We start from the raw sequence: 288,358 nt of genomic DNA on the forward strand, positions 1-288,358 counted from the left end.
TCTGTTACTCTCTATATCCAGGCTGTGTGTGGTCCTGGGCTCAGCCTTTCTGTTACTCTCTATATCCAGGCTGTGTGTGGTCTGCGGCTCAGCCTTTCTGTTACTCTCTATATTCGGGCTGTGTGTGGTCTGCGGCTCAGCCCGTTCTGTTACTCTCTATATCCAGGCTGTGTGTGGTCCTGGGCTCAGCCCGTTCTGTTACTCTCTATATTCGGGCTGTGTGTGGTCCTGGGCTCAGCCTGTTCTGTTACTCTCTATATCCAGGCTGTGTGTGGTCTGCGGCTCAGCCTGTTCTGTTACTCTCTATATTCGGGCTGTGTGTGGTCCTGGGCTCAGCCTGTTCTGTTACTCTCTATATCCAGGCTGTGTGTGGTCCTGGGCTCAGCCTGTTCTGTTACTCTCTATATTCGGGCTGTGTGTGGTCCTGGGCTCAGCCTGTTCTGTTACTCTCTATATTCGGGCTGTGTGTGGTCTGCGGCTCAGCCCGTTCTGTTACTCTCTATATCCAGGCTGTGTGTGGTCCTGGGCTCAGCCCGTTCTGTTACTCTCTATATTCGGGCTGTGTGTGGTCTGCGGCTCAGCCTGTTCTGTTACTCTCTATATTCGGGCTGTGTGTGGTCCTGGGCTCAGCCCGTTCTGTTACTCTCTATGTCCAGGCTGTGTGTGGTCTGCGGCTCAGCCTTTCTGTTACCCCCCATCTCAATGTTGTGTATGATTCGAGGCTCTGCCGGATCTGTTACCCCCATCTCATGGCTGTGTGTGGTCCGGGGCTCATCCCGTTCTGTTAACCACTGTAAAAGATCTTAGCATGGAATATATATATATATACCCCGGTATGGTCAATGTTAACCCCCATGATAACCCACGAACTTCTCGCTGCCACCTCCAATCATTTTATATAGGCCGATTGGACGCCTGGTTTCTGGTAGTGTACGGCTTTCAGGAGTGTGGTTTACAGAACAAAAAGAAATTTAACCAAGAACTAATTTAAACAATATCTTTATTATAATATTAGGATAAATAAACCAACACAACCCCTTAAAAAACCCTTCTATTGTAGACAGGGTTACCTGGTATGTGTGTACACGGGCAGAGGGGTAGGGTACCTATGTAAGATCTGACACCTATGCGTCCCTATAGTGTCCCCTACCTATTTGCGGAGGTTGGCACCCTCTTGGACGCAATGTGGCGCCCCCGCTCCTCGACGACTGACCCTTAATGCCCTATGGATCCCTGGTACACCGTAATTAGGGACACCTAACGACTGCCCACACTTAGGGCCCACACCTAACAAAACACATACCAAATGAAATTTTCACCCAAATACCACAATGTCAAAAAGATACGCCGTAACAAAAACTTATACGGCACAATAGACAGTCTATTCTAAACCTCCTTCACCGGCTATTATACCCTTGTGCGTCCCTATCCGCACTGCCCTGCCTAACAGCGGAGGTTGGCACCCTCTTGATCGCAAAGTGGCGCCCCCGCTCCTCGGCGGCTGTCCCTTGGATGCCCTTAATAGGTCCCTACAGATAATTGAGTCCCCCTAGGGAAAGGTGCCTATGGGGCTATATTAGTGGGGTATACTCTGAGCACAAGGTCATTGCAGTACCAAAAAGCACAGTGAAGGAGACCTAGTGTCCGCATATACCAGCTATACTAATGATTTATTCACACAAAACAAAAAATATATAACAATATTCTCTACGTACCAAAGATGCATATACACATTAAGTGCACCTACAACCAGGCACAGCATATCACCGATGTGGTAACACACGGTTCTTTTTCCCATGTGCCTCCTGAGGAACCATATCATGGGGGGGAAACGCGTAGAGGCGAGATCCGGGCACAGATAAGTGCACCAGAGTTTTTAATTATTTAATATCTTGATCTTTTCACCATATATTATTTGATATAGCAATGCCATTAATGTGTATATGCATCTTTGGTACGTAGAGAATATTGTTATATATTTTTTGTTTTGTGTGAATAAATCATTAGTATAGCTGGTATATGCGGACACTAGGTCTCCTTCACTGTGCTTTTTGGTACTGCAATGACCTTGTGCTCAGAGTATAGCCCACTAATATAGCCCCATAGGCACCTTTCCCTAGGGGGACTCAATTATCTGTAGGGACCTATTAAGGGCATCCAAGGGACAGCCGCCGAGGAGCGGGGGCGCCACTTTGCGATCAAGAGGGTGCCAACCTCCGCTGTTAGGCAGGGCAGTGCGGATAGGGACGCACAAGGGTATAATAGCCGGTGAAGGAGGTTTAGAATAGACTGTCTATTGTGCCGTATAAGTTTTTGTTACGGCGTATCTTTTTGACATTGTGGTATTTGGGTGAAAATTTCATTTGGTATGTGTTTTGTTAGGTGTGGGCCCTAAGTGTGGGCAGTCGTTAGGTGTCCCTAATTACGGTGTACCAGGGATCCATAGGGCATTAAGGGTCAGTCGTCGAGGAGCGGGGGCGCCACATTGCGTCCAAGAGGGTGCCAACCTCCGCAAATAGGTAGGGGACACTATAGGGACGCATAGGTGTCAGATCTTACATAGGTACCCTACCCCTCTGCCCGTGTACACACATACCAGGTAACCCTGTCTACAATAGAAGGGTTTTTTAAGGGGTTGTGTTGGTTTATTTATCCTAATATTATAATAAAGATATTGTTTAAATTAGTTCTTGGTTAAATTTCTGTTAAATACTAATTTGGGGTTATCACCTTATACATTTCTATTTTACAGAACAAAAAGAACAGAACTATTAAATGTTATATTTAATCCAAAGCGATAGGCAGTGTTTATAAAAATATACAAAAGATTTTACAAAGGGGACAAAACAATGCAGCATATACAGTTACATAAAATAAAATGGATTAACAGAGAATCTTATTACGCTGGCCACAAAGACGACTCAGCTTAGTGAAGCTGAGCAATTCGATCAGAAACATCCAGTGAATCACGCCTACACTGATATGTATGTCTCTACACGAACCCAGATCATAATTTGCCTTGTCCTTGATGACTTATAACAGGGCTGGTCATGGAATGCGGCTTCAGAAAATTATGATCTTCCCAACATTCACATTATCTTCACTCCTGACGATCACAGGCATTAGATGTCGCCTTCATATTTTTTATCGGGATTTTAACTTTTCATAGATAGGAAACATGGCATGGCTGTTGTCAGAGATCTGGCCACTTGTGATTTGGTGCGTAAAGGCAGGTGTCACAGTTATGTACAAATATGCCTATTCTTCCCCTATTATTCCTTAAGCTGAATGTATGTCCCATCAATATCAGATTTATACAAACCCCAATATTCATAACTGCACATTGGAGACACAAAGTCTTGGGGAAGTTCTTTCACTCTAGCCGCTCATCCTGCAGAAGAGCCCACTGAACCTCCCTTAATCAAACAAACCCTAGACATCATGTCCATTCTACTTAATTACCTGTCCACACTAGAGAGCCTGGGCTTCCAAAAGGAGTTTTAATTAGTTTTATCACTTCCCAGCCTTAGCGTACCGTCACACAGTACCATTTTAATCGCTACGACGGCACGATCCGTGACGTCGCAGCGATCGTATGATTATCGCTCCAGCGTCGTAGACTGCGGTCACACGTTGCAATCACGGCGCTGGAGCGATGCCGAAGTCCCCGGGTAACCAGGGTAAACATCAGGTAACTAAGGGCAGGGCCGCGCTTAGTAACCCGATGTTTACCCTGGTTACCAGCGTAAACGTAAAAAAAACAAACAGTACATACTTACATTCCGGTGTCTGTCCCCGGCGTTCTGCTTCTCTCCACTGTGTAAGCGCCATAGCCGGAAAGCAGAGCGGTGACGTCAGATGTCACCGCTGTGCTCGCTTTCCGGCCGGCAGGCGCTCACAGTGGAGAGAAGCTGAGACGCCGGAGGACTGACACCGGAATGTAAGTATGTACTGTTTGTTTTTTTTACGTTTACGCTGGTAACCAGGGTAAACATCGGGTTACTAAGCGCGGCCCTGCGCTTAGTTACCCGATGTTTACCCTGGTTACAAGCGAACACATCGCTGGATCGCTGTCACACACAACGATCCAGCGATGTCAGCGGGAGATCCAGCAACGAAAGAAAGTTACAAACGATCTGCTACGACGTACGATTCTCAGCAGGATCCCTGATCGCTGCTGCGTGTCAGACACTGCGATATCGTAACGATATCGCTAGAACGTCACGAATCGTACCGTCGTAGCGATCAAAATGTCACTGTGTGACGGTACCCTTACGTAATTTCCTCACTTCCCTGTGTTAACATGTGATTCTACTTCAAGGAGGCTCTTAGATTGCAAGCTCTGTCTCTTTGAGAGATTCTGTGTGAGAGAGGAGGGCGGTGAGTGTCCCCTCCCTGGAGATGTGTTCTGGATTGTAATGTTGTCTATGACACCCCCTATCTCAGGGCTGTGTGTGGTCCGGGGCTCTGCCCGTTCTGTTACCCCCTATATCTCAGGGCTGTGTGTGGTCCGGGGCTCTGCCCGTTCTGTTACCCCCTATATCTCAGGGCTGTGTGTGGTCCGGGGCTCGGCCCGTTCTGTTACCCCCTATATCTCAGGGCTGTGTGTGGTCCGGGGCTCGGCCCGTTCTGTTACCCCCTATATCTCAGGGCTGTGTGTGGTCCGGGGCTCGGCCCGTTCTGTTACCCCCTATATCTCAGGGCTGTGTGTGGTCCGGGGCTCGGCCCGTTCTGTTACCCCCTATATCTCAGGGCTGTGTGTGGTCCGGGGCTCGGCCCGTTCTGTTACCCCCTATCTCCAGGGTTGGGTGTGGTCCGGGGCTCGGCCCGTTCTGTTACCCCCTATCTCAGGGCTGTGTGTGGTCCGGGGCTCGGCCCGTTCTGTTACCCCCTATCTCCAGGGTTGGGTGTGGTCCGGGGCTCGGCCCGTTCTGTTACCCCCTATCTCAGGGCTGTGTGTGGTCCGGGGCTCGGCCCGTTCTGTTACCCCCTATCTCCAGGGTTGGGTGTGGTCCGGGGCTCGGCCCGTTCTGTTACCCCCTATCTCCAGGGTTGGGTGTGGTCCGGGGCTCGGCCCGTTCTGTTACCCCCTATCTCAGGGCTGTGTGTGGTCCGGGGCTCGGCCCGTTCTGTTACCCCCTATATCTCAGGGCTGGGTGTGGTCCGGGGCTCGGCCCGTTCTGTTGAGGATCTGTTTATACCAAGGAAGGTGACGGGCACAAGGGGGCATTCTCTGCGTCTGGAGGAAGGTGACGGGCACAAGGGGGCATTCTTTGCGTCTGGAGGAGAGAAGGTTTTTCCACCAACATAGAAGAGGATTCTTTACTGTTAGGGTATGTGCACACGTCAGGATTTCTTCAGGATTTTTGGGGTTTTTTTTTTGCGGATTTCCCCGATAAAAACACTATAATTCTGCACAAAAAACGCATACATTATGCATCCTATCATTTAGAATACATTCCGCATTTTTTGTGCAAATGTTGCGTTTTTTTTCCGCCCAAAAAACGCAATCCGGAAAAAGAAGCAATATGTTCATTATTTTTTCAGATTTTTTGCGGATTTCCCATGAAATTGGAGTGTCTGGAAAAAAACACAAAAAATCCGCACAAAAAAACGCAAAAAAAACGCGCAAAAAAAAACCGCATGCGGATTTCTGGCAGAAATGTCCGTATTTTGTCAGGAAAATTTCTGCAAGAAATCCTGACATGTGCACATACCCTTAGAGCAGTGAGAATCTGGAATTCCTTCCCTGAGGAGGTGGTGATGGCGAACTCAGTCGAGGGGTAAAGAGAGGCCTGGATGTCTTCCTGGAGCAGAACAATGTTGGATCTTACAATTATTGGGATCTTTAGAAGGACGTAGATCTGGGGATTTATTCTGATGGAATATAGGCTGAACTGGATGGACACGTGGTATTTTAGGCCTTACTATGTTACTATGTGTGGTCCGGGGCTCGGCCCATTCTCTTACTCCCTTTATCTGAGTATGGTCCGTTGTTTGGCCTGTGCCATTTATTCGGGCTGTGTTTGGTCCTGGACTCAGCCCGATCTGTTACCCCCCCCCCCATCTCGGGGCCGTGTATGGCCCGGTTATCAGCCTGTTCTGTTACCCCCTATCTCATGGCTGTGTGTGGTCCAAGGTTTGGCCCGTTCTGTTATCCTTCTATCTCAGAACTGTGCATGGTCTGGGGTTCAGCCCGTTCTGTTACCCCCTATCTCAGGACTATGTGTGGTCCAGGGCTTGGACCTTTCTTTATTATTATTTATTGTTATAGCGCCATTTATTCCATGGAGCTTTACATGTGAGGAGGGGTGCACATAATAAAAACAAGTACAATAATCTTATACAATACAAGTCACAACTGGTACAGGAGGAGAGAGGACCCTGCCTGCGAGGGCTCATAATCTACAAGGGATGGGTGAGAATACAGGAGGAGAGAGGACCCTGCCCGCGAGGGCTCACAATCTACAAGGGATGGGTGAGAATACAGGAGGAGAGAGGACCCTGCCCGCGAGGGCTCACAATCTACAAGGGATGGGTGAGAATACAGGAGGAGCGAGGACCCTGCCCGCGAGGGCTCACAATCTACAAGGGATGGGTGAGGATACAGTAGGTGAGGGTAGAGCTGGTCTTGCAGTGGTTTGGTCGATCGGTGGTTACTGCAGGTTGTAGGCTTGTCGGAAGAGGTGGGTCTTCAGGCTCTTTTTGAAGGTTTCGATGGTAGGCGATGGTAGTTCTCAGCCCATTCTGTTACCCCCTATCTCAGGGCTGTTTGGTGCAGTTCTTAGCCCGTTCTGTTACCCCCTATCTCAGGGCTGTTTGGTGCCGTTCTCAGCCTGTTCTGTTACCCCCTATCTCAGGGCTGTTTGGTCCGGGGCTTGGACCTTTCTGTTACCCCCTATCTCAGAACTGTGCATGGTTCGGTGCTCAGCCCGTTCTGTTACCCCCTATCTCAGGGCTGTTTGGTGCCGTTCTCAGCCTGTTCTGTTACCCCCTATCTCAGGTCTGTTCATGGCTTGGGGCTCAGCCCGTTCTGTTACCCCCTATCTCAGGGCTGGGTGTGGTCTGGGGCTCGGCCCGTTCTGTTACCCCCTATATCTTAGGGCTGTGTGTGGTCCAGGGCTCTGCCCGTTCTGTTACCCCCTATCTCAGGGCTGTGTGTGGACCGGGGCTCTGCCCGTTCTGTTACCCCCTATCTCAGGGCTGGGTGTGGTCCGGGGCTCTGCCCGTTCTGTTACCCCCTATCTCAGGGCTGGGTGTGGTCCGGGGCTCGGCCCGTTCTGTTACCCCCTATCTCAGGGCTGGGTGTGGTCCGGGGCTCGGCCCGTTCTGTTACCCCCTATATCTTAGGGCTGTGTGTGGTCCAGGGCTCTGCCCGTTCTGTTACCCCCTATCTCAGGGCTGGGTGTGGTCCGGGGCTCAGCCCGTTCTGTTACCCCCTATCTCAGGGCTGGGTGTGGTCCGGGGCTCGGCCCGTTCTGTTACCCCCTATATCTCAGGGCTGTGTGTGGTCCGGGGCTCTGCCCGTTCTGTTACCCCCTATCTCCAGGGCTGGGTGTGGTCCGGGGCTCGGCCCGTTCTGTTACCCCCTATCTCAGGGCTGGGTGTGGTCCGGGGCTCGGCCCGTTCTGTTACCCCCTATCTCAGGGCTGGGTGTGGTCCGGGGCTCGGCCTGTTCTGTTACCCCCTATCTCCAGGGTTGGGTGTGGTCCGGGGCTCTGCCCGTTCTGTTACCCCCTATCTCAGGGCTGGGTGTGGTCCGGGGCTCGGCCCGTTCTGTTACCCCCTATATCTCAGGGCTGTGTGTGGTCCGGGGCTCGGCCCGTTCTGTGTTGTACTGTTTTGGGCACCGGTGCTCAGGAAGGATATAATGGAACTAGAGCGAGTACAAAGGAGGGCAACAAAGTTAATAAAGGGGGTGGGGGAACTACAATAACCAGAGAGATTAGAAAAATTAGGATTATTTAGTCTAGAAAAAAGACTGAGGGGCGATCTAATAACCATGTATAAGTATATAAGGGTACAATACAAATATCTCGCTGAGGATCTGTTTATACCAAGGAAGGTGACGGGCACAAGGGGGCATTCTCTGCGTCTGGAGGAAGGTGACGGGCACAAGGGGGCATTCTCTGCGTCTGGAGGAAGGTGACGGGCACAAGGGGGCATTCTTTGCGTCTGGAGGAAGGTGACGGGCACAAGAGGCATTCTTTGCGTCTGGAGGAGAGAAGGTTTTTCCACCAACATAGAAGAGGATTCTTTACTGTTAGGGTATGTGCACACGTCAGGATTTCTTCAGGATTTTTGGGGTTTTTTTTTGCGGATTTCCCCGATAAAAACACTATAATTCTGCACAAAAAACGCATACATTATGCATCCTATCATTTAGAATACATTCCGCATTTTTTGTGCAAATGTTGCGTTTTTTTTCCGCCCAAAAAACGCAATCCGGAAAAAGAAGCAATATGTTCATTATTTTTTCAGATTTTTTGCGGATTTCCCATGAAATTGGAGTGTCTGGAAAAAAACGCAAAAAATCCGCACAAAAAAACCGCAAAAAAAACGCGCAAAAAAAAACCGCATGCGGATTTCTGGCAGAAATGTCCGTATTTTGTCAGGAAAATTTCTGCAAGAAATTCTGACATGTGCACATACCCTTAGAGCAGTGAGAATCTGGAATTCCTTCCCTGAGGAGGTGGTGATGGCGAACTCAGTCGAGGGGTAAAGAGAGGCCTGGATGTCTTCCTGGAGCAGAACAATATTGGATCTTACAATTATTGGGATCTTTAGAAGGACGTAGATCTGGGGATTTATTCTGATGGAATATAGGCTGAACTGGATGGACACGTGGTATTTTAGGCCTTACTATGTTACTATGTGTGGTCCGGGGCTCGGCCCATTCTCTTACTCCCTTTATCTGAGTATGGTCCGTTGTTTGGCCTGTGCCATATATTCGGGCTGTGTTTGGTCCTGGACTCAGCCCGATCTGTTACCCCCCCCCCCATCTCGGGGCCGTGTATGGCCCGGTTATCAGCCTGTTCTGTTACCCCCTATCTCATGGCTGTGTGTGGTCCAAGGTTTGGCCCGTTCTGTTATCCTTCTATCTCAGAACTGTGCATGGTCTGGGGTTCAGCCCGTTCTGTTACCCCCTATCTCAGGACTATGTGTGGTCCAGGGCTTGGACCTTTCTTTATTATTATTTATTGTTATAGCGCCATTTATTCCATGGAGCTTTACATGTGAGGAGGGGTGTACATAATAAAAACAAGTACAATAATCTTATACAATACAAGTCACAACTGGTACAGGAGGAGAGAGGACCCTGCCCGCGAGGGCTCATAATCTACAAGGGATGGGTGAGAATACAGGAGGAGAGAGGACCCTGCCCGCGAGGGCTCATAATCTACAAGGGATGGGTGAGAATACAGGAGGAGAGAGGACCCTGCCCGCGAGGGCTCACAATCTACAAGGGATGGGTGAGAATACAGGAGGAGAGAGGACCCTGCCCGCGAGGGCTCACAATCTACAAGGGATGGGTGAGAATACAGTAGGTGAGGATAGAGCTGGTCATGCAGCGGTTTGGTCGATCGGTGGTTACTGCAGGTTGTAGGCTTGTCGGAAGAGGTGGGTCTTCAGGCTCTTTTTGAAGGTTTCGATGGTAGGCGATGGTAGTTCTCAGCCCATTCTGTTACCCCCTATCTCAGGGCTGTTTGGTGCAGTTCTTAGCCCGTTCTGTTACCCCCTATCTCAGGGCTGTTTGGTGCCGTTCTCAGCCTGTTCTGTTACCCCCTATCTCAGGGCTGTTTGGCCCGGGGCTTGGACCTTTCTGTTACCCCCTATCTCAGAACTGTGCATGGTTCGGTGCTCAGCCCGTTCTGTTACCCCCTATCTCAGGGCTGTTTGGTGCCGTTCTCAGCCTGTTCTGTTACCCCCTATCTCAGGTCTGTTCATGGCTTGGGGCTCAGCCCGTTCTGTTACCCCCTATCTCAGGGCTGGGTGTGGTCTGGGGCTCGGCCCGTTCTGTTACCCCCTATATCTTAGGGCTGTGTGTGGTCCAGGGCTCTGCCCGTTCTGTTACCCCCTATCTCAGGGCTGTGTGTGGACCGGGGCTCTGCCCGTTCTGTTACCCCCTATCTCAGGGCTGGGTGTGGTCCGGGGCTCTGCCCGTTCTGTTACCCCCTATCTCAGGGCTGGGTGTGGTCCGGGGCTCGGCCCGTTCTGTTACCCCCTATCTCAGGGCTGGGTGTGGTCCGGGGCTCGGCCCGTTCTGTTACCCCCTATATCTTAGGGCTGTGTGTGGTCCAGGGCTCTGCCCGTTCTGTTACCCCCTATCTCAGGGCTGGGTGTGGTCCGGGGCTCAGCCCGTTCTGTTACCCCCTATCTCAGGGCTGGGTGTGGTCCGGGGCTCGGCCCGTTCTGTTACCCCCTATCTCAGGGCTGGGTGTGGTCCGGGGCTCTGCCCGTTCTGTTACCCCCTATCTCAGGGCTGTGTGTGGTCCGGGGCTCGGCCCGTTCTGTTACCCCCTATCTCAGGGCTGTGTGTGGTCCAGGGCTCTGCCCGTTCTGTTACCCCCTATCTCAGGGCTGTGTGTGGTCCGGGGCTCTGCCCGTTCTGTTACCCCCTATCTTAGGGCTGGGTGTGGTCCGGGGCTCGGCCCGTTCTGTTACCCCCTATCTCAGGGGTGTGTGTGGTCCGGGGCTCGGCCCGTTCTGTTACCCCCTATATCTCAGGGCTGTGTGTGGTCCGGGGCTCTGCCCGTTCTGTTACCCCCTATCTCAGGGCTGTGTGTGGTCCGGGGCTCGGCCCGTTCTGTTACCCCCTATCTCAGAGCTGGGTGTGGTCTGGGGCTCGGCCCGTTCTGTTACCCCCTATATCTTAGGGCTGTGTGTGGTCCAGGGCTCGGCCCGTTCTGTTGCCCCCTATATCTCAGGGGTGTGTGTGGTCCAGGGCTCGGCCCGTTCTGTTACCCCCTATATCTCAGGGCTGTGTGTGGTCCAGGGCTCGGCCCGTTCTGTTACCCCCTATCTCAGGGCTGTGTGTGGTCCGGGGCTCGGCCCGTTCTGTTACCCCCTATATCTTAGGGCTGTGTGTGGTCCAGGGCTCGGCCCGTTCTGTTACCCCCTATATCTCAGGGGTGTGTGTGGTCCAGGGCTCTGCCCGTTCTGTTACCCCCTATCTCAGAGCTGGGTGTGGTCCGGTGCTCGGCCCGTTCTGTTACCCCCTATATCTTAGGGCTGTGTGTGGTCCAGGGCTCGGCCCGTTCTGTTACCCCCTATATCTCAGGGCTGGGTGTGGTCCGGGGCTCTGCCTGTTCTGTTACCCCCTATCTCCAGGGGTGTGTGTGGTCCGGGGCTCTGCCCGTTCTGTTACCCCCTATCTCAGGGATGTGTGTGGTCCGGGGCTCTGCCCGTTCTGTTACCCCCTATATCTCAGGGCTGGGTGTGGTCCGGGGCTCGGCCCGTTCTGTTACCCCCTATATCTTAGGGCTGTGTGTGGTCCAGGGCTCTGCCCGTTCTGTTACCCCCTATCTCAGGGCTGGGTGTGGTCCGGGGCTCAGCCCGTTCTGTTACCCCCTATCTCAGGGCTGTGTGTGGTCCGGGGCTCTGCCCGTTCTGTTACCCCCTATCTCAGGGCTGGGTGTGGTCCGGGGCTCGGCCCGTTCTGTTACCCCCTATCTCAGAGCTGGGTGTGGTCCGGGGCTCGGCCCGTTCTGTTACCCCCTATATCTTAGGGCTGTGTGTGGTCCAGGGCTCGGCCCGTTCTGTTGCCCCCTATATCTCAGGGGTGTGTGTGGTCCAGGGCTCGGCCCGTTCTGTTACCCCCTATCTCAGGGCTGTGTGTGGTCCGGGGCTCTGCCCGTTTTGTTACCCCCTATCTCAGGGCTGGGTGTGGTCCGGGGCTCGGCCCGTTCTGTTACCCCCTATCTCAGGGGTGTGTGTGGTCCGGGGCTCGGCCCGTTCTGTTACCCCCTATCTCAGAGCTGGGTGTGGTCCGGGGCTCGGCCCGTTCTGTTACCCCCTATCTCAGGGGTGTGTGTGGTCCGGGGCTCGGCCCGTTCTGTTACCCCCTATCTCAGAGCTGGGTGTGGTCCGGGGCTCGGCCCGTTCTGTTACCCCCTATCTCAGAGCTGGGTGTGGTCCGGGGCTCGGCCCGTTCTGTTACCCCCTATATCTTAGGGCTGTGTGTGGTCCAGGGCTCGGCCCGTTCTGTTACCCCCTATATCTCAGGGGTGTGTGTGGTCCAGGGCTCTGCCCGTTCTGTTACCCCCTATCTCAGGGGTGTGTGTGGTCCAGGGCTCTGCCCGTTCTGTTACCCCCTATCTCAGAGCTGGGTGTGGTCCGGTGCTCGGCCCGTTCTGTTACCCCCTATCTCAGAGCTGGGTGTGGTCCGGTGCTCGGCCCGTTCTGTTACCCCCTATATCTTAGGGCTGTGTGTGGTCCAGGGCTCGGCCCGTTCTGTTACCCCCTATATCTCAGGGCTGGGTGTGGTCCGGGGCTCGGCCTGTTCTGTTACCCCCTATATCTCAGGGCTGTGTGTGGTCCGGGGCTCTGCCCGTTCTGTTACCCCCTATCTCCAGGGCTGGGTGTGGTCCGGGGCTCGGCCCGTTCTGTTACCCCCTATCTCAGGGCTGGGTGTGGTCCGGGGCTCGGCCTGTTCTGTTACCCCCTATCTCCAGGGTTGGGTGTGGTCCGGGGCTCTGCCCGTTCTGTTACCCCCTATCTCAGGGCTGGGTGTGGTCCGGGGCTCGGCCCGTTCTGTTACCCCCTATATCTCAGGGCTGTGTGTGGTCCGGGGCTCTGCCCGTTCTGTTACCCCCTATATCTCAGGGCTGTGTGTGGTCCGGGGCTCTGCCCGTTCTGTTACCCCCTATCTCCAGGGCTGGGTGTGGTCCGGGGCTCGGCCCGTTCTGTTACCCCCTATCTCAGGGCTGGGTGTGGTCCGGGGCTCGGCCTGTTCTGTTACCCCCTATCTCCAGGGTTGGGTGTGGTCCGGGGCTCTGCCCGTTCTGTTACCCCCTATATCTCAGGGCTGTGTGTGGTCCGGGGCTCGGCCCGTTCTGTTACCCCCTATATCTCAGGGCTGTGTGTGGTCCGGGGCTCGGCCCGTTCTGTGTTGTACTGTTTTGGGCACCGGTGCTCAGGAAGGATATAATGGAACTAGAGCGAGTACAAAGGAGGGCAACAAAGTTAATAAAGGGGGTGGGGGAACTACAATACCCAGAGAGATTAGAAAAATTAGGATTATTTAGTCTAGAAAAAAGACTGAGGGGCGATCTAATAACCATGTATAAGTATATAAGGGGACAATACAAATATCTCGCTGAGGATCTGTTTATACCAAGGAAGGTGACGGGCACAAGGGGGCATTCTCTGCGTCTGGAGGAAGGTGACGGGCACAAGGGGGCATTCTCTGCGTCTGGAGGAAGGTGACGGGCACAAGGGGGCATTCTCTGCGTCTGGAGGAAGGTGACGGGCACAAGAGGCATTCTTTGCGTCTGGAGGAGAGAAGGTTTTTCCACCAACATAGAAGAGGATTCTTTACTGTTAGGGTATGTGCACACGTCAGGATTTCTTCAGGATTTTTGGGGTTTTTTTTTTGCGGATTTCCCCGATAAAAACACTATAATTCTGCACAAAAAACGCATACATTATGCATCCTATCATTTAGAATACATTCCGCATTTTTTGTGCAAATGTTGCGTTTTTTTTCCGCCCAAAAAACGCAATCCGGAAAAAGAAGCAATATGTTCATTATTTTTTCAGATTTTTTGCGGATTTCCCATGAAATTGGAGTGTCTGGAAAAAAACGCAAAAAATCCGCACAAAAAAAACGCAAAAAAACCGCGCAAAAAAAAACCGCATGCGGATTTCTGGCAGAAATGTCCGTATTTTGTCAGGAAAATTTCTGCAAGAAATCCTGACATGTGCACATACCCTTAGAGCAGTGAGAATCTGGAATTCCTTCCCTGAGGAGGTGGTGATGGCGAACTCAGTCGAGGGGTAAAGAGAGGCCTGGATGTCTTCCTGGAGCAGAACAATGTTGGATCTTACAATTATTGGGATCTTTAGAAGGATGTAGATCTGGGGATTTATTCTGATGGAATATAGGCTGAACTGGATGGACACGTGGTATTTTAGGCCTTACTATGTTACTATGTGTGGTCCGGGGCTCGGCCCATTCTCTTACTCCCTTTATCTGAGTATCAGGGCCGGACTGGGACTAAAATTCAGCCCTGGCATTTGAAGTTACACAGGCCCACTTGTCACATGGTGACTGTATAATATCTTTGTACACTTGTAGGCAGGGCCGGTTTTAGGCAAAGTGGGGCCCTAGGCAAAGTTTAAAATGGGTCCCCAAATGCTAACATATTGCACATCACACAGAAGCCTTTCTGTTGTATTTACGTGCGCTGAGTTCAGGCCGCTAAACGAGTTTGATCGACAATACTGAAGTTGTTCAACGCTTGTTTCCCGGCCTTTTTCCACCAGCTGAGGAATAATGATGAGACAGAACGATCACTAATAGATCACCATACAGTATCATGTTTTCAGCAGCACATCTACAGTTTACACTGGCAATGTGCTGCTGACAACAAGGCTTTTTGTTCCAGCAAAAACAATCCGAATATGCAGCATTTTACTTGTTTAGTAAAATACACCCCATAGTCCTCCATATATTATAATGTGCTCCATAGTCCTCCATATAGTATAATACACTCCCTATAGTCCTCCATATATTAAAATACACTGCTCAGTCCTCCACATAGTATAATACACTCCTCATAGTCCTCCATATAGCATAATACAATCCTCATAGTCCTCCATATAGCATAATACAATCCTCATAGTGCTCCATATAGTATAATGCACCGCCACAGTCATCCATGTAGTACAATTCACTTCCCATAGTATAATGCACCCCATAGTTCTTCATATAGTATAACGTATTCCCCATAGTCCTCGATACAGTATAATGCAGCCCACATATAGTATAATGCAGCCACCCCAGAGTATAATGCAGCCACCCCAGAGTATAATGCAGCCACCCCAGAGTATAATGCAGCCACCCCAGAGTATAATGCAGCCACCCCACAGAGTATAATGCAGCCACCCCAGAGTATGTAACCCCCATAGAATATAATACAGCCCACCTCCCCATAATATATAATGTAGCCCCCAATAGAATATAATGCAGCCCCCCATAGTATATAACGCAGCCTCCCCCATAGAATATAATATACCCCCACAATAGTATATAACACAGCCACATAGTACATAACATGGCCTCCCCCATAGAATATAATATACTCCCCATAGTATATAGCAAAGCCCGCATATTATATAGCACAAACCGCATAGTATACAGCACAGCCTGCATACTATAGCACAGCTCGCGTAGTAGATAACACAGCCCACACAGCAGTATTCAGCACAGACCACACAGTAGTATACAGCACAGACCACACAGTAGTATACAGCACAGCCCACGTAGAAGTATACAGCACAGTCCACACAGTAGTATACAGCACAGCCCACAGAGTAATATATACAGCACAGCCCACAAAGTAATATATACAGCACAGCCCACAAAGTAATATATACAGCACAGCCCACAGAGAACTATATACAGCACAGCCCACAGAGAACTATATACAGCACAGCCCACAGAGAACTATATAAAGCACAGCCCAGAGTACTATATACAGCACAGCCCAGAGTACTATATAAAGCACAGCCCAGAGAGTACTATATACAGCACAGCCCATAGAGTACTATATACAGCACAGCCCAGAGAGTACTATATACAGCACAGCCCACAGAGTACTATACACAGCACAGCCCACAGAGTACTATATACAGCACAGCCCACAGAGTACTATATACAGCACAGCCCACAGAGTACTATATACAGCACAGAGCACAGCCCACAGAGAACTATATACAGCCCACAGTAGCATACAGCACAGAGCACAGCCCACAGAGAACTATATACAGCCCACAGTAGTATACAGCACAGAGCACAGCCCACAGAGAACTATATACAGCACAGAGCACAGCCCACAGAGAACTATATACAGCCCACAGTAGCATACAGCACAGAGCACAGCCCACAGATAACTATATACAGCCCACAGTAGTATACAGCACAGAGCACAGCCCACAGAGAGCTATATACAGCCCACAGTAGTATACAGCACAGAGCACAGCCCACAGAGAACTATATACAGCCCACAGCAGTATACAGCACAGCGCACAGCCCACAGAGAACTATATATAGCACAGAGCACACAGTAGTATACAGCACAGAGCACAGCCCACAGAGAGCTATATACAGCCCACAGCAGTATACAGCACAGAGCACAGCCCACAGAGAACTATATACAGCACAGAACACAGCCCACAGAGAACTATATACAGCCCACAGTAGCATACAGCACAGAGCACAGCCCACAGATAACTATATACAGCCCACAGTAGTATACAGCACAGAGCACAGCCCACAGAGAGCTATATACAGCCCACAGTAGTATACAGCACAGAGCACAGCCCACAGAGAACTATATACAGCCCACAGCAGTATACAGCACAGCGCACAGCCCACAGAGAACTATATATAGCACAGAGCACACAGTAGTATACAGCACAGAGCACAGCCCACAGAGAGCTATATACAGCCCACAGCAGTATACAGCACAGAGCACAGCCCACAGAGAACTATATACAGCCCACAGCAGTATACAGCACAGAGCACAGCCCACAGAGAACTATATACAGCCCACAGTAGTATACAGCACAGAGCACAGCCCACAGAGAACTATATACAGCCCACAGCAGTATACAGCACAGAGCACAGCCCACAGAGAACTATATATAGCCCACAGCAGTATACAGCACAGAGCACAGCCCACAGAGAACTATATACAGCCCACAGCAGTATACAGCACAGAGCACAGCCCACAGAGAACTATATACAGCCCACAGTAGTATACAGCACAGAGCACAGCCCACAGAGAACTATATACAGCCCACAGTAGTATACAGCACAGAGCACAGCCCACAGAGAACTATATACAGCCCACAGCAGTATACAGCACAGAGCACAGCCCACAGAGAACTATATACAGCCCACAGTAGTATACAGCACAGAGCACAGCCCACAGAGAACTATATACAGCCCACAGTAGTATACAGCACAGAGCACAGCCCACAGAGAACTATATACAGCCCACAGTAGTATACAGCACAGAGCACAGCCCACAGAGAACTATATACAGCCCACAGCAGTATACAGCACAGAGCACAGCCCACAGAGAGCTATATACAGCCCACAGTAGTATACAGCACAGAGCACAGCCCACAGAGAACTATATACAGCCCACAGTAGTATACAGCACAGAGCACAGCCCACAGAGAGCTATATACAGCCCACAGTAGTATACAGCACAGAGCACAGCCCACAGAGAACTATATACAGCCCACAGCAGTATACAGCACAGAGCACAGCCCACAGAGAGCTATATACAGCCCACAGTAGTATACAGCACAGAGCACAGCCCACAGAGAACTATATACAGCCCACAGTAGTATACAGCACAGAGCACAGCCCACAGAGAGCTATATACAGCCCACAGTAGTATACAGCACAGAGCACAGCCCACAGAGAACTATATACAGCCCACAGTAGTATACAGCACAGAGCACAGCCCACAGAGAACTATATACAGCCCACAGCAGTATACAGCACAGAGCACAGCCCACAGAGAACTATATACAGCCCACAGCAGTATACAGCACAGAGCACAGCCCACAGAGAACTATATACAGCCCACAGCAGTATACAGCACAGAGCACAGCCCACAGAGAGCTATATACAGCCCACAGTAGTATACAGCACAGAGCACAGCCCACAGAGAACTATATACAGCCCACAGTAGTATACAGCACAGAGCACAGCCCACAGAGAACTATATACAGCCCACAGCAGTATACAGCACAGAGCACAGCCCACAGAGAACTATATACAGCCCACAGCAGTATACAGCACAGAGCACAGCCCACAGAGAACTATATACAGCCCACAGTAGTATACAGCACAGAGCACAGCCCACAGAGAGCTATATACAGCCCACAGTAGTATACAGCACAGAGCACAGCCCACAGAGAACTATATACAGCCCACAGCAGTATACAGCACAGAGCACAGCCCACAGAGAGCTATATACAGCCCACAGTAGTATACAGCACAGAGCACAGCCCACAGAGAACTATATACAGCCCACAGTAGTATACAGCACAGAGCACAGCCCACAGAGAGCTATATACAGCCCACAGTAGTATACAGCACAGAGCACAGCCCACAGAGAACTATATACAGCCCACAGTAGTATACAGCACAGAGCACAGCCCACAGAGAACTATATACAGCCCACAGCAGTATACAGCACAGAGCACAGCCCACAGAGAACTATATACAGCCCACAGCAGTATACAGCACAGAGCACAGCCCACAGAGAACTATATACAGCCCACAGCAGTATACAGCACAGAGCACAGCCCACAGAGAGCTATATACAGCCCACAGTAGTATACAGCACAGAGCACAGCCCACAGAGAACTATATACAGCCCACAGTAGTATACAGCACAGAGCACAGCCCACAGAGAACTATATACAGCCCACAGCAGTATACAGCACAGAGCACAGCCCACAGAGAACTATATACAGCCCACAGCAGTATACAGCACAGAGCACAGCCCACAGAGAACTATATACAGCCCACAGTAGTATACAGCACAGAGCACAGCCCACAGAGAGCTATATACAGCCCACAGTAGTATACAGCACAGAGCACAGCCCACAGAGAACTATATACAGCCCACAGCAGTATACAGCACAGAGCACAGCCCACAGAGAACTATATACAGCCCACAGCAGTATACAGCACAGAGCACAGCCCACAGAGAGCTATATACAGCCCACAGCAGTATACAGCACAGAGCACAGCCCACAGAGAACTATATACAGCCCACAGCAGTATACAGCACAGAGCACAGCCCACAGAGAGCTATATACAGCACACAGTAGTATACAGTACAGAGCACAGCCCACAGAGTACTATATACAGCCCACAGCAGTATACAGCACAGAGCACAGCCCACAGAGAACTATATACAGCCCACAGCAGTATACAGCACAGAGCACAGCCCACAGAGAACTATATACAGCCCACAGCAGTATACAGCACAGAGCACAGCCCACAGAGAGCTATATACAGCCCACAGTAGTATACAGCACAGAGCACAGCCCACAGAGAACTATATACAGCCCACAGTAGTATACAGCACAGAGCACAGCCCACAGAGAGCTATATACAGCCCACAGTAGTATACAGCACAGAGCACAGCCCACAGAGAGCTATATATAGCACAGAGCACAGCCCACAGAGAACTATATGCAGCCCACAGCAGTATACAGCACAGAGCACAGCCCACAGAGAACTATATACAGCCCACAGCAGTATACAGCACAGAGCACAGCCCACAGAGAACTATATACAGCCCACAGCAGTATACAGCACAGAGCACAGCCCACAGAGAACTATATACAGCCCACAGCAGTATACAGCACAGAGCACAGCCCACAGAGAACTATATACAGCCCACATCTCTTCTCTTCCTCCCCTCACCTCCTCCGAGAATGGCCCCACAGTCCAGAAAAAAAACAAACTCTCCTCACCTCTCCTCGTGCCCAGCGTTGCTTCCTGGTTCCTGCTCCTGTCTCAGCAGCTGCAGTCTGCCCGGGACACAGCAGGTGCGCGATGATATGACATCATCGCGCACCCGCAGTGTCAGAGGCAGAGCGGGGAATGATGGGAGAGGAGCGTCTGTAGACGCTCTCTCCTCCATCAGTGCATTCAACTGTACCGGCGTCTATACGCCGGTATAGTTGAATGCGACGGCGGGGGCGGCGGATTGAGCGGCCCACCACTGGCACCGGCCCTTCTGGCATTTGCCAGAAGTGCCCGATGGCCAGTCCGGCCCTGCTGAGTATGGTCCGTTGTTTGGCCTGTGCCATATATTCGGGCTGTGTTTGGTCCTGGACTCAGCCCGATCTGTTACCCCCCCCCCCATCTCGGGGCCGTGTATGGCCCGGTTATCAGCCTGTTCTGTTACCCCCTATCTCATGGCTGTGTGTGGTCCAAGGTTTGGCCCGTTCTGTTATCCTTCTATCTCAGAACTGTGCATGGTCTGGGGTTCAGCCCGTTCTGTTACCCCCTATCTCAGGACTATGTGTGGTCCAGGGCTTGGACCTTTCTTTATTATTATTTATTATTATAGCGCCATTTATTCCATGGCGCTTTACATGTGAGGAGGGGTGTACATAATAAAAACAAGTACAATAATCTTATACAATACAAGTCATAACTGGTACAGGAGGAGGAGGACCCTGCCCGCGAGGGCTCACAATCTACAAGGGATGGGTGAGAATACAGGAGGAGAGCGGACCCTGCCCGCGAGGGCTCACAATCTACAAGGGATGGGTGAGGGTACAGGAGGAGAGAGGACCCTGCCCGCGAGGGCTCACAATCTACAAGGGATGGGTGAGAATACAGGAGGAGAGAGGACCCTGCCCGCGAGGGCTCACAATCTACAAGGGATGGGTGAGGATACAGTAGGTGAGGATAGAGCTGGTCTTGCAGTGGTTTGGTCGATCGGTGGTTACTGCAGGTTGTAGGCTTGTCGGAAGAGGTGGGTCTTCAGGCTCTTTTTGAAGGTTTCGATGGTAGGCGATGGTAGTTCTCAGCCCATTCTGTTACCCCCTATCTCAGGGCTGTTTGGTGCAGTTCTCAGCCCGTTCTGTTACCCCCTATCTCAGGGCTGTTTGGTGCCGTTCTCAGCCTGTTTTGTTACCCCCTATCTCAGGGCTGTTTGGTCCGGGGCTTGGACCTTTCTGTTACCCCCTATCTCAGAACTGTGCATGGTTCGGTGCTCAGCCCGTTCTGTTACCCCCATCTCAGGGCTGTTTGGTGCCGTTCTCAGCCTGTTCTGTTACCCCCTATCTCAGGGCTGTTTGGTCCGGGGCTTGGACCTTTCTGTTACCCCCTATCTCAGAACTGTGCATGGTTCGGTGCTCAGCCCGTTCTGTTACCCCCATCTCAGGGCTGTTTGGTGCAGTTCTCAGCCCGTTATGTTACCCCCTATCTCAGGGCTGTTTGGTGCCGTTCTCAGCCTGTTCTGTTACCCCCTATCTCAGGTCTGTTCATGGCTTGGGGCTCAGCCCGTTCTGTTACCCCCTATCTCAGGGCTATTTGTGGTCTGGGTCTTGGACCTTTCTGTTACCCCCTTTCTCAGGGCTGTTTGGTGCAGTTCTTAGCCCATTCCGCTACTTCCTATCTCAGGGCTGTTTGGTCCGGGTCTTGGACCTTTCTGTTACCCCCTTTCTCAGAACTGTGCATGGTCCAGGGCTCAGCCCATTACACTGACTGATGGTGGCCGTCTGTGACATTTGACAGGAAGCAGTTGTCCCTGTGTGTCTATAATAAGATCAGGCTGTCAGGCTTCTTAAATATCCGTGCCAGGTCCGGCGTCACAGACGGCAGAGGGTCTATAGGCTCCGACAGCAGGTAAACATATGTGTCTGACGAGAGTGGTCATTTTGGGGGGACAGGCGGGCAGCACCCGCAGCCGGATGGTCACTTATTAGAATCCTTACACTTTGCAAAACCAAGTGCAGGTGGTTCGGGTAAACCTTACATATCGTGGCTATAGACGACTCGTATCTGTGTCTGCCATGGGCATGGGACATGGGCTGCTGTGCACATCATTGGCCACCCAGTAGCATGGTGCCCACCATCATGTTTCCTCAGTGATAGATTCTGCACTGCGGGTTATATCCCTGTGCACATTGTTCTGACATCCACCTTCTGCTAAAAGTACTCATATGATGATCAATCAGAATTCGGCCAATCAATAGCTGTAGTTTTATCAACAATCTTATCTAGGAATGATGCCACCAGAAATGTGCAAGGAAAGTGACACTTGTAGGTTCTGAAGCATGGATGAGTGATATTTGTAGGTCCTGAAGATACATGAGTGACACTTGTAGGTTCGGAGGATGGAAGAGTAACACTTGTTCTCAGAATGGATGAGTGATACATGTAGGTTCTAGATGTTGGATGTGTGACACTTGTAGGTTCTGAGGATGGATGGGTGACATTTGTAGGTTCTGAAGCATGGATGAGTGATATTTGTAGGTCCTGAAGATACATGAGTGACACTTGTAGGTTCGGAGGATGGAAGAGTAACACTTGTTCTCAGAAGGGATGAGTGATACATGTAGGTTCTAGATGTTGGATGTGTGACACTTGTAGGTTCTGAGGATGGATGGGTGACATTTGTAAGTTCTGAAGCATGGATGAGTGACATGTGGGTTCTGGAGGTTGGATGTGTGACACTTGTAGGTTCTGAGGATGGATGGGTAGCATTTGTAGGTTCTGAAGCATGGATGAGTAACATGTGGGTTCTGAGGGTTGGATGAGTGACACTTGTAGGTTCTGGAAGATGGATGAGTGAGATTTGTAGGCTCTGAGGATGAATGAGTGACAATTGTAGGTCCTGAAGATACATGAGTGACACTTGTAGGTTCGGAGGATGGAAGAGTAAGGTCTCCTTTTCACTTGCGAGACATATGGCCGAGTCTCGCAGGTTAAAACCCTCCTCTGGTCCGGCACTTGGGAGCGGAGCGTGCAGCTCCATATGTTGCTATGCAGCCGCACGCTCCGCTCTGGATTGCCGGCGCCAGAGGAGGGTTTTAACCTGCGAGACACGGCCGTATGTCTCGCAAGTGAAAAGGAGCCCTAACACTTGTTCTCAGGATGGATGAGTGATACATGTAGGTTCTAGAGGTTGGATGCATGACACTTGTAAGTTTTGAAGAGGAATGAGTGATATGTGTAGGTTCCTGATGATGGATGAGTGATATTTGTTGATTCTGGAGGATGGATGAGTGACACTTATTGGTTCTGAGAATGGATGAATGACACTTGTAGGTTCTGGATGATGGTTGAGGGACACTTGTAGGTTCGGGAGGATGAATGAGCTATACTTGTAGGCTCTGTATAATGGATACATGACTCCTGTGGGTTCAGAGCACAGATGAGTGATAAAAGTAGGTTCTGAAGGATGGATGAGTGATACTTGCTGGTTCTGGAGGATGGATGAGTGACACTTGTAGGTTCTGGAGGTTGAATGAGTGACACTTGTAGGTTCTGGAGGATGAATGAGTGACACTTGTAGGTTCTGACGATGGATGAGTGACACTTGTAGATTCTGAGGATGGATGAATGATACTTGTATGTTCTGCAGATGGATGAGTAACTTATGTTGGTATCAAGGCTGGATGATTAACCCTTGTTGGTTCTGATGCTGTATGAGTAACCCTTGTTGGTTCTGATGCTGGATGATTAACTTTTGTTGGTTCTGATGCTGGATGAGTAACCCTTGTTGGTTCTGATGCTGGATGAGTGATACTTGTAGGTTTTGGAGGATGGATGAGTGATACCTGTAGGTTTTTGATGACTGATGGGTGACAATGTCATTTAGGTGAAAAGGTTTACATAGTGCATGTAGTCAGGGGGATATTGCAGCCTTTGGGGGCCACAAATCCAATATTTTCTCCAGTGATTTAAAATCTACTAGTCAAGTTAGGATGATGATGGAGCTGCCCCCAAACGCAGGGCAGTGGGGTACTCGGTACCGGGTCCCTTCTGTCTCATTTCTGGGGATGTCACGGTGGCCTGACCCGGTCCATGGCCCTGCTAAGGGGCGCCCAATTAAAGGTGTAGATGAGAGTTTGTCAAGTGTTCGTGACGCCACCTGTGGTGTTCGGTCAGGGCGACTGACGCTGCTAGGGGTCCGCTGGGGTGATGGAATGGCAGCCAGATGGTGTAACTTCCCACAGGTGAAGTATGTCCCCAGGGCTTCCCTTGATGAGTAGATGGTGTAGGTGGCAGTAAATAACGAGGACACAAGGTTGCAGTCTCTTTACCTCTTTACTGAAGGCTTCGGCATCCGCAGTCCAGAGCACTGCTAACAGGGCTGTCTGAGACCGGCCGGTCCGAAGGCACATCCAGAGTTCCCTTTACACGTGGAAATCAGTGGCCTACCTACTAGCGCCTGGGTGTTGTAGTACTTCCCTGCTGAGCACCACGGGATAGTCCTCACAACTGTCGTGTATGTTTCTGTTCTTTCTCTCTCCGTCCCCCAGATGATATGGATAGGATGCACCCGTATGACGGGGTAGGCCTGGAGTTATTTTATAGGGACCCTAGAGACGCCCCTCTCCCACAATTGCCTCCGTTGTCTTCATTAGGTGTAAAAGGTGAGACAACCAACCTAGAGTTAACTGTCCTGCCGTAGTTCAAAGTAATGTGTAGAGTCTATTACTTCCTCGGCGTTCCGGCCACCGGCTACGCGCCTCAGTAGGATGTTGCCGATCTCGGGGCACGACTCCTCCTGGTGTTATCTCTTTTGTGCTGTGATCTCGTTTCTCACTTCTCCACAAAATACTTTGCTTCGTGTCCTTTCTTAGGATGCTGCCGCAATGAGGTGCAGGCACGGCTCCGTAACGATCTGTCCTTTTCGCTAGGCCTCTGCCAGGATCCCACCCCTGACAGGGACCCCCCTGAATCTTCCCAAGCAACGCTCTTTTCTCACCAGATGTTACCTGGGCAAAACCCAGTCAGCTTCTCTCTAACTTCCTATCCGACTCCCAGTTTTTCCAGAGTGTGAGGAGCGGCCTAATACATAGAACCTTTTGCTCCCCCTGGTGGCTGGAGTGTGAAGTGTAGGGTTGAGCGACTTTTATTTTTATAGGATCGGGTCGGGTTTCACGAAACCCGACTTTCTCAAAAGTCGGGTCGAGTGAAATCGGCCGATCCTATAAAAAAGTCGGGGTCGGACGAAACACGAAACCCAATGCAGTGCAATGGGATACTATGGTTCCCAGGGTCTGAAGGAGAGGAAACTCTCCTTCAGGCCCTGGGATCCATATTTAAGTGTAAAATAAAGAATCAAAATAAAAAATATTGATATACTCACCCTCGGACGCGCCCTGGTACTAACTGGCAGCCTTCCTTCCTAAGAATGAGCGCGTGAATGACCTGCGGTGACGTCACGGCTTGTGATTGGTCGCGTGAGCGGTCACATGGGCGGCCGTGACCAATCACAAGCCGTGACGTCATCTAAGGCCCGTCACGCGCTCATTCTTAGGAAGGAAGGCTGCCGGAAAGAAGCCGAGGGTGAGTATTTTCCTATTAGGTTTATACTCACCCTTGGACGCGCCCTGCTTCTTTCCGGCAGCCTTCCTTCTTAAGAATGAGCGCGTGAAGGGCCTTAGATGACGTCACGGCTTGTGATTGGTCGCGTGAGCGGTCACATGGGCGGCCGCGACGTCACCGCAGGTCATTCACGCGCTCATTCTTAGGAAGGAAGGCTGCCAGTTAGTACCAGGGCGCGTCCGAGGGTGAGTATATCAATATTCTTTATTTTGATTCTATATTTTACACTTAAATATGGATTCCGATACCGATTTCCGATATCGCAAACATATCGGAACTCGGTATCGGAATTCCGATACCAGATTCAGAAGATCGCCGACCTCATGGCCGACCCCACATAGGGGTCGGGTCGGGTTTCATGAAACCCGACTTTACCAAAAGTCGGCGACTTCTGAAAATGGCCGACCCGTTTCGCTCAACCCTAGTGAAGTGTAATGTGTGACTGTGATACCTGGTCAGGTGAACTCCTTTAGTGCCATCAGACGTACCATCACTCCCCCTTGTGGAAGAGCGACATTACTGCAACGACCAGGACTCTGGGGCGCTGCACTGACATCTCAATGTTGGGCTACCAGGCTGCCCTTTTGCTTGCACAGACACAGATAGGCACTCTGCTTCATTGTAGCTAGGTCCACGTCCCCAAGCCTATTAATCAGTCACCATACCTGCCATGTGGTACATTCTGTCTATGTTTTATTTATTTTGGCACCATTATAAAATATTCACACCTCTGCTGTTCTGGACATTTTCCCATCTGTATAAGGCCATGGTCACACTTACCGTATGGAAAATCGGTCCGAGTCTCCCTGCCGAGAGTCACACGAGTGTGTAATCCGTTTGCAATGCGCTGTTTTGACTTCCTCGCATCTATGTATACTGCACATATGACATCTGTATGCAGTGTGATTGCTATTTGATTTTAACACATCGTTTTCAAAGGAAATATTAATAAAAACACACACATACAGTATATATATATATATATATATATATATATATATATATGTACAGTATATATATATATATATATATATATATACACTGCTCAAAAGAATAGGGAACACTCAAATAACACATCCTAGATCTGAATGAATGAAATATTCTCATTGAATACTTTGTTCTGTACAAAGTTGAATGTGTTGACAGCATAATCACACAAAAATCATCAATGGAAATCAAATTTATTAACCAATGAAGGCCTGGATTTGGAACGATACTCAAATTCAAAGTAGAAAATAAAATTATAGGCTGATCCAGCTTCAGTGGAAATGCCTCAAGACAAGGAAGTGATGCTCAGTAGTGTGTGTGGCCTCCATGTGCCTGTATGATCTTCCTACAATGCCTGGGCATGCTCCTGATGAGGCGGCGGATGGTCTCCTGAGGGATCTCCTCCCAGACCTGGACTAAAGCATCCGCCAACTCCTGGACAGTCTGTGGTGCATCGTGACGTTGGTGGATGGTGCGAGACATGATGTCCCAGATGTGCTCAATCGGATTCAGGTCTGGGGAACGGGCGGGCCAGTCCATAGCTTCAATGCCTTCATCTTGCAGAAACTGCTGACACACTCCAGCCACATGAGGTCTGGCATTGTCCTGCATTAGGAGGAACCCAGGGCCAACCGCACCAGCATATGGTCTCACAAGGGGTCTGAGGATCTCATCTCGGTACCTAATGGCATTCAGGCTACCTCTGGCGAGCACATGGAGGGCTGTGCGGCCCTCCAAAGAAATGCCACCCCACACCATTACTGACCCACTGCCAAAACCAGTCATGCTGAAGGATGTTGCAGGCAGCAGATCGCTCTCCACGGCGTCTCCAGACTCGGTCACGTCTGCCACATGTGCTCAGTGTGAACCTGCTTTCATCTGTGAAGAGCACAGGGCGCCAGTGGTGAATTGGCCAATCCTGGTGATCTGTGGCAAATGCCAAGCGTCCTGCACAGTGTTGGGTTGTGAGCACATCCCCCATCTGTGGACGTCGGGCACTCAGACCATCCTCATGGAGTCGGTTTCTAACCGTTTGTGCAGACACATGCACATTTGTGGCCTGCTGGAGGTCATTTTGCAGGGTGCTGGCAGTGCTCCTCCTGTTCCTCCTTGCACAGAGGCTGAGGTAGCGGTCCTGCTGCTGGGTTGTTGTCCTCCTACAGCCCCCTCCACGTCTCCTGGTGTACTGGCCTGTCTCCTGGTAGCGCCTCCAGCCTCTGGACACTACGCTGACAGACACAGCAAACCTTCTTGCCACAGCTCACATTGATGTGCCATCCTGGATGAGCTGCACTACCTGAGCCACTTTTGTGGGTTGTAGAGTCCGTCTCATGCTACCACGAGTGTGAAAGCACAACCAACATTCAAAAGGGACCAAAACATCAGCCAGAAAGCATTGGTACTGAGATGTGGTCTGTGGTCCCCACCTGCAGAACCACTCCTTTATTGAGGGGGTCTTGATAATTGCCAATAATTTCCATCTGTCTATTCCATTTGCCCAACATCATGTGAAATTGATTGTCAATCAGTGCTGCTTCCTAAGTGGACAGTTTGATTTCACAGAAGTTTGATTTACTTGGAGTTATATTCTGTTGTTTAAGTGTTCCCTTTATTTTTTTGAGCAGTGTATATATATACGTATAGAAAGATAGATAGAAGAAAAGCCCATTGGGGGACCGCAGGGGTCGGTGTTGAGACCTTTTCTTTTCAACATATTCATTAATGATCTGGTAGAAGGTTTACACAGTAAAATATCGATATTTGCAGATGATACAAAACTATGTAAAGCAGTCAATACAAGAGAAGATAGTATTCTACTACAGATGGATCTGGATAAGTTGGAAACTTGGGCCGAGAGGTGGCAGATGCGGTTTATCAATGATAAATGTAAGGTTATACACATGGGAAGAAGAAATCAATATCACCATTACACACTGAACGGGAAACCACTGGGTAAATCTGACATGGAGAAGGACTTGGGGATCCTAGTTAATGATGAACTTACCTGGAGCAGCCAGTGCCGACAAGGCAAACAGGATCATGGGGTGCATTAAAAGAAGTCTGGATACACATGATGAGAGCATTATACTGCCTCTGTACAAATCCCTGGTTAGACCGCACATGGAGTACTGTGTACAGTTTTGAGCCCCGGTGCTTAGAAAGGATATAATGGACTAGATCGAGTACAAAGGAGGGCAAAAAGGGGATGGGGAACTACAATACCCAGAGAGATTAGCAAAATTAGGATTATTTACTCTAGAAAAAATACAACTGAGGGGCGATCTAATAACCATTATATAAGGGGACAATACAAATATCTCTCCGAGGATCTGTTTATACCAAGGAGGGTGACGGTCACAAGGGGGCATTCTCTGCGTCTGGAGAAGAGAAGGTTTTTCCACCAACATAGAAGAGGATTCTTTTCTGTTAGGGCAGTGAGAATCTGGAATTCCTTCCCTGAGGAGGTGGTGATGGCGAACTCAGTCGAGGGGTAAAGAGAGGCCTGGATGTCTTCCTGGAGCGTAACAATATCTTTCAATTATTAGGATCTTTAGAAGATCTTTGTCATGTCGGACGCTGTTCAGACCAGGTCATCCGACAGACAGCGGTAGTTCCGCTTTTGACCACTATTTGCTCATTGGCGTCGGCTAGATTTTGTCTAGCTGTTCCGGGGTTAATTTACCTGATCCACGGATTGGAGGCTGGGCCATGCCCATTGCATTTAAATAGTTCTCCTGATCATTGGGTGTCGCCGATTATAGCTTCTGTCTTGCGCATTTGTTATCTCGGTCTGGAGTGGAGAGCTGGTCGTTGGAGTATCGTTGCTGGTGGTGTATTTTCCCTTGTCTTATTTACTCCTTCCTATATTTGTATTTATTTTGCCCTGCGCATTTATAGTGTATTCCTGAGTGACTGCAGCGTGATGTATATTTTCCTTTATCCTTGTCTGTGCTAACTGTGGGTACTGGTGTATTGCATTCACTGGGTGGAGGGCGGAGGTTTCCATCTCAGGGTTGTATCAGGAGGCAGGATGAGGTTCGAGGCCTGAACATGCACACCATCAGTGTAAACTTCAGGTAGAGGGCCAGTCAGTATTTCCCTAGTCTTAGGGAAATTGCAGGGGCACGGGTTATAAGCTCTCGCTCACCTAGTCTCTCCGTGACATTATAATCGGCCAACATTATTTCCATGGATCCCATGATTTCCATAAACCGCCAGTTGAGGGCGCTGTTCCTACAGGTCACTGAGTTGAGGGGGGCAGTGCAGCAACAGGGAGTAGCAGTATCTAATGTGCAAGCCGTTGTTACAGATAAAGTCGCAGAACCTAAGTATCCGTTGCCTGAAAAATTTGCTGGGGAACGCAGTAAATTTGTTACTTTTCGTGAGGCTTGCAAACTATATTTTCGGATGCGTCCGACTTCCTCTGCTAATGAGGCTCAGCGTGTGGGCCTGGTGTTGTCATTATTAAGCGGGGATCCCCAAGCATGGGTGTTTTCTTTGCCATCTGATTCTGCTGCCTTTGACTCTGTGGAGAGTTTTTTTTCTGCACTTGGAAACATCTACGACGAGCCTGACAGAATGGCTCTTGCAGAATCTAAGATACGCACTATTTGCCAGGGGGAGCGAGTAACAGAGGATTACTGTTCTGAATTCCGCCGCTGGGCGGTCGACACTCAGTGGAATGATTCCCCGCTGCGGAGTCATTTTATTCATGGAGTTTCTGACAGGGTTAAAAAAGCCCTCCTGATGTACGAGACTCCTACTTCACTAGATTCCGCTATGAGTCTGGTTGTCCGTATTGATCGCCGTTTGCGTCTGGGAGAGCATGTGACGTCATCTGTGGGAGGAGGTTTGGGTTTACGTGAGGTTGCTGCAGGTGAGCCCACGGAACCTATGCAAATCGCAGGGGTATCACATGTTAAGCATCAGGCTCCTTTACTTGGGAAGCAGGGAGCCTGTTTTTTCTGCGGTAAAACTGGTCATTTTATTAATATCTGTCCTCTACTGTCAAAGAAAAATGCAACGGCGGAAAGACTTCTAAACTCAGAGGGTGTGGAGGAGTCCAATCTGTGCTTGTGTATGTCCTCCATGATGGTATCTCAGTGCATGCTCCCTGCCAAAGTTGTTATCGCAGGCAGAGAGCTGCCAATCACTGTTTTTGTGGATAGTGGTTCTGCCACAAATCTCATTGATGAGGAGTTTGCGCGCACTGCTGGTTTTAGGATCGAAAAACTGCCTCATCCTATCTGCGTGGTCGCTATCAATTCTGCTCCTCTCCCACAGGGGGAGATTACTGAGTTTGTGTCTGAGATTAAACTCCACATTGGAGTTCTTCATTCTGAGCAGGTTACATGTAAGGTGCTCAAGAGTCTTCCGGCACCATTGGTTCTGGGTTTTCCATGGTTGTCTACACACAACCCGGTGATAGACTGGAAAACTCAGGACATAATTCAGTGGAGCGAGTGCTGCCAGGAGAATTGCCTGGCCACATGTGTGGCTGCGGTGACTTCAAGCGTTCCGGAGTCACTTCTGGATTTTGTGGATGTGTTCTCTGAGAAGGGTTGTTCAGAGTTGCCACCACATCGTCCCTATGACTGTACTATCAGGTTTAAACCAGGGGCTAAATTGCCCAAAGCAAGAATGTTTAACATCTCCGGTCCGGAGAGACAAGCGCTAAAGGATTACATTGCTGAAAGTTTGAGCAAAGGGCACATCAGGCCGTCATCCTCGCCGGTGGCAGCAGAGTTCTTCTTCGTGAAGAAGAAAGATGACGGATTACGCCCGTGTCTGGATTTCCGGGAGTTAAACCAGATTTCGGTTCGTGATCCATACCCTATGTCATTGATACCGGATTTGTTCAACCAGGTGGCAGGTGCTAAGTGGTTTACCAAGCTTGACCTCAGGGGGGCGTACAACCTCATAAGAGTCCGTCAAGGTGATGAGTGGAAGACGGCTTTTAATAGCCCTGAGGGTCATTTTGAAAATTTGGTGATGCCATTTGGGTTGACAAACGCACCTGCAGTGTTCCAACATTTCATAAATGATGTGTCCTCGCATGTTTTGGGGAAATTCGTTATCGTGTACCTAGATGACATTCTCATATATTCTTGCGACCGTGATGCTCATTTAGATCGTCAGGCAGGTGTTACAGCTTCTCAGAGAGAATAAGCTCTATGCTAAACTTGAGAAATGTGTATTTTCGGTACAGGAGTTGCCTTTCTTGGGCTATATCGTGTCTGCTTCTGGTTTTAAAATGGACGTCGCTAAGGTGCAAGCGGTGTTGCATTGGGAACGTCCTGATAACCTGAAAGCACTTCAGCGGTTCCTTGGGTTTTCTAACTAATATAGGAAATTTATCAAGGATTTTTCCACCATTGCTAAACCGCTAACTGACATGACTAAAAAGGGTACCAATTTCTCCGTTTGGCCTGAGGCTGCTGTGTGCGCATTCGAATCTCTTAAAAACAGGTTTGTTTCCGCCCCCATTCTGGTGCAGCCAGATGTATCGAAACCTTTTGTGGTGGAAGTCGATGCATCTGAGGTTGGTGTGGGGGCGGTGCTGTCACAAGGCTCATCGTTGAGCGGTTTGCGTCCGTGCGCCTATTTTTCCAAAAAATTGTCGCCCGCCGAACGTAACTACGATATCGGCAACAGAGAGTTGTTGGCAATCAAATTGGCCTTTGAGGAATGGCGACACTTCTTGGAGGGGTCGATTCATCAGGTCACTGTTGTTACCGACCATAAGAATTTGCTTTATTTGGAGTCTGCCAAGCGTCTGTCTCCCAGGCAGTCTTGCTGGGCATTGTTTTTCTCGCGGTTCAATTTTGTTGTCACCTACAGACCGGGGTCTAAAAACACTAAGGCAGATGCTCTGTCCAGGTGTTTTCTGGGGGGAGAACCTCGGGAGGATCCAGTACCCATCCTCCAAAAGGGTGTTGTGGTTTCGGCTCTCACTACCGAGGTTGAGGCTGAGATTGCCGAGGCTCAGGAGGAGGTACCATCTGAGCTTCCTATCAACAAATCTTTTGTACTGCTTCATCTACGCTTAAAGGTTTTGGCGGAGCATCATGATGCTGTCCTGGCTGGCCACCCAGGGGTTAGAGGTACCTTGGAGTTGGTGTCACGTCGGTTTTGGTGTCCCAAGATCCGACAGGACGTGGTCTCATACGTGTCAGCTTGTACCACGTGCGCTAGGGCTAAGACGCCTCACTCCCGTCCTGTTGGCACACTACTTCCTCTTGAGGTACCTAGTAAGCCATGGACAGAAATCTCCATGGATTTCATCACTGATTTGCCCTCATCAGCTGGGAACACGGTCATCTTGGTGATTGTTGATCGGTTCTCAAAAATGTCGCACTTTGTGTCTTTGCCTTCGTTGCCTAACGCTAAGACTCTGGCGCAGGTATTTGTGCAGGAGGTGGTCAGACTTCATTGACATCGTGTCTGATAGGGGGTCTCAGTTTGTGGCAAAATTTTGGAAAGCATTTTGCTCACGGCTGGGGATCAAGTTGTCTCATTCATCGGCATTTCATCCTCAGTCAAATGGTCAGACTGAGCGTATGAACCAAAATTTGGAACAGTACTTACGCTGCTTTGTCTCTGATAATCAGGAGGAGTGGTCTACCTTTCTTCCTTTGGCTGAGTTTGCCATCAATAATCATCGCCAGGAGTCATCTGGGGAGTCTCCGTTTTTTTGTGTTTACGGGCTACATCCTCAATTTTGTACTTTGAGTCAAAGGGGTTCTTCTGGCGTTCCGGAGGAGGACCGCTTAGGAGCACAATTGTCGTCAGTCTGGAGGAGCGTTAAACAGCGCCTGTTGAGTGTGGGTGCTAGGTACAAACGTGCGGCTGACAGTAGGCGTGTGCCAGGTCCGGACCTGAGTGTGGATGACTGGGTGTGGTTATCCACAAAAAACATAAGACTCAAAATTCCGTCCCTTAAATTGAGTCCACGGTTTATTGGTCCATTTAGGGTCACTGCCATCATTAACCCAGTAGCGTACCGATTGGAGCTCCCTATGGTGTATAAGATACACAACGTGTTCCACAGGTCTCTTCTTAAGAAGGTGGTGGGTTCTGTGGACGCAGCGCCTATGCCATCTCCAGTCTTGGTGGATGGTAACCTGGAATTTGAAGTCTCCAAGGTGGTTGACTCTCGTGTAGTTCGCCGCACTTTACAGTACTTGGTACACTGGCATGGTTATGGGCCTGAGGAGAGGTCCTGGGTACCAGCCTCAGACATTCATGCGGATCGGCTGATCAGTTTTTTCATCGTCGTCATCCGGACAAGCCGGGTCCTATAAGCCGTGAGGGCCCTGGGGTCCCTCGTAGAAGGCGGGGTACTGTCATGTCGGACGCTGTTCAGACCAGGTCATCCGACAGACAGCGGTAGTTCCGCTTTTGACCACTATTTGCTCATTGGCGTCGGCTAGATTTTGTCTAGCTGTTCCGGGGTTAATTTACCTGATCCTCGGATTGGAGGCTGGGCCATGCCCATGGCCTTTAAATAGTTCTCCTGTTCATTGGGCGTCGCCGATTATAGCTTCTGTCTTGTGCGTTGTTATCTCGGTCTGGAGTGGAGAGCTGGTCGTTGGAGTATCGTTGCTGGTGGTGTATTTTCCCTTGTCTTATTTACTCCTTCCTATATTTGTGTTTATTTTGCCCTGCACATTTATAGTGTATTCCTGAGTGACTGCAGCGTGATGTATATTTTCCTTTATCCTTGTCTGTGCTAACTGTGGGTACTGGTGTATTGCATTCACTGGGTGGAGGGCGGAGGTTTCCAGCTCAGGGTTGTATCAGGAGGCAGGGTGAGGGTGGAGGCCTGGACATGCACACCATCAGTGTAAACTTCAGGTAGAGGGCCAGACAGTATTTCCCTAGTCTTAGGGAAATTGCAGGGGCCCGGGTTATAAGCTCTCGCTCACCTAGTCTCTCCGTGACAATCTTTGGATTTATTCTGATGGAATATAGGCTGAACAGGATGGTCACATGGCTTTTTTCGGCCTTGCTAACTACAGTATGTTACTGTGTTACTATGATTAGGTGATCACCTGAACTAAATCTTATTTAATGAAAGAAAGTCTAAAAAACTGCTGTGGTGTTCACAATCCTCCTGCAATAGGACAAGCTGGGTGGCCAAACAAGTGCTAGTAATATCCCAAAAGTAATAGGAATGAAAAAATAACTTTTAACCATCCAAAGGAGTAAGGGTAAGTTCACACAGGGCATTTTTGCTGCGTTTTTTTCCTGCAGCAAAACCTGATCATCTTGGCAGGAAAGAAGCTGCACCAAAAACACAGGTTTAGGTGCGTTTTTGGTGCGTTTTTTGCAGCGTTTTTGGTGCTTTTTTTTTCCTCTTTTTGCATGCCAATAAAGTTGAGTGCACACAGAGAAAAAAAACAACTTCCTGTAGATAGATTGATAGAATAGATAGAATATAGATAGATAGAATGAATACATTTTCCCGCGGTGCAGAGGTTACCTCCAGTCAGGCAGTGAGGGAGCGCAGGCTCGGTGATGTCATCGCTGGTTACTGAGCCTGCGCCCGCTCCGTCTCCTTCTTTCCCCAGTCACTTGTGGTCGCATTAGCAGCGCTCCTGGTTGTAAGCTTTATCTCCCCCAGATACTGCGTGGGACACTCGTTATATTGGACTACGACTGATCAGGGAGTATACTTTTGCCTTATTTTATTTTTATTACAGAAGATCGATGGCTTCATTTTAGAATGGCAGAACAATAAAAAGATGGTCAAAACCGTGTGTTGTTTTATTTCATTAAGACTTTTTTCTGCATGTGTGTGTGTTTATTTATCCCTTTAGCTGCTCTAGGATTAGTAATGGATAGGTGTCTTATTGACAGGCTTAATGTCACCTTACAATAGGAAGGAGACATTAACCCCTCATTACCCCGCTTGCCACCGGTACAGGGCAAGTGGGAAGAGCTGGGCAAAGCGCCAGAATTGGGGTATCTAAAAGATGTGCCTTTTCTGGGCAGCGGCGGGCTGCTATTTTTAGGCTGAGTGGCTATGTCAATGGCCCCTTACCACCCTGAGAATACCAGCCCCCAGCTGTCTGCTTTAGCAAGGCTGGTTGTCAAAAATGGGGGGGACCCCACTCCGTTTTTTTAAATTATTTAAATATTTTTTTTTAAAAAGCATGAGGACTCCTCTATTCTTAACCCCTTCCCGACCTGTGACGCCATGTAGGCGTCATGAAAGTCGGTGCCAATCCGACCTGTGACGCCTATGTGGCGTCATGGAGGGATCGCGTCCCTGCAGATCGAGTGAAAGGGTTAACTCCAATTTCACCCGATCTGCAGGGACAGGGGGAGTGGTACTTTAGCCCAGGGGGGTGGCTTTGCCCCCACGTGGCTTCGATCGCTCTGATTGGCTGTTGAAAGTGAAACAGCCAATCAGAGCGATTTGTAATATTTCACCTATGAAAATGGTGAAATATTACAATCCAGCCATGGCCGATGCTGCAATATCATCGGCCATGGCTGGAAAACCTAATCTGCCCCCCCCCCACTGCCACCGATCGCCTCCCCTGTCCTCGTTTCTGCCCCGTACTGTGGTCCGCTCCCCTCCGTCCTCCTGTCCGCTCCCCCGTCCTGTCCGCTCCCCCCGTGCTTTGATCCACCCCCCCATGCTCTGATCCCCCCGTGCGCCGATCTCTCCCCCTCATACTTACTGAGCCTCGTGGTGTCCGTCCGTCTTCTTCATGGGCGCCACCATCTTCCAAAATGGCGGGCGTATGCGCAGTGCCAGGTACATTTTGATCACTGTGATAAAACCTATCACAGTGATCAAAATAAAAAAAATAGTAAATGAACCCCCCCTTTATCATCCCCATAGGTAGGGACAATAATAAAAATAAAGAAAATATATATTTTTTTCTTCCCTCACTAGGGTTAGGGTTGGGGCTAGGGTTAGGGTTGGGGCTAGGGTTAGGGTTAGGGCTAGGGTTAGGGTTAGGGTTAGAATTAGGGTTAGAACTAGAGTTAGGGTTAGATTAGGCTATGTGCACACATGGTGCGGTTTTGGCTGCGGATCCGCAGCGGATTGGCCACTGCGGATTTGTAGCAGTTTTCCATCAGGTTTACAGTACCATGTAAACCTATTGAAAACCAAATCCGCTGTGCCCATGGTGCGGAAAATACCGCGCGGAAACGCTATGTTGTATTTTCCGCAGCATGTCAATTCTTTGTGCGGATTCCGTTTTACACCTGCTCCTCAATAGGAATCCGCAGGTGAAATCCGCACAAAAAACACTGGAAATCCGCGGTAAATGCGCAGGTAAAATGCCGTGCCTTTTACCTGCGGATTTTTCAAAAATGGTGCAGAAAAATCTCACACGAATCCGCAATGTGGGCACATAGCCTTAGGGTTAGGGTTGGAATTAGAGTTAGGGTTGGAATTAGGGCTAGGGTTGGAAATAGGGTTAAGATTAGGCTTGTGGTTAGGGTTAGGGGTGTGTTGTGGTTAGGGTTGGGATTAGGGTTAGGGTTGGGATTAGGATTAGGGGTATGTTGGGTTAGGGTTGTGGTTAGGGGTGTGTTGAGGTTAGGGATATATCTAGAGTTGGGATTAGGGTTTGGGGTGTGTTGGGGTTAGTGTTGGAGTTAGAATTGAGGGGTTTCCACTGTTTAGGCACATCAGGGGTCTCCAAACGCAACATGGCGCCACCATTGATTCCAGCGAATCTTGCGTTCAAAAAGTCAAATGGTGCTCCCTCCCTTCCGAGCCCCGACGTGCGCCCAAACAGTGTTTTACCCCCACATATGGGGTACCAGCATACTCAGGACAAACTGGGCAACAATTATTGGGGTCCAATTTCTCCTGTTACCCTTGCAAAAATAAAAAATTGCTTACTAAAACATAATTTCAGAGGAATGAAAAATTATTTTTTATTTTCATGGCTCTGCATTGTAAACTTTTATGAAGCACTTGGGGGTTCTAAGTGCTCACTACACATCTAGATAAGTTCCTTTGGGGTCTAGTTTCCAAAATGGGTCACTTGTGGGGGGTTTCTACTGTTTAAGCACATCAGGGGCTCTGCAAATGGAATGTGACGCCCGCAGACCACTCCATCAAAGTCTGCATTTCAAAATGTCACTACTTCCCTTCCGAGCCCCGACTTGTGCCCAAACAGTGGTTTACCCCCACATATGGGGTATCAGTGTACTCAGGACAAACTGGGCAACAACTTTTGGGGTCCAATTTCTCCTGTTACCCTTGTGAAAATAAAAAATTGCTTGCTAAAACATCATTTCTGAGGAAAGAAAAATGATTTTTTATTTTCACGGCTCTGCATTGTAAACTTCTGTGAAGCACTTGGGGGTTCAAAGTGCTCACCACACATCTAGATAAGTTCCCTTGGGGGTCTAGTTTCCAAAATGGGGTCACTTGTGGGGAGTTTCTACTGTTTAGGCACATCAAGGGCTCTGCAAACGCAACGTAACGCCCGCAGACCATTCCATCAAAGTCTGCATTTCAAAACGTCACTACTTCCCTTCCGAACCCCGACGTGTGCCCAAACAGTGGTTTACCCCCACATATGGGGTATCAGCGTACTCAGGAGAAACTGGACAACAGCTTTTGGGGTCCAATTTCTCCTGTTACCCTTGGGAAAATAAAAAATTGTGGGCTAAAATATCATTTTTGAGAAAAGAAAAATTATTTTTTATTTTCATGGCTCTGCGTTATAAACTTCTGTGAAGCACTTGGGGGTTCAAAGTGCTCACCACACATCTAGATTAGTTCCTTGGGAGGTCTAGTTTCCAAAATGGGGTCACTTGTGGGGGGCTCCAATTTTTAGGCACACAGGGGCTCTCCAAACGCGACATGGTGTCCGCTAATGATTGGAGCTAATTTTCCATTCAAAAAGCCAAATGGCGTGCCTTCCCTTCCGAGCCCTGACGTGCGCCCAAACAGTGGTTTACCCCCACATATGGGGTATCATCGTACTCAGGACAAACTGGACAACAACATTTGGGGTCCAATTTCTCCTGCTACCCTTGGGAAAATAAAAAATTCCAGGCTAAAAATCATTTTTGAGGAAAGAAAAATTATTTTTTATTTTCACGGCTCTGCGTTATAAACTTCTGTGAAGCACCTGGGGGTTTAAAGTGCTCACTATGCATCTAGATAAGTTCCTTGGGGGGTCTAGTTTCCAAAATGGGGTCACATGTGGAGGAGCTCCAATGTTTAGGCACACAGGGGCTCTCCAAACGCGACATGGTGTCCACTAACGATTGGAGCTAATTTTCCATTCAAAAAGTCAAATGGCGCGCCTTCCCTTCCGAGTCTTGCTGTGCACCCAAACAGTGGTTTACCCCCACATATGAGGTATCGACATACTCAGGAGAAATTGCCCAATAAATTTTAGGATCCATTTTATCCTGTTGCCCATGTGAAAATGAAAAATTTGAGGCTAAAAGAAATTTTGTGTGAAAAAAAAGTACTTTTTCATTTTTACGGATCAATTTGTGAAGCACCTGAGGGTTTAAAGTGCTCACTATGCTTCTACATAAGTTCCTTGGGGGGTCTAGTTTCCAAAATGGGGTCACTTGTGGGGGAGCTCCAATGTTTAGGCACACAGGGGCTTTCCAAACGCGACATGGTGTCCGCTAACGATGGAGATAATTTTTCATTCAAAAAGTCAAATGGCGCTCCTTCCCTTCCGAGCCTTACCATGTGCCCAAACAGTGGTTTACCCCCACATATGAGGTATCGGTGTACTCAGGAGAAATTGCCCAACAAATTTTAGGATCCATTTTATCCTGTTGCCCATGTGAAAATGAAAAAATTGAGGCTAAAAGAATTTTTTTGTGAAAAAAACTACTTTTTCATTTTTACGGATCAATTTGTGAAGCACCTGGGGGTTTAAAGTGCTCACTATGCTTCTAGATAAGTTCCTTGGGAGGTCTAGTTTCCAAAATGGGGTCACTTGTGGGGGAGCTCAAATGTTTAGGCACACGGGGGCTCTCCAAACACGACATGGTGTCCGCTAAAGATTGGAGCCAATTTTTCATTCAAAAAGTCAAATGGCGCTCCTTCCCTTCCGAGCCCTGCCGTGCGCCCAAACAGTGGTTTACCCCCACATATGAGGTATCAGCGTACTTAGGACAAATTGGACAACAACGTTCGTGCCCTCAAACTGACTTCAAATGTGAGGTGGTCCCTAAAAAAAATGGTTTTGTAAATTTTGTTGTAAAAATGAGAAATCAGTGGTCAAATTTTAACCCTTATAACTTCCTAGCAAAAAAAATGTTGTTTCCAAAATTGTGCTGCTGTAAAGTAGACATGTGGGAAATGTTATTTATTAACTATTTTGTGTCACATAACTCTCCGGTTTAACAGAATAAAAATTCGAAATGTGAAAATTGCGAAATTTTCAAATTTTTGCCAAATTTCCGTTTTTTTTGACAAATAAACTCAGAAATTATCGACCTAAATTTACCACTAACATGATGCCCAATATGTCACGAAAAAACAATCTCAGAATCGCTAGGATCCGTTGAAGCATTCCTGAGTTATTACCTCATAAAGGGACACTGGTCAGAATTGCAAAAAACGGCAAGGTCATGAAGGGGTTAATAACTAGCCTTGCTGACAGTTGATTGTTGCAGCCCCCAGCGGTGAGTTTTGTCTGGCTGGTTATCAAAATTAGGGGGGAACCTACGCCGTTTTTTTTAATGCTTATAGCGCAGTAGCGGCAGATGAAAACTCCCATCCGCAGCTCCTGCTGTCACTGTAATTAGCGGCTATAGGTGTCAGATGATGGGAGCAGTTGTCCCATCAGCTGACACCAGTGATCAGAGGTGAAGTTTATACCTGTGATTACAGCTGAGCGCTCCTGTTGTCTTCTGGTGTTTCCCGCGCTGTCATGCATATGACAGCGTGTCAAAAACTAATGTCGGACCCCCCATTCAAGGGATGGATGACAGGCTGCATGGACGCATCATGCAGCCTGCCATCTAGATGTAGCAGAGCCAAGTGTGACGTCACATCCGGCTGTATACGCTGCAAGAAAAGTCAACCTAGCATATTTGCAGCGTTTTTTCACCACCCATTCAAGTCAATGGGTGAAAACGCTGAAAAAACGCTGAAAGAAGTGACATGCACCATGTCAAAAAAAACGCTGCAAAGCACACAATACTGACCACACAAAAACCAATGTGTGTGCATGAGATTTCTGAAATGTTATAGGCTTTGCTGGTACTGTAAAAAGCAGCTGAAAATTAGCATAAAAAAACGCAGCAAAAACGCCCTGTGTGAACTTAACCTTTTAAAAGAAAAGTCTTGAGTGTGGAAAAGAAGGGCTCAATTCTGGCTTTACTAGCAGAGGGACACAGTGAGCGTCATGTTGCCTCCATCCTTAAAATTTCTAAGACGGCAGTCCATTACAACAAGGTCAAGCAGCAGACATTGGGGACAACAAAGCTACAGACTGGCAGAGGGCGAAAATGACTCTCCACTGACTGGGATGACCATCATCTTATTCGAATGTCACTCAGCAACCTCAGGATGACATCAAGTGACCTACAAAAGGACTGGCAAATGGCAGCTGGGGTGAAGTGCACAGCAAGAACAGTTTGTATCAGGCTCCTAGAGGAAGGACTCAAGTCATATAAAGGTAGGAAAAGCCTTTTATCAATGAGAAGCAAAGGAGAGCCATGCTGAGGTTTGCCAAAGACCATAAGGATTGGACCATAGAGGACTGGAGTAAGGTAATCTTCTCTGATGAGTGTAATTTTCAGCTTTGCCCAACACCTGGTCGTCTAATGGTTAGACGGAGACATGGAGAGGCAAACAAGCCACAGTGTCTTGCTCCGACTGTGAAATTTACTGGAGGATCGGTGATGATCTGGAATTGGAATTGGGCAGGTTGTTCTTTGTGAAGGACGTATGAATCCAGCCTATGTGGTGCAGTGAAAGTTGTAGTGCTGGATGGAAGATATATTTCTCCCAGCAGCATAAGATTTGGCCTGGGTTTTCCCTAAGGTTGAGGACCTGCAGTGATGTTACGATCACGTGATCAGCCCATGTGATAGGTACCTCACCTGTGCATGTGGTTATGCTCTATGCAAGGTACAAGGTGTGAGGAGCTAGGCTGGAGTTAGCCTGAATTTGTTTTGTCAGATTACACATGCTGCAAAGGTTTGCGACAAGACTCATAGCAACCCTGGGAATGGCACCTGGCGGACGCCACTGACCAGGAAGCCGCTTAGTTAAGCCTGTCCTGTTATGACCCCAATGGCGAGGGTCTCAGAGGAACGTGGAAGTCTGCAGAATACAAAAATCCAGCTCATAGGGCAGTGGTAACTGGTTTGACCATATATCTACTCCTAACGCCAACACTAGAAGTAGCCGGGGATCATTCCTACGTTGATTCTAGATGACACGCGCCAGCCGGAGAATCTAGCTACCCCTAGTAGAGGAAAACAAAGACCTTTCTTGCCTCCAGAGAAGGGGACCCCAAAGCTGGATAGAAGCCCCCCACAAATAATGACGGTGAGGTAAGAGGAAATGACAAACACAGAAATGAACCAGGTTTAGCACAGAGAGGCCCGCTTACTGATAGCAGAATAAAGAAAGGTAACTTATATGGTCAACAAAAACCCTATCAAAATCCACACTGGAAATTCAAGAACCCCCGAACCGTCTAACGGTCCGGGGGGAGAACACCAGCTCCCTAGAGCTTCCAGCAAAGGTCAGGATATAGATTTGGAACAAGCTGGACAAAAATACAAAACCAAAACAAATAGCAAAAAGCAAAAGGCAGACTTAGCTGATATAACTGGAACCAGGATCAGTAGACAAGAGCACAGCAGACTAGCTCTGATAACTACGTTGCCAGGCATTGAACTGAAGGTCCAGGGAGCTTATATAGCAACACCCCTAACTAACGACCCAGGTGCGGATAAAAGGAATGACAGAAAAACCAGAGTCAAAAAACTAGTAACCACTAGAGGGAGCAAAAAGCAAATTCACAACACTGTCCCATGCAAGGGTGAGTCTCAGACCAGTGGTTCTCCAAGCTGGAGTATGTTTGTGTTTTTTTCTCTTACTTTCTGCCACCGACTGTTTGAAGTGTTAATAAACCACTGAAGTTTGGACTCTAACAGTACCCCCCCCTTAGTGAGGGGTCACCGAACCCTCACCACGACCACCAGGGCGATCAGGATGAGCGGCATGAAAGGCACGAACCAAATCGGCCGCATGAACATCAGAGGCGACCACCCAGGAATTATCCTCCTGACCATAGCCCTTCCACTTGACCAGGTACTGAAGCCTCCGCCTGGAGAGGCGAGAATCCAAGATCTTCTCCACCACGTACTCCAACTCGCCCTCCACCAACACCGGAGCAGGAGGCTCAGCAGAAGGAACTACAGGCACAATGTACCGCCGCAACAAGGACCTATGAAATACATTGTGAATAGCAAACGACACAGGAAGATCCAGACGAAAAGATACAGGATTAAGGATTTCCAATATCTTGTAAGGCCCAATAAAACGAGGTTTAAATTTGGGAGAGGAGACCTTCATAGGAACAAAGCGGGAAGAAAGCCACACCAAATCCCCAACGCGTAGTCGGGGACCCACACCGCGGCGGCGGTTGGCAAAGCGCTGAGCCTTCTCCTGTGACAACTTCAAGTTGTCCACCACATGATTCCAGATCTGCTGCAACCTATCCACCACAGAATCCACCCCAGGACAGTCAGAAGGCTCCACATGACCCGAAGAAAAGCGAGGATGGAAACCAGAGTTGCAGAAAAAAGGCGAAACCAAGGTGGCGGAACTAGCCCGATTATTAAGGGCAAACTCAGCCAACGGCAAGAATGTCACCCAATCGTCCTGATCAGCAGAGACAAAACACCTCAAATAAGCCTCCAAAGTCTGATTGGTTCGCTCCGTCTGTCCATTAGTCTGAGGATGGAAAGCAGACGAAAACGACAAATCAATGCCCATCCTACTACAAAAGGATCGCCAGAACCTGGAAACGAACTGGGATCCTCTGTCTGACACAATATTCTCAGGGATGCCGTGCAAACGAACCACGTTCTGGAAAAACACAGGAACCAGATCGGAAGATGAAGGCAGCTTAGGCAAAGGAACCAAATGGACCATCTTGGAGAAACGATCACATATCACCCAGATAACGGACATGCCCTGAGATAGCGGAAGATCAGAAATGAAATCCATGGAGATATGCGTCCAAGGTCTCTTCGGGACAGGCAAAGGCAAGAGCAAACCGCTGGCACGAGAACAGCAAGGCTTAGCTCGAGCACAAGTCCCACAGGACTGCACAAATGACCGCACATCCCTTGACAAGGAAGGCCACCAAAAGGACCTGGCCACCAGATCTCTGGTGCCAAAAATTCCCGGGTGACCTGCCAACACCGAGGAATGAACCTCGGAAATGACTCTGCTGGTCCACTTATCCGGGACAAACAGTCTGTCAGGTGGACAAGACTCAGGCCTATCAGCCTGAAATCTCTGCAACACACGTCGCAGATCCGGAGAAATAGCTGACAAGATAACTCCATCTTTAAGAATACCAACAGGATCAGCGACTCCAGGAGCATCAGGCACAAAGCTCCTAGAAAGAGCATCGGCCTTCACATTCTTTGAACCTGGTAAATACGAGACAACAAAATCAAAGCGGGAGAAAAACAATGACCAGCGGGCCTGTCTCGGATTAAGGCGTTTAGCAGACTCGAGATACATCAGATTTTTGTGATCAGTCAAGACCACCACACGATGCTTAGCACCCTCGAGCCAATGACGCCACTCCTCAAATGCCCATTTCATGGCCAACAACTCCCGATTGCCCACATCATAATTTCGCTCGGCAGGCGAAAACTTCCTAGAGAAAAAGGCACAAGGTTTCATAACAGAGCAACCAGGGCCTCTCTGCGACAAAACGGCCCCTGCCCCAATCTCCGAAGCATCCACCTCAACCTGAAAGGGAAGTGAGACGTCAGGTTGGCACAAAACAGGCGCCGAAGTAAACCGGCGTTTCAACTCCTGGAAAGCCTCCACGGCAGCAGGAGCCCAGTTAGCTACATCGGAGCCCTTCTTGGTCATATCCGTCAAAGGTTTCACAATGCTAGAAAAATTAGCGATAAAACGACGGTAGAAGTTAGCGAAGCCCAAGAACTTCTGAAGACTCTTAACTGACGAGGGCTGAGTCCAATCAAGAATAGCTCGGACCTTGACTGGGTCCATCTCCACAGCAGAAGGAGAAAAAATGAACCCCAAAAAGGGAACCTTCTGTACACCAAAGAGACACTTTGAGCCCTTGACAAACAAAGAATTTTCACGCAAAATTTTAAAGACCAACCTGACCTGCTCCACATGCGAATCCCAATTATCAGAAAAAACCAAAATATCATCCAGATAAACAATCAAAAATTTATCCAGATACTTCCGGAAAATGTCATGCATAAAGGACTGAAAAACTGAAGGCGCATTGGAGAGCCCAAAAGGCATCACCAAGTACTCAAAATGACCTTCGGGCGTATTGAATGCGGTTTTCCATTCATCACCTTGCTTAATGCGCACAAGGTTGTACGCACCACGAAGGTCTATCTTGGTGAACCACTTGGCACCCTTAATCCGGGCAAACAAGTCAGACAACAGCGGTAAAGGATACTGAAATTTGACAGTGATCTTATTTAAAAGCCGATAATCAATACAAGGTCTCAAAGATCCGTCCTTTTTTGCCACAAAAAAGAATCCCGCACCAAGAGGGGAAGAAGACGGACGAATATGTCCTTTCTCCAGAGATTCCTTGATATATGAACGCATAGCGGTATGTTCAGGTACCGACAGATTAAACAGTCTTCCCTTAGGAAATTTACTGCCTGGGATCAAATCTATAGCACAGTCACAGTCCCTATGAGGAGGCAGTGCACTGGACTCAGACTCACTGAAGACATCCTGATAATCAGACAAATACTCCGGAACTTCCGAAGGCGTAGAAGAAGCAATAGACACAGGCAGGGAATCCCCATGAATACCACGACAGCCCCAACTTGAGACTGACATAGCCTTCCAGTCCAGGACTGGATTATGGGTCTGTAACCATGGCAGCCCTAAAACAACCAAATCATGCATTTTATGTAAAACCAGGAAACGTATCACCTCGCGGTGTTCAGGAATCATGCACATGGTAACCTGTGTCCAATACTGCGGTTTATTTGCTGCCAATGGTGTAGCATCAATACCCCTAAGAGGAATAGGATTTTCTAATGGTTCAAGAGTAAAACCGCAGCGCTTAGCAAATGAGAGATCCATGAGACTCAGGGCAGCACCTGAATCTACAAACGCCATGACAGGATAAGATGACAGTGAGCAAATCAAAGTTACAGACAGAATAAATTTAGGTTGCAAATTACCAACGGTGACAGGACTAACAACCTTAGCTATACGTTTAGAGCATGCTGAGATAACATGTGTAGAATCACCACAGTAGTAGCACAAGCCATTCCGGCGTCTATGAATTTTCCGCTCATTTCTAGTCAGGATTCTATCACATTGCATTAAATCAGGTGTCTGTTCAGACAACACCATGAGGGAATTTGCGGTTTTGCGCTCCCGCAACCGCCGGTCAATTTGAATAGCCAGTGCCATAGTATCATTCAGACCTATGGGAATGGGAAAACCCACCATAACATTCTTAAAGGGAACCTGTCACCACGTTTTTGGAAGATGGGATAAAAATAGCGTTAAATAGTGGCAGAGGTGGGCGTTACATTAGTGTGTGTGTTATGCGTTTATTACCCACCTAAGTTGCCGAAATAACTTTGCAAAGTCTCCGTTTTCGCCTGTCAATCAGGCTGGTCAGGTCGCATGGGCGTTGTCTTCCCCCAGATTTTGCGTAGTTTTCCGTTGGTGGCGTAGTGGTGTGCGCATGCCCAAAGTCCGGAATCCTCTTCCAGGGGATTTAAAATAGCGCGGTGTTCGTTATTGCATTGGTGATCGGTGGGCGCGGCCATCTTCCTTTGGCCGCGCGTGCGCAGAAGCGGCGCTCTGCTGGCCGCGGCTTCAGGAAAATGGCCGCCGCGATATCCATCTGCGCACGCGCGGCATCCCGCGGCCATTTTCCTGAAGCCGCGGCCAGCAGAGCGCCGCTTCTGCGCACGCGCGGCCAAAGGAAGATGGCCGCGCCCACCGATCACCAATGCAATAACGAACACCGCGCTATTTTAAATCCCCTGGAAGAGGATTCCGGACTTTGGGCATGCGCACACCACTACGCCACCAACGGAAAACTACGCCAAATCTGGGTGAAGACACCACGCCCATGTGACCTGACCAGCCTGATTGACAGGCGAAAACGGAGACTTTGCAAAGTTATTTCGGCAACTTAGGTGGGTAATAAACGCATAACACACACACTAATGTAACGCCCACCTCTGCCCCTATTTAACGCTATTTTTATCCCATCTTCCAAAAACGTGGTGACAGGTTCCCTTTAATGGCTTCAGAAAGGCCATTTCTAAAATTAGCGGCCAGTGCACACTCGTTCCAATGTGTCAGCACGGACCATTTCCGAAATTTTTGGCAATACACTTCAGCCTCGTCCTGCCCCTGAGACATAGCCAGCAAGGCCTTTTCTGCCTGAATCTCAAGATTGGGTTCCTCATAAAGTAAACCGAGCGCCAGAAAAAACGCATCAAGATCAGCCAATGCCGGATCTCCTGGCGCCAGCGAAAAAGCCCAATCCTGAGGGTCGCCCCGTAAGAACGAAATAACAATTTTTACTTGCTGAGCAGAATCTCCAGATGAACAGGGTCTCAGGGACAAAAACAATTTACAATTATTCACGAAATTCCTAAACTTAAACCTGTCTCCGGAAAACAGTTCAGGAATCGGTATTTTAGGTTCTGACCTAGGATTTCTGATAACATAGTCTTGTATGCCCTGCACACGAGTAGCCAGCTGGTCCACACTTGTAATCAAGGTCTGGACATTCATGTCTGCAGCAAGCATAGCCACTCTGAGGTAAAGGGGAAGAAGAAAAAAAAAACAACTCAGAATCTTCTTTCTTATAATCCCTCTTCTGTAATGCATTAAACATTTAATACTGTCCTGGCAAACTGTTATGACCCCAATGGCGAGGGTCTCAGAGGAACGTGGAAGTCTGCAGAATACAAAAATCCAGCTCATAGGGCAGTGGTAACTGGTTTGACCATATATCTACTCCTAACGCCAACACTAGAAGTAGCCGGGGATCATTCCTACGTTGATTCTAGATGACACGCGCCAGCCGGAGAATCTAGCTACCCCTAGTAGAGGAAAACAAAGACCTTTCTTGCCTCCAGAGAAGGGGACCCCAAAGCTGGATAGAAGCCCCCCACAAATAATGACGGTGAGGTAAGAGGAAATGACAAACACAGAAATGAACCAGGTTTAGCACAGAGAGGCCCGCTTACTGATAGCAGAATAAAGAAAGGTAACTTATATGGTCAACAAAAACCCTATCAAAATCCACACTGGAAATTCAAGAACCCCCGAACCGTCTAACGGTCCGGGGGGAGAACACCAGCTCCCTAGAGCTTCCAGCAAAGGTCAGGATATAGATTTGGAACAAGCTGGACAAAAATACAAAACCAAAACAAATAGCAAAAAGCAAAAGGCAGACTTAGCTGATATAACTGGAACCAGGATCAGTAGACAAGAGCACAGCAGACTAGCTCTGATAACTACGTTGCCAGGCATTGAACTGAAGGTCCAGGGAGCTTATATAGCAACACCCCTAACTAACGACCCAGGTGCGGATAAAAGGAATGACAGAAAAACCAGAGTCAAAAAACTAGTAACCACTAGAGGGAGCAAAAAGCAAATTCACAACACTGTCCCATGCAAGGGTGAGTCTCAGACCAGTGGTTCTCCAAGCTGGAGTATGTTTGTGTTTTTTTCTCTTACTTTCTGCCACCGACTGTTTGAAGTGTTAATAAACCACTGAAGTTTGGACTCTAAGCCTGTGTGTTGCCTCATCACTGTGGCCCTGCCACTGCCTACCAGAGCAAATCCCTACACCACATACAATATCCTGGAAAAACAGTGGATTCCTTCTGTTCAGGCGATGTTCCCCAACTCTGAGGACTGGTATTTCCAGCAAGACAATGCGCCATGCCACACAGCTACGTCAATCAAGGTGTGGATGAAGGACCACCACATCACATCCCTGTCATGGCTGCCCAATCTCCAGACCTGAACCCCACTGAAAACCTCTGGAATGTAGTCAAGAGGAAGATGGATAGTCACAAGCCATCAAACACAGAAGAACGGCTGACATTATTGTACCAGGAGTGGCATAAGGTCACCCAGGAGCAGTGTGAGAGACTGGAGGAAAGCTGCCAAGAGGCATGAAAGCTGGGATTAACAGTCATGGTTATTCCACACAATATTGATGTCTGAACTCTTCCTGAGGTAAAACATTAGTATTGTTGTTTCTAAATGATTATGAACTTGTTTTTTTGCATTATTTGAGGTCTGCAAGCAATGCATTTTTTGGTTATTTTGACCATTTCTCATTTTCAGAAAATAAATACAAAATGTATTGCTTGGAACTTCGGAGACATGTTCTCAGTAGTTAATAGAATAAAAGAACAATTTACAGTTTACTCAAAAATATACCTATAAAGAGAAAAATCAGACAAACTGATAATTTTTCAGTGGTCTCTTAATTTTTGCCAGAGCTGTAGATGTCAGTGACAAATACAATTAGTACAGTGTGTGTGCAGTTTACTGTACATGTATTTAATTAATAAAATATTAATTTTCAGAAAAAAATGGCATGGGCTCCTGTGCAATTTTCGTAACCAGCAGAGGGAAAGCCGATGACTGCGGGCAGATGTTTATAGCCTGGGAAGGGGGTAATACCCATGGAGCTTCCCAGGATATTAATATCAGCTCACAGCTGTATACTTAGCCTTTACTATCTATTAAAATGGGGGACCCCCAAAAAAATGACTTGGGGTCCCCTTATAATAACCAGCAAAGGCTATGCAGACAGCTACGGGCTGATATTAGTAGCCTAGGAAGGGGCCATGGATACTGTCCCCCCAACTAACAACATCAGCTCTCAGCCGCCCCAGAAAAAGCGCATCTGTAAGATGTGCTAATTCTGACACTTAGCCTTGCTCTTCCCACTTGCCCTGTAGCGGCGGCAAGTGGGATAATAGTTGGGGAGTTGATATCACCATCAGGTGACATCAAGCCCTGAGGTCAGTAATGGAAAGGCATCAATAAGACACCCCGATTACTAACCCCATAGTCACATTGTAAGAAAACACAGACACCCAGAAAAAAGTCTTTTAATTGAAAGACACAGACTCCTTTAATATTCTTAATTAAACCATACTTATGACAGCTCCTAATTCCACCGATGTCCTCGATCTCCTGTAATAAAAGTAAAATAAAAAAGCAACAATATACCATACCTGTCGGTCGATGTGTCGCACGCTGTAATCCATGTCTGGGGGAGAATTAGTTTTCAACCTTGATGGTGCCAAGATGCGACCGAGCCAGCTGAAAACCACTGGTGAATGAGCTGCTGGGAGCGCAGCTTCAGTGACTAGCTGTGATGTCATCAAGGCTGGGCTGAACTGCGGTGACCTCAGGACTGTGGGAAAATGCCCGTGATGAGGTCACCGCAGTTCAAGTTCAGTATCTTCACAGCAGATCACCATGACAAAGTTGTTTTTTTTGTTCCTTTCCGTTCCAGAGATATGCTCAGCTCTGAATTGTACATACATCTAGTCTTGTTAGCCAAAGAGGTGTGGTCCTCAAGAAGATACCCACAGAGAAGGGTTCAGGACCACGCCCACTTGGTACTAAGACTAGGTTTCTATACAGGGAAGAGGAGACCATATCTCAAGAACGGTGAGAAGCAGGAACAAAGGAAATACAGCGCTGAATTCAGGAGAATGGCGACATTTACACCAGGGAACAAATACATATTTCTGACGAGTGACCGATCCGCTTTAAAGTGCAGCATATTTAATTTTACTCCTTTAACTAGTTACAATGATAGAATAAATAACTATTCATCCCTCCGAGCCAGACATCCACATTTTGGTGACAGGTCTCTTGGGAACTGCAGCAGGTTTTCATCTAGAATCTTCAGTAATGTTTACAAAGAGATTTTTTGAGCTGATCTGCTCCAAAATCCTCCTCAAAACACAATTCAGATTTCTTGTAAAGCTCGATTTGTTAATTTTTATGGAAAATCCACTTTCCTTTTCATATAGGCTGTGTTCACTTTTTTTTTTACAAAGAGTTTGAAGCAAATCTGCACCAAAACCCACATCAAAGAGTTTTTAATCCAGTTTGATGTGGATTTTGAAACGGATCAGCTTCAAAATCTTTGTAAAAAAAATTCAGTGTGAACATACTCCTACAGAGTTCTTTAAGAATCTTTTTTTTCCTGCAACGGTTTGGAAAAAGACTGGTTTAAAAATAGTGCGTATCACATCAAGGATCAGAGCCTGATGGAAGCAGATCCTGATGGAAATAGATCTTGATGGAAGCAGATCCTGATGGAAGCAGATCCTGATGGAAGCAGATCCTGATGGAAACAGATCTTGATGGAAGCAGATCCTGATGGAAGCAGATCCTGATGGAAATAGATCTTGATGGAAACAGATCCTGATGAAAGCAGATCCTGATGGAAATAGATCTTGTTGGAAACAGATCTTGATGGAAACAGATCCTGATGGAAGCAGATTCTGATGGAAATAGATCTTGATGGAAACAGATCCTGATGAAAGCAGATCCTGATGGAAATAGATCTTGATGGAAACAGATCCTGATGGAAGCAGATCCTAATGGAAACAGATCCTGATAGAAGCAGATCCTGATGGAAGCAGATCCTGATGGAAATAGATCTTGATGGAAACAGATCCTGATGGAAGCAGATCCTGATGGAAGCAGATCCTGATGGAAGCAGATCTTGATGGAAACAGATCTTGATGGAAGCAGATCCTGATGGAAGCAGATCCTGATGGAAATAGATCCTGATGGAAACAGATCCTGATGGAAGCAGATCCTGATGGATACAGATCCTGATGAAAGCAGATCCTGATGGAAATAGATCTTGATGGAAACAGATCCTGATGGAAGCAGATTCTGATGGAAATAGATCTTGATGGAAACAGATCCTGATGGAAGCAGATCCTGATGGAAACAGATCCTGATGAAAGCAGATCCTGATGGAAATAGATCTTGATGGAAACAGATCTTGATGGAAGCAGATCCTGATGGAAGCATATCCTGATGGAAATAGATCTTGATGGAAACAGATCTTGATGGAAGCAGATCCTGATGGAAGCAGATCCTGATGGAAATAGATCTTGATGGAAGCAGATCCTGATGGAAGCAGATCCTGATGGAAATAGATCTTGATAATAGCAGATCCTGATGGAAATAGATACTGATGGAAATAGATCTTGATGGAAACAAATCTTGATGGAAGCAGATCCTGATGGAAATAGATCTTGATGGAAGCAGATCCTGATGGAAATCGATCTTGATGGAAACAGATCTTGATGGAAGCAGATCCTGATGGAAGCAGATCCTGATGGAAATAGATCCTGATGGAAGCAGATCCTGATGGAAATAGATCTTGATGGAAGTGGAGCGCCCCCATGGGGCCGTGGGGTACTCGGTATCGGGTCCTGCGGTTCACAGGGGGATGTCACAGTGGCTGACCCGGTCCGTGGCCCTGGGACGTCCGTGTAAAAGGAAAAGATCTTTAAAGGGATAAAGTTTGTGTTCGTGACTCCACCTGTGGTATTCGGTCAGGGTGACCGACGCTGCTTTAAGGGGTCCGCTGGGGTGATGTTATGGCAGCTAGATGGTATACCTTTCCACAGGTGAAGTATATCCCCAGGGCTTCCCGGTGTGTAGATGGTGGATGGTGCAGTGAAGAACGAGGACACAAGGTTGCAGTCTCTTTACCTTTACTGAAGACTTCAGCATCCACAGTCCAGGGCACCAGACCACAGGGCAGGCAGAGTCCGGCCGGTTTGGAGGCAAGTCCAGAGTCCCCTTGTCCAGGTGGAAATCAGTAGCCTTCCCTTGCGCTGCAGTGTTGTAGTTCCTTACTGCTAAGCTTCTCATAAGGTCCTCACAACTGTTGTAGATGTTATGTCTCTCTCTGTCCCCCGGATAGGACAAATCCGTATGACTGGTGGTTTGAGGCGGTTTATAGGGACTCTATCATGCCACAGCCTCTTAGGGGTGCCACCATGCATCCTGGGTGTAGGGCGGACAGGTAACGTGAAATTAGCTGTCCTGCCGGTCTCTGGAGCAAGGCATAAAGGTCGTTACTCCCTCGGTGTTCCGGCTACCGGGCATCTGCGCCTCAGAAGGAGGCAGCCTGTGTAGGGCTGGTCCCCTCCTGGTATCCACTCCTTTGCTACGACTTCCATGCACGCTCGCTGCAATACAGTTCTGCCTTCGATGTCTCTTTCTAGGAGCTGCAGCTCTGAGGGCATGCACAGCTGTGTCCTTCTCCTTTGCTCTCTGACAGGATCCCACCCCTGCCAGGGACAGGGCCGTATTTGCCACTAGGCACGTGAGGGCACGTGCCTAGGGCGGGGACAATGCAGGGGGTGGCACCTGAGCAAGGTTCGGTTGTTTTTTGTTTTTTTTCTAAAGCTGGGTCACCTCCCGACCGACCCCGCCCCAACGCCACATGAGTATGAACCATGCATACAGGGGGGGGGGAATATGAGAAATGCATACAGGGGGGGGGAATATGAGCCATGCATACAGGGGGGAATATGAGCCATGCATACAGGGGGGAATATGAGCCATGCATACAGGAGGGGGGTCATTATACAGTATGGAGAACTGTGTGTGGCCATTATACAGTATTGAGCATCATGTGTAGCCGTTATACAGTATGGAGCATCATGTGTGGCCAATGGCCATTATACAGTATGGAGCATCATGTGGGGCAATTATACAGTATGGAGCATCATGTGTGGCCATTATACAGTATGGAGCATCATGTGTGGTCATTATACAGTATGGAGCATCATGTGTGGTCATTATACAGTATGGAGCATCATGTGTGGCCGTTATACAGTATGGAACATCATGTGTGGCCGTTATCCAGTATGGAGCATCATGTGTGGTCATTATACAGTATGGAGCATCATGTGGGATCATACAGTATGGAGCATCATGTGTGGCCGTTATACAGTATGGAGCATCATGTATGGTCATTATACAGTATGGAGCATCATGTGTGGCCGTTATACAGTATGGAGCATCATGTGTGGCCGTTATCCAGTATGGAGCATCATGTGTGGTCATTATACAGTATGGAGCATCATGTGGGATCATACAGTATGGAGCATCATGTGTGGCCGTTATACAGTATGGAGCATCATGTGTGGTCATTATACAGTATGGAGCATCATGTGTGGCCGTTATACAGTATGGAGCATCATGTGGGGCCATTATACAGTATGGAGCATCATGTGTGGCCATTATACAGTATGGAGCATCATGTGTGGTCATTATACAGTATGGAGCATCATGTGTGGCCGTTATACAGTATGGAGCATCATGTGCGGCCATTATACAGTATAGAGCATCATGTGTGGCCATTATACAGTATGGAGCATCATGTGTGGTCATTATACAGTATGGAGCATCATGTGTGGTCATTATACAGTATGGAGCATCATGTGGGGCCATTATACAGTATGGAGCATCATGTGTGGCCATTATACAGTATGGAGCATCATGTGTGGTCATTATACAGTATGGAGCATCATGTGTGGTCATTATACAGTATGGAGCATCATGTGGGGCCATTATACAGTATGGAGCATCATGTGTGGCCATTATACAGTATGGAGCATCATGTGTGGTCATTATACAGTGTTGAGCATCATGTGTGGCCATTATACAGTATGGAGCATCATGTGTGGCCATATTTTTTGTTTACAATTATTGTATATGAAACAGTGTGATCAGCAGTGCTAAATGGCTGTGGTTGGGACGTGGATATGGGTGTGACTAGTTGTGAAATGGGTGTGGTCAGAGGCGTGGCCTAAAATTTGCCACGGCGTGCTACGCGCGCCGCACACTTTCTACCTCCTTCCCTTCTTCAAAAGTTGGGAGGTATGGTACCATATTTGCCAGATCATGGCAAGTGCCGCAAATCCCATAGGGAATGAATGAGGCCGAACGCAGTGTTGCTGTAAGTGATCCGTTACGCGGCAGATGCAGAAAAACTGCCGGATCTGCTGCAAAAGGCGACTTTCACATCAGCGATTCTTGCCAAAGTCACTGCCGATAGTGTCATACTCACCAAAGGGGGAGGCAGCACTAAAAGTGCCTAGGGCAGCAGAAACTCTAAATACGGCCCTGGCCAGGGACCAACTAACTGACCTGAGCTCAGCCAGCAACTGACTAACGTTCCCTACAGGCGACCAGTTTTACCAATGTGGGGAGTGACTGAATAAATAGGAGCAGGAGCTCCCCCTGGCGGCCTGAAGTGTGAAATGTGTTGCATGTTTGTGATATCTGGATACAGTTATCCTTCTTCTTTGCCTCCAAACGTAGCATCACTCTCCCCGAGAAGAAAGCAATACCACTGCGATGACCAAGACCCTGGGGGGCCGCAGAAGCAGATCCTGATGGAAATAGATCCTGATGGAATCCTCTCCAAACCTGGCACTGTGGAAAAAAAATGCTACAGTAAAAAAAACTCTTCCAAAATTACTTCAAGAAAAGAAACTGTTCCAAAATTCCTCCGAAAAAGATTTATTGAAAAAGTTTACACTTAAAAAACTTGTGGTTTTTAACTGCTTCAAAAACCTCTGTGTCAGTATGGCCTGACTGTGTTTCGGTCACATTTTTCCCCCTTAACAATCCTTCTGGGGGCATCGGCATCCATTATCTTGACACAATTCCCACCAATTGGTTCAGAAAAGATGCTGATTTCTGGTGACCCTGATTTCGTCTCATGCACGGCATTGATGAGCTGAGATTTATTGTTGACTTTTCCTGGTTTCCATAAATCCTCACACCCAACATTTCAATCCAGGTTTAGGGGATAATTATAATCATATAACCAGATAATGTTATACCGCCAGATTCTCCTGCGGAATGTGACGTCTCCACTACTTGTCTGTGTTATTACAGGTTCAGAAAAATGGAGGCGACATCTACAGAACATGATCACACTGCAACAACTGTCCTCATAACCGGAATAATACTGAGCACAATCATACAAGTAAGAAAACCGCACAAAGGGGCAGTATTATAGTAGTTATATTCTTGTACATAGGGGCAGTATTATAGTAGTTATATTCTTGTACATAGGGGCAGTATTATAGTAGTTATATTCTTGTATATAGGGGCAGTATTATAGTAGTTATATTCTTGTACATAGGAGCAGTATTATAGTAGTTATATTCTTGTACATAGGGGCAGTATTATAGTAGTTATATTCTTGTATATAGGGGCAGTATTATAGTAGTTATATTCTTGTACATAGGAGCAGTATTATATTAGTTATATTCTGTACATAGGGGCAGTATTATAGTAGTTATATTCTTGTACATAGGAGCAGTATTATAGTAGTTATATTCTGTATATAGGAGCAGTATTATAGTAGTTATATTCTTGTACATAGGAGCAGTATTATATTAGTTATATTCTGTACATAGGGGCAGTATTATAGTAGTTATATTCTTGTACATAGGAGCAGTATTATAGTAGTTATATTCTTGTACATAGGGGCAGTATTATAGTAGTTATATTCTTGTACATAGGAGCAGTATTATAGCAGTTATATTCTTGTACATAGGGGGCAGTGTTATAGTAGTTATATTCTTGTACATAGGAGCAGTATTATAGTAGTTATATTCTTGTACATAGGAGCAGTATTATAGTAGTTATATTCTTGTACATTGGGGCAGTATTATAGTAGTTATATTCTTGTACATAGGGACAGTATTATAGTAGTTATATTCTTGTACATAGGAGCAGTATTATAGTAGTTATATTCTTGTACATAGGGGCAGTATTATAGTAGTTATATTCTTATACATAGGGGGCAGTATTATAGTAGTTATATTCTTGTACATAGGGGCAGTATTATAGTAGTTATATTCTTGTACATAGGGGCAGTATTATAGTAGTTATATTCTTGTACATAGGGGCAGTATTATAGTAGTTATATTCTTGTACATAGGAGCAGTATTATAGTAGTTATATTCTTGTACATAGGAGCAGTATTATAGTAGTTATATTCTTGTACATAGGGGCAGTATTATAGTAGTTATATTCTTATACATAGGGGGCAGTATTATAGTAGTTATATTCTTGTACATAGGAGCAGTATTATAGTAGTTATATTCTTGTACATAGGGGACAGTATTATAGTAGTTATATTCTTGTACATAGGAGCAGTATTATAGTAGTTATATTCTTGTACATAGGGGACAGTATTATAGTAGTTATATTCTTGTACATAGGGGCAGTATTATAGTAGTTATATTCTTATACATAGGGGGCAGTATTATAGTAGTTATATTCTTGTACATAGGGGCAGTATTATAGTAGTTATATTCTTGTACATAGGGGCAGTATTATAGTAGTTATATTCTTGTACATAGGGGCAGTATTATAGTAGTTATATTCTTGTACATAGGAGCAGTATTATAGTAGTTATATTCTTGTACATAGGAGCAGTATTATAGTAGTTATATTCTTGTACATAGGGGCAGTATTATAGTAGTTATATTCTTATACATAGGGGGCAGTATTATAGTAGTAATATTCTTGTACATAGGAGCAGTATTATAGTAGTTATATTCTTGTACATAGGGGACAGTATTATAGTAGTTATATTCTTGTACATAGGAGCAGTATTATAGTAGTTATATTTTTGTACATAGGGGACAGTATTATAGTAGTTATATTCATGTACATAGGGGCAGTATTATAATAGTTGTATTCTTGTACATAGGAGCAGTATTATAGTAGTTATATTCTTGTACATAGGGGCAGTATTATAGTAGTTATATTTTTGTGCATAGGAGCAGTATTATAGTAGTTATATTCTTGTACATAGGGGCAGTATTATAGTAGTTATATTTTTGTGCATAGGAGCAGTATTATAGTAGTTATATTCTTGTACATAAGGGTAGTATTATAGTAGTTATATTCTTGTACATAGGAGCAGTATTATAGTAGTTATATTCTTGTACATAGGAGCAGTATTATAGTAGTTATATTCTTGTACATAGGAGCAGTATTATAGTAGTTATATTCTGTACATAGGAGCAGTATTATAGCAGTTATATTCTTGTATATAGGAGCAGTATTATAGTAGTTATATTCTTGTACATAGGAGCAGTATTATAGTAGTTATATTCTTGTACATAGGAGCAGTATTATAGTAGTTATATTCTTGTATATAGGAGCAGTATTATAGTAGTTATACTTTTGTACATAGGGGCAGTATTATAGTAGTTATGTTCTTGTACATAGGGGCAGTATTATAGTAGTTATACTTTTGTACATAGAGGCAGTATTATAGTAGTTTTATTCTTGTACATAGCAGCAGTATTATAGTAGTTATATTCTTGTACATAGGGGCAGTATTATAGTAGTTATATTCTTGTACATAGGGGGCAGTATTATAGTAGTTATACTTTTGTACATAGGGGCAGTATTATAGCGGTTATATTATTGTACATAGGGGTAGTGTTATGGATGTTATATTCTTCTATATATGGGGCTGTATCATAGTAGTTTTGTTTTGAAGCTAGGAGGCAGTCATTGTGCAGCATTATGAGTAGTTATTAGTGATGAGCGAGTGTGCTCGTTACTCGAGATTTCCCACGATGCTCGGGTGTTCTCTGAGTATCTTGGGCGTGCTTATAGATTATGTTTTTGTCCCTGCAGTTGCATGATTTGCGGCTGCTAGACAGCCTGAATACATGTGGGGATTTACTAACAGGCAATCCCTGCATGTGTTCAGGTTGTCTAACAGCCACAAATCATGCAGCTGCGGCGACAAGCATAATCTACGAGCACGCCCAAAATACTCAGAGAACACCTGAGCATGCACACTCGCTCATCACTAGTAGTTATTTTCTGAGTATATAATACCTATACGATTACTCTTGGCGGTATCTTTACACCTCAGGTTGACAGTCACCGGGTGTCCAGTAGAAGCGCTTTTTCTACTAAGGAATCTGTTCTTGATATGGCTCCCATGTCATTTGATGACCAGTATAGAGGATGTAGTGACGCAATGGAGGAGGAGATCCCTCAACTATTCCAAGCAGAGTACTCTTCTAATAAGGAGTTTGCAGATGCTTGGGACACCGCCACTTTTAAGTGGCAGCAGGAGAAGAAGGAGAAGCGATACTCAAGTTTGCCGAAGGGCTTTAAGGATGAGTACGCCATTGCCCTGTTCGCTTACACCATAAATGGTCCTCTGCACAAGGTCTTCAATGAGGCCGTGCGAGAGGCCGGACAGTCCAAGCAGTATTACCTGAGTAACTTCAAGTTTAAGGTTCTCCACTATTATCTGACTAAAGCGCTGCAGGTCTTGGATGGCGTCGAGACCCCGGCTTGTCACAAAGTCTTTAGAGGGATAAGAGGGATCAAGTTCATGTCCGAGTATCGGAAACCAATCCGGTTTGGACAATTCACATCTTCATCTAAAAATGACCAGAATGCTTTGCAGTTTGGAGAAGACACTTTCTTCACCATCCAGACCTGCTATGGTGTCAACATCAAGAACTTCTCCTTCTTCCCAGGGGAGGATGAAGTCCTTATTCCTCCTTTCGAAAAGTTCAAGGTGACTAATTTTACTCGGGAAAGAGAGAGGAATGTGATAAGTCTGCAGTCCTTGGAGAAGTCCAGTGTTTACAACTGCGAACTGGTAAAAAGTGAGTGGCGGTCCTATGATTCCTGAGATAATGACTTATGACAGATAACACTGGCCACTGTGTATCTAATATGTCATCCATATTAATGATATTCTTTTTGTTCACAGACAGAAGATGTAAATCTGCCTGGTGTCCTTTTAATGCAGGTAATTACCAAGAATCCTCATGCCCCCGATGAACTGATGTTGTGGCTTCTTTTTATAACGATAGACTCAGCATGCAGACAGATTCTTTGTAAAAAGGAGGAAGGCTTCAAAGCAGCAATTGGAGAAAAAGAGAAGGAAGACCCAGTGTGGTGGAGAGAGGGAGAGAGGAGAATGAATAGGAAAAGACACAAGAGCAGTAGTAGAAGGAGGAGGAAGAAGAGCAGGAAGGCCCAGAGCAGTGCTGGAGAGAGGAGAAGGAAAAGACTCAAGAGCAGTAGCAGAGGGAGGAGGAAGAAGAGCAGGAAGGCCCAGAGCAGTGGGGGAGAGAGAAGGAAAATACACAAACGCAGTGGTATAGGGAGGAGGAAGAAGAGCAGGAAGGCACAGAGCAGTGGTGGAGAGAGGAGAATGAAAAGGAAAATACACAAGAGCTGTAGTAGAGGGAGGAGGATGAAGAGCAGGAAGGCCCAGAGCAGTGGTGGAGAGAGGAGAAGGAAAATGAAAAGACACAAGAGCAGTAGTAGAGGGAGGAGGAAGAACAGTAGGAAGTCCCAGAGCAGTGGTGGAGAGAGGAGAAGGAAAAGACACAAGAGCAGTAGTAGAGGGAGGAGGAAGAAGAGCAGGAAGGCCCAGAGCAGTGGTGGAGAGAGGAGAAGGAAAACGAAAAGACACAAGAGCAGTAGTAGAGGGTGGAGGAAGAACAGTAGGAAGGCCCAGAGCAGTGGTGGAGAGAGAAGGAAAATACACAAACGCAGTGGTATAGGGAGGAGGAAGAAGAGCAGGAAGGCACAGAGCAGTGGTGGAGAGAGGAGAATGAAAAGGAAAAGACACAAGGGCAGTAGTAGAGGGTGGAGGAAGAACAGTAGGAAGGCCCAGAGCAGTGGTGGAGAGAGAAGGAAAATACACAAACGCAGTGGTATAGGGAGGAGGAAGAAGAGCAGGAAGTCCCAGAGCAGTGGTGGAGAGAGAAGGAAAATACACAAATGCAGTGGTATAGGGAGGAGGAAGAAGAGCAGGAAGGCACAGAGCAGTGGTGGAGAGAGGAGAATGAAAAGGAAAATACACAAGAGCTGTAGTAGAGGGAGGAGGAAGAACAGTAGGAAGGCCCAGAGCAGTGGTGGAGAGAGGAGAAGGAAAAGACACAAGAGCAGTAGTAGAGGGAGGAGGAAGAAGAGCAGGAAGGCCCAGAGCAGTGGTGGAGAGAGGACAATGAAAAGGAAAAGACACAAGAGCAGTAGTAGAGGGAGGAGGAAGAACAGTAGGAAGGCCCAGAGCAGTGGTGGAGAGAGGAGAAGGAAAATGAAAAGACACAAGAGCAGTAGTAGAAGGAGGAGGAAGAAGAGCAGGAAGGCCCAGAGCAGTGGTGGAGAGAGGAGAAGGAAAAGACACAAGGGCAGTAGTAGAGGGAGGAGGAAGAAGAGCAGGAAGACCCAGAGCAGTGGTGGAGAGAAGACAATGAAAAGGAAAAGACACAAGAGCAGTAGTAGAGGGAGGAGGAAGAAGAGCAGGAAGGCCCAGAGCAGTGGTGGGGAGAGGAAAATGGAAAGCAAAAGACACAAAAGCAGTAGTAGAGGGAGGAGGAAGAAGAGCAGGAAGGTCCAGAGCAGTGGTGGAGAGAGGAGAAGGAAAAGACACGAGCTGTAGTATAGGGAGGAGGAAGAAGAGCAGGAAGGCCCAGAGCAGTGGTGGAGAGAGGAGAAGGAAAAGACACGAGCTGTAGTAGAGGGAGGAGGAAGAAGAGCAGGAAGGCCCAGAGCAGTGGTGGAGAGAGGAGAAGGAAAAGACACAAGGGCAGTAGTAGAGGGAGGAGGAAGAAGAGCAGGAAGTCCCAGAGCTGTGGTGGACAGAGGAGAAGGAAAAGACACAAGAGCAGTAGTAGAGGGAGGAGGAAGAAGAGCAGGAAGGCCCAGAGCAGTGGTGGAGAGAGGAGAAGGAAAACGAAAAGACACAAGAGCAGTAGTAGAGGGAGGAGGAAGAAGAGCAGGAAGTCCCAGAGCTGTGGTGGACAGAGGAGAAGGAAAAGACACAAGAGCAGTGGTAGAGGGAGGAGGAAGAAGAGCAGGAAGGCCCAGAGCAGTGGTGGAGAGAGGAGAAGGAAAACGAAAAGACACAAGAGCAGTAGTAGAGGGAGGAGGAAGAACAGTAGGAAGGCCAAGAGCAGTGGTGGAGAGAGGAGAAGGAAAAGACACGAGCTGTAGTAGAGGGAGGAGGAAGAAGAGCAGGAAGGCCCAGAGCAGTGGTGGAGAGAGGAGAAGGAAAAGACACAAGGGCAGTAGTAGAGGGAGGAGGAAGAAGAGCAGGAAGTCCCAGAGCTGTGGTGGACAGAGGAGAAGGAAAAGACACAAGAGCAGTAGTAGAGGGAGGAGGAAGAAGAGCAGGAAGTCCCAGAGCTGTGGTGGACAGAGGAGAAGGAAAAGACACAAGAGCAGTAGTAGAGGGAGGAGGAAGAAGAGCAGGAAGGCCCAGAGCAGTGGTGGAGAGAGGAGAAGGAAAACGAAAAGACACAAGAGCAGTAGTAGAGGGAGGAGGAAGAAGAGCAGGAAGTCCCAGAGCTGTGGTGGACAGAGGAGAAGGAAAAGACACAAGAGCAGTAGTAGAGGGAGGAGGAAGAAGAGCAGGAAGGCCCAGAGCAGTGGTGGACAGAGGAGAAGGAAAAGACACAAGGGCAGTAGTAGAGGGAGGAGGAAGAAGAGCAGGAAGGCCCAGAGCAGTGGTGGAGAGAGGAAAATGGAAAGGAAAAGACACAAGAACAGAAGTAGAGGGAGGAGGAAGAACAGTAGGAAGGCCCAGAGCAGTGGTGGAGAGAGGAGAAGGAAAACGAAAAGACACAAGAGCAGTAGTAGAGGGAGGAGGAAGAACAGTAGGAAGGCCCAGAGCAGTGGTGGAGAGAGGAGAAGGAAAAGACACAAAAGCAGTAGTAGAGAGAGGAGGAAGAAGAGCAGGAAGGCCCAGAGCAGTGGTGGAGAGAGGAGAGTGAAAAGGAAAAGACACAAGAGCAGTAGTAGAGGGAGGAGGAAGAACAGTAGGAAGGCTCAGAGCAGTGGTGGAGAGAGGAGAAGGAAAAGACAGAGCAGTAGTAGAGGGAGGAGGAAGAAGAGCAGGAAAACCCAGAGCAGTGGTGGAGAGAGAAGAAAGAATAGGAAAAGACACAAGAGCAGTAGTAGAGGGAGGAGGAAGAAGAGCAGGAAGGCCCAGAGCAATAGTGGAGATAGAAGAAGGAAAAGACACAAGAGCAGTAGTAGAGGGAGGAGGAAGAAGAGCAGGAAGGCACAGAGCAGGGGCGGACAGAGAAGAATGAATAGGAAAAGACACAAGAGCAGTAGTAGAGGGAGGAGGAAGAACAGTAGGAAGGCCCAGAGCAGTGGTGGACAGAGAAGAATGAATAGGAAAAGACACAAGAGCAGTAGTAGAGGGAGGTGGAAGAAGAGCAGGAAGAAGAGCAGGAAGGCACAGAGCAGTGGTGGAGAGAGGAGAATGAAAAGGAAAAGATACAAGAGCAGTAGTAGAGGGAGGAGGAAGAAGAGCAGGAAGGCCCAGAGCAGTGGTGGACAGAGAAGAATGAATAGGAAAAGACACAAGAGCAGTAGTAGAGGGAGGTGGAAGAACAGTAGGAAGGCCCAGAGCAGGTGTGGACAGAGAAGAATGAATAGGAAAAGACACAAGAGCAGTAGTAGAGGGAGGAGGATGAAGAGCAGGAAGGCCCAGAGCAGTGGTGGATAGAGGAGAATGAATAGGAAAAGACACAAGAGCAGTAGTAGAGGGAGGAGGAAGACGAGAAGGCACAGAGAAGGAAGAGGAGAAGAAGAAAGAAATACCTTTTTGATTCTAGAGATAGGAGGAAGAACAGAATGTCCCAGGCCAGAAAAAATAAGAGGAGGAGATAGAAAAAGAAAGCCATGTGTAGTAGTAGAGAGAAGAGGAAGAAATAATGCCAGGAGGAAGATAAAGGGAGAAAGGTAAAAGTGGGAGGAGGTAGAAGAAGAGGAGGAACAGAAGGAGAATGAAGCCCATAGGGTAGCAGGACAGAGAGGAAGATAAAGAAGCATTAGAGGAGAGAGAAAAAGAGGGAAACACCCCAGAGCAATGCAAAAGTTAAGGGAGAAGAGAAGAAAGAGGAAAAAACCCAGAGCAGATGTTGAGAGAGGAGAAAGAAGAAGGGGAGCCCCAGAGCAGCATTTTACAAAGGAGAAGAATGAGGAGGAGTAAGAGGCCTCTAGGGTAGTAGTAGGGAAATAGAAGGAAAATAAAATGAAGAGTGGATAGCCCCAGGTCAGTGGTAGGAGAAGAAAAAGGAAGGATTCCCGAATAATAGTAAAGTAGGGAGGAAGGTCCCAGGACAGCATACTTGGTAGGAGTAAGAAGCGGAGAAGAAAGCCCAAAGGGCAACAGAAGGTAGAGGAGCATTGAGAGTTAGAGGAAGGGCACAATGCAGTAATAAGGGGAGGAGGAAGGGGAGGAAAAAGGCCCTAAAATAGTAGAAGAGCGAATAGGAATAGGAAACGGACAGAGCAGTAATAGAGGAAGGTGGAAAAAGAGAAGGAAGAACCTTGTACAGAAGAACAAGAGAATTAGGGAGGGCACAGTGCAGACGTAAAGATAACAGGAAGAAGAGGAGGAAAAAAGGGAGAAGGAGGAATGCCTGAGGGCAGTAGTCGAGGCAGGATTGTAAGGAATATCCCTAGAACAGAAGTAAAGGGAGTAGAGGTAAAAATAAGAGGAGGAAATGGCTCCACAGCAGTAGTCGGGACAGAAAGATGAATAAAAAGAGTTAAAGGAAGAGGCCCTAAGCAGTATTAGAGGGAAGAGAAGGAAAAGAAAAAGGAGAAGGAAGCCCCTAGAGCAGTAGAAGATGCATTTAAATGTGGTGCCAATATTCAAAAAGGGGACAAAAACTGAACTCGGTAATTATAGGCCAGTAAGCTTCACCTCTACTGTGGGTAAAATCCTGGAGGGCATTCTAAGGGATGCTATGCTGGAGTATCTGAAGAGGAATAACCTCATGACCCAGTATCAGCACGGGTTTACTAGGGACCGTTCATGTCAGACTAATCTGATCAGCTTCTATGAAGAGGTAAGTTCAGGACTGGACCAAGGGAACCCAGTGGATGTAGTGTATATGGACTTTTCAAAAGCTTTTGATACGGTGCCACACAAAAGGTTGATACATAAAATTAGAATAATGGGGATAGGGGAAAATATGTGCAAGTGGGTTGAGAGCTGGCTCAGGGATAGGAAACAAAGGGTGGTTATTAATGGAGCACACTCGGACTGGGTCGCGGTTAGCAGTGGGGTACCACAGGGGTCAGTATTGGGCCCTCTTCTTTTTAACATATTTATTAATGACCTTGTAGGGGGCATTCAGAGCAGAATTTCAATATTTGCAGATGACACTAAACTCTGCAGGGTAATCAATACAGAGGAGGACAATTTTATATTACAGGATGATTTATGTAAACTAAAAGCTTGGGCTGATAAATGGCAAATGAGCTTTAATGGGGATAAATGTAAGGTCATGCACTTGGGTAGAAGTAATAAGATGTATAACTATGTGCTTAATTCTAAAACTCTGGGCAAAACCGTCAATGAAAAAGACCTGGGTGTATGGGTGGATGACAAACTCATATTCAGTGGCCAGTGTCAGGCAGCTGCTACAAAGGCAAATAAAATAATGGGATGCACTAAAAGAGGCATAGATGCTCATGAGGAGAACATAACTTTACCTCTATACAAGTCACTAGTTCGACCACACTTAGAATACTGTGCACAGTTCTGGTCTCCGGTGTATAAGACATAGCTGAACTGGAGCGGGTGCAGAGAAGAGCGACCAAGGTTATTAGAGGACTGGGGGGTCTGCAATACCAAGATAGGTTATTACACTTGGGGCTATTTAGTTTGGAAAAACGAAGACTAAGGGGTGATCTTATGTTAATGTATAAATATATGAGGGGACAGTACAAAGACCTTTCTGATTATCTTTTTAATCATAGACCTGAGACAGGGACAAGGGGGCATCCTCTACGTCTGGAGGAAAGAAGGTTTAAGCATAATAACAGACGCGGATTCTTTACTGTAAGAGCAGTGAGACTATGGAACTCTCTGCCGTATGATGTTGTAATGAGTGACTCATTACTTACATTTAAGAGGGGACTGGATACGTTTCTGGAAAAGTATAATGTTACAGGGTATATATATTAGAGTCCTTGATAGGGCGTTGATCCAGGGAACTAGTCTGATTGCCGTATGTGGGGTCGGGAAGGAATTTTTTTCCCCAATGTGGAGCTTACTCTTTGCCACATGGTTTTTTTTTGCCTTCCTCTGGATCAACATGTTAGGGCATGTTAGGTTAGGCTATGGGGTGAACTAGATGGACTTAAAGTCTTCCTTCAACCTTAATAACTATGTAAAGAAATATCAACTATGATGAAAGAAGAATAGGGGGAAGGCAACTGAGCTGTAATGATGGAAGAGAAGGAAGCACCTAGGTCACTAGTGTGGGGAGGATCAAGAAGAGTAGGATGAAGTTTCCAATGCTGTGGAAGGTGAAGGACGAAGAAGAGTAGAAGGAGAAAGGCGGCAGAGCAGTAGTCGAGGAAAAAAGAGGAGGAAATGGAAGACTCCAGATCAGTACTAGAGAGGAGGTGGAGGGCCAAAGAGCAATATGAGAGGAGGAAGGCCCCAGAACAGTGATAAGAGGAGGAGGATGAAGGCCCCAGAGCTGTGGTAAGAGGAGGAGGAAGGCCCCAGAGCAGTAGTAAGAGGAGGAGGAAGGCCCCAGAGCTGTGGTAAGAGGAGGATGAAGGCCCCAGAGCTGTGGTAAGAGGAGGAGGAAGGCCCCAGAGCAGTAGTAAGAGGAGGAGGAAGGCCCCAGAGCAGTGGTAAGAGGAGGAGGAAGGCCCCAGAGCCATGGTAAGAGGAGGAGTAAGGCCCCAGAGCAGTGGTAAGAGGAGGAGGAAGGCCCCAGAGCTGTGGTAAGAGGAGGAGGAAGGCCCCAGAGCAGTGGTAAGAGGAGGAGGAAGGCCCCAGAGCCATGGTAAGAGGAGGAGGAAGGCCCCAGAGCAGTGGTAAGAGGAGGAGGAAGGCCCCAGAGCCATGGTAAGAGGAGGAAGGCCCCAGAGCAGTAGTAAGAGGAGGAAGGCCCCAGAGCAGTGGTAAGAGGAGGAGGAAGGCCCCAGAGCAGTGGTAAGAGGAGAAAGGCCCCAGAGCAGTAGTAAGAGGAGGAGGAAGGCCCCAGAGCTGTGGTAAGAGGAGGAGGAAGGCCCCAGAGCAGTAGTAAGAGGAGAAAGGCCCCAGAGCAGTGATAAGAGGAGGAGAAAATATCAATAAAAAATGCAGGGGCCAAAGGCCCAGTCAGCTCACCAACAGACCACAGGAGCACGTGAACCCGTCCTGACCCAGACGTAGCAACAGCTGAAGACATAAGAAATGTGAAGATTGTTCCAGCTCCTTTCCGATTAAAAATCCTTTATTGATCCATATCCTTAAAAATCATCCCTGCACAAAAGGGAATGTGAACAGCGACAAAAACCTGCTAATATAGAGAATAGTAAGAGGAGGAGGAAGGCCCCAGAAAAGTAGTAAGAGGAAGAAGGCCCCAGAGCAGTGGTAAGAGGAGGAGGAAGGCCCCAGAGCAGTGGTAAGAGGAGGAAGGCCCCAGAGCAGTGGTAAGAGGAGGATGAAGGCCCCAGAGCAGTAGTAAGAGGGGAAGGAAGGCCCCATAGCAGTGGTAAGAGGAGGAGGAAGGCCCCAGAGCAGTAGTAAGAGAAGAAAGGCCCCAGAGCTGTGGTAAGAGGAGGAAGGCCCCAGAGAAGTAGTAAGAGAAGGAGGAAGGCCCCAGAGAAGTAGTAAGAGGAGAAGGAAGGCCCCAGAGCAGTGGTAAGAGGAGGAGGAAGGCCCCAGAGCAGTAGTAAGAGAAGAAAGGCCCCAGAGCTGTGGTAAGAGGAGGAGGAAGGCCCCTGAGCAGTAGAAAGAGGAGGAGGAAGGCCCCAGAGCAGTGGTAAGAGGAGAAAGGCCACAGAGCAGTGGTAAGAGGAGGAAGAAGACCCAAAGCAGTGGTAAGAGGAGGAAGGCCCCAGAGCAGTGGTAAGAGGAGGAGGAAGGCCCCAGAGTAGTGGTAAGAGGAGGAAGGCCCCAGAGCAGTGGTAGGAGGAGGAAGGCCCCAGAGCAGTAGTAAGAGAAGAAAGGCCCCAGAGCTGTGGTAAGAGGAGGAGGAAGGCCCCAGAGCAGTAGTAAGAGGAAGAGGAAGGCCCCAGAGCAGTGGTAGGAGGAGGAGGAAGGCCCCAGAGCAGTAGTAAGAGAAGAAAGCCCCAGAGCTGTGGTAAGAGGAGGAGGAAGGCCCCAGAGAAGTAGTAAGAGGAGGAGGAAGGTCCCAGAGCAGTGGTAAGAGGAGGTGGAAGGCCCCAGAGCAGTGGTAAGAGGAGGAAGGCCCCAGAGCAGTAGCAAGAGGAGAAGAAAGGCCCCAGAGCTGTGGTAAGAGGAGGAGGAAGGCCCCAGAGCAGTGATAAGAGGAGGAGGAAGGCCCCAGAGAAGTGGTAAGAGGAGGAGGAAGGCCCCAGAGAAGTAGTAAGAGGAGGAGGAAGGCCCCAGAGCAGTGGTAGGGGGAGCGATATAAGTCAGCAGTTGAACAGTGTTTTGTCTGATAGCTGTAATCCTCATAATAGCTGACACCACGTGTATCTAGGGTAGATGTCATAATTTTATTGTATCCCTACAGCCTCCAGCTTTGGACCCAGTCTCCCGTCCTGGGCAGTAATTCTGATCAGTCAGATGCCTCTTCTAACACAAATACTGAGACAAGTCTTCTACCCGTGAACGAAGACCCCGATACTCCATCCAATAATAGGATGCAATATGGCTTCTTCTCAATAACTCTGGGGGCAAATCTTCTGTGATACCGGACATGCATTTATTCATGACAGGCAGCTTACATCGAGGGATATGCTAATCAGTCACTGTAATATGCAGATTGTTGTGGGGTTTTGTGTGAACCAAAGAGAAAAAAATGCGGCAGCACTCACCACTGCGGTGAAAAGACGATCCTTTATTCAGCAGTCAAGACTTGAAGACAACATCTTCACGGCAACGGGGGTGTGTACATGAAGGAAGAGGTGAGCAGGGAACGACGACGGTAACCGTTTCGCGCTGAGCGCAGCGCTTCTACGGGTCTGATGAGCTGGGAAGTGACGCCAGTAGAAATAGGTTGGTCAGATTGAACCATCCCACTCCCACTACACGCCCACTCCCCACGCTCCTCAAATGGAACATAAACAACACATTAAAAACACAACAATGTGAATATTAAAATCAAGAACAAGTACAAAAAAGCTCTGGAAAAGCTGATAAAGTGCATAGCAAATAACTATAAGTAGAAAATACCTTTATCATATTACAATCTCATAGTCACATGACATATAGAAAAAAGAGCGACACTATGAATATTTTCTAATGAAACAAGGGGCCAGCTGAGCGATCATCCCTCCGAGACTAAAAATATAAATAGTATACAAAAACGCTAGAAGAAGGCTACAAAACCATTATAAGAAAACGGACATATCAATCTTATCATTGAAGCCAGACGGTCCTGCGGCTTTAGTCCGCATGATCCACCGTGCTTCTTGTCTGAGTAGGAACCTGTGTAAATCACCTCCTCGTGCGGATGGTGTTACCTTTTCAATCCCCGCGAACGTGAGGACCTCTGGTTTACCATCATGCGTTTCTCGTACATGTTTGATCAATCTCGGTACCCCTTTACCAGTATGGATGGATCTGAGGTGCCGTTCATGTCAGACTAATCTGATCAGCTTCTATGAAGAGGTAAGTTCCGGACTGGACCAAGGGAACCCAGTAGATGTAGTGTATATGGACTTTTCAAAAGCTTTTGATACGGTGCCACACAAAAGGGTGATACATAAAATGAGAATAATGGGGAATGGGGAAAATATGTGTAAGTGGATAGAGAGCTGGCTCAGGGATAGGAAACAAAGGGTGGTTATTAATGGAGCACACTCGGACTGGGTCACGGTTAGTAGTGGGGTACCACAGGGGTCAGTATTGGGCCCTCTTCTGTTTAACATATTTATTAATGACCTTGTAGGGGGCATTCAGAGTAGAATTTCAATATTTGCAGATGGCACTAAACTCTGCAGGGTAATCAATACAGAGGAGGACAATTTTATATTACAGGATGATTTATGTAAACTAGAAGCTTGGGCTGATAAATGGCAAATGAGCTTTAATGGGGATAAATGTAAGGTCATGCACTTGGGTAGAAGTAATAAGATGTATAACTATGTGCTTAATTCTAAAACTCTGGGCAAAACCGTCAATGAAAAAGACCTGGGTGTATGGGTGGATGACAAACTCATATTCAGTGGCCAGTGTCAGGCAGCTGCTACAAAGGCAAATAAAATAATGGGATGCACTAAAAGAGGCATAGATGCTCATGAGGAGAACATAACTTTACCTCTATACAAGTCACTAGTTCGACCACACTTAGAATACTGTGCACAGTTCTGGTCTCCGGTGTATAAGAAAGACATAGCTGAACTAGAGCGGGTGCAGAGAAGAGCGACCAAGGTTATTAGAGGACTGGGGCTAGGACTAGAGCAAGCAGCTCTTGTGAGCTTTGCAACATAATACGTTCCCATTCTGCCTTAAATGCGGCATCATGATTGAAATGGGAAATGTCCTTCCAAACTCGGAGCCCTCTAGGGACCCGTCCGTTGTCAATATAAGATTGTAAGGAGTTATTCGTCCAAAAAAGACGTATTACACGTTCAGATAAATTCATTAATTTATATTCCAGACAATTTGACAGCTTCCGAAAAGGCAGCGTTAAAAGAGATGGCAGGATGGTCTGATGTGGTTATACGCCCAGCCGACAAGGGGGGCAGAACTGTATTGTTATCTAGGGAAGCATATATGCTTGAAGCAGAACGTCAACTTTCAGATTCTAGCGTGTACTTTAAGTTGTCTGGGGACCCTACATACAAATTCAAGGGAGAATTGCAGTCTTTCTTGAGGGTAGCCGTTGAGCAACAGATTATCACTCAGAAAAAAGCTGAGAAGCTTTTTCCACAATCCCCTACCAAACCATACTGGTACTACCTCCCGAAGGTACACAAGTCAATCACCCAACCCCCCCGGGAGACCTATTGTGTTGGGGATAGGGTCTTTGACTGAACCCCTGTCCCAATATTTGGAATGGCTACTACGTCCACTCCTCCATGCTGTTCCGTCCTACACCAAGGACACCAGTTCTTTCCTGAAAAATTTACAGGGGTTCCATTGGCGGCCGGGGTTCTCCCTGGCATCCATTGACGTGGTCAATCTTTATACCAGCATCCCACAGCGTATGGGGGTCGACACCATCAGGCGTGTGTTACACACAACTGACAGGAGTCAGGCCTTCAACGACTTTGTGTGTGGTGGATTGAGTTTTATACTCACCCACAACGCTTTTACTTTCGCGGGTAGTTGGTATCTCCAGACCACGGGGACTGCCATGGGGACCCCGGTCGCATGCACTTTTGCAAACTTGTATCTAGCAGTGTTTGAGGAAGATTTTGTGTACTCTGAACGGAACCCCTTCCTCAAATACATAAGATCATATCTCAGATATGTGGATGATGTCTTTCTGGTGTGAGATGGAACAGCGGAGGATTTTGAGCTATTTGTCGAGTATTTAAATTGACGAACAACATGGGTATGCGTTTTACCTCCGTTTTCGGACAAGACAGATTGGAATTTCTAGACGTCTTGGTTACCATACAAGAGGGTGAGATTCATCCATCGATTTTTCGTAAACCAACGGCCACTAATGCAGTGCTACACCATGATAGTTTTCACCCGGCACACACAAAACGCGCACTACCCTATAGTCAACTGTTGCGCACACGGAGAATTAACAATATTCAAAAAGGGTTTGAGCAGCAGTCAGGGGAGTTGTGTCAGAGGCTAAGAGAAAGAGGTTACCCCGAGACACTTTTGAAATCCGCATTGAATCGTGTAAACAATGACCCCAAGGGACATAGTACAGTCAGTAATGTCTTAAAAGAACCTTGTTTTAATTTCTGCTTCCGTTTTGGTCCCCTAGATCAGGCGATAAGAGCGTCCATTAGGAGACACTGGCACGTTCTAGAACAAGATAGGGATCTATCAACTAGATCTTCTAGTGGTCCATTAATTTCTAACAAACGAAGTACTCGCATCAGGGACATATTGGTCCATAATCAGACACTAGGCCCACAGAGAAATTGGCTAGAACGGTCATCTTTAAAAGGAAATTTTCGTTGTGGTCACTGCAATTTTGGCAGCGGTCACATCATAGGTCAGACCCTGAATATTGGTCCTATTAGTCATACGGTCCAACAATTTATCTCTTGCAGGATGGACTATGTCGTTTACGTCATGTTCTGTCCTTGCAAGAGGTTTTATATAGGCAAAACGAAACGCCAGTTATTCATACGTTTTAGAGAGCACCTCAGATCCATCCATACTGGTAAAGGGGTACCGAGATTCATCAAACATGTACGAGAAACGCATGAGGGTAAACCAGAGGTCCTCACGTTCGCGGGGATTGAAAAGGTAACACCATCCGCACGAGGAGGTGATTTACACAGGTTCCTACTCAGACAAGAAGCACAGTGGATCATGCGGACTAAAGCCGCAGGACCGTCTGGCTTCAATGATAAGATTGATATGTCCGTTTTCTTATAATGGTTTTGTAGCCTTCTTCTAGCGTTTTTGTATACTATTTATATTTTTAGTCTCGGAGGGATGATCGCTCAGCTGGCCCCTTGTTTCATTAGAAAATATTCATAGTGTCGCTCTTTTTTCTATATGTCATGTGACTATGAGATTGTAATATGACAAAGGTATTTTCTACTTATAGTTATTTGCTATGCACTTTATCAGCTTTTCCAGAGCTTTTTTGTACTTGTTCTTGATTTTAATATTCACATTGTTGTGTTTTTAATGTGTTGTTTATGTTCCATTTGAGGAGCGTGGGGAGTGGGCGTGTAGTGGGAGTGGGATGGTTCAATCTGACCAACCTATTTCTACTGGCGTCACTTCCCAGCTCATCAGACCCGTAGAAGCGCTGCGCTCAGCGCGAAACGGTTACCGTCGTCGTTCCCTGCTCACCTCTTCCTTCATGTACACACCCCCGTTGCCGTGAAGATGTTGTCTTCAAGTCTTGACTGCTGAATAAAGGATCGTCTTTTCACCGCAGTGGTGAGTGCTGCCGCATTTTTTTCTCTTTGGTTCACACATTTGTACAGACTTTGTTTCTTGCGAGCACCGCCAACATTTCTGAGGAGTACTCACTTATTCATTCACACCGCCAGTGAACGAAACGTCCCTCGCTCATACAACAGTGGCTGTGCGGCTTTATTTATTATTTTTTCTTTTTTGTGATGTTGTGGGGTTTTGTTTTCGGTTTTCTTCTTTTTGTCCTGTGGTAGTCGTTGACATTTTTGTGTGCCAAATTCTTTAAAAAGGAGCACGTGGTTCATGAATTTTATGCAAAATCAAAAATACTGTTTTGGCTTTAACCTTTTTGCGTGCTTTTTACAAAACGTCGCACATTCTGTTAAAATGGTAACTAATTATTTTTACAGCTGCAAATTACGAAAACATCTGGAAACCCAAAATTATGAAAATAAAAAAGCGAACACATAAAATAGACTTCAAAAATGGCACAAATTTAAAAAAGGTGAAAAACACCAAAAACTAGAAAAAAAGGGATACCGTAAGTGCAATAATGAATCGGACTATACGTGTAATAATTATGAGGAATGGTTTAATATGAAGGTCACATATGTGATGGGCAGAGGATACGGTGTGATGCACAGACTGCTGCCTACTCCGGAGTTAGATGTGTTTCTGGATAATTCCCCCTGGTGCACGGATCTGGTGGAGAGACATAATGCCGACGTGAAGTCCACACCCCATCAGTGACCCACAAATCTCTCAGTTTTATTGTAATCTATTAGCATATGGCAGCTAAAGAAAAAGTGCACAGAGGCTGACAGTAGGAGCTATTACACTTTTTATATGTGGCTGTCCATTACCTATGGACATATGGCATATATGCCCCAGGAGGGGGTGCACCCGGTGACGTCCTGCTTCCTCATATCCAATATTCAGTACACATAATACAATAAATATTTAGCCATCACATCTGGAACATTAGATCCCATCATCTGTAAAAGCCAAGGCCCAGTGGACATCGGTGCTAGCACATCAAACAGTCCTAAAGTTACATGACTCTAGATGCTGAGGTGCTTGTGAAGGTTAAACTCATCACCCGGGCAGCTGGAGGTTCACATGAAGGTTTGGGCTTCTCACATGGACAGCCAGCTGAGGTTCTCAATATAATTGGGGAGCCTCATTAAAACCAAGAGGTTCTTGTGAAGATCAATACTTCTCATGGATATGTGGAAGTTCTCATGAAGATTGGGGCTCTTCTTGGACTGCTGGAAGGTCTTTTAAAGGTTGGGGATACTCATGGTTAGTTGGAGGTTCTCGTGCAGTTAGGACTCCTTATGAAAAGTTGGAGGTTCTCAGGAGGGTTGGGGCTCCTCTTGCACACCTAGCAATCTTTGTAAAGGACAGGACACCTTACATGGATCGATGGAGATTCTAGTGAAAGTCGGGGAACTTTATTGACAGATAGAGGTTCTAATGTACTGTAAGTTGAGACTTTTCATAGAGAGTTAGAAGTTCTTGGGAAAGTGAGGGCTCCTTATGGACAGCTGGAGGATCTCACAAAGGACAGGGATCCTCACATGGACTGAAGAGTTTTGGGAAGGTCAGGGCTCTTCATGTACAGCTGGAAGTTCTCATGAAGATCAGGGCTCCTCATATGGACATCTGGGGGTTCTCTTGAAGGTTGGAGTTTTTCATTGACAGCTAGAAGTTCTTGTTAACATCAGGGCTCCTCATGAGTTCTTTCGAATGTTGGGGCTCCTCACACAGACAGCTGGAGGTTTTGAGCCACATTCCGTATTCTTCCAAAAATGGTCAATAAACTTAGAGCAGTGACAATTGCAATGGCAGCTGCACTGGAGCACTGCAACACAACCAGCGGAGAATGGGTGAATGTAGTGAGGTTAGTTTTATGAGGCTGTTAGGAGGGAGAACAGGGTGGCATAGTCAGGGTGTTGTGACCATCATAGTGGGAGTTTTAGGAGAGAATCAGACAGCCGTATAACTCGGATTAGGATCGTAATGCATTGCTGGGTCTTGCCGTCAGCTCTCCTCTCCTGATCCAAACATGACAGCTGCGTAGAAATACATACTGTCACGCTCGGGTCGGGACAGCTGATGGCCAGTGTGAGCATCGCGTTGCAATCCTGGTCCGAGTCGTATTGCCGTCTGACTCTTCCCTTTATAGGGGATTAATTCACACACATAGGGTGGTTGGGAAAACATTTGTCCTCTCTCCACCTTCCGTCATGTAGACAGTCATGTCTGATAGCAATTTCCCAAAGAATCAGGCACCATGAAGTCCAACATTTCCAATCCTCATTTCCCCAAGATTTACCATTAAGTGACCCTCTGGAGACCTAAGACCCAAGATTGTAAGAGGATCCAACGGAAATCAGCAGAATCCATAATAATGATAAATGTTGAAAAGTTCTAGAATATATCTAAATTGACCCCCATCACCAGGCACCATAACCTAAACCACTGGCAAAAAGGATCACACTCCATCTCCTTGATACTGGAGATTATAACCTCTCCACCCCATTGGATACCACAGACTGTAATCTCTTGTGTCTAGTGTGTCCATAGATCTTCTATCCACCCACTGGATACGAGGGATAATACAATTCACTACTTTCCATTCATTGGCTGCAGGAAATGGCAACCTATCCATGACTTTCCACCTCATGGACACTGGAGATTATAACAATATGCTCACTCACTGGACACCTAAGAACATAACCAAGAAGCCATCATTCTTCACACACTGAACCGTAGAAAATATAAACAACAAAACAACCACTCTGCCCACCGGAGGAAAGTAGTCTTATAGTCACTCGTTGGTACCAGTGAACTTAACCGAGAAGCCACCACTGCACCCTAGATATTATAACCTCTATCCAATCACTAAACCCCAGAGATTAGAACTTCCATCCACTATTGAATATTTAAGATTAAAACCTTTTGTTCACCAAGTGGACACGAGAGACCATAACCATGAAGCCACCTACCTCCACCCACTGGAAACATGAAGATATAAATAATCCAGCACCTCTCCCCATCCAGAGACCTTAAAAAAGAAGCTACATTTCACCACCCACTGAACACCAATGCCATAACCAAGAAGCCACCTCTCCCCACCCACTGGACACCAGAGGCCACAGCCAAGAATCCACCTGTCCCCACCCAATGGACACATGGATATCTAACCAAGAAGCCACCTCTCCCCACCCACTGGACACAAGAGGCCACAACCAAGAGCCTATCTGTCGCCACACAATGGACACATGAATATCTAACCAAGAAGCCACCTCTCCCCACCCACTGGACACCAGAGACCATAATGAAGAACCCACCTGTGCCCACCCAATGGAGACATAAATATCTGACCAAGAAGCCACCTCTCCCCACCCACTGGACACCAGAGACCATAACCAAGAACCCACCTGTCCCCACCCATTGGACACATGAATATCTAACCAAGAAGCCACCTCTCCCCACCCACTGGACACCAGAGACCATAACCAAGAACCCACCTGTCCCCACCAAATGGACACATGAATATCTAACCAAGAAGCCACCTCTCCCCACCCACGGGACACCAGAGACCATCACCAAGAACCCACCTGTCGCCACCCAATGGATACATGAATATCTAACCAAGAAGCCACCTCTCCCCACCCACTGGACACCAGAAGCCACAACCAAGAGCCTATCTGTCACCACCCAATGGACACATGAATATCTAACCAAGAAGCCACCTCTTCCCACCCACTGGACACCAGAGACCATAATGAAGAACCCACCTCTCCTCACCTGCTGGACACCAGAAACCATAACCAAGAAACTATCTATCCCCATACACTAGACATATGAAGATGTAACCAAAAAGCCACTACTTCCCACCCACTGGACACCAGATGTTACAAGTCTCCATCCATCTTCTTCATCTTGCCCTTGTTTGACAGGAGGATGCTAAGTACCTTCAGAACAGAGCCGTGGAAGGTCCATATGTACTGGAGATGGGTGTTGAGGAGCGCCAGACTGCAGGGAATGTAGGAATCCTCCCGCTCATGATCTCGACATCTACACAAGAAATGTCCAGAGCAATTAATGATAGAAAGTATCTGCTCCATAATGGGAGACACATAATGCAGAGCTCCGCAGGGGGACCAGTCATCTCTACTGAGGTACCTGAAAAAGGGTCAACAGGACTAACCTACAGTGAGCTCCTCCACTCATATAAGCCCCTCCCTCGTATTATAGCCCCGCCCTTCAGTCTACTTACAGCAGGTGCCTGATAATCTTCTCCTCTCCATGCACTGACTGCTGAGCTTCTGCTTGTGCACAGGAGCCAATACACTCCCTGACAGAAGTCATGTCGCTTATCCATGTTATGTAAATAAAAGCTTATAACCTGACGTTAAATTCATCCATTGGTTGTATACATTATTCTTTTGAAAGCTGAAACCCTCCGAAATGTGGTTTAGGTTAAGAAAATAAATTGGCATCAATGCAGAAATATTGATTAGTTAATGGACACAGAATGGTCAGATTTTGGCAAGACAAAAGTTTTGTCGCCCACAGAAAGTAATGTGATATTCAAACAAATAATTAACTTAAAATACAAATAAATGTTGCAGAACATTGATGAATGAAGTTGTGGTGCTATTAGAGTCATATTTAATGTTTTGTGTGACTTCCATGAGCTCGAAGGACTGCATCCATGCGGATCAACAATGATTCATACAATTTATTAATGAAGTCATCAGGAATAGCACAGAATGCGGTGTTACATGCCTCCCAGAGTTCATCTAGATTCTTTGGTTTTGTCTTCCAAGCTTCCTCTTTCATCCTACCCCAACATGCTCAATGATGTTCATGTCTGGTGACTGGGCTTGCCAGTCCTTGAGCACCTTGGTCTTTATTGCCTGGAGGAACTTTGTTGTAGAGATGGATGTATGAGATGGAGCACCATCCTGCTGCAGAATGTGACCCCTTTTATGAGTTGGAATATAAGAGGTAGCTAATACTGCTTGATATTTTAGGCTATTGATATTGCCTTTCACCTTGCAAATGTTTTGCACCCCCCATACTGAATGTAACCCCAGACCATGATCTTTCCACCACCAAATGTAACTGTTTTCTGGGTGTATTTTGGATCCATAAGGGCTCCAGTAGGTCTCCTGCAGTATTTGCCGTGGCTGTGGTGTAATTCTACTGAAGATTCATCAGAGAAATCCACCTTCTGCCACTGTTCCAGCGTCCATCTATTTAGCAGGCTGTGGGACTTTGCAAATGCCACACGGTTTTTTATTTGCCTTTTGTTTAGTGCTGGCTTCTAGGCACTGATTCGACTATGGAGGCCATTTCGAGACAGAATCCTACAAACTGTTCTAGTTGACACAGGGACTTGAGGCGACCAGGCCTGTTGGAGCTCTGCTGCGGTGGAAGAGGGGCTTGCTTTGGATTTTCTAACCAACAAACGTTCCTCCTGAGCAGTTGTCTTGCGGGATCTGCCGGACCTGGGCTTGTCAAACACATCTCCAGTCTCTTCAAATCTTTTTTTAATTCTTTGTACTTGACACTGAGACACATTAAAGGTGCCAGCCACCTCTGCAGTGGATCTGGTCTTCAGCCTCTTGATAATCCAGGCTTTGGTCGCAGAGTGGATTTTTGTCATGTTGTCAGAGCTCAAGTTGCAGTCCAAGTGAAGGTCTGGGGAGCGGGGTTTCTTTTTATACACACACAAATTAACCGATCATTTACTGAGCACAGGTGAGGATGTAAACTAGGATTGGGTGCATTATATGACCAGGTGACAAAACTTTTGTCTTGCCAAAATCTGACCATTCTGTGTCCATTAACTGATCAATATTTCTGCATTGATGCCAATTAATTTTCTTAACCTGAACCACATTTCGGAGGGTTTCAGCTTTCAAAAGAATAATTTATACAACCAATGGATGAATTTAACGTCAGGTTATAAGCTTTTATTTACATAACATGGATAAGCGACATAACTTCAGTCAGGGAGTGTATAGGCAAGCAGCTTTGCAGGGTAAAGCATGGGGGAGAGACAGGGTAACAGTCTGAGCCATGAACAAAGCAAGGCAGAAAGGACAACTACACTGGAGTTACTGATCATAGATGTCTCCTAATAAAGCAAAGCTGCAGTGTAAAGTATGAGGAAATAATTAGATTCATGACTCATCTGGTCATCGCCGAGTCCTAATGTAGTGAAGAAAGGAAGAAGCCGATAATGGAGAAAATGACAAAATGTGACAAACAGAAAATATGTGACCCCCTGCTGTAACAGGAGAGAATCTTCACACTTATGCTCCTCCCACATGTACAATTTTCTCACCTCCTGTAAAGCTCCATAACCACGGAGTAATTACTGCGAGACACAGAGCTGTTCAATCCCAGCTGACGAAGGGTTAAACTGGGAAGCGAGACGCCTTCTTCTACCAAGACCCCCAAATTATAGAGACCCTGAAACCACCAAATATGTCAGTATCAGACACGGACCCCAAATTACATTACCTCTACTGTCACTATGTGTTATCTGTGGGGTTACATAGGACTGCAGGTGACATCTACTATAGTACCTGTGCTCAGAGAGTTATCACTGTGTTACCTGTGGTGTTACATAGGACTGCAGGTGACATCTACTACAGTACCTGCACTCAGAGAGTTATCACTGTGTTATCTGTGGGGTTACATAGGACTGCAGGTGACATCTACTACATTACCTGCACTCAGAGAGTTATCACTGTGTTACCTGTGGTGTTACATAGGACTGCAGGTGACATCTACTACATTACCTGTACTCAGAGAGTTATCACTGTGTTACCTGTGGTGTTACATAGGACTGCAGGTGACATCTACTACATTATCTGTACTCAGAGAGGTATCACTGTGTTATCTGTGGTGTTACATAGGACTGCAGGTGACATCTACTACATTATCTGTACTCAGAGAGTTATCACTGTGTTATCTGTGGTGTTACATGGGACTGCAGGTAACATCTACTACATTATCTGTACTCAGAGTTATCACTGTTATCTGTGGTGTTACATGGGACTGCAGGTGACATCTACTACATTATCTGTACTCAGAGATATCACTGTGTTATCTGTGGTGTTACATAGGACTGCAGGTGACATCTACTACATTATCTGTAGTCAGAGTTATCACTGCTATTTGTGGTGTTACTTAGGACTGCAGGTGATTGAACACTAGAGGGTGCACAGGGCGCAGCTCGTACCTGCGGGTCTTTCTGCAGCGCTGCGGCTGTGTACATCTCCACTGCTGCCGCCACGTTCCTCTTTCTTCTGATATGCGATGCATAGAACAGATCCCCCATCTTTATCTGAGCTGCAGGAGGAGAACAGCGATGAGTGCACGGCGGGATATGCTCACCGGACGCCGGGGAATGTACTCACCGTACGCTGGGGAATGTACTCACCGTACGCCGGGGAATGTACTCACCGTACGCTGGGGAATGTACTCACCGTACGCTGGGGAATGTACTCACCGTACGCTGGGGAATGTACTCACCGTACGCCGGGGAATGTACTCACCGTACGCCGGGGAATGTACTCACCGTACGCCGGGGAATGTACTCACCGTACGCTGGGGAATGTACTCACCGTACGCTGGGGCAATGTACTCACCGTACACCGGGGAATGTACTCACCGTACGCTGGGGAATGTACTCACCGTACGCTGGGGAATGTACTCACCGTACGCCGGAGAATGTACTCACCGTACGCCGGGGGAATGTACTCACCGTACGCCGGGTACTCACCGTACGCCGGGGATTGTACTCACCGTACGCCAGGGGGAATGTACTCACCGTACGCCGGGGGAATGTACTCACGTACGCCGGGGAATGTACTCACCGTACGCCAGGGAATGTACTCACTGTACACAGGGGGTTATACTCACCGTACGCCGGGGAAGGTACTCACCGTACACCGGGGGAATGTACTCACCATACGGCGGGGAATGTACTCACCGTACACCGGGGAATGTACTCACCGTACGCCGGGGAATGTACTCACCGTACGCCGGGGAATGTACTCACCGTACGCTGGGGAATGTACTCACCGTACGCTGGGGAATGTACTCACCGTACGCTGGGGAATGTACTCACCGTACGCTGGGGAATGTACTCACCGTACACCGGGGGAATGTACTCACCGTACGCCGGGGGAATGTACTCACCGTACACCGGGGGAATGTACTCACCGTACACCGGGGGAATGTACTCACCGTACGCTGGGGAATGTACTCACCGTATGCCGGGGAATGTACTCACCGTACGCCGGGGAATGTACTCACACACGCTGGGGAATGTACTCACCGTACGCCGGGGAATGTACTCACCGTACGCCGGGGGAATGTACTCACCGTACGCCGGGGGAATGTACTCACCGTACGCCGAGGGTTATACTCACCGTACGCCGGGGAATGTACTCACCGTACGCCGAGGGTTATACTCACCGTACGCCGGGGAATGTACTCACCGTACGCCGGGGGAATGTACTCACCGTATGCCGGGGGAATGTACTCACCGTACACCGGGGAATGTACTCACCGTACGCCGGGGAATGTACTCACCGTACGCCGAGGGTTATACTCACCGTACGCCGGGGAATATACTCACCGTACGCCGGGGGAATGTACTCACCGTACGCCGGGGGAATGTACTCACCGTACGCCGAGGGTTATACTCACCGTACGCCGGGGAATGTACTCACCGTACGCCGAGGGTTATACTCACCGTACGCCGGGGAATGTACTCACCGTACGCCGAGGGTTATACTCACCGTACGCCGGGGAATGTACTCACCGTACGCCGGGGGAATGTACTCACTGTATGCCGTTGAATGTACTCACCGTACACCGGGGAATGTACTCACCGTACGCCGGGGAATGTACTCACCGTACGCCGGGGAATGTACTCACCGTACGCCAGGGAATGTACTCACACACGCTGGGGAATGTACTCACCGTACGCCGGGGAATGTACTCACCGTATGCCGGGGAATGTACTCACCGTACGCCGGGGGAATGTACTCACTGTACGCCGGGGAATGTACTCACTGTACGCCAGGGATTATACTCACCGTACGAAGGGGGTTGGTCGCTCTGCGTCGATAGGTTGTAATATTTCCACACACAGTCAATCTGCACGAAGTGGCTGACCAATCCATCCTACAGCGCAGTGTGTGAATATAGGCATTAGTGCAGGACATGCAGTCCTATGTAAGGAGATTTTCTACATCCTCTCCCTACATAGCACCTCTGCTTGCTACTAGTGAATGGAAACCTTTATACAGGGGCAGAGCTGCAGGGGGCGCTGTGTCCTGACACTGGATGAAAGCCTCAGTATTATAGGTGGCAGCTGCGGGGCCGGGTACAGAATTGGCATTGGGCCCCGGAGCCCCTGGTTACATCTCTAGTGAATCCTGACCTAGTCCTGCACACAGCTCATGGCCTCGTTACAATGTATCAGTATAGATCAGGATGGGCTTTGCTCCCATAGGTTTGTCTAGACTGATACATTGAGGGCCCCCATAGCGGGATCACAGCCGGCCCCTGTACATAGGAGGGGGCTCGATGTAAGGTGGCTACCAGGGGAGTATCATGTACTCACAGGGTCGTCCTCGCAGATGAAGGCTGCATTGAACTGAGCGATCTCAAATCCAGCCTCTGCGGCCTCGATGTAATGGAGGAGGGCCCCGGGCCTAGAAGACAATGGGGTATCAGGAGACCCGTCAGGATGATGAGAGTTATAACCCTCCAATGCTCCTACGAGAAGGAGACGCTGGAAGGCACGAGGACCCTCACCAGGAGTTTTGGAGGTAACTGTCCAGGGCTTTCCGCACTGTGGCCCCCAGGTACCCGTTCTGCTCTCCGGCCCATTTAGTCCACCTGATGGAATAAGAAGAAATATGTGTTGTTGCTTCTGACTTTTTTTAAACACTGGTTCCCCCTTAGACATTGGACTGTGGAAGTGGTGATAACTGGGGGTCACTCATTCTGCTTCAAGGCCTATAAAACGTCATGAGAATGACCTGGTGTGACCCGTGCACCCTCATATAGACAGCCAATCACAGCATGGGAATCTAAGTAATAGTGCTCATCTCACCCAATCAGAGAAGAAGGAGGGCAGATCCTTGTGAGTGAGCGGAGGAGACTAATCAGGGTCATTCTCACTCAGTCGTCTGCACACGTGAGGTAGGAAACAATGAGGGAATATGGATCCCCATGACATAGGGATCACCATGATTTCTGCTTATTTATGCCTCCTTAGATATTGTACTATGATGGGGTAATATCTGGGGGTCATTCTCATTATTGCTCTTCATGAGAATTACCTGGTGTGACCCTCACATAGTCAGCCAGCCAATCACAGCATGGGAATCTAGGCGCTGGCACTCATGTCATCCAATCAGAGAAGAGGGAGGGGTCAGATCCGTTCTGTGATTGAGTTGATGAGAACATCCAGGATCATTCTCACTCTGTCATCTCCCCAAGTGAAGAAGAAAACAATGAGGGGATAGGGATCACCGTGATTTGGGCTTATTTAGGCCCCCTTAGATATTGTGCTGTGATAGGGGTAACATATTGTTCTTCTTCGGAGCGCTAAAAACTTTGAGAATGACCTGGTGTGACCTGTGAACCCTCGAATACACACATGGTCAAAGTCCCCCTCGTTTAATGACAGAAAAACCCACAATGGTCACAGAAATAACTTGAATCTGATGACAAAAGTAATAATAAATAAAAGATCTATGAAAATGAGCAAATGAAAGTCAGACATTGCTTTTCCACCATGCTTCCACAGAATTTTAAAAAAATAAACCTCATGAAATCGGCCTGGACAGAAATGATGGGACCCTTAACTTAATATTTTGCTGCACAGCTGTCACGATCCAGGTTTGGATCTGTGGCAGATCTGGTTTCCCTCTGATTAAAACCTTTTTTCCTTTCTGGTCATTTTGGGTTAATTCAGTTTTCCTCCCCCGGTGGCCACTGGTGTCATTGCATTGCTGCTGGGTCAGCTGATGTTGGTCACCACTCCCACCATCCTTCATAAGGTCACCTGGTGCATCAGCTGACTGGTGCCTTACTCTGCTGTTCGGTGCACTGCCGCAGAGAAAGCGAAGTGTGGTGCTATTGTTTCTTTGTCCCTTTGTTGTGTAACTTCCCCTGTGTTTATTAGTGCAGCGGTGGGACCAGAGCTCTCACCTGCCAATTCCCTACCCAGGGATAGGTGCAGGGCAAGTGAGGGCTTAGGTATCCAGCTCGGCGACAGGTTGAAAGAACCTGTACAGGGACGTCAGGAAGATTAGGGCACATCCTTAGGAAAGTGCAGGAGGTGTCCATTTCCCTATCGCAGGGCCCACCGTTGTTAAAGTGTCCCCGGTGTACCCTTGTGTGTGTTTAGCCATTTTGTGACCAGCCACTTGTCGGGTCGTGTCACGCTAGGACAGTCACTTTGTGACAACAACCTTTTGAGGCAATCGCTGCAATCAGATGATTCCTGTAACTGTCAATGAGACTTCTGCTCCTCTCTACAGGTATTTTGGCCCACTCCTCAAGAGCAAACTGCTCCAGTTGTCTCGTGTCTGAAGGTTGCCTCTTCCAGACGACATGTTTCAGCTCTTTCCATAGATGCTCAATACGATTTAGGTCAGGGATCATAGAAGGCCACTTCAGAATAGTCCAATGTTTTCCTCTTAACCATTCTTGGGTGTTTTTAGCTGTGTGTTTTGGGTCATTATCCTGTTGCAAGATCCATGACCTGCATCTGAGACCAAGCTTTCTGACACTGGGCAGCACATTTCTCTCTAGAATCTCTTGTTAGTCTTGAGATTTCATTGTACCCTGCACAGATTCTAGACACCTGTGCCAGATACAGCAAAGCAGCCCCAGAACATAACAGAGCCTCCTCCATGTTTCACAGTAGGGACAGTGTTCTTTTCTTATATGAGATGATCTTATAACTTTTACCTTTAACATGTTTGTCTATAATTTTCTCTCTAATCTCCTGAGACAACTCTTTTCTTCGCTTCCTCTGGTCCATGTTGAGTGCGATACACACTATGTCACCACACAGCACAGTGAGGATCTGTAGCCCTATATACCGGCCACTCACTGACTCCAGGATTGTAGACCCCTGTGATGATGAGTTAGTGGACACACCGCGATCTAACATGTCCCTTTTGTCTCATTATTCACAGGGGTGCCATAATTTCTGTCCAGGTTGATTTCATGAGTTTTTTTTTTTTCAATTCTGTGGAAGCGTGGCTGAAGAGCAATGTCTGACTTCCATTTGTTCATTTTCATAGATCTTTTATTTATTATTACTTTTGTCAGATTCAAGTTATTTCTGTGACCATTGTGGGTCTTTCTGTCATTAAACGAGGGGCACCAACAATTTTGACCACGTGTGTAGACAGCCAGCCAATCACAGCCTGGGAATCTAAGTAATAGTGTTCATGTCACCCAATCAGAGAAGAAGGAGGGACCAGATCCTTGCGAGTGAGTGGAGGAGACTAATCAGGGTCATTCTCGCTCTGGTGATTTAGGGCACAATGAGAATGTCGGGATCATCATGACATGAAGGCCTAAAGCTGAAGATCCTGAAGAAGCCCCTGTATGATATCGTACTTACATCACAGCGTCATACGGCAGGCGATCCACGACCTCCGGAAGTCCCTCCATCCAGAAGGTGGAGAGGTGCACAGCTGCATCTATGTGGCCTCGGAGAGCTGAGCGCAGGTAGTAAAAGTACGCTGCAGACTGAGCAGAGTGTGACCATCAGTAACCGCGAGAGGAGACCCAGACACAACCATGCAAACACGAGTCTACAGGAGGCCGATGAACCCACGTACCACCCGGGGTCACAAACATAAAATGCCAGATTATGTCTAGTGGGACCCCCGACTTATCAGTCTAATGTCACATGTCGAGTTTAGGAATTCTGCAAAGTCTTTTCTTCCCTTTTCGTGTACCTATTTTAAGGTAATTAACTCTTGATGTACATATCCATCATGGAGCATGTGGGGGCGTATGGGTGGTCCCCGGAGCTGTGATCAAAGCCTCATATACACCACAAAACTGTATTAATAAAAATTCAACGCTCCATCTTCAGGCTGTGATTACAAATTAATGAAAAACTTATAACTACTGGAAAAAGCAAGAAAAAAAAAAATAAAAAATCGATCTGCCACGAAGGGGTTACATTTATTTCATCTTTTCACATCCAGAGCTGTATTCAAAATTCTGCTTGCTGCTTTAGGACTGAGCAGAGGTTTGGCTCCACCCCCATGTCAGTCATGTGACCCGTCATGTATAACCATCATGTCAGCTCCCACGTAGCAACAGGAAATCACGATTTTGCACTGAACCGTAGACTTGGAGAAGAGACTACAATGTATCCGAAAATCAAAGAAAACCGGGAAACTTATCGAAAGTGGAGATTCAGCCTTAAGAAATATGGGGCATTAGGTTCTCACCCTGGGATGCCTGCAGCCCAGGGGTTAATGCCATGTCTCATGGTGGCACTCACCCTGTCCTTATGCTCTGCAAGACTACAAGATTTAGGACCATTGAGTACTACCATAAATATCTAGTGGAATGGTCTTTGACAAAACAAAAAAAGAGGGACGGCACTACCTTCCACTTGGAGACCTTCAGCCTCTGTGCACATCAAGTGCTTTCATACAGAAAAGCAGTCCAAATTCCACCATAAGCTACCGGGTGCTCCTCCAGAAATCACATGAAAATCAGTGCATTGCATAAGAAAGGAAGGAGGGCACTCACCGATCTGAAGCTTGACTTTACTTTATTAAATGTTCATTAAAACATCATGGCCGGGAGAGTAAACAAGGAGCTCATGTGAGCAGTGTGAAGACGACGGCCGTTTCGCGCTCTCACTGCGCTTCCACGGGTCTGTATGTGGAAGGATGCCGGGAAGGAAGATCATATGCTCCGGCCACGGCATACTCCTCCCATTCCCGGTTCCTCCCACCTGGCCATGAGATACAAATCATAGATCTTATACTTTAAATATTTGTGCTGGTTATATTATTTGAAATATAAGATCTATGGGTGCTTTACACAGTTTTAATCATGTTTTAATGTTTTGTTGTGATTTGTATCTCATGGCCAGGTGGGAGGAACCGGGAATGGGAGGAGTATGCCGTGGCCGGAGCATATGATCTTCCCTCCCAGCGTCCTTCCACATACAGACCCGTGGAAGCGCAGTGAGAGCGCAAAACGGCCATCGTCTTCACACTGCTCACAGGAGCTCCTTGTTTACTCTCCTGGCCATGATGTTTTAATGAACATTTAATAAAGTAAAGTCAAGCTTCAGATCTGTGAGTGCCCTCCTTCCTTTCTTATGCAATGCACTAATCTAGTGGAATGGTGCTCAGTGCCAGGCGGCTACTGCACAAGCTGATACAATATTATCATGCTATAAAGGAGTGCAAATCTAATTCTGCCGTTATGTGCCTCAGCCCTCTGGAGAGATGATGGACGTGTTATAGACATCTGGGTCTAATAGGAGGGAAATCATAACTCACGTGGTTCTGAGGTTTCCCAGGAATCAGGCCATAATAGTTCAAAATTCCCAGGTTGAATGGAGCCTCGGGATTTCCAAGTTTATCGGCTCGCTGCCAGAACTCCACGGCTTTTTCGTAATCCTTCTCAAACTGTTCGTAATACCAGCCGAGACTGTTTAGCGCAGGAACAAAGTCCTGCCAAGAAGAGAAGTCATGGAAATGTCCACCTGAACTTTCACACAAATATCAGACCAAGATTTACTAACTGAAACGATGCTTTATGCTCATCACAAAATCTGCCACAAAGTGAAACGACAGTGTGGAAGGATCGTCCGCAGCGGTAAAAGGCCACATATACAGTGGGTCAACTGGATTAATAAATCCTAGCCATATTGAGAGTTAGAAATAACAGGAGACTGACTGGCACATCCAAGCTAGTGTGAATAGGTGCATACCAGGAGCAGCTACCCCCATATAAAATATCCAAAAACCTTGACGTTGGTTGCTGGGCAGGCATGAATTGGCCAAATCATGTGCAATGCGTCTCATTTCTTCCTAGTATTCAGAAGCAGTATTCCTATTCATATTTCATATATTTCCCATTGACATGCTTTAGTACGACAGAGTGCCACTTTTTTTTATATATTGAGAGTTAGGGCCAAGGGTTGATAAAGTAAATGACCAGATGCAGAAAAAGAGCAGCTCACCATCTAGCAGTGTGCACATAGTGAGACATACGACAAGACTAAACTACGTTTTGCTGAAAGCTTCTTCACTGGCTCTAATACAAATGTATCACTGAAGTTGTGATGATAATGCCAAAAATGCCATATTATATTGTGAGTTTAGAAGAACATGGCTTTCTACACACACACAATGCAGATGCGACCCTCCTTCCCTCCCCTGCATTCCTCCACCCAAAGGCAAAGCCTAGAGCAGCAACACTGGGTAACTTGAAACTAGCGTGTGAGCAGGGTGTGGCTTTAGTGCATATCATTATCCAGCCCTTTAGTGATGTCACAAGCTCAGAAGTATAAGTTAGTATTGCAGCGCCCCAGGGTCCTGGTCGTTGCAGTAATATCATTTTCCTCTAGGGGGGAGTGATGTTATGTTTGGAGGCAAAGAAGGACAGCTGAATCCAGGTTTCACAAACATGCAACATATTTCATACTCCAGTCCACCAGGGGGAGCTATGCTCCTATTTATTAGGGCACTCTTCACACTTAGGTAAAACTGGTGGCCTGGGGAAGAAGTTAGGCAGTTGCTGGCTGAGCTTTGCTCAGGTAGTTGGTCCCTGTCGGGTGGGAGCCTGTGAGAGGCCTAGACAGAAGGACACGGAGCTGTGCCTGCTGTTGTGAACTCCGTTCTCGAACTCCCTCCGGTGGTCAGGAATGGTACTTCTGTGAGTTCTGTCCGTGGACTCCCTCTGGTGGCTGAAAGTGGAGCTGCTGGTCTGGAAGTGGCTTCCTCAGCTGCATCGTTTAGGACTGGGCTGGTTCCTCTATTTAACTCCGCTCAGATCATTACTTGATGCCGGCTGTCAATGTATCAGTACTGGTTCAGATCTCTCTTGGATCCTTCTGATGTCCTGTTTACTTCAACAGAAGCTAAGTCCCTGTTAAGCTCATTTGTTGTTCATTTGTGTACTGAATATATTCCTTAGTACCTGTTTATTTTCTGTCCAGCGGGTAATCATGATTTTGTTTTGCTAGCTGGAAGCTATGGGTGGCAGAGGGGCGCCACCGCACCGTGAGTCGGTGCGGGGGTCTTTTTGCACTCTCTGTGTGGCTTTTGTAGATTTTTGTGATGACCGCAAAGATCCCTTTATCTATACTCTGTCTATTTAGTAAGACTGGCCTCCTTTGCTAAAAAACCTGTTTTCATCTCTGTGTTTGTACCTTCCTCTTAACTCACAGTTAATATATGTGGGGGCTGCCTTTTCCTTTGGGAAATTTCTCTGAGGCAAGTGAGGCTTTGTTTCTCTTTAGGGGTAGTTACCTCTCAGGCTGTGAAGAGTCGTCTAGGCAGAGTCAGGCACGATCCACGGCTAATTCTAGTGTGTGTGATAATAGGATTAGGGTTGCGGTCAGCAGAGCTCCCACTTCCCAGAGCTCGTCCTATTTTGCAGTTTGACTATCAGGTCAGTCCAGGTTCTCCTAACCACCAGGTCCATAACAGTACAGCCGGCCAAAAGTGTTAGAACTTCTCTTATCCCTCTATTGAGATGCATTGAGACCATTTTTTTTCTCTGTAGTGTGCTCTGCCTTTCTTTTCCCCTTAACCCTTGGGTGGTTCAGGAATCAGGTGTAGATATGGACATTCAAGGTCTGTCCTCTTGTGTGGATCATCTCACTGCACGGGTACAAAGCATTCAGGATTATGTAGTTCAGAATCCTATGTTAGAGCCTAGAATACCAATTCCTGATTTGTTTTCTGGGGATAGATCTAAGTTTCTGAATTTCAAGAATAATTGTAAACTGTTTCTTGCTCTGAAACCTCGCTCCTCTGGTGACCCTAGTCAGCAAGTAAAGATTATTATTTCTTTGTTGCGTGGCGACCCTCAAGACTGGGCATTCTCCCTTGCGCCAGGAGATCCTGCATTGCTTAATGTAGATGCGTTTTTTCTGGCGCTTGGATTGCTCTATGACGAACCAAATTCTGTGGATCAGGCAGAGAAAATCTTGCTGGCTCTATGTCAGGGTCAGGATGATGCTGAAATGTATTGTCAGAAGTTTAGAAAGTGGTCTGTGCTTACTCAGTGGAATGAGTGTGCCCTGGCAGCGATTTTCAGAAAGGGTCTTTCTGAAGCCCTTAAGGATGTTATGGTGGGGTTCCCCACGCCTGCTGGTCTGAATGAATCAATGTCCTTGGCCATACAGATCGATCGGCGCTTACGTGAGCGCAAAACTGTGCACCATTTGGCGGTATCCTCTGAGCAGAGGCCTGAGCCTATGCAATGTGATAGGACTTTGACCAGAGCTGAACGGCAGGAACATAGACGTCAGAATGGGCTGTGTTTTTACTGTGGTGACTCTACTCATACTATCTCAGATTGTCCTAACTAAGCGCACTAAGCGGTCCGCTAAGTCTGTCACCATTGGTACTATACAGCCTAAATTTCTCTTATCCGTTACTCTGATTTGCTCTTTGTCATCCTATTCTGTTATGGCGTTTGTGGATTCAGGCGCAGCCCTGAATTTGATGGACTTGGAGTATGCCAGGCGCTGTGGTTTTTTCTTGGAGCCCTTGCAGCATCCTATTCCATTAAGGGGAATCGATGCCACGCCTTTGGCCAAGAATAAGCCTCAGTATTGGACCCAGTTGACCATGTGCATGGCTCCTGCACATCGGGAAGATATTCGCTTTTTGGTGTTGCATAATTTGCATGATGTGGTTGTGTTGGGTTTGCCATGGCTACAGGTCCATAATCCAGTATTGGACTGGAAATCAATGTCTGTGTCCAGTTGGGGTTGTCAAGGGGTCCATGGTGATGTTCCAGTGTTATCTATTTCTTCTTCCACTCCTTCTGAAGTACCTGAGTTTTTGTCGGATTACCAGGATGTATTTGATGAGTCCAAGTCCAGTGCCCTGCCTCCTCATAGGGATTGTGATCGTGCTATTAATTTGATTCCTGGTAGTAAGTTTCCTAAGGGCCGACTTTTCAATTTATCTGTGCCAGAACACGCCGCTATGCGTAGTTATATAAAGGAGTCCTTGGAGAAAGGGCATATACGCCCGTCGTCATCACCGTTAGGAGCAGGGTTCTTTTTTGTGGCCAAGAAGGATGGTCCTCTGAGACCTTGTATAGATTACCGCCTTCTTAATAAAATCACGGTCAAATTTCAGTACCCTTTGCCTCTATTGTCTGATTTGTTTGCTCAGATTAAGGGGGCTAGTTGGTTTACCAAGATAGATCTTCGAGGGGCGTATAATCTTGTGCGTATTAAGCGGGGCGATGAATGGAAAACCGCGTTTAATACGCCCGAGGGCCATTTTGAGTATCTGGTGATGCCATTCGGGCTTTCTAATGCGCCATCTGTGTTCCAGTCCTTTATGCATGACATCTTCCGAAAGTATCTGGATAGATTCATGATAGTATATTTGGATGATATTTTGGTCTTTTCGGATGATTGGGAGTCTCATGTGAGGCAGGTCAGAATGGTGTTTCAAGTCCTTCATGCTAATTCCTTGTTTGTAAAGGGGTCTAAATGTCTCTTCGGAGTTCAGAAGGTTTCCTTTTTGGGCTTCATTTTTTCCCCTTCTACTATCGAGATGGATCCAGTTAAAGTCCAAGCTATTTATGATTGGACTCGGCCTACATCTGTGAAGAGCCTTCAGAAATTCCTGGGCTTTGCGAATTTCTACCGTCGCTTTATCGCTAATTTTTCTAGTGTTGTTAAACCACTAACTGATTTGACCAAGAAAGGAGCGGATGTGGTGAACTGGTCCTCTGCGGCCGTTGAGGCGTTTCAGGAACTGAAACGTCGTTTTTCTTCGGCCCCTGTGTTGTGTCAGCTAGATGTTTCGCTCCCTTTTCAGGTTGAGGTTGATGCTTCTGAGATTGGAGCAGGGGCTGTTTTGTCTCAGAGAAGTTCGGATGGCTCTGTGATGAAGCCATGTGCTTTCTTTTCTAGAAAGTTTTCGCCTGCTGAGCGTAATTATGATGTTGGCAATCGGGAGTTGTTGGCTATGAAGTGGGCATTCGAGGAGTGGCGACATTGGCTGGAAGGAGCCAAGCATCGCGTGGTGGTCTTGACGGATCACAAGAATCTGACTTATCTCGAGTCTGCCAAGCGGTTGAATCCTAGACAGGCTCGATGGTCACTGTTTTTCTCCCGTTTCGATTTCGTGGTTTCATACCTTCCGGGTTCTAAGAATGTGAAGGCTGATGCCCTTTCAAGGAGTTTTGTGCCTTATTCTCCGGGAGTTTCTGAGCCGGCTGGTATTCTCAAAGAGGGGGTGATTTTGTCTGCTATCTCCCCTGATTTGCGGCGGGTTCTACAGGAATTTCAGGCGGATAGACCTGACCGCTGTCCAGCAGAGAGACTGTTTGTCCCAGATAGATGGACTAGTAGGGTTATCTCGGAGGTTCATTGTTCGGTGTTGGCTGGTCATCCTGGAATTTTTGGTACCAGAGATTTGGTGGCTAGGTCCTTTTGGTGGCCTTCCTTGTCGCGGGATGTGCGTTCTTTTGTGCAGTCCTGTGGGACTTGTGCTCGGGCGAAGCCCTGCTGTTCTCGTGCCAGTGGGTTACTTTTGCCCTTGCCGGTCCCGAAGAGGCCCTGGACGCATGTTTCCATGGATTTTATTTCACATCTCCCTGTCTCTCAAAGGATGTCGGTCATCTGGGTGGTTTGTGATCGCTTCTCTAAAATGGTCCATTTGGTGCCCTTGCCTAAATTGACTTCATCCTCTGATTTGGTTCCGTTGTTTTTCCAGCATGTGGTTCGTTTGCATGGCATTCCGGAGAACATTGTGTCGGACAGAGGTTCCCAGTTTGTTTCGAGGTTTTGGCGGTCCTTTTGTGCTAAGATGGGCATTGATTTGTCTTTTTCTTCGGCTTTCCATCCTCAGACAAATGGGCAAACTGAACGAACCAATCAGACTTTGGAGACCTATCTGAGATGCTTTGTTTCTGCTGATCAGGATGATTGGGTGGTATTCTTGCCATTGGCTGAGTTCGCCCTTAATAATCGGGCCAGTTTGGCTACTTTGGTTTCGCCTTTTTATTGTAATTCCGGTTTCCATCCTCATTTTTCTTCAGGGCAGGTTGAGCCTTCGGACTGTCCTGGTGTGGATTCTGTGGTGGACAGGTTGCAGCAAATTTGGACTCATGTAGTGGACAATTTGACATTATCACAGGAGAAGGCTCAACGTTTCGCTAACCGCCGTCGCCATGTTGGTCCCCGACTTCGTGTTGGGGATCTGGTTTGGTTGTCATCTCGTTATGTTCCTATGAAGGTTTCTACCCCTAAGTTTAAGCCTCGTTTTATTGGGCCTTATAAGATTTCTGAAATCCTCAATCCTGTGTCATTTCGTTTGGACCTTCCAGCTTCTTTTGCCATCCATAATGTGTTCCATAGGTCGTTGTTGCGGAGATATGTGGCGCCTATGGTTCCTTCCGTTGACCCTCCTGCTCCGATGTTGGTCGAAGGAGAATTGGAGTATGTGGTGGAGAAGATTTTAGATTCTCGTATCTCGAGAGGCAAACTTCAGTATCTGGTCAAGAGGAAGGGCTATGGCCAGGAGGATAATTCCTGGGTTCTTGCCTCCGATGTCCATGCTGCCGATTTAGTTCGTGCCTTTCGTTTGGCTCATCCTGATCGGCCTGGGGGTTCTGGTGAGGGTTCGGTGACCCCTCCTCAAGGGGGAGGTACTGTTGTGAACTCCGTTCTCGAACTCCCTCCGGTGGTCAGGAATGGTACTTCTGTGAGTTCTGTCCGTGGACTCCCTCTGGTGGCTGAAAGTGGAGCTGCTGGTCTGGAAGTGGCTTCCTCAGCTGCATCGTTTAGGACTGGGCTGGTTCCTCTATTTAACTCCGCTCAGATCATTACTTGATGCCGGCTGTCAATGTATCAGTACTGGTTCAGATCTCTCTTGGATCCTTCTGATGTCCTGTTTACTTCAACAGAAGCTAAGTCCCTGTTAAGCTCATTTGTTGTTCATTTGTGTACTGAATATATTCCTTAGTACCTGTTTATTTTCTGTCCAGCGGGTAATTATGATTTTGTTTTGCTAGCTGGAAGCTCTGGGTGGCAGAGGGGCGCCACCGCACCGTGAGTCAGTGCGGGGGTCTTTTTGCTCTCTCTGTGTGGCTTTTGTAGATTTTTGTGCTGACCGCAAAGATCCCTTTATCTATACTCTGTCTATTTAGTAAGACTGGCCTCCTTTGCTAAAAAACCTGTTTTCATCTCTGTGTTTGTACCTTCCTCTTAACTCACAGTTAATATATGTGGGGGCTGCCTTTTCCTTTGGGAAATTTTCTCTGAGGCAAGTGAGGCTTTGTTTCTCTTTAGGGGTAGTTACCTCTCAGGCTGTGAAGAGTCGTCTAGGCAGAGTCAGGCACGATCCACGGCTAATTCTAGTGTGTGTGATAATAGGATTAGGGTTGCGGTCAGCAGAGCTCCCACTTCCCAGAGCTCGTCCTATTTTGCAGTTTGACTATCAGGTCAGTCCAGGTTCTCCTAACCACCAGGTCCATAACAGCCTGCCCTAAGTGCGGCAGTTCCTAAGAACGGACACTAAAGCAAACTGTATTGTAGAGAGGGTGAAGAAGTCATAGCAAAGGAGTGGATACCAGAAAGAGTTCTGCCCTGTAAAGGCTGCCTCCTTCTGAGGCGCAGGATCCCGGTAGCCGGAACACCGAGGGAGCAACAGTCCTTTATGCCTTGCTCCAGAGACCGGCAGGACAGCTAATTTCACGTTACCTGCCCGCCCCATACCCAGGAGGCAAGGTGGCACCCACTAGAGGCTGGGGCATGATATAGTCCCTGTAAAACGCTTCAAGCCACCGGTCATACGGGTTTGTCCTATCCACCTGGGGGACAGAGAGAGACATAACATCTACAACATCTGTGAGGACCTTATAAGATGCTTAGCAGTAAGGTACTACAACACCACGGCGCTAGAGGAAGGCTACTGATTTCCACCTGGATAAGGGGACTCTGGACTTGCCTCCAAACCGGCCGGACTCTGCCTACCCTGTGGTCTGTACCCTGGACTGTGGATGCTGAAGTCTTCAGTAAAAGGTAAAGAGACTGCAACCTTGTGTCCTCGGTCTTCACTGCGCCTCTCACCATCACTTAGAATACTGTGTACAGTTTTGGTCTCCGGTGTATAAGAAAGACATAGCTGAACTAGAGCGAGTGCAGAGAAGAGCGACCAAGGTTATTAGAGGACTGGGGGGTCTGCAATATCAAGACGGGTTATTACACTTGGGGCTATTTAGTTTGGAAAAACGAAGGCTAAGGGGTGATCATATGTTAATGTATAAATATATGAGGGGACAGTACAAAGACCTTTCTGATGATCTTTTTAATCATAGACCTGAGACAGGGACAAGGGGGCATCCTCTACGTCTGGAGGAAAGAAGGTTTAAGCATAATAACAGACGCAGATTCTTTACTGTAAGAGCAGTGAGACTATGGAACTCTCTGCCGTATGATGTTGTAATGAGGGATTCATTACTTAAATTTAAGAGGGGACTGGATACCTTTCTGGAAAAGTATAATGTTACAGGGTATATACACTAGATTCCTTGATAGGGCGTTGATCCAGGGAACTAGTCTGATTGCCGTATGTGAAGTCGGGAAGGAATTTTTTTCCCCAATGCGGAGCTTACTCTTTGCCACATGGCTTTTTTTTGCCTTCCTCTGGATCAACATGTTAGGGCATGTTAGGTTAGGCTATGGGTTGAACTAGATGGACAAAGTCTTCCTTCAACCTTAATAACTATGTTACTATCCACCATCTGCACACTGGGAGGCCCTGGGGATACACTTCACCTGTGGGAAGGTATACCATCTAACTGCAATAGCATCACCCCAGCGGACCCCTTAAAGCAGCATCTGTCACCCTGACCGAATACCACAGGTGGCGTCAAGAACACTTCCCCTTTAAAGACCTTTCCCTTTTACACGGACGTCCCTAGGGCCACGGACCGGGTCAGCCACCGAGACATCCCCCTGAGAACCGAAGGACCCGGTACCGGGTAACCCCTTGCCCTGGGGGGCGCTCCACTATACTCTTAGCCCAGCCTTCAATCTTGGCCCGGGAAGCGATCTAACACCAGCTTGGCAAAGCTGTTCAATGCATCTGGATGTATTTATCCTCGTAAGCCACAGGCCAGCCAAGATGATACCATGACATAACCTGTAAGTTCTCTTTTCAACGTTAATCCTATTTTATTTTGTAATCTGTAATGTATATACGAATCGTCTCCTTTCTAATATCTTTTTATACTTTGTAAACACTGCCTAATTTTTGATGTAGTCAAAAATTTAATTGCTAGCTTGTCTCTTCTGCTCTATACGACTGTGCGTCCTCTGAAGTGAATTGCGCTACTGATTTGGGTTGGCTCTGTACCCGTTAATCGGAGCTGGTGGTAGCATACTTTGTCTGTGCGATTGGGAATCTTTGCAGCGACGGCAGCGTTGATAAATATTGTTCCCGCCTGTGTGGAGTAGTTATATTGCCCTTGCTGCAGTGAGCTCAATAGCAGTACACAGCAGGCAGCCTTTCTGGTGACTAATTACCCTAAGTGCAGTACCTAGTCTGACCTGAGGGTAAGGGGGGCGCCAGAGAGCTGCAAGTTCCAAACCGGAACTGGGAAGAGGGATATAGATAAATTCCCTTCAGAAGGAACCAGGGGCAGCCAAACAACCCCAGTTCCTGAAAAATTGGTGTGAGTAGTGGGGACGAAAAAGATATCCTCCCCGGGATCCCTGACATTCTGCTGGGATCCGTGACATAGTGTGGGCAGCACGGTGTGAACCATGACATATTGGTGGCAGCGGTGGGATAATAGAGCATTAGTGATCTGATTTGAGCAATCATTCCTCTCACTAAAAACTTGCACAGTACTTGTGAGGACTCTGCGCAAAAAAGTTTGGAGAACGAACTCAGTGTTTATTAGTCCTGAGACAATTGTGTGTACTTGCGATTACCCCCTCCCTTTCTCTTCATTTTTCTATCCTATCTTTTATTTGGCAATGATGGCCGCAAAAGGAAAAGCCTGGCACACCCAGCAGAAGAAGGACACTCTTGTTGTAGTATGCATGTACCATGGCCTGGACTCCCAGGGCAAATCCAAGGCTCAAATGGTCACTGAACTGGTGCAATTTGAAGCAGACCAAGCCTGGCCTCAGAGCCCTGCAGACGCAGAAGCTAGCACCAGCGCAGGTGGTGCTGCCGCAGAGGTTCAACTGCTGAAAGCCGGCCCTATTTGCAACCAGGGGAGCGCGGACCTCCGCCTGCAGCTGGCTCTGCAACAATGCTCCGCAGAAGACACAGAGATGTCTGCAGCTGGTCCTGCAATTTGAAGAGGCCCAGCGGGAGGCGAAGAGAGCAATGCGGGAGGCTGAGAGAGCCGAGCGGCAAGAGGAGAGGGAGTACCAGCTGGAGTTAGCCCGACTCCAAATGCAGGGGTCGTCCCAGTCCAGCCGTGAGCCCAGCGGCGCTCAGATTCCAAAACCCCGGCCAGAGCACTTTCCTGTGATGGAAAAGGACGGGGACTTGGACACTTTTCTGTGGACCTTTGAGAAAGCCTGCAGACAGTACTGGCTGCCTGGGGCCCGATACCTGACCCCAGGGCTAAAAGGCAAAGCTCTGGAGGCGTTTGCTGCTCTCCTTCAAGAGCAAGATGGCGACTATGAGGCCATCAAGCAGGCCCTGATAACCAAGTACCAGCTTACACCTGAGGTTTACCATAGAAAGTTCCGGAACCTCCAACATGGCCCACACGACAGTTACAGCGATATGGCGCATAGACTCGGGACCCACTTTGACCAGTGGGCCCAAGGACTGTCAGTGACCACCTTTGCACAGCTGTGAGACCTGATGATCAAAGACCAGTTCTTACATCTTTGCCCAGCTGAGGTGCGACAGTTCTTAATGGACAGAGGACCCAAAGACATGACGAAAGCAGCGCAGATTGCCGATGCCTATGAGGCCAACTGTAAATCGGAAATGTGGAAGCCAGTCACCCCCAGCTGGAGAGGGAGTAAGCCTGCAATCAATGCCAGTGCCCCAGCCAGCCAACTCACCAAAGGCCCTGTCCTCGCTGCCAACAGCACCAGACCTACCATCGACCTTCGCCATTGTTTTTCCTGCAAATGGACTGATCATATCAGCGCCAACTGTCCGAAGAAGCAGAAGAACCCCCCCAGCCAAGGCCCCAAGGCCTAATGCAGAAGTTATTTTGGTGGGAGGGGCGGTTGGGAGGGTGTGTGACAACGTGCAGTATGACACCGTGGGGGCCATGTCGCTACAGGCCTAAAGGACACCGGGGCTGAACGGACCCTCATCCAACCCAAACTGGTGGCCCCTGAAGAGATCATTCCGGGGAAAACCCTGACTGTGACCGGGATTGGGGGCATCAGCTGTCCCTTGCCAATGGCCTAGGTTTATATAGACTGGGGTGCTGGGAGCGGGGTGAAGGAAGTGGGGCTGTCCGATAACTTGCCCACTGATGTTTTATTGGGGACTGATTTGGGGAGGATGGTTTCATACTATTTCCCTGACTCTCCTCTTCGATCAAATGCTGATGATAGCAATGGGAAAGTAATGATGCATCTGATAACCATTTTTTCCCTAGGAATGATGCTGAAAATGATGTTAATGTGCCAACTGAACCTGATAACCATTTTTTATGCAAAGGTTGATGTGTTCACATGTGCAGGAGTGCTCAGCCACGTCACTCCGTGGGGTGGGATGGCTGAGGAACCCCTAACAGGAGCAAGTGTCGGTGCTCAAGAAAATGGGGAGGTGCATGGCAACCGTGAGGAAGGTGATGCCATGCAATTGACCATTGCCACCAAGGAAGGTAACTGGCCCATAAGTGGCACTGCTCCTGGAATGTTGGGGGTGGATGGGGAGGTAGTACCCATAGCACCGTCGGCTGATGGGTCTGTAGAAATCCCCGGGGAGACAGCCTACGTAGCTGCTGTCACCCGCAGTCAGAGTGCCCAGAACGCAGATAACATTCTGCCTTCTGGACCTTCCTCAGTCATCATTATGACTGAACCAGAGATGGACCCAGAGCAGGTCCCAGAGGGCTCCCGGGGGGAAGGGACCCTGACGTCACTTCTGGCTTCACCTAGCCAGGAGTTCCAGACGGCTCTGCGCTCAGATGCGAGCCTAGAGAATTTGAGACAACTTGCCGAGACGCCCACCTCCGTGACTGATAAGGAGAGGGTGTTCTGGGAACGAGGGAGGTTGTACCAGGAGACAGTACCCGGAAAATCGCAAAAGGAGTGGTTGAGGGAAAGACAGCTGGTCGTACCGCAGCAATTCTGGGGTGAGTTGTTAGGGATTGCCCATGAGAAACCGCTCGCTGGACACTTGGGGATTAGCAAAACTAAGGCCCGGCTGTCTCAACACGTCTATTGGCCCACGATGGGTACAGATGTGTCAAACTACTGCCGCTCCTGTGTCACCTGTCAAAGAGTGGGGAGGGTGGGGCCTGCTCATAAGGCTCCCCTGATCCCTTTGCCAGTGATAGAGGAGCCTTTCCAGAGGATCGCGGTGGACATTGTGGGCCGCTTGCCGTCCACAGCAACTCTGGAAAGCAATACGTCCTTACTGTGGTAGACTACGTTACCCGGTACCCAGAGGCAGTAGCTCTGTCCTCAACTAGGGCAGATAAAGTGGTGGATGCACTGTTGGCTATCTTTTCACGGGTAGGATTTCCCAGGGAGATGCTTACCGATCAAGGGACCCAATTCAATTCATGTCTTGCCTAATGGAGGCTCTCTGTAAGATAATGCAGGTGAAGCACCTGGTATCGAGTGTGTATCACCCACAGACCAATGGCTTTTGTGAGTGCTTCAACAGTACCCTCAAACAGATGCTACGCATGCTGGCTGAGACCCAAGGACACGACTTGGGAGCGGTACCTCCCACACCTACTGTTCGCTTACCTAGAGGTTCCGCATGCCTCAATGGGGTTCTCCCCCTTTGAGCTCCTGTATGGCAGGCGAGTCCGGGAACCTCTTGGGTTGGTAAGGGAATCCTGGGAAGAGGAGCCGAACCCTTCTGAAGTGTCCATAGTGGAGTATGTCATGCGCTTCCGTGACAAGATGCAGACCTTGACACAGTTGGTGCCTGACAACATGAAGCAGGCTCAGGCTGATCAGAAGCACTGGTACGACCAGAACGCCCGGGAGCGAACCTACCACGTGGGTCAAAAGGTGTGGGTGCTGGTCGCCGTACCAAAGAATAAGCTTCAGGCAGCCTGGGAAGGCCCGTACGTCGTCCACCAACAGCTCAACCCTGTCACCTTCGTGGTCACGCTTGACCACACTCGGGGTTGGCGAAAGGCCTTTCATGTCAACATAATGAAGGCTCATCACGAACGTGAACCTTTTGTCCTACCGGTCTGCAGCCTGCCCGAAGACGGGGAGGAAGACCCCCTCCTGGAAATGCTGGCCCAAACAAAGGCCGGTGGGTCCATTAAGGACATGGAGGTAAGCGCCTCGCTATCCGAACACCAGTGGTTGCAGTTGCGGACCAAGCTGGAACCCTTCCGGGCCGTGTTCTCCAACCAACCTGGAAAGACTGAGTTGGCGGTCCACGAGGTGGACACCGGGAATCATGCCCCAGTACGGCGAACACCCTATCGGATCTCCGACGAGGTGCAGCAGGTTATGCGCCAGGAGATCGATGAAATGTTACAGCTGGGGGTCATTCAACGGTCAAAGAGCGCGTGGGCCTCACCTGTAGTTCTCGTGCCCAAGAAGGATCGGACCACCCGGTTCTGCGTGGTGCTCAACGTCATCACAGCCTCTGACGAGCACCCAATGCTGCGCATCCAAGAGCTGCATGAGAAGTTAGCTGGCGCAAAATACCTGACCATAGTGGATCTGAGTCAAGGATACTGGCAGATTCCCCTGAGCCCTGAGGTGCAGGAGAAGTCCGCTTTTATCACACCCTTCAGACTGTACGAGTCCACGGTTATGTCCTTCTGCATGAAGAATGCCCCTGCCACTTTCCAGCGGATGGTCAACCACCTGCTTCAGGGACTGGAGAAGTATGCGGTTGCACACCTGGATGACATTGCCATCTTCAGTCCCTCCTGGGACGAACACCTGCAGCATCTCAAGGAGGTGCTCAGGCGACTACACCGAGTCGGTCTGACCATCAAGCCGGGAAAGTGCCAGATGGGCATAAGAGAGGTCCTGTAATAATTATAGGGGATAACTCAGGAGACTCTTTGCGTGGAACAAGACAACTACAGGACACAGTTTTATAAGTGGTAAAGTCTATCTTATCACACGGTGATTCAAACAGGTGAAAAGAGAAACTCAAGTCCACAACACTTGGTGCATATAATAAATGCAGCTTAGCAGTCTATAGAAAACTTCAGAGGAATCAAGCAGAAAGTCTATGAAGCACAGTAATTCTTGAGGATACTTGACACGAATAAATCCTTGTCTTAGTCCAGACACAGATAGATATGCTTATTAGGCAGTTCAAATCATATCTTAGCTCAACCAGAGAGGCCTGATTAATAGTCTCAGGTTATTGCAAAGCAGCAACAGCTTACATGTCCAGCAAGTGCAGATGGAAGTAAACACGAGCAGCAGATGAAGGAGGATTACTGGAAACTTGTGTATGCAGCAGGAACTCAGAGCAGAGTAGCAGGATCACCACACAGGTAAACTGGAGCAGGTATATAGCCAGGGAGTAATCAGAGGTCAGGAGCTGGATGCAAGGCAGAATACTCTAGCACAGACTGAAGGCTGGGGTGGAGTTTTATAGCAGGAAGACACAGTGCACATGAGACCAAAGACGCCATCTTGTAAAAGGGCAGTAATGCACAAAAGGTAAAAAATGTTCTGACAGGTCCACTACCTGGGGCACCGGGTAGGTGGGAAGACCATAAAGCCAGAGCTGGGGAAATGGGACGCGATCGTGTCCTGGCCAACCCCCAGGAACAAGCAGGTGATGTCCTTTCTGGGCACTGCCGGGTACTATAGGCGCTTCGTACAGAACTATAATAGCCTGGCAAAACCCTTGAATGACCTCACCAGGAAGAAGCTACCCTACATCTTCAACTGGACCGATGGCTGTGAGGGGGCCTTCCAGGCGTTGAAAACAGCACTGTGCAACACCCCTGTGTTGAAAGCAGTAGACAGCAGTCGACCGTTCTTGGTGCAGACCAACGCCAGCGAGTTTGGCCTCGGTGCTGTGCTCAGCCAGGTTGACTCGGAGGACCAAGAGCACCCCGTGTTGTACCTGAGCCAGAAACTTCTGACGAGTGAAGTGGCTTACTCCACTGTCGAGTAGGAGTGCTTGGCCATAGTCTGGGCCCTGCAACGCCTGCAGTCCTACTTGTATGGTCGCACCTTCACTGTGTTGACCAACCACAACCCTCTGCGCTGGCTACACGCCATGTGTGGACAAAACGGAAGGTTGCTAAGCTGGAGCCTTGCCCTCCAGCAGCACGATTTTACCATTGAGCACAAACGGGCAGGGAACATGGCAATGCAGATGGGTTGTCCCACCAGGGTGAAGCTGCTGAGGTGCCCATGGAGGAGTACCGAGAGGTTCTGCCTTCGTATGCAGTCCAAAAGGGGGAGGTGTCACGATAATGCCAAAAATGCCATGTTATATTGCGAGTTTAGTTTCAGAAGGACATGGCTTTCTACACACACACAATGCAGCTGTGACCCTCCTTTCTCCCCCTCTGCATTCCGCCACCCAAAGGCAAAGCCTAGAGCAGCGACACTGGGTAACTTGAAACTAGCGTGTGAGCAGGGTGTACTTCAGTCTTGGCCCGGGAAGCAATCTAACACCAGCTTGGCAAAGCTGTTCAATGCATCTGGATGTATTTATCCTCATAAGCCACAGGCCAGCCAAGATGATACCATGACATAACCTGTAAGTTCTCTTTTCAACGTTAATCCTATTTTATTTTGTAATCTGTAATGTATATACGAATTGTCTCCTTTCTAACATCTTTTTATCTCTTGTAAACACTGCCTAATTTTTCATGGAGTAAAATATTTAATTGTTAGCTTGTCTCTTCTGCTCTATACAACTGTGCATCCTCTGAAGTGAATTGCGCTACTGATTTGGGTTGGCTTCGGACCCATTAATCGGAGCTGGTGGAAGCATACTTTGTCTGTGCGATTGGGAATCTTTGCTGCGATGGCGGCGCTGATAATTATTGTTCCCGCCTGTGTGGAGTAGTTATATTGCCCTCGCTGCAGTGTGCCCAATAGCCAGTACACAGCAGGCAGCCTTTCCGGCGACTAATTATCCTAGGTGCAGTACCCGGTCTGACCTGAGGGTAAGCGGGGCGCCAGAGAGCTGCAAGTTCCAAACCGGAACTGGGAAGTGGGATATAGATAAATCCCCTTCAGAAGGAACCAGGGGCAACCAAACAACCCAGATTCGTGACAAATTGGTGTCGAAAAAGATATCCTCTCCGGGATCCCTGACACAGTGGTGGGATGTGTGACCTATTGTTGGCAGCACGGTGCGAACCGTGACAGAAGTGCAAGGTGGGATCTGAGCTGCTCGTCTAGATACTATATGCTAAACCTTTAACACATGACCATTGATACAAACAATTAGAGATGATGGAATCCTTAATGATTGACTCCATCACACGTTGTACAATGTACCCGGAGGAGTTGTCTCACCATCTCAGCTGCCTTCCTCAGGAAGTCCAGTGCCTTAGAGATGTTCTGCTTCACTCCCTGACCCTGCAAGTAACATCCAAAAGAAATCATCAGAGAAAGAAGAAGAGAAAGATCCGCAACCAGATGGAGACAACGAACAAGGGCCAAGAACAAGAACGTCCTGGACCCGACTGTGGGCTGAGAAAATTCTGCCCCTGATCATACGGACTAGAGCTTCAAACATCCTCTCTGGCCGGTCATAGGGCCAGAACACGGGGAACTACTGCATCAACAGAGCAAGGACGGGTGCTCCACATCTTACCTCCAAAACTAGACCAGAGGAGCAATATATGGCCTCTTATTGATGGCACTGCTGTGTGTCACTAATATATGGCCTCTTATTGATGGCTCTGCTGTGTGTCACTAATATATGGCCTCTTATTGATGGCTCTGCTGTGTGTCACTAATATATGGCCTCTTATTGATGGCTCTGCTGTGTGTCACTAATATATGGCCTCTTATTGATGGCACTGCCGTGTGTCACTAATATACGGCCTCTTATTGATGGCTCTGCTGTGTGTCACTAATATATGGCCTCTTATTCATGGCTCTGCCGTGTGTCACTAATATATGGCCTCTTATTGATGGCTCTGCCGTGTGTCACTAATATATGGCCTCTTATTGATGGCACTGCAGTGTGTCATTAATATATGGCCTCTTATTGATGGCTGTGCTGTGTGTCACTAATATATGGCCTCTTATTGATGTCACTGCAGTGTGTCACTAATATATGGCCTCTTATTGATGGCTCTGCTGTGTGTCACTAATATATGGCCTCTTATTGATGGCTCTGCTGTGTGTCACTAATATATGGCCTCTTATTGATGGCTCTGCAGTGTGTCACTAATATATGGCCTCTTATTGATGGCACTGCTGTGTGTCACTAATATATGGCCTCTTATTGATGGTACTGCAGTGTGTCACTAATATATGGCCTCTTATTGATGGCACTGCAGTGTGTCACTAATATATGGCCTCTTATTGATGGCTCTGCCGTGTGTCACTAATATATGGCCTCTTATTGATGGCACTGCCGTGTGTCACTAATATATGGCCTCTTATTGATGGCACTGCAGTGTGTCACTAATATATGGCCTCTTATTGATGGCTCTGCCGTGTGTCACTAATATATGGCCTCTTATTGATGGCTCTGCTGTGTGTCACTAATATATGGCCTCTTATTGATGGTACTGCAGTGTGTCACTAATATATGGCCTCTTATTGATGGCACTGCAGTGTGTCACTAATATATGGCCTCTTATTGATGGCACTGCCGTGTGTCACTAATATATGGCCTCTTATTGATGGCACTGCAGTGTGTCACTAATATATGGCCTCTTATTGATGGCTCTGCCGTGTGTCACTAATATATGGCCTCTTATTGATGGCACTGCCGTGTGTCACTAATATATGGCCTCTTATTGATGGCACTGCAGTGTGTCACTAATATATGGCCTCTTATTGATGGCTCTGCCGTGTGTCACTAATATATGGCCTCTTATTGATGGCACTGCAGTGTGTCACTAATATACGGCCTCTTATTGATGGCTCTGCAGTGTGTCACTAATATATGGCCTCTTATTGATGGCTCTGCTGTGTGTCACTAATATATGGCCTCTTATTGATGGCACTGCTGTGTGTCACTAATATATGGCCTCTTATTGATGGCACTGCTGTGTGTCACTAATATATGGCCTCTCATTGATGGCACTGCAGTGTGTCACTAATATATGGCCTCTTATTGATGGCTCTGCCGTGTGTCACTAATATATGGCCTCTTATTGATGGCACTGCTGTGTGTCACTAATATATGGCCTCTTATTGATGGCTCTGCTGTGTGTCACTAATATATGGCCTCTTATTTATGGCACTGCCGTGTGTCACTAATATATGGCCTCTTATTGATGGCTCTGCCGTGTGTCACTAATATATGGCCTCTTATTGATGGCACTGCTGTGTGTCACTAATATATGGCCTCTTATTGATGTCACTGCAGTGTGTCACTAATATATGGCCTCTTATTGATGGCTCTGCTGTGTGTCACTAATATATGGCCTCTTATTGATGGCTCTGCAGTGTGTCACTAATATATGGCCTCTTATTGATGGCACTGCTGTGTGTCACTAATATATGGCCTCTTATTGATGGCTCTGCTGTGTGTCACTAATATATGGCCTCTTATTGATGGCACTGCCGTGTGTCACTAATATATGGCCTCTTATTGATGGCACTGCTGTGTGTCACTAATATATGGCCTCTTATTGATGGCACTGCTGTGTGTCACTAATATATGGCCTCTTATTGATGGCTCTGCTGTGTGTCACTAATATATGGCCTCTTATTGATGGCTGTGCTGTGTCACTAATATATGGCCTCTTATTGATGTCACTGCAGTGTGTCACTAATATATGGCCTCTTATTGATGGCACTGCTGTGTGTCACTAATATATGGCCTCTTATTGATGGCTCTGCTGTGTGTCACTAATATATGGCCTCTTATTGATGGCTGTGCTGTGTGTCACTAATATATGGCCTCTTATTGATGGCACTGCTGTGTGTCACTAATATATGGCCTCTTATTGATGGCTCTGCCGTGTGTCACTAATATATGGCCTCTTATTGATGGCTCTGCCGTGTGTCACTAATATATGGCCTCTTATTGATGGCACTGCTGTGTGTCACTAATATATGGCCTCTTATTGATGGCACTGCCGTGTGTCACTAATATATGGCCTCTTATTGATGGCTCTGCCGTGTGTCACTAATATATGGCCTCTTATTGATGGCTCTGCTGTGTGTCACTAATATATGGCCTCTTATTGATGGCTCTGCCGTGTGTCACTAATATATGGCCTCTTATTGATGGCACTGCCGTGTGTCACTAATATATGGCCTCTTATTGATGGCTCTGCCGTGTGTCACTAATATATGGCCTCTTATTGATGGCTCTGCCGTGTGTCACTAATATATGGCCTCTTATTGATGGCACTGCTGTGTGTCACTAATATATGGCCTCTTATTGATGGCACTGCCGTGTGTCACTAATATATGGCCTCTTATTGATGGCTCTGCCGTGTGTCACTAATATATGGCCTCTTATTGATGGCTCTGCCGTGTGTCACTAATATATGGCCTCTTATTGATGGCACTGCCGTGTGTCACTAATATATGGCCTCTTATTGATGGCACTGCCGTGTGTCACTAATATATGGCCTCTTATTGATGGCACTGCTGTGTGTCACTAATATATGGCCTCTTATTGATGTCACTGCTGTGTGTCACTAATATATGGCCTCTTATTGATGGCACTGCTGTGTGTCACTAATATATGGCCTCTTATTGATGGTACTGCTGTGTGTCACTAATATATGACCTCTTATTGATGGCTCTGCCGTGTGTCACTAATATATGACCTCTTATTGATGGCTCTGCCGTGTGTCACTAATATATGGCCTCTTATTGATGGCACTGCTGTGTGTCACTAATATATGGCCTCTTATTGATGGCACTGCAGTGTGTCACTAATATATGGCCTGTTATTGATGGCACTGCTGTGTGTCACTAATATATGGCCTCTTATTGATGGCACTGCCGTGTGTCACTAATATATGGCCTCTTATTGATGGCTCTGCAGTGTGTCACTAATATATGGCCTCTTATTGATGGCACTGCAGTGTGTCACTAATATATGGCCTCTTATTGATGGCTCTGCAGTGTGTCACTAATATATGGCCTCTTATTGATGGCACTGCCGTGTGTCACTAATATATGGCCTCTTATTGATGGCACTGCCGTGTATCACTAATATATGGCCTCTTATTGATGGCTCTGCTGTGTGTCACTAATATATGGCCTCTTATTGATGGCTCTGCTGTGTGTCACTAATATATGGCCTCTTATTGATGGCACTGCTGTGTGTCACTAATATATGGCCTCTTATTGATGGCACTGCAGTGTGTCACTAATATATGGCCTCTTATTGATGGCACTGCTGTGTGTCACTAATATATGGCCTCTTATTGATGTCACTGCTGTGTGTCACTAATATATGGCCTCTTATTGATGGCACTGCTGTGTGTCACTAATATATGGCCTCTTATTGATGGCACTGCTGTGTGTCACTAATATATGGCCTCTTATTGATGGCACTGCCGTGTGTCACTAATATATGGCCTCTTATTGATGGCTCTGCTGTGTGTCACTAATATATGGCCTCTTATTGATGGCTCTGCTGTGTGTCACTAATATATGGCCTCTTATTGATGGCTCTGCTGTGTGTCACTAATATATGGCCTCTTATTGATGGCACTGCAGTGTGTCACTAATATATGGCCTCTTATTGATGGCACTGCAGTGTGTCACTAATATATGGCCTCTTATTGATGGCTCTGCTGTGTGTCACTAATATATGGCCTCTTATTGATGGCACTGCTGTGTGTCACTAATATATGGCCTCTTATTGATGGCACTGCAGTGTGTCACTAATATATGGCCTCTTATTGATGGCACTGCAGTGTGTCACTAATATATGGCCTCTTATTGATGGCACTGCTGTGTGTCACTAATATATGGCCTCTTATTGATGTCACTGCAGTGTGTCACTAATATATGGCCTCTTATTGATGGCTCTGCTGTGTGTCACTAATATATGGCCTCTTATTGATGGCACTGCTGTGTGTCACTAATATATGGCCTCTTATTGATGGCACTGCAGTGTGTCACTAATATATGGCCTCTTATTGATGGCACTGCTGTGTGTCACTAATATATGGCCTCTTATTGATGGCACTGCCGTGTGTCACTAATATATGGCCTCTTATTGATGGCTCTGCTGTGTGTCACTAATATATGGCCTCTTATTGATGGCTCTGCTGTGTGTCACTAATATATGGCCTCTTATTGATGGCACTGCTGTGTGTCACTAATATATGGCCTCTTATTGATGGCACTGCTGTGTGTCACTAATATATGGCCTCTTATTGATGGTACTGCCGTGTGTCACTAATATATGGCCTCTTATTGATGGCTCTGCAGTGTGTCACTAATATATGGCCTCTTATTGATGGCACTGCCGTGTATCACTAATATATGGCCTCTTATTGATGGCTCTGCTGTGTGTCACTAATATATGGCCTCTTATTGATGGCACTGCAGTGTGTCACTAATATATGGCCTCTTATTGATGGCTCTGCAGTGTGTCACTAATATATGGCCTCTTATTGATGGCACTGCCGTGTGTCACTAATATATGGCCTCTTATTGATGGCACTGCAGTGTGTCACTAATATATGGCCTCTTATTGATGGCTCTGCTGTGTGTCACTAATATATGGCCTCTTATTGATGGCACTGCTGTGTGTCACTAATATATGGCCTCTTATTGATGGCACTGCTGTGTGTCACTAATATATGGCCTCTTATTGATGGCACTGCAGTGTGTCACTAATATATGGCCTCTTATTGATGGCACTGCTGTGTGTCACTAATATATGGCCTCTTATTGATGGCACTGCAGTGTGTCACTAATATATGGCCTCTTATTGATGGCACTGCTGTGTGTCACTAATATATGGCCTCTTATTGATGGCTCTGCCGTGTGTCACTAATATATGGCCTCTTATTGATGGCACTGCAGTGTGTCACTAATATATGGCCTCTTATTGATGGCTCTGCTGTGTGTCACTAATATATGGCCTCTTATTGATGGCACTGCCGTGTATCACTAATATATGGCCTCTTATTGATGGCTCTGCTGTGTGTCACTAATATATGGCCTCTTATTGATGGCTCTGCTGTGTGTCACTAATATATGGCCTCTTATTGATGGCTCTGCAGTGTGTCACTAATATATGGCCTCTTATTGATGGCACTGCCGTGTGTCACTAATATATGGCCTCTTATTGATGGCACTGCAGTGTGTCACTAATATATGGCCTCTTATTGATGGCTCTGCTGTGTGTCACTAATATATGGCCTCTTATTGATGGCACTGCTGTGTGTCACTAATATATGGCCTCTTATTGATGGCACTGCTGTGTGTCACTAATATATGGCCTCTTATTGATGGCACTGCAGTGTGTCACTAATATATGGCCTCTTATTGATGGCACTGCTGTGTGTCACTAATATATGGCCTCTTATTGATGGCACTGCAGTGTGTCACTAATATATGGCCTCTTATTGATGGCACTGCTGTGTGTCACTAATATATGGCCTCTTATTGATGGCTCTGCCGTGTGTCACTAATATATGGCCTCTTATTGATGGCACTGCAGTGTGTCACTAATATATGGCCTCTTATTGATGGCTCTGCTGTGTGTCACTAATATATGGCCTCTTATTGATGGCACTGCCGTGTATCACTAATATATGGCCTCTTATTGATGGCTCTGCTGTGTGTCACTAATATATGGCCTCTTATTGATGGCTCTGCTGTGTGTCACTAATATATGGCCTCTTATTGATGGCTCTGCTGTGTGTCACTAATATATGGCCTCTTATTGATGGCACTGCTGTGTGTCACTAATATATGGCCTCTTATTGATGGCTCTGCCGTGTGTCACTAATATATGGCCTCTTATTGATGGCTCTGCCGTGTGTCACTAATATATGGCCTCTTATTGATGGCTCTGCCGTGTGTCACTAATATATGGCCTCTTATTGATGGCACTGCAGTGTGTCACTAATATATGGCCTCTTATTGATGGCACTGCTGTGTGTCACTAATATATGGCCTCTTATTGATGGCACTGCTGTGTGTCACTAATATATGGCCTCTTATTGATGGCTCTGCTGTGTGTCACTAATATATGGCCTCTTATTGATGGCACTGCTGTGTGTCACTAATATATGGCCTCTTATTGATGGCACTGCAGTGTGTCACTAATATATGGCCTCTTATTGATGGCTCTGCTGTGTGTCACTAATATATGGCCTCTTATTGATGGCTCTGCAGTGTGTCACTAATATATGGCCTCTTATTGATGGCACTGCAGTGTGTCACTAATATATGGCCTCTTATTGATGGCACTGCAGTGTGTCACTAATATATGGCCTCTTATTGATGGCTCTGCAGTGTGTCACTAATATATGGCCTCTTATTGATGGCACTGCTGTGTGTCACTAATATATGGCCTCTTATTGATGGCTCTGCAGTGTGTCACTAATATATGGCCTCTTATTGATGGCTCTGCTGTGTGTCACTAATATATGGCCTCTTATTGATGGCACTGCAGTGTGTCACTAATATATGGCCTCTTATTGATGGCACTGCAGTGTGTCACTAATATATGGCCTCTTATTGATGGCACTGCTGTGTGTCACTAATATATGGCCTCTTATTGATGGCTCTGCTGTGTGTCACTAATATATGGCCTCTTATTGATGGCTCTGCCGTGTGTCACTAATATATGGCCTCTTATTGATGGCACTGCTGTGTGTCACTAATATATGGCCTCTTATTGATGGCACTGCCGTGTGTCACTAATATATGGCCTCTTATTGATGGCACTGCTGTGTGTCACTAATATATGGCCTCTTATTGATGGCACTGCTGTGTGTCACTAATATATGGCCTCTTATTGATGGCTCTGCCGTGTGTCACTAATATATGGCCTCTTATTGATGGCACTGCTGTGTGTCACTAATATATGGCCTCTTATTGATGGCACTGCCGTGTGTCACTAATATATGGCCTCTTATTGATGGCTCTGCAGTGTGTCACTAATATATGGCCTCTTATTGATGGCACTGCCGTGTGTCACTAATATATGGCCTCTTATTGATGGCTCTGCCGTGTGTCACTAATATATGGCCTCTTATTGATGGTACTGCAGTGTGTCACTAATATATGGCCTCTTATTGATGGCTCTGCAGTGTGTCACTAATATATGGCCTCTTATTGATGGCACTGCAGTGTGTCACTAATATATGGCCTCTTATTGATGGCACTGCAGTGTGTCACTAATATATGGCCTCTTATTGATGGCTCTGCCGTGTGTCACTAATATATGGCCTCTTATTGATGGTACTGCCGTGTGTCACTAATATATGGCCTCTTATTGATGGCACTGCTGTGTGTCACTAATATATGGCCTCTTATTGATGGCTCTGCTGTGTGTCACTAATATATGGCCTCTTATTGATGGCACTGCAGTGTGTCACTAATATATGGCCTCTTATTGATGGCACTGCAGTGTGTCACTAATATATGGCCTCTTATTGATGGCTCTGCTGTGTGTCACTAATATATGGCCTCTTATTGATGGCACTGCTGTGTGTCACTAATATATGGCCTCTTATTGATGGCACTGCTGTGTGTCACTAATATATGGCCTCTTATTGATGGCACTGCAGTGTGTCACTAATATATGGCCTCTTATTGATGGCTCTGCTGTGTGTCACTAATATATGGCCTCTTATTGATGGCACTGCTGTGTGTCACTAATATATGGCCTCTTATTGATGGCTCTGCCGTGTATCACTAATATATGACCTCTTATTGATGGCACTGCTGTGTGTCACTAATATATGGCCTCTTATTGATGGCACTGCCGTGTGTCACTAATATATGGCCTCTTATTGATGGCACTGCTGTGTGTCACTAATATATGGCCTCTTATTGATGTCACTGCCGTGTGTCACTAATATATGGCCTCTTATTGATGGCACTGCAGTGTGTCACTAATATATGGCCTCTTATTGATGGCACTGCTGTGTGTCACTAATATATGGCCTCTTATTGATGGCTCTGCTGTGTGTCACTAATATATGGCCTCTTATTGATGTCACTGCCGTGTGCCACTAATATATGGCCTCTTATTGATGGCACTGCAGTGTGTCACTAATATATGGCCTCTTATTGATGGCACTGCTGTGTGTCACTAATATATGGCCTCTTATTGATGGCACTGCAGTGTGTCACTAATATATGGCCTCTTATTGATGGCACTGCTGTGTGTCACTAATATATGGCCTCTTATTGATGGCACTGCTGTGTGTCACTAATATATGGCCTCTTATTGATGGCTCTGCTGTGTGTCACTAATATATGGCCTCTTATTGATGGCACTGCTGTGTGTCACTAATATATGGCCTCTTATTGATGGCACTGCAGTGTGTCACTAATATATGGCCTCTTATTGATGGCACTGCAGTGTGTCACTAATATATGGCCTCTTATTGATGGCACTGCAGTGTGTCACTAATATATGGCCTCTTATTGATGGCACTGCTGTGTGTCACTAATATATGGCCTCTTATTGATGGCTCTGCTGTGTGTCACTAATATATGGCCTCTTATTGATGGCACTGCTGTGTGTCACTAATATATGGCCTCTTATTGATGGCACTGCAGTGTGTCACTAATATATGGCCTCTTATTGATGGCACTGCTGTGTGTCACTAATATATGGCCTCTTATTGATGGCACTGCTGTGTGTCACTAATATATGGCCTCTTATTGATGGCTCTGCTGTGTGTCACTAATATATGGCCTCTTATTGATGGCACTGCCGTGTGTCACTAATATATGGCCTCTTATTGATGGCACTGCAGTGTGTCACTAATATATGGCCTCTTATTGATGGCACTGCAGTGTGTCACTAATATATGGCCTCTTATTGATGGCTCTGCCGTGTGTCACTAATATATGGCCTCTTATTGATGGCTCTGCTGTGTGTCACTAATATATGGCCTCTTATTGATGGCACTGCCGTGTGTCACTAATATATGGCCTCTTATTGATGGCACTGCTGTGTGTCACTAATATATGGCCTCTTATTGATGGCACTGCCGTGTGTCACTAATATATGGCCTCTTATTGATGGCACTGCTGTGTGTCACTAATATATGGCCTCTTATTGATGGCTCTGCTGTGTGTCACTAATATATGGCCTCTTATTGATGGCTCTGCTGTGTGTCACTAATATATGGCCTCTTATTGATGGCTCTGCTGTGTGTCACTAATATATGGCCTCTTATTGATGGCTCTGCCGTGTGTCACTAATATATGGCCTCTTATTGATGGCACTGCTGTGTGTCACTAATATATGGCCTCTTATTGATGGCACTGCTGTGTGTCACTAATATATGGCCTCTTATTGATGGCACTGCCGTGTGTCACTAATATATGGCCTCTTATTGATGGCACTGCTGTGTGTCACTAATATATGGCCTCTTATTGATGGCACTGCCGTGTGTCACTAATATATGGCCTCTTATTGATGGCTGTGCCGTGTGTCACTAATATATGGCCTCTTATTGATGGCACTGCAGTGTGTCACTAATATATGGCCTCTTATTGATGGCACTGCTGTGTGTCACTAATATATGGCCTCTTATTGATGGCACTGCCGTGTGTCACTAATATATGGCCTCTTATTGATGTCACTGCCGTGTGTCACTAATATATGGCCTCTTATTGATGGCACTGCAGTGTGTCACTAATATATGGCCTCTTATTGATGGCACTGCTGTGTGTCACTAATATATGGCCTCTTATTGATGGCTCTGCTGTGTGTCACTAATATATGGCCTCTTATTGATGGCTCTGCCGTGTCACTAATATATGGCCTCTTATTGATGGCTCTGCCGTGTGTCACTAATATATGGCCTCTTATTGATGGCTCTGCAGTGTGTCACTAATATATGGCCTCTTATTGATGGCACTGCAGTGTGTCACTAATATATGGCCTCTTATTGATGGCTCTGCCGTGTGTCACTAATATATGGCCTCTTATTGATGGTACTGCAGTGTGTCACTAATATATGGCCTCTTATTTATGGCACTGCCGTGTGTCACTAATATATGGCCTCTTATTGATGGTACTGCAGTGTGTCACTAATATATGGCCTCTTATTGATGGCTCTGCTGTGTGTCACTAATATATGGCCTCTTATTGATGGCACTGCTGTGTGTCACTAATATATGGCCTCTTATTGATGGTACTGCAGTGTGTCACTAATATATGGCCTCTTATTGATGGCTCTGCTGTGTGTCACTAATATATGGCCTCTTATTGATGTCACTGCAGTGTGTCACTAATATATGGCCTCTTATTGATGGCACTGCTGTGTGTCACTAATATATGGCCTCTTATTGATGGCACTGCTGTGTGTCACTAATATATGGCCTCTTATTGATGGCTCTGCTGTGTGTCACTAATATATGGCCTCTTATTGATGGCACTGCTGTGTGTCACTAATATATGGCCTCTTATTGATGGCACTGCAGTGTGTCACTAATATATGGCCTCTTATTGATGGCACTGCAGTGTGTCACTAATATATGGCCTCTTATTGATGGCACTGCTGTGTGTCACTAATATATGGCCTCTTATTGATGGCACTGCTGTGTGTCACTAATATATGGCCTCTTATTGATGGCACTGCAGTGTGTCACTAATATATGGCCTCTTATTGATGGCACTGCCGTGTGTCACTAATATATGACCTCTTATTGATGGCACTGCTGTGTGTCACTAATATATGGCCTCTTATTGATGGCACTGCTGTGTGTCACTAATATATGGCCTCTTATTGATGGCACTGCAGTGTGTCACTAATATATGGCCTCTTATTGATGGCACTGCTGTGTGTCACTAATATATGACCTCTTATTGATGGCACTGCCGTGTGTCACTAATATATGGCCTCTTATTTATGGCACTGCCGTGTGTCACTAATATATGGCCTCTTATTTATGGCACTGCTGTGTGTCACTAATATATGGCCTCTTATTGATGGCACTGCTGTGTGTCACTAATATATGGCCTCTTATTGATGGCACTGCCGTGTGTCACTAATATATGGCCTCTTATTTATGGCACTGCTGTGTGTCACTAATATATGGCCTCTTATTGATGGCACTGCTGTGTGTCACTAATATATGGCCTCTTATTGATGGCTCTGCTGTGTGTCACTAATATATGGCCTCTTATTGATGGCACTGCAGTGTGTCACTAATATATGGCCTCTTATTGATGGCACTGCCGTGTGTCACTAATATATGGCCTCTTATTGATGGCACTGCAGTGTGTCACTAATATATGGCCTCTTATTGATGGCTCTGCAGTGTGTCACTAATATATGGCCTCTTATTGATGGCTCTGCAGTGTGTCACTAATATATGGCCTCTTATTGATGGCACTGCAGTGTGTCACTAATATATGGCCTCTTATTTATGGCACTGCTGTGTGTCACTAATATATGGCCTCTTATTGATGGCACTGCCGTGTGTCACTAATATATGGCCTCTTATTTATGGCACTGCTGTGTGTCACTAATATATGGCCTCTTATTGATGGCACTGCCGTGTGTCACTAATATATGGCCTCTTATTTATGGCTCTGCTGTGTGTCACTAATATATGGCCTCTTATTGATGGCACTGCCGTGTGTCACTAATATATGGCCTCTTATTGATGGCTCTGCTGTGTGTCACTAATATATGGCCTCTTATTGATGGCACTGCTGTGTGTCACTAATATATGGCCTCTTATTGATGGCTCTGCTGTGTGTCACTAATATATGGCCTCTTATTGATGGCACTGCCGTGTGTCACTAATATATGGCCTCTTATTGATGGCTCTGCCGTGTGTCACTAATATATGGCCTCTTATTGATGGCTCTGCTGTGTGTCACTAATATATGGCCTCTTATTGATGGCTCTGCTGTGTGTCACTAATATATGGCCTCTTATTGATGGCACTGCTGTGTGTCACTAATATATGGCCTCTTATTGATGGCACTGCCGTGTGTCACTAATATATGGCCTCTTATTGATGGCACTGCAGTGTGTCACTAATATATGACCTCTTATTGATGGCTCTGCTGTGTGTCACTAATATATGGCCTCTTATTGATGGCTCTGCTGTGTGTCACTAATATATGGCCTCTTATTGATGGCTCTGCTGTGTGTCACTAATATATGGCCTCTTATTGATGGCACTGCAGTGTGTCACTAATATATGGCCTCTTATTGATGGCACTGCTGTGTGTCACTAATATATGGCCTCTTATTGATGGCACTGCCGTGTGTCACTAATATATGGCCTCTTATTGATGGCTCTGCTGTGTGTCACTAATATATGGCCTCTTATTGATGGCACTGCTGTGTGTCACTAATATATGGCCTCTTATTGATGGCTCTGCTGTGTGTCACTAATATATGGCCTCTTATTGATGGCACTGCAGTGTGTCACTAATATATGGCCTCTTATTGATGGCTCTGCCGTGTGTCACTAATATATGGCCTCTTATTGATGGCTCTGCTGTGTGTCACTAATATATGGCCTCTTATTGATGGCACTGCAGTGTGTCACTAATATATGGCCTCTTATTGATGGCACTGCTGTGTGTCACTAATATATGGCCTCTTATTGATGGCTCTGCTGTGTGTCACTAATATATGGCCTCTTATTGATGGCACTGCTGTGTGTCACTAATATATGGCCTCTTATTGATGGCACTGCCGTGTGTCACTAATATATGGCCTCTTATTGATGGCACTGCCGTGTGTCACTAATATATGGCCTCTTATTGATGGCACTGCTGTGTGTCACTAATATATGGCCTCTTATTGATGGCACTGCCGTGTGTCACTAATATATGGCCTCTTATTGATGGCACTGCTGTGTGTCACTAATATATGGCCTCTTATTGATGGCACTGCAGTGTGTCACTAATATATGGCCTCTTATTGATGGCACTGCTGTGTGTCACTAATATATGGCCTCTTATTGATGGCACTGCTGTGTGTCACTAATATATGGCCTCTTATTGATGGCACTGCTGTGTGTCACTAATATATGGCCTCTTATTGATGGCTCTGCCGTGTGTCACTAATATATGGCCTCTTATTGATGGCTCTGCCGTGTGTCACTAATATATGGCCTCTTATTGATGGCTCTGCTGTGTGTCACTAATATATGGCCTCTTATTGATGGCACTGCTGTGTGTCACTAATATATGGCCTCTTATTGATGGCTCTGCTGTGTGTCACTAATATATGGCCTCTTATTGATGGCACTGCTGTGTGTCACTAATATATGGCCTCTTATTGATGGCACTGCTGTGTGTCACTGTATAGTGATACTTTCTAGATGACACTGTGGTGCCATTTGGGCACTGTATGTCAGTATTATGTATGTCAGCATTATGTATGTCAGTATTATGTATGTCAGCATTATGTATGTCAGTATTATGTATGTCAGCATTATGTATGTCAGTATTATGTATGTCAGTATTATGTATGTCAGTATTATGTATGTCAGTATTATGTATGTCAGCATTATGTATGTCAGTATTATGTATGTCAGCATTATGTATGTCAGTATTATGTATGTCAGTATTATGTATGTCAGCATTATGTATGTCAGTATTATGTATGTCAGCATTATGTATGTCAGTATTATGTATGTCAGCATTATGTATGTCAGTATTATGTATGTCAGCATTATGTATGTCAGTATTATGTATGTCAGCATTATGTATGTCAGCATTATGTATGTCAGTATTATGTATGTCAGTATTATGTATGTCAGCATTATGTATGTCAGCATTATGTATGTCAGCATTATGTATGTCAGTATTATGTATGTCAGTATTATGTATGTCAGTATTATGTATGTCAGCATTATGTATGTCAGTATTATGTATGTCAGTATTATGTATGTCAGCATTATGTATGTCAGCATTATGTATGTCAGTATTATGTATGTCAGTATTATGTATGTCAGCATTATGTATGTCAGTATTATGTATGTCAGCATTATGTATGTCAGCATTATGTATGTCAGTATTATGTATGTCAGTATTATGTATGTCAGTATTATGTATGTCAGCATTATGTATGTCAGCATTATGTATGTCAGCATTATGTATGTCAGCATTATGTATGTCAGTATTATGTATGTCAGTATTATGTATGTCAGTATTATGTATGTCAGTATTATGTATGTCAGTATTATGTATGTCAGCATTATGTATGTCAGCATTATGTATGTCAGCATTATGTATGTCAGTATTATGTATGTCAGCATTATGTATGTCAGCATTATGTATGTCAGCATTATGTATGTCAGCATTATGTATGTCAGCATTATGTATGTCAGTATTATGTATGTCAGCATTATGTATGTCAGTATTATGTATGTCAGCATTATGTATGTCAGTATTATGTATGTCAGTATTATGTATGTCAGTATTATGTATGTCAGTATTATGTATGTCAGTATTATGTATGTCAGCATTATGTATGTCAGTATTATGTATGTCAGCATTATGTATGTCAGTATTATGTATGTCAGTATTATGTATGTCAGTATTATGTATGTCAGTATTATGTATGTCAGTATTATGTATGTCAGCATTATGTATGTCAGTATTATGTATGTCAGCATTATGTATGTCAGTATTATGTATGTCAGTATTATGTATGTCAGTATTATGTATGTCAGCATTATGTATGTCAGCATTATGTATGTCAGCATTATGTATGTCAGTATTATGTATGTCAGTATTATGTATGTCAGTATTATGTATGTCAGTATTATGTATGTCAGTATTATGTATGTCAGCATTATGTATGTCAGCATTATGTATGTCAGCATTATGTATGTCAGTATTATGTATGTCAGCATTATGTATGTCAGCATTATGTATGTCAGCATTATGTATGTCAGCATTATGTATGTCAGCATTATGTATGTCAGCATTATGTATGTCAGTATTATGTATGTCAGCATTATGTATGTCAGTATTATGTATGTCAGCATTATGTATGTCAGTATTATGTATGTCAGTATTATGTATGTCAGTATTATGTATGTCAGTATTATGTATGTCAGTATTATGTATGTCAGCATTATGTATGTCAGTATTATGTATGTCAGCATTATGTATGTCAGTATTATGTATGTCAGTATTATGTATGTCAGTATTATGTATGTCAGTATTATGTATGTCAGCATTATGTATGTCAGCATTATGTATGTCAGCATTATGTATGTCAGCATTATGTATGTCAGTATTATGTATGTCAGCATTATGTATGTCAGTATTATGTATGTCAGCATTATGTATGTCAGCATTATGTATGTCAGCATTATGTATGTCAGTATTATGTATGTCAGCATTATGTATGTCAGCATTATGTATGTCAGCATTATGTATGTCAGCATTATGTATGTCAGCATTATGTATGTCAGCATTATGTATGTCAGTATTATGTATGTCAGCATTATGTATGTCAGCATTATGTATGTCAGCATTATGTATGTCAGTATTATGTATGTCAGCATTATGTATGTCAGCATTATGTATGTCAGCATTATGTATGTCAGCATTATGTATGTCAGCATTATGTATGTCAGCATTATGTATGTCAGTATTATGTATGTCAGCATTATGTATGTCAGTATTATGTATGTCAGCATTATGTATGTCAGTATTATGTATGTCAGTATTATGTATGTCAGTATTATGTATGTCAGTATTATGTATGTCAGTATTATGTATGTCAGTATTATGTATGTCAGTATTATGTATGTCAGCATTATGTATGTCAGCATTATGTATGTCAGTATTATGTATGTCAGCATTATGTATGTCAGTATTATGTATGTCAGCATTATGTATGTCAGTATTATGTATGTCAGTATTATGTATGTCAGCATTATGTATGTCAGTATTATGTATGTCAGTATTATGTATGTCAGCATTATGTATGTCAGCATTATGTATGTCAGTATTATGTATGTCAGCATTATGTATGTCAGCATTATGTATGTCAGTATTATGTATGTCAGTATTATGTATGTCAGTATTATGTATGTCAGTATTATGTATGTCAGTATTATGTATGTCAGTATTATGTATGTCAGTATTATGTATGTCAGCATTATGTATGTCAGTATTATGTATGTCAGCATTATGTATGTCAGTATTATGTATGTCAGCATTATGTATGTCAGCATTATGTATGTCAGCATTATGTATGTCAGTATTATGTATGTCAGTATTATGTATGTCAGTATTATGTATGTCAGTATTATGTATGTCAGTATTATGTATGTCAGCATTATGTATGTCAGTATTATGTATGTCAGCATTATGTATGTCAGTATTATGTATGTCAGCATTATGTATGTCAGTATTATGTATGTCAGTATTATGTATGTCAGCATTATGTATGTCAGCATTATGTATGTCAGCATTATGTATGTCAGTATTATGTATGTCAGTATTATGTATGTCAGCATTATGTATGTCAGTATTATGTATGTCAGCATTATGTATGTCAGTATTATGTATGTCAGCATTATGTATGTCAGTATTATGTATGTCAGCATTATGTATGTCAGCATTATGTATGTCAGTATTATGTATGTCAGTATTATGTATGTCAGTATTATGTATGTCAGTATTATGTATGTCAGTATTATGTACGTCAGTATTATGTACGTCAGTATTATGTATGTCAGCATTATGTATGTCAGCATTATGTATGTCAGTATTATGTATGTCAGTATTATGTATGTCAGCATTATGTATGTCAGTATTATGTATGTCAGCATTATGTATGTCAGTATTATGTATGTCAGTATTATGTATGTCAGTATTATGTATGTCAGCATTATGTATGTCAGTATTATGTATGTCAGTATTATGTATGTCAGTATTATGTATGTCAGCATTATGTATGTCAGTATTATGTATGTCAGCATTATGTATGTCAGTATTATGTATGTCAGCATTATGTATGTCAGTATTATGTATGTCAGCATTATGTATGTCAGTATTATGTATGTCAGCATTATGTATGTCAGTATTATGTATGTCAGCATTATGTATGTCAGCATTATGTATGTCAGCATTATGTATGTCAGCATTATGTATGTCAGCATTATGTATGTCAGTATTATGTATGTCAGCATTATGTATGTCATTATTATGTATATCAGCATTATGTAGAACCTACATGGCATTGTTATTTGGCAGTCTATGTTATAGCTGACCCGTTGTCACCAGGTGGCTGTTGTGTTTTTTGCATGAATTTTATTCCCGCTGTTCCCTTGACTATTAAGTTTCTGTCTTTTTTTTTAATCCGCCATACAGTGCCAAAGATATTGGCTGTATATTAAGTGCTAATTTTTGTGGTCTTTTCAAGAGGGTGTGGCTTATAAGGTAATTATACAAAACAGCCTTAAGACCCGCCCCAGAGGATCTTGTGAGCCATGATAAAAAAAAGTATCACTAACGAAAATGGCTCAGATCTCTGGAAGCGCATGGTGGATCTAGAAAAAAAATAACAGAAAACTCAGGGGTACCATCAAAATAAAATTAGGACAAATACTGCCCCCCCTTCTGACAGGTCCCTTTAGTCCGTACACAGAGCAGTGTTATTTCGGCATTATATTGTGTGATGTTGCGGTGCACTGAGCTGAGATGTGGCATTATATGTAGGTGCAATATAATGTAATCCACCGTTTACTGTAGGACGATAGTTGGGACATTGAGAGGAAAGAACCGGACAGAAGAGCTTGCACTCACCCTCAGTAACACCACCCCATAGTCATACATCATCACGGGGTTCTTCATCTCCATGGCCCCCTTCTCATAGAACTTCACTGCCGCCTCAGGATTGGAGGAGATCCCCTGCTGACCCCAGAAGAGCATCCGGCTGACGGCTTGCTGGCGAGATACAAAAGCGAGTGTCAGTGAGCACTGCCATACAAGTGTCACCGGCCGTGTATGTGCTGCCCGACCATAAACATGTCCTCCTCCCATACAAGTGTTACCGGCCGTGTATGTGCTGCCCGACCATAAACATGTCCTCCTCCCATACAAGTGTTACCGGCCGTGTATGTGCTGTCCGACCATAAACATGTCCTCCTCCCATACAAGTGTTACCGGCCGTGTATGTGCTGCCCGACCATAAACATGTCCTCCTCCCATACAAGTGTTACCGGCCGTGTATGTGCTGCCCGACCATAAACATGTCCTCCTCCCATACAAGTGTTACCGGCCGTGTATGTGCTGCCCGACCATAAACATGTCCTCCTCCCATACAAGTGTTACCTGCCGTGTATGTGCTGCCCGACCATAAACATGTCCTCCTCCCATACAAGTGTTACCTGCCGTGTATGTGCTGTCCGACCATAAACATGTCCTCCTCCCATACAAGTATTACCGGCCGTGTATGTGCTGTCCGACCATAAACATGTCCTCCTCCCATACAAGTGTCACCGGCCGTGTATGTGCTGCCCGACCATAAACATGTCCTCCTCCCATACAAGTGTCACCGGCCGTGTATGTGCTGCCCGACCATAAACATGTCCTCCTCCCATACAAGTGTTACCGGCCGTGTATGTGCTGTCCGACCATAAACATGTCCTCCTCCCATACAAGTGTTACCGGCCGTGTATGTGCTGTCCGACCATAAACATGTCCTCCTCCCATACAAGTGTTACCGGCCGTGTATGTGCTGTCCGGCCATAAACATGTCCTCCTCCCATACAAGTGTTACCTGCCGTGTATGTGCTGCCCGACCATAAACATGTCCTCCTCTCATACAAGTGTTACCTGCCGTGTATGTGCTGTCCGACCATAAACATGTCCTCCTCCCATACAAGTGTTACCGGCCGTGTATGTGCTGCCCGACCATAAACATGTCCTCCTCCCATACAAGTGTTACCTGCCGTGTATGTGCTGTCCGACCATAAACATGTCCTCCTCCCATACAAGTGTTACCGGCCGTGTATGTGCTGCCCGACCATAAACATGTCCTCCTCCCATACAAGTGTTACCGGCCGTGTATGTGCTGTCCGTCCATAAACATGTCCTCCTCCCATACAAGTGTTACCGGCTGTGTATGTGCTGTCCGGCCATAAACATGTCCTCCTCCCATACAAGTATTACCGGCCGTGTATGTGCTGTCCGACCATAAACATGTCCTCCTCCCATACAAGTGTTACCGGCCGTGTATGTGCTGCCCGACCATAAACATGTCCTCCTCCCATACAAGTGTTACCTGCCGTGTATGTGCTGTCCGACCATAAACATGTCCTCCTCCCATACAAGTATTACCGGCCGTGTATGTGCTGTCCGACCATAAACATGTCCTCCTCCCATACAAGTGTCACCGGCCGTGTATGTGCTGCCCGACCATAAACATGTCCTCCTCCCATACAAGTGTCACCGGCCGTGTATGTGCTGCCCGACCATAAACATGTCCTCCTCCCATACAAGTGTTACCGGCCGTGTATGTGCTGTCCGACCATAAACATGTCCTCCTCCCATACAAGTGTTACCGGCCGTGTATGTGCTGTCCGACCATAAACATGTCCTCCTCCCATACAAGTGTTACCGGCCGTGTATGTGCTGTCCGGCCATAAACATGTCCTCCTCCCATACAAGTGTTACCTGCCGTGTATGTGCTGCCCGACCATAAACATGTCCTCCTCTCATACAAGTGTTACCTGCCGTGTATGTGCTGTCCGACCATAAACATGTCCTCCTCCCATACAAGTGTTACCGGCCGTGTATGTGCTGCCCGACCATAAACATGTCCTCCTCCCATACAAGTGTTACCGGCCGTGTATGTGCTGTCCGTCCATAAACATGTCCTCCTCCCATACAAGTGTTACCGGCTGTGTATGTGCTGTCCGGCCATAAACATGTCCTCCTCCCATACAAGTGTTACCGGCTGTGTATGTGCTGTCCGGCCATAAACATGTCCTCCTCCCATACAAGTGTTACCGGCCGTGTATGTGCTGCCCGACCATAAACATGTCCTCCTCCCATACAAGTGTTACCGGCCGTGTATGTGCTGCCCGACCATAAACATGTCCTCCTCTCATACAAGTGTTACCGGCCGTGTATGTGCTGCCCGACCATAAACATGTCCTCCTCCCATACAAGTGTTACCGGCCGTGTATGTGCTGTCCGACCATAAACATGTCCTCCTCCCATACAAGTGTCACCAGCCGTGTATGTGCTGCCCGACCATAAACTTGTCCTCCTCCCATACAAGTGTTACCGGCCGTGTATGTGCTGCCCGACCATAAACATGTCCTCCTCCCATACAAGTGTCACCGGCCGTGTATGTGCTGCCCGACCATAAACATGTCCTCCTCCCATACAAGTGTTACCTGCCGTGTATGTGCTGCCCGACCATAAACATGTCCTCCTCCCATACAAGTGTTACCGGCCGTGTATGTGCTGCCCGACCATAAACATGTCCTCCTCCCATACAAGTGTTACCGGCCGTGTATGTGCTGTCCGACCATAAACATGTCCTCCTCCCATACAAGTGTCACCGGCCGTGTATGTGCTGCCCGACCATAAACATGTCCTCCTCCCATACAAGTGTTACCGGCCGTGTATGTGCTGCCCGACCATAAACATGTCCTCCTCCCATACAAGTGTTACCGGCCGTGTATGTGCTGTCCGGCCATAAACATGTCCTCCTCCCATACAAGTGTTACCGGCCGTGTATGTGCTGTCCAGCCATAAACATGTCCTCCTCCCATACAAGTGTTACCGGCCGTGTATGTGCTGCCCGACCATAAACATGTCCTCCTCCCATACAAGTGTTACCGGCAGTGTATGTGCTGCCCGACCATAAACATGTCCTCCTCCCATACAAGTGTTACCGGCAGTGTATGTGCTGCCCGACCATAAACATGTCCTCCTCCCATACAAGTGTTACCGGCCGTGTATGTGCTGTCCGGCCATAAACATGTCCTCCTCCCATACAAGTGTTACCGGCCGTGTATGTGCTGCCCGACCATAATCATGTCCTCCTCCCATACAAGTGTTACCGGCCGTGTATGTGCTGTCCGGCCATAAACATGTCCTCCTCCCATACAAGTGTTACCGGCCGTGTATGTGCTGCCCGACCATAAACATGTCCTCCTCCCATACAAGTGTTACCGGCCGTGTATGTGCTGCCCAACCATAAACATGTCCTCCTCCCATACAAGTGTTACCGGCCGTGTATGTGCTGTCCGGCCATAAACATGTCCTCCTCCCATACAAGTGTTACCGGCCGTGTATGTGCTGTCCGGCCATAAACATGTCCTCCTCCCATACAAGTGTTACCGGCCGTGTATGTGCTGCCCGACCATAAACATGTCCTCCTCCCATACAAGTGTCACCGGCCGTGTATGAGCTGCCCGACCATAAACATGTCCTCCTCCCATACAAGTGTTACCGGCCGTGTATGTGCTGTCCGACCATAAACATGTCCTCCTCCCATACAAGTGTTACCGGCCGTGTATGTGCTGTCCGACCATAAACATGTCCTCCTCCCATACAAGTGTTACCGGCCGTGTATGTGCTGTCCGACCATAAACATGTCCTCCTCCCATACAAGTGTTACCGGCCGTGTATGTGCTGCCCGACCATAAACATGTCCTCCTCCCATACAAGTGTTACCGGCCGTGTATGTGCTGCCCGACCATAAACATGTCCTCCTCCCATACAAGTGTTACCGGCCGTGTATGTGCTGCCCGGCCATAAACATGTCCTCCTCCCATACAAGTGTTACCGGCCGTGTATGTGCTGCCCGGCCATAAACATGTCCTCCTCCCATACAAGTGTTACCGGCCGTGTATGTGCTGTCCGACCATAAACATGTCCTCCTCCCATACAAGTGTTACCGGCCGTGTATGTGCTGTCCGACCATAAACATGTCCTCCTCCCATACAAGTGTTACCGGCCGTGTATGTGCTGTCCGACCATAAACATGTCCTCCTCCCATACAAGTGTTACCGGCCGTGTATGTGCTGCCCGACCATAAACATGTCCTCCTCCCATACAAGTGTCACCGGCCGTGTATGAGCTGTCCGACCATAAACATGTCCTCTGTCATGAATCCCCAATGGCTAGGGATAGCACAGGATAAGCAAAATATAATAAATATCGGACGAGCTCTAGGGTGATGGAACCTGGGCTGACCGCTGCCCTACGCCTGACAAACGCAACTAGAGATAGCCAGGGAGCGTGCCTACGTTGGTTCTAGACGCCACGCACCAGCCTAAGAGCTAACTAGTACTGCAGAGAAAACAAAGACCTCACTTGCCTCCAGAGGAATTAACCCCAAAGGTATAGTTGCCCCCCACATGTATTGACGGGAAATGAGAGGAAGGCACACACATAGAGATGATGTATATAGCTTTAGCAAATAGAGGCCCGCTAAAAACTAGAAAGCAGAATGACACAAAAGGGGACTGAGCGGTCAGCAAAAAACCCTAATCAAAAAAAACCCATCCTGAGATTACAAGAACCCATGTGCCAACTCATGGCACATGGGGAGAACCTCAGTCCACTAGAGCAACCAGCTAACAAAGAGACATTCTAAGCAAGCTGGACAAAAAAACCAAACAACTGAAAATCAGCACTTAGCTTATCCTGAAAGATCTGGGAGCAGGTAGGCAGGAACCAAACAGAGCACATCTGAACACATTGATAGCCGGCAAGGGAAATGACAGAAAGGCCAGGTAAAATAGGAAACACCCAGCCTCTGATGGACAGATGGAAACCAAAGGCCGCAACCCACCAAAGTCACCCAGTACCAGCAGTAACCACCAGAGGGAGCCCGCAAACAGAATCCACAACAGTACCCCCCCCTTGAGGAGGGGTCACCGAACCCTCACGAGAACCCCCAGGGCGATCAGGGTGAGCTCTATGGAAGGCGTGAACCAAATCAGTCGCATGAACATCGGAGGCGACCACCCAGGAATTGTCCTCCTGACCATAACCCTTCCACTTAACCAAATACTGGAGTTTGCGTCTGGAAACACGAGAATCCAAGATCTTTTCAACAACATACTCCAATTCTCCCTCCACCAGCACCGGAGCAGGAGGCTCGACCGAAGGAACAACAGGCACCTCATACCTCCGCAACAACGACCGATGGAACACATTATGAATAGCGAACGATGCTGGGAGATCCAAACGGAAAGATACAGGGTTAAGAATCTCCGAGATCCTATAAGGACCGATGAACCGAGGCTTGAACTTAGGAGAAGAGACCTTCATAGGGACAAAACGAGAAGACAACCACACCAAGTCCCCAACAAGAAGTCGGGGACCCACGCGGCGACGGCGATTAGCAAACTGCTGAGTCTTCTCCTGAGATAACTTCAAATTGTCCACCACCTGATTCCAAATGTGATGTAGCCTGTCCACCACCACGTCCACTCCAGGACAATCCGAAGACTCCACCTGACCAGAGGAAAAACGAGGATGAAACCCCGAATTACAAAAAAAAGGAGAGACCAACGTGGCCGAACTAGCCCGATTATTAAGAGCAAATTCGGCCAGTGGCAAAAAAGCAACCCAGTCATCCTGATCAGCAGAAACAAAACACCTCAAATAAGTTTCCAAGGTCTGATTAGTTCGCTCCGTCTGGCCATTCGTCTGAGGATGGAATGCAGACGAGAAAGACAAATCAATGCCCATCTTGGCACAAAACGTCCGCCAAAATCTAGACACAAACTGGGATCCCCTGTCAGAAACGATATTCTCCGGAATCCCATGCAAACGAACCACGTTCTGAAAAAACAAAGGAACCAACTCAGAGGAGGAGGGCAACTTAGGCAAGGGCACCAAATGAACCATCTTAGAAAAGCGGTCGCACACAACCCAGATAATGGACATTTTCTGTGAAACCGGGAGATCAGAAATAAAATCCATGGAAATGTGCGTCCAAGGCCTCTTCGGGATGGGCAAGGATAACAACAACCCACTAGCCCGTGAACAGCAAGGCTTAGCTCGAGCACACACTTCACAAGACTGCACAAAGGTACGCACATCCCTAGACAAGGAAGGCCACCAAAAAGACCTGGCCACCAAGTCTCTTGTACCAAATATTCCAGGATGACCAGCCAACACAGAAGAATGGACCTCGGAGATGACTCTACTGGTCCAATCATCCGGAACAAACAGTCTTTCTGGTGGACATCGATCCGGTTTATCCACCTGAAACTCCTGCAATGCGCGTCGCAAGTCTGGGGATACGGCGGACAATATTACCCCATCCCTAAGGATACCAGCAGGCCCAGTGTCTCCAGGAGAGTCAGGCACAAAACTCCTGGAAAGAGCATCTGCCTTCACATTCTTTGAACCTGGCAGGTATGAAACCACGAAATTGAAACGAGAAAAAAATAACGACCAACGAGCCTGTCTAGGATTCAAACGCCTGGCAGACTCAAGGTAAATGAGATTCTTGTGATCAGTCAAGACCACCACGCGATGTTTAGCACCCTCAAGCCAATGACGCCACTCCTCAAATGCCCACTTCATGGCCAAAAGCTCCCGATTACCCACATCATAATTGCGCTCGGCGGGCGAGAATTTTCTAGAGAAGAAAGCACATGGCTTCATCACCAAGCCATTAGAACTTCTCTGTGACAAAACCGCCCCCGCTCCAATCTCGGAAGCATCAACCTCCACCTGAAAAGGAAGTGAAACATCTGGTTGACACAACACAGGAGCAGAAGAAAACCGGCGCTTAAGTTCCTGAAAGGCCTCCACGGCCGCAGGAGACCAATCAGCAACATCAGCACCCTTTTTAGTCAAATCAGTCAAAGGTTTAACAATACTGGAAAAATTGGCAATGAACCGACGATAAAAATTAGCAAACCCCAAGAACTTCTGAAGGCTCTTAACAGATGTAGGTTGTGTCCAGTCACAAATAGCCTGAACCTTAACGGGATCCATCTCAATAGTAGAAGGAGAAAAAATGTACCCCAAAAAAGAAATCTTCTGGACTCCGAAGAGACACTTTGAGCCCTTCACAAACAGAGAATTGGCCCGCAGAACCTGAAACACCTTCCTGACCTGTAGAACATGAGACTCCCAGTCATCAGAAAACACCAAAATATCATCCAAATACACAATCATAAACTTATCCAGATATTCACGGAAAATATTGTGCATAAAGGACTGAAAGACTGACGGAGCATTGGAGAGTCCAAAAGGCATTACCAAATACTCAAAATGGCCCTCAGGCGTATTAAATGCGGTTTTCCACTCATCACCCTGTTTTATCCGCACCAGATTATACGCACCACGAAGATCTATTTTAGTGAACCACCTAGCCCCCTTAATGCGAGCAAACAAATCAGTAAATAATGGCAATGGATACTGGTATTTGACTGTAATCTTATTCAGAAGGCGATAATCTATACAAGGCCTCAGGGAACCATCTTTCTTTGCCACGAAAAAAAAACCTGCTCCCAGAGGGGACGAAGATGGACGAATATGTCCCTTTTCCAAGGACTCCTTAATATAATTCCGCATAGCAGTATGCTCTGGCAGTGACAGATTAAATAAACGACCCTTAGGGAACTTACTGCCAGGAATCAATTCTATAGCACAGTCACATTCTCTATGAGGAGGGAGCGAATTGAGCTTAGGCTCCTCAAAAACATCCCTATAGTCAGACAAAAACTCAGGGATCTCAGAAGGAGTAGATGAAGCGATAGAAATCGGAGGTGCATCATTATGAACCCCGTGACATCCCCAGCTTAGCACAGACATTGTTTTCCAGTCCAGGACAGGATTATGAGTTTGTAACCATGGCAGACCAAGCACTAGTACATCATGTAAATTATACAGTACAAGGAAGCGAATCACCTCCTGATGAACGGGAGTCATGCGCATGGTCACTTGTGTCCAATACTGCGGTTTATTCATAGCCAATGGTGTAGAATCAATTCCCTTCAGAGGAATAGGAACTTCCAGAGGCTCTAGACTAAAACCGCAGCGTTTAGCAAATGACCAATCCATAAGACTCAGGGCAGAGCCCGAATCCACATAGGCATCAACAAAAATGGAAGACAGTGAAAAAATCAGAGTCACAGACAAAATGAACTTAGACTGCAGAGTATCAATGGCAAAGGATTTATCAACCCTTTTTGTGCGTTTAGAGCATGCTGATATAACATGAGCTGAATCACCACAATAAAAACACAATCCATTTTTCCGCCTATAATTTTGCCGTTCACTTCTGGACTGAATTCTATCACATTGCATAGTCTCAGGTGCCTGTTCAGAAGACACCGCCAACTGGTGCACGGGTTTGCGCTCCCGTAAACGCCGATCAATCTGAATGGCCATAGCCATAGACTCATTCAGACCTGTAGGCGCAGGGAACCCCACCATAATATCCTTAATGGCCTCAGAAAGACCATTTCTGAAGTTAGCAGCCAGGGCGCACTCATTCCACTGAGTAAGCACCGACCATTTCCGAAATTTCTGACAATATATTTCCGCTTCATCATGCCCCTGAGAGAGGGCTAATAAAGCCTTTTCAGCCTGAATCTCTAGGTTAGGTTCCTCATAGAGCAATCCCAATGCCAGAAAAAACGCATCCACACTGAGCAACGCAGGATCCCCTGGTGCCAATGCAAATGCCCAATTCTGAGGGTCGCCCCGTAGGAATGATATTACAATCTTGACCTGTTGAGCAGGGTCTCCAGAGGAGCGAGATTTCAAAGAGAGAAACAATTTACAATTGTTCCTGAAATTCAGGAAGGTAGATCTATCTCCAGAAAAAAACTCTGGAATAGGAATTCTAGGTTCAGACATGGGAGTGTGAACAACGAAATCCTGTATATTTTGAACCTTTGCCGCGAGATTACTCAGGCTGGAAGCCAAACTCTGGACATCCATGATAAACAGCCAAGATCAGAGCCATTCAAGGGTTAAGAGGAGGTAAGAAGCAGCTAGACAGCAATTAAGGGCTAGGCAGCAAAACTCTGAAGGGAAAAAAAAAATAAAAAATTTCCCTTGACACTTCTTTTCCTCCTGCTTCAGCCCAAACAATTAACACTTTGTGGGCCGGCTATACTGTCATGAATCCCCAATGGCTAGGGATAGCAAGGGACAAGCAAAGTAATACAAAATATCGGACGAGCTCTAGGGTGATGGAACCTGGGCTGACTGCTGCCCTACGCCTGACAAACGCAACTAGAGATAGCCAGGGAGCGTGCCTACGTTGGTTCTAGACGCCACGCACCAGCCTAAGAGCTAACTAGTACTGCAGAGAAAACAAAGACCTCACTTGCCTCCAGAGGAATTAACCCCAAAGGTATAGTTGCCCCCCACATGTATTGACGGGAAATGAGAGGAAGGCACACACATAGAGATGATGTATATAGCTTTAGCAAATAGAGGCCCGCTAAAAACTAGAAAGCAGAATGACACAAAAGGGGACTGAGCGGTCAGCAAAAAACCCTAATCAAAAAAAAACCATCCTGAGATTACAAGAACCCATGTGCCAACTCATGGCACATGGGGAGAACCTCAGTCCACTAGAGCAACCAGCTAACAAAGAGACATTCTAAGCAAGCTGGACAAAAAACCAAACAACTGAAAATCAGCACTTAGCTTATCCTGAAAGATCTGGGAGCAGGTAGGCAGGAACCAAACAGAGCACATCTGAATACATTGATAGCCGGCAAGGGAATGACAGAAAGGCCAGGTAAAATAGGAAACACCCAGCCTCTGATGGACAGGTGGAAACCAAAGGCCGCAACCCACCAAAGTCACCCAGTACCAGCAGTAACCACCAGAGGGAGCCCGCAAACAGAATCCACAACAGTCCTCCTCCCATACAAGTGTTACCGGCCATGTATGTGCTGTCCGGCCATAAACATGTCCTCCTCCCATACAAGTGTTACCGGCCGTGTATGTGCTGTCCGACCATAAACATGTCCTCCTCCCATACAAGTGTTACCGGCCGTGTATGTGCTGCCCGACCATAAACATGTCCTCCTCCCATACAAGTGTCACCGGCCGTGTATGAGCTGTCCGACCATAAACATGTCCTCCTCCCATACAAGTGTTACCGGCCGTGTATGTGCTGTCCGACCATAAACATGTCCTCCTCCCATACAAGTGTTACCGGCCGTGTATGTGCTGTCCGGCCATAAACATGTCCTCCTCCCATACAAGTGTTACCGGCCGTGTATGTGCTGTCCGACCATAAACATGTCCTCCTCCCATACAAGTGTTACCGGCCGTGTATGTGCTGCCCGACCATAAACATGTCCTCCTCCCATACAAGTGTCACCGGCCGTGTATGAGCTGTCCGACCATAAACATGTCCTCCTCCCATACAAGTGTTACCGGCCGTGTATGTGCTGTCCGACCATAAACATGTCCTCCTCCCATACAAGTGTTACCGGCCGTGTATGTGCTGTCCGACCATAAACATGTCCTCCTCCCATACAAGTGTCACCGGCCGTGTATGTGCTGCCCGACCATAAACATGTCCTCCTCCCATACAAGTGTTACCGGCCGTGTATGTGCTGTCCGGCCATAAACATGTTCTCCTCCCATACAAGTGTTACCGGCCGTGTATGTGCTGCCCGACCATAAACATGTCCTCCTCCCATACAAGTGTTACCTGCCGTGTATGTGCTGCCCGACCATAAACATGTCCTCCTCCCATACAAGTGTCACCGGCCGTGTATGAGCTGTCCGACCATAAACATGTCCTCCTCCCATACAAGTGTTACCGGCCGTGTATGTGCTGTCCGGCCATAAACATGTCCTCCTCCCATACAAGTGTTACCGGCCGTGTATGTGCTGCCCGACCATAAACATGTCCTCCTCCCATACAAGTGTTACCGGCAATGTATGTGCTGTCCGGCCATAAACATGTCCTCCTCCCATACAAGTGTTACCGCCCGTGTATGTGCTGCCCGACCATAAACATGTCCTCCTCCCATACAAGTGTTACCGGCCGTGTATGTGCTGCCCGACCATAAACATGTCCTCCTCCCATACAAGTGTTACCGGCCGTGTATGTGCTGCCCGGCCATAAACATGTCCTCCTCCCATACAAGTGTTACCGGCCGTGTATGTGCTGCCCGACCATAAACATGTCCTCCTCCCATACAAGTGTCACCGGCCGTGTATGTGCTGCCCGACCATAAACATGTCCTCCTCCCATACAAGTGTTACCAGCCGTGTATGTGCTGCCCGGCCATAAACATGTCCTCCTCCCATACAAGTGTCACCGGCCGTGTATGTGCTGCCCGACCATAAACATGTCCTCCTCCCATACAAGTGTTACCGGCCGTGTATGTGCTGCCCGACCATAAACATGTCCTCCTCCCATACAAGTGTCACCGGCCGTGTATGTGCTGTCCGGCCATAAACATGTCCTCCTCCCATACAAGTGTTACCGGCCGTGTATGTGCTGCCCGACCATAAACATGTCCTCCTCCCATACAAGTGTTACCAGCCGTGTATGTGCTGCCCGGCCATAAACATGTCCTCCTCCCATACAAGTGTCACCGGCCGTGTATGTGCTGCCCGACCATAAACATGTCCTCCTCCCATACAGGTGTTACCGGCCGTGTATGTGCTGTCCGACCATAAACATGTCCTCCTCCCATACAAGTGTTACCTGACGTGTATGTGCTGCCCGACCATAAACATGTCCTCCTCCCATACAAGTGTTACCTGCCGTGTATGTGCTGCCCGACCATAAACATGTCCTCCTCCCATACAAGTGTTACCGGCCGTGTATGTGCTGCCCGACCATAAACATGTCCTCCTCCCATACAAGTGTCACCGGCCGTGTATGTGCTGCCCGACCATAAACATGTCCTCCTCCCATACAAGTGTTACCGGCCGTGTATGTGCTGCCCGACCATAAACATGTCCTCCTCCCATACAAGTGTCACCGGCCGTGTATGTGCTGCCTGACCATAAACACGTCCTCCTCCCATACAAGTGTTACCGGCCGTGTATGTGCTGCCCGACCATAAACATGTCCTCCTCCCATACAAGTGTTACCGGCCGTGTATGTGCTGCCTGACCATAAACATGTCCTCCTCCCATACAAGTGTTACCTGCCGTGTATGTGCTGCCCGACCATAAACATGTCCTCCTCCCATACAAGTGTCACCGGCCGTGTATGTGCTGCCTGACCATAAACATGTCCTCCTCCCATACAAGTGTTACCGGCCGTGTATGTGCTGCCCGACCATAAACATGTCCTCCTCCCATACAAGTGTTACCGGCCGTGTATGTGCTGTCCGGCCATAAACATGTCCTCCTCCCATACAAGTGTTACCGGCCGTGTATGTGCTGCCCGGCCATAAACATGTCCTCCTCCCATACAAGTGTTACCGGCCATGTATGTGCTGCCCGGCCATAAACATGTCCTCCTCCCATACAAGTGTTACCGGCCGTGTATGTGCTGCCCGACCATAAACATGTCCTCCTCCCATACAAGTGTTACCGGCCGTGTATGTGCTGCCCGACCATAAACATGTCCTCCTCCCATACAAGTGTTACCGGCCGTGTATGTGCTGCCCGACCATAAACATGTCCTCCTCCCATACAAGTGTTACCTGCCGTGTATGTGCTGTCCGACCATAAACATGTCCTCCTCCCATACAAGTGTCACCGGCCGTGTATGTGCTGCCCGACCATAAACATGTCCTCCTCCCATACAAGTGTTACCGGCCGTGTATGTGCTGCCCGACCATAAACATGTCCTCCTCCCATACAAGTGTTACCGGCCGTGTATGTGCTGCCCGACCATAAACATGTCCTCCTCCCATACAAGTGTTACCTGCCGTGTATGTGCTGCCCGACCATAAACATGTCCTCCTCCCATACAAGTGTTACCGGCCGTGTATGTGCTGCCCGACCATAAACATGTCCTCCTCCCATACAAGTGTCACCGGCCGTGTATGTGCTGTCCGGCCATAAACATGTCCTCCTCCCATACAAGTGTTACCGGCCATGTATGTGCTGCCCGACCATAAACATGTCCTCCTCCCATACAAGTGTTACCGGCCGTGTATGTGCTGCCCGACCATAAACATGTCCTCCTCCCATACAAGTGTTACCGGCCGTGTATGTGCTGCCCGACCATAAACATGTCCTCCTCCCATACAAGTGTTACCGGCCGTGTATGTGCTGTCCAGCAATAAACATGTCCTCCTCCCATACAAGTGTTACCGGCCGTGTATGTGCTGTCCGACCATAAACATGTCCTCCTCCCATACAAGTGTTACCGGCCGTGTATGTGCTGCCCGACCATAAACATGTCCTCCTCCCATACAAGTGTTACCGGCCGTGTATGTGCTGCCCGACCATAAACATATCCTCCTCCCATACAAGTGTTACCGGCCGTGTATGTGCTGTCCAGCAATAAACATGTCCTCCTCCCATACAAGTGTTACCGGCCGTGTATGTGCTGTCCGACCATAAATATGTCCTCCTCCCATACAAGTGTCACCGGCCGTGTATGTGCTGTCCAGCAATAAACATGTCCTCCTCCCATACAAGTGTTACCTGCCGTGTATGTGCTGCCCGACCATAAACATGTCCTCCTCCCATACAAGTGTTACCGGCCGTGTATGTGCTGTCCAGCAATAAACATGTCCTCCTCCCATACAAGTGTTACCGGCCGTGTATGTGCTGCCCGACCATAAACATGTCCTCCTCCCATACAAGTGTCACCGGCCGTGTATGTGCTGTCCGGCCATAAACATGTCCTCCTCCCATACAAGTGTTACCTGCCGTGTATGTGCTGCCCGACCATAAACATGTCCTCCTCCCATACAAGTGTTACCGGCCGTGTATGTGCTGTCCAGCAATAAACATGTCCTCCTCCCATACAAGTGTTACCTGCCGTGTATGTGCTGTCCGACCATAAATATGTCCTCCTCCCATACAAGTGTCACCGGCCGTGTATGTGCTGCCCAACCATAAACATGTCCTCCTCCCATACAAATATTACCGGCCGTGTATGTGCTGCCCGACCATAAACATGTCCTCCTCCCATACAAGTGTTACCTGCCGTGTATGTGCTGCCCGACCATAAACATGTCCTCCTCCCATACAAGTGTTACCGGCCGTGTATGTGCTGCCCGACCATAAACATGTCCTCCTCCCATACAAGTGTTACCGGCCGTGTATGTGCTGTCCAGCAATAAACATGTCCTCCTCCCATACAAGTGTTACCTGCCGTGTATGTGCTGTCCGACCATAAATATGTCCTCCTCCCATACAAGTGTCACCGGCCGTGTATGTGCTGCCCAACCATAAACATGTCCTCCTCCCATACAAGTATTACCGGCCGTGTATGTGCTGTCCGACCATAAACATGTCCTCCTCCCATACAAGTGTTACCGGCCGTGTATGTGCTGCCCGACCATAAACATGTCCTCCTCCCATACAAGTGTCACCGGCCGTGTATGTGCTGTCCGACCATAAACATGTCCTCCTCCCATACAAGTGTTACCGGCCGTGTATGTGCTGTCCGGCCATAAACATGTCCTCCTCCCATACAAGTGTCACCGGCCGTGTATGTGCTGTCCAGCCATAAACATGTCCTCCTCCCATACAAGTGTCACCGGCCGTGTATGTGCTGTCCAGCCATAAACATGTCCTCCTCCCATACAAGTGTCACCGGCCGTGTATGTGCTGTCCGACCATAAACATGTCCTCCTCCCATACAAGTGTCACCGGCCGTGTATGTGCTGTCCGACCATAAACATGTCCTCCTCCCATACAAGTGTTACCGGCCGTGTATGTGCTGCCCGGCCATAAACATGTCCTCCTCCCATACAAGTGTTACCGGCCGTGTATGTGCTGCCCGACCATAAACATGTCCTCCTCCCATACAAGTGTTACCGGCCGTGTATGTGCTGTCCAGCAATAAACATGTCCTCCTCCCATACAAGTGTTACCTGCCGTGTATGTGCTGTCTGGCCATAAACATGTCCTCCTCCCATACAAGTGTTACCGGCCGTGTATGTGCTGTCCAGCCATAAACATGTCCTCCTCCCATACAAGTGTTACCGGCCGTGTATGTGCTGTCCGTCCATAAACATGTCCTCCTCCCATACAAGTGTCACCGGCCGTGTATGTGCTGTCCGACCATAAACATGTCCTCCTCCCATACAAGTGTTACCGGCCGTGTATGTGCTGTCCGGCCATAAACATGTCCTCCTCTCATACAAGTGTTACCGGCCGTGTATGTGCTGCCCAACCATAAACATGTCCTCCTCCCATACAAGTATTACCGGCCGTGTATGTGCTGCCCGACCATAAACATGTCCTCCTCCCATACAAGTGTCACCGGCCGTGTATGTGCTGTCCGACCATAAACATGTCCTCCTCCCATACAAGTGTTACCGGCCGTGTATGTGCTGCCCGACCATAAACATGTCCTCCTCCCATACAAGTGTCACCGGCCGTGTATGTGCTGTCCGACCATAAACATGTCCTCCTCCCATACAAGTGTTACCGGCCGTGTATGTGCTGTCCGGCCATAAACATGTCCTCCTCCCATACAAGTGTCACCGGCCGTGTATGTGCTGTCCAGCCATAAACATGTCCTCCTCCCATACAAGTGTCACCGGCCGTGTATGTGCTGTCCAGCCATAAACATGTCCTCCTCCCATACAAGTGTCACCGGCCGTGTATGTGCTGTCCGACCATAAACATGTCCTCCTCCCATACAAGTGTTACCGGCCGTGTATGTGCTGCCCGGCCATAAACATGTCCTCCTCCCATACAAGTGTTACCGGCCGTGTATGTGCTGCCCGACCATAAACATGTCCTCCTCCCATACAAGTGTTACCGGCCGTGTATGTGCTGTCCAGCAATAAACATGTCCTCCTCCCATACAAGTGTTACCTGCCGTGTATGTGCTGTCTGGCCATAAACATGTCCTCCTCCCATACAAGTGTCACCGGCCGTGTATGTGCTGCCCGACCATAAACATGTCCTCCTCCCATACAAGTGTTACCGGCCGTGTATGTGCTGTCCAGCAATAAACATGTCCTCCTCCCATACAAGTGTTACCTGCCGTGTATGTGCTGTCTGGCCATAAACATGTCCTCCTCCCATACAAGTGTCACCGGCCGTGTATGTGCTGTCCGACCATAAACATGTCCTCCTCCCATACAAGTGTTACCGGCCGTGTATGTGCTGTCCGACCATAAACATGTCCTCCTCCCATACAAGTGTTACCGGCCGTGTATGTGCTGCCCGACCATAAACATGTCCTCCTCCCATACAAGTGTCACCGGCCGTGTATGTGCTGTCCGACCATAAACATGTCCTCCTCCCATACAAGTGTTACCGGCCGTGTATGTGCTGTCCGGCCATAAACATGTCCTCCTCCCATACAAGTGTCACCGGCCGTGTATGTGCTGTCCGGCCATAAACATGTCCTCCTCCCATACAAGTGTTACCGGCCGTGTATGTGCTGCCCGACCATAAACATGTCCTCCTCCCATACAAGTGTTACCGGCAATGTATGTGCTGTCCGGCCATAAACATGTCCTCCTCCCATACAAGTGTTACCGGCCGTGTATGTGCTGCCCGACCATAAACATGTCCTCCTCCCATACAAGTGTTACCGGCCGTGCATGTGCTGTCCGACCATAAACATGTCCTCCTCCCATACAAGTGTTACCGGCCGTGTATGTGCTGCCCGACCATAAACATGTCCTCCTCCCATACAAGTGTTACCGGCCGTGTATGTGCTGTCCGGCCATAAACATGTCCTCCTCCCATACAAGTGTTACCGGCCGTGTATGTGCTGTCCGACCATAAACATGTCCTCCTCCCATACAAGTGTTACCGGCCGTGTATGTGCTGCCCGACCATAAACATGTCCTCCTCCCATACAAGTGTTACCGGCCGTGTATGTGCTGTCCGGCCATAAACATGTCCTCCTCCCATACAAGTGTTACCGGCCGTGTATGTGCTGTCCGACCATAAACATGTCCTCCTCCCATACAAGTGTTACCGGCAGTGTATGTGCTGCCCGACCATAAACATGTCCTCCTCCCATACAAGTGTAACCGGCCGTGTATGTGCTGTCCGACCATAAACATGTCCTCCTCCCATACAAGTGTTACCGGCCGTGTATGTGCTGTCCGACCATAAACATGTCCTCCTCCCATACAAGTGTTACCTGCCGTGTATGTGCTGCCCGACCATAAACATGTCCTCCTCCCATACAAGTGTTACCGGCCGTGTATGTGCTGCCCGACCATAAACATGTCCTCCTCCCATACAAGTGTTACCGGCCGTGTATGTGCTGTCCGGCCATAAACATGTCCTCCTCCCATACAAGTGTTACCGGCCGTGTATGTGCTGTCCGACCATAAACATGTCCTCCTCCCATACAAGTGTGTTATGGTTCTCAATGGCAAGAGAACATAGCCCAGCAAACATGAGTACTAGCTCTTGGAAGGATGGAAACTAAACTGACCATGAACTAAACCTGCCGCACAACTAACAGTAGCCGGGTAGCGTTGCCTACGTTTTTTATCCCTAGACGCCCAGCGCCGGCCGGAGGACTAACTAATCCTGGCAGAGGAAAATATAGTCCTGGCTCACCTCTAGAGAAGTTTCCCCGAAAGGCAGACAGAGGCCCCCACATATATTGGCGGTGATTTTAGATGAAATGACAAACGTAGTATGAAAATAGGTTTAGCAAAATTGAGGTCCGCTTACTAGATAGCAGGAAGACAGAAAGGGCACTTTCATGGTCAGCTGAAAACCCTATCAAAATACCATCCTGAAATTACTTTAAGACTCTAGTATTAACTCATAACATCAGAGTGGCAATTTCAGATCACAAGAGCTTTCCAGACACAGAAACGAAACTACAGCTGTGAACTGGAACAAAATGCAAAAACAAACGAGGACTAAAGTCCAACTTAGCTGGGAGTTGTCTAGCAGCAGGAACATGCACAGAAAGGCTTCTGATTACAATGTTGACCGGCATGGAAGTGACAGAGGAGCAAGGTTAAATAGCGACTCCCACATCCTGATGGAAACAGGTGAACAGAGGGGATGATGCACACCAGTTCAATTCCACCAGTGGCCACCAGGGGAGCCCAAAATCCAATTTCACAACAGTACCCCCCCCCTCAAGGAGGGGGCACCGAACCCTCACCAGAACCACCAGGGCGATCAGGATGAGCCCTATGAAAGGCACGGACCAGATCGGGGGCATGAACATCAGAGGCAGTCACCCAAGAATTATCCTCCTGACCGTATCCCTTCCATTTGACCAGATACTGGAGTTTCCGTCTGGAAACACGGGAGTCCAAGATTTTTTCCACAACGTACTCCAACTCGCCCTCAACCAACACCGGAGCAGGAGGCTCAACGGAAGGCACAACCGGTACCTCATACCTGCGCAACAATGACCGATGAAAAACATTATGAATAGAAAAAGATGCAGGGAGGTCCAAACGGAAGGACACAGGGTTAAGAATCTCCAATATCTTGTACGGGCCGATGAACCGAGGCTTAAGCTTAGGAGAAGAAACCCTCATAGGGACAAAACGAGAAGACAACCACACCAAGTCCCCAACACAAAGCCGAGGACCAACCCGACGCCGGCGGTTGGCAAAAAGCTGAGTCTTCTCCTGGGACAACTTCCAATTGTCCACTACCTGCCCCCAAATCTGATGCAACCTCTCCACCACAGCATCCACTCCAGGACAATCCGAAGATTCCACCTGACCAGAAGAAAATCGAGGATGAAACCCCGAATTACAGAAAAAAGGAGACACCAAGGTGGCAGAGCTGGCCCGATTATTGAGGGCAAACTCCGCTAAAGGCAAAAAAGCAACCCAATCATCCTGATCTGCAGACACAAAACACCTCAAATATGTCTCCAAGGTCTGATTCGTCCGCTCGGTCTGGCCATTAGTCTGAGGATGGAAAGCAGACGAGAAAGACAAATCTATGCCCATCCTAGCACAGAATGCTCGCCAAAATCTAGACACGAACTGGGTTCCTCTGTCAGAAACGATATTCTCCGGAATACCATGCAAACGGACCACATTTTGAAAAAACAGAGGAACCAACTCGGAAGAAGAAGGCAACTTAGGCAGGGGAACCAAATGGACCATCTTAGAGAAACGGTCACACACCACCCAGATGACAGACATCTTCTGAGAAACAGGAAGATCCGAAATAAAATCCATCGTGATGTGCGTCCAGGGCCTCTTCGGGATAGGCAAGGGCAACAACAATCCACTAGCCCGAGAACAACAAGGCTTGGCCCGAGCACAAACGTCACAAGACTGCACAAAGCCTCGCACATCTCGAGACAGGGAAGGCCACCAGAAGGACCTTGCCACCAAATCCCTGGTACCAAAGATTCCAGGATGACCTGTCAACGCAGAAGAATGAACCTCAGAAATGACTTTACTGGTCCAATCATCAGGAACAAACAGTCTACCAGGTGGGAAACGATCAGGTCTATCCGCCTGAAACTCCTGCAAGGCCCGCCGCAGGTCTGGAGAAACGGCAGACAATATCACTCCATCCTTAAGGATACCTGTAGGTTCAGAGTTACCAGGGGAGTCAGGCTCAAAACTCCTAGAAAGAGCATCCGCCTTAACATTCTTAGAACCCGGCAGGTAGGACACCACAAAATTAAACCGAGAGAAAAACAACGACCAGCGTGCCTGTCTAGGATTCAGGCGTCTGGCGGACTCAAGATAAATTAGATTTTTGTGGTCAGTCAATACCACCACCTGATGTCTAGCCCCCTCAAGCCAATGACGCCACTCCTCAAAAGCCCACTTCATGGCCAAAAGCTCCCGATTCCCAACATCATAATTCCGCTCGGCGGGCGAAAATTTACGCGAGAAAAAGGCACAAGGTCTCATCACGGAACAATCGGAACTTCTCTGCGACAAAACTGCCCCAGCTCCGATTTCAGAAGCGTCGACCTCAACCTGAAAAGGAAGAGCAACATCAGGCTGACGCAACACAGGGGCGGAAGAAAAGCGGCGCTTAAGCTCCCGAAAGGCCTCCACAGCAGCAGGGGACCAATCAGCAACATCAGCACCCTTCTTAGTCAAATCAGTCAATGGTTTAACAACATCAGAAAAACCAGCAATAAATCGACGATAAAAGTTAGCAAAGCCCAAAAATTTCTGAAGACTCTTAAGAGAAGAGGGTTGCGTCCAATCACAAATAGCCCGAACCTTGACAGGATCCATCTCGATGGAAGAGGGGGAAAAAATATATCCCAAAAAGGAAATCTTTTGAACCCCAAAAACGCACTTAGAACCCTTCACACACAAGGAATTAGACCGCAAAACCTGAAAAACCCTCCTGACCTGCTGGACATGAGAGTCCCAGTCATCCGAAAAAATCAAAATATCATCCAGATACACAATCATAAATTTATCCAAATAATCACGGAAAATGTCATGCATAAAGGACTGAAAGACTGAAGGGGCATTTGAAAGACCAAAAGGCATCACCAAATACTCAAAGTGGCCCTCGGGCGTATTAAATGCGGTCTTCCACTCATCCCCCTGCTTAATTCGCACCAAATTATACGCCCCACGGAGATCAATCTTAGAGAACCACTTGGCCCCCTTTATGCGAGCAAACAAATCAGTCAGCAGTGGCAACGGATATTGATATTTAACCGTGATTTTATTCAAAAGCCGATAATCAATACACGGTCTCAAAGAGCCGTCTTTCTTAGACACAAAGAAAAAACCGGCTCCTAAGGGAGATGACGAAGGACGAATATGTCCCTTTTCCAAGGACTCCTTTATATATTCTCGCATAGCAGCGTGTTCAGGCACAGACATAGCTTTCCAGTCGAGGACTGGGTTATGAGATTGCAGCCATGGCAATCCAAGCACCAACACATCATGTAGGTTATACAGCACAAGAAAGCGAATAATCTCCTGATGATCCGGATTAATCCGCATAGTTACTTGTGTCCAGTATTGTGGTTTATTGCTAGCCAATGGGGTGGAGTCAATCCCCTTCAGGGGTATAGGAGTTTCAAGAGGCTCCAAATCATACCCACAGCGTTTGGCAAAGGACCAATCCATAAGACTCAAAGCGGCGCCAGAGTCGACATAGGCATCCGCGGTAATAGATGATAAAGAACAAATCAGGGTCACAGATAGAATAAACTTAGACTGTAAAGTGCCAATTGAAACAGACTTATCAAGCTTCTTAGTACGCTTAGAGCATGCTGATATAACATGAGTTGAATCACCGCAATAGAAGCACAACCCATTTTTTCATCTTAAATTCTGCCGTTCACTTCTGGACAGAATTCTATCACATTGCATATTCTCTGGCGTCTTCTCAGTAGACACCGCCAAATGGTGCACAGGTTTGCGCTCCCGCAGACGCCTATCGATCTGGATAGCCATTGTCATGGACTCATTCAGACCCGCAGGCACAGGGAACCCCACCATAACATCCTTAATGGCATCAGAGAGACCCTCTCTGAAATTCGCCGCCAGGGTGCACTCATTCCACTGAGTAAGCACAGCCCATTTACGGAATTTCTGGCAGTATATTTCAGCTTCGTCTTGCCCCTGAGATAGGGACATCAAGGCCTTTTCCGCCTGAAGCTCTAACTGAGGTTCCTCATAAAGCAACCCCAAGGCCAGAAAAAACGCATCCACATTGAGCAACGCAGGATCCCCTGGAGCCAATGCAAAAGCCCAATCCTGAGGGTCGCCCCGGAGCAAGGAAATCACAATCCTGACCTGCTGAGCAGGATCTCCAGCAGAGCGAGATTTCAGGGACAAAAACAACTTGCAATTATTTTTAAAATTTTGAAAGCAAGATCTATTCCCCGAGAAAAATTCAGGCAAAGGAATTCTAGGTTCAGATATAGGAACATGAACAACAAAATCTTGTAAATTTTGAACTTTCGTGGTGAGATTATTCAAACCTGCAGCTAAACTCTGAATATCCATTTTAAACAGGTGAACACAGAGCCATTCCAGGATTAGAAGGAGAGAGAGAGAGAGAAAGGCTGCAGTATAGGCAGACTAGCAAGAGATTCAATTACAAGCACACTCAGAACTGAAAAAGAAAAAAAAAAAAAAAAAAAAAAAAATCTTCAGCAGACTTCTCTTTTCTCTCCTTTCTCTGTCAATTAATTTAACCCTTTGTGGCCGGTCAAACTGTTATGGTTCTCAATGGCAAGAGAACATAGCCCAGCAAACATGAGTACTAGCTCTTGGAAGGATGGAAACTAAACTGACCATGAACTAAACCTGCCGCACAACTAACAGTAGCCGGGTAGCGTTGCCTACGTTTTTTATCCCTAGACGCCCAGCGCCGGCCGGAGGGCTAACTAATCCTGGCAGAGGAAAATATAGTCCTGGCTCACCTCTAGAGAAGTTTCCCCGATAGGCAGACAGAGGCCCCCACATAAATTGGCGGTGATTTTAGATGAAATGACAAACGTAGTATGAAAATAGGTTTAGCAAAATTGAGGTCCGCTTACTAGATAGCAGGAAGACAGAAAGGGCACTTTCATGGTCAGCTGAAAACCCTATCAAAATACCATCCTGAAATTGCTTTAAGACTCTAGTATTAACTCATAACATCAGAGTGGCAATTTCAGATCACAAGAGCTTTCCAGACACAGAAACGAAACTACAGCTGTGAACTGGAACAAAATGCAAAAACAAACGAGGACAAAAGTCCAACTTAGCTGGGAGTTGTCTAGCAGCAGGAACATGCACAGAAAGGCTTCTGATTACAATGTTGACCGGCATGGAAGTGACAGAGGAGCAAGGTTAAATAGCGACTCCCACATCCTGATGGAAACAGGTGAACAGAGGGGATGATGCACACCAGTTCAATTCCACCAGTGGCCACCGGGGGAGCCCAAAATCCAATTTCACAACACAAGTGTTACCGGCCGTGTATGTGCTGTCCGGCCATAAACATGTCCTCCTCCCATACAAGTGTTACCGGCCGTGTATGTGCTGTCCGACCATAAACATGTCCTCCTCCCATACAAGTGTTACCGGCCGTGTATGTGCTGCCCGGCCATAAACATGTCCTCCTCCCATACAAGTGTTACCGGCCGTGTATGTGCTGCCCGACCATAAACATGTCCTCCTCTCATACAAGTGTTACCAGCCGTGTATGTGCTGCCCGGCCATAAACATGTCCTCCTCCCATACAAGTGTTACCGGCCATGTATGAGCTGTCCGACCATAAACATGTCCTCCTCCCATACAAGTGTTACCGGCCGTGTATGTGCTGTCCGACCATAAACATGTCCTCCTCCCATACAAGTGTTACCGGCCGTGTATGTGCTGTCCGACCATAAACATGTCCTCCTCCCATACAAGTGTCACCGGCCGTGTATGAGCTGTCCGACCATAAACATGTCCTCCTCCCATACAAGTGTTACCGGCCATGTATGTGCTGTCCGACCATAAACATGTCCTCCTCCCATACAAGTGTTACCGGCCGTGTATGTGCTGTCCGACCATAAACATGTCCTCCTCCCATACAAGTGTCACCGGCCGTGTATGTGCTGCCCGACCGTAAACATGTCCTCCTCCCATACAAGTGTTACCGGCCGTGTATGTGCTGTCCGACCATAAACATGTCCTCCTCCCATACAAGTGTTACCGGCCGTCTATGTGCTGTCCGACCATAAACATGTCCTCCTCCCATACAAGTGTTACCAGCCATGTATGTGCTGCCCGACCATAAACATGTCCTCCTCCCATACAAGTGTTACCTGCCGTGTATGTGCTGCCCGACCATAAACATGTCCTCCTCCCATACAAGTGTTACCGGCCGTGTATGTGCTGCCCGACCATAAACATGTCCTCCTCCCATACAAGTGTTACCGGCCGTGTATGTGATGCCCGACCATAAACATATCCTCCTCCCATACAAGTGTTACCGGCCGTGTATGTGATGCCCGACCATAAACATGTCCTCCTCCCATACAAGTGTTACCGGCCGTGTATGTGCTGCCCGACCATAAACATGTCCTCCTCCCATACAAGTGTTACCGGCCATGTATGTGCTGCCCGGCCATAAACATGTCCTCCTCTCATACAAGTGTTACCGGCCGTGTATGTGATGCCCGACCATAAACATGTCCTCCTCCCATACAAGTGTCACCGGCCGTGTATGAGCTGTCCGACCATAAACATGTCCTCCTCCCATACAAGTGTTACCGGCCGTGTATGTGCTGTCCGACCATAAACATGTCCTCCTCCCATACAAGTGTTACCGGCCGTGTATGTGCTGCCCGACCATAAACATGTCCTCCTCCCATACAAGTGTTACCGGCCGTGTATGTGCTGTCCGACAATAAACATGTCCTCCTCCCATACAAGTGTTACTGGCCGTGTATGTGCTGCCCGACCATAAACATGTCCTCCTCCCATACAAGTGTTACCGGCCGTGTATGTGCTGCCCGACCATAAACATGTCCTCCTCCCATACAAGTGTTACCGGCCGTGTATGTGCTGCCCGACCATAAACATGTCCTCCTCCCATACAAGTGTTACCGGCCGTGTATGTGATGCCCGACCATAAACATATCCTCCTCCCATACAAGTGTTACCGGCCGTGTATGTGCTGTCCAGCCATAAACATGTCCTCCTCCCATACAAGTGTTACCGGCCGTGTATGTGCTGCCCGACCATAAACATGTCCTCCTCCCATACAAGGGTCACCGGCCGTGTATGTGCTGCCCGACCATAAACATGTCCTCCTCCCATACAAGTGTTACCTGCCGTGTATGTGCTGCCCGACCATAAACATGTCCTCCTCCCATACAAGTGTTACCGGCCGTGTATGTGATGCCCGACCATAAACATATCCTCCTCCCATACAAGTGTTACCGGCCGTGTATGTGCTGTCCAGCCATAAACATGTCCTCCTCCCATACAAGTGTTACTGGCCGTGTATGTGCTGCCCGACCATAAACATGTCCTCCTCCCATACAAGTGTTACCGGCCGTGTATGTGCTGCCCGACCATAAACATGTCCTCCTCCCATACAAGTGTTACCGGCCGTGTATGTGCTGCCCGACCATAAACATGTCCTCCTCCCATACAAGTGTTACCGGCCGTGTATGTGATGCCCGACCATAAACATATCCTCCTCCCATACAAGTGTTACCGGCCGTGTATGTGCTGTCCAGCCATAAACATGTCCTCCTCCCATACAAGTGTTACCGGCCGTGTATGTGCTGCCCGACCATAAACATGTCCTCCTCCCATACAAGGGTCACCGGCCGTGTATGTGCTGCCCGACCATAAACATGTCCTCCTCCCATACAAGTGTTACCTGCCGTGTATGTGCTGCCCGACCATAAACATGTCCTCCTCCCATACAAGTGTTACCGGCCGTGTATGTGATGCCCGACCATAAACATATCCTCCTCCCATACAAGTGTTACCGGCCGTGTATGTGCTGTCCAGCCATAAACATGTCCTCCTCCCATACAAGTGTTACCGGCCGTGTATGTGCTGCCCGACCATAAACATGTCCTCCTCCCATACAAGTGTCACCGGCCGTGTATGTGCTGCCCGACCATAAACATGTCCTCCTCCCATACAAGTGTTACCGGCCGTGTATGTGCTGTCCGGCCATAAACATGTCCTCCTCCCATACAAGTGTTACCGGCCGTGTATGTGATGCCCGACCATAAACATGTCCTCCTCCCATACAAGTGTTACCGGCCGTGTATGTGATGCCCGACCATAAACATGTCCTCCTCCCATACAAGTGTTACCGGCCGTGTATGTGCTGCCCGACCATAAACATGTCCTCCTCCCATACAAGTGTTACCGGCCGTGTATGTGCTGTCCGACCATAAACATGTCCTCCTCCCATACAAGTGTCACCGGCCGTGTATGTGCTGCCCGACCATAAACATGTCCTCCTCCCATACAAGTGTTACCGGCCGTGTATGTGCTGTCCGGCCATAAACATGTCCTCCTCCCATACAAGTGTTACCGGCCGTGTATGTGCTGCCCGACCATAAACATGTCCTCCTCCCATACAAGTGTTACCGGCCGTGTATGTGCTGTCCGGCCATAAACATGTCCTCCTCCCATACAAGTGTTACCGGCCGTGTATGTGCTGCCCGACCATAAACATGTCCTCCTCCCATACAAGTGTTACCGGCCGTGTATGTGCTGCCCGACCATAAACATGTCCTCCTCCCATACAAGTGTTACCGGCCGTGTATGTGCTGCCCGACCATAAACATGTCCTCCTCCCATACAAGTGTTACCGGCCGTGTATGTGCTGCCCGACCATAAACATGTCCTCCTCCCATACAAGTGTTACCGGCCGTGTATGTGCTGTCCGACCATAAACATGTCCTCCTCCCATACAAGTGTTACCGGCCGTGTATGTGCTGCCCGACCATAAACATGTCCTCCTCCCATACAAGTGTTACCGGCCGTGTATGTGCTGCCCGACCATAAACATGTCCTCCTCCCATACAAGTGTTACCGGCCGTGTATGTGCTGTCCGACCATAAACATGTCCTCCTCCCATACAAGTGTTACCGGCCGTGTATGTGCTGTCCGACCATAAACATGTCCTCCTCCCATACAAGTGTTACCGGCCGTGTATGTGATGCCCGACCATAAACATGTCCTCCTCCCATACAAGTGTTACCGGCCGTGTATGTGCTGCCTGACCATAAACATGTCCTCCTCCCATACAAGTGTCACCGGCCGTGTATGAGCTGTCCGACCATAAACATGTCTGTTGTGAATTTGGATTCTGGGCTCCCCCGGTGGCCGCTTGTGGAATTGGACTTGTCTTCCTCTTTCCTGTTTCACCTGGTTCCATCAGTAGTGGGTGTCGCTATTTAAGCTCATTTCTCTGGTGGTTTCTTGCCGGTCATCAATGTTATCTGATGCCTCTCAGTGCTTGTTCCTGCTTCTAGACAACTACTAGATAAGTTGGACTTTTGTCCATGTTTTGTTTTGCCTATTTGTTCCAGTTCACAGCTGAAGTTTTGTTACTGTGTCTGGAAAGCTCTCGTTGATCAGGGATTGCTACTCTGGCGTTATGAGTTAATGCCAGAGTTTAAGGTAATCTCTGGATGTTGTTTTGTTAGTGTTTTTCTGCTGACCATGAAAGTATACTATCTGTCTTCTGCTATCTAGTAAGCGGACCTCAAATTTGCTAAGACTATTTTCCTGCTGCGTTTGTAGTTTCATCTGAACTCACCGTCATTATATGTGGGGGGCTACTGTCTTCTTTGGAATATTTCTCTAGAGGTGAGCCAGGTCTTATATTTCCCTCTGCTAGCTATTTAGGTCTTAGGCCAGAGCTGGGCATCTAGCGATAAATAGGAAATGCTACCTGGCTATTTCTAGTTGCGCGGCAGGCTTAGTTCATGGTCAGTATAGTTCCATCTTCCGAGAGCTTGTCCCTCTATAGGCTTGCTATGATCTCTGCCTGCAGAGATCATGACAGTTTGACCGGCCCAATAAAGTGTTAAAGACCCAGGTTGAGAAAGGAGAGTATAAGAAGTCTGCTGGAATTTTTTTTTTTTTTTCCTCCAGTCTGCCTTGCTGCAGTCTTTTTTCTCTCTCTCCTCCTAATCTCTGTATGCTCTGTGTGCACCTGACAATAATGGATCTCCAGAGTGTAACTGCGGGTTTGAATAATCTCATCACGAAAGTACAAAATTTACAAGATTTTGTGGTACATGCTCCGGTATCTGAGCCGAGAATTCCTTTGCCGGAGTTCTTCACAGGGAATAGAGCTAGCTTCCAGAATTTCCGAAATAATTGTAAGCTTTATTTGTCCCTGAAGTCTCGTTCAGCTGGAGACCCTGCTCAGCAGGTTAGGATTGTGATTTCCTTGCTCAGGGGTGACCCTCAAGATTGGGCCTTCTCATTGCCAGCAGGGGATCCTGCGTTACGCGATGTGGATGCGTTTTTTCTGGCCTTGGGCTTGCTTTATGAGGAACCTCATTTGGAACTTCAGGCAGAAAAAACTTTGATGGCACTATCTCAGGGGCAAGACGAAGCTGAAGTTTTCTGCCAAAAATTCCGTAAATGGTCTGTGCTTACTCAGTGGAATGAGTGCGCCTTGGCGGCAACTTTCAGAGAAGGTCTCTCTGATGCCGTTAAGGATGTTATGGTGGGGTTCCCTTTGCCTGCAGGTCTGAATGAGTCCATGACAATGGCTATTCAGATTGATAGGCGTCTGCGGGAGCGCAAACCGGTGCACCATCTGGCGGTGTCTATGGAAAAGACGCCAGAAAGTATGCAGTGTGATAGAATTCTGTCCAGGAGCGAGCGACAGAATTTTAGACGGAAGAATGGATTGTGTTTCTATTGTGGGGATTCTACTCATGTTATATCAGCATGCTCTAGGCGTACAAAGAAGCTTGATAAGTCTGTTTCCATTGGCACCATTCAGTCTAAGTTTATTTTGTCTGTAACCCTGATTTGTTCTTTGTCATCCATTGCCACGGACGCCTATGTTGACTCTGGCGCCGCTCTGAGTCTTATGGATTGGTCCTTTGCCAATCGTTGTGGTTTTGATTTAGAGCCTTTGGAGACTCTTATTCCTCTGAAGGGGATTGACTCCACCCCATTGGCTAATAATAAACCACAATACTGGACACAAGTAACCATGCGTATCGATCCGGATCACCAGGAGATTATTCGTTTCCTGGTGCTGTATAATTTACATGACGATTTGGTACTGGGATTGCCATGGTTGCAGTCTCACAACCCAGTCTTGGACTGGAGAGCAATGTCTGTGTTGAGCTGGGGATGTAAGGGTATTCATGGGGACGTACCTTTGGTTTCTATTTCGTCGTCCATTCCCTCTGAAGTCCCTGAGTTCCTCTCTGATTATCAAGACGTCTTTCACGAACCCAAGCTTGGGTCGTTACCTCCGCACCGTGAGTGCGATTGTGCCATAGATTTGATACCGGGTTGTAAATATCCAAAGGGTCGTTTGTTTAATTTGTCTGTGCCGGAACATGCTGCTATGCGGGAATATATAAAGGAGTCTTTGGAAAAGGGACATATTCGTCCATCTTCTTCTCCCTTGGGAGCTGGGTTTTTCTTTGTCTCAAAAAAAGACGGCTCTTTGAGACCATGTATTGATTATCGGCTTCTGAATAAGATCACTGTTAAGTATCAATACCCATTGCCATTGCTTACTGATTTGTTTGCTCGTATAGAGGGTGCTAAGTGGTTCTCTAAAATTGATCTTCGTGGGGCGTATAATTTGGTGCGGATCAGGCAGGGGGATGAGTGGAAGACCGCATTTAATACGCCCGAGGGCCACTTTGAGTATTTGGTCATGCCTTTTGGTCTTTCTAATGCCCCTTCAGTTTTCCAGTCTTTTATGCATGATATTTTCCGCGATTTTCTGGATAAATTTATGATAATATATCTGGATGATATTCTGATTTTTTCTGATGACTGGGACTCTCATGTCCAGCAGGTCAGGAGAGTTTTTCAGGTTCTGCGGTCTAATTCTTTATGTGTGAAGGGGTCTAAGTGCGTTTTTGGGGTCCAGAAAATTTCCTTTTTGGGGTATATTTTTTCTCCCTCTTCCATTGAGATGGATCCCGTCAAGGTGCAAGCTATTTGTGACTGGACTCAGCCCTCCTCTCTTAAGGGTCTTCAGAGATTTTTGGGCTTTGCCAACTTTTACCGCCGATTTATTGCTGGTTTTTCGGATGTCGTTAAACCACTGACTGATTTGACCAGACAAGGCGCTGATGTTGCTAATTGGTCCCCTCATGCTGTAGAGGCCTTTCAGGAGCTTAAGCGCCGTTTTGCCTCTGCCCCTGTGTTGCGTCAGCCTGATGTGAATCTGCCTTTTCAGGTTGAGGTTGACGCTTCGGAGATCGGAGCTGGGGCAGTGTTGTCGCAGAAAGGTTCCGACTGCTCCGTCATTAGGCCTTGTGCCTTCTTTTCTCGCAAATTTTCGCCCGCAGAGCGGAATTATGATGTTGGGAATCGGGAGCTTTTGGCCATGAAGTGGGCGTTTGAGGAGTGGCGCCATTGGCTCGAGGGGGCTAGGCATCAGGTGGTGGTATTGACTGACCACAAAAATTTGATTTATCTTGAGACTGCCAGACGCCTGAATCCTAGACAGGCGCGCTGGTCTTTATTTTTTTCTCGCTTTAATTTTGTGGTGTCATACCTACCGGGTTCTAAGAATGTTAAGGCAGATGCCCTTTCTAGGAGTTTTGACCCGGACTCTCCTGGTAATTCTGAACCCACAGGTATCCTTAGGGAGGGAGTAATTTTGTCGGCCGTTTCTCCTGATCTGCGGCGGTCCTTGCAAGAGTTTCAGGCGGATAGACCGGATCGTTGTCCGCCTGATAGACTGTTTGTTCCGGATGATTGGACCAGCAGAGTCATCTCTGAGGTACATTCTTCTGCATTGGCAGGTCATCCCGGAATTTTTGGTACCAGGGATTTGGTGGCAAGATCCTTCTGGTGGCCTTCCCTGTCACGAGATGTGCGAGTCTTTGTGCAGTCATGTGACGTTTGTGCTCGGGCCAAGTCTTGTAGTTCTCGGGCTAGCGGACTGCTGTTGCCCTTGCCTATTCCTAAGAGGCCTTGGACACACATCTCGATGGATTTTATTTCAGATCTGCCTGTTTCCCAGAAGATGTCTGTCATCTGGGTGGTCTGTGACCGTTTCTCTAAAATGGTCCATTTGGTTCCTCTGCCCAAGTTGCCTTCTTCTTCTGAGTTGGTTCCTCTGTTTTTTCAGAATGTTGTCCGATTGCACGGTATTCCTGAGAATATTGTTTCTGACAGAGGTACCCAATTTGTGTCTAGATTTTGGCGGGCATTCTGTGCTAGGATGGGCATAGATTTGTCTTTTTCATCTGCTTTTCACCCTCAGACTAATGGCCAGACCGAGCGGACTAATCAGACCCTTGAGACATATCTGAGGTGTTTTGTCTCTGCTGACCAGGATGATTGGGTTGCTTTTTTGCCATTGGCAGAGTTCGCCCTCAATAATCGGGCCAGTTCTTCCACCTTGGTGTCCCCGTTTTTCTGTAATTCGGGGTTTCACCCTCGATTTTCCTCCGGTCAGGTGGAATCCTCGGATTGTCCTGGAGTGGATGCGGTGGTGGAGAGATTGCATCACATCTGGGGGCAGGTTATGGACAATTTGAAGTTGTCCCAGGAGAAGACTCAGCGTTTTGCCAACCGTCATCGTCGTGTTGGTTCTCGGCTTTGTGTTGGAGATTTAGTGTGGTTGTCTTCTCGTTTTGTCCCTATGAGGGTCTCTTCTCCTAAGTTTAAACCTCGGTTCATCGGCCCTTATAGAATATTGGAGATTCTTAATCCTGTTTCTTTCCGTTTGGACCTCCCTGCGTCCTTTTCCATTCATAACGTTTTTCATCGGTCGTTATTGCGCAGGTATGAGGTACCTGTTGTACCTTCAGTTGAGCCTCCTGCTCCGGTGTTGGTTGAGGGTGAGTTGGAGTACGTTGTGGAGAAAATTTTGGACTCTCGTGTTTCCAGACGGAAACTCCAGTATCTGGTCAACTGGAAGGGTTACGGCCAGGAGGATAATTCTTGGGTCAATGCATCTGATGTTCATGCTTCTGATCTTGTTCGTGCCTTCCATAGGGCTCATCCTGGTCGCCCTGGTGGATCTGGTGAGGGTTCGGTGCCCCCTCCTTGAGGGGGGGGTACTGTTGTGAATTTGGATTCTGGGCTCCCCCGGTGGCCGCTTGTGGAATTGGACTTGTCATCCTCTTTCCTGTTTCACCTGGTTCCATCAGTAGTGGGTGTCGCTATTTAAGCTCATTTCTCTGGTGGTTTCTTGCCGGTCAACAATGTTATCTGATGCCTCTCAGTGCTTGTTCCTGCTTCTAGACAACTACTAGATAAGTTGGACTTTTGTCCATGTTTTGTTTTGCCTATTTGTTCCAGTTCACAGCTGAAGTTTTGTTACTGTGTCTGGAAAGCTCTCGTTGATCAGGGATTGCTACTCTGGCGTTATGAGTTAATGCCAGAGTTTAAGGTAATCTCTGGATGTTGTTTTGTTAGTGTTTTTCTGCTGACCATGAAAGTATACTATCTGTCTTCTGCTATCTAGTAAGCGGACCTCAAATTTGCTAAGACTATTTTCCTGCTGCGTTTGTTGTTTCATCTGAACTCACCGTCATTATATGTGGGGGGCTACTGTCTTCTTTGGAATATTTCTCTAGAGGTGAGCCAGGTCTTATATTTCCCTCTGCTAGCTATTTAGGTCTTAGGCCAGAGCTGGGCATCTAGCGATAAATAGGAAATGCTACCTGGCTATTTCTAGTTGCGCGGCAGGCTTAGTTCATGGTCAGTATAGTTCCATCTTCCGAGAGCTTGTCCCTCTATAGGCTTGCTATGATCTCTGCCTGCAGAGATCATGACACATGTCCTCCTCCCATACAAGTGTTACCGGCCATGTATGTGCTGTCCGACCATAAACATGTCCTCCTCCCATACAAGTGTCACCGGCCGTGTATGTGCTGCCCGACCATAAACATGTCCTCCTCCCATACAAGTGTTACCGGCCGTGTATGTGCTGCCCGACCATAAACATGTCCTCCTCCCATACAAGTGTTACCGGCCGTGTATGTGCTGCCCGACCATAAACATGTCCTCCTCCCATACAAGTGTTACCGGCCGTGTATGTGCTGCCCGACCATAAACATGTCCTCCTCTCATACAAGTGTCACCGGCCGTGTATGTGCTGTCCGACCATAAACATGTCCTCCTCCCATACAAGTGTCACCGGCCGTGTATGTGCTGTCCGACCATAAACATGTCCTCCTCCCATACAAGTGTTACCGGCCGTGTATGTGCTGCCCGACCATAAACATGTCCTCCTCCCATACAAGTGTTACCGGCCGTGTATGTGCTGTCCGACCATAAACATGTCCTCCTCCCATACAAGTGTTACCGGCCGTGTATGTGCTGTCCGACCATAAACATGTCCTCCTCCCATACAAGTGTTACCGGCCGTGTATGTGCTGTCCGACCATAAACATGTCCTCCTCCCATACAAGTGTTACCGGCCGTGTATGTGCTGCCCGACCATAAACATGTCCTCCTCCCATACAAGTGTTACCGGCCGTGTATGTGATGCCCGACCATAAACATGTCCTCCTCCCATACAAGTGTTACCGGCCGTGTATGTGCTGCCTGACCATAAACATGTCCTCCTCCCATACAAGTGTCACCGGCCGTGTATGAGCTGTCCGACCATAAACATGTCCTCCTCCCATACAAGTGTTACCGGCCATGTATGTGCTGTCCGACCATAAACATGTCCTCCTCCCATACAAGTGTCACCGGCCGTGTATGTGCTGCCCGACCATAAACATGTCCTCCTCCCATACAAGTGTTACCGGCCGTGTATGTGCTGCCCGACCATAAACATGTCCTCCTCCCATACAAGTGTTACCGGCCGTGTATGTGCTGCCCGACCATAAACATGTCCTCCTCCCATACAAGTGTTACCGGCCGTGTATGTGCTGCCCGACCATAAACATGTCCTCCTCTCATACAAGTGTCACCGGCCGTGTATGTGCTGTCCGACCATAAACATGTCCTCCTCCCATACAAGTGTCACCGGCCGTGTATGTGCTGTCCGACCATAAACATGTCCTCCTCCCATACAAGTGTTACCTGCCGTGTATGTGCTGTCCGACCATAAACATGTCCTCCTCTCATACAAGTGTTACCGGCCGTGTATGTGCTGTCCGGCCATAAACATGTCCTCCTCCCATACAAGTGTTACCGGCCGTGTATGTGCTGCCCGACCATAAACATGTCCTCCTCCCATACAAGTGTTACCGGCCGTGTATGTGCTGCCCGACCATAAACATGTCCTCCTCCCATACAAGTGTTACCGGCCGTGTATGTGCTGCCCGACCATAAACATGTCCTCCTCCCATACAAGTGTTACCGGCCGTGTATGTGCTGCCCGACCATAAACATGTCCTCCTCCCATACAAGTGTTACCGGCCGTGTATGTGCTGCCCGACCATAAACATGTCCTCCTCCCATACAAGTGTTACCGGCCGTGTATGTGCTGCCCGACCATAAACATGTCCTCCTCCCATACTCTTCACCTCCCGTACATGTGTTCCCTGTGGGCGATCTGCCAGTCAGACTCATTCATTATCTTATTAATTAGTCCGGAAGCCATATAAACAGACATCTTGTGCAGTAAACTACACCGCCCTGAGCTGCCAAACCGGCTTGTACCGCCATATAAATCAACCCGGACATTTCCCAGTGACACAGAAAAGCTGCATCCGTCTCCCGGGATAAATGAAATCTGCAATCCCCAGGTGTGACATAGAGCGTAATACAGATGTAGGGGTGCAGCAGTGCGGACAATAACTGGGAATATGGCGGCACCTCTGTGTGCTAATACTGCCACAATACATAGGAGAACATGACATGGCACAGAACCTCAGCTGAGGACACCACCTGTCTCCCCATCCTCTGCCCCCAGTACCTGAGGACACCCCCTGTCTCCCCCATCCTCTGCCCCCAGTACCTGAGCTGAGGACACCCCCTGTCTCCCCCATCCTCTGCCCCCAGTACCTGAGCTGAGGACACCCCCTGTCTCCCCCATCCTCTGCCTCCAGTACCTGAGGACACCCCGTCTCCCCCATCCTCTGCCTCCAGTACCTGAGGACACCCCCTGTCTCCCCCATCCTCTGCCTCCAGTACCTGAGCTGAGGACACCCCCTGTCTCCCCCATCCTCTGCCTCCAGTACCTGAGGACACCCCCTGTCTCCCCCATCCTCTGCCCCAGTACCTGAGCTGAGGACACCCCCTGTCTCCCCCATCCTCTGCCCCCAGTACCTGAGCTGAGGACACCCCCTGTCTCCCCCATCCTCTGCCTCCAGTACCTGAGCTGAGGACACCCCCTGTCTCCCCCATCCTCTGCCTCCAGTACCTGAGGACACCCCCTGTCTCCCCCATCCTCTGCCCCAGTACCTGAGCTGAGAACACCCCCTGTCTCCCCCATCCTCTGCCCCAGTACCTGAGCTGAGGACACCCCCTGTCTCCCCCATCCTCTGCCCCCAGTACCTGAGCTGAGGACACCCCCTGTCTCCCCCATCCTCTGCCCCCAGTACCTGAGCTGAGGACACCCCCTGTCTCCCCCATCCTCTGCCCCAGTACCTGAGCTGAGGACACCCCCTGTCTCCCCCATCCTCTGCCCCCAGTACCTGAGCTGAGGACACCCCCTGTCTCCCCCATCCTCTGCCCCAGTACCTGAGCTGAGAACACCCCCTGTCTCCCCCATCCTCTGCCCCAGTACCTGAGCTGAGGACACCCCCTGTCTCCCCCATCCTCTGCCCCCAGTACCTGAGCTGAGGACACCCCCTGTCTCCCCCATCCTCTGCCCCCAGTACCTGAGCTGAGGACACCCCCTGTCTCCCCCATCCTCTGCCCCAGTACCTGAGCTGAGGACACCCCCTGTCTCCCCCATCCTCTGCCCCCAGTACCTGAGCTGAGGACACCCCCTGTCTCCCCCATCCTCTGCCCCCAGTACCTGAGCTGAGGACACCCCCTGTCTCCCCCATCCTCTGCCTCCAGTACCTGAGCTGAGGACACCCCCTGTCTCCCCCATCCTCTGCCTCCAGTACCTGAGGACACCCCCTGTCTCCCCCATCCTCTGCCCCAGTACCTGAGCTGAGAACACCCCCTGTCTCCCCCATCCTCTGCCCCAGTACCTGAGCTGAGGACACCCCCTGTCTCCCCCATCCTCTGCCCCCAGTACCTGAGCTGAGGACACCCCCTGTCTCCCCCATCCTCTGCCTCCAGTACCTGAGCTGAGGCCACCCCCTGTCTCCCCCATCCTCTGCCTCCAGTACCTGAGGACACCCCCTGTCTCCCCCATCCTCTGCCCCAGTACCTGAGCTGAGAACACCCCCTGTCTACCCCATCCTCTGCCCCAGTACCTGAGCTGAGGACACCCCCTGTCTCCCCCATCCTCTGCCCCCAGTACCTGAAAACACCCCATGTCTCCCCCATCCTCTGCCCCCAGTACCTGAGCTGAGGACACCACCTGACCCCCCATCCTCTGCCTCCAATACCTGAGGACACCCCCTGTCTCCCCATCCTTATGCCTCCAGTACCTGAGCTGAGGACACCCCATGTCTCCCCATCCTCTGCCTACAGTACCTGAGCTGAGGACTCCCCCATGTCTCCCCCATCCTCTGCCTCCAGTACCTGAGCTGAGGACTCCCTCATGTCTCCCCCATCCTCTGCCTCCAGTACCTGAGGACACCCCCTGTCTCCCCATCCTCTGCCTGCAGTACCTGAGCTGAGGACACCCCCTGTCTCCCCCATCCTCTGCCTCCAGTACCTGAGGACACCCCCTGTCTCCCCTGTCCTCTGCCTCCAGTACCTGAGCTGAGGACACCCCCTGTCCCCCCATCCTCTGCCTCCAGTACCTGAGCTGAGGACACCCCCTGTCAACCCTGTCCTCTGCCCCAGTACCTGAGCTGAGGACACCACATGTCTCCCCCGTCCTCTGCCTCCAGTACCTGAGCTGAGGACACTGTTATGATCCGGTGACCTTGGAGCCGCATGAAACTTTCTCTGGAGTGGGTGGAAACTGTACTGACCGCAGATCCTGAACTAACACCGCAACTAGAAGTAGCCGTGGGGTGTGCCTAACAAACCCTAGACACCTCAACACAGCCGGAGGACTAAATACCCCTCTAGATGGAAATAGGGATACTACCTTGCCTCAGAGCAGACCCCCAAAGGATAGCCAGCCCCCCACGAATATTGATTGTGAGTAGGAGAAGAAAAGACATACGCAGGCAGAAAACAAGATTTAGCAAAAGAGGCCACTCTAGCTAAATAGGAAAGGATAGGACAGAATACTAGGCGGTCAGTATTAAAACCCTTCACAAAATATCCACAGCAGATAATACAAAAACTTCCACAATCTAACTAAAGACGTGGAGTGAATATCTGCAACCCCAGAGAATCCAACACAGACTGAGAAAATACTGACACAATCTAAGCTGGACAAGAAAACACAAAAGAATAGCACTGAATTATGAAGCACACAGCATGTGTGCCAAAGAAACAAAACCAGACACTTATCTTTGCTGATTTGGCAGAAAGGCAGGAGGAACCAGGCAGAGGTCCAACACTTCCCAATAACAATTGACAACTGGCAAGGACTAATGAATCCTGCACGCCTAAATACCCCAGTCAGAACTGCAATCAGCAGATACACCTGACCAGGACTGCAACTCAGGGACAACTGCATTACCACCTACAACCACCGGAGGGAGCCCTGTCATGGTTCCCAATGGCAAGGGAACGTAAAAAACACATAAGTAACGAACGAGCTCTCGGGTGATGGAAACTCAAGTTGACCGTGAGCTAAATCTACCACACAACTAACAGTAGCCAGGGAGCATACCTACGGCTTCCTATATGCCACGCGCCAGCCGGAGGACTAACTACGCCTGGTAGAGGAAGAAACAGACCTGGCTTACCTCTAGGGAAATACCCCAAAAGATGATAGCAGCCCCCCACATGTAATAACGGTGAATTAAGAGGAAAAGACATACACAGTATGAAAGTAGATTTAGCAAAGAGAGGTCCACTTACTAGATAGCAGAAGGATACAAAAGAGGACTTCACGGTCAACTGAAAACCCTTTCAAAAACCATCCTGAAATTACTTTAAGACTCCTGTGTCAACTCATGACACAGGAGTGGCAATTTCAGCCCGCAAGAGCTTCCAGCTACAGAGAATTACAAAAACTGCAAACTGGACAAAAGGTACAAAACAAAAGGACAAAGTCCACTTAGCTGATCAGCAGACTAGTAGCAGGAACATGCAACCGAAGGCTCTGGTTACAATGATGACCGGCAAGGAAATGACTGGAGAGCAAGGCTAAATAGGAAACTCCCAAACACTGATGGAAGCAGGTGAACAGAAGAAGCAAAGTGCAAACAAGTCACCAGTACCACCAGCAACCACCAGGGGAGCCCAAAAAGCGGATACACAACAGTACCCTCCCCTTAAGGAGGGGGCACCGAACCCTCACAAGAACCGCCAGGGCGATCTGGATGAGCCCTATGAAAGGCACGAACCAAATCCGAGGCATGAACATCAGAGGCAGTTACCCAAGAATTATCTTCCTGACCATAGCCTTTCCATTTAACCAGATATTGAAGTCTCCGTCTGGAAATACGGGAGTCCAAGATCGTCTCCACGACGTACTCCAATTCACCCTCCACCAGCACAGGAGCAGGAGGTTCAGTAGAAGGAACCACCGGTACCTCATATCTCCGCAACAACGACCGATGGAACACATTATGGATAGCGAAAGATGCCGGGAGGTCCAAACGAAAGGAAACAGGGTTAAGAATCTCCAAAATCCTATAAGGACCGATGAACCGAGGCTTAAATTTGGGAGAAGAAATTCTCATAGGGACAAAACGGGAAGACAACCACACCAAGTCCCCAACGCGAAGGTGGGGACCAACACGACGACGACGGTTAGCAAACTGCTGAGTCCTCTCCTGGGACAATTCCAAATTATCCACCACTTGTCCCCAAATCCGATGCAACCGATCCACCACCGCATCCACTCCAGGACAATCCGAAGATTCAACCTGACCAGATGAAAAACGCGGATGACACCCTGAATTGCAAAAGAAAGGAGAAACCAAAGTGGCAGAACTAGCCCGATTATTAAGAGCAAACTCCGCCAACGGCAGAAAGGCAACCCAATCATCCTGATCCGCAGACACAAAACACCTCAAATAAGTCTCCAAAGTTTGATTAGTTCGCTCCGTCTGGCCATTGGTCTGAGGATGGAATGCAGTCGAAAAGGACAAATCAATGCCCAACCTGGCACAGACTGCCCGCCAAAATCTAGACACGAACTGGGTACCCCTGTCAGAAACGATGTTTTCCGGAATACCATGCAAGCGAACCACATTTTGAAAAAACAGAGGGACCAACTCAGATGAGGAAGGCAACTTAGGCAATGGCACCAAATGAACCATTTTAGAAAAACGGTCACACACCACCCAGATGACAGACATCTTCTGAGAAACAGGGAGATCCGAGATAAGTCCATAGAGATGTGCGTCCAAGGCCTCTTCGGAATAGGCAAGGGCAACAACAACCCACTAGCCCTAGAACAACAAGGCTTGGCCCGAGCACACACATCGCAAGACTGCACAAAAACACGCACATCTCGAGACAGGGAAGGCCACCAGAAGGATCTAGCCACCAAATCTCTGGTGCCAAAAATTCCCGGATGACCTGCCAGAGTAGAAGAATGAACTTCCGAGATGACTCTAGTGGTCCACTCGTCAGGAACAAACAGTCTACCAGACGGACAACGATCAGGTCTATCCGCCTGAAATTCTTGCAAAGCACGTCGCAAATCTGGAGAGACAGCAGACAAAACCACTCCATCCTTAAGGACACCAGCAGGTTCAGAATTCCCAGGAGAGTCAGGCTCAAAACTCCTAGAAAGAGCATCTGCTTTCACATTCCTAGAACCCGGTAAGTACGAGACCACAAAATTAAACCGGGAAAAGAACAACGACCAACGTGCCTGTCTAGGATTCAGGCGCCTGGCAGACTCCAAATAAATTAAATTCTTGTGATCAGTCAAAACTACCACCTGATGTCTGGCACCCTCAAGCCAATGACGCCACTCCTCAAATGCCCACTTCATGGCCAAAAGCTCCCGATTACCAACATCATAGTTTCGCTCGGCGGCCGAAAATTTTCGCGAAAAGAACGCACAAGGTCTCATCACTGAGCAGTCGGAACTTTTCTGCGACAAAACCGCCCCCGCTCCGATCTCGGAAGCATCGACCTCAACCTGAAAGGGAAGAGAAACATCAGGCTGGCGCAACACAGGGGCAGACACAAAGCGGCGCTTAAGCTCCCGAAAGGCCTCCACGGCAGCAGGGGACCAATTGGCAACATCAGCACCCTTTTTAGTCAAATCCGTCAGAGGTTTAGCAACGCCAGAAAAACCAGCTATAAATCGACGATAAAAATTAGCAAAGCCCAAGAATTTCTGGAGACTCTTCAGAGAAGTAGGCTGCGTCCAGTCGTAAATAGCCCGAACCTTGACAGGGTCCATCTCAATAGAAGAAGGGGAAAAAATATACCCCAAAAATGAAATTTTTTGAACCCCAAAAACACACTTTGAACCCTTTACACACAAAGAATTCTCCCGCAAAACCTGAAAAACCCTCCTGACCTGCTGAACATGAGACTCCCAGTCATCAGAAAAAATCAAAATATCATCCAAGTACACAATCATAAATTTATCCAAATATTCCCGGAAAATATCATGCATTAAGGACTGAAAGACAGAAGGTGCATTAGAAAGGCCGAAAGGCATTACCAAATACTCAAAATGGCCCTCAGGCGTATTAAATGCGGTCTTCCACTCATCCCCCTGCTTAATTCGCACCAAATTATACGCCCCACGAAGATCAATCTTAGAGAACCACTTAGCCCCCCTTATGCGAGCGAACAAATCAGTCAGCAAAGGCAACGGATACTGATATTTGACTGTAATTTTATTCAGGAGACGATAATCAATACAAGGCCTCAGAGAGCCATCCTTTTTAGAGACAAAGAAAAAACCGGCTCCTAAAGGTGATGAAGAAGGACGAATATGTCCCTTTTCCAGGGACTCCTTAATATACTCGCGCATAGCAGCATGTTCAGGTACAGATAGGTTAAACAAACGACCCTTTGGAAATTTACTGCCAGGAATCAGATCTATGGCGCAATCACAATCCCTGTGAGGAGGGAGTGAACCAATCTTAGGCTCTTCAAAAATATCACGATAATCAGACAAAAATGCCGGAATCTCAGATGGAATAGATGACGAAATGGACACCATAGGAGTGTCCCCATGAGCCCCCCGACATCCCCAGCTTAACACAGACATAGCCTTCCAGTCAAGGACTGGGTTATGAAACTGTAACCATGGTAATCCAAGCACCAAAACATCATGTAAATTGTACAACACAAGGAAGCGAATCACCTCCTGATGGTCTGGAGTCATACGCATAGTCACTTGCGTCCAGAACCGTGGTTTATTACAAGCCAAAGGTGTAGAATCAATACCCTTCAGAGGTATAGGGACTTCCAGAGGCTCTAAATCAAACCCACAGCGCCTGGCAAAGGACCAGTCCATAAGACTCAGAGCGGCGCCCGAGTCCACATAGGTATCCACGGTAATAACTGATAATGAACAAATCAAGGTTACAGACAAAATAAATTTGGACTGTAAAGTGCCAATTGAAATGGACTTGTCAACCTTCCTAGTACGCTTAGAGCATGCCGATATAACATGAGCAGAATCACCACAATAGAAGCATAACCCATTTTTACGCCTATAATTCTGCCGCTCGCTTCTGGACATAACTCTGTCACATTGCATTTTCTCTGGCGTCTCTTCAGAAGATACCGCCAAATGGTGCACGGGTTTGCGCTCCCGCAAACGCCGATCAATCTGAATTGCCATTGTCATGGACTCATTCAGACCTGTAGGCGCAGGGAACCCGACCATAACATCTTTAACGGCATCAGAAAGGCCCTCTCTGAAATTTGCCGCTAAGGCGCACTCATTCCACTGAGTAAGCACAGACCACCTACGAAATTTTTGGCAGTATATCTCCGCTTCATCTTGCCCTTGAGATAGGGCTATCAAAGCTTTTTCAGCTTGAATCTCCAAATTAGGTTCCTCATAAAGCAACCCTAAAGCCAGGAAAAACGCATCCACATTGAGCAACGCAGGATCCCCTGGTGCCAATGAAAATGCCCAATTTTGAGGGTCACCTCGCAGCAAAGAGATTACAATCTTAACCTGCTGGACAGGATCTCCTGAGGAGTGAGGTCTGAGAGAAAGGAATAATTTACAATTATATTTGAAATTCAAAAACCGAGATCTATCTCCGGAAAACACCTCTGGTGTAGGGATTTTAGGTTCAGAAATAGGAGCATGTATAACAAAATCTTGTAAATTTTGAACCTTCGTAGCAAGATTATTTAAACCTGCAGCCAAACTCTGGACATCCATGTTAAACAGCTAAGGTCAGAGCCATTCAATGGTTAAGAGGAGGTAAGAAGCAGCTAGACAGCAATTAAGGGCTAGGCAGCAAAACTCTGAGGGAAAGAAAAAAAAAAAAAATTCCCTTCAACACTTCTTTTTCTCCTGCTTCAGCCCAAACAATTAACACTTTGTTGGCCGGTCATACTGTCATGGTTCCCAATGGCAAGGGAATGTAAAAAACACATAAGTAACGAACGAGCTCTCGGGTGATGGAAACTCGAGTTGACCGTGAGCTAAATCTACCACACAACTAACAGTAGCCAGGGAGCATACCTACGGCTTCCTATATGCCACGCGCCAGCCGGAGGACTAACTACGCCTGGTAGAGGAAGAAACAGACCTGGCTTACCTCTAGGGAAATACCCCAAAAGATGATAGCAGCCCCCCACATGTAATAACGGTGAATTAAGAGGAAAAGACATACACAGTATGAAAGTAGATTTAGCAAAGAGAGGTCCACTTACTAGATAGCAGAAGGATACAAAAGAGGACTTCACGGTCAACTGAAAACCCTTTCAAAAACCATCCTGAAATTACTTTAAGACTCCTGTGTCAACTCATGACACAGGAGTGGCAATTTCAGCCCGCAAGAGCTTCCAGCTACAGAGAATTACAAAAACTGCAAACTGGACAAAAGGTACAAAACAAAAGGACAAAGTCCACTTAGCTGATCAGCAGACTAGTAGCAGGAACATGCAACCGAAGGCTCTGGTTACAATGATGACCGGCAAGGAAATGACTGGAGAGCAAGGCTAAATAGGAAACTCCCAAACACTGATGGAAGCAGGTGAACAGAAGAAGCAAAGTGCAAACAAGTCACCAGTACCACCAGCAACCACCAGGGGAGCCCAAAAAGCGGCTACACAACAGAGCCCAAAAGCAGAATTCACAACAGTACCCCCCCCTTGAGGAGGGGTCACCGAACCCTCACCAGAGCCCCCAGGCCGATCAGGACGACCCAGATGAAAAGCATGAACCAAATCAGCAGCATGGATATCAGAGGCAAAAACCCAAGAATTATCCTCCTGGCCATAACCCTTCCATTTGACAAGATACTGAAGCCTCCGCCTCGAAAAACGAGAATCCAAAATCTTCTCAACCACATACTCCAACTCCCCATCAACCAACACAGGGGCCGGAGGATCAACAGAGGGAACAACGGGTACCACATATTTCCGCAATAAAGATCTATGGAAGACATTATGGATAGCAAAAGAGGCCGGAAGCGCCAATCGAAAAGACACTGGAGTAATAATCCCAGAAATCCTATAAGGACCAATAAACCGAGGCTTAAACTTAGGAGAAGAAACCTTCATAGGAACATGACGGGAAGACAACCAGACCAGATCCCCAACCTGAAGCCGGGAACCAACACACCGACGACGGTTAGCAAAACGTTGAGCCTCCTCCTGAGACAACACCAAATTGTCCACCACATGAGCCCAAATCTGCTGCAACCTGTCAACCACCGAATCCACACCAGGACAGTCAGAAGGCTCAACCTGCCCAGAAGAAAAACGAGGATGAAAACCAAAATTACAAAAGAAAGGCGAAACCAAAGTAGCTGAACTAGCCCGATTATTAAGGGCAAACTCGGCCAATGGCAAAAAGGCCACCCAATCATCCTGATCAGCAGACACAAAGCATCTCAAATAGGTCTCCAAAGTCTGATTAGTTTGCTCGGTCTGGCCATTTGTCTGAGGATGAAATGCAGAAGAAAAAGACAAATCAATGCCCAGCTTAGCACAAAAGGCCCGCCAAAACCTAGAAACAAACTGGGAACCTCTGTCGGACACAATATCCTCCGGAATACCATGCAAACGAACCACATGCTGATAAAACAACGGAACCAAATCAGAAGGAGAAGGCAATTTAGGCAAAGGCACCAAATGAACCATCTTAGAAAACCGGTCACAAACAACCCAGATAACCGACATCCTCTGGGAAACCGAAGATCAGAAATATAATCCATAGAAATATGCGTCCAGGGCCTCTCAGGGACCGGCAAAGGCAAAAGTAACCCACTAGCACGGGAACAACAAGGCTTGGCCCGCGCACAAGTCCCACAGGACTGCACAAAAGAACGCACATCACGTGACAACGAAGGCCACCAAAAGGACCTACCAACCAATTCTCTGGTACCAAAAATACCAGGATGACCAGCCAACACAGAACAGTAAACCTCAGAAATCACTCTACTAGTCCATCTGTCAGGAACAAACAATTTCCCCACAGGACAGCGGGCAGGTCTGTCAGCCTGAAATTCCTGAAGAACCCGCCGTAAATCAGGGGAAATAGCAGAAAGGACCACCCCTTCTTTCAGAATGCCGACCGGTTCAAGGACCTCAGGAGAATCAGGCAAAAAACTCCTAGAAAGGGCATCAGCCTTAATATTCTTAGAACCCGGAAGATACGAAACCACGAAATCAAAACGGGAAAAAAACAAGGACCATCGAGCCTGTCTAGGACTCAGCCGTTTGGCAGACTCGAGGTAAATCAGATTCTTATGATCGGTCAGGACCACAATACGGTGCTTAGCTCCCTCAAGCCAATGTCGCCACTCCTCAATTGCCCACTTCATAGCCAACAACTCCCGATTGCCGACATCATAATTGCGTTCAGCAGGCGAAAACTTACGGGAAAAGAATGCACACGGTTTCGTCAAGGAACCAACATGATCCCACGGGGACAAAACGGCCCCTGCGCCAATCTCAGAAGCGTCAATCTCAACCTGAAACGGAAGGGAAACATCCGGTTGGCACAACACCGGAGCAGAAGTAAATCGACGTTTAAGCTCCTGAAAGGCAGAAACAGCCGCAGAGGACCAATTCGCCACATCAGCGCCTTTTTCGTCAAATCGGTCAAGGGTTTAACCACGCTGGAAAAGTTAGCAATGAAATGGCAATAAAAATTTGCAAAACCCAAAAATTTCTGAAGGCTCTTTACGGACGTGGGTTTAATCCAATCATGAATGGCCTGAACCTTAACCGGATCCATCTCAATAGATGAAGGAGAAAAAATAAAACCCAAAAAAGAAACCTTCTGCACCCCAAAGAGACACTTAGACCCCTTCACAAACAAAGCATTGTTACGAAGGATCTGAAATACCATCCTGACCTGTTCCACATGAGACTCTGTTATGGTTCTCAATGGCAAGAGAACATAGCCCAGCAAACATACGAACTAGCTCTTGGAAGGATGGAAACTAAACTGACCATGAACTAAACCTGCCGCACAACTAACAGTAGCCGGGTAGCGTAGCCTGCGTTTTATCCCTAGACGCCCAGCGCCGGCCGGAGGACTAACTAATCCTGGCAGAGGAAAATATAGTCCTGGCTCACCTCTAGAGAAATTTCCCCGAAAGGCAGACAGAGGCCCCCACAAATATTGGCGGTGATTTTAGATGAAATGACAAACGTAGTATGAAAATAGGTTTAGCAAAATTGAGGTCCGCTTACTAGATAGCAGGAAGACAGAAAGGGCACTTTCATGGTCAGCTGAAAACCCTATCAAAATACCATCCTGAAATTACTTTAAGACTCTAGTATTAACTCATAACATCAGAGTGGCAATTTCAGATCACAAGAGCTTTCCAGACACAGAAACGAAACTACAGCTGTGAACTGGAACAAAATGCAAAAACAAACAAGGACTAAGTCCAACTTAGCTGGGAGTTGTCTAGCAGCAGGAACATGCACAGAAAGGCTTCTGATTACAATGTTGACCGGCATGGAAGTGACAGAGGAGCAAGGCTAAATAGCGACTCCCACATCCTGATGGAAACAGGTGAACAGAGAGGATGATGCACACCAGTTCAATTCCACCAGTGGCCACCGGGGGAGCCCAAAATCCAATTTCACAACAGTACCCCCCCTCAAGGAGGGGGCACCGAACCCTCACCAGAACCACCAGGGCGATCAGGATGAGCCCTATGAAAGGCACGGACCAAATCGGAGGCATGAACATCAGAGGCAGTCACCCAAGAATTATCCTCCTGACCGTATCCCTTCCATTTGACCAGATACTGGAGTTTCCGTCTGGAAACACGGGAGTCCAAGATTTTTTCCACAACGTACTCCAACTCGCCCTCAACCAACACCGGAGCAGGAGGCTCAACGGAAGGCACAACCGGTACCTCATACCTGCGCAATAATGACCGATGAAAAACATAATGAATAGAAAAAGATGCAGGGAGGTCCAAACGGAAGGACACAGGGTTAAGAATCTCCAATATCTTGTACGGGCCGATGAACCGAGGCTTAAACTTGGGAGAAGAAACCCTCATAGGGACAAAACGAGAAGACAACCACACCAAGTCCCCAACACAAAGCCGAGGACCAACCCGACGCCGGCGGTTGGCAAAAAGCTGAGTCTTCTCCTGGGACAACTTCAAATTGTCCACTACCTGCCCCCAAATCTGATGCAACCTCTCCACCACAGCATCCACTCCAGGACAATCCGAAGATTCCACCTGACCAGAAGAAAATCGAGGATGAAACCCCGAATTACAGAAAAAGGGAGACACCAAGGTGGCAGAACTGGCCCGATTATTGAGGGCAAACTCCGCTAAAGGCAAAAAAACAACCCAATCATCCTGATCTGCAGACACAAAACACCTCAAATATGTCTCCAAGGTCTGATTCGTCCGCTCGGTCTGGCCATTAGTCTGAGGATGGAAAGCAGACGAGAAAGACAAATCTATGCCCATCCTAGCACAGAATGCTCGCCAAAATCTAGACACGAATTGGGTACCTCTGTCAGAAACGATATTCTCCGGAATACCATGCAAACGGACCACATTTTGAAAAAACAGAGGAACCAACTCGGAAGAAGAAGGCAACTTAGGCAGGGGAACCAAATGGACCATCTTAGAGAAACGATCACACACCACCCAGATGACAGACATCTTCTGAGAAACAGGAAGATCCAAAATAAAATCCATCGAGATGTGCGTCCAGGGCCTCTTCGGGATAGGCAAGGGCAACAACAATCCACTAGCCCGAGAACAACAAGGCTTGGCCCGAGCACAAACGTCACAAGACTGCACGAAGCCTCGCACATCTCGAGACAGGGAAGGCCACCAGAAGGACCTTGCCACCAAATCCCTGGTACCAAAGATTCCAGGATGACCTGCCAACGCAGAAGAATGAACCTCAGAAATGACTTTACTGGTCCAATCATCAGGAACAAACAGTCTACCAGGTGGGCAACGATCAGGTCTATCCGCCTGAAACTCCTGCAAGGCCCGCCGCAGGTCTGGAGAAACGGCAGACAATATCACTCCATCCTTAAGGATACCTGTCGGTTCAGAATTACCAGGGGAGTCAGGCTCAAAACTCCTAGAAAGGGCATCCGCCTTAACATTCTTAGAACCCGGCAGGTAGGACACCACAAAATTAAACCGAGAGAAAAACAACGACCAGCGCGCCTGTCTAGGATTCAGGCGTCTGGCGGACTCAAGATAAATTAGATTTTTGTGGTCAGTCAATACCACCACCTGATGTCTAGCCCCCTCAAGCCAATGACGCCACTCCTCAAAAGCCCACTTCATGGCCAAAAGCTCCCGATTCCCAACATCATAATTCCGCTCGGCGGGCGAAAATTTACGCGAGAAAAAAGCACAAGGTCTCATCACGGAGCAATCGGAACTTCTCTGCGACAAAACCGCCCCAGCTCCGATTTCAGAAGCGTCGACCTCAACCTGAAAAGGAAGAGCAACATCAGGCTGACGCAACACAGGGGCGGAAGAAAAGCGGCGCTTAAGCTCCCGAAAGGCCTCCACAGCAGCAGGGGACCAATCAGCAACATCAGCACCCTTCTTAGTCAAATCAGTCAATGGTTTAACAACATCAGAAAAACCAGCAATAAATCGACGATAAAAGTTAGCAAAGCCCAAAAATTTCTGAAGACTCTTAAGAGAAGAGGGTTGCATCCAATCACAAATAGCCTGAACCTTGACAGGATCCATCTCGATGGAAGAGGGGGAAAAAATATATCCCAAAAAGGAAATCTTTTGAACCCCAAAAACGCACTTAGAACCCTTCACACACAAGGAATTAGACCGCAAAACCTGAAAAACCCTCCTGACCTGCTGGACATGAGAGTCCCAGTCATCCGAAAAAATCAAAATATCATCCAGATACACAATCATAAATTTATCCAAATAATCACGGAAAATGTCATGCATAAAGGACTGAAAGACTGAAGGGGCATTTGAAAGACCAAAAGGCATCACCAAATACTCAAAGTGGCCCTCGGGCGTATTAAATGCGGTTTTCCACTCATCCCCCTGCTTAATTCGCACCAAATTATACGCCCCACGAAGATCTATCTTAGAGAACCACTTGGCCCCCTTTATGCGAGCAAACAAATCAGTCAGCAGTGGCAACGGATATTGATATTTAACCGTGATTTTATTCAAAAGCCGATAATCAATGCACGGCCTCAAAGAGCCATCTTTCTTAGCCACAAAGAAAAAACCGGCTCCTAAGGGAGATGACGAAGGACGAATATGTCCCTTTTCCAAGGACTCCTTTATATATTCTCGCATAGCAGCATGTTCAGGCACAGACAGATTAAATAAATGACCCTTAGGGTATTTACTACCCGGAATCAAATCTATGGCACAATCGCACTCCCGGTGCGGAGGTAATGAACCAAGCTTAGGTTCTTCAAAAACGTCACGATATTCAGTCAAGAATTCAGGAATCTCAGAGGGAATAGATGATGAAATGGAAACCACAGGTACGTCCCCATGCGTCCCCTTACATCCCCAGCTTAACACAGACATAGCTTTCCAGTCAAGGACTGGGTTATGAGATTGCAGCCATGGCAATCCAAGCACCAACACATCATGTAGGTTATACAGCACAAGAAAGCGAATAATCTCCTGGTGATCCGGATTAATCCGCATAGTTACTTGTGTCCAGTATTGTGGTTTATTGCTAGCCAATGGGGTGGAGTCAATCCCCTTCAGGGGTATAGGAGTTTCAAGAGGCTCCAAATCATACCCACAGCGTTTGGCAAAGGACCAATCCATAAGACTCAAAGCGGCGCCAGAGTCGACATAGGCATCCGGGGTAATAGATGATAAAGAACAAATCAGGGTCACAGATAGAATAAACTTAGACTGTAAAGTGCCAATTGAAACAGACTTATCAAGCTTCTTAGTACGCTTAGAGCATGCTGATATAACATGAGTTGAATCACCGCAATAGAAGCACAACCCATTTTTTCGTCTAAAATTCTGCCGTTCACTTCTGGACAGAATTCTATCACATTGCATATTCTCTGGCGTCTTCTCAGTAGACACCGCCAAATGGTGCACAGGTTTGCGCTCCCGCAGACGCCTATCGATCTGGATAGCCATTGTCATGGACTCATTCAGACCCGCAGGCACAGGGAACCCCACCATAACATCCTTAATGGCATCAGAGAGACCCTCTCTGAAATTCGCCGCCAGGGCGCACTCATTCCACTGAGTAAGCACAGCCCATTTACGGAATTTCTGGCAGTATATTTCAGCTTCGTCTTGCCCCTGAGATAGGGACATCAAGGCCTTTTCCGCCTGAAGTTCTAACTGAGGTTCCTCATAAAGCAACCCCAAGGCCAGAAAAAACGCATCCACATTGAGCAACGCAGGATCCCCTGGAGCCAATGCAAAAGCCCAATCCTGAGGGTCGCCCCGGAGCAAAGAAATCACAATCCTGACCTGCTGAGCAGGATCTCCAGCAGAGCGAGATTTCAGGGACAAAAACAACTTGCAATTATTTTTGAAATTTTGAAAGCAAGATCTATTCCCCGAGAAAAATTCAGGCAAAGGAATTCTAGGTTCAGATATAGGAACATGAACAACAAAATCTTGTAAGTTTTGAACTTTCGTGGTGAGATTATTCAAACCTGCAGCTAAACTCTGAATATCCATTTTAAACAGGTGAACACAGAGCCATTCCAGGATTAGAAGGAGAGAGAGAGAGAAAGGCTGCAATATAGGCAGACTTGCAAGAGATTCAATTACAAGCACACTCAGAACTGAGAAAAAAAAAAAAAAAAAAATCTTCAGCAGACTTCTCTTTTCTCTCCTTTCTCTGTCAATTAATTTAACCCTTTTTGGCCGGTCAAACTGTTATGGTTCTCAATGGCAAGAGAACATAGCCCAGCAAACATACGAACTAGCTCTTGGAAGGATGGAAACTAAACTGACCATGAACTAAACCTGCCGCACAACTAACAGTAGCCGGGTAGCGTAGCCTGCGTTTTATCCCTAGACGCCCAGCGCCGGCCGGAGGACTAACTAATCCTGGCAGAGGAAAATATAGTCCTGGCTCACCTCTAGAGAAATTTCCCCGAAAGGCAGACAGAGGCCCCCACAAATATTGGCGGTGATTTTAGATGAAATGACAAACGTAGTATGAAAATAGGTTTAGCAAAATTGAGGTCCGCTTACTAGATAGCAGGAAGACAGAAAGGGCACTTTCATGGTCAGCTGAAAACCCTATCAAAATACCATCCTGAAATTACTTTAAGACTCTAGTATTAACTCATAACATCAGAGTGGCAATTTCAGATCACAAGAGCTTTCCAGACACAGAAACGAAACTACAGCTGTGAACTGGAACAAAATGCAAAAACAAACAAGGACTAAGTCCAACTTAGCTGGGAGTTGTCTAGCAGCAGGAACATGCACAGAAAGGCTTCTGATTACAATGTTGACCGGCATGGAAGTGACAGAGGAGCAAGGCTAAATAGCGACTCCCACATCCTGATGGAAACAGGTGAACAGAGAGGATGATGCACACCAGTTCAATTCCACCAGTGGCCACCGGGGGAGCCCAAAATCCAATTTCACAACAAGACTCCCAATCATCAGAAAAAATCAAAATGTCGTCCAAATATACAATCAAGAATTTATCAATGTAAGTCCGGAAGATATCATGCATGAAAGATTGAAAAACAGATGGAGCATTAGTGAGCCCGAACGGCATCACAAGGTATTCAAAATGGCCCTCGGGCGTATTGAACACAGTTTTCCATTCATCACCCTGCTTAATACGAACAAGATTATACGCCCCCCGAAGGTCAATCTTCGTAAACCAACTAGCCCCCTTAATCCTAGCAAACAAATCGGAAAGCAAAGGTAAAGGGTATTGAAACTTGACCGTGATCTTATTCAAGAGGCGATAATCAATACAGGGTCTCAAGGAGCCATCCTTCTTAGCAACAAAAAAAAATCCCGCTCCCATCGGTGAAGAAGATGGCCGAATATGCCCTTTCTCCAAAGACTCCTTAACATAACTCCGCATGGCGGTATGTTCAGGCACAGACAGGTTGAAAAGTCGGCCCTTAGGAAACTTACAGCCTGGAATCAAATCAATAGCACAATCACAGTCCCTGTGCGGTGGAAGAGAACTGGACTTGGGCTCATCGAATACATCCTGAAAATCAGACAAAAACTCTGGAATTTCGGAAGAGGAAGAAGAGGAGATGGACATTAAAGGAACATCATTATGAACCCCCTGACAACCCCAACTAGTCACAGACATAGACTTCCAATCCAACACAGGATTATGTACCTGCAACCACGGAAAACCCAACACGATAGCATCATGTAAATTATGCAATACCAGAAATCGACAATCTTCCTGATGGGCTGGCGCCATGCGCATGGTCACCTGTGTCCACAACTGGGGCTTATTTTTAGCCAAAGGTGTAGCATCAATGCTCCTTAAAGGAATAAGGTTCTGCAAGGGCTGCAAGGGGAAACCACAACGCCTGGCAAACTCAAGGTCCATTATGTTCAAAGCGGCGCCTGAATCCACAAACGCCAAGACAGAAAATGATGACAATGAGCAGATCAAGGACACCGATAACAGAAATTTAGGTTGTACAGTACTGATGGTAAATGAACTAGCGATCCTCTTTGTCCGTTTAGGGCAGACTGAAATGACATGAGAAGCGTCGCCACAATAATAACACAACCTATTCTGACGTCTGAGTCCTTGTCGTTCTGTCCTAGACAGAATCCTATCACACTGCATTGGCTCAGGACTCTGCTCTGAGGACAACGCCACAGCGCGCACAGTTCTGCGCTCCCGCAAGCACCGATCAATCTGAATGGCCAAAGACATAGAATCACTCAGACCAACAGGCGTGGGAAACCCCACCATAACATCTTTAACGGATTCAGAAAGACCCTTTCTGAAAATTGCAGCCAAAGCATCATCATTCCATTTAGTCAACACAGACCATTTTCTGAATTTCTGACAAAACAATTCTGCCACCTCTTGACCCTGAGATAGGGCCAACAAGGTCTTCTCCGCTTGATCCACAGAATTAGGTTCATCCTATAATAGTCCTAAAGCCTGAAAAAAGGAATCTACATTAAGCAAAGCCGGACTCCCAGATTCCAGGGAAAATGCCCAATCCTGTGGATCACCACACAGCAGGGAAGTGACGATTTTAACCTGCTGAATAGAATTCCCAGAGGATCGAGGTCTCAAAGCAAAAAACAGTTTACAGTTGTTTTTAAAACTCAAAAATTTGGACCTGTCACCAAAAAACAAATCAGGAGTAGGAATCTTCGGCTCTAAAACAGGAGTCTGAACAATATAATCAGAAATTCCCTGTACCCTAGCAGCAAGCTGGTCTACACGAGAAGCTAATTCCTGAACATCCATGCTAACACAAGACTCCTTAGCCACCCAGAGAAAAAGAGGGAAGAAAAGGCAAAGCAAACTGCAGAAAAAAAATGACTCAACACCTTTCTTCCCTTATTCTGAGATGCATTTAACTCATAGTGGGCCAGTTGTACTGTTATGATCCGGTGACTTTGGAGCCGCATGAACTTTCTCTGGAGTAGGTGGAAACTGTACTGACCGCAAAACCTGAACTAACACCGCAACTAGAAGTAGCCGTGGGGTGTGCCTAACAAACTGTTATGGACCTGGTGGTTAGGTGCACCAGAAATGACCTGATAGTTAAACACGGAAACGGGACGAGCTCTGGGGAAATGGGAACTCTGCTGACCGCAAACCCTACTCCTATCAACTAAACTAGAAATAGCCGTGGAGCGTGCCTGACTCTGCCTAGACGCCTCTTCACAGCCTAAGAGCTAACTTCCCCTAAAGAAAGGAAACAAAGCCTCACTTGCCTCAGAGAAATTTCCCCAAAGGTAAAAGCAGCCCCCCACAAGTATTGACTGTGAGATAAGAGGAAATCACAAACACAGGATGAAATAGGTTTTAGCAAAGAGAGGCCAGTCTAACTAAACAGATTGAGGATAGAAAAGGGATCTTTGCGGTCAACACAAAAAGCTACAAAAACCACGCAGAGTGTGCAAAAAATACCCCCGCACCGACTCACGATGCGGTGGTGCCACTCTGCACCCCCAGAGCTTCCAGCTAGCCAGATAGTTTCATGATAGCAAGCTGGACTAAAACTTAGCAAGAAAAACCATATGTATCAAATGAACAAGCAGGGACTTAGCTTGTGCTGGAGTAGACGGTCCACAGAAAGATCCAGGAGAGATCTGAACCAGTACTAGAACATTGACAGCTGGCATGGAGTAATGATCTGAGTGGAGTTAAATAGAGAATCCAGCCTAGCCCTAAATGAGGGCAGCTGGAGAAGGAATCTCAGAACCAGCAGCTCCACTCACAGCCACCAGAGGGAGTCCACGGACAGAACTCACAGAAGTACCATTCATGACCACAGGAGGGAGTTCGAGAACGGAATTCACAACAGTACCCCCCCCTTGAGGAGGGGTCACCGAACCCTCACCAGAGCCCCCAGGCCGATCAGGACGAGCCAAATGAAAGGCACGAACTAAATCGGCAGCATGGACATCAGAGGCAACAACCCAGGAATTATCCTCCTGACCATAGCCCTTCCATTTGACCAAGTACTGAAGTTTTCGTCTCGAAATGCGAGAATCCAAAATCTTGTCCACCACATACTCCAACTCCCCCTCGACCAACACCGGAGCAGGAGGATCAACGGAGGGAACCATAGGCGCCACATATCTCTGCAGGAACGACCTATGGAACACATTATGGATGGCAAAAGAAGCAGGAAGGGCCAAACGAAATGATACAGGATTAAGAATTTCAGAAATCTTATAAGGACCAATGAAACGAGGCTTAAACTTAGGAGAAGAAACCTTCATAGGAACATAACGAGATGATAACCAAACCAAATCCCCAACACGAAGTCGGGTACCAACACGGCGACGGCGGTTAGCGAAACGTTGAGCCTTCTCTTGGGACAAGGTCAAATTGTCCACCACATGAGTCCAAATTTGTTGCAACCTGTCCACCACAGAATCCACACCAGGACAGTCCGAAGGCTCAACCTGCCCTGAAGAAAAACGAGGATGAAAACCAGAATTACAAAAAAAAGGCGAAACCAAAGTAGCCGAACTGGCCCGATTATTAAGGGCGAACTCAGCCAATGGCAAGAAGGTCACCCAATCATCCTGATCCGCAGAAACAAAGCATCTCAGATAAGTTTCCAAAGTCTGATTGGTTCGTTCGGTTTGGCCATTTGTCTGAGGATGGAAAGCCGAAGAAAAAGACAAATCAATGCCCATCTTAGCACAAAAGGACCGCCAAAACCTTGAAACAAACTGGGAACCTCTGTCAGACACGATGTTCTCCGGAATGCCATGCAAACGAACCACATGTTGGAAAAATAATGGAACCAAATCAGAGGAAGAAGGCAATTTAGGCAAGGGTACCAAATGGACCATTTTAGAGAAGCGATCGCAAACCACCCAGATGACCGACATCCTTTGAGAAACAGGAAGATCTGAAATAAAATCCATGGAAACATGCGTCCAAGGCCTTTTCGGGACAGGCAAGGGCAAAAGTAACCCACTGGCACGAGAACAGCAGGGCTTAGCCCGAGCACAAGTCCCACAAGACTGCACAAAAGAACGCACATCCCGCGACAAGGAAGGCCACCAAAAGGACCTAGCCACCAAATCTCTGGTACCAAAAATCCCAGGATGACCAGCCAACACCGAACAATGAACCTCAGAGATAACTCTATTAGTCCATCTATCAGGGACAAACAGTTTCTCCGCTGGACAACGGTCAGGTCTATCAGCCTGAAACTCCTGCAGCACTCGCCGCAAATCAGGGGAGATGGCAGACAGAACTACCCCCTCTCTGAGAATACCAGCCGGCTCAGGAACCCCAGGAGAATCAGGCACAAAACTCCTTGAAAGGGCATCAGCCTTCACATTCCTAGAACCCGTAAGGTACGAAACCACAAAATTGAAATGGGAGAAAAACAGCGACCAACGAGCCTGTCTAGGATTCAACCGCTTGGCAGACTGGAGATAAGTCAGATTCTTGTGATCTGTCAAGACCACCACGCGATGCTTGGCTCCTTCAAGCCAATGTCGCCACTCCTCGAATGCCCACTTCATAGCCAACAACTCCCGATTGCCAACATCATAATTACGCTCAGCAGGCGAAAACTTTCTTGAAAAGAAAGCACATGGCTTCATTACAGAGCAATCAGAACTTCTCTGAGACAAAACAGCCCCTGCTCCAATTTCAGAAGCATCAACCTCGACATGAAAAGGGAGCGAAACATCTGGCTGACACAACACAGGAGCCGAAGAGAAACGACGTTTCAACTCCTGAAAAGCCTCAACGGCCGCAGAGGACCAATTCACCACATCAGCACCCTTCTTGGTCAAATCAGTCAACGGTTTAACAACACTAGAAAAATTAGCGATGAAGCGACGGTAAAAATTGGCAAAGCCCAGAAATTTCTGAAGGCTCTTCACAGATGTAGGCCGAGTCCAATCATAAATAGCTTGGACTTTAACAGGATCCATCTCGATAGTAGAAGGGGAAAAAATGAAGCCCAAAAAGGAAACTTTCTGAACTCCAAAGAGGCACTTAGATCCCTTCACAAACAAGGAATTAGCACGAAGGACCTGGAACACCATTCTGACCTGCTTCACATGGGACTCCCAATCATCCGAAAAGACCAAAATATCATCCAAATATACGATCATGAATCTATCCAGATACTTTCGGAAGATGTCATGCATAAAGGACTGAAACACAGAGGGAGCATTAGAAAGGCCGAATGGCATCACCAGGTACTCAAAATGGCCCTCGGGCGTATTAAATGCTGTTTTCCATTCATCGCCCTGTTTAATACGCACGAGATTATACGCCCCTCGAAGGTCTATCTTGGTGAACCAACTAGCCCCCTTAATCTGAGCAAATAAATCAGACAGTAGAGGCAAAGGGTATTGAAATTTGACCGTGATTTTATTAAGAAGGCGGTAATCTATACAAGGTCTCAGAGAACCATCCTTCTTGGCCACAAAAAAGAACCCTGCTCCCAATGGTGACGACGACGGGCGAATATGCCCTTTCTCCAAGGACTCCTTTATATAGCTCCGCATAGCGGCGTGTTCTGGCACAGACAAATTGAAAAGTCGTCCCTTAGGGAACTTGCTACCAGGAATCAAATTAATAGCACAATCACAATCCCTATGAGGAGGTAGGGCACTAGACTTGGGCTCCTCAAATACATCCCGGTAATCTTACAAAAACTCAGGGACTTCAGAAGGAGTGGAGGAAGAAATTGACAATAATGAAACATCCCCATGTACCCCTTGACAACCCCAACTGGACACCGACATTGATTTCCAATCCAATACTGGATTATGGACCTGCAGCCATGGCAAACCCAACACGACCACATCATGCAGATTATGCAACACCAAAAAGCGAATATCCTCCTGATGCGCAGGAGCCATGCACATGGTCAACTGGGTCCAGTACTGAGGCTTATTCTTGGCCAAAGGCGTAGCATCAATTCCCCTCAAAGGAATGGGATGCTGCAAGGTCTCCAAGAAAAAAACCACAGCGCCTGGCAAACTCTAAGTCCATCAAATTCAGGGCAGCGCCCGAATCCACAAATGCCATAACAGAAAAGGATGACAAAGAGCAAATCAGAGTAACGGACAGAAGAAATTTAGGCTGTACAGTACCAATGGTGACGGACCTAGCGAACCGCTTAGTGCGCATAGGACAATCAGAAATAGCATGAGTGGAGTCACCACAGTAAAAACACTGCCCATTCTGACGTCTATGTTCTTGCCGTTCAGCTCTGGTCAAAGTCCTATCACATTGCATAGGCTCAGGCCTCTGCTCAGAGGATACCGCCAAATGGTGCACAGTTTTGCGCTCACGTAAGTGCCGATCGATCTGTATGGCCAAGGACATTGATTCATTCAGACCAGCAGGCGTGGGAAACCCCACCATAACATCCTTAAGGGCTTCAGAAAGACCCTTTCTGAAAATTGCTGCCAGGGCACACTCATTCCACTGAGTAAGCACAGACCACTTTCTGAACTTCTGGCAATATACCTCCGCTTCATCCTGACCCTGACACAAAGCCAGCAAAATTTTCTCTGCCTGAACCACAGAATTCGGTTCATCATAAAGCAAACCCAGCGCCAGAAAAAACGCATCTACATTACGCAATGCAGGATCTCCTGGCGCCAGGGCGAATGCCCAGTCTTGAGGGTCGCCACGCAACAAAGAAATAATGATCCTTACTTGCTGAATAGGGTCACCAGAAGAGCGGGGTTTCAGAGCAAGAAACAGTTTACAATTGTTTTTGAAATTCAGAAATTTATATCTATCCCCAGAAAATAACTCAGGAATTGGAATTCTAGGCTCCAACAGAGGATTCTGAACTACATAATCTTGAATGTTTTGTACCCTTGCAGCGAGTTGATCTACACTAGAGGACAGACTTTGAATGTCCATATCCACACCTAAGTTCTGAACCACCCAGAGTTTAAGGGGAAAAGAAAGGCAAAACACACTGCAGAGAAAAAGAAAAAAAAAATGGTCTCAGAACTTCTCTTTTCCCTCTATTGAGATGCATTAACACTTTGTGGGCCAGCTGTACTGTTATGGACCTGGTGGTTAGGTGCACCAGGAATGACCTGATAGTTAAACACGGAATCAGGACGAGCTCTGGGGAAATGGGAACTCTGCTGACCGCAAACCCTACTCCTATCAACACAACTAGAAATAGCCGTGGAGCGTGCCTGACTCTGCCTAGACACCTCTTCACAGCCTAAGAGCTAACTTCCCCTAAAGAAAGAAAACAAAGCCTCACTTGCCTCAGAGAAATTTCCCCAAAGGTAAAAGCAGCCCCCCACAAGTATTGACTGTGAGATAAGAGGAAATCACAAACACAGGATGAAATAGGTTTTAGCAAAGAGAGGCCAGTCTAACTAAACAGATTGAGGATAGAAAAGGGATCTTTGCGGTCAACACAAAAAGCTACAAAAACCACGCAGAGTGCGCAAAAAATACCCCCGCACCGACTCACGATGCGGTGGTGCCACTCTGCACCCCCAGAGCTTCCAGCTAGCCAGATAGTTTCATGATAGCAAGCTGGACTAAAACTTAGCAAGAAAAACCATATGTATCAAATGAACAAGCAGGGACTTAGCTTGTGCTGGAGTAGACGGTCCACAGAAAGATCCAGGAGAGATCTGAACCAGTACTAGAACATTGACAGCTGGCATGGAGTAATGATCTGAGTGGAGTTAAATAGAGAATCCAGCCTAGCCCTAAACGAGGGCAGCTGGAGAAGGAATCTCAGAACCAGCAGCTCCACTCACAGCCACCAGAGGGAGTCCACGGACAGAACTCACAGAAGTACCATTCATGACCACAGGAGGGAGTTCGAGTACGGAATTCACAACACAAACCCTAGACACCTCGACACAGCCGGAGGACTAAATACCCCTATAGATGGAAATAGGAATGCTATCTTGCCTCAGAGCAGACCCCCAAAGGATAGGCAGCCCCCCACGAATAATGACTGTGAGTAGGAGAAGAATAGACACACGCAGGCAGAAAACAGGATTCAGCAAAAGAGGCCACTCTAGCTAAATAGGGAAAGATAGGACAGAATACTAAGCGGTCAGTATTAAAACCCTTCCAAAAATATACACAGCAGATAATACAAAAAGTTCCACAATCTAACTAAAGACATGGAATGTATATCTGCCACTCCAGAGAATCCAACAAGACTAAGAAAATACTGACACAATCTAAGCTTGACAAAAAAAACACTGAATAGCACAGAATTATTAAGCACACAGCATGTGTGCCACAGAAACAAAACCAGACACTTATCTTTGCTGATTTGGCAGAAGGCAGAAGGAACCAAACCAGGACCAAAACCTCCCAACAACCATGGACAACTGGCAAGGACTAATGAATCCTGCACGCCTAAATACCCCAGTCAGAACTGCAATCAGCAGATACACCTGACCAGGACTGCAAGTCAGGGACAACTGCATTACCACCTACAACCACCGGAGGGAGCCCAAAAGCAGAATTCACAACAGCCCCCAGTACCTGAGCTGAGGACACCCCCTGTCTGCCCTGTCCTCTGCCTCCGGTACCTGAGCTGAGGACACCACATGTCTCCCCCATCCTCTGCCTCCAGTACCTGAGCTGAGGACACCCCCAGTCTCCCCCGTCCTCTGCCTCCAGTACCTGAGCTGAGGACACAACATGTCCCCCCATCCTCTGCGTCCAATACCTGAGCTGAGGACACCCCCTGTCTCCCCCATCCTGTGCCTCCAGTACCTGAGCTGAGGACACCCCATGTCTCCTCCATCCTCTGCCTCCAGTACCTGAGCTGAGGACACCCCATGTCTCCCCCATCCTCTGCCTCCAGTACCTGAGCTGAGGACACCCCGTCTCCCCTGTCCTCTACCTCCAGTACCTGACCTGAGGACACAACATGTCTCCCCATCCTCTGCCGCCAGTACCTGAGCTGAGGACACCCCCTGTCTCGCCTGGAACCTCAGCCACATGAAGAGGTCATCGTCCTCCTTTGTCTGCTGCTTCAGCACCTCCTCGTCTGTCAGGCGGATGAGCTCCACGAAGGCCTGGGGAGGAGACGTCACAAGTGTAAGACATGGCGTCACTCATAACTAGGTCAGCGTGAGTAGAATACGACACCTGGTGTTTGTCCGGCTGTAGTCGGTCCACCATGGTCTGGCGAGCGATATTGGAGTAATACGCATAGGACAGGTCATAGTCCACCGGGTAGCCGTCCACCCCCAGGTGATGCTTGTGCCCCAGGAATAGCAGGGAGAGGCGCTCGTCATTCTGTGCAGCAATGAGGAAGAACTTCAGGGCCTGGAGAGGAGAAAAATCCACCATCACCTCTGGGGGCTTTATAAGTCTCGCCATCATGCACTACAGGCAGTGCATAGCAGCACAAGTACAGCACCAGTCCAAAGTCTGGACACCCCTGTGCATGTAGAGGTTTTCCTTGTTAAGATTGGAATGTGCACATTGTACATTCAGAGTGAAGGCAGCAAAACCAGGAAGGAAAGAGGACACATGGAAACAAGGAGTGTAGAGAATCGTGTAACCCCATATTTCTGACGTGCCCCCCGTTACTCTGATGACAGCTTCATACCCCTTGTCTTCTCTCTGCAGCTTCAGCAGGTTGTCAACTAGAATGGCCCCGATATACAGGTTGCCTTATCAGGAGTTTATGTGTGGACTGACCGGTCTTCAGAAAGTGTTTGTGTCCATTATGGGTGTTTTGCAGGGGCAGAGTTGGGACGCCACTCCATATAGCTATTGCACTACTGTTCTAAGCAATAATATGGCAAGAAACACTCAACTAAGAGAAGCCACAATACATCATTAATGTGACATGAAGGTTAGTCTGGAAAACTGCTAGAACTTTGACAATATCCTCAAGTGCAATCATGAAAACCATCAATTGCTGTGATGAAACTGGCTCAATAAATACCACCCCAGGAAGTGAATACCAAGAATGACCTCTGCTGCAGAGGATAAGTTCATCAGTTACCGACCTCAGAAACCAAAAGCTATCAGCACCTCAGATAACAACCCTCATAAATTATGCACCAACATGAAGTAACAGTCACATCTCAACATCAGCTGTCCAGAGGAGACTGTGAGGAGCGTCCGTTATGGTGGAATTGCTGCAAAGAAGCCACCACTGAGGTCTGCAAACAATAAGAAGCAGCTACTGAGGATCACAGGCAAGAAGAAGCCACGACTGAGGACCACAGGCAAGAAGAAGACATTACTGAGGACGACAAACAAGAAGAAGCCACTACTGAGGACGACAAACAAGAAGAAGCCACTACTGAGGACGACAAACAAGAAGTCGCGACTATGGACATCAAACAAGAAGAAGCTGCAAACGAGGACAACAAACAAGAAGAAACCACTACTGAGGACCAGAAACAAGAAATAGTCGCAAATGAGGATGACAAACAAGAAGAAGCCACTGCTGAAGTCTGCAAAAAAGAAGAAGTCACAACTGAGGACCACAGGCAAGAAGAGACTTGTATGAACCGAGCAACACAAGGACTGGAAATTAGATCTGTGGTCTAATGAGTCAGTTAGAGATTTTGGGTACTATCCACCATGTTTTTATGAGGTACGGAGAAGGTGAGTGGGTGGTTTCTACATGTGCAGTAGTGAAGCATGGAGGGGCAGTGTGATGGTGGAGGCAGGAGGGGGCGCTTTACTGGTGAGTTATTACAAATATAAGGCCCATTTCCCAGCATGGCCACCGCAGTGTTCTGCAGTGACCACCTGGTCTGTATCTAGGCATCATTTGTGTTCTGTAGAAAGAAACGGTGTGGATCCAGCTCCGGGATAAAAATGCAAAATTTTATTTAAACATTTAAAACGCTGCTAGAACATGACCAGCATGAAGGTGACAGAGAGCAACCAGCACCTGGACGCGTTTCGGGCAACAAAGATGCCCTTAGTCCATCATTTGTGTTCTAACAGGACCATGAGCCAGAGCCTCCAGGGAAAGTAAGAGCTGCGACCATGGAGGATGGAGGTTGCGTCAGAGGATACGGCCTCCACAATCATCAACCTCAACTCAATGGAGATAATTTGGGCTCAAAGTGAAGGCAAAGCTGGGACAAGTGTTCAGCACCTCTGGGAACTTCTCCAGGATTGTAGGAGGCCTCCATGTGATGATCTGATAAAGCTACGGAGAGAAGCTGAGGGGTGTAAAGCTGTTATCAGACTAACGGGGGGGGGGGGACACGAGGAGAAACCTGACAGGTAAAGCCCCCGTCACACTAAGAGAGGTCGCTAGCGAGATCGCTGCTGAGTCACAAGTTTTGTGACGCAACAGCGACCTCAGTAGCGATCTCGCTATGTTTGACACGTAGCAGCGACCAGGCCCCTTGCTGTGAGATCGCTGGTCGTGTCGGAATGGCCTGGACCTTTTTTTGATCGTTGAGGTCCCGCTGGGTAGCACACATCGCTGTGTTTGACACCTTACCAACGACCTCGTTGACTACAACGTCACACAGGACGTCCCTCATCGAGGTCTGAATCGTCATAATAGCTGCCATGTGAGAGGGTCACAACGACCAACGACATCATTGTAGAGGTCGCCGCATCGCTGCTGCGTCGTTGGGAAGATCTCACTGTTTGACATCTCACCAGCGACCACATAGCGACGCAGCAACGATCCCTGACAGGTCGTATCGTTGTCGGGATCGCTTTAGCGTCGCTAAGTGTGACGGGGCCTTAACACACAATCTGGCCTGAGTCACACGTTTCTTCACTCCTTGTTTCTCTGTGTGTCCGTCCTTCCTGTGCACATTCCAATAAACCACGGTGTGAACAGGTAGGGTACTACCTTAGGTGGGTCGTACATGTGATACCTTAGATGAGTCCTTTGTGACCCCCAGGCCTGTGTGGCGCAGCACAGCCGCGGTGTATAGTGCAGGGTGATACCCCAGACATCCCGCCTGGAGCAGGAGAGGCAGAGAACGTCTCATCCTGGAGAAACCATCAGCAGCCTGGACCCTCTTGTGGTATATTCTGTACAGGGCTTGGCCAACGATCTGACGATTAAAGGTGATGTGGCCTGTAAGGTGAGCAGCAAGAGATTAGTCACTGTCGCCACCAGGGGGCAGAATAACAAGAGCTGGGGCTGATAAAGGTCCGCCGGGGCAAACCCTGCTCTGGTCACTCAGCGGGGACCTCATGATTTACTACAACCTGATGATTATGCTTCTACCCTGGAGTAAGGTGGGGTTCCTTGAGACTGTGTACCGCCATATGCTGATCAGAGCAGGCAATACTACATGGCACCACATATAATACACGACTATAATGCACCATATCGCGCCATATTACACTGCACAATGTTGGGGGAGCACTGTCAGAGGGTCCCGTTACCTGGCCCTCACTAGCCCCTCAATAATGGTCACCTGCCGTGTTATGCTGCCACTAGGGCCCTTCCCAGCACCTGCGGGCCATGATCTCACCTGCTCCGCTCACCCTCCTCCTCAGCAGCTTGTCGATTAGGGTCCTGTGGGGCGGTGGAGGCGAGTCCCACACCGAGCACTGAGCAGCAGGAGGCGGTGCGCCATGACGGCTCTGGAACTGATGATAGGTGTCAGCGCAGGTTCCTGTGGTGGAGGATGCGGGCAGATAACACTGTATATACTGACTTATACACTGGAGATGGCCTTCAATGCAGCGCAGGGTTATTTATCTGCTGTACAGTAGACTGACTCCCCATGGTGCCCATGATTGTGTTATTTAATGTACAGTGGACTGCCTTTCCATGTGGCACAGATTTACTTGTATTATCTACTGTACAACAGACTTCACTTTCACTGTACCACATTGGTTTATTATTTGCTGTACATCAGAATGTCTCGCCATGTGGCACAGACTTGTTTTATCTGCTGTACTGTAGACTGCCTTCCCATGTGACACAAACTTGTTTTACCTTCCCAATAACTGCACATGAAATCGTAATGTAGAATAATTAGGGGAAAGGAGCATTTATTGTATAGTCAGAGGAAGATTTGTCCCATCAGGGACCCCGCATTAGTCAGAGGAAGATTTGTCCCATCAGGGACCACCGCATTAGTTAGAGGAAGATTTGTCCCATCAGGGACCCCCGCATTGGTCAGAGGAAGACTTGTCCCATCAGGGACCCCCGCATTAGTGAGAGGAAGACTTGTCCAATCAGGGACCCCCCGCATTAGTCAGAGGAATACTTGTCCCATCAGGGACCCCCACATTGGTCAGAGGAAGACTTGTCCCATCAGGGACCCCGGCATTAGTCAGAGGAAGACTTGACCCATCAGAGACCCCAGCATTGGTCAGAGGAAGACTTGTCCCATTAGGGACCCCGGCATTAGTCAGAGGAATACTTGTCCCATCAGGGACCCCCGCATTGGTCAGAGGAAGACTTGTCCCATCAGGGACCCCGGCATTAGTCAGAGGAATACTTGTCCCATCAGGGACCCCCGCATTAGTCACAGGAAGACTTGTCCCATCAGGGACCCCGGCATTAGTCAGAGGAAGACTTGTCCCATCAGGGACCCCCGCATTGGTCAGAGGAAGACTTGTCCCATCAGGGACCCCCGCATTAGTCAGAGGAAGACTTGTCCCATCAGGGACCCCCGCATTAGTCAGAGGAATACTTGTCCCATCAGGGACCCCCGCATTGGTCAGAGGAAGACTTGTCCCATCAGGGACCCCCGCATTAGTCAGAGGAATACTTGTCCCATCAGGGACCCCCGCATTAGTCAGAGGAAGACTTGTCCCATCAGGGACCCCGGCATTAGTCAGAGGAAGACTTGTCTCATCAGGGCCCCCCGCATTGGTCAGAGGAAGACTTGTCCCACCAGGGACCCCCGCATTAGTCAGAGGAAGACTTGTCCCATCAGGGACCCCCCACATTAGTCAGAGGAAGACTTGTCCCATCAGGGACCCCCGCATTGGTCAGAGGAAGACTTGTCCCATCAGGGACCCCCGCATTAGTGAGAGGAAGACTTGACCCATCAGGGACCCCCCGCATTAGTCAGAGGAAGACTTGTCCCATCAGGGACCCCCACATTGGTCAGAGGAAGACTTGTCCCATCAGGGACCCCGGCATTAGTCAGAGGAATACTTGTCCCATCAGGGACCCCCGCATTAGTCAGAGGAAGACTTGACCCATCAGGGACCCCCCGCATTAGTCAGAGGAAGACTTGTCCCATCAGGGACCCCGGCATTAGTCAGAGGAAGACTTGTCCCATCAGGGACCCCCGCATTGGTCAGAGGAAGACTTGTCCCATCAGGGACCCCCGCATTGGTCAGACGAAGACTTGTCCCATCAGAGACCCCCGCATTAGTGAGAGGAAGACTTGTCCAATCAGGGACCCCCTGCATTAGTCAGAGGAAGACTTGTCCCATCAGGGACCCCCGCATTGGTCAGAGGAAGACTTGTCCCATCAGGGACCCCCGCATTGGTCAGACGAAGACTTGTCCCATCAGAGACCCCCGCATTAGTGAGAGGAAGACTTGTCCAATCAGGGACCCCCTGCATTAGTCAGAGGAAGACTTGTCCCATCAGGGACCCCCACATTGGTCAGAGGAAGACTTGTCCCATCAGGGACCCCGGCATTAGTCAGAGGAAGACTTGACCCATCAGAGACCCCCGCATTAGTCAGAGGAATACTTGTCCCATCAGGGACCCCCGCATTGGTCAGAGGAAGACTTGTCCCATCAGGGACCCCGGCATTAGTCAGAGGAAGACTTGTCCCATCAGGGACCCCCGCATTAGTCAGAGGAATACTTGTCCCATCAGGGACCCCCGCATTGGTCAGAGGAAGACTTGTCCCATCAGGGACCCCCGCATTAGTCAGAGGAATACTTGTCCCATCAGGGACCCCCGCATTAGTCAGAGGAAGACTTGTCCCATCAGGGACCCCGGCATTAGTCAGAGGAAGACTTGTCCCATCAGGGCCCCCCGCATTGGTCAGAGGAAGACTTGTCCCATCAGGGACCCCCGCATTAGTCAGAGGAAGACTTGTCCCATCAGGGACCCCCCACATTAGTCAGAGGAAGACTTGTTCCATCAGGGACCCCCGCATTGGTCAGAGGAAGACTTGTCCCATCAGGGACCCCCGCATTAGTGAGAGGAAGACTTGACCCATCAGGGACCCCCCGCATTAGTCAGAGGAAGACTTGTCCCATCAGGGACCCCCACATTGGTCAGAGGAAGACTTGTCCCATCAGGGACCCCGGCATTAGTCAGAGGAAAACTTGACCCATCAGGGACCCCCGCATTAGTCAGAGGAAGACTTGTCCCATCAGGGACCCCCGCATTGGTCAGAGGAAGACTTGTCCCATCAGGGACCCCGGCATTAGTCAGAGGAATACTTGTCCCATCAGGGACCCCCGCATTAGTCAGAGGAAGACTTGTCCCATCAGGGACCCCGGCATTAGTCAGAGGAAGACTTGTCCCATCAGGGACCCCCGCATTGGTCAGAAGAAGACTTGTCCCATCAGGGACCCCGGCATTAGTCACAGGAAGACTTGTCTCATCAGGGCCCCCCGCATTGGTCAGAGGAAGACTTGTCTCATTAGTGACCCCCGCATTGGTCAGAGGAAGACTTGTCCCATCAGGGACCCCCGCATTAGTCAGAGGAAGACTTGTCCCATCAGGGACCCCCCACATTAGTCATAGGAAGACTTGTCCCATCAGGGACCCCCTCATTGGTCAGAGGAAGACTTGTCCCATCAGGGACCCCGGCATTAGTCAGAGGAAGACTTGTCTCATCAGGGACCCCCGCATTAGTCAGAGGAAGTCTTGACCCATCAGGGACCCCCGCATTGGTCAGAGGAAGACTTGTCCCATCAGGGACCCCGGCATTAGTCAGAGGAAGACTTGTCTCATCAGGGCCCCCCGCATTGGTCAGAGGAAGACTTGTCTCATTAGTGACCCCCACATTGGTCAGAGGAAGACTTGTCCCATCAGGGACCCCCGCATTGGTCAGAGATGTGACTGCACCTGTTGTTTTCTGCTGCGATAGAAAATGCCAGAATCTGATGGAACTTTCCTCCTTGAAGGCCTCGCACTTCTGGAACCATTGATGAAGCTCGAGACCATGGACGAGCCGAGGAGGGGGTGACTGAGGAAGAACAGAAAACGCATCAGAAGGCAGCGCGGAGACGGGAGGCCAGGACTGACCCTGGGTCAGGCCGGACCTGGCAGAGTTCTGAACGAGGGACAGGTGACGTTACCCTGTAGACGGGCACAATGCGGTGCCGGTAGTAAACGCTCGGCCCATAGAATCCGCTCATCCCCGGCACATACTTAGAGCCGCCCAGATAGAAATGTCCAGCCGTGTCCAAGAGCAAAACCGAGGCCGAGAATCTGGAGGGGAAGGAGGAAGACACCCAGGAAATGAAAGAGTTAATCTAGGGGTCACATCCAGAGCTGCATTCACAGTTCTGCAAATATCTCGCTCTCAGGCAGAAGTGCATTGTGGAAATCCAGTCATCAGTGACCCAGTTAAAGTTCAGCAGCCAGCTCCTGCTCTGGAGGTGACTGGAGGATAAAGGTTTTCTATGGAGCGTGGCCGTTACCTGAAGGTGGTCTCATCAACCGTATCTCCACATGTGACCGTCAGATTCCCCTAGAAAGAAAAATCACAGAAGTATCACTCTCATCATCCCAGCCAAAGCTACCACCCTCATCATCACAGCCAAAAAGGCTTTTTAAGTTTGGAGAGGATTAACGCGAATATTACACACCCTTTAGCGGTAGCTATTGTTCTTCACCGCTGCACATTCCTGTCATCAAAACATCTTTGCCAGATGCCTGGGCACTGGTAGAAAATCATGAGTATTGGGACCGGTATAATTCCCATAGTGATGGAACAGACATTTTTTACTTCAGGGTTAATCGGGGAAGAATATGTATCTTTTCTCATAACTGCAACCCCTGCCTATAAGCCCCAAATTCATAGTGGCCAGATAACTGACAACAGCCATCTCTGGGGAAAGATAAAATCCAGATAGAAAATATGGCGGCAATTTCGAATTTCTGTGATCACCAGGATTAAAGTTATTGCATAAGTTGGAAAAATATTTAGAATTGAGAGTCCTCAGTGGTTGATACCTTTTAATGGCTAACTGAAAAGATGGTAACAAATTGCAGCTTTCGAGACTACACAGGTCTCTTCATCAGGCAAAGACTAAAACAAATTCTACCAATTCTACCAAGATATATTTCTTTCCTGCATAAGTTGGGGATTTCATAAAATCCTGACGGGCTGAGGACATCCCTCAACCCGGCCCATGTGAGGTCATCACGGGAAGGGGGTGTAACTCAGGTTCCTGTAGAGAGATACACATAGTTTATGTATGAATCCCATTCGCTGAACGTCCCCAATCGATGCGCTCTTCTTCGTTAAGCTGACTCATCTTTGTGATCGGTGTAGTAAGTTTCCTCCATTATTCCTTTTTATTTCATGTAATTGTATATGCTGTATTGCTTTGTCTCCTTTATAAAAAATATAAAAAAGATTTTTCAAACACTGCCTATTTGGATTAAATAGGGATAGGCAACATTCACCGTTCCTTACCATGGACCCGTAGAAGTGCACGCAGCGCAAAACAGCTGTAGTCCAATTGTTGTCCTTGCACATTCCTCCCACTGCTGTGTTTTAACCGCTGGTAATAAAGGATTGCGTTAGGAACAGTGAGTGCTGCCTTTCTCTTATACTTGGGACGTTTTGTTGCACTGCATTCTCTGGTAGCACCCAAGTTCCTTTTTTCACCGGACTTCCACGGGCAAATCAGCAAGGTCCACCAATACCAGCGTCTTGGTTCTGGTGCCTGGCTCACCCACTCTCTATCCATAAAATGTATGATCCTTTTGTTCTGTAACCCGCACCCCGAAGCCATATTCTAGCAGAAACCAGGTGTCCAGTCAGCCTGAATATAAAAATCGACTTGTGGTGGCAGCGAGTTGTCTGCAGTTATGGTGGAGTTCTCAGTGACTGTATCTGGGGTATATACATATATTCCATGCGTTGGAATAGTAGGAGTATATACCACACTCTCACTACTAGTTTCCCGATAACCGGTCTAGTAGTGGAAGCAGCCGCGGCCTCCTCTGTCAATCGTTGGCCAATCGTGTAATGGTCCGGACGTTAGGGGGCAGCAGAGAGCTGTTTGATACAGCGGGTGGTTCTGTGTGACCTTCACGGGCTGCGATATCTTGACACTCATTATCACAGCCAAAACTACCACCCTCATCATCACAGTAACCACTTTCATCATCATCATCATATCAGACATGATGTAACAGCAGAATAGTGAGTGCAGCTCTGGAGGTGACTGGAGCATAAGACACGATGTAACAGCAGCATAGTGAGCACAGCTCTTGAGGTGATTATGCACGGCACACACAGTATTGATATATACAGTATGTATAATATTTACCCACCAGTGAGATCTCCAGTGTCAGCTGAATCTGGCACCACTGGTTCAGCGGCAAGGGCTTGTGGCTGATGAACGCCTGCGCCTCCCTGGAGATGAGCTCCACCTGCACATGTAGATGACCTGGAGAAGAAGACACAGACATGGAAGCTGCAGTCTGATGAGTCAGTGTCGTAGAGAAAAAAAAATATATAAAATCCATACAAACGTTACCCTCACATTGAACATATGGGATTAATTATAATTGGGGAAGTGAGAAAGAGCTTGTCAGGAAATAGGAAGAAGTTCTGACTACTTCAATTACACATACAGAGCTCTCAGCTGCAGTTTGCTCTACCTGCCAACATAAGGCTGGAATTCTGAGCTACTCTGTCTCCCTCTGCCTGTGTGTGTAACTGAAGAGATGGCCGGGGGACCTCCACGGTGCAGGAAGACTACTGTACACAAGATGAGGTGCAAACAACAAAGGGTAGATTTATTGGAAGGCAAGGAATGAAGTGGATGAGGAAGATGCAAACAGGGGTTACAAGAGTTATATTCTTTTGCTTGTCCGTAAAATAGCACGGTTGTTGTGAATTTGGATTCTGGGCTCCCCCGGTGGCTACTGGTGGAATTGAACTGGTGTCTTCATCTTCTCTGTTCACCTGTTCCCATCAAGATGTGGGAGTCGCTATATAACCTTGCTGTTCTGTTAGTTGCTTGCCGGTCACCAATGTTATCAGAAGCCTCTCTGTGCTTGTTCCTGCTCCTAGACAACTACTAGATAAGTTGGACTCTTGTCCATGTTTGTTTTTGCATTTTTGTTCCAGTTCACAGCTGTAGTTTCGTTACTGTGTCTGGAAAGCTCTTGTGAACAGGAATTGCCACTCTGGTGTTATGAGTTAATGCCTGAGTTTTAAAGTAATTTCTGGATGGTGTTTTGATAGGGTTTTCAGCTGACCATGAAAGTGTCCTTTCTGTCTTCTGCTATGTAGTAAGTGGACCTCAAATTTGCTAAACCTATTTTCATACTACGTTTGTTATTTCATCTTGATTCACCGCCAATACATGTGGGGGGCCTCTGTCTCCTTTCGGGGTATTTCTCTAGAGGTGAGCTAGGACTAATATTTTCCTCTGCTAGCTTTATTTAGTCCTCCGGCTGGTGCTGGGCATCTAGAATCAACGTAGGCATGCTACCCGGCCACTGCTAGTTGTGCGTTAGGTTTAGTTCATGGTCAGCTCAGTTTCCATCTTCCAAGAGCTAGTTCCTATATATGCTGATGCTATGTTCTCTTGCCATTGAGATCATGACAGTTTGACCGGCCTACAAAGTGTTAATTGTTTGGGCTGAAGCAGGAGATAGAGAAGTGTTTAAGGGAAATTTTTTTTTTTTTTTTTTTTCCCTTCAGAGTTTTGCTGCCTAGCCCTTAATTGCTGTCTAGCTGCTTCTTACCTCCTCTTAACCCTTGAATGGCTCTGTGTCCACCTGTTTGTAATGGATCTTCAGAGTGTAACTGCAGGTTTGAATAATCTCGCCACGAAGGTACAAAAATTGCAAGATTTTGTTTGTCATGCACCTGTATCTGAGCCGAGAATTCCTTTGCCGGAATTTTTCTCGGGGAATAGATCCGGGTTTCAGAATTTTCGAAATAATTGCAAATTATTTTTGTCCCTGAAATCTCGCTCTGCCGGAGACCCTGCACAGCAGGTCAGGATTGTGATTTCCTTGCTCCGGGGCGACCCTCAAGACTGGGCTTTTTCATTGTCACCAGGGGATCCTGCGTTGCTCAATGTGGATGCGTTTTTTCTGGCCTTGGGGTTGCTTTATGACGAACCTCATTTGGAGCTTCAGGCAGAAAAAACTTTGATGTCCCTATCTCAGGGGCAAGATGAAGCGGAAATTTACTGCCAAAGATTCCGTAAATGGTCTGTGCTTACTCAGTGGAATGAGTGCGCCCTGGCGGCGACTTTCAGAGAGGGTCTCTCTGATGCCATTAAGGATGTTATGGTGGGGTTCCCTGTGCCTGCGGGTCTGAATGAGTCCATGACAATGGCTATTCAGATCGATAGGCGTCTGCGGGAGCGCAAACCAGTGCACCATCTGGCGGTTTCCACTGAGAGGTCGCCAGAGAGTATGCAGTGTGATAGAATTCTGTCCCGAAGCGAGCGGCAGAATTTTAGACGGAAAAATGGGTTGTGTTTCTATTGTGGTGATTCTACTCATGTTATATCAGCATGCTCTAAGCGCACTAAAAAGCTTGGTAAATCTGTTTCCATTTGCACCTTACCGTCTAAGTTTATTCTATCTGTGACCCTGATTTGCTCTTTGTCATCTATTACCACGGACGCCTATGTCGACTCTGGCGCCGCTTTGAGTCTTATGGATTGGTCCTTTGCCAAACGCTGTGGGTATGATTTAGAGCCTTTGGAGACTCCTATTCCTCTGAAGGGGATTGACTCCACCCCATTGGCTAATAATAAACCACAATACTGGACACAAGTAACTATGCGTGTTAATCCGGATCACCAGGAGGTTATTCGCTTTCTGGTGCTGTATAATCTACATGATGATTTGGTGCTAGGATTGCCTTGGCTGCAATCTCACAACCCAGTCCTCGACTGGAGAGCTATGTCTGTGTTGAGCTGGGGATGTAAGGGGGCTCATGGGGATGTACCTGTGGTTTCCATTTCATCATCTATTCCCTCTGAAATTCCTGAGTTCCTGTCTGACTATTATGACGTCTTTGAAGAATCCAAGCTTGGTTCGTTACCTCCGCACCGAGAGTGCGATTGTGTCATAGATTTAATCCCGGGTAGTAAATACCCAAAGGGTCGTTTATTTAATCTGTCTGTGCCTGAACATGCTGCTATGCGAGAATATATAAAGGAGTCCTTGGAAAAGGGACATATTCGTCCATCGTCATCTCCCTTAGGAGCCGGTTTTTTCTTTGTGTCAAAAAAAGACGGCTCTTTGAGACCATGTATTGATTATCGGCTTTTGAATAAAATCACTGTTAAATATCAATACCCATTGCCGTTGCTGACTGATTTGTTTGCTCGCATAAAGGGGGCCAAGTGGTTCTCTAAGATTGACCTTCGGGGGGCGTATAATTTGGTGCGAATCAGGCAGGGGGATGAGTGGAAAACCGCATTTAATACGCCCGAGGGCCACTTTGAGTATTTAGTGATGCCTTTTGGTCTTTCAAATGCTCCGTCAGTTTTCCAGTCCTTTATGCATGATATTTTTCGCGATTATTTGGATAAATTTATGATTGTGTATCTGGATGATATTCTGATTTTTTCGGATGACTGGGACTCTCATGTCCAGCAGGTCAGGAGGGTTTTTCAGGTTTTGCGGTCTAATTCTTTGTGTGTGAAGGGTTCTAAGTGTGTTTTTGGGGTACAGAGGATTTCCTTTTTGGGATATATTTTTTCCCCCTCTTCCATTGAAATGGATCCTGTCAAGGTTCAAGCCATTTGTGATTGGACGCAGCCCTCTTCTCTTAAGAGTCTTCAGAAATTTTTGGGCTTTGCTAACTTTTATCGTCGATTTATTGCTGGTTTTTCGGATATTGCTAAGCCATTGACCGATTTGACTAAGAAGGGTGCTGATGTTGCTGATTGGTCCCCTGATGCTGTGGAGGCCTTTCGGGAGCTTAAGCGCCGTTTTTCCTCTGCCCCTGTGTTGCGTCAGCCTGATGTTGCTCTACCTTTTCAGGTTGAGGTCGACGCTTCTGAGATCGGAGCTGGGGCAGTGTTGTCGCAGAAAAGTTCTGACTGCTCCGTGATGAGGCCTTGTGCCTTCTTTTCCCGTAAATTTTCGCCCGCTGAGCGGAATTATGATGTTGGGAATCGGGAGCTTTTGGCCATGAAGTGGGCTTTTGAGGAGTGGCGCCATTGGCTTGAGGGGGCCAGACATCAGGTGGTGGTATTGACTGACCACAAAAATTTGATTTATCTTGAGACCGCCAGGCGCCTGAATCCTAGACAGGCGCGCTGGTCATTATTTTTCTCTCGGTTTAATTTTGTGGTGTCATACATACCGGGTTCTAAGAATGTTAAGGCGGATGCCCTTTCTAGGAGTTTTGAGCCTGACTCGCCTGGTAACTCTGAGCCCACAGGTATCCTTAAGGATGGAGTGGTATTGTCAGCCGTTTCTCCAGACCTGCGGCGGGCCTTGCAGGAGTTTCAGGCGGATAGACCTGATCGTTGCCCACCTGATAAACTGTTTGTTCCTGATGATTGGACCAGTAGAGTAATCTCTGAGGTTCATTCTTCTGCGTTGGCAGGTCATCCTGGCATTTTTGGTACCAGGGATTTGGTGGCAAGGTCCTTCTGGTGGCCTTCCCTGTCACGAGATGTGCGAGGCTTTGTGCAGTCTTGTGACGTTTGTGCTCGGGCCAAGCCTTGTTGTTCTCGGGCTAGTGGATTATTGTTGCCCTTGCCTATTCCTAAGAGGCCTTGGACGCACATCTCGATGGATTTTATTTCAGATCTGCCGGTTTCTCAGAAGATGTCTGTCATCTGGGTGGTGTGTGACCGTTTTTCTAAGATGGTCCATTTGGTTCCTCTGCCCAAGTTGCCTTCTTCTTCCGAGTTGGTTCCTCTGTTTTTTCAAAATGTTGTTCGTTTGCATGGTATTCCTGAGAATATCGTTTCTGACAGAGGGACCCAATTCGTGTCTAGATTTTGGCGGGCATTCTGTGCTAGGATGGGCATAGATTTATCTTTTTCGTCCGCTTTCCATCCTCAGACGAATGGCCAGACCGAGCGGATTAATCAGACCCTGGAGACATATCTGAGGTGTTTTGTGTCTGCTGACCAGGATGATTGGGTTGTTTTTTTGCCATTGGCGGAGTTCGCTCTCAATAATCGGGCCAGCTGTGCCACTTTGGTGTCCCCGTTTTTCTGTAATTCGGGGTTTCATCCTCGATTTTCCTCTGGTCAGGTGGAATCTTCGGATTGTCCTGGAGTGGATGCTGTGGTGGAGAGATTGCATCAGATCTGGGGGCAGGTGGTGGACAATTTGAGGTTGTCCCAGGAGAAGACTCAGCTTTTTGCCAACCGCCACCGTCGTGTTGGTCCTCGGCTTTGTGTTGGGGATTTGGTGTGGTTGTCTTCTCGTTTTGTCCCTATGAGGGTCTCTTCTCCTAAGTTTAAGCCTCGGTTTATCGGCCCGTATAAGATATTGGAGATTCTTAACCCTGTTTCCTTCCGTTTGGACCTCCCTGCATCCTTTTCTATTTATAACGTTTTTCATCGGTCATTATTGCGCAGGTATGAGGTACCGGTTGTGCCTTCCGTTGAGCCTCCTGCTCCGGTGTTGGTTGAGGGTGAGTTGGAGTACGTTGTGGAGAAAATCTTAGACTCTCGTGTTTCCAGACGGAGACTCCAGTATCTGGTCAAGTGGAAGGGATACGGCCAGGAGGAGAATTCTTGGGTTAATGCATCTGATGTTCATGCCTCTGATCTGGTTCGTGCCTTTCATAGGGCCCATCCTGATCGCCCTGGTGGTTCTGTTGAGGGTTCGGTGCCCCCTCCTTGAGGGGGGGGTACTGTTGTGAATTTGGATTCTGGGCTCCCCCGGTGGCTACTGGTGGAATTGAACTGGTGTCTTCATCTTCTCTGTTCACCTGTTCCCATCAAGATGTGGGAGTCGCTATATAACCTTGCTGTTCTGTTAGTTGCTTGCCGGTCACCAATGTTATCAGAAGCCTCTCTGTGCTTGTTCCTGCTCCTAGACAACTACTAGATAAGTTGGACTCTTGTCCATGTTTGTTTTTGCATTTTTGTTCCAGTTCACAGCTGTAGTTTCGTTACTGTGTCTGGAAAGCTCTTGTGAACAGGAATTGCCACTCTGGTGTTATGAGTTAATGCCTGAGTTTTAAAGTAATTTCTGGATGGTGTTTTGATAGGGTTTTCAGCTGACCATGAAAGTGTCCTTTCTGTCTTCTGCTATGTAGTAAGTGGACCTCAAATTTGCTAAACCTATTTTCATACTACGTTTGTTATTTCATCTTAACTCACCGCCAATACATGTGGGGGGCCTCTGTCTCCTTTCGGGGTATTTCTCTAGAGGTGAGCTAGGACTAATATTTTCCTCTGCTAGCTTTATTTAGTCCTCCGGCTGGTGCTGGGCATCTAGAATCAACGTAGGCATGCTACCCGGCCACTGCTAGTTGTGCGTTAGGTTTAGTTCATGGTCAGCTCAGTTTCCATCTTCCAAGAGCTAGTTCCTATATATGCTGATGCTATGTTCTCTTGCCATTGAGATCATGACACACGGTACTTCAACTGTTACAGACTCAATATATGTCACACAAGTAAGTGCAAACAATAAACAAGTGATGATGCTACTCTACGTATAACCTCCCTGGCCTTTACTAAGCAGGCCTCACGGCTGCCGTGTTCTGACTACTGAAGCCTACACTAGGCCCTGACATGTGCACAAAACAGGAACAAACTCACGGTGATGTTGGGGACTCAGAACCAGTCCCGGGGGGCCCCCAACAGTCTAGTACGGTGGTGCGCACGGCTTTCCGCCAGCCTCGTGAAATGTGGTCTTCTCCTTGCTTTGGGGTCCTTGAGGTGCTCCTGGAAACTGTAAATCCCTTTCTCGGTATCTTTGTGGCTCCTTGAACTAACACAGGACAGCCACCCTCGCTGCACCCGGAAAAGTCTGTGAAATCTCACAAGTCCACTCCGTTACAGGCTGGGGGTCCTCTCTTGCAGCTATATCAGGACACAGTTCTCCTCTCTTGCAGCTATAAGCCCAAAGTTCTCTCTGCAGCAGCCTCAGCTCACACATGCTGTTCAGGCTCCACCCCTGCCATCTGCACAGTCCAGTTCATTCACACAGTATATCCCAGGGGAGAAGAAGAACAGTCCATCCTGCCAGACAAGGGGGTGCAGTCTCTTAAAGTAACAGTGTGTTCCTTACTGTCCATAACAGCACCACCCTCCTACATAATCCTAAACCCCTCATTTCCCCCCCTCAAGAATTTATATGGTTCCGTGCTGCGGCAGACAGGTCTCCCTACACTACTCATTCCCCCCTCCCACCTGATACTGGTTAAAACTGGTACATAAAGCATGGGCTTCTATTGTTCTTTTAAGGTTATATATATTGGAACCGATCAGGGCTAGAGAGATAAGGATTATATATTCCGGATGTCCATCGAGAGCTCTGTAACTCACTGAAACCGCTAGAAGCTAAACCCAACGAGTGCAAGGAGCAGGTTTCTCCGTAAGCGGGTTCTGTAACTATGCCGTGTTTACACTTAAAAGAATCCCCCTGATGTGGTGCACATCCTGATCATTGTGTATTTCGTATACGAGGTTCATATAGCTCTAAGAAAAGGGGAGGATTTAGCCTCTAAGTGAGGTCACCACAGGAGGAGTGGCTTGGTTTTAGGCTAGGAAATAAGTGAGTGAAGCAGGAGTCTTCGCGTGTTATTTGTCCGGGGTCTAGCTGCTATACAGATGTGTGATGCATCTTGATGTGTCCCCTCCTCCACAGCACATGGTCAGCCATGAGATAAGATAACATAATGAAATATAAGTGTTTTTTTCAATTTTAAACCCATTTTATTTGTAATTGTACTGGACCCATTAATAATTAAGAAATCGGAGCTGGTGGCAGCAGATTTGTCCTGTGCGTTTGGGAGGCTTTGTATCAACGGCAGCGTTGATAATTATCGTTCCCGCCTGAGTGGGAGTAGTTATATCGCCCTCGCTGCAGTGTGCCCATTAGCCACTACAAAGTAAGGCAGCCTTTCTGGCGACTAATTATCCTAGGTGTAGTACTCTTTCTGACCTGAGGGTAATGGGAGCGCCAGAGAACTGCCAGCTCCAAACCGGAACTGGGAAGAGGGATATAGATAAAACCCCTTTAGAAAGAACCAGGGGCAACCAAACAACCCCGGTTCATGACAAATTGGTGTGAGTGGTGGGGATGATAAAGGTATCCTCCCCGTGAACCGTGACATATTGGTGACAGCGCGGTGGGATTCCTGACAGAGCTGTACTTCAACCTCCATTGAAGTAGGACCTTCTGCCATGAACAGGTAATTACAGTGGAAATCTGCTCTGAGAACCAAACACCAAGCCTAGTATTCATATTCATCTGTTCACTGGTCTCAGGCACTCCACAAGTTTAGTGTCTTTCTTTCGTTATTCCTTTTTATTCTATGTGATTATATATATTACGTATTGTTTTTTTCCCCCATTTTCTATCATGTTGTATATTTTTATAAACACTGCCTGCCTTTCTGGATAAAATATATAAAAATAATATCAGTGTTCCTCTTGCTCTGTAAACCGCACCTCTGAAGCCATACACTACCTGTAACAGGCGTCCCATAGGCCTGTATAAATGATTGGTGGTGGCAGCTAGTATTTCCTTTTGTTATTGCGGAGCTAGCAGTGACAGTATCGCGGTATATATATATATATATATATATATATATATATATATATATATATATATATATATATATATATATATATACAATCCATTTGTTAGTATCGAGGTGTATATATCATATGCTCACTATGAGGTCCCCAATAACCGGTCTATTAGTGGGTGCAGCTGTGGCCTTATCCATCACTTGTCACTTAATTGCGTTATTGTCCTGACGATTGGAAGCAGCAGTGTCTCGTTTCCCTGACAAATTGGTGGCAGTGGTGGGGTTTCAACAATTCCCCCAGCTGTTATCCTTGACAGTCAGTGTTCATGGGAACCTTTGTGTTGGGACCTGTCATCTGGGGCCCCTCATTACTGGGCGGTGCTAGCGCTGACATCTGTAGGATTGGTGTCAACGATGTCTGTCAGTTTTATTTGGCACAAATATCTCCGGTCGTAAACCAGAAAGGAACACAAAGAACTTCCTGATAGTAAATCACATCCTGCTCGACCACAAACTTTATATTGGAAAGATCCCAGGAACTCAGCACAGCAGCACAGAGTGTTTTCCGAGAGGAATCATTTGGGTTAAAAGATAAGGATCACACGCTGCAGGGACACCTATCTGGTCAGGAGCACACACTGCAGGGACACCTGTCTGATCAGGAGCGCACGCTGCAGGGACACCTGTCTGATCAGGAGCACACACTGCAGGGACACCTGTCTGATCAGGAGCGCACACTGCAGGGACACCTATCTGATCAGGAGCACACACTGCAGGGACGCCTATCTGATCAGGAGCACGCACTGCAGGGACACCTGTCTGATCAGGAGCGCACGCTGCAGGGACACCTATCTGATCAGGAGCGCACACTGCAGGGACACCTGTCTGATCAGGAGCACACACTGTAGGGACACCTGTCTGATCAGGAGCACACGCTGCAGGGACACCTGTCTGATCAGGATCACACGCTGCAGGGACACCTATCTGATCAGGAGCACACACTGCAGGGACACCTATCTGATCAGGAGCACACACTGCAGATCCATCTGTCTGATCAGGAGCACACGCTGCAGGGACACCTGTCTGATCAGGAGCACACACTGTAGGGACACCTGTCTGATCAGGAGCACACACTGCAGGGACACCTGTCTGATCAGGAGCGCACGCTGCAGGGACACCTGTCTGATCAGGAGCGCACACTGCAGGGACACCTGTCTGATCAGGAGCGCACACTGCAGGGACACATGTCTGATCAGGAGCGCACACTGCAGGGACACCTGTCTAATCAGGAGCACACGCTGCAGGGACACCTATCTGATCAGGAGCACACACTGTAGGGACACCTGTCTGATCAGGAGCACACACTGCAGGGACATCTGTCTGATCAGGAGCACACACTGCAGGGACACCTGTCTGATCAGGAGCGCACACTGCAGGGACATCTGTCTGATCAGGATCACACGCTGCAGGGACACCTATCTGATCAGGAGCACACACTGCAGGGACACCTATCTGATCAGGAGCACACACTGCAGATCCACCTGTCTGATCAGGAGCGCACACTGCAGGGACACCTATCTGATCAGGAGCGCACACTGCAGGGACACCTGTCTGATCAGGAGCACACACTGTAGGGACACCTGTCTGATCAGGAGCACACACTGCAGGGACACCTGTCTGATCAGGAGCACACACTGCAGATCCACCTGTCTGATCAGGAGTGCACGCTGCAGGGACACCTGTCTGATCGGGAGCACACACTGCAGATCCACCTGTCTGATCAGGAGCACACACAGCAGATCCACCTGTCTGATCAGGAGCGCACACTGCAGGGACACCTGTCTGATCAGGAGTGCACGCTGCAGGGACACCTGTCTGATCAGGAGCACACACTGCAGATCCACCTGTCTGATCAGGAGCACACACAGCAGATCCACCTGTCTGATCAGGAGCACACACTGCAGATCCACCTGTCTGATCAGGAGCACACACTGCAGATCCACCTGTCTGATCAGGAGCACACACTGCAGATCCACCTGTCTGATCAGGAGCACACACTGCAGGGACACCTGTCTGATCAGGAGTGCACGCTGCAGATCCACCTGTCTGATCAGGAGCACACACAGCAGATCCACCTGTCTGATCAGGAGCACACACTGCAGATCCACCTGTCTGATCAGGAGCACACACTGCAGATCCACCTGTCTGATCAGGAGCACACACTGCAGATCCACCTGTCTGATCAGGAGCACACACTGCAGGGACACCTGTCTGATCAGGAGCACACACTGTAGGGACACCTGTCTGATCAGGGGCGCACATCGCAGGGACACCTGTCTGATCAGGAGCACACGCTGCAGATACACCTGTCATCAATGAGCTAACCATGGTCGGAGGACAAGGTACACTTTTCCTGCAGTAGAATTTCCAGTGGTCAGTAAGGCATAGGTCACAGTCATGAAGACCAGATCCACACATCTCCCTCCACATACATCTGCCCCATCCTCCACACTGCGCCTCTCTGCATCCTTACCTGTCTTTGTCATCAGCAATGCAGGAGTCATGTATTCATGTTTCCTGTCCAGATGGTAGAAAACACCGCAGAAAGTGGACAGACACCATTGTGTAACGTAGATCCAGAAGTGGAACGTACAACTACGGAGAGCAGAGACATCAGATGAGATAACATTCCTTACAACACCTCAGTACACCTCCTGAAATGCAATGCTGCAGGGCTCAGCTGGTTCACATTTCTGTTTGTGCAGGTTTGAATGGAACTGGAGTAGATTCAATGAAGTATCAGCTCATTTCCTAACCTTGTCCCCACCGATAAACAAAGGAAGCTGATGACCTGTGCAGCCATATAGTCAGGTTTCCTCTGCTGCAGCGATTTGGCGATGTGCGCTGCACTACTGTCTATGCACCATGTATTATGTAAAAATCTGCTCCATCTTATGGCTTCTCACCGAGGAGACGCTTCCTGTCGCTGTCTCTGCAATTCCAGTACTCGGTCATGGTGTGGATTCAGCACTCTAATTACTCCATAACTCCCACCGGTGCTGGCGAACACGAAGGACAGAAACTGGACGACCTCTACAAAGAGAAGACACCAAACACATAGTGAGGGTGACCTCCACAGATAGAAGACAACAAACATAAGGTGAGGATGACCTCTACAGAGTGAAGACACCAAACACATAGTGAAGGTGACCTACACAGATAGAAGACAACATACATAAGGTGAGGATGGCCTCCACGGAGAGCAGACACCAAACACAAGATGAGAACAATCTCTACAGAGAAGAGACCCCAATCACAAGGCAAGGATGACCTCTACAGAGAGGAGGCACCAAACAAAAGGTGTGGATGCCAGCTACAGAGAGCAGACACTATTCACAAGGTGAGGACAACTTCTGTAGAGTGGAGACACCAAACACAAGGTGAGGATGACCTCCACAGAGAGAAGACAGCAAACACAAGGTGAGGACGACCCCTACAGAGAAGAGACACCAAATGGAAGCTGAGGATGATCTCCACGGAGAAGAGACACCAAACACAAGGCGAGGACAACCTCTACAGAGAGAAGCACCAAACACAAGGTGTGGACACCTGCTACACAGAGGATACAAATCAAAAGGTGAGGGCAAACTCCACAAAGTGGAGGCACCAAGCACAAGGTGATGATGACCTCTACAAAGAAGACACCAAACACAAGTTGAGGACGGCAGCTACAGAGTGAAGATCATCATATCAATCATAAGGTGATGACGACATCCAGAGAAGAGGCACTAAACACAAGGTGAGGACAACTTTTACCAAGAGAAGACACCAAACACAAGGCGAAGGCGACATCCATAGCGAGAAGGCACCTAACACAATGTGAAGAAAACTTCTACAGAGAGGAGTAACTAATCATAAGCTGAAGACGACCTCCAGAGAGAAGACGGCAAACACAAGATAAGGAAAACTTCTACAGAGGAGGCAGCAAACACATGGTAAGGAAGACCTCTACAGGGAGGAGGCAGCAAACACAAGGTGAGGATGACCACTACAGAGAAAAACACCAAACAGAAGGTGAGCCCAACCACGAGAGAGGAGAAAACACCAAACATAATGTGAGAACAACTGCTACAGAGAGGAGACAAAAAACATGCAGTGACGATACAAATCAAAAGGTGAGTTCCACCTCCACAAAGTGGAGACACCAAGCACAAGGTAAGGATGACCTCTACAGAGAGAAGACATCAAACATAAGTTGAGGATGACCCCTACAGAGAGGAGACACCAATCACAAGGTGGGGATGACATCCAAAGAGGAGGAATGAAAACACACAGTGAGGGCAACCTCAATAGAGAGAAGGCACCATACACAATGTGAAGAAAACTTCTACAGAGAGGACAGCCACTATAGAGAGAAGACACTAATCACAAGCTGAGGACAAACTCCAGAGAGAAGACACCAAACACAAGATAAGGAAGACCTCTACAAAGAAGAGGCAGCAAACACAATGTGAGGACAACCAATATAGAGAAGAGACACCGAACACAAGGTGAGGCAAACCTTCCAAAAAGGAGACCTCAAATAATAGGTAAGGATGTCTTCCTGAGAGGATACACCAAACACAAGGTAAGGACAACCTCTACAGAAAGGAGACACCAAACACAAGGTGAAGATGAACTCCACAGAGAGGAGACACCAAAAACAAGGTGAGGATAACCTCTATAGAGAGGAGACGCCAGACACAAGGTGAGGATGACCTCCACAAAGAGAAGACACTAAATACAAGTTGAGGACGACTTCTACAGCGAGGAGAAAACACCAAACACAAGGTGAGGACAATTGCCACAGAGAGGAGACACCAGTCACAAGGTGAAGAAGACCTCCAGAGAGGAGGCACCAAATACAAGGTGAAAACGACCTCCACAGTCGAGGTGACATCATGCACAAGCTGAGGATAACCTCTACAGAGAGGAGAAGACACCAATCACAAGGTGAGGACAATTTCCACAGAGAGGAGACACCAGTCACAAGGTGAAGAAGACCTCCAGAGAGAAGGTACCAAATACAAGGTGAAAACGACCTCCACAGTCGAGGTGACATCATGCACAAGCTGAGGACGACCTCTACAGAGAGGAGAAGACACCAATCACAAGGTGAAGATGAGCTCCATCGCATCCCAACTTCTTTCATGCAACCTGGTACTTCAGTTCTTCACCATTGTGAAGATGCTTGCAGTCAGTGGATAGTACACCAGAGATTCTATACAGTTCACCACATACAGAGTTTCACAGGTTCATCCAGACGCAGGATAAACTAGTTCAGATGTTCATATCTCCATTGAGGATGTGATATTTTGTATCTGGGATCTGATGGAACGTGGCTTCTCCTGTAGAATGTGGACACACTGGGGTCTGACCCCCGAAAGCTTTTGTACCCAATTCTTTAGAGATTCCAAGATTACTATACTGCCCCACTATATAGAGAATAGTATGTGCCCACCACCTCCACTTCGGGGGCTTCTCTGTCCTTCATCTACATCTCTACATCCATAGACATTAATATGGAGAAAAGTATGTACCCCTCACATCCACCTCTGAGGGCTTCTCTGTTCTCCATCTACATCCATAGACATTAATATGAAGAAAGTATGTGCCCCCCACATCCACCTCCGGGGGTTTCACTGTCCTCATCTACATTCATAGACATTAATATGGAGAAAGTATGTGCCCCCCACATCCACCTCCGGGGGCTTCTCTGTTTTCCATCCATAGAAATTTATATAGAGGAAAGTATGTGCCCCCCACATCCAGCTCCAGGGGCTTCTCTGATCTCCATCTACATGCATGTATTATACGATCTGATTAGTCATAGCAATCTCTACGCACAGTAACAGGGTATGCTGTCACTGTTTAGGACCACCCATTTGACAACCCAACACTCTAACATATCTCATTCAGCTCATCTCCTCCTGCTAGTTAACATTCTCCTCACAGACTGCATTTTCAAAATCAAAACATTTTGTTTAAATGTTGCTGTTTTTTTCCAATAAAAGAAAGGAAGTTGATGCCCTCACCCCAAAAATTGAACCCTCATCCAAGAACCATTGGAGGAGCCTGGTAAATGTATGGAACCATCCATATATATGAGGTCAAAGTCATCATCATCCCTCACCTTCCTCCACTGGACATTGTATTATTTTATCCATTGTGAGATTCCATAAAAGATCCTGGTCCCAGAGGAGAGTCTTCTGGTGGTCTTTGTAAGGTCGGCTATATAGAGGTAAGGGCTTCATTCGGTGAGTTGTTTTCACCATCGATTTGCTGTATGAATGACTGTCCGGCTCGTCAAAGTCAATAGGATAATCTGAGATCCATGCTCTCAGCAGTACATCTGTCACCTGAACAGGCTGTCTCAAGAAATAGTCTTCTTTGTAGACCATTTGGTCCGGAAAGTCTACCTTGATTTGTCGCCTTGATTCGGTTTCATTTGGGCTACAAGTCCAGCGTTTTTTAAATATACCAACCAGGGGCCGAGAGAGAGAAGAGGCTAAGATGTCAATGTGGACAACCTGGTTCCTCTCACAGTGATAGAAAACTACCAGCACTGGACTCTTGGAAATCTTCTCTGGTGGGTTGATGAAGTCGATGAAGGATGACCGGCCAATGGTCCCTGTCTGAGATGTGATCATCTGCATCCAACAACACTGAAAGCAAAAGAAAGTATTCGATTTTATACATACATCACAAATATCAATACAACAAAACCCAGACTCATATTTAAATAGTGCGCCAAAAGTGACACAATTAATTACATATTTCTCCAAAAACATTGTATCTCAAAAAGGAGGACAAATGGTTTTTTTTTTTTAAAATATATACAAAAGCCTTTGTTGACATAATAATAAACATACAAAAAGACAGATAAAACCATGTGCTATAAGGGACACCACAAAAAGTGGTGGCGTTCAGTACAAAGTATAGCTCAATTCACAGTAACTAACTTAGTAATGGTAAGATGAGGACTTGCTGGTTGAGCTCAGAGTGTCACATTACAATGCTGTAGGCAAAAAGTACCATCAGTCATTATACTATTCCTATGTCTATACTAATGCCCAGGGTTGCATGGTTTGTGGTCAAGAGCCCAAGGTTCAAAACCAATCTGATATTACAATCATCAAAGGTCCCCCAAGTTCATTTGTATAATACACAGTCAGAAAATCATCTTAACCCGCACTGAAACGCCAGCACCCAAACCACGACGCGCGTTTCACTGTCCGTTGACTCTGCTTCCTCAAGGGGGAGCACTATTCTTAGTCAGGTTGCAGGACCTTTTATCTCCATAGTAACAAGTCATGTGATAATCACGTGACCAGCCTCGCATGGTAAAGTATTAAGGGCAGGACCTTTCATCTCCACAGTAACATGTCATGTGACAATCTAATGACCGGCCTCACATGGTAATGTATTAACGGTGCCTGCGCCTGAGGCCAAAACACTGTCGCACCCACACCCCCCGGCAAGCGCCCCAGACCTGCGAGCCTTACCATGTGAGGCCGGTCATGTGATTATCACATGACTTGTTACTATGGACATAAAAGGTCCTGCAGCCTGACTTAGAATAGTACTACCCCTTGAGGAAGCAGAGTCAATGGACAGCGGAACGCGCGTTGGGGATTGGGTGCTGGCGTTTCAGTACGTGGTAAGATAATTTTCTTACTGTGTATTATATAAATGTCTCCCCCACAGCTTCTCACCTGGCAGAGGATCATGTACAGCGTCTCCCCCACAGCTTCTCACCTGGCACAGGATCATGCACAGCGTCTCCCCCACAGCTTCTCACCTGGCAGAGGATCATGTACAGCGTCTCCCCCACAGCTTGTCACCTGGCAGAGGATCATGTACAGCGTCTCCCCCACAGCTTCTCACCTGGCATAGGATTATGTACAGCGTCTCCCCCACAGCTTCTCACCTGGCATAGGATCATGTACAGCATCTTCCCCACAGCTTCTCACCTGGCAGAGGATCATGTACAGCGTCTCCCCCACAGCTTTTCACCTGGCATAGGATCATGTACAGCATCTCCCCCACAGCTTCTCACCTGGCAGAGGATCATGTACAGCGTCTCCCCCACAGCTTGTCACCTGGCAGCGGATCATGCTCAGTGTCTCCCCCACAGCTTCTCACCTGGCAGAGGATCATGTACAGCGTCTCCCCCACAGCTTCTCACCTGGCATAGGATTATGTACAGCGTCTCCCCCACAGCTTCTCACCTGGCATAGGATCATGTACAGCATCTTCCCCACAGCTTCTCACCTGGCAGAGGATCATGTACAGCGTCTCCCCCACAGCTTTTCACCTGGCATAGGATCATGTACAGCGTCTCCCCCACAGCTTCTCACCTGGCAGAGGACCATGTACAGCGTCTCCCCCACAGCTTTTCACCTGGCATAGGATCATGTACAGCGTCTCCCCCACAGCTTCTCACCTGGCAGAGGATCATGTACAGCGTCTCCCCCACAGCTTCTTACCTGGCAGAGGATCATGTACAGCGTCTCCCCCACAGCTTCTCATCTGGCAGAGGATCATGTACAGCGTCTCCCCCACAGCTTCTCACCTGGCATAGGATTATGTACAGCGTCTCCCCCACAGCTTCTCACCTGGCATAGGATCATGTACAGCATCTTCCCCACAGCTTCTCACCTGGCAGAGGATCATGTACAGCGTCTCCCCCACAGCTTTTCACCTGGCATAGGATCATGTACAGCGTCTCCCCCACAGCTTCTCACCTGGCAGAGGATCATGTACAGCGTCTCCCCCACAGCTTTTCACCTGGCATAGGATCATGTACAGCGTCTCCCCCACAGCTTCTCACCTGGCAGGGGATCATGTACAGCGTATCCCCCACAGCTTCTCACCTGGCAGAGGATCATGTACAGCGACTCCCCCACAGCTTCTCACCTGGCACAGGATCATGTACAGCATCTCCCCCACCCACAGCTTCTCACCTGGCAGAGGATCATGTAAAGCATCTCCCCCACAGCTTCTCACCTGGCAGAGGATCATGTACAGCGTCTCCCCCACAGCTCCTCACCTGGCAGATGATCATGCACAGCGTCTCCCCCACAGCTCCTCACCTGGCAGAGGATCATGTACAGCGTCTCCCCCACAGCTCCTCAACTGGCAGAGGATCATGCACAGCTTCTCTTCCACAGCTCCTCACCTGGCAGAGGATCATGCACAGCGTCTCCGCCACAGCTTCTCACCTGGCAGAGGATCATGTACAGCGCCTCCCCCACAGCTTCTCACCTGGCAGAGGATCATGCACAGCGTCTCCCCCACAGCTCCTCACCTGGCAGAGGATCATGTACAGCGCCTCCCCCACAGCTTCTCACCTGGCAGAGGATCATGTACAGCGCCTCCCCCACAGCTTCTCACCTGGCAGAGGATCATGTACAGCGTCTCCCCCACAGCTTCTCACCTGGCAGAGGATCGTGCACAGCATCTCCCCCACAGCTTCTCACCTGGCAGAGGATCATGTACAGCCTCTCCCCAACAGCTTCTCACCTGGCAAAGGATCATGCACAGCGTCTCCCCCACAGCTTCTCACCTGGCAGAGGATCATGTACAGCGTCTCCCCCACAGCTTCTCACCTGGCAGAGGATTATGTACAGCGTCTCCCCCACAGCTTCTCACCTGGCAGAGGATCACATACAGCATCTCCCCCACAGCTTCTCACCTGGCAGAGGATCATGCACAGCATCTCCCCCCACAGCTCCTCACCTGGCAGAGGATCATGCACAGCGTCATCCCCCACAGCTCCTCACCTGGCAGAGGATCATGTACAGCTTCTCCCCAACAGCTTCTCACCTGGCATAGGATTATGTACAGCGTCTCCCCCACAGCTTCTCACCTGGCAGAGGATCATGTACAGCGTCTCATCCACAGCTTCTCACCTGGCAGAGGATCATGCACAGTGTCTCCCTCACAGCTTCTCACCTGGCAGAGGATCATGCACAGCGTCTCCCCCACAGGTTCTCACCTGGCAGAGGATCATGTAGAGCGTCTCCCCCACAGCTTCTCACCTGGCAGATGATCGTGCACAACGTCTCCCCCACAGCTTCTCACCTGGCAGAGGATCATGTACAGCGTCTCCCCCACAGCTTCTCACCTGGCAGAGGATCATGCACAGCGTCTCCCCCAGAGCTTCTCACCTGGCAGAGGATCATGTACGGCGTCTCCCCCACAGCTTCTCACCTGGCAGAGGATCATGCACAGCGTCTCCCCCACAGCTTCTCACCTGGCAGAGGATCATGCACAGCGTCTCCCCCACAGCTCATCACCTGGCAGAGGATCATGTACAGCGTCTCCCCCACAGCTTCTCACCTGGCAGAGGATCATATACAGTGTCTCGCCCACAGCTTCTCACCTGGCAGAGGATCATGCACAGCGTCTCCCCCACAGCTTCTCACCTGGCAGAGGATCATGCACTGCGTCTCCCCCACAGCTTCTCACCTGGTAGAGGATCATGCACAGCGTCTCCCCCACAGCTTCTCACCTTGCAGAGGATCATGCACAGCGTCTCCCCCACAGCTTCTCACCTGGCAGAGGATCATGTACAGCGTCTCCGCCACAGCTTCTCATCTGGCAGAGGATCATTCACAGCGTCTCCCCCATAGTTTCTCACTTGGCAGAGGATCATGCACAGCATGTCCCCCACAGCTTCTCACCTGGCAGAGGATCATGCACAGCGTCTTGTCCACAGCTTCTCACCTGGCAGAGGATCATGCACAGCGTCTCCCCCACAGCTCCTTACCTGACAGAGGATCATGCACAGCGTCTCCGCCACAGCTCCTCACCTGGCAGAAGATCATGCACAGCGTCACCCCCCACAGCTCCTCACCTGGCAGAGGATCATGTACAGCTTCTCCCCAACAGCTTCTCACCTGGCAGAGGATCATGCACAGTGTCTCCCCCACAGTTTCTCAGCTGGCAGAGGATCATGCAGAGTGTCTCCCCCACAGCTTCTCACCTGGCAGAGGATCATGCACAGCGTCTCCCCCACAGCTTCTCACCTGGCAGAGGATCATGTACAGCGTCTCCCCCATAGCTCCTCGCCTGGCATAGTATCATGTACAGCGTCTCCCCCATAGCTTCTCACCTGGCAGATGATCGTGCACAGCGTCTCCCCCACAGCTTCTCACCTGGCAGAGGATCATGTACAGCGTCTCCCCCACAGCTTCTCACCTGGCAGAGGATCATGCACAGCGTCTCCCCCACAGCTGTCACGGGGAGACTAGGTGAGCGAGAGCTAATAACCTGGGCCCCTGCAATTTCCCTCAGACTAGGGAAATCCTGATTGACCCTCTACCTGGAGTTTACACTGATGGTGTGCATGTCCAGGCCTAGAACCTCACCCTGTCTCCTGTTTCAACCCTAGACTGAAACCTTCACCCACCACCCAGTGAAGAGGTAATACACCAATACCCACAGTTAGCACAGAGAAGGATAAAGGAAAATATACACCACGCCACAGTCACTCAGGAATACACTATAAATGTGCGGGGCAAAATAAATACAAATATAGGAAGGAGTAAATAAGACAAAGGAAAATACACCACCAGCAACGACTCTACAGCAACCAGCTCTCCACTCCTGACCGAGATAACAACGCACAAGACAGAAGCTATAAATCGGCGACGCCCAGTGATCAGGAGAACTATTTAAAGGCAATGGGCATGGCCCAGCTTCCAATCCGAGGATCAGGTAAATTACGGTACCCCCGAAACAGCTAGATAAAATCTAGCCGACGCCAATGAGCAAATAGTGGTCAAAAGCGGAATTACCGCTGTCTGTCGAACGACCTGGTCTGAACAGCGTCCGACATGACAACAGCTTTTCACCTGGCAGAGGATCATGTACGGCGTCTCCCCCACAGCTTCTCACCTGGCAGAGGATCATGTACAGCATCTCCCCCACAGCTTCTCACCTGGCACAGGATCATGCACAGTGTCTCCCTCACAGCTTCTCATCTGGCAGAGGATCATGTACAGCGTCTCCCCCACAGCTCCTCACCTGGCAGAGGATCATGTACAGCGTCTCCCCACAGCTTCTCACCTGGCAGAGGATCATGCACAGTGTCTCGCCCAGAGCTTCTCACCTGGCAGAGGATCATGCACAGCGTCTCCCCCACAGCTTCTCACCTGGCAGAGGATCATGCACAGCGTCTCGCCCACAGCTTCTCACCTGGCAGAGGATCATGCACAGCGTCTCCCCCACAGCTTCTCACCTGGCAGAGGATCATGCACAGCATCTCCCCCACAGCTTCTCACCTGGCAGAGGATCATGCACAGCGTCTCCCCCACAGCTTCTCACCTGGCAGAGGATCATATACAGTGTCTCGCCCACAGCTTCTCACCTGGCAGAGGATCATGCACAGCGTCTCCCCCATAGTTTCTCACCTGGCAGAGGATCATGCACAGCATCTCCCCCACAGCTTCTCACCTGGCAGAGGATCATGCACAGCGTCTTGTCCACAGCTTCTCACCTGGCAGAGGATCATGCACAGCGTCTCCCCCACAGCTCCTTACCTGACAGAGGATCATGCACAGCGTCTCCGCCACAGCTCCTCACCTGGCAGAAGATCATGCACAGCGTCACCCCCCACAGCTCCTCACCTGGCAGAGGATCATGTACAGCTTCTCCCCAACAGCTTCTCACCTGGCAGAGGATCATGCACAGCGTCTCCCCCACAGTTTCTCAGCTGGCAGAGGATCATGCAGAGTGTCTCCCCCACAGCTTCTCACCTGGCAGAGGATCATGCACAGCGTCTCCCCCACAGCTTCTCACCTGGCAGAAGATCATGTACAGCGTCTCCCCCATAGCTCCTCGCCTGGCATAGTATCATGTACAGCGTCTCCCCCATAGCTTCTCACCTGGCAGATGATCGTGCACAGCGTCTCCCCCACAGCTTCTCACCTGGCAGAGGATCATGTACAGCGTCTCCCCCACAGCTTCTCACCTGGCAGAGGATCATGCACAGCGTCTCCCCCACAGCTGTCACGGGGAGACTAGGTGAGCGAGAGCTAATAACCTGGGCCCCTGCAATTTCCCTCAGACTAGGGAAATCCTGATTGACCCTCTACCTGGAGTTTACACTGATGGTGTGCATGTCCAGGCCTAGAACCTCACCCTGTCTCCTGTTTCAACCCTAGACTGAAACCTTCACCCACCACCCAGTGAAGAGGTAATACACCAATACCCACAGTTAGCACAGAGAAGGATAAAGGAAAATATACACCACGCCACAGTCACTCAGGAATACACTATAAATGTGCGGGGCAAAATAAATACAAATATAGGAAGGAGTAAATAAGACAAAGGAAAATACACCACCAGCAACGACTCTACAGCAACCAGCTCTCCACTCCAGACCGAGATAACAACGCACAAGACAGAAGCTATAATCGGCGACGCCCAGTGATCAGGAGAACTATTTAAAGGCAATGGGCGTGACCCAGCTTCCAATCCGAGGATCAGGTAAATTACGGTACCCCCGAAACAGCTAGATAAAATCTAGCCGACGCCAATGAGCAAATAGTGGTCAAAAGCGGAATTACCGCTGTCTGTCGAACGACCTGGTCTGAACAGCGTCCGACATGACAACAGCTTTTCACCTGGCAGAGGATCATGTACGGCGTCTCCCCCACAGCTTCTCACCTGGCAGAGGATCATGCACAGCATCTCCCCCACAGCTTCTCACCTGGCACAGGATCATGCACAGTGTCTCCCTCACAGCTTCTCATCTGGCAGAGGATCATGTACAGCGTCTCCCCCACAGCTCCTCACCTGGCAGAGGATCATGTACAGCGTCTCCCCACAGCTTCTCACCTGGCAGAGGATCATGCACAGCGTCTCCCCCACAGCTCCTCACCTGGCAGAGGATCATGCACAGCTTCTCCCCCACAGCTTCTCACCTGGCGGAGGATCATGCACAGCGTCTCCCCCACAGCTTCTCACCTGGCAGAGGATCATGCACAGCGTCTCGCCCACAGCTTCTCACCTGGCAGAGGATCATGCACAGCGTCTCCCCCACAGCTTCTCACCTGGCAGAGGATCATATACATCATCTCCCCAACAGCTTCTCACCTGGCAGAGGATCATGCACAGCGTCTCCCCCACAGCTCATCACCTGGCAGAGGATCATTAACAGCATCTCCCCCACAGCTCCTCACCTGGCAGACGATCATGCACAGCTTCTCCCCAACAGCTTCTCACCTGGCAGAGGATCATGCACAGCATCTCCCCCACAGCTTCTCACCTGGCAGAGGATCATGCACAGCTTCTCACCTGGCAGAGGATCATGCACAGCGTCTCCCCAACAGCTTCTCACCTGGCAGAGGATCATGCACAGCGTCTCCCCAACAGCTTCTCACCTGGCAGAGGATCATGCACAGCGTCTCCCCCACAGCTACTCACCTGGAAGAGGATCATGTACAGCGTCTCCCCCACAGCTTCTCACCTGGCAGAGGATCATGTACAGCGTCTCCCCCACAGCTTCTCACCTGGCAGAGGATCATGCACAGTGTCTCGCCCAGAGCTTCTCACCTGGCAGAGGATCATGCACAGCGTCTCCCCCACAGCTTCTCACCTGGCAGAGGATCATGCACAGCGTCTCGCCCACAGCTTCTCACCTGGCAGAGGATCATGCACAGCGTCTCCCCCACAGCTTCTCACCTGGCAGAGGATCATGCACAGTGTCTCGCCCACAGCTTCTCACCTGGCAGAGGATCATGTACAGCGTCTCCCCCACAGCTTCTCACCTGGCAGAGGATCATGCACAGCGTCTCCCCCACAGCTTCTCACCTGGCAGAGGATCATGCACAGCGTCTCCCCCACAGCTTCTCACCTGGCAGAGGATCATGCACAGCGTCTCTCCCACTCCCCACAGTCCCATTCTTCATATGATGTCCTCGTTTCCTCAGATTGGACTGTGTTCAGCATTCAGCCGGAATATCTGGACCATGTAGACCACCATACCCTGCACCTTATCCAGTCTATGGAGGGTCCAGGAAATCAAGGATCTTCTAGATCAGAATTGACAAGTGTGAACAATGGCTGGTCTCCAGTAGTTGTGGAGTCCCGGGATAGTGTACGGTGTCAGCGTTAGGTACGGCCTCTGGTCGTGGTCGCCTGTCACCTGAAGAATGCGATGTAATACGTGGAGCTTCCGCAGCAAGGGTTAATCCAAAGTCAGGAAAACAATGTTTGTTCTGTCACCTTAACCTTTCAGATCCTGGAAACTTTCTCCATCAGGAGGTAAATAAAATACCGATCCCTGTGGTCCGCCACCATCACTGGGAGTTGTCACAATGGCGAGCCCCCCATTACATCATTGAGGGGTCACTTCTGTGCGGTGTAGAGATTGAGGAGGCCAATATAAGACTGTTACGCACCCCCAGGAAACAGGCGCCCGTCTTAAAGGCATCCGCAGCTGTCACTCAGCCTTTCCAGACTCCTGAACATCGCCATGTGGGCCATCACCCAGCTTTCCCAGGAACAGATATCGCCGACTGCAATTTATATTGGTGTTGGAAGGAGTTAAACGCCATTGGCAGGAGGGAGGCGATCTGCTCCGGCGTTTACATAGCGGTGAGTAAGACACGGATACACGGCGGTGGCGGACACGCGGCGGTACACAACCCACCATGTTTATCTAAAGGGTGTGAAATCTGAGCAAACACGAAGATTGTGAGCTCTGGGACATGGCAGGAAACCATCAGAAAGTGATAGATGGGAGAGGATCCATCATCGCGCGTCACTGCGGAGGATGAGGAGCGCAGTCACCCAGGTGCTGCACTACACCGTCAGTCCCATGTAAATAAGATGGCGACATCAGATAATGGAAGTTCTGCCGCTTTCTAACACACTTTGTATTTATTTTTCTTACTTTCTGCTTGTTGTCAGTGTTTGGGGATCATTCGCCTTTTATATCAGATCCTTGCAGCTTGAGGCGAGGTTCACATTGGTGCAGCTTATTCCGCTGGCCGCGTACGTCTGACGTATATAGCAGCGTTTCCATAGATGAAAGCAGTCAAAATATATTCTGGTCTAGCTTTTTGCCATGTTTTAGCTGGTAATGTGTTGCACAAAAAATGTAGTCAACATAAAAAATAAATAAATGAAAGACTTGCGCCATTTTTCTTCATTATTCTCAATGGAGACGTACTGAAACATGCAGCGGTGCGCCCAATGCGTCCACACCGTAAACTATGTCTGTACCATTAACTGTTAGCCGAGTAAAGAATAAAACCGCGTCAGCAATTTCCAAAAGATAAAAACAAGAAGTAAAAATAAGACGCCAATGACGGAGCGCGGCCGGAGTTTATAGGGAGGTGACTGGCTCTGTACAGAGTCACTCATCAGTATAAGGCTGCCGTCACACTATCAGTATTTTACATCAGTATTTGTAATATGGTGATAAATGCAGAAGTGGAGCAGATGTTTCTATTATACTTTTCCTCTAATTGTTCCACTCCTGGTTTTGGTTACATATACTGGGGTAAAAAACTGACCAAATACTGCTAGTGTGACCGCAGCCTAAGAGCGCACCGGCCCTTTAACCAGAGCATACAGGTGTGTAGCAGGCGGCGTGCACGCACAGGTACAGGCCCACTACAGCCGCGCTCCCCTGTGCTCCGCTGTGTCCGGATTCCTTATCCTGTTACTGATCCTTCACGGACACTGATTACATGGAAGGAGGGACGACGCTTCTCCCAAGGCCTCACCTGTTCTGCTACAGGAGGGCTCCCGTTACACCTTCCCCGATCAGACAGGTGCCCGGCCGCACTGAATATTCACAGCCATCCAAAAATAATCCCAACGGCTCCAAATAATTAGCAAACCTGATCCACAGGGAATGGAAATGGAGCGGAAGAGGAGATCTTATCAACAGGGAGAGGAGACTATCATAGAGGGGCCGCAGGGAGAGGAGACTATCATAGAGGGGCCGCAGGGAGAGGACAATATCATAGAGGGGCCGCAGGGAGAGGACACTATCATACAGGGGCCCTGGGAGAGGAGACTATCATATAGGGGCCCTGGGAGAGGAGACTATCATACAGGGGGCCCAGAGAGTGGAGACTATCATATAGGGGCCGCAGGGAGAGGAGACTATCATATAGGGGCCGCAGGGAGAGGAGACTATCATACAGGGGGCTCAGGGAGAGGAGACTATCATACAGGGGGCCCAGAGAGTGGAGAATATCATAGAGGGGCCGCAGGGAGAGGAGACTATCATAGAGGGGCCGCAGGGAGAGGACACTATCATACAGGTGCCCCAGGGAGAGGAGACTGTCATACAGGGGCCCTGGGAGAGGAGACTATCATAGAGGGGCCACAGGGAGAGGAGACTATCATAGAGGGGCCGCAGGGAGAGGAGACTGTCATACAGGGGGCCCAGAGAGTGGAGACTATCATATAGGGGCCGCAGGGAGAGGAGACTATCATACAGGGGGCTCAGGGAGTGGAGACTATCATACAGGGGACTCAGGGAGTGTAGACTATCATACAGGGGGCCCAGGGAGAGGAGACTATCATACAGGGGGCTCAGGGAGTGGAGACTATCATACAGGGGGCCCAGGGAGAGGAGACTATCATACAGGGGGCTCAGGGAGTGGAGACTATCATACAGGGGACCCAGGGAGTGTAGACTATCATACAGGGGACCCAGGGAGAGGAGACTATCATACAGGGGCCCCAGGGAGAGGAGAATATCATAGAGGGGCCGCAGGGAGAGGACACTATCATACAGGGGGCCCAGGGAGAGGAGACTATCATACAGGGGGCACAGAGAGAGGAGACTATCATATAGGGGCCCTGGGAGAGGAGACTATCATACAGGGGGCCCAGAGAGTGGAGACTATCATATAGGGGCCGCAGGGAGAGGAGACTATCATACAGGGGCTCCAAGGAGAGGAGACTGTCATACAGGGGCCCTGGGAGAGGAGACTATCATACAGGGGGCCCAGAGAGTGGAGACTATCATATAGGGGCCGCAGGGAGAGGAGACTATCATATAGGGGCCGCAGGGAGAGGAGACTATCATACAGGGGGCTCAGGGAGTGGAGACTATCATACAGGGGACCCAGGGAGTGTAGACTATCATACAGGGGACCCAGGGAGTGGAGACTATCATACAGGGGACCCAGGGAGTGTAGGCTATCATACAGGGGCCCCAGGGAGTGGAGACTATCATACAGGGGGCCCAGGGAGTGGAGACTATCATACAGGGGGCCCAAGAGGGGAGACTATCATACAGGGGCCCCAGGGAGTGTAGAATATCATACAGGGGGCCCAGGGAGAGGAGACTATCATACAGGGGCCCCAGGGAGTGTAGAATATCATACAGGGGCCCCAGGGAGTGAAGACTATCATACAGGGGCCCCAGGGAGTGGAGACTATCATACAGGGGCCCCAGGGAGTGGAGACTATCATACAGGGGCCCCAGGGAGTGAAGACTATCATACAGGGGCCCCAGGGAGTGGAGACTATCATACAGGGGCCCCAGGGAGTGGAGACTATCATACAGGGGCCCCAGGGAGTGGAGACTGTCAAACAGGGGCCCCAGTGAGTGGAGACTGTCATACAGGGGGCCCAGGGAGTGGAGACTATCATACAGGGGGCTCAGGGAGTGGAGACTATCATACAGGGGGCCCAGGGAGTGGAGACTATCATACAGGGGGCTCAGGGAGTGGAGACTATCATACAGGGGCCCCAGGGAGTGGAGACTATCATACAGGGGCCCCAGGGAGTGGAGACTATAATACAGGGGCCCCAGGGGGTGGAGACTGTCATACAGGGGGCCCAGGGAGAGGAGACTATCATACAGGGGGCTCAGGGAGTGGAGACTATCATACAGGGGGCCCAGGGAGTGGAGACTATCATACAGGGGGCCCAGGGAGAGGAGACTATCATACAGGGGCCCCAGGGAGTGGAGACTATCATACAGGGGACTCAGGGAGTGTAGACTATCATACAGGGGCCCCAGGGAGTGGAGACTATCATACAGGGGGCTCAGGGAGTGGAGACTATCATACAGGGGCCCCAGGGAGTGGAGACTATCATACAGGGGCCCCAGGGAGTGGAGACTATAATACAGGGGCCCCAGGGAGTGGAGACTGTCATACAGGGGGCCCAGGGAGAGGAGACTATCATACAGGGGGCTCAGGGAGTGGAGACTATCATACAGGGGGCCCAGGGAGTTGAGACTATCATACAGGGGGCTCAGGGAGTGGAGACTATCATACAGGGGGCCCAGGGAGTGGAGACTATCATACAGGGGACTCAGCGAGTGTAGACTATCATACAGGGGCCCCAGGGAGTGGAGACTATCATACAGGGGGCCCAGGGAGAGGAGACTGTCATACAGGGGGCTCAGGGAGTGGAGACTATCATACAGGGGGCCCAGGGAGTGGAGACTGTCATACAGGGGGCTCAGGGAGTGGAGACTATAATACAGGGGCCCCAGGGAGTGGAGACTATCATACAGGGGGCCCAGGGAGAGGAGACTGTCATACAGGGGGCTCAGGGAGTGGAGACTATCATACAGGGGGCCCAGGGAGTGGAGACTGTCATACAGGGGGCTCAGGGAGTGGAGACTATCATACAGGGGGCCCAGGGAGTGGAGACTATCATACAGGGGGCACAGGGAGTGGAGACTATCATACAGGGGGCCCAGGGAGAGGAGACTATCATACAGGGGGCCCAGGGAGTGGAGACTATCATACAGGGGCCCCAGGGAGTGGAGACTGTCAAACAGGGGCCCCAGTGAGTGGAGACTGTCATACAGGGGGCCCAGGGAGTGGAGACTATCATACAGGGGGCTCAGGGAGTGGAGACTATCATACAGGGGGCCCAGGGAGTGGAGACAATCATACAGGGGGCTCAGGGAGTGGAGACTATCATACAGGGGCCCCAGGGAGTGGAGACTATCATACAGGGGCCCCAGGGAGTGGAGACTATAATACAGGGGCCCCAGGGGGTGGAGACTGTCATACAGGGGGCCCAGGGAGAGGAGACTATCATACAGGGGGCTCAGGGAGTGGAGACTATGATACAGGGGGCCCAGGGAGTGGAGACTATCATACAGGGGGCCCAGGGAGAGGAGACTATCATACAGGGGCCCCAGGGAGTGGAGACTATCATACAGGGGACTCAGGGAGTGTAGACTATCATACAGGGGCCCCAGGGAGTGGAGACTATCATACAGGGGGCTCAGGGAGTGGAGACTATCATACAGGGGCCCCAGGGAGTGGAGACTATCATACAGGGGCCCCAGGGAGTGGAGACTATAATACAGGGGCCCCAGGGAGTGGAGACTGTCATACAGGGGGCCCAGGGAGAGGAGACTATCATACAGGGGGCTCAGGGAGTGGAGACTATCATACAGGGGGCCCAGGGAGTTGAGACTATCATACAGGGGGCTCAGGGAGTGGAGACTATCATACAGGGGGCCCAGGGAGTGGAGACTATCATACAGGGGACTCAGCGAGTGTAGACTATCATACAGGGGCCCCAGGGAGTGGAGACTATCATACAGGGGGCCCAGGGAGAGGAGACTGTCATACAGGGGGCTCAGGGAGTGGAGACTATCATACAGGGGGCTGTCATGATTCTCAATGGCGAGAGAACATAGCCCAGCATATATGAGAACTAGCTCTTGGAAGATGGAAACTATACTGACCATGAACTAAACCTGCCGCACAACTAGAAGTGGCCGGGTAGCATGCCTACGTTTTTTATCCCTAGATGCCCAGCGCCAGCCGGAGAACTACCTAATCCTAGCAGAGGAAAAGACAGTCCTGGCTCACCTCTAGAGAAATTTTCCCAAAAGGCAGACAGAGGCCCCCACATATATTGGCGGTGATTTTAGATGAAATGACAAACGTAGTATGAAAATAGGTTTAGCAAAATCGAGGTCCGCTTACTAGATAGCATGAAGACAGAAAGGGCACTTTCATGGTCAGCAGAAAACCCTATCAAAACACCATCCAGAAATTACTTTAATACTCTAGCATTAACTCATAACACCAGAGTGGCAATTTCCGCTCACAAGAGCTTTCCAGACACAGTAACGAAACAGCAGCTGTGAACAGGAACAAAATGCAAAAACACACAAGGACAAAAGTCCAACTTAGCTAGGAGTTGTCTAGTAGCAGGAACATGCACAGAAGGCTTCTGATTACATTGTTGACCGGCATGAAACTGACAGAGGAGCAAGGTTATATAGCGACTCCCACATCCTGATAGGAGCAGGTGAACAGAGGGGATGATGCACACAAGTACAATTCCACAAGTGGCCACCGGGGGAGCCCAGAATCCAATTTCACAACAGTACCCCCCCCTCAAGGAGGGGGCACCGAACCCTCACCCGAACCACCAGGGCGATCAGGATGAGCCCTATGAAAGGCACGGACAAGATCGGAGGCATGAACATCAGAGGCAGTGACCCAAGAATTATCCTCCTGACCGTATCCCTTCCATTTGACCAGATACTGGAGTTTCCGTCTGGAAACACGAGAGTCTAAGATCTTTTCCACAACGTACTCCAACTCACCCTCAACCAACACCGGAGCAGGAGGCTCAACGGAAGGCACAGCCGGTACCTCATACCTGCGCAACAATGACCGATGAAAAACATTATGAATCGAAAAGGATGCAGGGAGGTCCAAACGGAAGGACACAGGGTTAAGAATCTCCAATATCTTGTACGGGCCGATGAACCGAGGCTTAAACTTAGGAGAAGAAACCCTCATAGGGACAAAACGAGAAGACAACCACACCAAGTCCCCAACACAAAGCCGAGGACCAACACGACGACGGCGGTTGGCAAAAAGCTGAGTCTTCTCCTGGGACAACTTCAAATTGTCCACCACCTGCCCCCAAATCTGATGCAACCTCTCCACCACAGCATCCACTCCAGGACAATCCGAAGATTCCACTTGACCGGAGGAAAATCGAGGATGAAACCCCGAATTACAGAAAAACGGGGACACCAAGGTGGCAGAGCTGGCCCGATTATTGAGGGCGAACTCCGCCAAAGGCAAAAAAGCAACCCAATCATCCTGATCCGCAGACACAAAACACCTCAAATATGTCTCCAAGGTCTGATTAGTCCGCTCGGTCTGGCCATTAGTCTGAGGATGGAAAGCAGACGAAAAAGACAAATCTATGCCCATCCTAGCACAGAATGCCCGCCAAAATCTAGACACGAATTGGGTCCCTCTGTCAGAAACGATATTCTCCGGAATACCATGCAAACGAACAACATTTTGAAAAAACATAGGAACCAACTCGGAAGAAGAAGGCAACTTAGGCAAGGGAACCAGATGGACCATCTTAGAGAAACGGTCACACACCACCCAGATGACAGACATCTTCTGAGAAACAGGCAGATCCGAAATAAAATCCATCGAGATGTGCGTCCAAGGCCTCTTCGGGATAGGCAAGGGTAACAACAATCCACTAGCCCGAGAACAACAAGGCTTGGCCCGAGCACAAACGTCACAAGACTGCACAAAGCCTCGCACATCTCGTGACAGGGAAGGCCACCAGAAGGACCTTGCCACCAAATCCCTGGTACCAAAGATTCCAGGATGACCTGCCAACGCAGAAGAATGAACCTCAGAGATGACTCTACTGGTCCAATCATCAGGAACAAACAGTCTACCAGGTGGGCAACGATCAGGTCTATCCGCCTGAAACTCCTGCAAGGCCCGCCGCAGGTCTGGAGAAACGGCAGACAATATCACTCCATCTTTAAGGATACCTGTGGGCTCAGAATTACCAGGGGAGTCAGGCTCAAAACTCCTAGAAAGGGCATCCGCCTTAACATTCTTAGAACCCGGTAGGTAAGACACCACAAAATTAAACCGAGAGAAAAACAACGACCAGCGCGCCTGTCTAGGATTCAGGCGCCTGGCAGACTCAAGGTAAATTAAATTTTTGTGGTCAGTCAATACCACCACCTGATGTCTGGCCCCCTCAAGCCAGTGACGCCACTCCTCAAAAGCCCACTTCATGGCCAAAAGCTCCCGATTCCCAATATCATAATTCCGCTCGGCGGGCGAAAATTTACGGGAAAAAAAGGCACAAGGTCTCATCACGGAGCAGTCTGAACTTCTCTGCGACAACACCGCCCCAGCTCCGATTTCAGAAGCGTCGACCTCAACCTGAAAAGGAAGAGCAACATCAGGCTGACGCAACACTGGGGCGGAAGAAAAGCGGCGCTTGAGCTCCCGAAAGGCCTCCACAGCATCAGGGGACCAATCAGCAACATCAGCACCCTTCTTAGTCAAATCAGTCAATGGTTTTACAACATCAGAAAAACCAGCAATAAATCGACGATAAAAGTTAGCAAAGCCCAAAAATTTCTGAAGACTCTTAAGAGAAGAGGGTTGCGTCCAATCACCAATAGCCTGAACCTTGACAGGATCCATCTCGATGGAAGAGGGGGAAAAAATGTATCCCAAGAAGGAAATCTTTTGAACCCCAAAAACACACTTAGAACCCTTCACACACAAGGAATTAGACCGCAAAACCTGAAAAACCCTCCTGACCTGCTGGACATGAGAGTCCCAGTCATCCGAAAAAATCAGAATATCATCCAGATACACAATCATAAATTTATCCAAATAATCGCGGAAAATGTCATGCATAAAGGACTGGAAGACTGAAGGGGCATTTGAAAGACCAAAAGGCATCACCAAATACTCAAAATGGCCCTCGGGCGTATTAAATGCGGTTTTCCACTCATCCCCCTGCTTGATTCGCACCAAATTATACGCCCCACGGAGATCAATCTTAGAGAACCACTTGGCCCCCTTTATACGAGCAAACAAATCAGTAAGCAGTGGTAACGGATATTGATATTTAACCGTGATTTTATTCAAAAGTCGATAATCAATACACGGCCTCAAAGAGCCGTCTTTCTTAGACACAAAGAAAAAACCGGCTCCTAAGGGAGATGACGAAGGACGAATATGTCCCTTTTCCAAGGACTCCTTTATATATTCTCGCATAGCCGCGTGTTCAGGCACAGACAGATTAAATAAACGACCCTTAGGGTATTTACTACCCGGGATCAAGTCTATGGCACAATCGCACTCCCGGTGCGGAGGTAGTGAACCAACCTTGGGTTCTTCAAAAACGTCATGAAAGTCAGACAAGAATTCAGGAATCTCAGAGGGAATAGATGATGAAATGGAAACCAAAGGTACGTCCCCATGAGTTCCTTTACATCCCCAGCTTAACACAGACATAGCTCTCCAGTCGAGGACTGGGTTATGAGATTGCAGCCATGGCAATCCCAGCACCAAAACATCATGTAGATTATACAGCACCAGAAAGCGAATAACCTCCTGGTGATCCGGATTAACACGCATAGTCACTTGTGTCCAGTATTGTGGTTTATTACTAGCCAATGGGGTGGAGTCAATCCCTTTCAGAGGTATCGGAGCCTCCAATGGCTCCAAATCATACCCACAGCGTTTGGCAAAGGACCAATCCATAAGACTCAAAGCAGCGCCAGAGTCGACATAGGCGTCTGCGGTAATAGATGACAAAGAACAAATCAGGGTCACAGATAGAATAAACTTAGACGGTAAAGTGCTAATTGAAACAGACTTGTCAGGCTTCTTAGTACGCTTAGAGCATGCTGATATAACATGAGTTGAATCACCACAATAGAAGCACAACCCATTTTTTCGTCTAAAATTCTGCCGCTCGCTTCTGGACAGAATTCTATCACATTGCATATTTTCTGGCGTTTTCTCAGTAGACACCGCCAAATGGTGCACAGGTTTGCGCTCCCGCAGACGCCTATCGATCTGAATAGCCATCGTCATGGACTCATTCAGACTCGCAGGCACAGGGAACCCCACCATAACATCCTTAATGGCATCAGAGAGACCTTCTCTGAAAATCGCCGCCAGGGCGCACTCATTCCACTGAGTAAGCACAGACCATTTGCGGAATTTTTGGCAGTATATTTCAGCTTCATCTTGCCCCTGAGACAAGGACATCAAGGCCTTTTCCGCCTGAAGCTCTAAATGAGGTTCCTCATAAAGCAACCCCAAGGCCAGAAAAAACGCATCCACATTGAGCAACGCAGGATCCCCTGGTGCCAATGCAAAAGCCCAGTCCTGAGGGTCGCCCCGGAGCAAGGAAATTACAATCCTGACCTGCTGTGCAGGGTCTCCGGCAGAGCGAGACTTCAGGGACAAAAACAATTTGCAATTATTTTTAAAATTTTGAAAGTGAGATCTATTCCCCGAGAAGAATTCAGGCAAAGGAATTCTAGGCTCAGACATAGGTGCATGAACAACAAAATCTTGCAAATTTTGTACCTTTGTGGCGAGATTATTCAAACCTGTAGCTACACTCTGAAGATCCATTTGAAACAGGTGAACACAGGGCCATTCAAGGATTAGAAGGAGAGAAAGAGAGGAAGGCTGCAGTATAGGCAGACTAGCAAGTGATTCAATTAAGAGCACACTCAGAACTAGAGGAAAAAAAAAAAAAAAAAAATTGTAGCAGACTTCTTTTTTCTCTCCTTTCTCAGCCAGTAATTTAACCCTTTTTTGGGCCGGTCAAACTGTCATGATTCTCAATGGCGAGAGAACATAGCCCAGCATATATGAGAACTAGCTTTTGGAAGATGGAAACTATACTGACCATGAACTAAACCTGCCGCACAACTAGAAGTGGCCGGGTAGCATGCCTACGTTTTTTATCCCTAGATGCCCAGCGCCAGCCGGAGAACTACCTAATCCTAGCAGAGGAAAAGACAGTCCTGGCTCACCTCTAGAGAAATTTTCCCAAAAGGCAGACAGAGGCCCCCACATATATTGGCGGTGATTTTAGATGAAATGACAAACGTAGTATGAAAATAGGTTTAGCAAAATCGAGGTCCGCTTACTAGATAGCATGAAGACAGAAAGGACACTTTCATGGTCAGCAGAAAACCCTATCAAAACACCATCCAGAAATTCCTTTAAGACTCTAGCATTAACTCATAACACCAGAGTGGCAATTTCCGCTCACAAGAGCTTTCCAGACACAGTAACGAAACAGCAGCTGTGAACAGGAACAAAATGCAAAAACACACAAGGACAAAAGTCCAACTTAGCTAGGAGTTGTCTAGTAGCAGGAACATGCACAGAAGGCTTCTGATTACATTGTTGACCGGCATGAAACTGACAGAGGAGCAAGGTTATATAGCGACTCCCACATCCTGATAGGAGCAGGTGAACAGAGGGGATGATGCACACAAGTACAATTCCACAAGTGGCCACCGGGGGAGCCCAGAATCCAATTTCACAACAGGGGGCCCAGGGAGTGGAGACTGTCATACAGGGGGCTCAGGGAGTGGAGACTATAATACAGGGGCCCCAGGGAGTGGAGACTATCATACAGGGGGCCCAGGGAGAGGAGACTGTCATACAGGGGGCTCAGGGAGTGGAGACTATCATACAGGGGGCCCAGGGAGTGGAGACTGTCATACAGGGGGCTCAGGGAGTGGAGACTATCATACAGGGGGCCCAGGGAGTGGAGACTATCATACAGGGGGCCCAGAGTGGAGACTGTCATGCAAGGTCCTCAAGGAATGGAGATTCATACAGGGTCACGAGGGAGTGTAGATTATCGTACAGGGTCACGAGGGAGTGGAGGTTATATCTCTGTGATATTTTACTCGGTCATCAGGGATTACAGGTCACCAAGAACTATATCACTAGGATAGTTTACGGTGTCATCACAGATTACAGGCAAATCTAGTAGGTCACCACAAAGGGAAAGCTCTCATACCAGTTCCCCAGGGACAGGCGGCTGTTCTCCTGGATCACCAAGAAGTCCAGGCTATCTTACTAGATCACCAGGAAGTGGAGACTGTCCTACCAGGCCACTGGGGAGTGGAGGAAGTCCTGATATGTTCAGGTTTGTCAACTTCATTTTTTATCTTTTCTGGATAACTGGTTCAGAAATCCCATTTTGTACAGACACATTGGAATTCCATAATAAATTGTTAAAGGGATTGTCCCATGAACAAAGTTCATTTTAATTAGTAGATCTTGGAATAATAATAAGTTCCACATTTGGATGTGTTTAAAAAAATGTTCCTGTCCTGAGATATTCTTATACCTGTGCCCCTGCTGAGTTCTGTGTAATGGCTGTGTCCAACTATGCAGTGCTGCTTTAGTTCATGGTGGGCACATACCACAGCCAGTGGTGGATTACAATGAGGTCAATCTGGGCGGTAGCCCAGGGCCCAGTGGTGTGGGGGGGGGGCCCTAGGCTACCGCTCAGATTGACCTCAGCCGCCATCAGGGCATTACCCTGACTGGCGTATGGGGCCTGGTGGACAGAGGGGCCCGCATTGGGCCCCGTCTCATCTGTTCACCAGACCCCTACCGGCGCTGCGGCAGTTTAACACTATTGACGTTCGGGCCCGCACCCGCATGTCAATAGTTAACAGCCGCCAGCCAATCGGAGGCTGGCAGCTGACGTCAGCCGCAGAGCGCACATCGCAGGCATCTGACGTCATTGTCACTGGCGAGTGCACGCTGCTGGAGGGAGCCAGGTAAAAAGAACTTTTTTTTTAAAATTTATTGAGAGCAGCAAAATGGGGGGCCCGGGGCAGAATGCTGGAGACCATGGGGGTGGGGGGGTTATCAGAATGCTGGACACACTGGGGGCAGAATGCTGGACACACTGGGGGCAATATGCTGGATACACTGGGGGCAGAAATGCTGGACACACTGGGGGCAATATGCTGGACACACAGATGGGGTAAGATTGGAGACAGATGGGGAAGAAAGGAGACAGATGGGGCAGGATTGGAGACAGATGGGGCAGAATGGAGACAGATGGGGCAGGATTGGAGAAAGATGGGGCAGGATTAGAGACAGATGGGGCAGAATGGAGTCAGATGGGGCAGGAATGGAGACAGATGGGGCAGGATTGAAGATAGATGGGGCAGAATGGAGTCAGATGGGGCAGGATTGAAGACAGATGGTGCAGGATTGGAGACAGATGGGGCAAGAATGGAGACAGATGGGGCAGGATTGAAGACAGATGGGGCAGGATTGGAGACAGATGGGGCAGAATGGAGACAGATGGGGCAGGATTGGAGAAAGATGGGGCAGGATTAGAGACAAATGGGGCAGGAATGAAGACAGATGGGGCAGGATTGAAGACAGATGGGGCAGGATTGGAGACAGATGAGGAAGAATGGAGACAGATGGGGCAGGAATGGAGACAGATGGGGCAGGATTGAAGATAGATGGGGCAGAATGGAGTCAGATGGGGCAGGATTGAAGACAGATGGTGCAGGATTGGAGACAGATGGGGCAAGAATGGAGACAGATGGGGCAGGATTGAAGACAGATGGGGCAGGATTGGAGACAGATGGGGCAGAATGGAGACAGATGGGGCAGGATTGGAGAAAGATGGGGCAGGATTAGAGACAAATGGGGCAGGAATGGAGACAGATGGGGCAGGAGTGAAGACAGAAGGGGCAGGATTGAAGACAGATGGGGCAGAATGGAGACAGATGGGGCAGGAATGGAGAAAGATGGGGCAGAATGGAGACATATGGGGCAGGATTGGAGACAGATGAGGAAGAATGGAGACAGATGGGGCAGGATTGAAGACAGAAGGGGCAGGATTGAAGACAGATGGGGCAGAATGGAGACAGATGGGGCAGGATTGGAGAAAGATGGGGCAGGATTAGAGTCAAATGGGGCAGGAATGGAGACAGATGGGGCAGGATTGAAGACAGATGGGGCAGGATTGGAGACAAATGGGGCAGGATTGAAGACAGATGGGGCAGAATGGAGACAGATGGGGCAGGATTGAAGACAGATGGGGCAGGATTGAAGACAGATGGGGCAGGATTGAAGACAAATGGGGCAGGATTGAAGACAGATGTGGCAGGATTGAAGACAGATAGGACAGGATTGAAGACAGATGGGGCAGGATTGAAGACAGATGGGACAGGATTGAAGACAGATGGGGCAGGATTGGAGACAAATGGGGCAGGATTGAAGACAGATGGGGCAGGATTGAAGACAGATAGGACAGGATTGAAGACAGATGGGGCAGGATTGAAGACAGATGGGGCAGGATTGAAGACAAATGGGGCAGGATTGAAGACAGATGGGACAGGATTGAAGACAGATGGGGCAGGATTGAAGACAGATGGGGCAGGATTGAAGACAGATGGGGCAGGATTGGAGACAAATGGGGCAGGATTGAAGACAGATGGGGCAGGATTGAAGACAGATAGGACAGGATTGAAGACAGATGGGGCAGGATTGAAGACAGATGGGACAGGATTGAAGACAGATGGGGCAGGATTGAAGACAGATGGGGCAGGATTGAAGACAGATGGGGCAGGATTGGAGACATAGGGGGCAGAATGGAGATATAGGGCATGATTGGAGACACGGGGGGCAGGATTGGAGACAGATCGGGCAGGATCATGGGGCAGGATGGATACAATGGAGACAGATGGGGCAGGATGGGGAGATCATATGGGGCAGAATGGATACTCATGAGGGCAGGATGGGAGAACATATGGCTGGAGCCAGGAATGAGACACACGGGGCCAGGGTGGGGAATATTATTACCATAGGGGCTAATTAAGGGATATTATTACTGCAGTCATGTATTTATTTTATTTTTTGAGTATACTGTTATAAACGGGGGGGCGGTCCTGTTACTGTGTAGAGTGACACTATGTCGCCTCTTTTTCTTCATGTGGTGTAATGTAGAAGTTGGGAAAAGTTAAATAATGTGTTCTACAAGCGGAGCTCGAGATAACTGTGTTATTTCCTGCAGAAACGAGTCCTGGCTGGATGAAGTGACGGCGGTCTGTGCTGGATGAAAGATGAAGGACTTCACCTAGAGACGTCACTGGTGAGTCAGTGTGTTACCTATACACTAGTATAGGATATACTTGGCACACTGGTAGGGGTCTGATGCAAAATGTGTTTATTTTATACATACAGTATTTACACGATTCAAACGTTTCGGTCTACCAAGGACCTTCATCAGTGTGCTCTACAAATAAACACAACAAAGTGCATAGACATAATCCGGAACCAAAATAGATAAAATGACAGGAAAATAAGTATATACAGGTAAATACATCTGGTCACATATGATAGAAGGATTGAAACCAATAAAAGACACTCAAAACAAAATAAACCGTCTATATGCAAAGTATGTCGCACGAATGCGAGTGAGATACGTGGGAGCCTCATAGGGACTTAGAACTAGATGATAGAGTGTGGAATTAGAGGGTCATGAAGTGGAAAGAGGGGTACATACCTATAGAGAACTGTAAGGCTATAAAGCATAGACCCTTAGGAGTGATATTGCACCTGTAGTGAAATAGAAATGATATATCTCACTATGTACGGCTGGCATGCATCAAAACGTATGGTGCAAGACTAAGGCTTAGATTATAAAGTGTGGCGTTGGTGGGTAGTGAAATGGAGAAATAAGTACATACCTATAGAGAGCTGGAAAGGGTATAAAGCATAGACCCTTGAGAGTAATATTGCATCTGTAGTGAAAAAGGTAAATACATCTCTATATGTACGGCTAGCATCCATGGAAACGTACAGGTGCAATGGCTAAGGGCTGTATGGACGTACCAAAATAATTGGATAAACCAGGAAATCCTGAATAGAGGGCTCTAGACCAGCATGTTATTAGGATACCACATGATAGTGAGGAGTCCATGCGGCATGTGGCCGCTCTCTTATGAGGCACTTACCGAGTCTTGAGGGAGGCGGTAGAGAGAGGAGACGGACGCGGTATCCACCGCAGGTCACAGGAGCTGGATAGCGGCGGTACATTGTCCCTGAATGCCAGAGCTTATGAAGCCCTGTGCGTGCGCAGTAACCGGCCAAAAACCGGAAAGGGAGGACTGGAAGTGACGCGCACGTGCGCATAAAATGAATGCTGATATGGTGTGCGTTCCACAGGAGAAGAGGTGGTGACTGATGCGTGCCAGGAGGGGTGGCTAATCCCATTGGACGCACTATCCCGTCAAGGTGACCTGGGACTTAATTGCCAGTGACAGGACAGTACGTCCAGTGCGATCAGCCGAGTTCTCGGGGGGAGCGCGGCCGATCGCGGCCGGGTGTCAGCTGATTATTACAGCTGACATCCGGCACTATGTGCCAGGAGCGGTCACGGACCGCCCCCGGCACACTAACCCCCGGCACACTGTGATCAAACATGATTGCAGTGTTCCAGCGGTATAGGGAAGCATCACGCAGGGAGGGGGCTCCCTGCGTGCTTCCCTGAGACCCTCGGAGCAACACGATGCGATCGCGTTGCTCCTAGGGTCTCTAACATCCTTTTCCCTGCAGGTCTGGATCCAAAATGGCCACAGGGCTGCATCCGGGTCCTGCAGGGAGGTGGCTTACCAGCGCCTGCTCAGAGCAGGCACCGGCAAGCCTCCCTGCTGTGCCTGTGTGATCGCTGATCTGGCACAGTGCACAGCAAAGTGTCAGATCAGCGATCAGTCAATATAATATGATGCCCCCCCCCCGGGGCAAACTAAAAAAGTAAAAAAAAAAAAAAAATTTTACATGTGTAAAAGAAAATAAATAAAAAAATCACTATATAAAAAAAACATATATTGTTCCAATGAATACATTCCATTATCTAAATAAAAAAAACAATAAAAGTACACATATTTAGTATCACCGTGTCCGTAACAACCCGACCTATAAAACTTTCCTGCTAGTTAACCCCTTCAGTGAACACCGTAAATAAAATAAAAAAATGAGGCAAAAATCAACCCTTTATTATCATACCGCCGAACAAAGAGTGGAATAGCACACAATCAAAAACACAGATATCAATAACCATGGTACCGCTGAAAACATCATCTTGTCCTGCAAAAAACGAGCCGCCATACAGCGTCATCAGTGAAAAAATAAAAGTTTTAGTCCTCAGAATAAAGCGATGCAAAAATAATTCTTTTTTCTATAAAATAGTTTTTATCGTAAAAAAGCGCCAAAACATGAAAAAAATCTAAATGAGGTATCGCTGTAATCGTACTGACTCTAAGAATGAAACTGCTTTATCCATTTTACCAAACGTGGAAGGGTATAAACGCCCCCCCCCCAAAAGAAATTCATGAATAGCTGGTTTTTGGTCATATTGCCTCACAAAAATCGGAATAAAAAGAGATTAAAAAATGTCACGTGCCCGAAAATGTTACCAATAAAAACATCAACTCGTCCCGCAAAAAACAAGACCTCACATGACTCTGTGGACCAAAATATGGAAAAACTATAGCTCTCAAAATGTGGTAACGCAAAAAAATATTTTTTGCAATAAAAAGCGTCTTTTAGTGTGTGACGGCTGCCAATCATAAAAATCCACTAGAAAACCCGCTATAAATAGTAAAACAAACCCCCCTTCATCACCCCCTTAATTAGGGAAAAATAAAAAAAAATTGTAAAAATATATTTATTTCCATTTTCCCATTAGGGTTAGGGCTAGGGTTAGGGCTAGGGTTAGGGTTAGGGTTAGAGTTGGGGCTATTGGTTAGGGTTTGGATTACATTTACGTTTGGGATTAGGGTTAGGGGTGTGTCAGGGTTAGGGGTGTGGTTAGGGTTATGGTTGGGTTTAGGGTTAGGGGTGTGTTGGAATTAGGGGTGTGGTTAGGGTTGGGGTTAGGGGTGTGGTTGGGATTAGGGTTGGGGTTAGGGTTTCAGTTATAATTGGGGGGTTTTCACTGTTTAGGCACATCAGGGGCTCTCCAAACGCGACATGGCGTCCGATCTCAATTCCAGCCAATTCTGCGTTGAAAAAGTAAAACAGTGCTCCTTCCCTTCCAAGCTCTCCCGTGTGCCCAAAGAAAGGTTTACCCCAACATATGGGGTATCAACGTACTCAGGACAAATTGGACATCATCTTCTGGGGTCCAATTTCTCTTGTTACCCTTGGGAAAATAAAAATTTGGGGGGCTAAAAAAAACATTTTTGTGGGACAAAAATTATTTTTTATTTTCACGGCTCTGCGTTAAAAACTGTAGTGAAATACTTGGGTGTTCAAAGTTCTCACAACGTATCTAGATAAGTTCCTTGGGGGTCTAGGTTCCAATATGGGGTCACTTGTGGAGGGTTTCTACTGTTTAGGTACATCAGGGGCTCTGCAAATGCAACGTGACGCCTGCAGACCAATCCATCTAAGTCTGCATTCCAAATGGCGCTCCTTCCCTTCCGAGCTCTGCCATGCACCCAAACGGTGGTTCCCCCACACATATGGGGTATCAGCGTACTCAGGACAAATTGGACAACAACTATTGGGGTCAAATTTCTCTTGTTACCCTTGGGAAAATAAAAAAATAAAAATTTGGGGGGCTAAAAAACCATTTTTGTAGGAAAAAATGATTTTTTATTTTCACGGCTCTGCGTTATTTGCTGTATTGAAACACTTGGAGGTTCAAAGTTCTCACAACACATGTAGATAGGTTCCTTGGGGGGTCTAGTTTCCAATATGGGGTCACTTGTCGGGGGTTTCTACTGTTTAGGTACATTAGGGGCTCTGCAAACGCAATGTGACGCCTGCAGACCAATCCATCTAAGTCTGCATTCCAAATGGCGCTCCTTCCCTTCCGAGCTCTGCCATCCGCCCAAACGGTGGTTCCCCCCACATATGGGGTATCAGCGCACTCAGGACAAATTGCACAACAAGGTTTGGGGTCCAATTTCTCCTGTTACCCTTGGGAAAATACAAAACTGGGGGCTAAAAAATAATTTTTGAGGGGAAAAAAAAGAATTTTTATTTTCACGGCTCTGCGTTATAAACTGTAGTGAAACACTTGAAGCTCTCAAAACACATCTAGATAAGATCCTTAGGGGGTCTACTTTCCAAAATGGTGTCACTTGTGGGGGGTTTCAATCAGGGCCGCCATCAGGGCAGTACTATCCTTACATGTGTAAGGGGCCCGGAGAGGAGAGGCAAAGAGGGAGGGCCCGGACTGACTGGGACACGCTGGCACCATGTCTCACACACTTCGGGCCCCACTGGTTTTCCTCCTCCAGATAATCGGGCCCCAGGGACAGGGGAGGCACTTTGCAGTGGCAGATTGCATCGCTTCTGTCTGATGTGGCCGCACTCACTGCAGCAGACGCGATGCACAAGGACCTCGGCTCTTGCGCTGTGTGTGTGCGCTGTGTGTGTGCGCTGTGTGTGTGCGCTGTGTGTGTGCGCTGTGTGTGTGCGCTGTGTGTGTGCGCTGTGTGTGCGCTGTGTGTGTGCGCTGTGTGTGTGCGCTGTGTGTGTGCGCTGTGTGTCTGTGCTGTGTGTGTGCGCTGTGTGTGTGCGCTGTGTGTGTGCGCTGTGTGTGTGCGCTGTGTGTGTGCGCTGTGTGTGTGCGCTGTGCAGAGCTCGGTGCCGCCTCCATCTTGTCTCACCCTCACCTACTCCTGAAGTTCTGAACATGACAGCAGCACTGACCGGAGCTCTGCAGGAAGAGGTTGGAGGAGCCAGGAAAGGTAGCAATTCTGTGATGCTGCCTCCTAGTGGCTCCAGAACTAGGGCTTCTCATTGGGCTGCAGGAGGGCCCTCTGGGCCCCGCTATTCCTGTGGGATCAAGCTGCCAGCACTGCACTGGGCTACACTGCACTGTCCCTCCATAACACCAGTACTGGTTAGGAAACTGCTGTGCAGGAAGTCTCCCTGTACTCACATCACCTGCTGCAGTCGGGACCTGAGGAGGGGGAGGGGGTGACCAAGTGCCTGTACTGGAAGAGGAAGCAGCCATCATAGTCCTCTGCTGTGCTGGGGGCTCCTCCTATTGACTTCTACCCTGGCGGCCTGCTGTCCTGGGATGATGGGGCAGGTGGTGAAGGCCCTGCAGGATAGGTAAGTATATATAATAGTGTGAGTACGATAGTATGTGTGTGTATATAGTGTATGTAATATATAGTGTGCAGTATATGTATTTTCTTGTTTGTAAATAAGTGTAGGGAATGTATAGTGTACAGTATATGTATATATGTGTGTGTGTATATATATATATATATATATATATATATATATATATATATATATATATATATATATATAATTAGTGCTATCAGTGTAGAGTGGCCATGTCTGCAGATGAGCGCTGCGCTCTGTACCCTAAGGGTATGTGTCCATGGGCCGGATGAAAACCCGCTCCACCCAAAGTGCCGCCCCCTTCTGTACGCACAGTGATTCCAAATGTGTTCATTGCACACATCCAGAATCTCCGCACCCCATACATAGGGCCCTGTGATTTACCTTGCGGGGACGGAGCGCATGCTGCATTCTATAAAGACGCACCGCATGTCCGGAATCACAGGGCTGCCGGATGCGTGTTCGCACGCATAGTGGAGACGGGATTTCCTAAAATCCCCTCCACTATGCTGTAACATCTGGACGCTGCGGGTTGAACGCTGCGGTTGTACGCGGCGTTCAGTCCGCAGCTAATCCGGATGTAATACTGAACGTGGACACATCCCCTAATGCCAGCACACAATGCATGTGTGGATGTTCATGAATTATCTCCCTCAGACTTATCTGTAATAACACACCTCACCTATAATGCGTGAGTATACGTCATATACCGGTATACTGTAAGTATATAGAAGTGAGCATTTTACAGTAGCTGCAAAATATTTTTTTCTTGTGTTGTTCATTCTTTTGAAAAAAAATGCAGCGTCTCAATTGTTCCAGTGTTTTTGCTGCATTTCTTTTACCTTTTTAAATGAATGCATCAAAAATGCACATAATGTGCGCAGCATTTTTCCTGCCAACACTCCATTTTTTTATAGCAGAAAACTGGCTTAAAAAAAAGCAGTGTGTGAACATCTTCAGAGCACAGGTGGGATCCAGTATTTCTGCATTTTCATATTTATCATTATGGTCGTTATATAGTCCACGCAGTAAAACAGCAGATATTTCACTATATGTAGGTGTAGAGATGAGTGCGGTCAGGGTCCGCGCTGATTATCATGTCAGTTTTATATGGTCGCTGAAGTCTTTTTATATTTTCACAAACTATTCCATGTGTGACACAACACTGCATGAGAGCCCCGTGGAGAGCGACTGCGGGAACGGCGCCAGCACGGGAGGCGAGTATAGACTTTATTATTTTATTGGTGCCAAACATTCACATCAATGCATGATTTACAGCTTCTAGCCAGCACTAGTACATGTGGGGGTTGCCTGGTTGCTAGGGAATCCCCACATGTACTCAAGCTGTCTAGTAGCCGCAAATCATTCAGCTGCCGCAAGGAAAACGAAATCTCCGAGCAGTCACAAATACCACCACCCGAGCGTGCTCTGGAAAACCCGAGCAACGAGTACACTCGCTCATCACCACTTGTTACCTCTCCCAAGAATGGTCAGATCAGTGCTGTAGACTTCTAAAGTCAGAGCGTAAGAATCCTCTGCTGACTGCACAGACTGTTACCTGAGCACAATATGGCCACTTTATGGGGGTAGAAGGTTATATTAGCGGATACTTATCTCTGACTAAAGTACAGCTGTATGTCTGCATATCTTGACCATGTAATTAGAACGTTCCCTGTCCCATCAGGGATATTTATGGCATATTCATGGGATATATCATCTGCAGTATGTTACATACATAAATTTTTGGAGTTCCTATGGAAATGGATGGAGAGTGGCACATGCTTTGTCACCGTTCCTTTTCTGGAAGCCAACGCTGGGTCCCAATTTTTTCCGTTCAACAGTGGAACATTCGGACATACACTATATGGCAGATCCTTTCCATTCATCATTATTATCTGTTCACTATATGGTGGTAATATTTTGTCTGATTATGGTGTGATGGTATTTGTCCCTTGATGTGGTATTATTCGGTCACTATGTGATGGTAATATATGGACTTGTCATGGCGTGACGGTATTTGTCTCTTGTATATGGTGTTATTGGTCATTTAAAAAAATATATGTGACTCATTCCCTTGAAGAAAACTAAAAAATGGAGCTAAAACAATATTGGATATTTAAAGAAATTTTTAAGAGGTTAGAGTAGAGTATTACCGTCCCAAAAGAGTCTGCCTTGTTGTGGTGGTGGATGAAAAAAATCTTTTGGCCAAAACAAAAGCTGTTGGCTATGTATGTGATATGGTATTCGATGGTAACTGATGTGTGATTGGTGAGGATGGGATGCAGAAGTGGAGTTTTTCCAAGAGTGGGCAGTGGGATTGTGGAAGGTTCGATGGGTGGAGGTGGAGCCTGGGCAGAGTCTCAAGGGGGCCCCAAAAATTTTGCCAGTATGGGGCCCTGAAATTCCTGATGGCAGCCCTGGTTTCAATGTTTAGGCACATTAGTGACTCTCCAGAAGCAACATGGCGTCCCATCTCAATTCCAGCCAATTTTGCATTGAAAAGTCAAATGGCTCCTTCCCATCCGAGCTCTGCCATGCGCCCAAACAGTGGTTTACGCCCACATATGGGGTATCGGGGTACTCAGGACAAATTGTACAACAACTTTCGGGGTCTATTTTCTCCTGTTACCCTTTGTAAAATAAAACAAATTGAAGCTGAAGTAAATTTTTTGTGAAAATTTTTTTTAAACATTCCAAAAATTCCTGTGAAGCACCACAAGGGTTAATAAACTTCTTGAATGTGGTTTTGAGCACCGTGAGGGGTGCAGTTTTTAGAGTGGTGTCACACTTGGGTATTTTCTATCATATAGACCCCTTAAAATGACTTCAATTGTGATGTGGTCCCTAAAAACAAAATGGTTGTCATGCTCACGCCCTGACTGGTGGGTGTGAGCTCGGGGGATTTGTGGCCCCACTGTACCACAAACTAGACTACCCTGGAAGGGGTGTGACTATAACAGCTGCCTGGGTTTTCACTGGAGCCGTGAGGTCAGGCTTGTGCAGCAGTCAACTGCCAGGTGCTACTCCAGGGTGATGTCTGGCTGTGGCTGCTGATCCCACTTGGGAGACAGGAACACCAGGATTAGTGCGGGCATCAGGCAGGACAGCACGGCTGAAACTCAGACGAGTAGACTGGCACGGCAGAGAACACAGGGCTGGCAGAGACAAGGCAGAGAGCACAGGGCTGGTTGATGTGGTGTATGAAGGAACAGGTAGGGACCTGTTCACACTGGAGGTGCAGGTACGGATATGTAGTATGGAGGGACAGGTAGGGACCTGTTCACACAGGAGGTGCAGGAAAGGAAACAAGCAGAAAGGAATGAGGTATGAAGGAACAGGTTGGGACCTGTTCAGACTGGAAGAGAACCGCAAGGCTGCGGATAGGAGTGGTAGAGCAGCAAGAGATAGCACAGCAATAAAAGCTAAGCAGAGCAGAACCACAAGGAATATGGAGAGGAGCTGCAGCAAGAGATTACTGCATCAGCAGAAGCTAAGCAGAGCAGAGCCACAAGGAATGTGGAGAGGAGCTGCAGCATGAGATTACTGCAGCTGCAGAAGCTAAGCAGAGCGGAGCCACAAGGAATGTGGAGAGGAGCTGCAGCAAGAGATTACTGCAGCTGCAGAAGCTAAGCAGAGCGGAGCCACAAGGAATGTGGAGAGGAGCTTCAGCAAGAGGTTTCTGCAGCAGCAAAGCAGAGCAGAACCACAAGGAATGCGGAGAGGAGCTGCAGCAAGAGATTACTGCAGCAGCAGAAGATAAGCAGAGTAGAAAGGAGCAGAACCACAGGAGTATGGAGCAGAGGTAAAGCCACAAAGGTACAGAGCAGGCAGAGCCGCAAGAGTGCGGAGTGTAAGCAGACTGAGAACACGAGGAAAGACACAGCAGGGAAGGAAGCCACAGACAAGGAGACCGAGATAAGACTAAGTTCAGACTTAATAAATGGAAATGGAAATGGAATAAGACAAGAAACAAGGATAAAGACACAGGGACCAGGATATTCTGCCTCCTGGAGGGTGGACAACAAGATCAAGGCAATAACACAGAGAAAAGCCTCCAGAGAGGGAGTAACACAGAGCAAGGCCTGCCAAACTCAGAAGCTAAACACAAACTGAGCTAACACATTGCACAGGCTCAGTTCACTGGGTGGAGCTGCACTATATACTGGAGGCCTCCTGGCAATTGGTCAGGAACAGATTAGACAGATGCACCTGGTTCCTATAAGAACCAGAGAGTTCAGGCGCCGGCCCCCTATGCACACAGCCAGGAAGCATGCAGAGAGCAGAGACACAGAATATGCAGCTGGCATGAAACAGAAACCACATCATGGCCTGGAGCAGTGGGCAAGATAGTGTGAGAGATGAGAGGCCATGCCGTGATGCCAGCAGAGTTGTTACAATGGTGTTGTAAAAATGAGAAATTGCTGGTCAACTTTTAACCCTTATAACTCCCTAACAAAAAAAATTTTGCTTCCAAAATTGTGCTGATGTAAAGTAGACATGTGGGAAATGTTACTTATTAAGTATTTTGTGTGACATATCTCTGTGATTTATAGGCATAAAAATTCAAAGTTGGAAAATTGCGAAATTTTCAAAATTTTCGCAAAATTTCAGTTTTTTTCACAAATAAACGCAGGTAATATCAAAGAAATTTTACCACTATCATGAAGTACAATATGTCTTGAGAAAAGATTGTCAGAATCACCCGGATCCGTTGAAGTGTTCCAGAGTTATAACCTCCTAAAGGGACAGTGGTCAGAATTGTAAAAATTGACCCGGTCATTAACGTGCAAACCACCCTCGGGGCTTAAGGGGTTAAAGGTGCTTCCTACTGGTTTTACAAAAGAATCTTTTAAAGACAAGAGACTGCTACATTGTTGTGAGAACTGCTTTGTTTTCCAGAGACCTGAAGAAAAACCTGTTTGGCGCTGCAGGATTCCAGGTCTGGATACACGCCTTGTAGCCCACCCAAGCCAACGTTGGGGGGTTAGTGACGGGTCCCTCACATCGTTGCTGCTGTTCTAAAGTATTGATTGACTTGAGAATTGATAGCACTACCTCAGTATTAAAAGAAAAAGACTTGAATCTTGTTTGAACCCTTAAAGGGAATGTTGAATCGTTGCACTTTGCCAGATAGAAAAGTTAATATATTACGGAGTTAATATAGTGAATAATAATAAAATTGAGATATACTGTAGGATCGAAGTTAGATAGTGTGTAGCTGATATTATGATGCACTTCTGAATAAACTAAGAAAAAGATATAGTGAGCCTGTGGGGGTTGATAGAAAGTTTTGCACTTGAAGAAGAGTGCAGATAAAAAGATTGTTTTGCACTTTGAAGTCCTAAGATAGTATACCCGTAGTGGGTAATCGTATTTCATAGTTATATTGTTTTATTAAAGTACACGCACAATGTAAATAGTTATTGCAATGTTCAAGTGTCCTCACCTCCCATAAAGGGAAGCTTAGATATAATATTAGTTTGTTTTATAAGTTTATTGCATTCCAAAAATTGTATGTCTTTTTGCTAACCTGTAACTGTTGTTTTTCTTTTGCCAGTCTGAGAGTGCTGGATTTAATGTGGGGGGGAGTGTGGCACCCCAGGGTTCTGGTCGTCACAGTGGTATTGCTTTTCTCTCAGGGAGAGTGATGCTACGTTTGAAGGCAAGGAAGGATAACTGCATCCAGGTACCACAAACATGCAACACTTTATACTCCAGGCCACCAGGGGGAGCTTCTGATCCTATTTATTAGGTGACTCCCCATATATATAACTGGTAGTCTGTAGGGAAAGTGTTGTGAATTCTGCTCTTGGGTTCCCTCCGGTGGCAGTTGGTGGTAATGCAGTTGTCTCTGGATTGCAGTCCTGGGCAGGTGTCCCTGCTGATTGCAGTTCTGACTGGGGTATTTAAGGTTGCAGGATTCATTAGTCCTTGCCAGTTGTCCATTGTTCTTGGAGGTTTTGGATCTCAGTCTGGTTCCCCTTGCCCTGCTGCCAAATCAGCAAAGATAAGTTTCTGGTTTTTGTTTCTTCTGCACACATGCTGTGTGCTTCACAATCAGTGCTATTCATTGTTTTTTCTTGTCCAGCTCAGACTGTGTCAGCATATTTTCAGTCAAGTTGGATTCTCAGGAGATGCAGATATACGTTCCATGTCTTTAGTTAGATTGTGGAATTTTTGTATTTTCTGCTGTGGATATTTTCAGGGTTTTAATACTGACCGCTTAGCATTCGGTCCTATTTTTCCTAGTTAGCTAGAGTGGCCTCTTTTGCTAAATTCTGTTTTCTGCCTGCGTGTGTCTTTCCTCTAATACTCACAGTCAATATTTGTGGGGGGCTGCCTGTTATGAACTGGTGGCCTAGGAGCAGCATGGACGAGCTCTGGAGTAGGTGGCCTCTATACTGACCGCAGACCCTGAACTTAACACAACAACTAGAAGTAGCCGTGGGATGTTCCTGTCACTCCCTCGACACCTCGTCACAGCCGGAGGACTAATTACCCCTAAAGAAAGAAACAGGAATACTATCTTGCCTCAGAGAAAATTCCCAAAGGAAAGGCAGCCCCCCACAAATATTGACTGTGAGAGGAGAGGGAAATTACAAACGCAGGCTGAAAACAGAATTTAGCAAAGGAGGCCACGCTACCTAGAAAGAAAAGACAGGACAGAGTACTGTGCGGTCAGTATAAAAAATACTACAAAATCCACCACAGAGAATACAAAAATCTCCACACCTAACTAAAGGCATGGAGGGTAATTCTGACTCCAGAGCTTCCAACTTGGCTGAATAAATCTTTACACAGACAAAGCTGGACAAGAAAAAACATAGCAATTCACAGAACTAATAATTCCACCGCATGTGGACTGCAAAAACAGAGCCAGGACTTATCTTTGATGATTTGGACAATCCAGAAGGAGAAACCAAGCAGAGATGTGGATCCCTAGAAAACAATGGACAACTGGCACTCACTAAAGGAAGGAGCCAGACTAAATAGCCCCGTCCAAAGTGGAAGCAGCTGATGACTGTTGTGAAGGACAAACAGCAGCACTACCACTTATAACCACCGGAGGGAGCCCAAGAGCAGAACCCACAACAAAATTCACAACAGTACCCCCCCTTGAGGAGGGGTCACCGAACCCTCACCAGAGCCCCCAGGCCGATCCGGACGAGCCAAATGGAAGGCACGAACCAAATCGTCAGCATGAACGTCGGAGGCAACAACCCAAGAATTATCCTCCTGGCCATAACCCTTCCACTTGACAAGATACTGAAGCCTCCGTCTAGAAAAACGAGAATCCAAGATCTTCTCCACAACATACTCCAACTCCCCATCAATCAACACCGGGGCAGGAGGATCAACAGAGGGAACCACGGGCACCACATATTTCCGCAACAAAGATCTATGAAAAACATTATGGATGGAAAAAGAGGCTGGAAGGGCCAAACGAAAAGACACTGGATTGATAATCTCAGAAATCCTATAAGGACCAATAAACCGAGGCTTGAACTTCGGTGAAGAAACCTTCATAGGAACATGACGAGAAGACAACCAGACCAAATCCCCAACCCGAAGCCGGGAACCCACACGCCGACGACGGTTGGCAAAACGCTGAGCCTCCTCCTGAGACAACACCAAATTGTCCACAACATGAGCCCAAATCTGCCGCAACCTGTCAACCACAGAGTCCACCCCAGGACAATCAGAAGACTCAACCTGCCCTGAAGAAAAATGAAGATGAAACCCAGAATTACAAAAGAATGGTGACACCAAGGTAGCAGGACTAGCCCGATTATTAAGGGCAAACTCGGCCAATGGCAAGAAAGCCATCCAATCATCCTGATCGGCAGACACAAAGCATCTCAAATAAGTTTCCAAAGTCTGGTTAGTTCGCTCGGTTTGGCCGTTTGTCCGAGGATGAAATGCGGAAGAAAAAGACAAATCAATGCCCAGCTTAGCACAAAAGGACCGCCAAAACCTAGAAACAAACTGGGAACCTCTATCGGACACAATATTCTCCGGAATGCCATGCAAACGTACCACATGCTGAAAAAACAACGGAACCAACTCAGAAGAGGAAGGCAACTTAGGCAAAGGTACCAAATGAACCATCTTAGAAAACCGGTCACAGACCACCCAGATAACAGACATCCTCTGGGAAACAGGAAGATCCGAAATAAAATCCATAGAAATATGCATCCAAGGCCTCTCAGGGACTGGCAAAGGCAAAAGCAACCCACTGGCGCGGGAGCAGCAAGGTTTGGCCCGTGCACAAGTCCCACAGGACTGCACAAAAGAATGCACATCCCGTGACAAAGAAGGCCACCAAAAGGACCTACTAACCAAATCTCTGGTACCAAAAATCCCAGGATGGCCAGCCAACACCGAACAGTGAACCTCAGAAATCGCTTTACTAGTCCATCTGTCAGGAACAAACAGTTTCCCCGCTGGACAGCGATCAGGTTTATCAGCCTGAAACTCCTGAAGAGCCCGTCGCAAATCAGGGGAGATGGCAGAAAGAATCACCCCCTCCTTAAGAATACCAACCGGCTCAAGAATCCCAGGGGAATCAGGCAAGAAACTCCTAGAGAGGGCATCAGCCTTAACATTCTTAGAACCTGGAAGATACGAGACAACAAAATCAAAACGGGAGAAAAACAGGGACCATCGGGCCTGTCTAGGATTCAGCCGTTTGGCAGACTCGAGGTAAATCAGATTCTTATGATCGGTCAAGACCACAATACGGTGCTTGGCTCCCTCAAGCCAATGTCGCCACTCCTCAAATACCCACTTCATAGCCAACAACTCACGATTGCCGACATCATAATTGCGTTCCGCAGGCGAAAACTTTCGAGAAAAGAAGGCACACGGTTTCATCAAGGAACCATCAGAATTCCTCTGAGACAAAACGGCCCCTGCCCCAATCTCAGAAGCGTCAACCTCAACCTGAAAAGGAAGAGAAACATCCGGCTGATGCAACACAGGGGCAGAAGTAAATCGGCGCTTAAGCTCCTGAAAGGCAGAAACGGCCTCAGAGGACCAATTAGCTACATCAGCACCCTTCCTCGTCAAATCGGTCAGGGGTTTAACCACACTGGAGAAGTTGGCAATGAAACGGCGATAAAAATTAGCAAAGCCCAAAAATTTCTGAAGGCTCTTCACGGATGTGGGCTGGATCCAATCATGAATGGCCTGAACCTTAGCCGGATCCATTTCTATAGATCAGTGATGGGCAACCTTTTGAGCTTGGTGTGTCAAAATTCGCCAAAAAACCGAACATAACTTGGGTGGTGTGTCACCTTGATAAAAAAAACATAATTTTGCGACATGTATAGTTTAAATAACAAATATGTATAATTATAATTAACTTACCTGCTTAGTGACTTCTTTGTTCATCTGTCAGTTGGTTTCTTTTGTTGGTCTTGCTATTATTTAACTTGTGTGGGGTGCCGTGAACTAAGATGATGGGTCTCCCCTGTACACTAATGCTGGGGTGCAGGGCAGATGATGGGTCCCTCCTGTACACTGATGCTGGGGTGCAGGGCAGATGTTGGGTCCCACCTGTACACCGATGCTGGGGTGCAGGGCAGATGATGGGTGCCTCCTGTACACTGATGCTGGGGTGCAGGGCAGATGATGGGTCCCTCCTGTACACTGATGCTGGGGAGCAGGGCAGATGTTGGGTCCCCCTGTACACTAATGCTGGGGTGCAGGGCAGATGCTAATCACTAGCTTATAATTAGAAGTGTCCTGTGACTGTCCAGGACATTAGTGAAAGTCCTTTGCTTTTCTCCCTCCGGCCCTTGGTGTACTCTACAATACCCCCAGTCATTCTAGTGGCGGCACCAGGGGCAGTGTGCGACAATGGCAGGCGCCCTCCATACATAGCGTGTGATGAGCTCCTCTGAGGATTTTTGTTCACTTCCTTTCCTCTGAACTGGCCTGGGATCGCTTCCTCAGAGCACACGTAGCTCCGTCAGTAATGGCTCAAGTGTGTGTGTGTGTTTCCCCCCCGGGAGGGGGTTGGGAGCGTGAGCCGTGGCCAGAGTCCGCATGCTTCCTCCTGCCGCTGGGAGGCCATGCATTGCTGGCTGCAGTGACGGAGAGTGAAGTGCAGCAGGCCGCCCTCTCCGCTGTGCAGCCAGCCTGCCTGTGCCGCCGCCGACCTCCTGCTCACTGGCGCTGACTTTCTGCTTCTAGGGTGGATCCATGCCGTGTACACTCCAGCAGACTTCCGAACTTCCGGCCGGCGCAGCAGGGAGCAGCGCAACGCCGCAACGCCACCCAAACAACAAAGCTCCGGCGCAGAGCGTCTAGGCCTGGGACTTCCGGGAGCTGCGCCGGGTCTACCGGAAGTCCCAGGCCTAGACGCTCTGCGCCGGAGCTCTGTTGTTTCGGCCTACATGCTTCCTGCATGGCATCTGATCTGATAAAAAATCGCAACGGCTTGCCATGCAATTTAAGGATGCAATTTCTGTGGGGCCGCGGCCGGCGGCCGCGTGTCACTGAAAATGACTACGCGTGTCAGCACTGACACACGTGTCATAGGTTCGCCATCACTGCTATAGATGATGGAGAAAAAATGAAGCCCAAAAAAGAAACCTTCTGTACTCCAAAGAGGCACTTAGATCCCTTCACAAACAAGGCATTGTCACGAAGGACCTGAAATACCATCCTAACTTGTTTCACATGAGACTCCCAATCATCTGAAAAAATCAAAATAACATCCAAATATACATGAATTTATCAAGATAATTCCGAAAAATATCATGCATGAAGGACTGAAACACAGATGGGGCATTAGAAAGTCCGAATGGCATCACAAGATACTCAAAATGGCCTTCGGGCGTATTAAACGCAGTTTTCCATTCGTCACCCTGCTTAATACGAACCAGATTATATGCCCCTCGAAGGTCAATCTTAGTAAACAAACTAGCCCCCTTAATTCTGGCAAACAAATCAGAAAGCAAAGGGTATTGGAATTTGACCGTGATCTTATTCAAGAGGCGATAATCAATACAGGGTCTCAAGGAGCCATCCTTCTTGGCAACAAAAAAAAAACCTGCTCCCAATGGAGAAGAAGATGTCCGAATATGCCCCTTCTCCAAAGACTCCTTAACATAACTCCACATGGCGGCATGTTCAGGCACAGACAGGTTGAAAAGTCGGCCCTTAGGGAACTTACAGCCTGGAATCATGTCAATAGCACAATCACAGTCCCTATGCGGTGGAAGGGAACTGGACTTGGGCTCATCGAAAACATCCTGGAAATCTGACAGAAACTCAGGAATTTCAGAAGAGGGGGAGGAGGAAATTGACATCAGAGGAACGTCATCGTGAACCCCCTGACAACCCCAACTAGTCACAGACATAGATTTCCAATCCAACACCGGATTATGTACCTGTAACCATGGAAAACCCAGCACAATAGCATCATGCAAATTATGCAACACCAGAAATCGACAATCCTCCCGATGGGCTGGCGCCATGCACATGGTCACCTGTGTCCAAAACTGAGGTTTATTTTTAGCCAATGGTGTAGCATCAATCCCCCTCAAAGGGATAGGACTCCGCAAAGGCTGTAAGGAAAAACCACAACGTCTGGCAAATTCTAAGTCCATTAAGTTTAAAGCGGCGCCTGAATCCACAAATGCCATGACAGAGAATGACGGTAATGAGCAGATCAGGGTCACAGATAACAGAAATTTAGGTTGTACAGTACTGATGGTAACAGAACTAGCGATTCTCTTGGTACGCTTAGGGCAATCAGAAATAACATGAGCAGAATCGCCGCAGTAAAAACACAACCTATTCTGACGTCTAGAGGTGTTTACCTTTTTGCTGGTATGAAAATAAGCTGACTGATGCCGTATATTCGAACAGGCTGTTTCAGGGGAATGTATGAGGATTCAACTAAGACAAAAAACAAGGTAGTTAGTACATTCCCTTCTTTGGCAAAAATATATACAGCGGTATCAATTGGAATAAAATACTACTGTTTGCAAATGTGCACAAAATGTATATATATCAGGCACAATAAGTGGAGTTTCGGTGGTGGATTAACCTACCCAATAGGGGCTGTAAAAACGGCAGGACTTATTAAAACAAGGTACCTGTACCAAAGGTACACGTTGTATCCGGATGCAAAAGTCCTTTTAATGTAAATATAATTTGAGTGTTACTTATCTCCTTAGTCCTGTGCGATCGGCTTGTAGGAGAGTTTCTGAGCACACTGTCCCGGCCGGTGACAGGTGCTCGAGGCGCTTCGCTAGTACTAAGCGGCAGATTGCAGGACCTGCGTGACGTTCGGGTCACGTGACTAGTCCGGTCACATGGTGCCCCTGTAAGCAGTACGGCGTGTGAGAGGAGCCAAAAACCAACGCGTTTCGGAATGACAACAGATTCCTTCATCAGGGTTGGCTCCCTCTGCGTCACGGGGCTTTAAATACCCTCAGTGTATCAAGATCGTAAGTTACTAATCAAAAGCGAACAGTTCCACTTCATTATTTAACCCCTTGGGCTTGAGAGTGTCCAGTTCAAAAATAAGTCTTGTTTCCTCTCTAGACATCTGTTTTACATAATCCCCGTTTCGCCAATCCTTTTTCACCACCTTTATGCCTGTTACTTTAACCCCTTGCAAGGATCCCCCATGGCAGGCTGCAAAGTGTTTGGACAGGGGGTGTTCATCATATTTATTTTTGATGTTGCGCAAATGCTCGTTAATTCTTCTACAGAGGGGGCGTTTAGTTCGCCCCACATATAATTTTCTACAGGGGCACTCGATCGCGTATATGACCCCCTGTGTAGTGCACGTAATGAAATCTATGATCTGTATATGGGTATTATTCTGAGATGCCACAGACTTCTGCTTTAATAAATGCAGGGACTTACACATTTTGCACTTCCTACAGGGAAAAAAGCCTTTGGTGGATTGTTGAAAGTATCCCACGTTAATGTTAGGTTGTGCAAAGTTCCGTGTTGTGGGAGCAATTATTGTGCTTAAATTACGTGCTTTGCGGAAAATGAAGCTGGGGTGGTCTGATAATCTCTCCCCGATTACTTTGTCATCCTTCAATAGAGGCCAATGTTTATTCACAATTTTTTTAAAGATTTTTATATTAGAGTTGTATTGGGTGACAATTGGAATAGACATTGGATTCATTTTATTATTCATTTTGTTATCTTTAATACTTTTTAACGAATCTTGGAGGAGTTGTTCTCTGGGGATGTCTTGAACTATTCCCTGTGTTGTCAGTAGATGCTGGTGATTATAACCTTTATTTAAAAATTTATCAATAAGGGTATTGGTTTCCCTGATATAGTCTACTTCATTAGAACAATTTCGATTAGACCTCATAAATTGACTACGCGGGACATTAAGCAGCCATCTTGGTAGATGGCAACTGCCCATTGAGATAAAGCTATTAGAATCAGTTGGTTTAATGAACGTAGATGTATGGATTTTGCCCTCATCAATAAAAACATTAAGATCCAAAAAATGTATATTAGTTTTACTAATGGTAGCCGAAAATTGCAGATAAAAATCATTTTTATTTATATCAATTAAAAACTGGTTTAGTGAATCTTCATCATTTTCCCATATAAAAAATACATCATCTATAAAACGCAGCCATAGGGCCAGACCCGCGCGCAGGGAGCCCCCCGGGTAGATATGGAGATCCTCCCACCTACCTACATAGAGGTTCGCATAACTGGGCGCGAATCTGGTCCCCATGGCTGTGCCCCATTGCTGGGCATAGTAGTCCGCCTTATATTTAAAAAAGTTATGTGTAAGAATAAAAAGTGCACATTCTTTTAAAAATTCCACTTTTCCTGGAGGAAGTTGTTTTGCTGTATTTAAAAAATGACACATTGCTTCCGTTCCTTTCTCATGCTGCATCACTGTATATAAGGAGGATACATCAAGTGTGCCTAATATATATTTATTCTGCCATTTCAAATTGCTAAGGATTTGTAGGACATGTTTACTATCTTTCAAATAAGCTGGTAATGTGGGCACCACTTTTTGCAGAAAACAGTCCACATAATGGGACAAGTTGGAGGTTAAATTCCCAATGCCCGAGATAATGGGCCGGCCTGGTGGATCAATCATGTCTTTGTGAATTTTAGGAAGATGATAAAATATGGCCATTCTTGGGTATGGTATATATATACTCATACTCCTGCTTATTTATAAATCCATCCTCTAGACCTTGGGTGAGAAGTTTTTTTAAATCATTCGTGAATTCTATTGTGGGGTCGTGTGACAGTTTCTTATATGTCCTGGTGTCGCCCAAAAGGCGTTGAGATTCCCTGTCATAATGTGTTTGATCTAAAATGACAATACCCCCCCCTTTGTCGGCCGGACGAATAACAATATCACTTTTCTGTTGTAATTCTTGTATTGCAGAGCGTTCTTTATATGAGAGATTATATTTAATTTGAGAACACCTTCTTTCGCTTACTTTTTTTATATCACTAATTACATTTTTTTGAAAAGCCTCAAATGCTTGTGAGTACTCATTTAAAGGGTTAAACTTTGATATAGGTCGTAAGTCAGTGAACGTGTCTCCTGGTGGATCATCCTGAATGATAGTTGGATTTAAATCGATAGGACTTTTTTTTAATAAAATACTTTTTTATAGCCAATTTACGCATAAATTGCTTAATGCCTATGAAGGCCTGAAATTTATTAAATTTCGTGGCCGGAGCGAATTTTAATCCCTTTTGTAGTAAAGATACCTCATTAGCCTTCAGTGAGTATTTGCTCAAGTTGAAAATTTTTTGGGTCCCAGGTATTACTTTATATATCTATTTTTGAGTCTTATTCTCCCATTGTGGTTTGGGATTATACTTGCAGCTGACCGTATGCACCTGCACTAGCGCCGCTACAATATACCTTTAATTGTTTTCTCTATTCTGACGTCTGAATCCTTGGCGTTCCGCTCTAGACACCTATCACACTGCATAGGCTCAGGACTCCGCTCGGAAGACAACGCCATAGTGTGCACAACTCTGCGCTCACGCAAGCGCCGATCAATTTGAATGACCAGAGACATAGAATCACTCAGACCTGCAGGCGTGGGGAACCCCACCATAACATCTTTAACAGATTCACAAAGACCCTTTCTGAAAATTGCCGCCAAAGCATCCTCATTCCACTTAGTAAGCACAGACCATTTTCTGAATTTCTGGCAATATGACTCTGCCGCTTCTTGACCCTGACACAGGGCCAAAAGTGTTTTCTCAGCATGCTCTACAGAGTTAGGTTCATCATACAATAACCCAAGCGCCTGAAAAAATGTGTCTACATTAAGCAAGGCCGGATTCCCAGATTCCAGGGAAAATGCCCAATCCTGCGGGTCACCACGCAACAGAGAAATGACAATTTTTACCTGCTGGATGGGATCACCAGAGGAACGGGGCTTCAGAGCAAAAAACAGTTTACAGTTATTTTTAAAGCTCAAAAATTTGGACCTGTCCCCGAAGAACAGATCGGGGGTAGGAATTCTAGGCTCTGAAACAGGAGTCTGCACGATATAATCAGAAATACCCTGTACTCTAGCAGCAAGTTGATCCACCCGAGAAGCAAGTCCCTGAACATCCATGTCAACGCCTAACTCCTGAGCCACCCAGAAGTGAAGAGGGAAAAAAAAACACAACAGAGTACAGAAAAAAAAATGGCTCAGCACTTTCTTTCCCTTCTTTTGAGATGCGGTTAACTCATTGTTGGCCAGTTGTACTGTTATGAACTGGTGGCCTAGGAGCAGCATGGACGAGCTCTGGAGTAGGTGGCCTCTATACTGACCGCAGACCCTGAACTTAACACATCAACTAGAAGTAGCCGTGGGATGTACCTGTCACTCCCTAGACACCTCGTCACGGCCGGAGGACTAATTACACCTAAAGAAAGAAACAGGAATACTATCTTGCCTCAGAGAAAATTCCCAAAGGAAAGGCAGCCCCCCACAAATATTGACTGTGAGAGGAGAGGGAAATTACAAACGCAGACTGAAAACAGAATTTAGCAAAGGAGGCCACGCTACCTAGAAAGAAAAGACAGGACAGAGTACTGTGCGGTCAGTATAAAAAATACTACAAAATCCACCACAGAGAATACAAAAATCTCCACACCTAACTAAAGGCATGGAGGGTAACTCTGTGACTCCAGAGCTTCCAACTTGGCTGAATAAATCTTTACACAGACAAAGCTGGACAAGAAAAAACATAGCAATTCACAGAACTATTAAGTCCACCGCATGTGGACTGCAAAAACAGAGCCAGGACTTATCTTTGATGATTTGGATAATCCAGAAGGAGAAACCAAGCAGAGATGTGGATCCCTAGAAAACAATGGACAACTGGCACTCACTAAAGGAAGGAGCCAGACTAAATAGCCCCGTCCAAAGTGGAAGCAGCTGATGACTGTTGTGAAGGACAAACAGCAGCACTACCACTTATAACCACCGGAGGGAGCCCAAGAGCAGAACCCACTACAAAATTCACAACAGCTGCCTATCCTTTGGGGTTCTGCTCTGAGGCAAGATAGGATTCCCATTTCCATCTTTAGGGGTATTTAGTCCTCCGGCTGTGTCGAGGTGTCTAGGACATGTTAGGTAAATCCCACGGCTACTTCTAGTTGCGTTGTCAGTTTAGGGTTTGCGGTCAGTACAGGTTCCATCACTCCTGAGAAAGTCTCATGCGGCTCCAAGGTCACCGGATCATAACAGGAAAGTTAGTTAGTTCCAGCCATCCGTCTGAGGAGGACAGAGGGTCCACGGAGCTGTGCATGCCCACAGAGCTGCAGCTCCTAGAAAGAGACATTTGAATTGTTTCCAGCGAGCGTGCAGGAGAGGAAGCACAGGAGAGGATACCAGAAGGGGACCAACCCTGTTGTGAAATTGGATTTTGGGCTCCCCCGGTGGCCACTGGTGGAATTGAACTTGTGTGCATCATCCCCTCTGTTCACCTGTTCCCATCAGGATGTGGGAGTCGCTATTTAACCTTGCTCCTCTGTCACTTCCATGCCGGTCAACATTGTAATCAGAAGCCTTTCTGTGCATGTTCCTGCTACCAGACAACTTCCAGCTAAGTCGGACTTTTGTCCTTGTTTGTTTTTTGCATTTTGTTCCAGTTCACAGCTGCAGTTTCGTTTCTGTGTCTGGAAAGCTCTTGTGATCTGAAATTGCCACTCTGATGTTATGAGTTAATACTAGAGTCTTAAAGTAATTTCAGGATGGTGTATTGATAGGGTTTTCAGCTGACCATGAAAGTACCCTTTCTGTCTTCCTGCTATCTAGTAAGCGGACCTCGATTTTGCTAAACCTATTTTCATACTACGTTTGTCATTTTCATCTTAAATCACCGCCAATATATGTGGGGGCCTCTGTCTGCCTTTCGGGGAAATTTCTCTAGAGGTGAGCCAGGACTATATTTTCCTCTGCCAGGATTAGTTAGTCCTCCGGCCGGCGCTGGGCGTCTAGGGATAAAACGCAGGCTACGCTACCCGGCTACTGTTAGTTGTGCGGCAGGTTTAGTTCATGGTCAGTTTAAGTTTCCATCCATCCAAGAGCTAGTTCCTATGTATGCTGGGCTATGTTCTCTTGCCATTGAGAACCATAACACAACCCCAAGCAGGCTGCCTCCCTCTGAGGCGCAGAGACCGGTAGCTGGAACACCGAGGTTGTAAGGGCCTCTATGACTTACATCAGAGACCGGCAGGACAGCTAATTGCACGTTACCTGTCCACACCTACACCCAGGAGGCACGGTGACAACCTTAGAGGCTGGGGCGTGTTAGAGTCCCTATAAACCACCTCAAGTCACCAGTCATACGGGTATGTCCTATCCAATCCGGGGAACAGGGAGAGATAACATCTGTGAGGACCTTATGTGAAGCTTAGCGGTAAGGGACTACACCACCACGGCGCTAGAGGAAAGGCTTTTACTCTCCACCTGGACAAGGGGACTCTGGACTTGCCTCCAAACTGGCCGGACTCTGCCTGCCCTGTGGTCTGGTGCCCTGGACTGTGGATGCTGAAGTCTTCAGTAAAGGTAAAGAGACTGCAACCCTGTGTCCTTATTCTTCACTGCACCTCTCACCATTCTACCATCTACACACTGGGAAGCCCTATGGATGTACTTCACCTGTGGGAAGGTACACCATCTACCTGCCATAACATCACCACAGCGGACCCCTTAAAGCAGCGTCGGTCATCCTGACCGAATACCACAGGTGGCATCACGAACATAAACTTTATCCCTTTAAAGACCTTTCCCCTTTTATACGGACGTCCCAGGGCCACAGACCGGGTCAGTCACCGTGACATCCCCCTGTGAACACCGGACCCAGTACCGAGTACCCCACTGCCCTGATGAGGCGCTACACTTCCAGGGCCGACTACCCCACCTGGGGTATGCACAGGGAGGAGGTACCGACAAGCTTAGGAAGATGACAATCCATTGAGGTACAAGGCCTGTTGACCGGAGGATCACAACCTGGCTTCTCCGAACATTTCCATGGAGCCAGGTGACCAGTAAGACCCATTCCTGGCTTTCCCAAATGTATCCAAGGGGTTCAGGTGACTGTTGTGTCCAAATCCTGACTGCCGCAAACATATCCATGGTTCAGTGATGGTCAATGGAACAGATCTGTATTCATTCAGCCGGGGCCGTGGTCCCCTAATTTGGCATCCTGTAGAATGTCAAATCTGTGTCCCTCGTGATGGTCCTGCAGAGAGTCTCTGGTTCTTTGGATATTTGGATGTTCTGTCTATGGAGGTATCTGTTACATAGGCATATATATCCTCTTTTTACAGTTAACTGTCCTTCAAGCCAGCATCCAGAGATAAAGGGGAGAATTGTGAGATCAACTCATATTGTTTCATTATTTATTCTATTTGCACAGTTTTTCCTCTTCTGTTTTGCAAGTCAACAAGCTAGCTGGCCTGGACAATGTGTATTCAGATATCAGCAAACATAATTGTTCAATTATCCTGCGTCTCTAGTCATCCAGGACAACAGCACAATATGTTAAATCAAATGTCAACTTATAAGTCAGTATTACAGGCTTATAAGAACAATAGTATGTGTTTTCTTGACCAACCTGAAAGAAACGTATAAATTCAAAAGTCAACATATGGCTGGCTTACTGAAAATAGACGTCTGGTTAATTAGGATAAAATGCTGTGTCATCACGGAGACTATCTTTCTAGGTCACCAAGAAGAGGAGGCTACTCTTCTGGGTCACCAAGGAGTGGATGCAATATTGCTGGGTTATCAAGGAGTAAAGATTCTACTCCTGGGTCTCTAAAGAGTAGCAGCTATCTTATCAGGTTACCAGGACGTTCTGTCTATACCTCTAGATTACCAGGGAGTGGTGACTATATTACTGGCCACCAGGAAGTGGAGACTATACTTCCAGGTAACAAGTGACTATCTTACCAGGTCACCAGAGAGTAGAAGCTATACTACCGAGTCACCGAAGAGTGGAAGCTGACATAAATGGTCACCAGAGAATGGCTATTATAAGGAGACTGACATACTGCCCATGTACCACCTTGAAAACACATGTATTGCTGTAATGTGTATTGTGACATGCGTTATAAGTAACGATGCTGTAGCTTGACTGACAGTAGGGAGAGTTAGAGTTAATATTTTGGGACTAGCCCTGAGTGTGAGCTGTCAAAGTGAAGGGACAGACACCTGTTAGAACATCAGAGAGGGCCAAGCCTAGAGTGAAGGCAGACCTAAGGTCTGACTAGTCAACAAAGTCACGCAATGTTGTTGTCCCTGATGAGAGTGGAGACTGAGGCATTGGATAGCGAGATCTGGAGTAGAGATGAGAAAGAGTGATAGAAAGACAGAGAGAAGCACAGGAGATGGGTCCTGGAACAAGACGCCTAGCAGCACTGTCCCAAGTTAGCAACTCAGAGAGGTGACGGGCCAGAATGGAGCTGGGAACATGAGATAGTAAAAATGCATCAGCAAGCAGGGAAGCTAAGTAATGGCCATAGTGGCACTCTAGCTCCCCTAAGGGGAAAAGAAGGACAAGGAACAACAGGTTTAGGACTCTCACTTACAGGACGGTGGTACCGGAGAGACTCCCGAAGTGCTGTTGTAAACTGCTGCAGAGTGGAGGTCATGGCCGAGCCACTGTCTTTTAGGCCACAGGCCACCATTGACTCCAGGCTTTCGTCCTCAGGAGCCACCACACACAATTCAAGGGACACCAAGTTCTTTACAATAGGCAAACGATTACTGGTCAGTTCAAGTTCATCAGGTGGTCACGTGGGATAGGGCACAGAATTTCACATTTCTTGCTTCCTTAGTAGCATACCTCTTCAGCCCTCATTTGTCCTAGACTACCCCTAAGCCCACTGACTCCATTAGCCTCGGGGATTTCATGTCCACTTCAGCAGTGGACTCGGGACCAGCCACCTGCCCCCACACAGTTCCACGTCCAGCAACCTTGAGATGTCAGAAGATCAGACACACTCCCTAGTACTTGGCTCCAGCCCGAGGGTCCAGACCTTACCAGAATGTTCATCAGGGATCTCAATATGGCCCACGCTACCCCTAGCAGCCCGCTGCACCTGAACTTGACCTTGAACAGGTCATCAGGGCTAAGAGGTGCCTGTATGTTACAATAACACCACAGTATAAAAACTCAGCTGAAATTCACAGAACGCTGACATCAATACAGATGGCATCAATGTAGCTGACGTGTGTGGTGGCCAGGACCTTCCTCGCATGGCTAGTAGTATTGTAACCAATGTATGTCCATGTGCATGATGACTAATGCTGTGCTGCCATCTAGTGGCACAACTGCATAATGGTCCATAGTGGAGCTGGCCGGACTGGGAGCAGATCTGGTGAGGACTCTTAAGGGTATGTGCACACGTTGCGGATTTACTGCAGATCCGCAGCGGTTTTTGCATTTCAGAAACGCTGCAGATCTGCAAGTGATTTACAGTACAATGTAAATCAATAGGAAAAAAAACGCTGTGCAGATGGTGCGGAAAATTCTGTGCGGAAACGCAGCAGATTAAAAGAAGTAGCATGTCACTTCTTTTTTGCGGATCTGCAGCGTTTTTGTACCCATTCCATTATAGAAATCCGCAGGGGTAAAAAACACAGTAAATCCGCAAAAAATCCGCAGTAAATTCACAGCAAATTTGCACAAAAACACGTCAAATCCGCACCTGGGTTTTCTGCCAGGAGATGCAGAATGTGCACAAAAAATTCCAGAGGCTAATCCGCAACGTGGGCACATAGCCCAAGTGTGCGCCGTGCACGCGGCAGGGCTGGGAGTCTAGAGGACACAGATGCTGTGAGATAAAGCCCTGCTCAGTGTGTTATGATCCGGTGACCTTGGAGCCGCATGAGAGACTTTCTCAGGAGTAGGTGGTACCTGTACTGACCGCAAACCCTAAACTAACACTGCAACTAGAAGTAGCCGTGGGATGTACCTAACACGTCCTAGACACCTCGACACAGCCGGAGGACTAAATACCCCTATAGATGGAAATGGGAATTCTATCTTGCCTCAGAGCAGAACCCCAAAGGATAGGCAGCCCCCCACAAATATTGACTGTGAGTATAAGAGGAAAAACACACGCAGGCAGAAAAACAGGATTTAGCAAAAGAGGCCACACTAAATAGGAAAGGATAGGACAGAATTCTAAGCGGTCAGTATTAAAACCCTAAAAATATCCACAGCAGATAATACAAATATTCAACATCTAACTAAAGACATAGAAAGTATATCTGCATCTCCTGAGAATCCAGCATGACTGAAAAATCCAAACAAAGTCTAAGCTGGACAAAAACACAATGAATTGCACTGAATTGCAAAGCACACTGCATGTGTGCACAGAGACAAAAAAACAGACACTTATCTTAGATGAATTGGCAGCAGGGCATGAGGAGCCAGAGAGAGATGCAATCCCTCCAAGTACAATGGACAACTGGAATGGACTCATGGATCCTGCACACCTAAATACCTAATAGAGCTGCAATCAGCAGAAACACCTGCCCGGATTACAACCCCAAGACAACTGCACTACCACCAACAACCACCGGAGGGAGCCCAAGAGCAGAATTCACAACAGTACCCCCCCCTTGAAGAGGGGTCACCGAACCCTCACCAGAGCCCCCAGGACGAGCCAGATGAAAGGCACGGACCAAATCAGCAGCATGGACATCAGAGGCAAAAACCCAAGAATTATCCTCCTGGCCATAACCCTTCCATTTGACACAGTACTGAAGCCTCCGCCTCGAAAAGCGAGAATCCAAAATCTTCTCAACCACATACTCCAACTCCCCATCAACCAACACAGGAGCAGGAGGATCAACCGAGGGAACAACGGGCACCACATATTTCCGCAATAAAGATCGATGGAAAACATTATGGATGGCAAAAGAGGCCGGAAGAGCCAAACGAAAAGACACCGGATTGATAATCTCAGAAATCCTATAAGGACCAATAAACCGAGGCTTAAACTTAGGGGAAGAAACCTTCATAGGAACATGACGGGAAGACAACCAGACCAAATCCCCAACCCGAAGCCGGGAACCAACACACCGACGACGGTTAGCAAAACGCTGAGCTTCCTCCTGAGACAACACCAAATTGTCCACCACATGAGCCCAAATCTGCTGCAACCTGTCAACCACAGAATCCACACCAGGACAATCAGAAGGTTCAACCTGCCCCGAAGAAAAACGAGGATGAAAACCAAAATTACAAAAGAAGGGCGAAACCAAGGAAGCCGAACTAGCCCGATTATTAAGGGCAAACTCGGCCAATGGCAAGAAAGCCACCCAATCATCCTGATCAGCAGACACAAAGCATCTCAAATAAGTTTCCAAAGTCTGATTAGTTCGCTCGGTCTGGCCATTTGTCTGAGGATGAAATGCGGAAGAAAAAGACAAATCAATGCCCAGCCTAGCACAAAAGGCCCGCCAAAACCTAGAAAAAAACTGGGAACCTCTGTCGGACACAATATTCTCCGGAATACCATGCAAACGAACCACATGCTGAAAAAACAATGGAACCAAATCAGAAGAGGAAGGCAATTTAGGCAAATGCACCAAATGAACCATCTTAGAAAACCGGTCACAAACCACTCAGATAACCGACATCCTCTGGGAAACAGGAAGATCTGAAATAAAATCCATAGAAATATGCGTCCAGGGCCTCTCAGGGACCAGCAAAGGCAAAAGCAACGCACTAGCACGGGAACAACAAGGCTTGGCCCGCGCACACGTCCCACAGGACTGCACAAAAGAACGCACATCACGCGACAAAGAAGGCCACCAAAAGGACCTACCAACCAAATCTCTGGTACCAAAAATACCAGGATGACCAGCCAACACAGAACAGTGAACCTCAGAAATCACTCTACTAGTCCATCTATCAGGAACAAATAGTCTCCCCACAGGACAGCGGTCAGGTTTGTCAGCCTGAAATTCCTGCAGAACTCGTCGCAAATCAGGGGAAATGGCAGAAAGGACCACCCCTTCCTTCAGAATGCCGACCGGCTCCAATACCTCAGGACAATCAGGCAAAAAACTCCTAGAGAGGGCATCAGCCTTAACATTCTTAGAACCCGGAAGATACGACACCACGAAATCAAATCGGGAGAAAAACAGGGACCATCGAGCCTGTCTAGGATTCAGCCGCTTGGCAGATTCGAGGTAAATCAGATTTTTATGATCAGTCAGGACCACAATACGGTGCTTGGCTCCCTCAAGCCAATGTCGCCATTCCTCAAACGCACACTTCATAGCCAACAACTCCCGATTGCCGACATCATAATTGCGTTCAGCAGGCGAAAACTTACGGGAAAAGAAGGCACACGGTTTCATCAAGGAACCATCAGAATTCCTCTGAGACAAAACGGCCCCTGCCCCAATCTCAGAAGCGTCAACCTTAACCTGAAACGGAAGAGAAACATCTGGCTGACGCAACACCGGGGCATAAGTAAATCGGTGTTTAAGCTCCTGAAAGGCAGAGACAGCCACAGGGGACCAATTCGTTACATCAGCGCCTTTCTTCGTCAAATCGGTCAAGGGTTTAACCACACTGGAGAAGTTAGCAATGAAACGGCGATAAAAATTAGCAAAGCCCAAAAATTTCTGAAGGCTCTTCACAGATGTGGGTTGAATCCAATCATGAATGGCCTGAACCTTAACCGGATCCATCTCTATAGATGAGGGAGAAAAAATAAAGCCCAAACAAGAAACCTTCTGCACTCCAAAGAGACACTTAGACCCCTTCACAAACAAAGTATTATCACGAAGGATCTGAAATACCATCCTGACCTGTTTCACATGAGACTCCCAATCATCGGAAAAAATTAAGATGTCATCCAAATATACAATCATGAATTTATCAAGATAATTCCGGAAGATATCATGCATGAAGGACTGAAAAACAGATGGAGCATTAGAGAGTCCGAATGGCATCACAAGGTATTCAAAATGGCCTTCGGGCGTATTAAACGCTGTTTTCCATTCGTCACCCTGCTTAATACGAACAAGATTATATGCCCCCCGAAGGTCAATTTTAGTAAACCAACTAGCCCCCTTAATCCTGGCAAACAAATCGGAAAGCAAAGGTAAAGGGTATTGAAACTTGACCGTGATCTTATTCAAGAGGCGATAATCAATACAGGGTCTCAAGGAGCCATCCTTCTTAGCAACAAAAACAAAATACCGCTCCCAACGGTGAAGAAGATGGCCGAATATGTCCTTTCTCCAAAGACTCCTTAACATAACTCCGCATGGCGGTATGTTTCGGCACAGACAGGTTGAAAAGTCGGCCCTTAGGAAACTTACAGCCTGGAATCAAATCAATAGCACAATCACAGTCCCTATGCGGTGGAAGGGAACTGGACTTGGGCTCATCGAATACATCCTGAAAATCAGACAAAAACTGGAACTTCAGAAGAGGAGGAAGAGGAGATTGACATCAAAGGAACATCATTATGAACCCCCTGACAACCCCAACTAGTCACAGACATAGACTTCCAATCCAACACAGGATTATGTATCTGCAACCATGGAAAACCCAGCACAATAGCATCATGCAAATTATGCAATACCAGAAAACGACAATCTTCCTGATGGGCTGGCGCCATGCACATGGTCACCTGTGTCCAAAACTGGGGTTTATTTGTAGCCAAAGGTGTAGCATCAATGCCCCTTAAAGGAATAGGGCTCTGCAAAGACTGCAAGGGGAAACCACAACGCCTGGCAAACTCAAAGTCCATTAAGTTCAAAGCGGCGCCTGAATCCACAAACGCCATGACAGAAAATGACGACAATGAGCAGATCAAGGTCACAGATAACAGAAATTTAGGTTGTACAGTTCCGATGGTAACTGAACTAGCGATTCTCTTTGTACGCTTTGGGCAGACTGAAATGACATGAGAAGCATCGCCACAATAAAAACACAACCTATTCTGACGTCTGAATCCTTGTTGTTCCGTTCTAGACAGAATCCTATCACACTGCATAGGCTCAGGCATCTGCTCTGAGGACAACGCCACAGCGCGCACAGTTCTGCGCTCCCGCAAGCGCCGATCAAACGGAATGGACAGAGACATAGAATCACTCAGACCAACAGGCGTGGGAAACCCCACCATAACATCTTTAACGGATTCAGAAAGACCCTTTCTGAAAATTGACGCCAAAGCATCCTCATTCCATTTAGTCAGCACAGACCATTTTCTAAATTTCTGACAATACAATTCTGCTGCTTCTTGACCCTGAGACAGGGCCAACAAGGTCTTCTCCGCTTGATCCATAGAATTTGATTCAACATATAATAATCCTAGAGCCTGAAAAAAGGCATCTACATTAACCCCTTCCTGACATCTGACGTACTATCCCGTCGAGGTGGGGTGGGCCCGTATGACCACCGACGGGATAGTACGTCATACGCGATCGGCCGCGCTCACGGGGGGAGCGCGGCCGATCGCGGCCAGGTGTCAGCTGCATATCGCAGCTGACATCCGGCACTATGTGCCAGGAGCGGTCACGGACCGCCCCCGGCACATTAACCCCCGGCACACCGCGATCAAACATGATCGCGGTGTACCGGCGGTATAGGGAAGCATCGCGCAGGGAGGGGGCTCCCTGCGGGCTTCCCTGAGACCCCCGGAGCAACGCGATGTGATCGCGTTGCTCTGAGGGTCTCCTACCTCCCTCCTCGCCGCAGGTCCCGGATCCAAGATGGCCGCGGCATCCGGGTCCTGCAGGGAGGGAGGTGGCTTACCGAGTGTCTGCTCAGAGCAGACACTTGGTAAGCCTGCAGCCCTGCACAGCAGATCTGGCAGAGTGCTGTGCACACTGCCAGATCAATGATCTGTGATGTCCCCCCCCTGGGACAAAGTAAAAAAGTTTAAAAAAAAAATCCCCACATGTGTAAAAAAATAAATAAAAAAAATATCCTAAATAAAGAAAAAAAAAATATTATTCCCATAAATACATTTCTTTTGCTAACTAAAATAAAAAAAACAATAAAAGTACACATATTTAGTATCGCCGCGTCCGTAACGACCCAACCTATAAAACTGCCCCACTAGTTAACCCCTTCAGTAAACACCGTAAGAAAAAAAAAAAAAAAACGAGGCAAAAAACAACGCTTTATTATCATACCGCCGAACAAAAAGTGGAATAACACGCGATCAAAAAGACTGATATAAATAACCATGGTACCGCTGAAAACGTCATCTTGTCCCGCAAAAAACGAGCCGCCACACAGCATCATCAGCAAAAAAATAGAAAAGTTATAGTCCTGAGAATAAAGCGATACCAAAATAATTATTTTTTCTATAAAATAGTTTTTATCGTATAAAAGCGCCAAAACATAAAAAAAATGATATAAATGAGATATCGCTGTAATCGTACTGACCCGACGAATAAAACTGCTTTATCAATTTTACCAAACGCGGAACGGTATAAACGCCTCCCCCAAAAGAAATTCATGAATAGCTGGTTTTTGATCACTCTGCCTCACAAAAATCGGAATAAAAAGCGATCAAAAAATGTCACGTGTCCGAAAATGTTACCAATAAAAACGTCAACTCGTCCCACAAAAAACAAGATCTCACATGACTCTGTGGACTCAAATATGGAAAAATTACAGCTCTCAAAATGTGGTAACGCAAAAAATATTTTTTGCAATGAAAAGCGTCTTTCAGTGTGTGACGGCTGCCAATCATAAAAATCCGCTAAAAAACCCGCTATAAAAGTAAATCAAACCCCCCTTCATCACCCCCTTAGTTAGGGAAAAAAAAAAAAAATGTATTTATTTCCATTTTCCCATTAGGGTTAGGGTTAGGGCTAGAGTTAGGACTAGAGTTAGGACTAGAGTTAGGGCTAGGGTTAGGGTTAGGGCAAGGGTTAGGGTTAGGTGTTGTGAATTTGGTTTCTGGGCTCCCCCGGTGGTTTCTGGTGGTACTGCACTTGTGTGCTTCATCTCCTCTGTTCACCTGTTTTCCATCAGTATGTGGGAGTTTTCTATTTAGCCTTGCTCCTCAGTCATTTCTATGCCGGCCAACAATGTTACCAGAAGCCTTTCTGTTGCATGTTCCTGCTCCTAGACTACTATCAGCTAAGTTGGACTTGTTGTCCTAAGTTTGTTTTGCATTTTTGTTCCAGTTCTCTGTGATTGAATATTTCTGAGGCTGGAAGCTCTTGTGAGCTGAAATTGCCACTCTGGTGTCATGAGTTGATGTTAGAGTCTTAAAGTAATTTCAGGATGGTATTTTGAAAGGGTTTTCAGCTGACCGTGAAGTTCCCTTTTCTGTCTTCCTACTATCTAGTAAGCGGACCTCAATTTGCTAAACCTATCTTCATACTTCGTATGTCATTTTCCTCTAAAATCACCGCCAATATATGTGGGGGCTACTGTCTGCCTTTTGGGGAAAATTTCTCTAGAGGTAAGCCAGGTCTGTATTTTCCTCTGCTAGGGTCAGTCAGTTCTCCGGCTGGCGCTGGGCGTCTAGGGATAAAACGTAGGCACGCTACCCGGCCACTGTTAGTTGTGCGGTAGGTTTAGCTCATGGTCAGCTCGAGTTCCCATCTTCCAAGAGCTAGTCCTTTTGTATGCTTAATTACGTTCTCTTGCCATTGAGAACCATGACAGTTTGGCCGGCCAAGGGTTAAAATAATTGGCAGAAGAAAGGAGAGAAAAGAAGTCTGCAGAGAATTTTTTTTTTTTTTTTTTCTTCCTGAGTTTGCTCATTAGTTGATTCACTAGCATCTCTGCTTACTGCAGCCTTCGTCTCTCTCTCCTTCTAATCCTTGAATGGTTCTGATTTCACCTGATTAATATGGATCCACAGAGTTTAGCTACAGGTTTGAATAATCTCGCTATGAAGGTTCAAAGCTTACAGGATTTCGTTATTCATGCTCCTACATCTGAACCTAGAATTCCTTTACCTGAATTTTTCTCTGGGGATAGATCTCGCTTCCAGAATTTCAAACATAATTGTAAATTATTTTTGTCTCTGAGATCTCGCTCCGCTGGAGATCCTGCACAGCAGGTCAGGATTGTAATTTCCTTGCTCCGGGGCGACCCTCAGGATTGGGCATTTGCTTTGGCACCAGGGGATCCTGCGTTGCTCAATGTGGATGCGTTTTTCCTGGCTTTGGGGTTGCTTTATGAGGAACCTCATTTAGAGATTCAGGCTGAAAAAGCCTTAATGGCCCTGTCTCAAGGGCAAGATGAGGCTGAAATATACTGCCAAAAATTTCGTAAGTGGTCTGTGCTTACTCAGTGGAATGAGTGCGCCCTGGTGGCGAAATTCAGAGAGGGTCTCTCTGATGCCATTAAAGATGTTATGGTGGGGTTCCCTGCACCTACAGGTCTGAATGAGTCCATGACAATGGCTATTCAGATTGATCGGCGTTTGCGGGAGCGCAAACCTGTGCACCATTTGGCGGTGTCTACTGAGAAGGCGCCAGAGATTATGCAATGTGATAGAATTCTGTCCAGAAGCGAACGACAGAATTTTAGGCGAAAAAATGGGTTATGCTTCTATTGTGGTGATTCAACTCATGTTATATCAGCATGCTCTAAACGTACTAAGAAAGTTGATAAGTCTGTTTCAATTGGCACTTTACAGTCTAAGTTTATTCTATCTGTGACCCTGATTTGCTCTTTATCGTCTATTACCGCGGACGCCTATGTCGACTCTGGCGCCGCTTTGAGTCTTATGGATTGGTCCTTTGCCAAACGCTGTGGGTTTGATTTAGAGCCTCTGGAAGTTCCTATACCTCTGAAGGGTATTGACTTCACGCCATTGGCTAGTAACAAACCACAATACTGGACACAAGTAACTATGCGTATTAATCCGGATCACCAGGAGATTATTCGCTTCCTTGTGTTGTATAATCTACATGATGTGTTGGTGCTTGGATTGCCATGGCTGCAATCTCATAACCCAGTGCTCGACTGGAAAGCAATGTCTGTGTTAAGCTGGGGATGTCAGGGGACTCATGGGGACGTACCTTTGGTTTCCATTTCGTCATCTATTCCCTCTGAGATTCCGGAATTTTTATCTGATTATCGTGACGTTTTTGAGGAGCCTAAACTTGGTTCACTACCTCCGCACAGAGATTGCGATTGTACTATAGATCTGATTCCGGGCAGTAAGTTTCCAAAGGGTCGTTTATTTAATCTATCTGTGCCTGAACATGCTGCTATGCGGGAATATATTAAGGAGTCCTTGGAAAAGGGACATATTCGTCCTTCGTCATCTCCCTTAGGAGCCGTTTTTTTCTTTGTATCTAAAAAAGATGGCTCTTTGAGGCCGTGTATTGATTATCGGCTTTTGAATAAAATCACGGTTAAATATCAGTATCCTTTGCCACTGCTTACTGATTTGTTTGCTCGAATAAAGGGGGCCAAGTGGTTCTCTAAGATTGATCTTCGTGGGGCGTATAATTTGGTGCGAATTAAGCAGGGGGATGAGTGGAAAACCGCATTTAATACGCCTGAGGGCCATTTTGAGTATTTAGTAATGCCTTTTGGTCTTTCAAATGCCCCTTCGGTCTTTCAGTCCTTTATGCATGACATTTTCCGTGATTATTTGGATAAATTTTTGATTGTGTATCTTGATGATATTTTGATTTTTTCGGATGACTGGGACTCTCATGTCCAACAGGTCAGGAGGGTTTTTCAGGTTTTGCGCTCTAATTCCTTGTGTGTAAAGGGTTCTAAGTGCGTTTTTGGGGTTCAGAAGATTTCGTTTTTGGGGTACATTTTTTCCCCCTCTTCCATTGAGATGGACCCTGTCAAGGTTCAGGCTATTTGTGATTGGACGCAACCCTCTTCTCTTAAGAGCCTTCAGAAGTTTTTGGGCTTTGCTAATTTTTATCGTCGATTTATAACTGATTTTTCTGATGTTGCTAAACCGTTGACTGATTTGACTAAGAAGGGTGCTGATGTTGCTGATTGGTCCCCTGCTGCTGTGGAGGCCTTTCGGGAGCTTAAGCGCCGCTTTTCTTCCGCCCCTGTATTGCGTCAGCCTGATGTTACTCTTCCTTTTCAGGTTGAGGTTGACGCTTCAGAAATCGGAGCTGTGGCGGTTTTGTCGCAGAAAAGTTCCGACTGCTCCGTGATGAGACCTTGTGCGTTCTTTTCTCGTAAATTTTCGCCCGCTGAGCGAAATTATGATATTGGTAATCGGGAGCTCTTGGCTATGAAGTGGGCTTTTGAGGAGTGGCGTCATTGGCTTGAGGGGGCTAGACATCAGGTGGTGGTATTGACCGACCACAAGAATTTGATTTATCTTGAGTCTGCCAGGCGCCTGAATCCTAGACAGGCGCGCTGGTCGTTATTTTTCTCTCGGTTTAATTTTGTGGTTTCTTACCTACCAGGTTCTAAAAATGTGAAGGCGGATGCCCTTTCTAGGAGTTTTGAGCCTGATTCCCCTGGTAATTCTGAACCTACAGGTATCCTTAAGGATGGAGTGATATTATCTGCTGTTTCCCCAGACTTGCGACGGGTCTTGCAGGAGTTTCAGGCGAATAGACCTGATCGTTGCCCGCCTGGTAGAATGTTTGTTCCTGATGATTGGACCAGTAGAGTCATCTCGGAGGTCCATTCTTCTGCGTTGGCAGGTCATCCTGGAATCTTTGGTACCAGGGATTTGGTGGCTAGGTCCTTCTGGTGGCCTTCCCTGTCGCGAGATGTGCGAGGTTTTGTGCAGTCTTGTGATGTTTGTGCTCGGGCCAAGCCTTGTTGTTCTCGGGCTAGTGGATTGTTGTTATCTTTGCCTATTCCGAAGAGGCCTTGGACTCACATCTCCATGGATTTTGTTTCTGATCTCCCTGTTTCTCAGAAGATGTCTGTCATCTGGGTGGTGTGTGACCGTTTCTCTAAGATGGTCCATTTGGTTCCCTTGCCCAAATTGCCTTCCTCATCCGAGCTGGTTCCTCTGTTTTTTCAAAATGTGGTGCGCTTGCGTGGTATTCCGGAGAATATCGTTTCTGACAGGGGAACCCAATTCGTGTCTAGATTTTGGCGAGCGTTCTGTGCTAGGATGGGCATTGATTTGTCTTTTTCGTCTGCTTTCCATCCTCAGACTAATGGCCAGACCGAGCGAACTAATCAGACCTTGGAGACTTATTTGAGGTGTTTTGTGTCTGCGGACGAGGATGATTGGGTTGCCTTTTTGCCCTTGGCGGAGTTTGCCCTCAATAATCGGGCTAGTTCTGCCACCTTGGTTTCTCCTTTCTTCTGTAATTCGGGGTTTCATCCTCGTTTCTCTTCCGGTCAGGTGGAGTCTTCGGATTGCCCTGGAGTGGATGCTGTGGTGGAGAGGTTGCATCAGATTTGGGGGCATGTGGTGGACAATTTGAAGTTGTCCCAGGAGAAGACTCAGCATTTTGCCAACCGCCGTCGTCATGTTGGTCCTCGTCTTTGTGTTGGGGACTTGGTGTGGTTATCTTCTCGTTTTGTCCCTATGAAGGTTTCTTCTCCTAAGTTTAAGCCTCGGTTCATCGGCCCGTACAAGATATTGGAGATTCTTAACCCTGTGTCCTTTCGTTTGGACCTCCCTGCATCTTTTTCTATTCATAATGTCTTCCATCGGTCATTGTTGCGCAGATATGAGGTACCGGTTGTGCCTTCCGTTGAGCCTCCTGCTCCGGTGTTGGTTGAGGGTGAGTTGGAGTACGTTGTCGAGAAGATCTTGGACTCCCGTGTTTCCAGACGGAGACTTCAGTATCTGGTCAAGTGGAAGGGCTATGGTCAGGAGGATAACTCTTGGGTGACAGCCTCTGATGTTCATGCCTCCGATTTGGTCCGTGCCTTTCATAGGGCTCATCCTGATCGCCCTGGTGGTTCTGGTGAGGGTTCAGTGCCCCCTCCTTGAGGGGGGGGTACTGTTGTGAATTTGGTTTCTGGGCTCCCCCGGTGGTTTCTGGTGGTACTGCACTTGTGTGCTTCATCTCCTCTGTTCACCTGTTTTCCATCAGTATGTGGGAGTTTTCTATTTAGCCTTGCTCCTCAGTCATTTCTATGCCGGCCAACAATGTTACCAGAAGCCTTTCTGTTGCATGTTCTGCTCCTAGACTACTATCAGCTAAGTTGGACTTGTTGTCCTAAGTTTGTTTTGCATTTTTGTTCCAGTTCTCTGTGATTGAATATTTCTGAGGCTGGAAGCTCTTGTGAGCTGAAATTGCCACTCTGGTGTCATGAGTTGATGTTAGAGTCTTAAAGTAATTTCAGGATGGTATTTTGAAAGGGTTTTCAGCTGACCGTGAAGTTCCCTTTTCTGTCTTCCTACTATCTAGTAAGCGGACCTCAATTTGCTAAACCTATCTTCATACTTCGTATGTCATTTTCCTCTAAAATCACCGCCAATATATGTGGGGGCTACTGTCTGCCTTTTGGGGAAAATTTCTCTAGAGGTAAGCCAGGTCTGTATTTTCCTCTGCTAGGGTCAGTCAGTTCTCCGGCTGGCGCTGGGCATCTAGGGATAAAACGTAGGCACGCTACCCGGCCACTGTTAGTTGTGCGGTAGGTTTAGCTCATGGTCAGCTCGAGTTCCCATCTTCCAAGAGCTAGTCCTTTTGTATGCTTAATTACGTTCTCTTGCCATTGAGAACCATGACAGTTAGGGTTGGGGCTAGGGTTGGGGCTAGGGTTGGGGCTAGGGTTAGGGCTAGGGTTGGGGCTAGGGTTGGGGCTAGGGTTAGGGCTAGGGTTAGGGCTAGTGTTACGGCTAGTGTTAGAGCTAGTGATAGGGCTAGGGTTATTGCTAGGGTTAGGGCTAGGGTTGGGGCTACAGTTAGGGTTGGGGCTAAAGATAGGGTTAGGGTTTGGATTACATTTACGGTTGGGAATAGGGTTGGGTGTGTCTGGGTTTGAGGAGTGGTTAGGGTTACTGTTGGGATTAGGGTAAGGGGTGTGTTTGGAATAGGGTTTCAGTTATAATTGGGGGTTTTCCACTGTTTAGGCACATCAGGGGCTCTCCAAACGGGACATGGCATCCGATCTGAATTCCAGCCAATTCTGCGTTGAAAAAGGAAAACAGTGCTCCTTCCCTTCAGAGCTCTCCCGTGTGCCCAAACAGGGGTTTACCCCAACATATGGGGTATCGGCGTACTCAGGACAAATTGGACATCATCTTTTGGGGTCCAAGTTCTCCTGCTACCCTTGGGAAAATACAAAACTGGGGGCCAAAAAATAAGTTTTGTGGGAAAAAAAATATTTTTTATTTTCACGGCTCTGCATTGTAAACTGTAGTGAAACACTTGGGAGTTCAAAGTTCTCACAACACATCTAGATAAGTTCCTTGGGGGGTCTAGTTTCCGATGTGGGGTCACTTGGGGGTTTGTACTGTTTGGGTACATCAGGGGCTCTGCAAATGCAACGTGACGCCTGCAGACCAATCCATTTAAGTCTGCATTCCAAATGGCGCTCCTTCCCTTCCGAGCTCTGTCATGCGCCCAAACAGTGGTTCCCCCCCACATATGGGGTATCAGCGTACTCAGGACAAATTGGACAACAACTTTTGGGGTCCAATTTATCCTGATACCCTTGTGAAAATACAAAACTGGGGGCTAAAAATCATTTTTGTGAAAAAAAAAATATTTTTTATTTTCACGGCTCTGCGTTATAAACTGTAGTGAAACACTTGGGGGTTCAAAGCTCTCAAAACACATCTAGATAAGTTCCTTAGGGGGTCTACTTTCCAAAATGGTGTCACTTGTGGGGGTTTTTAATGTTTAGGCACATCAGGGGCTCTCCAAACGCAACATGGCATCCCATCTTAATTCCAGTCAATTTTGCATTGAAAAGTAAAATAGCGCTCCTTCCCTTCTGAGCTCTGCTATGCGCCCAAACAGTGGTTTACCCCCACATATGGGGTATCGTCGTACTCAGGACAAATTGCACAACAATTTTTCGGGTCCAATTTCTTCTCTTACCCTTGGGAAAATAAAAAATTGGGGGCGAAAAGATCATTTTTGTGAAAAAATATGATTTTTTATTTTTACGGCTCTGCATTATAAACTTCTGTGAAGCACTTGTTGGGTCAAAGTGCTCACCACACATCTAGATAAGATCCTTAGGGGGTCTACTTTCCAAAATGGTGTCACTTGTGGGGGGTTTCAATGTTTAGGCACATCAGGGGCTCTCCAAATGCAACATGGCGTACCATCTCAATTCCAGTCAATTTTGCATTGAAAAGTCAAATGGCGCTCCTTTCCTTCCGAGCTCTGCCATGCGCCCAAACAGTGGTTTACCCCCACATATGGGGTATCAGCGTACTCAGGACAAATTGTACAACAAATTTTGGGGTCTATTTTCTCCTGTTACCCTTGGTAAAATAAAACAAATTGGAGCTGAAATAAATTTTGTGTGAAAAAAAGTTAAATGTTTATTTTTATTTAAACATTCCAAAAATTCCTGTGAAACACCTGAAGGGTTAATAAACTTTTTGAAAGTGTTTTTGAGTACCTTGAGGGGTGCAGTTTTTAGAATGGTGTCACACTTGGGTATTTTCTATCATATAGACCCCTCAAAATGACTTTAAATGAGATGTGGTCCCTAAAAAAAAATGGTGTTGTAAAAATGCGAAATTGCTGGTCAACTTTTAACCCTTATAACTCCGTCACAAAAAAAAATGTTGGTTCCAAAATTGTGCTGATGTAAAGTAGACATGTGTGAAATGTTACTTATTAAGTATTTTGCGTGACATATGTCTGTGATTTAAGGGCATAAAAATTCAAAGTTGGAAAACTGCGAAATTTTCAAAATTTTCGCCAAATATTCGTTTTTTTCACAAATAAACGCAAGTTATATCGAAGAAATTTTACCACTATCATGAAGTACAATATGTCACGAGAAAACAATGTCTGAATCGCCAAGATCTGTTGAAGCGTTCTAGAGTTATAACCTCATAAAGGGACAGTGGTCAGAATTGTAAAAATTGGCCCGGTCATTAACGTGCAAACCACCCTTGGGGGTGAAGGGGTTAAGCAAGGCCGGATTCCCAGATTCCAGGGAAAATGCCCAATCCTGAGGGTCGCCACGCAGCAGGGAGATGACAATTTTAACCTGCTGAATGGGATCACCAGAGGAACGAGGCTTCAGAGCAAAAAACAGTTTACAATTGTTTTTAAAACTCAAAAATTTGGACCTGTCCCCAAAAAACAAATCAGGAGTAGGAATCCTAGGTTCTAAAAGCGGAGTCTGAGCAATATAATCCGAAATACCCTGTACCTTAGCAGCAAGCTGGTCTACACGAGAAGCTAATCCCTGAACATCCATACTAGCACACAGCTCCTCAGTCACCCAGAGGAAAAGAGGGAAGAAAAGACAAAGCAGGCTACAGAAAAGAAAATGGATCTTTCTTCCCTTCTTCTGAGATGCATTTAACTCATTGTTGGCCAGTTGTACAGTTATGATCCGGTGACTTTGGAGCCGCATGAGACGTTCTCTGGAGTAGGTGGAACCTGTACTGACCGCAAACCCTAAACTAACACCGCAACTAGAAGTGGCCGTGGGATGTAGCTAACACGTCCTAGACACCTCGACACAGCCGGAGGACTAAATACCCCTATAGATAGAAATGGGAATTCTATCTTGCCTCAGAGCAGAACCCCAAAGGATAGGCAGCCCCCCACAAATATTAACTGTGAGTATAAGAGGAAAAACACACGCAGGCAGAAAAACAGGATTTTACAAAAGAGGCACTTCTAGCTAAATAGAAAAGGATAGGACAGAATTCTAAGCGGTCAGTATTAAAATCCTAAAAATATCCACAGCAGATAATACAAATATTCTACATCTAACTAAAGACATAGAAAGAATATCTGCATCTCCTGAGAATCCAGCATGACTGAAAAATCCAAAGTCTAAGCTGGACAAAAACACAATGAATTGCAAAGCACACTGCATGTGTGCACAGAGACAAAAAAACAGACACTTATCTTAGATGAATTGGCAGCAGGGCATGAGGAGCCAGAGAGAGATGCAATCCCTCCAAGTACAGTGGACAACTGGCATGGACTCATGGATCCTACACACCTAAATACCTAATAGAGCTGCAATCAGCAGAAACACCTGCCCGGATTACAACCCCAAGACAACTGCACTACCACCAACAACCACCGGAGGGAGACCAAGAGCAGAATTCACAACATCAGTGTAGGAGATGGAGTCTGACCACCTAAGATGGTCTGCTCGTGAGAAAGGCGGCTGCAGGGAATAGATCTGCTGCCATGATGACAAGTGCGCTGTGGAAGAGACATCTTCGGTGAAGCGAAGGATAGCAGTGTAGAGGAAGAGAGTGCGGATACGACTGCCGTGCAGACAATGGCCGAGTGCAGACTGAGAGCAACATACACACTGTGCAGAACCCTCAGCAGTGCGGATGTCACCAGATTATGTTACGTCATGTTACCCCGGGGTGTGCTGCTGCTGGCTACTATTGTGCCATGTTAGTTTGGTCCTTTCGGCAGGGCCGCAATCAGGGCATTACTGCCCTGACTGGCATATGGGGCCCGGTGGGCAGAGGGGGCCCACATCGGGCCCCCGTCTCATCTGCTCACCGGGCCCCTACCGGCAAGTTAAACCGGGCCCTTAGCGGCGCCGCAGCAACACTATTGACGGATCGGAGGCTGGCAGCTGACGTCAGCCGCAGCGCGCACGTTGCCAGCGTCTGACGTCAGTGTCAGTTGCCGGCGAGTGCGGGCTTCAGCTGAGTGGAGGGAGGGAGCTTCGCCTTCACCGCAGGAGCGTGGTCAGGTAAAAAGAACTTTTTTTATTATTATTGAGAGCGGCGATCCTGGGAGCCCGGGGCAGAATGCTGGAGCACAGGGGGCAGAATGCTGGACACACTGAGGCAGAATGCTAGAGCACTGGGGGCAGAAAGCTGGACACACTGGGGGCAGAATGGTGGAGCACTGGGGGCAGAATGCTGGACACACTGAGGGCAGAATGGTGGAGCACTGGGGGCAGAATGCTGGACACACTGGGGGCAGAATTCTGGAGCACTGGGGGCAGGACTGGAGACAGGTGGGGCAAGAATGGAGATATGGGGCATGATTGGAGACACGGGGCAGAATGAAAGACATGGGGGCAGGATTGGATCATGTGGCAGGATGGATATGATGGAGACAGATGGAGCAGGATGGGGAGATCATATGGGGCAGAATGGATACTCATGAGGGCAGGATGGGAGAACATATGGCTGGAGCCAGGAATGAGACACACGGGGCCCAGGATGGGGGATATTATTACCATAGGGGCTAATTAAGGGATATTATTACTGCAGTGATGTATTTATTTTATTTTTTGAGGACACTGTTTTAAATGGGGGGGGCGGTCCTTATACTGTGTAGAGTGACACTATGTCGTCTTTTTTTCTTCATGTGGTGTAATGTAGAAGTTGGGAAAAATTAAGTAATGTGTTCTACAAGCGGAGCTCGAGATAACTGTGTTATTTCCTGCAGAGACGAGTCCTGGCAGGAAGAAGTGATGGCGGTCTGTGCTGGATGAAAGATGAAGGACTTCACCTAGAGACGTCACTGGTGAGTCAGGGTTACTTATAAACTGACATTATACACTGTATACTATATACAGAGCTCCTGTGTACAATGTCACCGGTGATCACTGTATTACCTCTACACAGACACTGCACACTAAGTACAGATCTCCTGTGAATACTGGCACTTATGGTGATGGTATTGTGTTTTTTTTATTACTAATCAGAAGTGTAGTATTCAGTCACTATGTGGTGGTAATATGTGGTCTGGTCATGGTGTGGTGGTATTTGTCCCTTGTATGTGATATTATTCGGTCACTGTGGTGGTAATATGGTGTCTGGTCATGGTGCAGTGGTATTTGTTCGTTGTATGTGATATTATTGGTCATTTTAAAAATTGAAAAATAAATATAAATATACCTAAATTGTATTGCATATTTTAACAAATATTTAGTAGGTTACAGCAGAGTAGGGCCTGGCCAAAAGTGTCTCCCGTTTCATGGTGGTGGCTTAAAAAATCTTTTGGCCAAAACAAAAGCTGCCGGCTATATGTGTGATCTGGTGATGGGAACTGTCAATGTGTGATAGGTGAGAAGTGGAGTTTTTCCAAGAGAGAGCGGTGGGACTGTGGACAGTTTGAGGGGTGGAGCCTGGGTGGAATCTCATGGGGGCCCTGAAAATTTTGCCAGTATGGGGCCCCGAAATTTCTAGTGGCAGCCCTGCCTTCTGGTAATGTCTGAACTTGTGCCCCTTACTGCCATTTATGGGTGTGGGCGATATGACAGACACCATAAATCACGCGATGTGGGTGACGGTTAGGGAAGATCTCCTGTAATGTAGAGTAAATGCAGTGATCATCACCGATCGCCGTCTTCCCCGGCCATAAAACATTTGGTGAGAGTTCTTCTCTACTCTCTGACACAAGCAATGTCCAGACTGGATGTCACAAGAAGCAGCGGTGAGTTGTGAGGAGGAGCTTGTTAAATGCACGGTGTGCTGTGTCCATTACAGAGTTGATACACCGCGTCCCTGGTGACATGACTGGGGCATGGGACAGCAGGGCTCAGACCGTAGAAACATGGCTGCTTCCATGAAAAGTTCATGTTTCCTGCTAGCAGACATCAGTCACATGCAAAAAGAGCAGACAGGCAGAGAAGAGAAGCTGTGCAGCCCACGCGGAGTGACTGCGTCAGAGCTAGCTAGCAGTGGGGGTGAGCAGCGCTTCCTAGAGAGAACCACACAGCAGAACGTAAGATGCATCAACCTCAGCTGGCTGCCAAAATCCTCTGTCCCAAGGGAAGGACAGCCGGCTACCTGCTACTGTAAGTGGAGAGTGATGGAGATTAGGGTGAGGAGAAGCCACATGAAAAGAGTCCTGAGGCCAATGCCTAAGTGTCAGCGGTAGTGCCACCGCAGAGAGATGGATTGAGGCTGGAACTGAGTTTGAAGAAAAGATCATTGCTAACAAGAGAGGTGACTGCTGTACGGCACAGAAAGGCACAAAGACTGTGGTGGAGGAAAGGAAGAGCTGCTGAGCAAATTGCCAGCCAACTTCATAAATTGTCAGTGGTAAAAAGATGGGGCTGACAGCACTCGCTCAGGGGGGCGCTCGTTCCTTGTCCAGGGAACCAACCTGGATATTCCAAATAGTCCAAGAGAGGATGAACAGCGTTCCAGCCGGGTGTTGTAGTATCAAAAAGGTTTTATTGTGCCATGAAACAGCGACGTTTCGACCAGAACCCTGGTCTTTTTCAAGCATAAACCACAGTACAAAATGCCGGCTTAAATGGTGTGGATACCACGCAGGGCACCAATCACCAGCCAGTCACCAATTACTCAAAAATGTGACATTTAACGCAGATCAGACAAATACAAAATTCATGTAAAAAGACATAAAATCTCCCACAACATAGATAATGATGAAAACATAACAAAATACAAATATAGTACAGCAGTAATATAATGTTTATCTTCCGTCAAACCAATCAGGCACCAGCATTAGTGTATCCATGGTTACAAAGCACCAATGCCATAACTCCTATTACGATCCTCTTATCCAAGCCGGATCCTTCATGGGGTTGGCGCCGAAAGGAAAAGGCAGCCTATCCAACTTCCATACTCATCAGGAGATAACCTGTACAACAAATCGGGCAACCGCTTACATAGTGCGTCCATACCTGCGTCATATCCCTGCGTCATGTACCCAACGAACCACAGGGTCGCAGAATGCCCAGAAGCCTCCTGGTGAGCGTAGCTGCGCGTCACGGCACCAGAACGCCCACACCACATGACCGTAGGATAAGCACATCCCAGCGATGACGCGTCAAACACAAACCCAGAGCGGAAACGCCCACAGGCGTGCGCAGGCGCACCATCACCGGGACCAGCCGCATCACATGACGCGATACAAGCCAGCCCAGTGATGGCGTAGCCGTCACACCCCCGCAGCGTCACCGCACATTAGGAGCGTAGGAGCGCCACCACCGAGTCACCCAAACCTCCAAGCCGTGATATAGACGTATCAGGCGCCCGCACGCAAGCGCACAAACCACTATCGGACCTGCGAAGCCACGACCCCAGTAGGTTGCTAAGGTGACCTGAAAAACACTAAAAAACAATAATATGAATCTTACCCATTCATCCAGGGATCAAAAAGGCCCCTGTAGCTAGCAATGGTAAATCCAGGATAATATTCAAAACAAAAAAATATAGTGAGGCAGTCTGGAGTCAAAAAAAAGGGGGGGCATAAAAGCCACCATACCATCTAAATCTTGATAATGCGATATTTTCCAAGAATCTCCAAACCCTGCCATCATCCATCATCAATGTCAGGGAACGTGATAACATTTATGCTAAAATAAAACACACATTAAAAACAAGATACTGATGAGAATGCTATAACGAAGGGGGGAATAGAATTATCTGGGGATACATACCTGCAGGTTAAAGTCCAAATTTAGACCCCTGGGTTGTAATGTCCCCAATGTATAAATCCATCTCATTTCCTTCTTTCTGAGTAATAATAATCTATCACCTCCCCTTCTTAAAACCGGAACACTATCAATAACCCTAAAGCGAAGTTGATTAACCGAGTGTTTATTATCCATAAAGTGCTTCGGGATTGGTAAGTCAGTAAGCCCTGTCCGAATAGTGCTTTTATGCTTACTGATTCGAGCCCGTACCTCCATTGTGGTCTCCCCCACATATACCAACCCACACGGGCACATAATCATGTAAACAACAAAGCTCGAGGAACAAGTATATCGTTCTTTCAAAAAGATTTTTTTACCCGTGTGAGGGTGATAAAAAAACTCCCCTTTGAGCATGTTATTGCAACTAGCACAACCCAGGCTTGGAAAATTTCATAAGTTGACACAAATGGGATGCGCTCACAAGAGCGCTTAAGAGAACTTGACTTACGAATTGATTCCTGTGACATGTTACGGGCTCGTCGGAGCCTACATTGATGATATCTTTTTGATTTGGGATGGTACTCTGACAGAATTAGATATGTTTCATCAATATCTGAATGGGGTGTATGTGGAATTAAAATTTACTTTGACATACTCTACTACCCGTCTTCAATTTTTGGATACCCTTGTGTACAAGGAGGGTGATAAATTAAGGACAGATATCTTTGTAAAAGAAACTGATAGGAATGGCCTGTTGCTATTTGATAGCAACCACCCACGGAGAATGGTTAACTCCTTGCCATGGAGTCAACTCCTTGGGGTGCGAAGGATAGTGTCAGATGACACTGTGGTTGACCGGAGGCTTGATGAGATGTGCCTTAAATTTGTGAACAGGGGTTATCCGAAGAAAGAATTGGGTAGGTTTAGCCAGAAAGCCCGTAACATGTCACGGGAATCAATTCGTAAGTCAAGTTCTCTTAAGCGCTCTTGTGAGCGCATCCCATTTGTGTTGACTTATAACCCAGCCAGCAATCAAATAAACAGGATTTAAAAAAAACATTGGTTGGGTCTACAACGTGGATTACCATCGATACCAGCGTTTAAAAATTATCCGATGATGTCATACAGAAGGGGATGTAATTTGGGTGATAGTCTTGTTAGATCAGATATTGGGACATCTAAAAATTCAATCCAGACAACCTTGAGCGCACCCAGGTATGGAAATTTTCCAAGCCTGGGTTGTGCTAGTTGCAATAACATGCTCAAAGGGGAGTTTTTTTATCACCCTCACACGGGTAAAAAAATCTTTTTGAAAGAACGATATACTTGTTCCTCGAGCTTTGTTGTTTACATGATTATGTGCCCGTGTGGGTTGGTATATGTGGGGGAGACCACAATGGAGGTACGGGCTCGAATCAGTAAGCATAAAAGCACTATTCGGACAGGGCTTACTGACTTACCAATCCCGAAGCACTTTATGGATAATAAACACTCGGTTAATCAACTTCGCTTTAGGGTTATTGATAGTGTTCCGGTTTTAAGAAGGGGAGGTGATAGATTATTATTACTCAGAAAGAAGGAAATGAGATGGATTTATACATTGGGGACATTACAACCCAGGGGTCTAAATTTGGACTTTAACCTGCAGGTATGTATCCCCAGATAATTCTATTCCCCCCTTCGTTATAGCATTCTCATCAGTATCTTGTTTTTAATGTGTGTTTTATTTTAGCATAAATGTTATCACGTTCCCTGACATTGATGATGGATGATGGCAGGGTTTGGAGATTCTTGGAAAATATCGCATTATCAAGATTTAGATGGTATGGTGGCTTTTATGCCCCCCCCCCCCTTTTTTTTGACTCCAGACTGCCTCACTATATTTTTTTGTTTTGAATATTATCCTGGATTTACCATTGCTAGCTACAGGGGCCTTTTTGATCCCTGGATGAATGGGTAAGATTCATATTATTGTTTTTTAGTGTTTTTCAGGTCACCTTAGCAACCTACTGGGGTCGTGGCTTCGCAGGTCCGATAGTGGTTTGTGCGCTTGCATGCGGGCGCCTGATACGCCTATATCACGGCTTGGAGGTTTGGGTGACTCGGTGGTGGCGCTCCTACGCTCCTAATGTGCGGTGACGCTGCGGGGGTGTGACGGCTACGCCATCACTGGGCTGGCTTGTATCGCGTCATGTGACGCGGCTGGTCCCGGTGATGGTGCGCCTGCGCACGCCTGTGGGCGTTTCCGCTCTGGGTTTGTGTTTGACGCGTCATCGCTGGGATGTGCTTATCCTACGGTCATGTGGTGTGGGCGTTCTGGTGCCGTGACGCGCAGCTACGCTCACCAGGAGGCTTCTGGGCATTCTGCGACCCTGTGGTTCGTTGGGTACATGACGCAGGGATATGACGCAGGTATGGACGCACTATGTAAGCGGTTGCCTGATTTATTGTACAGGTTATCTCCTGATGAGTATGGAAGTTGGATAGGCTGCCTTTTCCTTTCGGCGCCAACCCCATGAAGGATCCGGATTGGATAAGAGGATCGTAATAGGAGTTATGGCATTGGTGCTTTGTAACCATGGATACGCTAATGCTGGTGCCTGATTGGTTTGACGGAAGATAAACATTATATTACTGCTGTACTATATTTGTATTTTGTTATGTTTTCATCATTATCTATGTTGTGGGAGATTTTATGTCTTTTTACATGAATTTTGTATTTGTCTGATCTGTGTTATATGTCACATTTTTTGAGTAATTGGTGGTTTGCTGGTGATTGGTGCCCTAAAGTGTCAGTGGTGTGAGCCCACTGTTGATGTTTGTGCCCCAATATAGTGCAGTATAGGGCATTCACCACAAGATGGCGAAACGGACCTAGACATAATCACCTGGCCGGAGACTATATATATCCGCCATCACTGCCATATCCTCATTCATGATAATTGCTGCTGCTCACAACCTCCTGCAGCGGCCACATTATTGTGACTAGTGATATCAAGGACACGACAAAGGAAAGGAGATGGCACCAAATTATAGTCAAAGTGGTCAGCCAGGTGTCGCACATGACCGCCATCTCTTCTTTTCTGGATTTGTAGATCTTGTTTGAAAATAGATTGAAAATTTCAAAATCTCTGTCTGCAGACAGTGAACATGAAGCTTAAAGGGGTCCTCTCATAAATAAATGTATCACCTCCATCCAGAATAGGAGAGAAAAGTATCAGTGAGGATCCAGTGTACCACCCCAGGTAACCGGTTGTTACAGTGATGTTGCCTTCCCTTCGGGGAGGGTAATATCATGCTTGGAGGCAAGCAGGATTCCCTTTACCAAGTAACGTACCTACATGCAACACATTCTGAATCCAGGCCAGAAGGGGGAGCTCTGAACCCAGATTCAGGGGAGCTTTAAGTATTCTGTTCTGGAGGAGGAGTTAGTGAGTTGGTCCAGAGAGACCAAGGAGGACAGTTGGTCAAGGGAGACCAATGCAGACAGTTGTTGAGAGTCAATGGAGGAGAGAGGAGTGAGAGCAGTGTTATGATCCTGGTGGTAGGATCTCAAACTGACCTCACACATATACCCTGAATATATAGGACAAGTTCTGGGGATGTGGAAGCTATACTGACCGCAATCCTGATCCTATCCAAACACACTAAAGGCAGCTGTGGAACATTACCTGAAAACCTAGACGCCTCGTCACAGCCTGAGAAACTGACTACCCCTAGAGAGAAAGCAAAGACCTCACTTGCCTCAGAGAAATATCCCCCAAAGTTTTAGATAGCCCCCCACAAATAATAACGGTGAGTTAAGGGGAAAACACAAACGTAGAGATGAAACAGGTTTAGCAAATGAGGCCCGCTAATACTAGATAGGCAGATAATAGATAGTTTTTGTACTGACCGCACAGACACCTATCAAAAGTAAACCACGCAGAGAATACAAGAACCCCCACACCGACTCACGATGTGAGGGGCGCACTCTGCACCCCAGAACTAACCAGCAAGCAAAAAATCACATAAAAGCAAGCTGGGCTGAACTCATTATATAATGAGAAACGTTTTCAAGGAAATAATGAGAAACTGAACAAGCAAACTTAGCTTCTCATAGCAGGAGACTGGTCACAAGGAATATTCAGGAGAGCACAGGATCAGGACTGAATACACCGACAGCAGGCGACAAGTAAAGGTCCAGGTGAGTTAAATAGGCCCAGCCTAGCAGGAGATGAAACAGCTGAGCCCAGCCAAGACCAGCCATATCGCTAAAGGCCACCAGAGGGAGCCCAAGAACAAACTCACACAGTACCACTCATGACCACAGGAGGGAGCCCGAGAACAGAATTCACAACAGAGCAGACAGTGGAGCCGTGCAGCCATGTGGGAACTGCAGCTCCAGGAAGGGAAGATAACCTGAAGGGTTGGAATGTAGTGAGCATCTGAAGAAAGAAGCACAGGAGAGGAAAGGAGCTTAGAGGGAAACTGACCAAGCACCCTCTGAGCTGAAGCGCAGAAACCGGGCACCGGAAGCCCGAGGCTGTGTTGTACTCTAGGTCGCACAGCAGAACCGGAGGACAAAGGACTTTATGTAACTTGTCCACACCCACACCTGAAGGTGCAGCTGTACACGAAGAGCACGGGTTGTGATAGAGACCCTATAAAAAGGCTCGCACTGCCCACCATACGGTTATCTGTCCCAGGACAGGAGAGAGAGGACTTTGTAAGGAAGCCACAGGCAGCAAGGATCTCACATACGAACACGAGTAGGAAAGCTTACGGACCTCACCTGGGAGAAGGATCCCCCATTGCCTCTAGGCCGGCCGGACCACACCACCTGTTGCCGGTACCCTGGACTGTGGCTGCTTACAACCAAGTAAACCAGGTAAAGATGTTACCACCTTGCGTTCTCCATTTATTTGCCGGCATCCACCACACCATCCTTGCCATACACCTTCGGAGCCCTGGGGACCCCACTTCACCTGTGGGAAGTGTCACCATCTTGCTGCAGTAACATCACCCCAGAGGACCCCTTTAAGCAGCGTCGGTCCCCTCTGACTGAGGACCACAGGTGGCATCACAAATACAAACTTTATTAAAGGGAACCTGTCACCACGTTTTTGGAAGATGGGATAAAAATAGCGTTAAATAGGGGCAGAGGTGGGCATTACATTAGTGTGTTTGTTATGCGTTTATTACCCACCTAAGTTGCCGAAATACCTTTGCAAAGTCTCCGTTTTCGCCTGTCAATCAGGCTGGTCTGGTCAAAAGGGCGTCTTGTCTTCCCCCAGATTTTGCGTAGTTTTCCATTGGTGGCGTAGTGGTGTGCGCATGCCCAAAGTCCTGAATCCTCTGCCATGGGATTTAAAAGAGCGCGCTGTTCGTTTTCATTGGTGATCGGCTTCTGCGCACGCGCGGCCAAAGGAAGATGGCCGCGCCCACCGATCACCAATGAAAACGAACAGCGCGCTCTTTTAAATAACAAACACACTAATGTAATGCCCACCTCTGCCCCTATTTAACGCTATTTTTATCCCATCTTCCAAAAACGTGGTGACAGGTTCCCTTTAAACCCTTTAAAGACCTTTCCCTTTTACTTGAGTGCCCAGGGCCACAGACTGGGTTGCTGACACCTTGACCACCCCTTTAATTGCAACCAGATCTGGTACCGAGTATCCCCACTGCCCTGGCGGGCGACTCAACTTTGGCATCACGAGCAGGATGGACTGACCCACTGAATTGGTTCCTGTGCGCCATGGACTGTAATGGACTGTATGAGATTGTTTACTGGCCGCCATTATTGCACCACGAGGCGGATAAAGAAGGGAGAAGATGTGTTGCCATGGGTGGATTTCAAGAACCAGCGGCAAAGCTGGATCCATCCACTACAGTGACTTGAATGCCACCAGCACATGTCCTTCACCAGGACGAATCTGCCCCAGGAGATGTCCGGCGGGAAAGTGGAGCAGAGACCGCCCACGAAGTGAAGAGAGAGAGAGAAGGAGAAAGATGCTTGAAAGTGTGGCCGCAGCATGGCTGTACGCTACGTGGGAGAAGCGATGGCGGACAGCAGTGAAGGGCCGCTGGGACCTGCCAACACCAGAAAGGATGCCCTCGGGCAGCTGCAACAAACCCCGGACCTAATGACCACCTCCTTTATGACTGCTTGGTGATTTAGTTTTCCTTGCCACAGCTGGATGATTTACGGCTGCTAGCCAGCCTGAGTACATGTGGGGGTTGCCTGGTTGCTAGGGAGGAAGCCAAGAGACTTGAAAGGGAGGAGCAAAAGGACGCCATGTCTGCCCAGGAACCTTCATCCGGTGACAGTCTGGATGAGGGAGAGGGGGAGTGGTCACAGGAAAAGAAAAAGGGTAACAGGAAAACAACTAAGGATAAGAGGGGGTCCGGGCCTCGAGCCTCCTCCTTGGAGTGCGACCCCTCAGACTCTGTGACCCTGATCCAGGTGCCATTGGAAGGTCCAGCCGCCCCACCTCTGGTGGATCTCTCTAACCGGTTTCGGGCCCTTCAGGACTCCCCTCCAGAGGGGAACAACGAGGACCCGGAGCCAGAAGTTGCGGACATGGTTGTTGGGGCTCAGGAGGTCGCTGGGTCTTCTTCTCAGGGGGCAACTAAAGGGCCCTCTGGGGGGGGACTACCTCAGGACCACCAGACAAGGGCCAGAGTGTATGTAAGGAGAGAATGGATTAGTCTGTTTGCCTTAAGCGCACTAAAAACTCATCATTGTCAGAGGAAGAGGGTGAAACTGTTGGGGTGAAAAGAAAAAAGCTATCTAATTCAATCAATCATGATGGCGGTGTGACGCCCCATGGTCCTGGTTGTCACAGTGGCATTGCTTTCCTCACGGGGAGAGTGATGTCACGCTTGGAAGCGATGAAGGATAACTATCACCAGGTAACACAAACATGCAACATGTACACACTCCAGGCCACAAGGGGGAGCTTTTGATCCTAATTTCTAGGTGACTCCCCTACATATAGAAATATATTGTGGTTTGGAGGGAAAGTTAGTCAGATAGTGCCAGAGAGCCGACTGGAGCAGTCTGAGGCAGGAAGAACGTATGAGGAGCCGTGCAGCCACGAGAAAGTGCTGCAGCTCCTGGACAGAGATAATGCCAACAGCCGAACAGATTGTAGTGAGCATGTGGGAGAGCGAAGCACAGGAGAAGGAACACCAGTGGAGCAGAGCAGTGAATTAGCTACCTCCCTGGCTAGCGCAGATACCGGTAGCCGGAAGACCGAGGTTGTGAGGGACTCTAAGACTTACAGCAGAAACCAGCAGGACAGCTGGATTATTATAAGTAACCTGTCCGCCCTAACACCCAGGAGGCACAGTTACACATAGAGCCTGGGTCATGATAGAGACCCTGTAAAAAGGCTCGAGTCACCTACCATACAGATTTATGTCCCACCTATATGAAGGACAGAGAGAACTGTGAGGACCTTATCAGAAGCCATAGGCAGTAAGGGACTACAACACCACCGCGCTATAAGGAAGGCTTTTAACTCCACCTGGTAAAGGGGACTCTAAATTTGCTTCCAAGCTGGCTGGACCCTGCCTGCCCTGTGATCTGGTGCCCTGGACTGTGGCTGGCTGAAGTGTTCAGTAAACCAGGTAAAGAGACTGCAAACCTGTGTCCTCATTCTAAACTGCACTATTCACCATCTTCCATCTACACACTGGGAGCCCTGGGGTTATACTTCACCTGTGGGAAGTTATAACATCTGGCTGCCAAAACATCACCCCAGAGGAACCCTTAAAGCAGCGTCGGTCCCTTCTGACTGAATACCACAGGTAGCGTCACGAACACAAACGGTAATCAATACCCCTTTAACATGGGAGCCAAGGGCCACGGACTGGGTCACCACCATGACATCCCCCTTTGAATACCGGACCCGGCACCGGGTACCCCATGGCCCTGGCGGGCGACTCAGCGGCACTCACCCTGTTGACGCTGGCAACCATTAATCTTGCCAGCATAAAGTCAGAAGCAGCAAGGTACACGGCGTTTCATTTTCTCGGCCAACTTGATGCCAACATCTTGTTTTTGCAGCAGACCAGGATGACTGACCTATCAACCATGCATATAGCAAGGCGGGAGTGGAGGCACGGGCCCTCCTAGTGGTCTCTTGTGGCTGAGCCGTATAGCAGGGTGGCGGTCCTTTTTAAGACCGCAGCGGTTGAATGCAGACGATTAATCGAATAAGAAATGGGGAGTTGCTTGATCCTAGATGTCTCCATGGGGGACAGGAGCTTCGGCTCATTAACATCTACGGTCCCCAGTCCAAGTGGGACCGCAAGTGTCTCTTCATGAAGATTATTATTATTACACATTTTTATAGTGCCATTATTCCATGGCGCTTTACATGGGAAAAGGGGGCAAATATAGACAAATACATTAAATATGGGCAAAAAACAAGGCACTAACCGGTAAAGAGGAGGGAGGACCCTGCCCGCGAGGGCTCGCAGTCTGCAGGGGATGGGTGAGGATACACTAGGAGAGGGTAGAGCTGGTTGTGCGGTGGTTCAGTAGTTTGAGGATCACTGCAGGCTTGTCGGAAGAGGTGAGTCTTCAGGTTCTTTTTTCAAGGTTTCTATGGTAGGTGAGAGTCTGATGTGTTGGGGTAGAGAGTTCCAGAGTATGGGGGAAGCACGGGAGAAGTCTTGGATGCGGTTGTGGGAAGAAGAGATGAGAGGGAAATACAGAAGGAGATCTTGAGAGGATCAGAGGTTGCGTGCAGGTAAATACCTGGAGACCATGTTACAGATGTATGCAGGAAACTGGTTGTGGATGGCTTTGTATGTCATAGCAAGGGTTTTGAACTGGAGTCTCTGGATGATAGGAAGCCAGTGGAGAGCTTGCATAGGGGAGAGGCTGGGGAATAGCGGGGAGACAGGTAGATTAGTCGGGCAGCAGAGTGTAGGATGGATTGGAGTGGTGCCAGAGTGCTAGAGGGGAGGCCAGAGAGTAGGAGGTTGTAGTAGTCAAGTCGGGAGATGATAAGGGCGTGTGCAGCTCCCCAGAGTCCTGGTCATTGCAGTACCGATGCTCTGCCGCTAAGGGGGGCTATGGTACGTCTGATGGCACTGAAGGAGTTCACCTGACCAGGTATCACAGACACCAATACACTTCACAGTCTGGCCTCCCGAGGGAGCTAAGGGTGCTATGTATTAGGCCACTCCTCACAATCTGGTAAAACTGGGGGTTAGATAGGAAGTTAGACAGAAAGCTGACTGGGTTGGAACCAGGCAACATCCTGTGGCAGAGGGTGTTGCAGGGGAAGATTCAGGGGGGTCCCTGTCAGGGGTGGGATCCTGACAGAGGCCTAGCGAACTGAGAGAATGTTACGGGACCGCGCCTGCACCTGATCGCGGCGGTACCCTAAGAAAGGACAAGAAGCGAGGTTTATTGTGCTGCGTGAGAAACGAGATCAACGCAACAAGGAGAAACACCAGTAGGAGTCGTGCTGTAAGACGAGGCAACATCCTCCTGAGGCGCGCAGCCGGTGGCCGGAACGCCGAGGAAGTATAGAGCTCCAGGCATAACTTCAAACCTACGGCAGGACAGTCAGTTATAGGCGGGCTGTCTCACCCAAATCACCTAAGAAGACATAGGGGGCAACAACAAGAGAGGGGCGACACTAGGGTCCAGGAAGAGCTCCGAGCCTACCAGTCATACGGGTGCGTCCTAGCCATATCATCTGGGGGACGAAGAAGAACATCATAATCGAGTTGTGAGGGAACTTCAGAAACAGACACAACAGTTGTGGGGACTATCCCGTAAGCACAGCAGGGGAGGACCACAACACACAAGCGCTAGAAGGTAGGCACAGATTTCCACCTGCAAAGGGAACTCTGGAGGTGCCATCGGACCGGCCGGACTCCCACAGCCCGGTTAACCGTATTCCGGACCGAGGATCCTGAAGCCTTCAGTAAAGAGGTAAAGAGACTGTAACCTGGTGTCCTCGTTAATTACTGCAACCTGCACCGCACCACTACAGCATCACCACCCACACCTTTCATTGGGTGCCCCTCAGCAGGGTCACGGACCGGATCTAGCCACCGTGACAACCCCAGAGCAGAGACTCAGAGGCCCGGTACCGGGTACCCCTCGGCCCTGCGGCAGTGGGGGCGCTACAACTTGGCGTCACGAACAGGATCTACTTAAGCCTGAAGAATCAGGTCATGTGATTTGGAACTGTGATTTATTGTGCTTGAACTGTGACTTATTGCAAAGACTGTGTATTGCCACTTGCCACCAAAAGTTCCCGCCAAGAACTGCCGCCATTACAGCGCAGGGGAAGCAGAAGGGCGCGTCATGGGAGGAGACTACCAAAGCGGCACCAAAAGCAGCGACCACCCCCTCAGACTTCTGCTGCGAGAAGACGACCTGCCCAGCAGCAGAGGAGAACCGCCCCCTGATTTGCAACGGCGGGAACGAGGTGAAGAGGGAGCTCTACCTTGGAGAAATGGCGGAGCTAGGTGCATGCGTTGCCGCCGAATGCCGGACAGCGATGATGATCAGCAAGTGCCCGAGCGACGGCGAAGTGATCCCGGCTTGCCCTCACCCACCAGAGGCGGACCCGCATCCACCGCAGCGGAAGGACCTGAACTCCTTGGAGCCGCCGGCGGAGGAGCCGAGCCTACCTATCCCGACCACGGAGCCAGCAGATGCAGAGCCATGGAGAGCGGAGCCACATTGGGAGGCTGCCTTGGAGGAGCCGCGGTCCGGGCTGCAGCCGATTCCAGTGTCCTTGTCAGCGGAACGGATCGACATCGGTGGAATCACATCAGGCGCAGGTATGGAAGGCGCCCCTACTCCCCCAGCCGATTCTGCTCCCCCGACCGATCCTGCTCTCCCGACCGCTCCCGTGACCGCTCCTCACCCCAACAATAACCGTTTCTTCTCGGTGGAGTGGGTGATCCTCACCCCCGTCACGATGGGGAAGCTGGTACCTCCACTACCGACCAAGATGGGAGAACCCATAGACATGAGCTCAGACGGGGTGATCCTCCAGTGGGACACACCCTGGATCAGGCCGGATGGAGCTCGGGAGGAAGGCCTCACCCTTGCTGTGCTCACTTGGGAACAATATAAACAATGCCTGATCTTACATTGGAAAAACCGAAAAGAGACAGAACAAATTGATGCGCCAAAGGTACGACGCCAAAAGCCTCAGCGCGGCGGGAAAGACGTGGTAAAGCGGGGAACTGTGCTGGCCTTTCACCCAAAGTGGGGTTGGGGCTCCATACAGGAACCGGGACTACCGACTGACGTCTTCGTTACTAGTCACGATGTGAAGACTCCTTTCCGCAACCGATATGGTGACCCACTATTGCAGAGGGGGGATCAGATGACCTACACCCGCCACTGGAGTGCACAAGGATGGTACGCTCGGAACGTCCAACGATGTGGGCCTGAGGGGGTGTCACCTGTTGCCTCGACCATGATTGAACCAGACTTGACAGATCTTGCTACTATCGCCACCGTACGCCTTGTTGCGGCTACTGAGCTTGCAGCAAGGGTTAGCCTCCGAATCCAGACACCGGGTGACCTGAGTGCACCCGAGAGACCAACCATTGACACTGATACCACATCAGCCGGGGACCAGGGGCCGAAGCCTGCACGGTCAGGAGAGGTCCACCATCAGCTGATGTCTTGCAACATACTATGAAGCCCTAATGCTCGACAGGGATGTAAATAGTTAACTGTTCGTCCTTTTATGTGTTTCTTTGCTGCTACAACCCAACTAGGGTTAACTCTTAAAGGGATCCCTTTGTTTACCCGGGATCCCTTCTTTTGCTTTTGTTTCCTGTTTTATCATTGTTGAAAGAACTGCTGGATCATGAACACTGCATGATTACAAACTCATTGTAAATAGTTTGCACCTTCTTAAGGGTGCCCTCTACTGGTTTTACAAAAGAAAGGACTCTTTGCGAAGGATCTGTTCCTGGAAACAGCACCGGAGTCCTTACTGCAAACGGACTTGCAGCTTGAGAAGTTGCACTACCTCATAAAGACTTGGTCCCTTCTTAAAGGGGACGTTCATCGATAGCACTTAGAGAGTGATGATGCTTTAAAAGAAGAAGTAATAATGCTGACATGTAACAGTTATATGTAGCTAGCTAGTTAATTGTAAGGAATGTTTAATAATGTGTTAGAGAATGAGGAC

The 288,358-nt window shown here is 47.7% G+C and overlaps 2 protein-coding genes across 3 annotated transcripts; one reads left to right on the top strand and one right to left on the bottom strand.

Annotated features, from left to right (window-relative positions):
• The first annotated feature begins 54,968 nt into the window (after nucleotides 1-54,968).
• ART1 (ADP-ribosyltransferase 1) lies at nucleotides 54,969-68,427 on the top strand. The gene is made up of 5 exons (XM_077299898.1): nucleotides 54,969-55,061; nucleotides 55,509-55,599; nucleotides 58,525-59,275; nucleotides 59,383-59,421; nucleotides 68,132-68,427. Exons 1-5 carry the CDS (start codon nucleotides 55,054-55,056, stop codon nucleotides 68,227-68,229), a joined length of 987 nt encoding a protein of 328 aa, XP_077156013.1. The 5' UTR covers nucleotides 54,969-55,053; the 3' UTR covers nucleotides 68,230-68,427.
• A 4,773-nt stretch (nucleotides 68,428-73,200) lies between these two features.
• LOC143817478 (protein sel-1 homolog 3-like) lies at nucleotides 73,201-215,470 on the bottom strand. 2 transcript variants are annotated; one of them, XM_077298918.1, is made up of 23 exons: nucleotides 215,189-215,470; nucleotides 206,456-206,987; nucleotides 203,250-203,376; nucleotides 202,817-202,938; nucleotides 191,904-192,019; nucleotides 190,037-190,086; nucleotides 189,692-189,824; nucleotides 189,459-189,579; nucleotides 185,932-186,075; nucleotides 185,323-185,528; nucleotides 182,600-182,779; nucleotides 182,407-182,526; nucleotides 122,172-122,312; nucleotides 103,583-103,645; nucleotides 87,237-87,410; nucleotides 85,322-85,449; nucleotides 82,489-82,572; nucleotides 82,295-82,385; nucleotides 81,765-81,852; nucleotides 79,898-80,007; nucleotides 78,995-79,122; nucleotides 76,611-76,713; nucleotides 73,201-74,491 (listed from the first exon to the last, which is right to left on the bottom strand). In XM_077298918.1, the coding sequence occupies exons 1-23, from the start codon at nucleotides 215,234-215,236 to the stop codon at nucleotides 74,390-74,392; spliced, it is 3,111 nt and encodes a 1,036-aa protein (XP_077155033.1). In that variant the 5' UTR covers nucleotides 215,237-215,470; the 3' UTR covers nucleotides 73,201-74,389. The 2 variants fall into 2 exon arrangements, with proteins under 2 accessions (XP_077155033.1, XP_077155034.1); XM_077298919.1 differs by lacking the exon at nucleotides 215,189-215,470 and adding an exon at nucleotides 212,484-212,510 and having other exon boundaries at nucleotides 73,202-74,491.
• Between the last annotated feature and the right edge of the window lie 72,888 nt (nucleotides 215,471-288,358).

Source organism: Ranitomeya variabilis, chromosome 3, assembly GCF_051348905.1.
Source record: "Ranitomeya variabilis isolate aRanVar5 chromosome 3, aRanVar5.hap1, whole genome shotgun sequence".
Lineage (NCBI taxonomy): Eukaryota > Metazoa > Chordata > Amphibia > Anura > Dendrobatidae > Ranitomeya > Ranitomeya variabilis.

Excerpts from the sequence above, each read along its gene's own strand:
- ART1 (XM_077299898.1), top strand. Across the intron at positions 55,600-58,524 it reads TACTGAGCACAATCATACAA|GTTGACAGTCACCGGGTGTC; the intron begins GTAAGAAAACCG and ends TTTACACCTCAG. Across the intron at positions 59,276-59,382 it reads CAACTGCGAACTGGTAAAAA|ACAGAAGATGTAAATCTGCC; the intron begins GTGAGTGGCGGT and ends TTTTGTTCACAG.
- LOC143817478 (XM_077298918.1), bottom strand. The coding sequence starts at position 215,236 with ATGGGACTGTGGGGAGTGGGAGAGACGCTGTGCATGATCCTCTGCCAG. Across the intron at positions 186,076-189,458 it reads ATCGCAGCAGAAAACAACAG|GAACCTGCGCTGACACCTAT; the intron begins GTGCAGTCACAT and ends CCTCCACCACAG. Across the intron at positions 87,411-103,582 it reads TGAGGAAGGCAGCTGAGATG|GACTTTGTTCCTGCGCTAAA; the intron begins GTGAGACAACTC and ends TCTTCTTGGCAG.